The sequence below is a fragment of the Hyla sarda genome, chromosome 3, assembly GCF_029499605.1.
Source record: "Hyla sarda isolate aHylSar1 chromosome 3, aHylSar1.hap1, whole genome shotgun sequence".
In the NCBI taxonomy this organism is placed as follows: domain Eukaryota; kingdom Metazoa; phylum Chordata; class Amphibia; order Anura; family Hylidae; genus Hyla; species Hyla sarda.
In genome coordinates this window covers 214,780-503,137 of record NC_079191.1, presented here as the reverse complement: position 1 = coordinate 503,137, position 288,358 = coordinate 214,780, and the positions used below count along the sequence as shown (strand labels likewise).

Genomic DNA, 288,358 nt, shown 5'->3' with positions numbered 1-288,358 from the left:
GCCTATTGTGGCCTTGACCAAGAAAAATGCTAATCCGAAATCCTGGCCACCGCAGGCGGAGGAGGCCTTTAAACACCTCAAAGCCGCCTTCACTTCTGCTCCAGTCCTGTCCAGGCCAGATCCTCTGAAGCCCTTCTTCCTTGAGGTTGACGCCTCCTCAGTTGGTGCCGGTGCTGTTCTTCAAAAAAACGCTACAGGAAAAAATATCACTTGCAGATTTTTCTCCAAGACTTTCTCGCCCCCTGAAAAGAACTATTCCGTTGGAGACCGGGAACTATTGGCCATTAAGTTGGCACTTGAGGAGTGGGGACATCTTCAAGAAGGATCCTTGCATCCCATCACCATCTACACTGACCACAAAAATTTGTCCTACCTTCAATCCGCCCAGCGGTTAAATCCTCGCCAGGCTAGATGGTGATTGTTCTTTGCCTGTTTCAATTTTCAAATTCATTTTCGTCCTGCGGACTAGAATGTAAGGGCTGATGCGCTATCACGTACCACCGATGCCTCGGAATCAGAAGTTCTTCCTCAACACATCATACCTCCTGAGTGTCTGGTCGTCTCCGCCCCAGCTTCTTTGGTGCCAATTCCTCCCGGAAAAACTTATGTTCCTCCACGTCTTCGCCTCCAGACTCTCAAATGGGGTCATTCCTCCCACCTTGCGGGTCATGCTGGAATCAAAAAGTCCATACAGCTAATTGCCAGACACTATTGGTGGTCTTCCTTGGAGAAAGATGTGACCGATTTTGGACAGGCCTGTACAGTGTGTGCACGTGACAAGACCCCAAGCCAGAAGCCGGCTGGTCTTCTCCTTCCTCTGCCTGTGCCTGAACAGCCATGGTCTCATATAACGATGGACTTTAAAACTGACCTACCTTCATCTCATGGCAACACTATCATTTGGGTGGTCGTTGATCGCTTTTCCAAAATGGCTCATTTTGTCCCGCTTCCGGGTCTACCTTCTGCGCCCCAATTGTCGAAACAATTTTTTCTAAAAAATGTTCGTCTCCATGGGCTTCCCACGCATATTGTCTCTGATAGAGGTGTTCAATTTGTTTCAAAATTTTGGAGAGCACTCTGCAGTCAATTAAAGATCAAATTGAATTTATCTTCCTCCTATCACCCCCAATCCAATGGACAAGTGGAAAGAGTAAACCCGATTCTTGGCGACTACTCGCGGCATTTTGTCTCCTCCCGTCAAGATGATTGGGTCGACCTTCTGCCCTGGGCTGAATTCTAGTAGATCTTCAAGAATTCTGAGTCTTCCTCCAAATCTCCATTCTTTGTGGTGTACGGCCGTTACCCGCTTCCCCCCGTCCCCATTCCCACTTCATCTGGAGTTCCTGCCGTGGATGAATTGAGACAAGATTTCTCCTCCATCTGGAAGGAGACTCAAAAGTCACTCCTACTGGCCTCATCTCGCATGAAGAGACATGCCGATAAAAAGAGAAGAATTCCTCCTGTTTTTGCCCCCGGTGACAAAGTGTGGCTCTCCGCCAAATACATCCGTTTCCGTGTCCCTAGCTACAAGCTTGGTCCTCGGTACCTCGGGCCTTTTAAGAACAGGAATCAAATCAATTCTGTCTCTTACAAGCTTCATCTTCTCTCTTCTCTTCGCATTCCTAACTCTTTTCATGTGTCTCTTCTCAAACCTCTTGTACTTAACTGATTTTCTCCCAAGATCACTGTTTCTGCTCCTATTTCTGGCTCCTCTGATGTCTTCTCTAGTGTTGAGCGGCATAGGCCATATTCGAATTCGCGAATATTCGCAAATATATGGACGAATATTCGTCATATATTCGCGAATATTCGCATATTCGTAATATTCGCGTTTTTTCGCATAAGTGAAAATTCGCGAATGCGAAAATTAACATATGCGAAAAATATCATATACAAAATTAGCATGAGTGAAAATTCGCATATGCAAATATTCGCATATGCGAAAATTCGCACAGTAGTATTAGAGTCTTCTTTACACCACACAAGCTGGAAGCAGAGAGGGATGATCACTGTGATGTATACTGTGAAAAAAAAAATGTACATTTTTTTTTTAAACGAATATTCGTAATTACGAATATATAGTGCTATATTCGCGAATATTCGTGAATTCGCGAATATGCGATATTCGCAAATAAAATTCACATTGCGAATATTCGCGAGCAACACTAGTCTTCTCCGTTAAAGAAATTCTCGCCTCCAAAGTCGTCCGAGGTAAAAAATTAAATTTTGGTAGATTGGGAGAATTGTTGCCCTGAGGAGAGATCATGGGAACCCGAGGCCAATATTTTAGACAAAGATCTCATCCACAGATTCCTCGGTTCTAAAAAGAGGGGGAGACTCAAGGGGGAGGTACTGTTACGCCGAGCACTCCGGGTCCCGCTGCCTCCCCGGAGCGCTTGCGGCGTGCCTTTGCATGCAGCGCTCCGGTCGGCACCGCTGACCGCGAGCGCTTCTCCCGTGTCTCCGGAGGGGACGTGATCTGAGGCACGGGACGTGCCCGCTCTCGGATCGCGCCCCATGTCACTCACATGCCCCGTCCTCCTTCTGTCCCGTCCCGGCGTGCGCGGCCATGCTTTCTAGGGCGCGCGCCGGCTCTCTGAAATTTAAAGGGCCAGTGCACCACTAATTGGTGCCTGGCCCAATCAGTGCAATCACCTCCTTACACTATAAAAATCCACTTCCCCTTCCTGTCCCTGCCGGATCTTGTTGCCTTGTGCCCTGAGAAAGCGTTTCTGTGTGTTTCCAAGCCAGTGTTTCCAGTCCCCTTGCCGTTGCCCCTGACTACGAATCTTGCCGCCTGCCTTGACCTTCTGCTACGTCTGACCTTGCCTTGCCTACTCCTTGTGTACCGCGCTTGTCTCAGCTGTCAGTGAGGTTGAGTCGCTAACGACCTGGGGGTTACCTGCCGCAGCAAGTCCATCCCGCTTTGCGGCGGGCTCTGGTGAAAACCAGTAACCCCTTAGATTCCGTTCCCCTGGTACAGCCCACAACTTCACCTCATTGACACAGAGGATCCACTACCTGTGTCATCCCTGCATACCAGTCCGGATCCTGACACATGTACACTCCTCTACACCCCTGTCACCCATGTACACTCCTCTACACCCCTGTCACCCATGTACACTCCTCTACACCCCTGTCACCCATGTACACTCCTCTACACCCCTCTGTTACCCATGTACACTCCTCTACACCCCTCCGTCACTCATGTACACTCCTCTACACCCCTCTGTTACCCATGTTCACTCCTCTACACCCATCTGTCACCCATGTACACTCCTCTACACCCCTCTGTCACTCATGTACACTCCTCTACACCCTTCTGTCACTCATGTAGTCTCCTCTACACCCTCTGTTACCCATGTACACTCCTCTACACCCCTCTGTCACTCATGTACACCCCTCCGTCACTCATGTACACTCCTCTACACCCCTCTGCCATCCATGTTCACTCCTCTACACCCCTCTGTTACCCATGTACAATCCTCTACACCCCTCTGTCACTCATGTACACTCCTCTACACCCTTCTGTCACTCATGTAGTCTCCTCTACACCCCTCTGTTACCCATGTACACTCCTCTACACCCCTGTCACTCATGTACACCCCTCCGTCACTCATGTACACTCCTCTACACCCCTCTGCCATCCATGTTCACTCCTCTACACCCCTCTGTTACCCATGTACAATCCTCTACACCCCTCTGTCACTCATGTACACTCCTTTACACCCTTCTGTTACTCATGTAGTCTCCTCTACACCCCTCTGTTACCCATGTACACTCCTCTACACCCCTGTCACTCATGTACACCCCTCCGTCACTCATGTACACTCCTCTACACCCCTCTGCCATCCATGTTCACTCCTCTACACCCCTCTGTTACCCATGTACACTCCTCTACACCCCTCTGTCACTCATATACACCCCTCTGTCACCCATGTACACTCATCTACACCCCTCTGTTACCCATGTACACTCCTCTATACCCCTCTGTTACCCATGTACACTCCTCTACACCCCTCTGTCACTCATGTACACTCCTCTACACCCATCTGTCACCCATGTACACTCCTCTACACCCCTGTCACCCATGTACACTTCTCTACACCCCTCTGTTACCCATATATGGTGTCCCGGTACTGCATTCTATCCGGTACCTGTGTGTATAGGTCCCCATAGCCAGAGTCCCTAGGACATGCGGGTCCTTATTGTCTAGTCCACCCCTAGTCACCCCTCATCTAGGTATTAGTTATCTAGTAATCATTTAGGATTTATATATAAAGGATTGTGTAAATGTAAATAAATAGTTAATTACCTGTACGGAGCGTAGCAGGACCTGCGGGTCACGTGATCAGGTAAACTCTATCATTTTTGCTTGAGGACCTTTGGAGGTCCCTGTGACGTATTGCACCCATCATTCTTTGTGACGGTGACAGATATTCGGACCAGTCAGAACAACCCCGCCCCTTCCCATATAAGGGAGCGGCGGCCATTGTTTGCTCTTCTTTCCTCGTGGGCTGTTGACAGGGAAGGATCTGCGCTTCTGTCATCAGTGAATTTAGGCCTGAGCCTTGTGGCGACGGCTGATCTCTTCTAAACCGTGAGTGTATCAATCCCTAAGCACTCTGCAAGATCACCGGACCTTATCTATCCCCTAAATCCGGACAGATCTTCACAATTACCCTAAATTCAGAGACTTATAATACAATTCAAGGTTCGCAACTACTGTCAGTCACTGAACTATATAGAGACTGTTTGAATGTGACTGTTATTGTGCATTGGATGTACCGCAAGCATTTAAGTAAAGTTATCCAAGTTCAAGTACCTTGTGGACCTTCAGTCATTTTATACATGCACCTATCGATACTGGGAAGGTCAGCGATAGGCCGGAGAATTACCTCAGCATACTAGCCCTCAGCCTGGCGTCACGAACTATAGGGTTAACCTTAACCCCTCATCTACCGAAACAACACCCCAACTACCATACACCCCCCAAGGGCTACCACACATGTACACTCCTCTACACCCCTCTGTCACTCATGTACACCCCTCTGTTACCCATGTACACTCCTCTACACCCCTCTGTCACTCATGTACACTCCTCTACACCCATCTGTCACCCATGTACACTCCTCTACACCCCTGTCACCCATGTACACTCCTCTACACCCCTGTCACCCATGTACACTCCTCTACACCCCTTTGTCACCCATGTACACTCCTCTATACCCTTCTGTCACCCATGTACACTCCTCTACACCCCTCTGCCACCCATGTACACTCCTCTACATCCCTCTGTCACTCATGTAAACTCCTCTACACCCCTCTGTCACCCATGTACACTCCTCTACACCCCTCTGTCACCCATGTACACTCCTCTACACCCCTCTGCCACCCATGTACACTCCTCTACATCCCTCTGTCACTCATGTAAACTCCTCTACACCCCTCTGTCACCCAAGTACACTCCTCTACACCCCTCTGTCACCCATGTACACTCCTCTACACCCCTCTGTCACCATGTTCACTCCTCTACACCCCTCTGTCACCCATGTACACTCCTCTACACCCCTCTGTCACCCATGTACACTCCTCTACACCCCTCTGTCACCCATGCACACTCCTCTACACCCCTCTGTCACCCATGTTCACTCCTCTACACCCCTCTGCCACCCATGTACACTCCTCTACATCCCTCTGTCACTCATGTACACTCCTCTACACTCCTCTGTCACCCATGTACACTCCTCTACATCCCTCTGCCACCCATGTACACTCCTCTACACCCCTCTGTCATCCATGTACACTCCTCTACACCCTTCTGTCACTCATGTACACTCCCCTGTCACCCATGTACACTCTTCTACACCCTTCTGTCACCCATGTACACTCCTCTACACCCCTCTGTCACCCCTGTACACTCCTCTACACCCCGCTGTCACCCATGTACACTCCTCTACAGCCCTCTGTCACCCATGTACACTCCTCTACACCCATCTGTCACCCCCGTAAACTCCTCTACACCCCTCTGTCACCCAAGTACACTCCTCTACACCCCTCTGTCACCCATGTACACTCCTCTATATCCCTCTGTCACCCCTGTACACTCCTCTACACTCCTCTGTCACCCAAGTACACTTCTCTACACACCTCTGTTACCCATGTACACTCCTCTACACCCCTCTGTCACCCAAGTACACTCCTCTACACAACTCTGTTACCCATGTATGCTCCTCTATACCCCTCTGTCACCCCTATACACTCCTCTACACCCCTCTGTCACCCATGTACACTCCTCTACACCCCTCTGTCACCCAAGTACACTCCTCTACACACCTGTTACTCATGTACACTCCTCTACACCCCTCTGTCACCCCTATACACCCCTATGTCACCCATGTACACTCCTCTACACCCCTCTGTCACCCCTGTACACTCCTCTACACCCCTCTGTCACCCATGGGAAAAAAAGTGTGGAGCCTAACAGGTTTGTTTTGCAGGTTTAATGGTGAAGAATTGTGACTGGAAGAAATTGTCATGATGGCGCAGACCAGATGGAGAAGAGAAGGGAACAAGGCTGATTAGAGAAGACGTCATTTGTGAGTTGCTGTCTAAAGCAGCACTTTAATCTACAGCTAAATAGATATAGTGCATTTTGTGTATTGCGCCCCTTTTCCCACCTCCTGCTTGGGTGAGGCTGAGGCCTCTAAGATTTATTAAAGAAATAGCACAGCAGCACAGAGTATTTCTGGAGGGAATTGTCGCGAGGCAGACTGTCTGCCAGAAATACTCAGTGCTGCTGGGAAGCCTACTCCATCTTCTACCTTCCTTTCACCGCCCCCCTACATGATGGTACAGTCAGAGATATAAGTTATATTTCACATATAACTTGTATCTCAGATTGTGCCATCATGTAAAGAGCGGTGAAAGGCAGGAGTAGGCTTCCCAGCAGCACAGAGTATTTCAGACAGTCTGCCTCACTACAGTTCCCTCCAGAAATACTCTGTGCTGCTGTGCTATTTCTGTAATAAATCTTAGAGGCCTCAGCCTCACCCAAGCAGGAGGCACAAAAGGTAAAGTGTGTGACTTATGAATGGACTAGTTGCTATTTTCTACCTGCCTTTCACCGTTCACTATATGATGTCAGAAATGAGTTATATATGTGACTGTGCCATCATGTAGTGAGCTGTGAAAGGCAGGTACTCCTGAGAAAAACTTTTTTTTTCTTTCTTTTTTTAAATCAACTGGTGCTAGAAAGTTAAACAGATTTGTAAATTACTTCTATTAAACAAATCTTAATCCTTCCTTATTAGCGGCTGTATACTACAGAGGAAATTCTTTTCTTTTTGGATTTCTCTTCTGTCACAACCACAGTGCTCTCTGCTGACACCTCTGTCAGGAACTGTCCAAGGCAGGAGAAATTCCCCATAGAAAACATATGCTGCTCTGGACATTTCCTAAAATGGACAGAGCTGTCAGCAGAGAACACTGTGGTCGTGACAGAAAAAAAAATCCAAAAAGAAAAGAATTTCCTCTGACGTATGCAGCCGCTAATAAGTACTGGTAGGAATAAGATTTTTTTAATAGAAGTAATTTACAAATCTGTTTAACTTTCTGGCACCAGTTGATTTAAAAAAAATGTTTTCCACTGTAGTACCTCTTTAACCCCTTAAGGACTCAGCCCATTTTGGCCTTAAGGACTCAGACAATTTAATTTTTACGTTTTCATTTTTTCCTCCTCGCCTTCTAAAAATCATAACTCTTTTATATTTTCATCCACAGACTAGTATGAGGGCTTTTTTTTTGTGCAACCAGTTGTCCTTTGTAATGACATCACTCATTATATCATAAAATGTATGGCGCAACCAAAAAAACACTATTTTTGTGGGGAAATTAAAACGAAAAACGCAATTTTGCTAATTTTGGAAGGTTTCGTTTTCACGCCGTACAATTTACGGTAAAAATGACATGTGTTCTTTATTCTGAGGGTCAATACGATTAAAATGATACCCATTATTACCTACTTTTATATTATTGTTGCGCTTAAAAAAAATCACAAACTTTTTAACCAAATTAGTACGTTTATAATCCCTTTATTTTGATGACCTATAACTTTTTTATTTTTCCATATAAGCGGTGGTATGGGGGCTCATATTTTGCGCCATGATCTGTACTTTTTTTTGATACCACATTTGCATATAAAAAACTTTTAATACATTTTTTATAATTTTTTTTTTAATAAAATGTATTAAAAAAGTAGGAATTTTGGACTTTTTTTTTTTTTTCGTTCACGCCGTTAACCGTACGGGATCATTAACATTTTATTTTAATAGTTCGGACATTTACGCACGCGGCGATACCAAATATGTCTATAAAAAAAATTTTTACGCTTTTTGGGGGTAAAATAGGAAAAAACGGACGTTTTACTTTTTATTGGGGGAGGGGATTTTTCACTTTTTTTTTTACTTTGACTTTTACATTTTTTTACATTTTTTTTTACACTTGAATAGTCCCCATAGGGGACTATTCATAGCAATACCATGATTGCTAATACTGATCTGTTCTATGTATAGGACATAGAACAGATCAGTATTATCGGTCATCTCCTGCTCTGGTCTGCTCGATCACAGACCAGAGCAGGAGACGCCGGGAGCCGCACGGAGGAAGGAGAGGGGACCTCCGTGCGGCGTTATGAATGATCGGATCCCCGCAGCAGCGCTGCAGGCGATCCGATCATTCATTCAAAACGCGCACTGCCGCAGATGCCGGGATCTGTATTGATCCCGACACCTGAGGGGTTAATGGCGGACGCCCGCGAGATCGCGGGCGTCGGCCATTGCCGGCGGGTCCCTGGCTGCGATCAGCAGCCGGCATCAGCCGCGCATGACACGGGCATCGCTCCGATGCCCGCGGTTATGCTTAGGACGTAAATGTACGTCCTGGTGCGTTAAGTACCACCCCACCAGGACGTACATTTACGTCCTGTGTCCTTAAGGGGTTAAGGTGAGTGAAGGCTGGAGCCAAGTTGGACTGGGCATCGGAGACAGAGATCCCAAGTTGGCACAAAAAGGAGGAGTATAGTTCAGTGTTTTTAAGCGCTTGGTGTAGTTAAGGTTATTGGCATTGCCATCCCTCAAAGTACACCATAGCCTCAAGTGCACTGCACCCCCTATTCTATGGCAAATATTCATGTACATACTGGGCGGGGCAGGGGTGGGGCCAGGGGTGGAGTCTTGCGGGGGGCCCTTGCTTTATTTGGTCCAGGGGCCCTGAGTAGTGTCAGTCCGCCCCTGCTCCACACTGTGTCATTCAGCCACTATATGGTGTCCTCATGCTGCCAACACCTCCACGCTGTGTCATTCAGCCACTATATGGTCTCCTCATGCTACCAACACCTCCACGCTGTGTCATTCAGCCACTATATGGTCTCCTCATGCTACCAACACCTCCACGCTGTGTCATTCAGTCACTATATGGTCTCCTCATACTGCCAACACCTCCACGCTGTGCCATTCAGCCACTATATGGTGTCCTTATGCTGCCAACACCTCCACGCTGTGCCATTCAGCCACTATATGGTGTCCTCATGCTGCCAACACCTCCACACTGTGTCATTCAGCCACTATATGGTCTCCTCATGCTGCCAACACCTCCACGCTGTGTCATTCAGTCACTATATGGACTTCTCACACTGATGCCACCACCAGGCTCTGTCATTGTGCTGCTGTGCGGCAGTGATTCTAAAAGTGATGCCGGTAATCTGCATGTTATTCTGAATAACAGTATTATTTCACTAACCCAGCACACTCCATATGCGTGTTAGAACACATCAAAGTGTTCTATACCCCTATTGAGGCTGTCTGTAGGCAAGAAATAGCCTTTTTTAATATAGATTTGCAGCGAAAAAATTCAGATCGAAACAAACCTTTTCGGAAAATTCGGCGAATCCCAAGTTTTTGTGTCCCGGACACCGGCGTGTGGGTATAAAGGGCCAAATCTAACAAGCCCCCACAGGGCTCATGTGGCCGTGAGATGTAGGCACAATGGGGGAGATTTATCAAAACCTGTGCAGAGGAAAACTTGCCCAGTTGCCCATAGCAACCAATCAGCTTGCTGCTTTCATTTTTATGAAGGTCTGTGAAAAAAGTTTTCCTCTGCACAGGTTTTGATAAATCTCCCCCAATGTCTCCATTGCCCTGACCAGCCATTGGAGTTAAACATCCAAAAATTTAAGTCCCAAGCTCAGAAGCGTCAATAAGCCAAGTAGTTCCTCAAACACACAGTCAGGAGTAGGCATCAGCAGTACCCAAGAGGCTTTCATAACCCCTTACATTGCACGATTAATTTTGAAATTTTAATTAAGCATGTATCTAGCTTGTGCAAACATCCAAAAATTTAAGGCCCAAGGCCAGAAGCATCAGTGAGGCAAGTAGTTCCTGAAAGACACAGGTTGAGTCAGGAGCAGGCATTCGCAGTACCCAAGAGGGTTTCATAACCCCTTACATTTAAAGATCAATGTTGAAATTTGCATTAAGCATGTATTTAGCTACTGCTAAACATCCAAAAATTAAAAGCCCAAGGCCAGAAGCATCAGTGAGGCAGGTAGTTCCTGAAAGACACAGGATCAGTGAGGAGCAGGCATTCACAGTACCCAAGAGGGTTTCATAACCCCTTACATTTAAAGATCAATGTTAAAATTTGCATTGAGCATGTATTTAGCTACTGCTAAACATCCAAAAACTTAAAGGGCCAAGGCCAGAAGCATCAGTGAGGCAAGTAGTTCCTGAAAGACACAGGATCAGTCAGAAGCAGGCATTCGCAGTACCCAAGAGGGTTTCATAACCCTAATTGATAACCCAAGAGGGTTTCATAACCCTAATTGTGAAGTGTTGGTGTAGCAGCATGGTCAATCTACTCTGAGGCATCTGGCATTGGTGGGTGGAAATCCTGGCTGATCCATCCCTGATTCATCTTCACAAAGGTCAGTCTCTCCACATTTTTCGTGGACAGATGAGTTCGCCTTGGGGTGACTATGGCCCCGGCCGCACTAAACACCCGCTCTGATGGCACACTACTGGCCGGGCAGGACAGCTTTCCAGGGCAAACTCTGCTAGTTGCAGCCATAAATCAAGTTTGGCTGTCCAGAAGTCTAGCGGATCTTCAAGGTTTGTTGGCACGGGCATGTCAAGGTATGCCACCACCTGCTGGTTCAAGTCCTGCTCCATGTCTACCTGCTGCTGACAAGTTGCTTCACTATGCTGGTGAAGAAAGCTACTCATCAGCGACTGTAGACTTAGGCTCTTGATAATGGAGCAGGTACTGCTCCTGCCACCCCTCCCAGCAGCCATGGCAGTGGAAGGTGAGCGCAGAGGACCCCCCCCCCCCCGAGTCAGACCTGCAAGTGGATGGACCATGCTGCCGATAGGCATCGGCCAAGTGACTACGAAGGATCGCTCTGTAGTAGGTCAGTTTGTCCTCCCTCTCAGTGGGTGTAAAAAAGGCCCCCATTCTGTGACGGTAGCGAGGGTCTAATAAGGTGGAGAGCCAGAAGTCATCCTGCTTACGAATGGTGACAATTCGGGTGTCACTACGCAAGCAACTGAGCATGCATCATGCCATTTGTGCCAGTGACTCGGAGGGACTCCTTGCCTCCATTTCCACTGCATACTGCCACGTTGTGTCTGGGTCCTCTGTCTCGCCTTCCTCATAATAACCTTCTAGCTCCTCTAGCTGATCATACTCCTCCTCTCCTGTCTGATGACTAGAAACACCGCCCATCTCATCCAACCTAAACTGTGCTCCACTCTGCCCCTCATCCTCCTCCTCCAGTTCAGCCCCCACAGGGCTCATGTAGGCGCAATGTCTCCATTGCCGTTACCAGCCATCGTTTCAATCATTTGTTGTAGGAAATGTAGGAGTGGAATTACGTCGTTCATGCCGTAATCTAGGCGACTTACAAATAATTGGCTTCCTCAAAGGGCCTCAACAAACTGAAGGGGTCAGGTATGAGCTGCCACTGGTTCACATTGAAGTTACACAGGGGAGTACCCCTATCTGCTTGGATCATCAAGAAATAGGTGATGGCTTTTCTTTGTTCATATAGTCTGCCCAACGTATGAAGAGTGGAATTCCAACGTGTGGCAACATCACAAATAAGACTATGTTGTGGGATACCGTTCTGACGCTGCAGCTCAAGGAAGGTGTGCTTGGCGGTGTACGAGTGGCTGAAGTGCATGCACTGTTTCCTTGCCATTTTCAGGATGTTTTGCAAATGGGGTGAAGACTTCAGGAAGTTCTTGACAACCAGATTCAACACGTGTGCCATGCAGGGCGCATGTTTCACACTTGTAGCAGCGCGGGCACAATGTTATTCCCGTTGTCGGTCCCCATGGTTCCCATTTCCAGTTTTCGTGGAGTAAGCCATACTCGGATTTCTTAATCAATTAATTTTAGCAGTTCCTCCCCTGTGTGAATCCGTTCGCCAAGGCAAACCATGTGAAGAACAGCATGACACTGCCCTGCCCTACACACATGGTACGATGAAGGGCCACTGAGATTTGGACGTGCAGTGGAGGCCGAGGACACGGTGGAGGATGAGGAGGCGGAATTGCACCTGTCACAGGACCAACTGCCTGAGAGCAAGAGTGTGAAGAAGGAAGTGGTGTGACCTGTCCAAGTTGCTGTTGTGGCTGTGCAGGAACCACATTTACCCAGTGGGCCGTAAAAGACATGTATTGTCCTTGCCCGTAGTTACAGCTCCACACGTCAGCGCTGCCGTGCACTTTTGAACACACCGACAGGCTCAAGGACTGGCCCACCTTCTCTTGTACAAACTTATGCAGGGCTGGTACTGCCTTCTTCGCAAAGAAATGACGGCATGGGACTCTCCACCTAGGCTCGGCACAAGCCATCAATTCTCTGAAAGGTGCAGAGTCCACCACTTGAAATGGGAGGGACTGCAGCACCAGCAACTTGGAAAGGAGGACATTCAGCTTCTGCGCCATTGGATGCATGGGAGCATACTGTTTTCTCTTGGACATGGCTTCGCCTATGGATTGTTGGCAGAATGGCTGGCTACAAGTAGGAGGAGCAGAAGTATCTGGAGCGACAGAAGGAGGGTATGATATACAGCTCCCTTCGCCTAAGGTGGTGGACCCTTGGCTGGGTGAAAGAGGGAGTGGCGTGCCACTGGGTGATGCGGCAGGCTGGACCACCACATCTGAGTCACTGTTGTCCCAGGCCACTTTATGGTGGCGCATCATATGTTGACGAAGGGCCATGGTGCCAACATTGCTACCCTGTCCAATCTTCACCTTCTGCTGACATGTCTTGCATGTGGCTGTGTTAACTTCCTCCGGATGCTTGATGAAAAACTGCCAGACCGCCGAGTATATGATTTTACCACCAACAGTGTGCAATACTTGACTGCTACTGCTGCCGTCTCCAGGAATCCCTGTTCCTCTATCTCCTGGGAAGGTAGGGTGCCGCAAAGCAGGTGGCCTAACCTGGGCATGTTTGGCTCCTGAATTTCCACTGCTGACTGACAACCATGCTACCACCTTGCTGGCTCATCTGCTGCCTCACGGGCAACCTGCAACTCTCTTCTGCTGATGATTATGATGAATCCCCCTTTGCACCCGGCTCCCAAGTGCGATTGACTTCATCATCATCGAGTTCTGTCTGCACGTCACTGATGTCCTCCTCAGGTTCCTCAACAGTGTATGCTTCAAAACCCTTAATGCTGGAAACACCCCCTCCCACGTCACGCTCCTCATCAATAATTGCCCGCCTAGCGTAGGAAGCGGCAGATGTCTCCTCCACTTCTTGGCTGGGCCGTAGCTTCTGACTGTCGTCTAACACATCTTCCTCACTGAATAGTGGAGCTGAACCAACGGCTATAATTATTTAGGAGAGGGAACAGCATAGGACAGAGGCAATGGAAGGACAGGGAATGCTCCCGGGCCATGCCAACTGAGGGTTGTGTCTGAGGAACCCACCGACTGTTGACTGGGGGTATCAGATGTTACTTGTGATGAAGTAGATGACCGCGTCAACCAATCGACGACGACAGATGGGTTGTCGGTAGAGACACGACCAGTAGCTGATACCGGGAGCTCAGGCCTCTTGCTGTGACTCCTGCTGCCACTTGCCCCTAGTCTGCTGCGACCTCTGCCTGATAAATGTGGGCCTCTGCCACTCCTCTGTGCACGTCCTGGCACTTCTCTGCTTGACATACTTAGTGCGTATACAAAGGGAGTAAAATATGCTTCACTACACGCCTTTCATTGTATGTGAGCTTGTTGCAGATTAACAGGTTCAAAAAAGTACCCTACTTAGATGTAGCTATGTGGTATGCACATATGACAGGGGAAAAAAGGCTCTATAGTATACTTGGAAAACTTATTTTTGTAAAACACCAACCGGTGATTACTTTTGCCTGGACTTTCCCAGTATCTAGACTTGTTACAGTTTCACAGATACAAAATAGTACACTGCTTTGATGTAGGAATGTGGTATGCACTTAGGGCAGAAAAATGCGCTAAATGAGCCTAAAAACTCTGTAAGTTTTGTAAAACACCAGCCGGTGAGTACTGTTGCTTGGACTTTCACAGTATGTAGGCCCTTGACAGATTAACAGGTACAAAATGGTACACTTGTTAGATGTAGGTATGTGGTATGCATTGATGAGGGCAGAAAAATGCACAACAATACGCCAAAAAAAAAATCAGCATTTTTGTAAAACACCAGCTTTCTTTGGCCAGGACTTTCCCTGTATCTAGACTTGTTACAGATACAAAATAGTAGACTGCTTTGATGTAGGTATGTACCATGCACGTATAAGGGCAGACAAATGCACTACAGTCCGCTGAAAAAACATATTTTTGCACAGCAGCGGGACCCAATAGTGCAGCACCACAAAAAAAAAACGGGGATTAAACCCTAAATTGCACTCTGTCACAGACTGCTAAGAATGGTGTGGACTCGTTTTTATACCGTCTACAGACTAGTATAAGCAGCAGATGATTTATTGTGGAAAAAATACAAAGAATTGCGCTGAAAAATCTTTCCTGCCTCCTGTGATAAGGTTCATGAAGTTCAGGCAGCTTGTTGATTTGTATGAGGCAACGAAAAGCTATCTGCCCCTCTGATAAAATGCTGAATGAAGTGACTGGGAGCTTAATGGCGTCAAAATCCTTCTCAGTGACAACAAGCAGTTGGCAGTGGAACGCTGCGGTATAATCAATTCAGCGTCTCTGTGTAACACAAGGAGACACACAGTCCGTCCTATCTCTGCAGTGTATCTGGCATGATATGAGCAGCCGCAAGATCGCTGCCGATTATATAGGGGTTTTAACATCACAAGGGTCAATGAATGCTGATAGGCTGCATTTCGCATGTGATTCAGGGTCATCCCGCCTACCTCCCTTCCCGCCGTACTTTCCAGCCCTCCCATAATCCCCTGCCCAATCTAATGACATGTGGATCCGCCATTTTAGGTCTCCTTTAGCCTGGAATGCTGTAAAATGACATTTAATGAAGCGATTCGCGCTATAGATTTGCGGCGATATTCGCATTAATTGCGAATCGAATATTTCATGAAATTCGTTGCGAATTAGGGTTCGTCAGCTTCAATTTGCTCATCTCTAGAGAGCACCACTTCAGGGTGGGCCCTTTATATGTATACACCTCAATAAAATGGGAATGGTTGGTGATATTAACTTCCGGTTTGTGACACATTAGTATATGTGAGGGGGGAAACTTTTCAAGATGGGTGGTGACCATGGTGGCCATTTTGAAGTTGGCCATTTTGAATCCAACTTTTGTTTTTTCAATAGGAAGAGGGTCATGTGACACATCAAACTTATTGGGAATTTCACAAGAAAAACTAAGATGTGCTTGGTTTTAATGTAACTTTCATGAGTTATTTACAAGTTTCTGACCACTTATAAAATGTGTTCAATGTGCTGCCCATTGTGTTGGATTGTCAATGCAACCTCTCCTCCCACTCTTCACACACTGATAGCAACACCGCAGGAGAAATGCTAGCACAGGCTTCCAGTATCCGTATACACTGCTATATACTACTATATACACTGCAGGAGAAATTCTAGCACAGGCCTCCAGTATCCGTAGTTTCAGGTGCTTCACATCTCTTATCTTCACAGCACAGACAATTGACTTAAGATGACCCCAAAGATAAAAGTCTAAGGGGGTCAGATCATTAGACCTTGGGGGCCATTCAACTGGCCCACGATGACCAATCCAGGAAACTGTTCATCTAGGAATGCTCGGACCTGACACCCATAATGTGGTGGTCACCATCTTGCAGGAAAAACCCAGGGAACGTGCCAGGTCCGAGCATTCCTAGATGGACAGTTTTCTGGAAAGTGGATTGGTCGCCGTGGGCCAGTTGAATGGCCGTCAAGGTCTCCCGATCTGACCCCCTTAGACATTTATTTTTGGGGTCATCTGAAGACAATTGTCTATGCTGTGAAGATATGAGATGTGCAGCACCTGAAACTACGGATACTGGAAGCCTGTGCTAGCATTTCTCCTGCAGTGTATATAGTATTATATAGCAGTGTATACGGATACTGTAAGCCTGTGCTAGCATTTCTCCTGCGGTGTATATAATAGTATATAGCAGTATATAGAGAAGAGGGTTGCATTGACAATCCAACACAATGGGCAGCACATTGAACACATTTTATAAGTGGTCAGAAATTTGTAAATAACTCATGAACTAACTAAAAGAACACGAAAGCTCTATCATAAATCTCAGCTCAACCATTCTTACCAATTCCCAAACCAAATTGCTTGAAGAAGGATTAACATTTGCCCCTACAAAAAGATTGAACAAATTTGATACCCACATAGGGATAGAAAATTTTGTAAGGAAATTATGTCTATGAAAATATTTCATTAAACACCCCATTGAATTACAAATTCCCACTACAGACAAATACACACATACCGATTGTGCTCTAAAATCTAATTTCTACCCCAAATATGAAGCAGGTCCTCACATCACAGCTTTCAAACAAACAGTAGAATGCGTCATTCGCAAACTTTCACCTAAATCCGCTATAAAATCCAATTTAACATATAAGAAAAGAGAGGCGATCAAACAATTACAACAAAATGAGGGTATCACAAACCGCCCCGCAAATAAAGGGGGGGGGGATTGTGATACTAAACACAGAAGACTACAATAAAGTATGCCTCTCTCAACTGACAGACATGAACACATATTCACTTTTAAAATCAGACCTAACTGATCAATTCAATAGAGAACTTTATTTTGCAGAGGCCTTGTGAAAAATGAAAGAAGCAATCTGATTGGTTGCTATGGGCAACTCAGCAGCTTTTCCAGGAAAGTAAAGTTTAACTACAACACTGTAACACTCTGTCCCACCCTGGGACTCGAACCAGTGGTGGTCTCCCATTCCACTGTACTGCCGAGACAGTCCTGCTTATCTTACTGTTTTACATGCCGTGAGATCCCCATAGACCACAATGGGCAAAAAAATCACAGAGTTAATGCACTAGTCCAAGTCCCCTATACCATTAAACAAAGTAGGGCTCAATATTCGCGAATATGCGCATATGCGCATACATTTTCGCATATGCGGAAAAAAACCTGAATATTCGTAATATTCAAATATATAGTGCTATATTCGCAATATTCACGAATTCGCGAAAATGCGATATTTGCGATTAAAATTCGAATTGCGAATATTCGCGAGCAACACTACTCAGGAATAGAATCCATCTCATCTAAGTTATCACAATACATAGACAGATGACTTCAACCGTACGTACAAACAACCCCATACTACCTCAAAGATACTACTCAGATTATCTCCATGCTGGAAAATCTAAAGTGGCAGGAACACTAAATATTAGCTACCTTGGATGGGAGTTCATTATACACAGTAATACAACACAATTTGGGCATTGATGCTGTCTAATCTTTTTTGACAAACGGAAACCTTCAATCTACACAAATCCAATTTATTTTAGATAGTATTTAATTCATCTTAACCCACAACCATTTCTTTTTTAATGATAATTTTTATCTACAAAAAACAGGTACCACCATGGGGACTACGTTCACGCGCAGCTATGCAAATCTATTCATGTCCGCGTGGGAGGAATCATCCATCACCCCCTATCTGGGCACGGGCCTGGTCCTATGGCAAAGATACATAGACGATATCATTTTAGTTTGGCAAAATTCTTTAGATGATTTAAAAAAGTGTTTTCAAATGGTCTTAATGTAAACAATCGGAATTTACACACACTGCCTCTGATGATCCCATATCCATTGAAATTTTAGATTTAACCCCTTAACGACCACGGACGTAAATGTACGTCCTGGTTTGGCGGAACTTCCCGCACCAGGACGTACATTTACGTCCTGTGTATGACCGCGAGCATCGGAGCGGTGCTCACGTCATACACAGCAGCCGGGGAGCCGCCGGTAATGGCCGACATCCGCGATCGTGTGGATGTCCGCCATGAACCCCGCAGATGCCGTCATCTTCTAGCATGGCGGCCAGAGGTCCCCTCACCTGGCTCCGGCCGTCTCCCGGTATCTCCTGCTCTGGTCTGAGATAGAGCAGACCAGAGCAGGAGATAGCCGATAATACTGATCAGTGCTGTGTCCTGTGCACAGCACTGAACAGTATTAGCAATCAAAATGATTGCTATAGATAGTCCTCTATGGGGACATAAAAAGTGTAAAAAAAAAAAAAGTTTAAAAATGTAAAAATAAAAAGTAAAAAAAAAATTTAAAAATCCCCTCCCCCAATAAAAATAAAAATTGTCAGTTTTTCCCATTTTACCCCAAAAAGCGTAATTATTATTATTTTTTTTTTTATAAACATATTTGGTATCGCCACGTGCGTAAATGTCCGAACTATCAAAATATAATGTTAATGATCCTGTACGGTGAACAACGTAAATGTAAAAAAAAATTAAAAAGTCCCCCAAAACGGTGCAAAAAATTAGCCCTCATACCGCCCTATACATGGAAAAATGAAAAAGTTATAGGTGGTCAAAATTGGGCGATTTTAGATTACTGATTTTTTACAAAAAGTTTTAGATTTTTTTTAAGCGGTACAAAAATATAAAAGTATCTAGCCATGGGTATCATTTTAATTGTATTGACCCACAGAATAAAGAACACGTGTCATTTTTACCATAAATTGTACAGTGTGAAAACGAACCCCTCCAAAATGTGCAAAATTGTGGTTTTCATTTAAATTTCCTCCCTAAAAAAATATATTTTTTGGGTTTGCTGTACATGTTATGGTAAAATCAGAGGTTTCATTACAAAGTACAATTGGTCACGCAAAAAAACAAGCCCTTATATGGGTCTGTAGATGGAAATATGAAAGAGTTAGGAATTTTAGGATAGGAGGAAAAAACAAAAATGCAAAAATAAAATTGGCCTTTCCTTAACCCCTTAAGGACTCTGGATTTTTCCGTTTTTGCACTTTCGTTTTTTCCTCCTTACCTTTTAAAAATCATAACCCTTTAAATTTTCCACCTAAAAATCCATATTATGGCTTATTTTTTGCGACGCCAATTTTACTTTGCAGTGACATTAGTCATTTTACCCAAAAATGCACGGCGAAATGGAAAAAAATCATTGTGCGACAAAATCGAAGAAAAAACGCCATTTTGTAACTTTTGGGGGCTTCTGTTTCTACGCAGTGCATATATCGGTAAAAATTACACCTTATCATTATTCTGTAGGTCCATACGGTTAAAATGATCCCCTACTTATATAGGTTGGATTTTGTTGCACTTCTGGAAAAAATCATAACTACATGCAGGAAAATGTATGCGTTTAAAAATGTCATCTTCTGACCCCTATAACTTTTTTTATTTTTCCACGTACAGGGCGGTGTGAGGATTCATTTTTTGCGCCGTGATCTGAAGTTTTTATCAGTATGATTTTTATTTTGATCGGACTTTTTGATCACTTTATATTCATTTTTTAATGGTATAAAAAGTGACCAAAAATGCGCTTTTTATGACTTTGGAATTTTTTTGCGCGTACGCCATTGACCGTGCGGTTTAATTAATGATATATTTTTATAGTTCAGACATTTACGCACGCGGCGATACCACATATGTTTCTTTTTATTTTTTTTACACTGTTTTATTTTTTTTATGGGAAAAGGGGGGTGATTCAAACTTTTATTAGGGAAGGGGTCAAATGACCTTTATTAACACTTTTTTTTAACTTTTTTTTGCAGTGTTATAGGTCCCATAGGGACCTATAACACTGCACACACTGATCTCTCCCATAGGGACCTATAATACTGCACACACTGATCTCCTATGCTGATCACTGGCATGTATTAACACACCTGTGATCAGTGTTATCGGCGCTTGACTGCTCCTGCCTGGATCTCAGGCACGGAGCAGTCATTCGCCGATCGGACACCGAGGAGGCAGGTAAGGGCCCTCCCGGTGTCCTGTAAGCTGTTCGGGACGCCGCAATTTCACCGCGGTGGTCCCGAACAGCCTGACTGGGCAGCCGGGCCACTTTCACTTTCGAAGCGGCGGTCAGCTTTGACCGCTGCTTCTAAAGGGTTAATACCGATCATCGCCGCGATCGGTGATATGTGGTATTAGCCGCGGGTCCCGGCCGTTGATGAGCGCCGGGACCGACACGATATGATGCGGGATCGCGGCGCGATCCCGCTTCATATCGCGGAAGCCGGCGCAGGACGTAAATATACGTCCTGCATCGTTAAGGGGTTAAAGGGGTTATCCAGGAAAAAACTTTTTTATATATATATATATATATCAACTGGCTCTGGAAAGTTAAACAGATTTGTAAATTACTTCTATTAAAAAATCTTAATCCTTTCAGTACTTATGAGCTTCTGAAGTGAAGGTTGTTCTTTTCTGTCTAAGTGCTCTCTGATGAAACGTGTCTCGGGAACCGCCCAGTTTAGAAGAGGTTTGCTATGGGGATTTTCTTCTAAACTGGGTGGTTCCCGAGACACGTTTCATCAGAGAGCACTTAGACAGAAAAGAACAACCTTAACTTTAGAAGGTCATAAGTACTGAAAGGATTAAGATTTTTTAATAGAAGTAATTTACAAATCTGTTTACCGTATATACTCGAGTATAAGCCGAGTTTTTCAGCACGATTTTTCGTGCTGAAAACACCCCCCTCGGCTTATACTCGAGTGAACTCCCCCACCCGCAGTGGTCTTCAACCTGCGGACTTCCAGAGGTTTCAAAACTACAACTCCCAGCAAGCCAGGGCAGCCATCAGCTGTCCGGGCTTGCTGGGAGTTGTAGTTTTGAAACCTTCGGAGGTCCGCAGGTTGAAGACCACTGCGGCCTTCAACATCATCCAGCCCCCTCTCACCCCCTTTAGTTCTGAGTACTCACCTCCGCTCGGCGCTGGTCCGGTCCTGCAGGGCTGTCCGGTAAGGAGGTGGTCCGGTGAGGAGGTGGTCCGGGCTGCTATCTTCACCGGGGAGGCCTCTTCTAAGCGCTTCGGGCCCGGCCTCAGAATAGTCACGTTGCCTTGACAACGACGCAGATGCGTCGTTGTCTAGGCAACGGCTCTATTCCGGGCCGGAAGCGCGGAGAAGAGGCGCCCCCGGTGAAGATAGCAGCCCGAACCACCTCCTCACCGGACCACCTCCTTACCGGACAGCCCTGCAGGACCGGACCAGCGCCGAGCGGAGGTGAGTACTCAGAACTAAAGGGGGTGAGAGGGGGCTGGATGATGTTGAAGGCCGCAGTGGTCTTCAACCTGCGGACCTCCGGAGGTTTCAAAACTACAACTCCCAGCAAGCCCGGACAGCCGATGGCTGCCCGGGCTTGCTGGGAGTTGTAGTTTTGAAACCTCTGGAGGTCCGCAGGTTGAAGACCACTGAGGGCGAATGATGAGAAGAGGATGATGAAGGGGGGGGGGTGTGGGGATGATGAAGGGGGGTGGGGATGATGAAGGGGGGGGGGTGTGGGATGATTACAAGGGGATGATGAAGGGGGGATGTGTGGGATGATAAGGGGATGTGTGGGATGATGACAAGGGGATGATGAAGGGGGGATGTGTGGGATGATAAGGGGATGTGTGGGATGATGACAAGGGGATGATGAAGGGGGGATGTGTGGGATAAGGGGATGTGTGGGATGATGACAAGGGGATGATGAAGGGGGGATGTGTGGGATAAGGGGATGTGTGGGATGATGACAAGGGGATGATGAAGGGGGGATGTGTGGGATGATGACAAGGGGATGATGAAGGGGGGATGTGTGGGATGATAAGGGGATGTGTGGGATGATGACAAGGGGATGATGAAGGGGGGATGTGTGGGATGATAAGGGGATGTGTGGGATGATGACAAGGGGATGATGAAGGGGGGATGTGTGGGATGATGACAAGGGGATGATGAGGATGTTAATGACGGGTCTGGATGATGACAGGGGGGGATGAGGTATTTCCCACCCTAGGCTTATACTCGAGTCAATAACTTTTCCTGGGATTTTGGGTTGAAATTAGGGGTCTCGGCTTATACTCGGGTCGGCTTATACTCGAGTATATACGGTAACTTTCTGGAGCCAGTTGATATATGTAAAAAAGTTTTTTCCTGGATAACCCCTTTAAGGTGAAAATGGGCTCGGTCCTTAACCTGTTAAGGATGTAGGGCGTACCTGTATGCCCTACACCCAGTCCCGCTGTTTAAAACGGGGTTCCACCATGACCCCGCATCACACCGGGTCGGTCCCGGCTGCTAATGATAGCCGGGACCGTGGGCTAATAGCGCGCGGCACCCATCGTTGTGCCGCGCGCTATTTACCCTTCAGACTGTCAGACTATATGGGCCAGAATTATTTCAAACAATTATATTGTGTGGCGTCCATGTTAATTGTTCAAACCAAAAACTCCATGTTGTGTAAAGTTGATTCTCAGTGTTAAATTCCAGAATGTCACATAGTGTGAAATATCCCTTGTCTGTGTTTATATAAACTACTTTATGGCTCAGAAAAGGGTATTGGAATTCCGGTCACTTTTAGCTCAGGAATATATATATATAGATAGATATATATATATATATATATATATATATATATATATATATATATATATATAAAAATACTTTTCCTTATATTCTTGATTCTTATATTCTTAATTTGGTGGTCTGATTTCGTCCCATGAATAGAGTCTACAGTTATGTCTTATCTGATAGATTTATAAATGTAAGAATAGACAGAACTGAGAATCTATTCATTAGTTTAAACTTGGGAGGGACCATTAATGTCAGATTCAGATTGAAGACTTTGGAAATCCCGAGATGTCTGCTGTGCGTGTATGCTAGATGTCGAAATCTAATCCAGCTAACTATATTTGTTGGCCATTAGTTGGAGAGATGAAATGATATATCTATATCTTAGGTAATGTCTGCTAATTTTTAGGAGAATATTTTAGCAACTCATGGACAAGAGTGCCCTCTCTGGTCAGTGAAATAGTTACATCTGGGCGAGACAAGGGCCTAACACATTTTTGTTCTAGAGATGTGATTGGTTGGTTTCTTATCTGATAGATAACAGAACTTTGTTTTAAACTGTAGTAGCAAGGGAGGATGGGCAATTCCTTGGTTCCTTTTTGGGAGGGCATCCCGGATTATCTATCTGTGACTGCTGAGTGAACAGGATGATCCCATCTAATTTGCTTGACCCACTGGCATTTCTACTTTGTGGTAACTATAAGGGTACGTTCACACTGAGGAATTGGAGAGGAATTTCCACGAGTAATTCTGCTCGCTTTTTCCTCTCCAATTTATTCCGCAGTGAAAACCCCCATAGAGTTGTACAGAATTTCTGCCCCTCAGTTCACACTGAGGAATTTCCTAAAGCAGAATTCTGACGAGGAAGTCTGTTCCGCTTGAAGAAAGAACATGTTCTTTCTTTCAGGCGGAATCAGCGTCGTTCTCCCATAGAGATAAATGTTATTTTATTTTTTTTCAGTCAGAAGCATTTCCACGCGGAATTCGCACGGAATTTCCGCATGAAAAAAAAATAATTTATGAATAGAAATACTTGATACTCCTCCTCCGCATGAAACCTGCATTTCCGCATGGAATTCCCACAGATTTCTGCGCAAAATCTCTGAGAGTTCTTGTGGAAAAGTAACAATATTTTGAGGCAGAAAATTTCTGCTTGATTTCCGCCCCAATTCCTCAGTGTGAACATACCCTAAAAGAACTTAAAAAATGTTTTTTATTATTGATGGCTATTCTATAGCAGGGAGAATTTGTGCTTAAAGTACCGTATTTTTTGCCATATAAGACGCTCCGGCACATAAGACGCACCCAATTTTAAAGGGTGAAAATCTAGAAGAAGAAAAAAGATTCTGCACCAAATACAATGTAAAGTATAGGAGCGTGATCTTCAACCTGCGGACCTCCAGATGTTGCAAAACTACAACTCCCAGCATGCTAGGAGTTGTAGTTTTGCAACATCTGGAGGTCTGCAGGTTGAAGACCACTGGTATTGAAGGTAATACTCACGCGTCCCAGCCGCTCCGGACCCGTCACCGCTCGTCACCGCTGCCCTTGATGTCGCCTTCCATCGCTGTCGCCGCATCCCCGGGGTGTCCCCATCGCTCCGGAACGTCTTTGCTGCCAGGTATCCTCGCTCTCCGTCGCCGCCATCACGCCGCTACGCACGCCGCTCCTAATGGATGACGGGACGGCGTGCGCGACGACGTGATGACGACGAAGGAGAGCGCCGGCCATGCAGGGGATCCCGGCACGGAGCAGACACCGAGGAGGCAGGTAAGATCCCTCCGGGTGTCCTGTAAACTGTTCGGGACGCCGCGATTTCACCGCGACGGTCCCGAACAGCCCGACTGAACAGCCAGGTTACTGTCACTTTCGCTTTAGACGCGGCGGTCAGCTTTGATAACCGCGTCTGTAGGGTTAATACAGGGCATCACCGCGATCGGTGATGTCCTGTATTAGCCGCGGGTCCCGGCCGTTGATGGCCGCAGGGACCGCCATGGTATTTGCCGTATAAGACGCACCAACTTCCCCCATTCAGAGTGCCCCAATAATAGTGCCATTCAGAGTGCCCTAATAATAGTGCCATTCAGAGTGCCCCAATAATAGTGCCATTCTGAGTGCCCTAATAATACTGCCATTCAGAGTGCCCCAATAATACTGCCAGAGTGCCCTAATAATACTGCCATTCAGAGTGCCCCAATAATAAGGCCATTCAGAGTGCCCCAATAATAGTGCCATTCAGAGGTATTACATATGGGAGGAGGGTTCTGTAGAATTGGCTTCCACTGGCTGCTATATCATCCCTATCCCCCAGGGGGAGCACTTAGCAGGGGTGTAGATACAGAGGGTGTAGATGTAGCATCACATTGTGGCCCTAATATCCAAGGAGGCCCCAAAGGTCAATCTGCTAAATATGAAGAATATTATAAATGCCACATGTTGGGGGGGGGGGCAGGTTTTGAATTGGGGCCCAGAATGTTCCAGTTACACCTCAAAATGATGCCCAAATTATTGTCAGAACAGACAGGAATATAAAGTATATTGTAAAGAGATCAGGAAGCAGAGGAGACTCCACAGGGCGATGGTTACAGATTGTGCCGATCTCATTGTAGTTATGTAAAGTGACCACCAGATGGCAGCAGAACACAAGGCAGATATTCTCTATTCCTGTAGTTATGTGAAGTGACCACCATATGGCAGCAGACCACAAGACAGTTATTCTCTATTCCTGTAGTTATGGATAGTGCCCACCAGATGGCAGCAGACCACAAGGCAGATATTCTCTATTCCTGTAGTTATGGATAGTGCCCACCAGATGGCAGCAGACCACAAGACAGTTATTCTCTATTCCTGTAGTTATGGGAAGTGACCACCAGATGGCAGCAGACCACAAGGCAGATATTCTCTATTCCTGTAGTTATGTGAAGTGACCACCTGATGGCAGCAGACCACAAGACAGTTATTCTCTATTCCTGTAGTTATGGATAGTGACCACCAGATGGCAGCAGACCACAAGGCAGATATTCTCTATTCCTGTAGTTATGTGAAGTGACCACTAGATGGCAGCAGACCACAAGGCAGATATTCTCTATTCCTGTAGTTCTGGGAAGTGACCACTAGATGGCAGCAGACCACAAGGCAGATATTCTCTATTCCTGTAGTTATGGGAAGTGACCACCAGATGGCAGCAGACCACAAGGCAGATATTCTCTATTCCTGTAGTTATGGGAAGTGACCACCAGATGGCAGCAGACCACAAGGCAGATATTCTCTATTCCTGTAGTTATGGATAGTGACCACCAGATGGCAGCAGACCACAAGACAGATATTCTCTATTCCTGTAGTTATGGGAAGTGACCACCAGATGGCAGCAGACCACAAGGCAGATATTCTCTATTCCTGTAGTTATGGATAGTGACCACCAGATGGCAGCAGACCACAAAGCAGATATTCACTATTCCTGTAGTTATGGGAAATGACCACTAGATGGCAGCAGACCACAAGGCAGATATTCTCTATTCCTGTAGTTATGGATAGTGACCACCAGATGGCAGCAGACCACAAGACAGATATTCTCTATTCCTGTAGTTATGGGAAGTGACCACCAGATGGCAGCAGACCACAAGGCAGATATTCTCTATTCCTGTAGTTATGGATAGTGACCACCAGATGGCAGCAGACCACAAAGCAGATATTCACTATTCCTGTAGTTATGGGAAATGACCACTAGATGGCAGCAGACCACAAGGCAGATATTCTCTATTCCTGTAGTTATAGGAAATGACCACTAGATGGCAGCAGACCACAAGGCAGATATTCTCTATTCCTGTAGTTATGGGAAATGACCACTAGATGGCAGCAGACCACAAGGCAGATATTTTCTATTCCTGTAGTTATGGGAAATGACCACTAGATGGCAGCAGACCACAAGACAGTTATTCTCTATTCCTGTAGTTTTGGGACGTATTTATAAATGTACCTACTCTAACTTACTCATCTCCCTAACTGCGTACGGAGGAAAGCTGCACATGCGATCTAAGTTTTCTATGGATTGAGGAAATCTTTACATCACTGGCGGAGAAATGATGCCAGCGCCAAATTATAGATTACATGAGCTCTGCTGCAGGTAAGAGGGGGACGGGCGTATCCAACTGATCAGAGTTGAGATACATGTGCAATACCTCAACTGTACAGCCCTTAGGAGAGAAATCTGATAGGATTAGCCAGAGCAGACAGTATCACACATGATAGGATTAGATACAGCAGACAGTATCACACATGATAGAATTAGATACAGCAGACAGTATCACATATGATAGAATTAAATACAGCAGACATTATCACACATGATAGAATTAGATACAGCAGACAGTATCACACATGATAGAATTAGATACAGCAGATAGTATCCCACATGATAGAATTAGATACAGCAGATAGTATCCCACAGGATAGAATTAGATACAGCAGACAGTATCACACATGATAGAATTAGATACAGCAGACAGTATCCCACAGGATAGGATTAGATACAGCAGACAGTATCCCACAGGATAGGATTAGATACAGCAGACAGTATCACACATGATAGAATTAGATACAGCAGACAGTATCCCACAGGATAGGATTAGATATAGCAGACAGTATCACACATGATAGAATTAGATACAGCAGACAGTATCTCACATGATAGGATTAGATACAGCAGACAGTGTCCCACAGGATAGGATTAGATACAGCAGACAGTATCACACATGATAGAATTAGATACAGCAGACAATATCCCACAGGATAGGATTAGATACAGCAGATAGTATCCCACAGGATAGGATTAGATACAGCAGACAGTATCCCACAGGATAGGATTAGATACAGCAGACAGTATCACACATGATAGAATTAGATACAGCAGACAGTATCACACATGATAGAATTAGATACAGCGTACAGTATCACATATGATAGAATTAGATACAGCAGACAGTATCACACATGATAGGATTAGATACAGCAGACAGTATCACACAGGATAGGATTAGATACAGCAGACAGTATCACACATGATAGGCTTAGATACAGCAGACAGTATCACACATGGTAGGATTAGATACAGCAGACGGTATCACACATGATAGGATTAGATACAGCAGACAGTATCACACATGATAGGCTTAGATACAGCAGACAGTATTACACTGGATAGGCTTAGATACAGAAGACAGTATCACACATGACAGGATTAGATCCAGCAGACAGTATCACACATTATAGGATTAGATACAGCAGACGATGTTACATATTAAGGGATTAGATACAGCAGACGATATTACATATTATGGGATTAGATACATAGTAACATAGTTCATAAGGTTGAAAAAAGACCAGAGTCCATCGAGTTCATCCTATAACCCTAATAAGTCCCTATAAAAAAAAATTAGGAGACTCAGTCCTCAACTATATCACTCAGAACAGTGTATGATGGAGGGTTCAGATGAGAAACAGCAAAACAATCCTAAACTATCACATGCGCAGGGCCCCACAGCTGTGAGATATTACAATTATTTATAATAATAAGATTCATTTCTATCACAAATGGTAGATATGTCCTGGGGAGTAAGAAAACTGATCACATCTAGTGGATCAAATCCATTATAGATTTACAATATGATATATTCCTGCAGAGAAAATATAACGGCAATAAAGTGCAACAGCAGTAAAGGATTGATATATCCCTGCAACAGTATGACAGTATAGTAACAGTATGACAGTATAGTGACAGTATGACAGTATAGTAACAGTATGACAGTATAGTAACAGTATGACAGTATAGCAACAGTATGACAGTATAGTAACAGTATGACAGTATAGCAACAGTATGACAGTATGTATAGCAACAGTATGACAGTATAGTAACAGTATGACAGTATAGCAACAGTATGACAGTATGTATAGCAACAGTATGACAGTATAGCAACAGTATGACAGTATAGTAACAGTATGACAGTATAGTGACAGTATGACAGTATAGCAACAGTATGACAGTATAGTAACAGTATGACAGTATAGCAACAGTATGACAGTATAGCAACAGTATGACAGTATAGTAACAGTATGACGGTATAGCAACAGTATGACAGTATAGTAACAGTATGACAGTATAGTAACAGTATGACAGTATAGTAACAGTATGACAGTATAGCAACAGTATGACAGTATAGTAACAGTATGACAGTATAGTAACAGTATGACAGTATAGTAACAGTATGACAGTATGTATAGCAACAGTATGACAGTATAGTAACAGTATGACAGTATAGTAACAGTATGACAGTATAGCAACAGTATGACAGTACAGTAACAGTATGACAGTATAGTAACAGTATGACAGTATAGCAACAGTATGACAGTATAGCAACAGTATGACAGTATAGTAACAGTATGACAGTATGACAGTATAGCAACAGTATGACAGTATAGTAACAGTATGACAGTATAGCAACAGTATGACAGTATAGTAACAGTATGACAGTATAGTAACAGTATGAAAGTATAGCAACAGTATGACAGTATAGCAACAGTATGACAGTATAGTAACAGTATGACAGTATAGCAACAGTATGACAGTATAGTAACAGTATGACAGTATAGCAACAGTATGACAGTATAGCAACAGTATGACAGTATAGTAACAGTATGACAGTATGACAGTATAGCAACAGTATGACAGTATAGTAACAGTATGACAGTATAGCAACAGTATGACAGTATAGTAACAGTATGACAGTATAGTGACAGTATGAAAGTATAGCAACAGTATGACAGTATAGTAACAGTATGACAGTATAGTGACAGTATGACAGTATAGTAACAGTCTGACAGTATAGTAACAGTATGACAGTGCAGTAACAGTATGACATTATAGTAACAGTATGACAGTGTAGTAACAGTATGACAGTATAGTGACAGTATGACAGTATAGTAACAGTATGACAGTATAGTGACAGTATGACAGTATAGTAACAGTATGACAGTATAGTGACAGTATGACAGTATAGTAACAGTATGACAGTATAGCAACAGTATGACAGTATATTAACAGTATGACAGTATAGTAACAGTATGACAGTATAGCAACAGTATGACAGTATAGCAACAGTATGACAGTACAGCGACAGTATAGCAACAGTATGACAGTATAGCAACAGTAGGACAGTATAGTTACAGTATGACAGTATAGCAACAGTAGGACAGTATAGTTACAGTATGACAGTATAGCAACAGTATGACAGTATAGTAACAGTATGACATTATAGTAACAGTATGACAGTATAGCAACAGTATGACAGTATAGTAACAGTATGACAGTATAGCAACAGTATGACAGTATATTAACAGTATGACAGTATAGTAACAGTATGACAGTATAGCAACAGTATGACAGTATAGCAACAGTATGACAGTACAGCGACAGTATAGCAACAGTATGACAGTATAGCAACAGTAGGACAGTATAGTTACAGTATGACAGTATAGCAACAGTATGACAGTATAGTAACAGTATGACATTATAGTAACAGTATGACAGTATAGCAACAGTATGACAGTATAGTAACAGTATGACAGTATAGCAACAGTATGACAGTATGACAGTATAGCAACAGTATGACAGTATAGTAAAAGTATGACAGTATAGCAACAGTATGACAGTATAGTAACAGTATGACAGTATAGCAACAGTATGACAGTATAGTAACAGTATGACAGTATAGCAACAGTATGACAGTATAGCAACAGTATGACAGTATAGTAACAGTATGACAGTATAGCAACAGTATGACAGTACAGCGACAGTATAGCAACAGTATGACAGTATAGCAACAGTATGACAGTATAGCGACAGTTTGACAGTATAGTGACAGTATGACAGTATAGTAACAGTATGACAGTATAGCAATAGTATGACAGTATAGTAACAGTATGACAGTATAGCAACAGTATGACAGTATAGTAACAGTATGACAGTATAGCAACAGTATGACAGTATAGTAACAGTATGACAGCATAGCAACAGTATGACAGTATGTATAGTAACAGTATGACAGTATAGCAACAGTATGACAGTATAGTAACAGTATGACAGTATAGCAACAGTATGACAGTATAGTAACAGTATGACATTATAGTAACAGTATGACAGTATAGCAACAGTATGACAGTATGTTTAGCAACAGTATAACAGTATAGTAACAGTATGACAGTATAGCAACAGTATGACAGTATAGTAACAGTATGACAGTATAGCAACAGTATGACAGTATAGTAACAGTATGACATTATAGTAACAGTATGACAGTATAGCAACAGTATGACAGTATAGTAACAGTATGACAGTATAGCAACAGTATGACAGTATAGTAACAGTATGACAGTATAGCAACAGTATGACAGTATAGTAACAGTATGACAGTATAGCAACAGTATGACAGTATAGCAACAGTATGACGGTATAGTAAAAGTATGACAGTATAGCAACAGTATGCAGTATAGTAACAGTATGACAGTATAGCAACAGTATGACAGTATAGCAACCGTATGACAGTATAGTACAAGTATGACAGTATAGCAACAGTATGACAGTATAGCAACAATATGACAGTATAGCAACAGTATGACAGTATAGTAACAGTATGACAGTATAGCAACAGTATGACAATATAGCAACAGTATGACAGTATGACAGTATAGCAACAGTATGACAGTATAGTAACAGTATGACAGTATAGCAACAGTATGACAATATAGCAACAGTATGACAGTATAGTAACAGTATGACAGTATAGCAACAGTATGACAGTATAGAGACAGTATAGCAAAAGTATGACAGTATAGCAACAGTATGACAGTATGACAGTATAGCAACAGTATGACAGTATAGCAACAGTATGACAGTATAGCGACAGTATAGCAAAAGTATGACAGTATAGCAACAGTATGACAGTATGACAGTATAGCAACAGTATGACAGTATAGCAACAGTATGACAGTATAGTGACAGTATGACAGTATAGTAACAGTATGACAGTATAGCAACAGTATGACAGTATAGTAACAGTATGACAGTATAGCAACAGTATGACAGTATAGTAACAGTATGACAGTATAGCAACAGTATGACAGTATAGTAACAGTATGACAGTATAGCAACAGAATGACAGTATAGCAACAGTATGACAGTATGTATAGCAACAGTATGACAGTATAGTAACAGTATGACAGTATAGCAACAGTATGACAGTATAGTAACAGTATGACAGTATGACAGTATAGCAACAGTATGACAGTATAGCAACAGTATGACAGTGTAGTAAAAGTATGACAGTATAGCAACAGTATGACAGTATAGTAACAGTATGACAGTATAGCAACAGTATGACAGTTTAGCAACAGTATGACAGTATAGCAACAGTATGACAGTATAGTAACAGTATGACAGTATAGTAACAGTATGACAGTATGACAGTATAGCAACAGTATGACAGTATAGTAACAATATGACAGTATAGCAACAGTATGACAGTATAGCGACAGTATGACAGTATAGTGACAGTATGACAGTATAGTAACAGTATGACAGTATAGCAACAGTATGACAGTATAGTAACAGTATGACAGTATAGCAACAGTATGACAGTATAGTAACAGTATGACAGTATATTGACAGTATGACAGTATAGTGACAGTATGACAGTATAGTAACAGTATGACAGTATAGCGACAGTATGACAGTATAGTGACAGTATGACAGTATAGCAACAGTATGACAGTATAGTAACAGTATGACAGTATAGCAACAGCATGACAGTATAGTAACAGTATGACAGTATAGCAACAGTATGACAGTATAGTAACAGTATGACAGTATGTATAGCAACAGTATGACAGTATAGCAACAGTATGACAGTATAGTAACATTATGACAGTATGTATAGCAACAGTATGACAGTATAGTAACAGTATGACAGTATAGTAACAGTCTGACAGTATAGTAACAGTATGACAGTATAGTAACAGTTTGACAGTATAGCAACAGTATGACAGTATGTATAGCAACAGTATGACAGTATAGCAACAGTATGACAGTATAGTAACATTATGACAGTATGTATAGTAACAGTATGACAGTATAGCAACAGTATTACAGTATAGTAACAGTATGACAGTATAGTAACAGTATGACAGTATAGTAACAGTCTGACAGTATAGCAACAGTATGACAGTATGTATAGCAACAGTATGACAGTATAGTAACAGTATGACAGTATGTATAGCAACAGTATGACAGTATAGCAACAGTATGACAGTATAGTAACAGTATGACAGTATATTGACAGTATGACAGTATAGTGACAGTATGACAGTATAGTAACAGTATGACAGTATAGCGACAGTATGACAGTATAGTGACAGTATGACAGTATAGCAACAGTATGACAGTATAGTAACAGTATGACAGTATAGCAACAGCATGACAGTATAGTAACAGTATGACAGTATAGCAACAGTATGACAGTATAGTAACAGTATGACAGTATAGCAACAGTATGACAGTATGTATAGCAACAGTATGACAGTATAGCAACAGTATGACAGTATAGTAACATTATGACAGTATGTATAGCAACAGTATGACAGTATAGTAACAGTATGACAGTATAGTAACAGTCTGACAGTATAGTAACAGTATGACAGTATAGTAACAGTTTGACAGTATAGCAACAGTATGACAGTATGTATAGCAACAGTATGACAGTATAGCAATAGTATGACAGTATAGTAACAGTCTGACAGTATAGCAACAGTATGACAGTATGTATAGCAACAGTATGACAGTATAGTAACAGTATGACAGTATGTATAGCAACAGTATGACAGTATAGCAACAGTATGACAGTATAGTAACAGTATGACAGTATATTGACAGTATGACAGTATAGTGACAGTATGACAGTATAGTAACAGTATGACAGTATAGCGACAGTATGACAGTATAGTGACAGTATGACAGTATAGCAACAGTATGACAGTATAGTAACAGTATGACAGTATAGCAACAGCATGACAGTATAGTAACAGTATGACAGTATAGCAACAGTATGACAGTATAGTAACAGTATGACAGTATAGCAACAGTATGACAGTATGTATAGCAACAGTATGACAGTATAGCAACAGTATGACAGTATAGTAACATTATGACAGTATGTATAGCAACAGTATGACAGTATAGTAACAGTATGACAGTATAGTAACAGTCTGACAGTATAGTAACAGTATGACAGTATAGTAACAGTTTGACAGTATAGCAACAGTATGACAGTATGTATAGCAACAGTATGACAGTATAGTAACAGTATGACAGTATAGTAACATTATGACAGTATGTATAGTAACAGTATGACAGTATAGCAACAGTATTACAGTATAGTAACAGTATGACAGTATAGTAACAGTATGACAGTATAGTAACAGTCTGACAGTATAGCAACAGTATGACAGTATGTATAGCAACAGTATGACAGTATAGTAACAGTATGACAGTATGTATAGCAACAGTATGACAGTATGTATAGCAACAGTATGACAGTATAGCAACAGTATGACAGTATAGTAACAGTATGACAGTATGTATAGCAACAGTATGACAGTATAGCAACAGTATGACAGTATAGTAACAGTATGACAGTATGTATAGCAACAGTATGACAGTATAGCAACAGTATGACAGTATAGCAACAGTATGACAGTATGTATAGCAACAGTATGACAGTATAGTAACAGTAGCGTGCCTTCTTGGGATGAAAAAAGAGACTGTAGATAATCCTGTAAATAAATAGCAAATAATAAACCAGTCTTATGTAGCAGAATAAATCCTGCAAAGGAAAATAAATACTGAGCGCTTAAAAGTTCTGCGCAGAGTGAGAATCACATACCCCACATAGAGGCTATGAGCCCGGCCGGTATGACCTGCACCGAAGTGCCACTCACCCACTCCGCGTTGGTCCCGATGTCTGGGCTGTCCTGCTCTAGCTAAGAACGGCGGCAGCACCGGCAAGTGCAGCCGCCACCGCGAGCTCTTGGCGTGTGATGTAGCAGGTGGATGGTCACGTGTCAGGCAGTCAGCTGGTCGGATGAAAGCGGGCCGGTTCCGTGATTTTGTGGAATTGGTGAAGCCTCTGAAGCTTAAGTGGGTGGTGAGATATCCTTCGCAGAGAAGGTAACTTTAGTCCGGCAGCTGCTAGTATATCCAATGGTGGATCCGGTAATCCGGTGTTTCCAACTGTCCGGCAGAACTAGTAGTCCGTCATCTCAGGCAGCACAGCATAAAGGCAAAAAAGGTCCCATGTGGAGGGAGTAAATGGTCTCTCCAAGGCTTAAGAGGATTTGAACCGGGAAGGTTGGTCCAAAAAGATTAAAAATGTAATAAAATATAATTGTAATTGTATAAACACCAAACGCGTTTCGGGGTGTAACTGGAGCATAGGCCGCTCCAACCCCTTCCTCAGTGGTAGAAATGTAGCGTCCCTACTGAGTTGATCCAGAGGAGGCAGAAAACCCTCATACTAGAGGTAAAAATTCCTTCCCAACTCCAAATATCAGAATAAATCCCTGGATCAACTTTCTGTCCATATAAATCTAGTAAATATAACCTGTAATGTTATAATTCTCCAAAAATGCATCCAGACCCCTTTTTGAATTCTTTTACAGAGTTCACCATGACACCTCCTCCGGGAGAGAATTCCAGTCTCACTGCTCTTACAGTAAAGAACCCCCGTCTGTGCTGGTGTAGAAACCTTCTTTGCTCTAGACGTAGAGGACGCCCCTTGTTATATATACTGTCCTGATATATTATATATATTATTAGGTCACCTCCTTGTTATATATACAGTCCTGGGTATAAATAGATCATGGAGAGATCTCTGTACTGTCCTGATATATTATATATATTATTAGGTCACCTCCTTGTTATATATACAGTCCTGGGTATAAATAGATCATGGAGAGATCTCTGTACTGTCCTGATATATTATATATATTATTAGATCACCTCCTTGTTATATATACAGTCCTGGGTATAAATAGATCATGGAGAGATCTCTGTACTGTCCTGATATATTATATATATTATTAGGTCACCTCCTTGTTATATATATACAGTCCTGGGTATAAATAGATCATGGAGAGATCTCTGTACTGTCCTGATATATTATATATATTATTAGATCACCTCCTTGTTATATATATACAGTCCTGGGTATAAATAGATCATGGAGAGATCTCTGTACTGTCCTGATATATTATATATATTATTAGATCACCTCCTTGTTATATATATACAGTCCTGGGTATAAATAGATCATGGAGAGATCTCTGTACTGTCCTGATATATTATATATATTATTAGGTCACCTCCTTGTTATAGATACAGTCCTGGGTATAAATAGATCATGGAGTGATCTCTGTACGGTCCCCTGATATATTTATACATAGTTATTAGGTCGCCCCTAAACCTTCTTTTTTCTAAACTAAATAACCCTAATTCTGATAATCTTTCTGGGTACTGTAGTCCTCCCATTCCCCGTATTACCCTGGTTGCCCGTCTTTGAACCATCTCCAGCTCCACTATATCTTTCTTGTACACTGGTGCCCAGTACTGTACACAGTATTCTATGTGTGGTCTGACCAGTACTGTACACAGTATTCTATGTGTGGTCTGACCAGTACTGTACACAGTATTCTATGTATGGTCTGACCAGTACTGTACACAGTATTCTATGTGTGGTCTGACCAGTACTGTACACAGTATTCTATGTGTAGTCTGACCAGTACTGTACACAGTATTCTATGTGTGGTCTGACCAGTACTGTACACAGTATTCTATGTGTGGTCTAACCAGTACTGTACACAGTATTCCATGTGTGGTCTAACCAGTACTGTACACAGTATTCCATGTGTGGTCTGACCAGTACTGTACACAGTATTCCATGTGTGGTCTGACCAGTACTGTACACAGTATTCTATGTGTGGTCTGACCAGTACTGTACACAGTATTCCATGTGTGGTCTGACCAGTACTGTACACATTATTCCATGTGTGGTCTGACCAGTACTGTACACAGTATTCCATGTGTGGTCTGACCAGGACTGTACACAGTATTCCATGTGTGGTCTGACCAGTACTGTACACATTATTCCATGTGTGGTCTGACCAGTACTGTACACAGTATTCCATGTGTGGTCTGACCAGGACTGTACACAGTATTCCATGTGTGGTCTGACCAGTACTGTACACAGTATTCTATGTATGGTCTGACCAGTACTGTACGCAGTATTCTATGTGTGATCTGACTAGTACTGTACACAGTATTCTATGTGTGGTCTGACCAGTACTGTACACAGTATTCTATGTGTGGTCTGACCAGTGCTGTACACAGTATTCCATGTGTGGTCTGACCAGTACTGTACACAGTATTCCATGTGTGATCTGACCAGTACTGTACACAGTATTCTATGTGTGGTCTGACCAGTACTGTACACAGTATTCTATGTGTGGTCTGACCAGTACTGTACACAGTATTCTATGGGTGGTCTGACCAGTACTGTACACAGTATTGTATGTATGGTCTGACCAGTACTGTACACAGTATTCTATGTGTGGTCTGACCAGTACTGTACACAGTATTCTGTGTGGTCTGACCAGTACTGTACACAGTATTCTATGTGTGGTCTGACCAGTACTGTACACAGTATTCTATGTGTGATCTGACCAGTACTGTACACAGTATTCTGTGTGGTCTGACCAGTACTGTACACAGTATTCTATGTGTGGTCTGACCAGTACTGTACACAGTATTCTAGGTGTGGTCTGACCAGTACTGTACACAGTATTCTATGTGTGGTCTGACCAGTACTGTACACAGTATTCTATGAGTGGTCTGACCAGTACTGTACACAGTATTCTATGTGTGGTCTGACCAGTACTGTACACAGTATTCTATGTGTAGTCTGACCAGTACTGTACAGAGTATTCTATGTGTGGTCTGACCAGTACTGTACACAGTATTCTAGGTGTGGTCTGACCAGTACTGTACACAGTATTCTATGTGTGGTCTGACCAGTACTGTACACAGTATTCTATGTGTGGTCTGACCAGTACTGTACACAGTATTCTATGTGTGGTCTGACCAGTACTGTACACAGTATTCTATGTATGGTCTGACCAGTACTGTACACAGTATTCTATGTGTGGTCTGACCAGTACTGTACACAGTATTCTATGTGTAGTCTGACCAGTACTGTACACAGTATTCTATGTGTGGTCTGACCAGTACTGTACACAGTATTCTATGTGTGGTCTAACCAGTACTGTACACAGTATTCCATGTGTGGTCTGACCAGTACTGTACACAGTATTCCATGTGTGGTCTGACCAGTACTGTACACAGTATTCTATGTGTGGTCTGACCAGTACTGTACACAGTATTCTATGTGTGGTCTGACCAGTACTGTACACATTATTCCATGTGTGGTCTGACCAGTACTGTACACAGTATTCCATGTGTGGTCTGACCAGGACTGTACACAGTATTCCATGTGTGGTCTGACCAGTACTGTACACAGTATTCTATGTGTGGTCTGACCAGTGCTGTACACAGTATTCCATGTGTGGTCTGACCAGTACTGTACACAGTATTCCATGTGTGATCTGACCAGTACTGTACACAGTATTCTATGTGTGGTCTGACCAGTACTGTACACAGTATTCTATGTGTGGTCTGACCAGTACTGTACACAGTATTCTATGTGTGGTCTGACCAGTACTGTACACAGTATTGTATGTATGGTCTGACCAGTACTGTACACAGTATTCTATGTGTGGTCTGACCAGTACTGTACACAGTATTCTATGTGTGGTCTGACCAGTACTGTACACAGTATTCTATGTGTGGTCTGACCAGTACTGTACACAGTATTCTATGTGTGGTCTGACCAGTACTGTACACAGTATTCTATGTGTGGTCTGACCAGTACTGTACACAGTATTCCATGTGTGGTCTGACCAGTACTGTACACAGTATTCTATGTGTGGTCTGACCAGTACTGTACACAGTATTCCATGTGTGGTCTGACCAGTACTGTACACAGTATTCTATGTGTGGTCTGATCAGTACTGTACACAGTATTCCATGTGTGGTCTGATCAGTACTGTACACAGTATTCTATGTGTGGTCTGACCAGTACTGTACACAGTATTCTATGTGTGGTCTGACCAGTACTGTACACAGTATTCTATGTGTGGTCTGACTAGTGATTTGTACAGCGGTAGAATTATTTCCTTTTCGTGGGCATCTATGCCCCTATTGATGCCCCCCATGATTTTATTTGCCTTGGCAGCAGCTGCCTGACACTGGTCACTACAGCTAAATTTACTGTTAACTAAGACCCCTAAGTCCTTTTCCACATCAGTTGTCCCAAGTGTTCTCCCATTTAATCCCAGCCCAGATTTTAATTCCCCATGTGCATTACCTTACATTTATCATTGTTGAACCTCATCTGCCACTTCTCAGCCCAAACCTCCAACCTATCCAGATCAATTTGTAACAGTGCACTGTCCTCTATAGTGTTATCTACTATGCACAGTGCACAGTCCTCTATAGTGTTATCTACTATACACAGTGTGCAGTTCTCTATTGTGTCATCTACTATACACAGTGCACTGTCCTCTATAGTGTCATCTACTATACACAGTGCACAGCCCTCTATAGTGTTATTTACTATACACAGTGCCCTGTCCTCTATAGTGTTATCTACTATACACAGTGCACTGCCCTCTGTAGTGTCATCTACTATACACAGTGTACAGTCCTCTATAGTGTCATCTACTATACACAGTGCACAGTCCTCTATTGTGTTATCTACTATACACAGTGCACTGTCCTCTATAGTGTTATCTACTATACATAGTGCAGTCCTCTATCGCGTTATCTACTATACACAGTGCACAGTCCTCTATTGTGTTATCTACTATATACAGTCCCCTATAGTGTCATCTACTATACACAGTGCACTGTCCTCTATAGTGTCATCTACTATACACAGTGCACAGCCCTCTATAGTGTTATCTACTATACACAGTGCCCTGTCCTCTATAGTGTTATCTACTATACACAGTGCACTGCCCTCTATAGTGTTATCTACTATACACAGTCCTCTATAGTGTCATCTACTATACACAGTGCACAGTCCTCTATAGTGTCATCTACTATGCACAGTCCTCTATAGTGTTATCTACTATACACAGTGCACTGTCCTCTATGTGTTATCTACTATACATAGTGCAGTCCTCTGTAGTGTTATCTACTATACACAGTGCACTGCGCTCTATAGTGTTATCTACTATGCACAGTCCTCTATAGTGTCATCTACTACACACAATGCACTGTCCTCTATAGTGTTATCTACTACACACAATGCACTGTCCTCTATAGTGTTATCTACTACACACAGTGCACTGTCCTCTATAGTGTTATCTACTACACACAGTGCACTGTCCTCTATAGTGTTATCTACTACACACAGTGCACTGTCCTCTATAGTGTTATCTACTATACACAGTGCACTGTCCTCTATAGTGTTATCTACTATACACAGTGCACTGTCCTCTATAGTTTTATCTACTACACACAGTGCACTGCCCTCTATAGTGTTATCTACTACACACAGTGCACTGTCCTCTATAGTGTTATCTACTATACACAGTGCACTGTCCTCTATAGTGTTATCTACTACACACAGTGCACTGTCCTCTATAGTGTTATCTACTATACACAGTGCACTGTCCTCTATAGTGTTATCTACTATACACAGTGCACTGTCCTCTATAGTGTTATATACTAGTCACAGTGCACTGTCCTCTATAGTGTTATCTACTATATACAGTGCACTGTCCTCTATTGTGTTATCTACTATATACAGTGCACTGTCCTCTATTGTGTTGACCACTTTACAGAGTTTAGTATCATCTGCAAACATTGCTACTTTACTATTCAACCCCTCTACAAGGTCATTAATGAATATATTAAATAGGACAGGACCCAAGACTGACCCCTGTGGTCCCCACTAGTAACAGTCACCCAATCAGAATAAGTACCATTAATAACCACCCTCTGTTTCCTATCACTGAGACAGTTACTTACCCACTTACACACATTCTCCCCCAGCCCGATCCTTCTCATTTTATAAGAATTGGAGTATGTTTACCTCACAGCAAAAGTATGTGAGGATAACAGAGATAAATTCTCACACCCAGGGGGAATAGGAAAGAGCAAAATGAGAGAAATGGATTCTCAGTCCTCACCAAGGAATGTATGATGGCTTATTGGTTCAGATGGAAAAAATCGAGATTTGCAGACCAGTACTTAAAAAATACATATTTAATACATTGTAAGTCAATTAATTAAAGGGGTTATCCAGGAAAAAAAAACTTTTATATATATCAACTGGATCCAGAAAGTTAAACAGATTTGTAAATGACTTCTATTAAAAAAATATTAATCCTTTCAATACTTATGAGCTGCTGAAGTTGAGTTGTTCTTTTCTGTCTAAGTGCTCTCTGATGACACGTGTCTCGGGAACTGTCCAAAATAGAAGCAAATCCCCATAGCAAACCTCTTGTTCCCGAGACAAGCAGAGATGTCAGCAGAGAGCACTGTTGCCAGACAGAAAAGAACAACTCAACTTCAGCAGCTGATAATTATTGGAAGGATTAAGATTTGTTTAATAGAAGTAATTTACAAATCTGTTTAACTTTCTGGAGCCAGTTGATATATATATATATATATATAAAAAAAAAGTTTTTCCCTGGAATACCCCTTTAATAGCAGTAGCTGCAGGGCCCTACAGCTTTGCAAGAGATACAAATAAAAGTAACATATAAAATGGTAACAATACCAATGGACCGTGGTAACCGTAGTTATACCATGTGGCTGTCACAAATATATAGGCCTTTAACCCCTTAATAACGCAAGATGTAAATGTACGTCCTGGTGATGTGGTACTTAACGCACCAGGGCGTACATTTACATCCTGAGCATAACCGCGGGCATCGGAGCGATGCCGGCATCAAGCGCGGCAGGTCCCGGCTGTGGATCGCAGCCAGGGACCCGCCGGTAATGGCGGACACCCGCGATCCCGCGGATGTCCGCCATTAACCCCTCAGATGCCGTGATCAATACAGATCACGGCACCTGCAGCATTGCGGTCACTTAACAGGCTGATCGGATCGCCCACAGCGCTGCCGCGGCGATCCGATAATCCTGCACGGCAGACGGAGGTCCCCTCACCTGCCTCCGCTGCCTTCCCGCAGACCAGAGCAGAAGATGACCAATAATGCTGATCAGTGTTATGTCCTATACATAGCACTGAACAGCATTAGCAATCAAATGGTTGCTATAAATGGTCCCCTATGGGGACTATTAAAGTGTAAAAATAAAAGTAAAAAAAAGTTAAAAATAAAGTTAAAAAAAAATGTGAAAAACCCCCTCCCCCCAATAAAAACGTAAATTGTCCCATTTCCCCCCCCCAAAAAAGTGTAAAAAAAATTATTTTATATACATATTTTGTATTGCCGTGTGCGTAAATATCCAAACTATTAAAATAAAATGTAAATGATCCCGTATGGTGAACGGCGTGAACGTAAAAAAAAAAAGTCCAAAATCGCTGCTTTTTTATAACATTTTATTCCCAAAAAAACTTAATAAAAAATGTAATAAAAGTTTTGTATAAGCAAATATGGTATTAATAAAAAGTACAGAAAAAGCACAAAAAGTACAAAAAGTACAGAAAAAGCCCCCATACCGCCGCTTATACGGAAAAATGAAAAAGTTATAGGTCTTCAAAATAGGGGGATTTTAAACGTACTAATTTGGTTAAAAAGTTTGCGATTTTTTTTAAGCGCAACAGTAATAGAAAAGTGTATAATCATGGGGATCATTTTAATCGTATTGACCCAGAGAATAAAAAACACGTCATTTTTACCGTAAATTGTACGGCCTGAAAATAAAACCTTCCAAAATTTGCAAAATTGCGGTTTTCTTTTTAATTTCCCCACACAAATAGTATGTTTTTGGTTGCGCCGTACATTTTATGGTAAAGTGAGTGATGGCATTACAACGAACAACTGGTCGCGCAAAAAACAAGCCCTCATACTAGTCTGTGGATGAAAATATAAAAGAGTTATGATTTTTTGAAGGAGAGGAGGAAAAAACGAAAACGTAAAAATAAAATTGTCTTAGTCGTTAAGGTCCAAATGGGCTGAGTCCTTAAGGGGTTAAAGGGGTACTCCGGTGGAAAACATTTTTTTTTAGGTCTTTATAAGTCAACTTGTGCCAGAAAGTTAAACAGATTTGTAAATTACTTCTATTAAAAAATCTTAATCCTTCCAGTACTTATTAGCTGCTGAATGCTACCGAGGAAATTTATAAATTATTTTATAATCAATTCTCTTTTTTTACTACTCCTTAAAGGGGTACTCTGGCGGAAAACTTTTTTTTTTTTTTTTTAACCTCTTCAGGACACCGGGCGTATGCATACGTCCTGCATCCCGAGTCCTTAAGGACTTGGGGCGTATGCATATGCCTGTGGGAATTCCGGTCCCCGCCGCTAGCCGGTTGGGGACCGGACCGGGATGCCTGCTGAAATCATTCAGCAGACATCCCGGCACATCGCCGAGGGGGGTCCTGAGACCCCACCATGTCGGAGATCGCAGAAAATCGCATGTCAATTCAGACATGCGATTTTCTGCTATTCTGGGCTGAACGGGTCTCTGATGACTCGATCACCCGGAAAATAGGGATGATCGGAGCTGTCAGTGACAGCCCCGATCATCCTGAGGGATAGGAGCGAGGTCGCAGTGCTGCAATCTCCTTCTATCCCCTGCCATTGGTCATAACTGATTCTGACCAATGGCAGTGCAGGACACTGGGTTGCCATGTCAACCCCCCATTCTGCCCACCCCTGGATGTTGGGCAGAACGGGGGGAGAAGATGGAGGCTGGTACCTGCAAAGAAGATGCATGGGGACCGCCGATCGTCACTGGAGACAGCGGAGATCACGGCGCAGGTAGGGAAACAACGGTGGGGGGGGGGAATGACGTTTGCTCCCGTTCCGTATATATATATATATATATATATATATATATATATATATATATATATACACACACATATATATGTGTGTGTGTGTATATTATATAAGTATATACAGTGGGGATAAAAAGTTTTGGCACCCCAGGTAAAGATTAGTATTACTGTGCATAAAGAAGCCAAGGAAAGATGGAAAAATCTCCAAAAGGCATCAAATTACAGATTAGACATTCTTATAATATGTCAACAAAAGTTACATTTTTCTCTTATCACCAAGAAATGAATAAATGCCAGCAGCCTGACGAAGCGCCTGGGGGCGTGTAACGGTCCGTGGCCCGATGCCTGAGCTCCCCCCGGTTACAAACTGCTGCCTCCCTGCACGGATCCATGCTCGGTCCAAAGACCACCTCATTGAAGTGACCTGTTTGCTACGGAATGGTGAGCGCTCTGCTTTCTTTTTCTTCTATTGTGGAGTTAAAAGTTACATTTTATTTCCATCATTTACACTTTCAAAATAACAGAAAACAAAAGATTGGCGTCTGTAAAAGTTTGGGCACCCTGCAGAATTTATAGCATGCACTGCCCCCTTTACAAAGCTGAGACCTGCCAGTGTCATGAATTGTTCTCAATCATCATCTGGGAAGACCAGGTGATGTCAATCTCAAAGGTTTTAAATGCCCAGACTCATCTGACCTTGCCCCAACAATCAGCACCACGGGTTCTTCTAAGCAGTTGTCTAGAAATCTGAAACTGAAAATAGTTGACGCTCACAAAGCTGGAGAAGGCTATAAGAAAATAGCAAAACTTTTTCAGATGTCAATATCCTCTGTTCGGAATGTAAGTAAGAAATGGCAGTCATCAGGAACAATGGACGTTAAAGCAAGATCTGGAAGACCAAGAAAAATATGAGACAGAACAGCTCGCAGGATTGTGAGAAAAACAATTCAAAACCCACGTTTGACTGCACAATCCCTCCAGAAAGATCTGGCAGACACTGGAGTTATATTATAATAATGTCTAATCTGTAATTTGATGCCTTTTGGAGATTTTTCCATCTTTCCTTGGCTTCTTTATGCACATTAATACAAACTTTTGATCCCCACTGTATGTGTATATATATATATATATATATATATATATACACACATCCAATTGGTATAGGTCACAGCAAAAAGTATGCAGACTCCCAATTTCAAAAAGGCTGTGGTCTTTATTTAGGTTGCTTGACAAAGGCTACACTATAGCCGAAACGTTGCATTGCTGATGACCTAAATAAAGACCACAGCCTTTTTGAAATTGGGAGTCTGCATACTTTTTGCTGTGACCTATACCAATTGGATGTTTTATATCTGGACTGGTTATCCGGATGGTCACGGGCATAAGAGCAGGGACTAGTGCGGTCTTCCTCCTTGGACGTATATATACACACACACACACATATATACTCATAATTTTATTGTTCCCCCCAAAAAAATTTGATTTGGAACTTTTGTAGAAAATTTGAAAAAATTTGCGTAATAATAGAAGCCTTCTAATGTCGTAAAAAAAAAAGTAAAAGAATGTTTAACAAACATTGGCATGACTATTTCTCTTACAAGTAGAGAGTTTCAAACATAGAGAAATGAAAATTTTTCAAATTTTTCACAATATTTTAGTTTTTCACAAAAATCGTTTCATGTATCAACAAAAATTTACCACTAATATTAAGTAAAATATGTCTCGAAAAACATTCTCTGAATCACTTTGCCTGGTAAAAGCCGTTTCAAGTTGTTACCACTTAAAGAGACACATGTCAGATTTGAAAAAACGTCATGAAGGCCAAAACTAGCTGGGTCATGAAGGGGTTAAAGTCCAGATATCAACCTGTAAATTAAATGCAATAAGCGGTGGATTCAATGTTATGTATAGTAAATAAACGTAAGTCCAGATGACAACCTGTAAATGAACAATAAAAGGTTGGTGGGAAATAGCGATCTTAGGGTGCGTTCACACGGCCGTTTGCCCCCGTTCCTTTTAAAAAACAAAAACGGATTTAAAAAAACGGATAGAAACGGCTGATCAAACGGGTATCCATTTGAAACGTTTTTTTTTTTGTTACGTATGAAAAATCAGCCACATACAGACTCCCGCAGCCAGGACTACTACTACTCCCATCATGGAACAGACTCGTTTCCATGATGGGAGTAGTAATTCCCCACAGCAGGAGTCTGCCGGTGGCTGGGGAGGCTACATTACTGCTTTTACTACTACCCCCATCATGGATCAGACTCTGTTTCATGATGGGGGTTGTAGTACAGGGGCTGAGGGATTGATCGCACCAGGTCTCACTTCTCAGACCAGATCCGATCAGAAGTTATTAAGCAGGGGAGCGGGCAGCATGGTCCGCAACCCTGCGATCACCGATGTATTTTACTTTCATTTTTTAATTCCCGCGGGGAGCTCTGAATGGCCGGTACTGAGGAGCCAATCAGGGATCCCAGCGGGGATTTATAAAATGGACAATGTATATTAAAAGCGCTGTGGGGGGCAAGATCTATAGCGCTATACATCTAGCCCCCCAGCGCATTTATAAAGATATAACCTCCACCAGCGCAAAAATATATACACCACAGTATATATATATGTGACACCCGCCAGTGCATTCATAATGTAACCCCCCGCAGACGCATTTATAATTATATACCCCCCGCCTGCTCATTTATGTGACCCCCCCCGCCTGCACATTTATGTGACCCCTCGCCTGCGCATTTATGTGACCCCCCCCCCCCACCTGCGCATTTATGTGACCCCCGCTGGCGCATTTGTCATTAATGCAGCGCTATCTGTGAATAGTATTTTACTCGCAGAGCATCGCACCAGCCACCGCCGGGCGCGATGCTGCTGATAGAATACTATTCATACATCGCGCTGCAGGGGCATATTGTATAGAAGTGCAGTGGGGGCCACATATATAGTATTATCTGCCTCAACAGCACTTCTATACAATATGCCCCTGCAGCGCGACGTATGAATAGTATTCTATCAGCAGCATTGCGCCCGGCGGCGGCTGGTGCGATGCTCTGCGAGTAAAATACTATTCACAGATAGCGCTGCATTAATGATAAATGCGCCAGCGGGGGGTCACATAAATGCGATGGCGGAGGGTATATATTGATAATTGCTCCGGCAGGGGGGTATATAATTATAAGTGCGCTTGCGGGGGGTTACATTATAAATGCGCCTGCAGGGGGTCACATATATATACTGGGAGGTATATATTTTTGCGCTGGCGGGGGTTATACCTTTATAAATGCGCTGGGGGACTAGATAAATATAGCGCTATAGATCTTGCCCCCCACAGCGCTTTTAATATACATTGTCCATTTCATAAATCCCCGCTGGGATCCCTGATTGGCTCCTCAGTACTGGCCATTCAGAGCTCCCCGCGGGGAATTTAAAAATGAAAGTAAAATACATCGGTGATCGCAGGGTTGCGGACCATGCTGCCCGCTCCCCTGCTTAACAACTTCTGATTGGATCGGGTGCGATCAGTCCCTCAGCCCCTGTACTACCACCCCCATCATGGAACAGAGTCTGATCCATGATGGGGATAGTAGTACAAGCACTAATGTAGCCTCCCCTGCCACCGGCAGACTCCCGCAGCCGGGGAAATACTACTCCCATCATGGAACAGACTTGTTTCCATGATGGGAGTAGTAGTAGTTCCACAACACTGTAGGAGTCTGCTGATGTCACCTCTTCTGATGACATTAAAGGTTCATCCGTTTGCCATAGACTTCAATGTTAAAATCATGATGTCCGTGTTTTCTTCTGTTTTTTTCACAGAAAAAAAAATACTGCATGTGCCGATATTTGCTTCCGTGAAAAAACGGAAATAAGTGCAGACGGGTGCAAACAGGTGCCCCGAGATGTAAACGGATTGTAAAAAAATCCCAGTGACATGAATGGGATTTTTTTTAAAAACCGTTTTTAATCCGTTTACAGTCTGCAAAAACGGAACTGAAACGGGGATAAAAAAACGGGGACAGACGGCCGTGTGAACGCAGCGTTAGATTTATCTGTTGTAATAGTTTCCACCAATTCTGGATAGAAAATAACACAAGTTCTATGATGGAGGCCAAAATGATGCGGAGAAAGTAACAAGACAAAGAACGGCAGAATGAGAGTCCTGTGCGGAATCTAACACCTGTAACGGGGGCAAAGGGGGAGGAGCCGGCTGGGTTACTAACATGGAGTCCGGTTAGTTTTACTCTCTTTGGCAATGAGTCTTTCTGTCGCTATTTTTGCGGCTTTTATCTGTTTTTTATATATTTTACATTTTCCTCTATAGCTTTTCAATGCTTCCTCACTGCCGTCCTGTTTTAGCAGCTTAAATGCTTTATTTTTGTCCTTTATTGCCCCTTAACTTTATTATTCATCCATATTGGTTTTCTTTTATCTCTGACCCTTTTATTTCCATAGGGTATATACATCTTACAGTGAGGGTTTAACCCATTAAGGACACAGGACGTACTGGAACGTCATGTGTCCACTCCCGATCTATAACGCGGGGCCACGGCGGGTCGGTCCCGGCCGGGACCCATGGCTAATAGCTATTAACCCTTTAGACGCGGCGTTCAAAGTTGAACGTCGCGTCTAAAGTGAAAACGAAAGCATGCCGGTTAGCTCAGTGGGCTGTTCGGGATAGCCGCGGCGAAATCGCGGCATCCTGAACAGCTTACAGGACAGCGGGAGGGCCCCTACCTGCCTCCTCGCTGTCCGATCGCCGAATGACTGCTCAGTGCCTGAGATCCAGACAGGAGCAGTCAAGCGGCAGAATCATCGATCAATGGTTTCTTATGAGAAACCACTGATCAATGTAAAAGATCAGTGTGTGCAGTGTTATAGGTCCCTATGGGATAACAATGAGCAGTGTAAGAGATCAGTGTGTGCAGTGTTATAGGTCCCTATGGGATAATAATGATCAGTGTAAGAGATCAGTGTGTGCAGTGTTATAGTCTCCTATGGGATAACAATGATCAGTATAAGAGATCAGTGTGTGCAGTGTTATAGGTCCCTATGGGAGAACAATGATCAGTATAAGAGATCAGTGTGTGCAGTGTTATAGGTCCCTATGGGATAACAATGATCAGTGTAAGAGATCAGTGTGTGCAGTGTTATAGGTCCCTATGGGATAACATTGATCAGTGTAAGAGATCAGTGTGTGCAGTGTTATAGGTCCCTATGGGATAACAATGATCAGTGTAAGAGATCAGTGTGTGCAGTGTTATAGGTCCCTATGGGATAACAATGATCAGTATAAGAGATCAGTGTGTGCATTGTTATAGGTCCCTATGGGATAATAATGATCAGTGTAAGAGATCAGTGTGTGCAGTGTTATAGTCTCCTATGGGATAACAATGATCAGTATAAGAGATCAGTGTGTGCAGTGTTATAGGTCCCTATGAGATAACAATGATCAGTATAAGAGATCAGTGTGTGCATTGTTATAGGTCCCTATGGGATAATAATGATCAGTGTAAGAGATCAGTGTGTGCAGTGTTATAGTCTCCTATGGGATAACAATGATCAGTATAAGAGATCAGTGTGTGCAGTGTTATAGGTCCCTATGAGATAACAATGATCAGTGTAAGAGATCAGTGTGTGCAGTGTTATAGGTCCCTATGGGATAACAATGATATGTGTAAGAGATCAGTGTGTGCAGTGTTATAGGTCCCTATGGGATAACAATGATCAGTATAAGAGATCAGTGTGTGCAGTGTTATAGGTCCCTATGGGATAACAATGATCAGTATAAGAGATCAGTGTGTGCTGTGTTATAGGTCCATATGGGATAACAATGATCAGTGTAAGAGATCAGTGTGTGCAGTGCTATAGGTCCCTATGGGATAACAATGATAAGTATAGGAGATCAGTGTGTGCAGTGTTATAGGTCCCTATAGGATAACAATGATCAGTGTAAGAGATCAGTGTGTGCAGTGTTATAGGTCCCTATGGGATAACAATGATAAGTATAGGAGATCAGTGTGTGCAGTGTTATAGGTCCCTATGGGATAATAATGATCAGTGTAAGAGATCAGTGTGTGCAGTATAGTCTCCTATGGGATAACAATGATCAGTATAAGAGATCAGTGTGTGCAGTGTTATAGGTCCCTATGGGATAACAATGATCAGTATAAGAGATCAGTGTGTGCTGTGTTATAGGTCCCTATGGGATAACAATGATCAGTGTAAGAGATCAGTGTGTGCAGTGCTATAGGTCCCTATGGGATAACAATGATAAGTATAGGAGATCAGTGTGTGCAGTGTTATAGGTCCCTATGGGATAACAATGATCAGTGTAAGAGATCAGTGTGTGCAGTGTTATAGGTCCCTATGGGATAACAATGATAAGTATAGGAGATCAGTGTGTGCAGTGTTATAGGTCCCTATGGGATAATAATGATCAGTGTAAGAGATCAGTGTGTGCAGTGTTATAGTCTCCTATGGGATAACAATGATCAGTATAAGAGATCAGTGTGTGCAGTGTTATAGGCCCCTATGGGAGAACAATGATCAGTATAAGAGATCAGTGTGTGCAGTGTTATAGGTCCCTATGGGATAACAATGATCAGTGTAAGAGATCAGTGTGTGCAGTGTTATAGGTCCCTATGGGATAACAATGATCAGTGTAAGAGATCAGTGTGTGCAGTGTTATAGGTCCCTATGGGATAACAATGATCAGTGTAAGAGATCAGTGTGTGCAGTGTTATAGGTCCCTATGGGATAACAATGATCAGTATAAGAGATCAGTGTGTGTGTTACGCCGAGCGCTCCGGGTCCCCGCTCCTCCCCGGAGCGCTCGCTACACTCTCGCTACTGCAGCGCTCCGGTCAGATCCACTGACCCGGTGCGCTGCGATACCGCCTCCAGCCGGGATGCGATTCGCGATGCGGGTGGCGCCCGCTCGCGATGCGCACCCCGGCTCCCGTAGCTGACTCGCTCTCCGTCGGTCCTGTCCCGGCGCGCGCGGCCCCGCTCCCTAGGGCGCGCGCGCGCCGGGTCTCTGCGATTTAAAGGGCCACTGCGCCGCTGATTGGCGCAGTGGTTCTAATTAGTGTGTTCACCTGTGCACTTCCCTATATCACCTCACTTCCCCTGCACTCCCTCGCCGGATCTTGTTGCCATTGTGCCAGTGAAAGCGTTTCCTTGTGTGTTCCTAGCCTGTGTTCCAGACCTCCTGCCGTTGCCCCTGACTACGATCCTTGCTGCCTGCCCCGACCTTCTGCTACGTCCGACCTTGCTTCTGTCTACTCCCTTGTACCGCGCCTATCTTCAGCAGTCAGAGAGGTTGAGCCGTTGCTAGTGGATACGACCTGGTCACTACCGCCGCAGCAAGACCATCCCGCTTTGCGGCGGGCTCTGGTGAAAACCAGTAGTGACTTAGAACCGGTCCACTAGCACGGTCCACGCCAATCCCTCTCTGGCACAGAGGATCCACCTCCTGCCAGCCGGCATCGTGACAGTGTGCATTGTTATAGGTCCCTATGGGATAATAATGATCAGTGTAAGAGATCAGTGTGTGCAGTGTTATAGTCTCCTATGGGATAACAATGATCAGTATAAGAGATCAGTGTGTGCAGTGTTATAGGTCCCTATGAGATAACAATGATCAGTGTAAGAGATCAGTGTGTGCAGTGTTATAGGTCCCTATGGGATAACAATGATATGTGTAAGAGATCAGTGTGTGCAGTGTTATAGGTCCCTATGGGATAACAATGATCAGTATAAGAGATCAGTGTGTGCAGTGTTATAGGTCCCTATGGGATAACAATGATCAGTATAAGAGATCAGTGTGTGCTGTGTTATAGGTCCATATGGGATAACAATGATCAGTGTAAGAGATCAGTGTGTGCAGTGCTATAGGTCCCTATGGGATAACAATGATAAGTATAGGAGATCAGTGTGTGCAGTGTTATAGGTCCCTATGGGATAACAATGATCAGTGTAAGAGATCAGTGTGTGCAGTGTTATAGGTCCCTATGGGATAACAATGATAAGTATAGGAGATCAGTGTGTGCAGTGTTATAGGTCCCTATGGGATAATAATGATCAGTGTAAGAGATCAGTGTGTGCAGTATAGTCTCCTATGGGATAACAATGATCAGTATAAGAGATCAGTGTGTGCAGTGTTATAGGTCCCTATGGGATAACAATGATCAGTATAAGAGATCAGTGTGTGCTGTGTTATAGGTCCCTATGGGATAACAATGATCAGTGTAAGAGATCAGTGTGTGCAGTGCTATAGGTCCCTATGGAATAACAATGATAAGTATAGGAGATCAGTGTGTGCAGTGTTATAGGTCCCTATGGGATAACAATGATCAGTGTAAGAGATCAGTGTGTGCAGTGTTATAGGTCCCTATGGGATAACAATGATAAGTATAGGAGATCAGTGTGTACAGTGTTATAGGTCCCTATGGGATAATAATGATCAGTGTAAGAGATCAGTGTGTGCAGTGTTATAGTCTCCTATGGGATAACAATGATCAGTATAAGAGATCAGTGTGTGCAGTGTTATAGGTCCCTATGGGATAACAATGATCAGTGTAAGAGATCAGTGTGTGCAGTGTTATAGGTCCCTATGGGATAACAATGATCAGTGTAAGAGATCAGTGTGTGCAGTGTTATAGGTCCCTATGGGATAACAATGATCAGTGTAAGAGATCAGTGTGTGCAGTGTTATAGGTCCCTATGGGATAACAATGATCAGTGTAAGAGATCAGTGTGTGCAGTGTTATAGGTCCCTATGGGATAACAATGATCAGTGTAAGAGATCAGTGTGTGCAGTGTTATAGGTCCCTATGGGATAACAATGATCAGTATAAGAGATCAGTGTGTGCATTGTTATAGGTCCCTATGGGATAATAATGATCAGTGTAAGAGATCAGTGTGTGCAGTGTTATAGTCTCCTATGGGATAACAATGATCAGTATAAGAGATCAGTGTGTGCAGTGTTATAGATCCCTATGAGATAACAATGATCAGTGTAAGAGATCAGTGTGTGCAGTGTTATAGGTCCCTATGGGATAACAATGATCTGTGTAAGAGATCAGTGTGTGCAGTGTTATAGGTCCCTATTGGATAACAATGATCAGTATAAGAGATCAGTGTGTGCAGTGTTATAGGTCCCTATGAGATAACAATGATCAGTGTAAGAGATCAGTGTGTGCAGTGTTATAGGTCCCTATGGGATAACAATGATCTGTGTAAGAGATCAGTGTGTGCAGTGTTATAGGTCCCTATTGGATAACAATGATCAGTATAAGAGATCAGTGTGTGCAGTGTTATAGGTCCATATGGGATAACAATGATCAGTGTAAGAGATCAGTGTGCGCAGTGTTATAGGTCCCTATGGGATAACAATGATCAGTGTAAGAGATCAGTGTGTGCAGTGTTATAGGTCCCTATGGGATAACAATGATCAGTATAAGAGATCAGTGTGTGCATTGTTATAGGTCCCTATGGGATAATAATGATCAGTGTAAGAGATCAGTGTGTGCAGTGTTATAGTCTCCTATGGGATAACAATGATCAGTATAAGAGATCAGTGTGTGCAGTGTTATAGATCCCTATGAGATAACAATGATCAGTGTAAGAGATCAGTGTGTGCAGTGTTATAGGTCCCTATGGGATAACAATGATCTGTGTAAGAGATCAGTGTGTGCAGTGTTATAGGTCCCTATTGGATAACAATGATCAGTATAAGAGATCAGTGTGTGCAGTGTTATAGGTCCATATGGGATAACAATGATCAGTGTAAGAGATCAGTGTGCGCAGTGTTATAGGTCCCTATGGGATAACAATGATCAGTATAAGAGATCAGTGTGTGCAGTGTTATAGCCCCCTATGGGATAACAATAATCAGTATAAGAGATCAGTGTGTGCAGTGTTGTAGGTCCCTATGGGATAACAATAATCAGTATAAGAGATCAGTGTGCGCAGTGTTATAGGTCCCTATGGGATAACAATGATAAGTATAGGAGATCAGTGTGTGCAGTGTTATAGGTCCCTATGGGATAACAATGATCAGTGTAAGAGATCAGTGTGTGCAGTGTTATAGGTCCCTATGGGATAACAATAATCAGTATAAGAGATCAGTGTGTGCAGTGTTATAGGTCCCTATGAGATAACAATGATCAGTGTAAGAGATCAGTGTGTGCAGTGTTATAGCCCCCTATGGGATAACAATGATCAGTGTAAGAGATCAATGTGTGCAGTGTTATAGCCCCCTATGGGATAACAATGATCAGTGTAAGAGATCAGTGTGTGCAGTGTTATAGGTTCCTATGGGATAACAATGATCAGTGTAAGAGATCAGTGTGTGCAGTGTTATAGGTCCCTATGGGATAACAATGATAAGTATAGGAGATCAGTGTGTGCAGTGTTATAGGTCCCTATGGGATAACAATGATCAGTGTAAGAGATCAGTGTGTGCAGTGTTATAGGTCCCTATGGGATAACAATAATCAGTATAAGAGATCAGTGTGTGCAGTGTTATAGGTCCCTATGGGATAACCATAATCAGTATAAGTGATCAGTGTGTGCAGTGTTATAGGTCCCTATGGGATAACAATGATAAGTATAGGAGATCAGTGTGTGCAGTGTTATAGGTCCCTATGGGATAACAATGATCAGTGTAAGAGATCAGTGTGTGCAGTGTTATAGGTCCCTATGGGATAACAATAATCAGTATAAGAGATCAGTGTGTGCAGTGTTATAGTCTCCTATGGGATAACAATGATCAGTATAAGAGATCAGTGTGTGCAGTGTTATAGGTCCCTATGGGAGAACAATGATCAGTATAAGAGATCAGTGTGTGCAGTGTTATAGGTCCCTATGGGATAACAATGATCAGTATAAGAGATCAGTGTGTGCATTGTTATAGGTCCCTATGGGATAATAATGATCAGTGTAAGAGATCAGTGTGTGCAGTGTTATAGTCTCCTATGGGATAACAATGATCAGTATAAGAGATCAGTGTGTGCAGTGTTATAGATCCCTATGAGATAACAATGATCAGTGTAAGAGATCAGTGTGTGCAGTGTTATAGGTCCCTATGGGATAACAATGATCTGTGTAAGAGATCAGTGTGTGCAGTGTTATAGGTCCCTATTGGATAACAATGATCAGTATAAGAGATCAGTGTGTGCAGTGTTATAGGTCCATATGGGATAACAATGATCAGTGTAAGAGATCAGTGTGCGCAGTGTTATAGGTCCCTATGGGATAACAATGATCAGTATAAGAGATCAGTGTGTGCAGTGTTATAGCCCCCTATGGGATAACAATAATCAGTATAAGAGATCAGTGTGTGCAGTGTTGTAGGTCCCTATGGGATAACAATAATCAGTATAAGAGATCAGTGTGCGCAGTGTTATAGGTCCCTATGGGATAACAATGATAAGTATAGGAGATCAGTGTGTGCAGTGTTATAGGTCCCTATGGGATAACAATGATCAGTGTAAGAGATCAGTGTGTGCAGTGTTATAGGTCCCTATGGGATAACAATAATCAGTATAAGAGATCAGTGTGTGCAGTGTTATAGGTCCCTATGAGATAACAATGATCAGTGTAAGAGATCAGTGTGTGCAGTGTTATAGCCCCCTATGGGATAACAATGATCAGTGTAAGAGATCAATGTGTGCAGTGTTATAGCCCCCTATGGGATAACAATGATCAGTGTAAGAGATCAGTGTGTGCAGTGTTATAGGTTCCTATGGGATAACAATGATCAGTGTAAGAGATCAGTGTGTGCAGTGTTATAGGTCCCTATGGGATAACAATGATAAGTATAGGAGATCAGTGTGTGCAGTGTTATAGGTCCCTATGGGATAACAATGATCAGTGTAAGAGATCAGTGTGTGCAGTGTTATAGGTCCCTATGGGATAACAATAATCAGTATAAGAGATCAGTGTGTGCAGTGTTATAGGTCCCTATGGGATAACCATAATCAGTATAAGTGATCAGTGTGTGCAGTGTTATAGGTCCCTATGGGATAACAATGATAAGTATAGGAGATCAGTGTGTGCAGTGTTATAGGTCCCTATGGGATAACAATGATCAGTGTAAGAGATCAGTGTGTGCAGTGTTATAGGTCCCTATGGGATAACAATAATCAGTATAAGAGATCAGTGTGTGCAGTGTTATAGGTCCCTATGGGATAATAATGATCAGTATAAGAGATCAGTGTGTGCAGTGTTATAGGTCCCTATGGGATAACAATGATCAGTATAAGAGATCAGTGTGTGCAGTGTTATAGGTCCCTATGGGATAACAATGATCAGTATAAGAGATCAGTGTGTGCAGTGTTATAGGTCCCTATGGGATAATAATGATCAGTGTAAGAGATCAGTGTGTGCAGTGTTATAGGTTCCTATGGGATAACAATGATCAGTGTAAGAGATCAGTGTGTGCAGTGTTATAGGTCCCTATGGGATAACAATGATAAGTATAGGAGATCAGTGTGTGCAGTGTTATAGGTCCCTATGGGATAACAATGATCAGTGTAAGAGATCAGTGTGTGCAGTGTTATAGGTCCCTATGGGATAACAATAATCAGTATAAGAGATCAGTGTGTGCAGTGTTATAGGTCCCTATGGGATAACCATAATCAGTATAAGAGATCAGTGTGTGCAGTGTTATAGGTCCCTATGGGATAACAATGATAAGTATAGGAGATCAGTGTGTGCAGTGTTATAGGTCCCTATGGGATAACAATGATCAGTGTAAGAGATCAGTGTGTGCAGTGTTATAGGTCCCTATGGGATAACAATAATCAGTATAAGAGATCAGTGTGTGCAGTGTTATAGGTCCCTATGGGATAATAATGATCAGTATAAGAGATCAGTGTGTGCAGTGTTATAGGTCCCTATGGGATAACAATGATCAGTATAAGAGATCAGTGTGTGCAGTGTTATAGGTCCCTATGGGATAACAATGATCAGTATAAGAGATCAGTGTGTGCAGTGTTATAGGTCCCTATGGGATAATAATGATCAGTGTAAGAGATCAGTGTGTGCAGTGCTATAGGTCCCTATGGGATAATAATGATCAGTATAAGAGATCAGTGTGTGCAGTGTTATAGGTCCCTATGGGATAACAATGATCAGTATAAGAGATCAGTGTGTGCAGTGTTAAAGGTCCCTATGGGATAATAATGATCAGTGTAAGAGATCAGTGTGTGCAGTGTTATAGGTCCCTATGGGACCTATAACACTGCAAAAAAAAAGTGAATAAACATCATTTAACCCCTTCCCTATTAAAAGTTGGAATCACCCCCCTTTTCCCATAAATAAAAAAACACAGTGTAAATGAAAATAAAAAGAAACATATATAGTATCACCGCGTGCGTAAATGTCCGAATTATAAAAATATATATAGTTACTTAAACCGCTCGGTCAATGGCGTGAAAAAAATTCCAAAGTCCAAAATAGTGCAAATAATAGTCCAAATAATTTTGGTCACTTTTCATATCATGAAAAAATGAATAAAAAAGCGATCAATAAGTCCTATCAATGCAAAAATGGTACCGTTAAAAACTTCCGATCACGGCGCAAAAAATGAGCCTTCATATCGCCCCATACACGGAAAAATAAAAAAGTTATAGGGGTCAGAAGATGACATTTTTAAACGTATAAATTTTCCTGCATGTAGTTATGATTTTTTCCAGAAGTCCGACAAAATCAAACCTATATAAGTAGGGGATCATTTTAATCGTATGGACCTACAGAATAAAGATAAGGTGTCATTTTTACCGAAAAATGTACTACATAGAAACGGAAGCCCCCAAAAGTTACAAAATGGTGTTTTTTTTTTTTCAATTTTGTCTCACAATGATTTTTTTTTCTGTTTCACCGTAGATTTTTGGCTAAAATGGCTAATGTCATTACAAAGTAGAATTGGTGGCGCAAAAAATAATCTGTTATATGGATTTTTAGGTGCTAAATTGAAAGAGTTATAATTTTTTAAAGGCAAGGAGCAAAAAACGAAAATGCAAAAACGGAAAAACCCCTGGTCCTTAAGGGGTTAAAGGGGTATTCCAGGCAAAAACTTTTATATATATCAACTGGCTCCGGAAAGTTAAAGGGGAACTCCAGTGGAATTTTTTTTTTTTTTTGACAAATCAACTGGTGACAGAAAGTTAAACAGAAAGAGGAGCCTGGAAACCTCATCCTCCATTACAGGCCCAAAAACTGAGAGTGATGAAGAGGAGATGTGGCTGGGAATTGGATCAGAACTTTTAGGGGACTGGGAGAGGATTTCATCACGAATGTCATCGCTTTTAGTTGTGAAGTATTTGGCCAGGTCTTCAGCACAGAGATCAGTGATTGGGGTCTGTACTTTAGGCCGAAGGAGAGAGTTGAACGTGTCAAAAGGCGTTTTGGGTTGTTAGACAGAGAAGAGATGAGGGAGGTAAAATATGTTTGTTTGGCGAGATGAAGAGCGGAGTAATAGGATTTAAGTATGAATTGCAGATAGTCTGAAGAAGTCTTAGTTTTCCTCCACAGACGTTCAGCACCTAGAGCATCGCCTGAGAAAGCGGGTCGTTAGCGTGTGCCAGGGTTGCTGCCGTCTGTGTCCGGAGGTTCGTGTTTTAGAGGGTGCCATTTGATCCAGGGTAGACTTTAGGGTGTCATGGTAATGTTTATCTGCTAGATTAGGGCAGGAGAGAGAAGAGATTGGTGATAGTGAAGATTGTAGAAAGTGTTTATGGCCCGCAGGTTTCTGTAAGTGTACAAGGTTGGAGTGTCCGGAAGAGGATAGGAGTTACTGATAGAGAAAGAGAGAAGGTTGTGGTCAGAGAGAAAGAGAGAAGGTTGTGGTCAGAGAGAAAGAGAGAAGGTTGTGGTCAGAGAGAAAGAGAGAAGGTTGTGGTCAGAGAGAAAGAGAGAAGGTTGTGGTCAGAGAGAAAGAGAGAAGGTTGTGGTCAGAGCTCAAAAGGAGAATTAGTGGATTTAGAGACAGAGCAAAGTCTAGAGAAGACCAAGTCCAGTGTTTTCCCATCCTTGTGTGTGGAGAGTCAGGAAGATGTGAAAGGGCAAAGGAGGAGGTTAGAGACAGAAGCCGAGAGGCAGAAGAGGAGATTGGGGGATCAATGGGGATATTAAAATCACCCCTGATGAGTTCAGGTGTTTCTGAGGAAAGAAAGTGAGGGAGCCAGGTGGCAAAATGATCCAGGAACATTTGGGGAGAACGATAGATGACCGCCACTCTGAGAGACAATGGGCGGAAGAGCCTGAGGGTGTGGACCTCAAAAGAGGGAAACGTGAGTGAGGGTAATGGGGGGAAGCACCCCAACTCCTCCACCATGCCTGGTGTCAGATCTGGGGGAAAAGTGAAGGTCACCATAAGATAAAGCAGCGAGAGAAGCAGAAGGTTGTATCCATGTTTCTGTGAGATCAGCAGATTAAGAGAATTAGTGAGAAATAAGTCATGAATCTGGGGGAGCTTATTGCTCACAGATCGAGAGTCTAGGAGAGCGCAGTTATAGATTGTAGTGGTTCACCAAGAGGTAGGTAGTGTAGAGGAAGGTGGGCCAGGGTTAGGAGCAATGTGTATCACACAGGATAGGATTAGATGCAGCAGACAGTATCACACGGGATAGGATTAGATACAGCAGACAATATCACACAGGATAGGATTAGATACAGCAGACAGTATCACACATGATAGGATTAGATACAGCAGACAATATCACACATGATAGGATTAGATACAGCAGACAATATCACACAGGATAGGATTAGATACAGCAGACAGTATCACACAGGATAGGATTAGATACAGCAGACAGTATCACACAGGATAGGATTAGATACAGCAGACAATATCACATGATAGGATTAGATACAGCAGACAATATCACACATGATAGGATTAGATACAGTAGACAATATCACACATGATAGGATTAGATACAGCAGACATTATCACAGATGATAGAATTAGATACAGCAGACAGTATCACACAGGATAGGATTAGATACAGCAGACAGTATCACACAGGATAGGATTAGATACAGCAGACATGATCACACGATAGGATTAGATACAGCAGACAATATCACAGATGATAGGATTAGATACAGCAGACAATATCACACATGATAGGATTAGATACAGTAGACAATATCACACATGATAGGATTAGATACAGCAGACATTATCACAGATGATAGAATTAGATACAGCAGACAATATCACAGATGATAGGATTAGATACAGCAGACAGTATCACACAGGATAGAATTAGATACAGCAGACAGTATCACAGATGATAGGATTAGATACAGCAGACAGTATCACACAGGATAGAATTAGATACAGCAGACAATATCACAGATGATAGGATTAGATACAGCAGATAGTGTCACACAGGATAGGATTAGATACAGCAGACATTATCACACATGATATAATTAGATACAGCAGACAGTATTACATAGGATAGGATTAGATACAGCAGACAGTATCACACATGATAGGATTATATACAGCAGACAGTATCACACATGATAGGATTATATACAGCAGACAGTATCACACATGATAGGATTAGATACAGCAGACAGTATTACATAGGATAGGATTAGATACAGCAGACAGTATCACACATGATAGAATTAGATACAGCAGACAGTATCACACATGATAGGATTAGATACAGCAGACAATATCACACATTCTATAGATTGTTTCCCGCTCTGAGGTCCAGGCAGCCATTAATATTTCCTTTTTTATTTCACTAGCAGTAATGCTTCCCGTAATATCAATGGCGTCCTGATGCCTCAAATGGTCAGTGCGCCTGCGCATTTCTTTTTTTTTTCCTCTCCACTATTTTGATTGGCTGTCCAGCCTCGAGCTCTCTGATTGGCTGTTGTTGGACCTGGAACCGTGATCCTGTGTGCGCATGCGCCCCGTGCTTTCGGGCTCTGTTATCAGGTAGGGGGCGGGTTTAGTAATCGGAGTCCGTTGATTGGCTGGCGGGGTTGACATGTCCCCGCCCCTCCCGTGTCCTCAGCTTCATGGACGGTGACGCAGGATCAGCCTGACGTCCTTGTGTGCGGAGACGGAGAGAGAAGGACGAGCTCCCGGGGCGGACAGACCGGACTCCATCCTGACATACGGTAATACAGCCCTGACACCCGGCGGACTACAACTCCCAGCCTGCCCCGCTCTGCACCACGTGTCTGTAGTGCGGCGCTGTCATGGAAACCCAGTAGCGCATGGCTTCCTGACGTTACGCTGTATCTACACCTGTGTTTTCCAAATAGTGTGCCTCCAGCTGTTGCAAAACTACAACTCCCAGCATGCCCGGACAGCCGAAGGCTGTCCGGGCATGCTGGGAGTTGTAGTTTTGCAACAGCTGGAGACACAATGTATCTACACACTGTAAAAAAATGTAACAAGTCCTAGTCACGTGGGGAGAGATGCTGCCCCCTGTCTGTGCTCCAGCTGATGGAGAACTACAACTCCCAGCATGCTCTTTCCTCATTGCTAGGAGTTGTAGCTTTGGAACAGCACCACCTAGAGGCAAAAAGAACAAGAATACAAAGCAGATTGTGCAGCCTCTAGGGGGCGCTGTTAATGATCTTCATACTCCACATCGCTGCAGGGCATTCTGGGAGTTGTAGTTCTATAAATGTTGAAGATCCTTATGCTGGGGGCCTATAATCCAGCATCGCCGCCTGGAGGCTGTCTGTCTGACTTATCCTCAATTTCATGTTATTTTGCCCACTAGGAGGCGCTGTCCCATTGCTGTCTATAGACTCATTGCTGTGTCACTTGTCATGTCTATGTTTTGGGCCAGTGGTCTCCAAACTGTGTCTCCAGCTGTTGCAGAACTTCAACTCCCTGCATGTCCTGATAAGACTTTCAGGGCATGCTGGGAGTTGTAGTTTGTGGAAGCTAAAGGGCTGCAGGGGAAGTGATCAAAACTGTGACCTGTAGCCGAATGTGACCTGAGCTCACAGGAAGGGGGTAGGTTTAGGATTGGGGGTTGGGGGTTGAGGGTTGGGGGGGGGTGGGGGTTGAGGGGTTAGTGTTGGGGGTTGAGGGGTTAGTGTTTGGGGTTGAGGGGTTAGTGTTTGGGGTTGGGGTTATGGAGTAAGAGGGAGCCGGCTGTAAGGTAGAGAAGTGTCCCTGTGCGGAGGGAGGGTCACATTCTGCTACAGGGACACCGTTTTGGATGAGTCCACAGTTTGGAGACCACTGATTGGATTAGACAAGAGGAGAACATTAATTTACAGCTATAGGTTTAGAATGAAAACCTTCATCCTTTACCCTGCAGTCAGCTGTGGTATCAGCAGGGGGCGCGTGTGTGTGTCCACTGCTCAAAACTACAACTCCTAGCATGCTCTAATAACGTCTGGCCATGCTGGGAGTTGTAGTGGTCGGATCGCTGCTTTTTTCATGCTCATTTAGCTTCTAGATGGCGCAGTGTGATCACATGTATTTTCGTGCTCATGCTTCCTCTAGGTGGCGCAGTGTGATCACATGTATTTTCGTGCTCATGCTTCCTCTAGGTGGCGCAGTGTGATCACATGTATTTTCATGCTCATGCTTCCTCTAGGTGGCGCAGTGTGATCACATGTATTTTCGTGCTCATGGTTCCTCTAGGTGGCGCAGTGTGATCACATGTATTTTCGTGCTCATGGTTCCTCTAGGTGGCGCAGTGTGATCACTTTCTTGTATTTTCGTGCTCATGCTTCCTCTAGGTGGCGCAGTGTGATCACTTTCTTGTATTTTCGTGCTCATGCTTCCTCTAGGTGGCGCAGTGTGATCACATGTATTTTCATGCTCATGCTTCCTCTAGGTGGCGCAGTGTGATCACATGTATTTTCGTGCTCATGCTTCCTCTAGGTGGCGCAGTGTGATCACTTTCTTGTATTTTCGTGCTCATGCTTCCTCTAGGTGGCGCAGTGTGATCACTTTCTTGTATTTTCGTGCTCATGCTTCCTCTAGGTGGCGCAGTGTGATCACTTTCTTGTATTTTCGTGCTCATGCTTCCTCTAGATGGCGCAGTGTGATCACATGTATTTTCATGCTCATGCTTCCTCTAGGTGGCGCAGTGTGATCACATGTATTTTCGTGCTCATGCTTCCTCTAGGTGGCGCAGTGTGATCACTTTCTTGTATTTTCGTGCTCATGCTTCCTCTAGGTGGCGCAGTGTGATCACTTTCTTGTATTTTCGTGCTCATGCTTCCTCTAGGTGGCGCAGTGTGATCACTTTCTTGTATTTTCGTGCTCATGCTTCCTCTAGGTGGCGCAGTGTGATCACATGTATTTTCATGCTCATGCTTCCTCTAGGTGGCGCAGTGTGATCACATGTATTTTCATGCTCATGCTTCCTCTAGGTGGCGCAGTGTGATCACATTTATTTTCGTGCTCATGCTTCCTCTAGGTGGCGCAGTGTGATCACTTTCTTGTATTTTCGTGCTCATGCTTCCTCTAGGTGGCGCAGTGTGATCACTTGTATTTTCGTGCTCATACTTCCTCTAGGTGGCGCAGTGTGATCACTTGTATTTTCGTGCTCATGCTTCCTCTAGGTGGCGCAGTGTGATCACTTGTATTTTCGTGCTCATGCTTCCTCTAGATGGCGCAGTGTGATCACTTGTATTTTCGTGCTCATGCTTCCTCTAGATGGCGCAGTGTGATCACTTGTATTTTCGTGCTCATGCTTCCTCTAGATGGCGCAGTGTGATCACTTGTATTTTCATGCTCATGCTTCCTCTAGATGGCGCAGTGGGATCACATGTATTTTCATGCTTCCTCTAGGTGGCGCAGTGTGATCACTTTCTTGTATTTTCGTGCTCATGCTTCCTCTAGATGGCGCAGTGTGATCACTTGTATTTTCGTGCTCATGTTTCCTCTAGGTGGCGCAGTGTGATCACTTTCTTGTATTTTCGTGCTCATGCTTCCTCTAGGTGGCGCAGTGTGATCACTTGTATTTTCGTGCTCATGCTTCCTCTAGGTGGCGCAGTGTGATCACTTGTATTTTCGTGCTCATGCTTCCTCTAGATGGCGCAGTGTGATCACTTGTATTTTCGTGCTCATGTTTCCTCTAGATGGCGCAGTGTGATCACTTGTATTTTCATGCTCATGCTTCCTCTAGATGGCGCAGTGGGATCACATGTATTTTCATGCTTCCTCTAGGTGGCGCAGTGTGATCACTTTCTTGTATTTTCGTGCTCATGCTTCCTCTAGATGGCGCAGTGTGATCACTTGTATTTTCGTGCTCATGTTTCCTCTAGATGGCGCAGTGTGATCACATGTATTTTCATGCTCATGCTTCCTCTAGGTGGCGCAGTGTGATCACATGTATTTTCGTGCTCATGCTTCCTCTAGGTGGCGCAGTGTGATCACATGTATTTTCATGCTCATGCTTCCTCTAGGTGGCGCAGTGTGATCACTTTCTATGTCGTCCCCACGCCGGGGATCTCGTGCTTCTCGCTGGCTCTGTTCCCGCTGTTTATATAAAATCCAATTAAGTTTTCATTAGTCGTAATCCGCGTGCAGCCGCTTAGGGCGTCACATGACCACATGATACTGCGCCCCGCGCCGCTACTATCCCTATACCCACTGCCCCCCCATGACTTTTTCACCCCCAGGAAATCCATTATACACAGTGTGACTGGTTACCACACAGCTGCAGTTCTGTCACAGTTGCGGGAGTCTGTTCCAACAACTGAATCTGCGGTAAGAACGACCCGAGGGCGACATCTCTGCGAAATGTGTGACCCAGGACTGCCGCCCCGGACTTTACCCTCCGCTGAACCTTACCCCAGAGCTGAACTCAAGTGACTGTGTATCATGTTACAGGCAGTCCTATGTAACACCACAGATAACACAGTGATTACTGAGTACAGATAATGTAGTAGATGTGACCTGCAGTCCTATGTAACACCACAGATAACAGTGATAACTCTCTGAATACAGATAATGTATAGATGTGACCTGCAGTCCTATGTAACACCACAGATAACACAGTGATAACTCTCTGAGTACAGATAATGTATAGATGTGACCTGCAGTCCTATGTAACACCACAGATAACAGTGATAACTCTCTGAGTACAGATAATGTATAGATGTGACCTGCAGTCCTATGTAACACCACAGATAACACAGTGATAACTCTCTGAGTACAGATAATGTATAGATGTGTCCTGCAGTCCTATGTAACACCACAGATAACACAGTGATAACTCTCTGAGTACAGATAATGTATAGATGTGACCTGCAGTCCTATGTAACACCACAGATAACACAGTGATAACTCTCTGAGTACAGATAATGTATAGATGTGACCTGCAGTCCTATGTAACACCACAGATAACAGTGATAACTCTCTGAGTACAGATAATGTATAGATGTGACCTGCAGTCCTATGTAACACCACAGATAACAGTGATAACTCTCTGAGTACAGATAATGTATAGATGTGACCTGCAGTCCTATGTAACACCACACATAACACAGTGATTACTGAGTACAGATAATGTAGTAGATGTGACCTGCAGTCCTATGTAACACCTCAGATAACAGTGATAACTCTCTGAATACAGATAATGTAGTAGATGTGACCTGCAGTCCTATGTAACACCACAGATAACAGTGATAACTCTCTGAGTACAGATAATGTATAGATGTGACCTGCAGTCCTATGTAACACCACAGATAACACAGTGATAACTCTCTGAGTACAGATAATGTATAGATGTGACCTGCAGTCCTATGTAACACCACAGATAACACAGTGATAACTCTCTGAGTACAGATAATGTATAGATGTGACCTGCAGTCCTATGTAACACCACAGATAACACAGTGATAACTCTCTGAGTACAGATAATGTATAGATGTGACCTGCAGTCCTATGTAACACCACAGATAACAGTGATAACTCTCTGAGTACAGATAATGTATAGATGTGACCTGCAGTCCTATGTAACACCACAGATAACAGTGATAACTCTCTGAGTACAGATAATGTATAGATGTGACCTGCAGTCCTATGTAACACCACAGATAACAGTGATAACTCTCTGAGTACAGATAATGTATAGATGTGACCTGCAGTCCTATGTAACACCACAGATAACACAGTGATAACTCTCTGAGTACAGATAATGTATAGATGTGACCTGCAGTCCTATGTAACACCACAGATAACAGTGATAAATCTCTGAGTACAGATAATGTATAGATGTGACCTGCAGTCCTATGTAACACCACAGATAACAGTGATAACTCTCTGAGTACAGATAATGTATAGATGAGACCTGCAGTCCTATGTAACACCACAGATAACAGTGATAACTCTCTGAGTACAGATAATGTATAGATGTGACCTGCAGTCCTATGTAACACCAGAGATAACAGTGATAACTCTCTGAGTACAGATAATGTATAGATGTGACCTGCAGTCCTATGTAACACCACAGATAACAGTGATAACCCTCTGAGTACAGATAATGTATAGATGTGACCTGCAGTCCTATGTAACACCACAGATAACACAGTGATAACTCTCTGAGTACAGATAATGTATAGATGTGACCTGCAGTCCTATGTAACACCACAGATAACAGTGATAACTCTCTGAGTACAGATAATGTATAGATGTGACCTGCAGTCCTATGTAACACCACAGATAACAGTGATAACTCTCTGAGTACAGATAATGTATAGATGTGACCTGCAGTCCTATGTAACACCACAGATAACAGTGATAATTCTCTGAGTACAGATAATGTAGTAGATGTGACCTGCAGTCCTATGTAACACCACAGATACCAGTGATAACTCTCTGAGTACAGATAATGTATAGATGTGACCTGCAGTCCTATGTAACACCACAGATAACACAGTGATAACTCTCTGAGTACAGATAATGTATAGATGTTCCCTGCAGTCCTATGTAACACCACAGATAACAGTGATAACTCTCTGAGTACAGATAATGTATAGATGTGACCTGCAGTCCTATGTAACACCACAGATAACAGTGATAACTCTCTGAGTACAGATAATGTATAGATGTGACCTGCAGTCCTATGTAACACCACAGATAACAGTGATAACTCTCTGAGTACAGATAATGTATAGATGTGACCTGCAGTCCTATGTAACACCACAGATAACAGTGATAACTGTGTTGCAGACATGTCCAGACTGACACACTGTAGCAGATCCTCAGCGACAAGGATTTTTTTTTTTTTTTACAGCCCCTAGACGTAACCTCTTCAATTTACTGACAGCAAGCAGAGATCTGGAAACAAGGCGAGTAAATGAAGCCCAAAGTCTGTAAGAGTTTTCTGCCGGTGGAGTTCAGCTCTGCTACATCTGCTCATTTATATTTATAGGCATGCGTGAATACGACCTCCCAGAGCGTTTCCCCGGTAACCAAGGCAGACGAGGGCTTCTGATTGGTCGGCAAGGGTCCTCGCTGACGCACGCCGCGCCGTCGCTTTAATTGCAGCCGGTAATTGTCACCTCTGACGCGTGAAGCTTTGTCTCTATTCTAAGGATTGCTGGGGGATCGGTTTGGGGGGGGGGTAAGCGGCTGTTGCAAAACTACAACTCCCAGCATGCCCAGACAGCCGTTGGCTGCCCGGGCATGCTGGGAGTTGTAGTTTTGCAACAGCCGGAGGTCCACAGTTTGTACACCACTGCAGTAAACGCATGTGTATTTATTGAACACATCATGTAAACATTCACAGTGCAGGTGGAAAAAGTATGTGAACCCTTTGGGATTTTATATGGATTTCTGCACAAATTGCTCATAAAATGTCATCTGATCTTCAATGATGTCAACATTAGACAATCACAATAACACACACAGAATTACATTTTAGCATGTTTTTATTGAACACGCCATGTAAACATTCACAGTGCAGGTGGAAAATATGTGAACCCTTGGTTTTTAAGGAGCTATCCAGGAAAAAACTTTTTCTTAAATATCAACTGGCTCCAGAAAGTTAAACAAAATTTATAAATTAATTCTATAAAAAAAAATAAAAAATCTTAATCCTTTCAGTATTTATGAGCTGCTGAAGTTGAGTTGTTCTTTTCTGTCTAAGTGCTCTCTGATGACATCTGTCTCGGGATACTGTCCAGAGTAGAAGCAAATCCCCATAGCAAACCTATGTGCAGTTCCCGAGACAGACAGAGATGTCAGCAGAGAGCACTGTTGTCAGAAAGAGAAGAACAACTCTACTTCAGCAGCTGATAATTATTGGAAGGGTTAAGATTTTTTTTTTTTTTTTTTTTAATCAAAGTAATTTACAATCTGTTTTAACTTTCTGGCACCAGTTAATTTAAAAAAAAATAAAATAAAAATAAAAAAAACCTCCACCGGAGTGCCCCTTTTTAAGTTCTCCTGCAAAATGTCTTGATAAACTTGGGAATTAATTTTTTCCTTCGATGATAGCAATCTGTCCAGGCCCTGACGCAGCAAAGCAGCCCCAAACCATGATGCCCCCACCACCATACTTCACAGTTGGGATGAGGTTTTGATGTTGGTGTGCTGTGCCTCTTTTTCTCCTCACATAGCGTTAAATCTATCTATTAAAGCGGTCTATTTCCCGCATTAATATAGACCAACCTACAGAGCGTTAGGCCGTTAGAGTCGCACGACTCTTGATAATTTCAGTGCACAGACTTCAGGATCTACGGTTTAGACTAGTGGTCTCCAAACTGCGGACCTCCAGATGTTGCAAAACTACAACTCCCAGCATGCCCGGACAGCCAACGGCTGTCCGGGCATACTGGGAGTTGTAGTTTTGCAACATCTGGGGGTCCGCAAGTTGGAGACCACAAGTTTAGACTGTATTTAAACCTGCTTCAGCATGGTCTGACATTTCGGCGTACTTTTGGCCGACGCGACTTTTCGCCGAAAAGTCGCCATTGATAAATTCAGCACCAATGGATTTTTCCGTCTAAAATAGACTAGAATGCATCATGTTCTAAAAATCCTCCAAAGCAAAAGTCGCACGTATTTAGACTGCGACTTTCAGTGGGACAATTTTAGACAGGGGAAAAAAAAACAGCCTAAATCCTTCAAAGGGGTACTCCGATGGAAAACATTATTTTTTTTTATTTTTTTTTTATTTTTTAAATGCACTGGTGCCAGAAAGTTAAACAGATTTGTAAATCGCTTCTATTAAAAAATCTTTACCCTTCCTGTACTTATTAGCAGCTGTACGCTACAGAAGAAATTCTGGTCTTATTGAATTTTGTGCTCTCTGCTGACACCCAGATCAGGAACTGTCCAACCTATGCTGCTCTGGACAGTTCCTGACACGGACAGAGGTGTCAGCAGAGAGCACTGAGGACAAGACAAAAGAGAAATTCAAAAAGAAAAAAATTTCCTCTGTAGCGTACGGCTGCTAAAAAGTACTGGAAGGGTAAAGATTTCTTTATAGGGGTACTCCGGCGCTAAGACATCTTATCCCCTATCCAAAGCATAGGGGATAAGATGCCTGATAGTGGGGGTCCTGCCGCTGGGGACCCCCGTGATCTTGCATGCAGCACCCCGTTACAATCAGTCCCCGGAGCGTGTTTGCTTTGGGTCTGATTACTGGTGATCCCGGGGCCGGAGCGTTGTGATGTCACGGCTCGGCCCCCGTGTGACTTCACGCTCCGCCCCCTCAATCCAAGCCTATGGGAGGGGGCGTGGCAGCTGTATAGGCTTACATTGAGAGGGCGGAGCGTGACGTCACACGGGGGCGGAGACATGACATCACAATGCCCCGTGATCGCCAGTCATCGGACCCGGAGCGAACACGCTCCAGGGACTGATTGTAACGGGGTGCTGCATGCAAGATCACGGGGGTCCCCAGCGACGGGACCCCCACGATCAGGCATCTTATCCCCTATGCTTTGGATAGGGGGGGTAAGATGTCTTGGTGCCGGAGTCCCCCTTTAATAGAAGTCATTTAAAAATCTGTTAACTTTCTGGCACCGGTTGACCACAGGAATACCCCTTTAAATCCTATAAATCTCCCGCATAGTGCTGTGCGTTTCTTCCAAACAACTCAACTTTTTGGCTTCATCTGTCCACAGAATATTTTTGCCAGTTCTGCTGTGGAACATCCAGGTCTCTTGTGCAAACTGTAAACGTGCAGGAATGTTTTTTTTTGGACAGCAGCGGCTTCCTCAGGGGTATCCTCCCACGAAATCCAGTCTTGTTTAGTGTTTTACGTAGATTTGATAACGGGGATGTTAGAATATGCCAGAGACTTTTGTAAGTCTTTAGCAGACGCTCTAAGATTCTTCTTCACCTCACTGAGCAGTCCGCGCTCTCGCAGTCCGCGCTCTCGCAGTCATCTTTACAGGACGCCCACTCCTAGGGTGAGTAGCAGCAGTGCTGAACTTTCTCCATTTCTAGACCATTTATCTTACCGTGGACTGATGATCAGCAAGGTATTGGTGATACTTTTATAACCCTTTCCAGCTTTATGCAAGTCAACAATTCTTAATCGTAGGTCTTCTGAGGGCTCTTTTGTGCGAGGCATCACTAACATCAGGTGGTGCTTCTTGTGAAAAGCAAACCCAGAACTGGTGGGTATTTTTTATTTTTTTTATAGGGCAGTTGTAACTAACACCTCCAATCTCATCTCATAGATTGGACTCCAGTTGGATGACGCCTCACTCCAATTAGCTCTTGGAGAGGCCATTAGTCTAGGGGTTCACATACTTTTTCCACCTGCACTGTGAATGTTTACATGGTGCGTTCAATAAAAACATGGTAACATTGAACTCTTTGTGTGTTCTAGTTTAAGCAGACTGTGATTGTCTATTGTTGCGACTTAGATGAAGATCAGATGACCCTTTTATGACCAATTTGTGCAGAAATCCAAAGGGGTTCACATACTTTTTCCACCTGCACTGTGAATGTTTACATGATGTATTCAATAAAAACATGCGTTTACTGCAGTGGTCTACAAACTGTGGGCCTCCAGCTGTTGCAAAACTACAACTCCCAGCATGCCCGGACAGCCGTTGGCTGTCCGGGCATGCTGGGAGTTGTTGTTTTGCAGCAGCTGCTTCTCCCCCCAAACCGATTTCCGATTGGTTACCGTGGAAACACTGCAGTAGGTCACATTCGGCCCCACATGCCTAATAAATATAAATGTGCAGATGTAGCAGAGCTGAACTCCACCGGCAGAAAACTCTTACAACAGACTGTGCTTCATTTACTCGCCTTGTTTCCAGATCTCTGCTTGCTGTCAGTGAATTGTAGAGGCTACGTCTAGGGGCTTTAAAAAATAAATAAATAAAATTGTCGCTGAGGATCTGTTACAGTGTGTCAGTCTGGACATGTCCGCATCTGTAACAATGTATTTGTCTGAACTCCAAGGAGGTCTCCATTAGTCTAGGGGTTCACATACTTTTTCCACCTGCACTGTGAATGTTTACATGGTGTGTTCAATAAAAACATGGCAACATTTAAAGGGGGTAATACCATGGGAAACTTTTTATTTATTTTTTAAATCAATTGGTGCCAGAAAGTTAAACAGATTTGTAAATCACTTCTATTAAAACATTTTTTATCCTTCCAGTACTTTTTAGGGGCTGTTTACTAAAGAGAAATCCAAAAAAGAAATGCATTTCCTCTGATGTCATGACCACAGTGCTCTCTGCTGACCTCTGCTGTCCATTTTAGGAACTGGAGAAAATCCCCATCGCAAACATATGCTTCTCTGGACAGTTCCTAAAATGGACAGCAGAGGTCAGCAGAGAGCACTGTGGTCAGGACATCAGAGGAAATGCATTTCTTTTTAGGATTTCTCTTTAGTATACAGCCCCTAAAAAGTACTGGAAGGATCACAATTTTTTTATAGAAGTGATTTACAAATCTGTTTAACGTTCTGGCACCAGTTGAATTAAAAAAATAAAGTTTTCCACGGTTGTACCCCTTTAACTCTTTGTGTGTTATTAGTTTAAGCAGACTGTGATTGTCTATTGCTGTGACTTAGATGAAGATCAGATGACATTTTATGACCAATTTGTGCAGAAATCCATAGAATTCCAAAGGGGTCACATACTTTTTCTTGCGACTGTATATTTTATAGGTTCTTGGATGTAGCCGTGAATTCTCCACAAACCTTCTTGCTTTACACTGCAGGCTGCATCCAGGGGACTAGAAAATGCTGTAAAGGAAACACGTTTTATATTACAGAGGAACGAATTTGACTTGTTGGGGACGGAGGGCGTATATGGATACGCCCTCGCGTCTTATCACTTAAGGATGGAGGGTGTACCTGTACGCCCTCCGCATTTCCGATCACCTCAGCTCGTCGGGCGGTGATCGGAACGGAATGCCTGCTGAAATCATTCGCACCGGCGATATGCGGCAAAGCCGGGTCTTCCGGTGACCTGGAAAATAAGGGGGATCGGGGGTGTCCAAGCGGTGCCACCCCTCCTATCCCTGCTATTGGTCATTCAGAAGCAACTACCAATAGCAGATCAGGGGCGGGGGGGGTTAACTTTCGGTTCCCCCGCTCTGCCCACTCACTGTAATCCAGGCAGAGCAGGGGAACCGCCGGTACCGGAGGTCACTTACCATCGGCGGCGGTAGCAGGTGACTATCGGCGGCAGCAGACGGCTCCCTGGTGTGGCGATGACGTGCAGACTACAGAAGTCGGTGAGATGCCTAGCAACATCTGGAGGGCTACAGTTTGGAGCTCACTGTGCAGTGGTTCCTAAACTGTGGCCCTTCAGATCTTGCAAAACTGCAACTCCCAGCATGCCCAAACAGCTGTCTCAGAATGCTGGGAGTTGTAGTTGGGTACCTCCAGCTGTTGCATAACTACATCTTCCAGCATGCCCTTCAGCGATCAGTACATGCTGGGAGTTGTATTTTTGCAACAGCTGGAGGCACACTGGTTGGAAAATACTGAGTTAGGTATCAGAACCAAACTGAAAAGTACAACTCCCAGCATGAACTGTCTGTTAGAACATGTTGGGAGTTGTAGTTTTGCAACAGCTGGAGGGTACATTCACACGGGCGGGTTTACAGTGAGTTTCCTGCTTCAAGTTTGAGCTGCGGCAAATTTATCGCCGCACCGCAAACTCCTAGCAGAAAACTCACCGTGAACCCCCACAAGTGCGAATGTACCCTAAAAACACTACACTAACACATAATAAAGGGTAAAACACTACATATACACCCCCTTACACTGTCCAGGCATGCTGGGAGTTTAGCAACAGCTGGAGGCACCCTGTTTGGGAATCACTGGCGTAGAATACCCCTATGCAAATCCCTAACTTAGTCCTCAAATGTGCATGGCACTCTCTCACTTCAGAGCCCTGTCGTATTTCAAGGAAACAGTTTAGGGCCACATATGGGGTATCTCCGTATTCGGGAGAATTTGCACTACAAATTTTGGGGGGCTTTTTCTCCTTTTACCCCTAATGAAAATTTGGGGGCTACACCAACCTGTTGTCCCATACTTTTTATTTTCACAAGCGGTAAAGGGGGGGGGAAGAAAGACCCCCAAAATTTGTAACGCAATTTCTCCTGAGTACGGAAATGCCCCATATGTAGGCGTAAAATGCTCTGCGGGCGCACAACAAGGCTCAGGAGTGAGAGCGCACTATGTACATTGTAGGCCTAAACTGGTGATTTGCACAGGGGTGGCTGATTTTACAGCCATTCTGACATAAACCCAAAAAAAGAAATACCCACATGTGACCCCATTTTGGAAACTACACCCCTCATGTAATGTAATAAGGGGTACAGTGAGCATTTACGCCCCACAGGTGTTTGACAGATTTTTGGAACAGTGGTCCGTTGGCTGTCCAGGCATGCTGGGAGTTGTAGTTTTGCAACAGCTTGAGGCACCATGGATGGGGAGACGGTGATGTAGAGGAAACATGGATGTGCACTGGGTCAGTCCCGCCCTGGCGCCCCCTTGTTAATGAGTACAGGACACGGCACTACCTGAGCTATACATTGACTCCCATATAACAATCATCGGCGCCGTTAATGAGTGACTGCGCCTGCGACGCTCTCGGCCTTTGACTCTGCGGAGTTAATAATACAGGTTGATCGGGTTCGCGTCCCCCGGAACACACGTACAAGATGGCGGCCGCCGGGCGCCATCAGTCACTGAGTGCATGTGATCAGGACGGTAGATGAGAGCGTGGTCATGGCGTATCCTACAGAAGTCCTAAAGCTGTATGGGGAGATTTCGCAGCAGGCTGCCCCCTACTGATAGAAAACATAAGTGCGGCCATATTAGTGCTGGATTCTGTACACCCCTCTGGGCTCCGCAGACTATCTCTCCCTTTCTCAGTATTCTGCTGACTATGCTCTGCAGACCATCGTATCCCGAGTGTGGATTTCAGCGCTAATCCGGTATTATAGGATATTAGGCGGCAGTTTCTAGGGGATTATCTGGCGTCTCCTCTGATTTACGCTCCAGAGAATTCCTGGAATCCCAGATCGGAGGTAATGACCAGGGTTTGAGCGCCCCCATGAGGCAAGGAATGTTACAGGAGGAGAACTTTAGTGAGATCTATGGGGGACAATGCTAAACTAGCAACTCTGAGGATTACAGCGCCCTCTACAGTCAGGAGACCCCTCAGGAGTGAAGCTACCCTCCCTGATGCTTGTGGCTAGCTAGAGGAATGTTCACATGATGGGAAGATGTGCAGAATGTTCATCCCGAAAACACAGGGAGACATTCTGCACATTTGCACGATCTGGCAGGTGCTTACCTGGCCAGCAGGCTCAGGGGCTCTCCGTGAGTTTGACATCCTCTGCGCTGCACTGACAAGTGACGTCTGGAGCTTCACTCTTCAGTGCCTGCAGCCGCTGCTGCTTACAGACTCTCAGTGAGTGCGGCGCAGAGGACGTTAGGAGAACGTCAAACTCGCTGAGAGCCCATGCACCGGAGCCTGCTGGCCAGGTAAGAAGAACAGGGAGAGAGGGAAGGGTAAATGTGATGTGGCATGAGGGGGGGGGGGGGGTGATTTGGCACAGCGGGATGAAAGGTGTATTGTCCCCCTATTGGGGGTGTATTGTCCCATAATGGGCGTGTCCGCGCCCGTTTTTGGGAATGTCCCCTATGCGAAGGCTGCAAATACATTGTCTTATGGGACTTTGCCGGGGAATTAAAGACTGTCCGCTATTAAGAGATGTCCCCTATTGGGAGGTGTCCGCTAAGGGAGATTTTACTGTATAGTATGAAAGCGATCGGTGTCTCCTCTTCATCTCCGAGCACAGACGGCAAATCTTCGACTTCTGGTCCAGATACAATCCATTGAGTAGTTACAACAGGTGGAGAACATGGAGGGTGGGAAGAAGTCTGTAGAGTAAGGAAGAGAGATCTATGGGAAGGGGCAGCACGGGAGGAGTTCTGTAAGACGCTTTTAAAGGGGTATTCCTGGAAAAAATATTTTTTATATATCAACTGGCTCCAGAAAGTTAAACAGATCTGTAAATGACTTCTATTAAAACATCTCATGTCCCTCATGACGATCCACTTGTCCGGACCAATTTTCCCTGTTACACTCATTTTTTTCCTCCTCGCCCTATAATGGCCATAACTACCTACTATATTTGGTGGTTTTCCTTTCTACACAATTTACCTTGTGGTTGCGATAATATGTTGTTTTGAGATACTTTAGGTCACCTGATTACAGAGATACCAGATCTGTATAGTTTCCATCATGTTTTACTAATTTAAAAAAAAAATTGCAACTTTTGAACTTTTTTTAATTGCCATTTTTTTTTTTTTACCCCTGTAGCTTTTTTTTTATTATTTTTCCCCGCATACCAGGCTGTATGAGGGCTCATTTTTCACCATAATCAGTTTTTTTTGTATCTGTACAATTTTGGTATTTCTGACTTTTTAATCGCTTTTTAACCCTCTGGCTACCTCTATAGTGCATCGCCCCGCTGCGATCACACTACGGGCGATCTAGCCCACCAGAGAGCATTCACATGTCCCTTTAGACACCCCTGTCAGCTTTGACAGCGGCGATCTAAAGGGTTAATAGCCAGCCGCGGAGATTGCTGCATGCTGGCTACTGAGAACAGCCGGGGGGCTGCAGAGTACGGAGCAGGCTCGAGTCAGGAGCCCGCTCCATACAGACTGCTGAGCGTCGCCGCGCTTGTCGGGTCCGGCCCTGCTTGCCCGGTGCGGGGCTAAGGGCTGGAAAAATTCACCTTCCCGGCACCTGGAACTGCATGTCCTGGGCTTCGGGCGATAGGAATTCCACGTCCCTGCCATAGCATAGCATTGATCGGTGTTATCGGCGCTCCTTTACTAATGCCTGCCATGGCTGGCTGCAGTAAAGGAGCAACGATCAGACGGCACGGTAAGGGACCCCCGGCCGTTCTCTCAGCTGATATGGACACCGCGATGATCACGATCAGCATCCCTGAGCTAACTGGAAGTAAATTTTTAGACACCACAATTAACTTTGAATTTGGCGTGTAAAGGGTTAATTTCAGACATCCCCGCGATCAGCAATGTTCGGCATTAGCCACAGGTCGCAGCTATGATGCTCGTTGCATAGTTTGGTAACGTGTACAGGGCACCTCAGTGATGTCTACCGGTGGGGGTCCTGCCATCAGATAAGTATTCATGCAAATATCTGCTATTGGTACCGGTACCAGTATGGTTATGGGGACATCCCTAGTAGATACAATGGGACCCGCTTGTTCTTGATGGGGAGGATGTAGGTTGAGAGTGAATCTTCTAGGACGAGGGAGAAGAATCTAGAGGAAATGGCAGCACGAGAGGAGATTTCTGGGAAGCTTTTACCTAGCGGGACAGGAGATGTTTATTACACATTATGTATTTTGGGTTAATTTTTTGTGTTTATTACTGGACTTCAGCCTGTGCCGCCTTCTGTTGGGCCCCGGGGTGAAGCATTAACCACTTTATTACGGGGCCGCTGGTTAAACCATCACTTACTTCTACTTCTCATCTCTTTCTAGGTTCAGATGTCCTCGTAGTTATGGAGCACAGGTGAGGTCTTCAACATGGCGTCTACTGGGAGGTGGTCAGAACAGGGGATCGAGAACCGTTCCCACCGCGCAGAATGACCGCTGGACTCCACCGGTAATAAAGCCATTGTATCGGATAAGGCGGAACGCCGCACCGTCCCGCCGCCATGAGGTTCACCACGGTGGATTACATCATCTTTGCGCTGCTGCTGATCCTGTCCTCGGCCATTGGGCTGTTTTACGCGCTGAGCGGAGGGAAGCAGCGCACCACTCAGGAGTTCCTGCTGGCCAACCGCAGCATGGGCTTCCTCCCGGTGGCACTGTCTCTCCTTGCCACCTTCCAGTCTGCGGTGGCCATCTTGGGGGTTCCGTCGGAGATCTACCGGTTCGGCACAGAGTACTGGTTCCTCGGCTGCTCCTACATCCTCGGGCTGCTCATCCCAGCATACATATTCATACCAGTCTTCTACCGGCTGCGGCTCACCAGCACCTATGAGGTAAGGGTGACACCAGAGTCATGTGACTACAATAGGTGTGAGGGGGATGTGGGCACTGTGGCCTCCAGATCATAGTGCTCTCTATGGATTTATTACGTCCGTATCTAGTGATATATAAAGAAGGACCTGATCAGGATTCTGTTATGTTATCACCGCACGTTGACTGGGCTGCTTGTGGACTGGGCTGCTTGTGAACTGGGCTGCTTGTGGACAGATCTCTGCTGATGGAGCAGGGTTTATTGCCGCTGAAGGTTAAACAAGAGCTCCTGTAATTTATGGCCCATGACACAGGGACTGTGGACCAGACCCTTGGTTCTCAGTACCAGTCCATGTTGGACTTTAGAACAGTGATCTCAAACTGTGGCCCTCCAGATGTTTCAAAACTTCCACTCCCAGCGTGCCCGGACAGCCGCTGGCTGTCCGGGCATGCTGGGAGTTGAAGTTTTGCAACATCTGGAGGGACACAGTTTGAGACCACTGCTGTGGAACAATGAAATAATTTTTATTTATAGCTCTATAATCCCACCAGGGTGTAAATAAAGCTGCGTCTGTGGGCGCCAACCTCTAATGTCCAATTTAGCTTGGCTTTCCAAGGACACATCTGAACCATAAATGTATCTGCCGGGGGTGATGGGCTCAGCTGCTCTCTGCTGCCCCACCTGGAGCCTGTGACAACTGCACCTAGGTGTCCACTGTTCCTGATTAATCTGCCTTTCTCTTTCAGTACCTGGAGTTACGGTTTAGTAAAATCGTGCGAATCTGCGGAACGGTAACCTTCATATTTCAGATGGTGAGTATGTGGGGGGGGGGGGGGGGGGTCAGGAGCAGCATTGGTGGGGGGAGGGGGGAGCAGGGGCAGCTTGTGTGAGGAATTGTCAGAGGCTGCAGGAAAACCCATTTTGAAATCTTACTACTTTGCAGAGTTATTGCCGTTTGTAGGGAGACTATGACATAACTTCCTCTTTCTATTACATCTTATTTTCATCTTACTATAGTAAATTTATTGAGCAGCAATCCTGTTATGCCATATCTTACACAAATCTCAGTAATTTTGTCAAGTGTAGAGAGAAGGGAAGCGGCCGAGACATTGGCACTATAAACTAAAATTAAGACATGCACGTAATAACCTAGCACGTATATGATGAATGGTGGAGGGAGCAGCAGGAGCGCGTGTGAGGAATGGTGGAGGGAGCAGCAGGAGCGCGTGTGAGGAATGGTGGAGGGAGCAGCAGGAGCGCGTGTGAGGAATGGTGGAGGGAGCAGCAGGAGCGCGTGTGAGGAATGGTGGAGGGAGCAGCGGGAGCGCGTGTGAGGAATGGTGGAGGGAGCAGCGGGAGCGCGTGTGAGGAATGGTGGAGGGAGCAGCGGGAGCGCGTGTGAGGAATGGTGGAGGGAGCAGCGGGAGCGCGTGTGAGGAATGGTGGAGGGAGCAGCGGGAGCGCGTGTGAGGAATGGTGGAGGGAGCAGCGGGAGCGCGTGTGAGGAATGGTGGAGGGAGCAGCGGGAGCGCGTGTGAGGAATGGTGGAGGGAGCAGCGGGAGCGCGTGTGAGGAATGGTGGAGGGAGCAGCGGGAGCGCGTGTGAGGAATGGTGGAGGGAGCAGCGGGAGCGCGTGTGAGGAATGGTGGAGGGAGCAGCGGGAGCGCGTGTGAGGAATGGTGGAGGGAGCAGCGGGAGCGCGTGTGAGGAATGGTGGAGGGAGCAGCGGGAGCGCGTGTGAGGAATGGTGGAGGGAGCAGCGGGAGCGCGTGTGAGGAATGGTGGAGGGAGCAGCGGGAGCGCGTGTGAGGAATGGTGGAGGGAGCAGCGGGAGCGCGTGTGAGGAATGGTGGAGGGAGCAGCGGGAGCGCGTGTGAGGAATGGTAGAGCAGCATGAATGGTGGGCAGAGCAGCATGAGTAATGGGTTTAGTACAGGCAGCATGGCTGCACAGTCTTAGCTGCAGTAATTCACCACAAATAGCATTACATGGTAAAAATCATTTTCCCTGCATTAAGCAAATGTGTACAAGACCTAAGATAAAATGCAGCGTGTGAACCCGGCTTACAGGGGGATCTGCGCAGAGCTCTGCTATTCCGCACAATCCTGAGCACTTGTATTCCTAACATGTGACGTTCTCCTCTGCAGGTTATCTATATGGGGGTGGTCCTGTACGCTCCAGCCCTGGCCTTTAATGCAGGTAAGTCTGTGTGCCCTGCCCTCTGTATGGATTATAGATCATTACTGGGGCACAGTGCCCTGTCCTCTGTATAGATTATAGATCATTACTGGGGCACAGCGCCCTGCCCTCTGTATGGATTATAGATACTTACTGGGGCACAGCGCCCTGTCCTCTGTATAGATTATAGATCAGTACTGGGGCACAGCGCCCTGTCCTCTGTATGGATTATAGATCAGTACCAGGACACTGCACCCTGTCCTCTGTATGGATTATAGATCACTACTGGGGCACAGCACCCTGTCCTCTGTATGGATTATAGATCATTACTGGGGCACAGCGCCCTGTCCTCTGTATGTATTATAAATCAGTACTGGGGCACAGCGCCCTGTCCTCTGTATGGATTATAGATCATTACTGGGGCACAGCGCCCTGTCCTCTGTATGGATTATAGATCAGTACCAGGACACTGCACCCTGTCCTCTGTATGGATTATAGATACTTACTGGGGCACAGCGCCCTGTCCTCTGTATGGATTATAGATCATTACTGGGGCACAGCGCCCTGTCCTCTGTATGGATTATAGATCAGTACCAGGACACTGCACCCTGTCCTCTGTATAGATTATAAATCAGTACTGGGGCACAGCGCCCTGTCCTCTGTATGGATTATAGATCATTACTGGGGCACAGCGCCCTGTCCTCTGTATGGATTATAGATCAGTACCAGGACACTGCACCCTGTCCTCTGTATGGATTATAGATACTTACTGGGGCACAGCGCCCTGTCCTCTGTATGGATTATAGATCATTATTGGGGAGCAGCGCCCTGTCCTCTGTATGTATTATAAATCAGTACTGGGGCACAGCGCCCTGTCCTCTGTATGGATTATAGATCATTACTGGGGCACAGCGCCCTGTCCTCTGTATGGATTATAGATCAGTACCAGGACACTGCACCCTGTCCTCTGTATGGATTATAGATCATTACTGGGGCACAGCGCCCTGTCCTCTGTATGGATTATAGATCACTACCAGGACACTGCACCCTGTCCTCTGTATAGATTATAGATCAGTACTGGGGCACAGCGCCCTGTCCTCTGTATAGATTATAAATCAGTACTGGGGCACAGCGCCCTGTCCTCTGTATGGATTATAGATCATTACTGGGGCACAGCGCCCTGTCCTCTGTATGGATTATAGATCAGTACCAGGACACTGCACCCTGTCCTCTGTATGGATTATAGATCATTACTGGGGCACAGCGCCCTGTCCTCTGTATGGATTATAGATCATTACTGGGGCACAGCACCCTGTCCTCTGTATGGATTATAGATCATTACTGGGGCACAGCGCCCTGTCCTCTGTATGGATTATAGATCAATACTGGGGCACAGCACCCTGTCCTCTGTATGGATTATAGATCATTACTGGGGCACAGCGCCCTGTCCTCTGTATGGATTATAGATCATTACCGGGGCACAGCGCCCTGTCCTCTGTATGGATTATAGATCAGTACTGGGGCACAGCGCCCTGTCCTCTGTATGGATTATAGATCATTATTGGGGTGCGGTGTCCTGTCCTCTGTATGGATTATAGATCATTACTGGGGCACAGCGCCCTGTCCTCTGTATGGATTATAGATGATTACTGGGGCACAGCGCCCTGTCCTCTGTATGGATTATAGATCAGTACCAGGACACTGCACCCTGTCCTCTGTATAGATTATAGATCATTACTGGGGCACAGCGCCCTGTCCTCTGTATGGATTATACATCATTATTGGGGTGCGGTGTCCTGTCCTCTGTATGGATTATAGATCAGTACTGGGGCACAGCACCCTGTCCTCTGTATGGATTATAGATCATTACTGGGGCACAGCGCCCTGTCCTCTGTATGTATTATAAATCAGTACTGGGGCACAGCGCCCTGTCCTCTGTATGGATTATAGATCATTACTGGGGCACAGCGCCCTGTCCTCTGTATGGATTATAGATCAGTACCAGGACACTGCACCCTGTCCTCTGTATGGATTATAGATACTTACTGGGGCACAGCGCCCTGTCCTCTGTATGGATTATAGATCATTATTGGGGAGCAGCGCCCTGTCCTCTGTATGTATTATAAATCAGTACTGGGGCACAGCGCCCTGTCCTCTGTATGGATTATAGATCATTACTGGGGCACAGCGCCCTGTCCTCTGTATGGATTATAGATCAGTACCAGGACACTGCACCCTGTCCTCTGTATGGATTATAGATCATTACTGGGGCACAGCGCCCTGTCCTCTGTATGGATTATAGATCACTACCAGGACACTGCACCCTGTCCTCTGTATAGATTATAGATCAGTACTGGGGCACAGCGCCCTGTCCTCTGTATAGATTATAAATCAGTACTGGGGCACAGCGCCCTGTCCTCTGTATGGATTATAGATCATTACTGGGGCACAGCGCCCTGTCCTCTGTATGGATTATAGATCAGTACCAGGACACTGCACCCTGTCCTCTGTATGGATTATAGATCATTACTGGGGCACAGCGCCCTGTCCTCTGTATAGATTATAGATAATTACTGGGGCACAGCGCCCTGGCCTCTGTATGGATTATAGATACTTACTGGGGCACAGCGCCCTGTCCTCTGTATGGATTATAGATCATTACTGGGGCACAGCGCCCTGTCCTCTGTATGGATTATAGATCATTACTGGGGCACAGCACCCTGTCCTCTGTATGGATTATAGATCATTACTGGGGCACAGCGCCCTGTCCTCTGTATGGATTATAGATCAATACTGGGGCACAGCACCCTGTCCTCTGTATGGATTATAGATCATTACTGGGGCACAGCGCCCTGTCCTCTGTATGGATTATAGATCAATACTGGGGCACAGCACCCTGTCCTCTGTATCGATTATAGATCATTACTGGGGCACAGCGCCCTGTCCTCTGTATGGATTATAGATCAATACTGGGGCACAGCACCCTGTCCTCTGTATGGATTATAGATCAGTACTGGGGCACAGCGCCCTGTCCTCTGTATGGATTATAGATCATTACTGGGGCACAGCGCCCTGTCCTCTGTATGGATTATAGATCAGTACTGGGGCACAGCGCCCTGTCCTCTGTATGGATTATAGATAATTACTGGGGCACAGCGCCCTGTCCTCTGTATGGATTATAGATAATTACTGGGGCACAGCGCCCTGTCCTCTGTATGGATTATAGATCAGTACTGGGGCACAGCGCCCTGTCCTCTGTATGGATTATAGATCATTACTGGGGCACAGCGCCCTGTCCTCTGTATGGATTATAGATCAGTACCGGGGAGCAGCGCCCTGTCCTCTGTATGGATTATAGATCAGTACTGGGGCACAGCGCCCTGTCCTCTGTATGGATTATAAATCGGTACTGGGGCACAGCACCCTGTCCTCTGTATGGATTATAGATCAGTACTGGGGAGCAGCGCCCTGTCCTCTGTATAGATTATAGATCAGTACTGGGGCACAGCGCCTTGTCCTCTGTATGGATTATAGATCAGTACTGGGGAGCAGCGCCCTGTCCTCTGTATGGATTATAGATCAGTACTGGGGCACAGCGCCCTGTCCTCTGTATAGATTATAGATCAGTACTGGGGAGCAGCGCCCTGTCCTCTGTATAGATTATAGATCAGTGCCCTGTCCTCTGTATAGATTATAGATCACTACTGGAGGATCAGCGCCCTGTCCTCTGTATAGATTATAGATCACTACTGGAGGATCAGCGCCCTGTCCTCTGTATAGATTATAGATCACTACTGGAGGATCAGCGCCCTGTCCTCTGTATAGATTATAGATCACTACTGGAGGATCAGCGCCCTGTCCTCTGTATAGATTATAGATCACTACTGGAGGATCAGTGCCCTGTCCTCTGTATAGATTATAGATCAGTACCGGGGAGCAGCGCCCTGTTCTCTGTATAGATTATAGATCACTACCGGAGGATCAGCGCCCTGTCCTCTGTGTATAGATCAGTACCGGAGGATCAGCGCCCTGTCCTCTGTATAGATTATAGATCAGTACTGGGGAGCAGCGCCCTGTCCTCTGTATGGATTATAGATCAGTACTGGGGCACAGCGCCCTGTCCTCTGTATGGATTATAGATCAGTACTGGGGAGCAGCGCCCTGTCCTCTGTATGGATTATAGATCAGTACTGGGGAGCAGCGCCCTGTCCTCTGTATGGATTATAGATAATTACTGGGGCACAGCGCCCTGTCCTCTGTATGGATTATAGATAATTACTGGGGCACAGCGCCCTGTCCTCTGTATAGATTATAGATCAGTACTGGGGCACAGCGCCCTGTCCTCTGTATGGATTATAGATCAGTACTGGGGCACAGCGCCCTGTCCTCTGTATGGATTATAGATCAGTACTGGGGAGCAGCGCCCTGTCCTCTGTATAGATTATAGATCAGTACTGGGGAGCAGCGCCCTGTCCTCTTTATAGATTATAGATCAGTACTGGGGCACAGCGCCCTGTCCTCTGTATAGATTATAGATCAGTACCGGGGAGCAGCGCCCTGTCCTCTGTATAGATTATAGATCACTACCGGGGGAGCAGCGCCCTGTCCTCTGTATAGATTATAGATCAGTACTGGGGAGCAGCGCCCTGTCCTCTGTATAGATTATAGATCAGTACCGGGGAGCAGCGCCCTGTCCTCTGTATAGATTATAGATCAGTACTGGGGAGCAGCGCCCTGTCCTCTTTATAGATTATAGATCAGTACTGGGGAGCAGCGCCCTGTCCTCTGTATAGATTATAGATCAGTGCCCTGTCCTCTGTATAGATTATAGATCACTACTGGAGGATCAGTGCCCTGTCCTCTGTATAGATTATAGATCAGTACCGGGGAGCAGCGCCCTGTCCTCTGTATAGATTATAGATCAGTACCGGAGGATCAGCGCCCTGTCCTCTCTATAGATTATAGATCAGTACTGGGGAGCAGCGCCCTGTCCTCTGTATAGATTATAGATCAGTGCCCTGTCCTCTGTATAGATTATAGATCACTACTGGAGGATCAGTGCCCTGTCCTCTGTATAGATTATAGATCAGTACCGGGGAGCAGCGCCCTGTCCTCTGTATAGATTATAGATCAGTACCGGAGGATCAGCGCCCTGTCCTCTGTATAGATTATAGATCAGTACCGGAGGATCAGCGCCCTGTCCTCTCTATAGATTATAGATCAGTACTGGGAGCAGCGCCCTGTCCTCTGTATAGATTATAGATCAGCGCCCTGTCCTCTGTATAGATTATAGATCACTACTGGAGGATCAGTGCCCTGTCCTCTGTATAGATTATAGATCAGTACCGGAGGATCAGCGCCCTGTCCTCTGTATAGATTATAGATCAGTACCGGAGGATCAGCGCCTCGTCCTTTCCTGCCAGGATAATCATGTTTTGTATGACTGATCATCTCAATCTTCCAATTTCTCGTTGCAGTGACCGGCTTCAGCCTCTGGGGGGTGGTACTGACTATGGGACTGGTGTGCACACTCTACACCACACTGGTAGGTTTCTTATACAAGTCTCTCTAAAAATACATTTACCGTATATACTCGAGTATAAGCCGAGTTTTTCAGCACGATTTTTCGTGCTGAAAACACCCCCCTCGGCTTATACTCGAGTGAACTCCCCCACCCCCGCAGTGGTCTTCAACCTGCGGACTTCCAGAGGTTTCAAAACTACAACTCCCAGCAAGCCAGGGCAGCCATCGGCTGTCCGGGCTTGCTGGGAGTTGTAGTTTTGAAACCTCCGGAGGTCCGCAGGTTGAAGACCACTGCGGCCTTCAACATCATCCAGCCCCCTCTCACCCCCTTTAGTTCTGAGTACTCACCTCCGCTCGGCGCTGGTCCGGTCCTGCAGGGCTGTCCGGTAAGGAGGTGGTCCGGTGGGATAGTGGTTCCGGGCTGCTATCTTCACCGGGGAGGCCTCTTCTAAGCGCTTCGGGCCCGGCCTCAGAATAGTCACGTTGCCTTGACAACGACGCAGATACGTCGTTGTCAAGGCAACGGCTCTATTCCGGGCCGGAAGCGCGGAGAAGAGGCGCCCCCGGTGAAGATAGCAGCCCGGACCACCTCCTCACCGGACCACCTCCTTACCGGACAGCCCTGCAGGACCGGACCAGCGCCGAGCGGAGGTGAGTACTCAGAACTAAAGGGGGTGAGAGGGGGCTGGATGATGTTGAAGGCCGCAGTGGTCTTCAACCTGCGGACCTCCGGAGGTTTCAAAACTACAACTCCCAGCAAGCCCGGACAGCCGATGGCTGCCCGGGCTTGCTGGGAGTTGTAGTTTTGAAACCTCTGGAGGTCCGCATGTTGAAGGCCGCAGTGGTCTTCAACCTGCGGACCTCCGGAGGTTTCAAAACTACAACTCCCAGCAAGCCCGGACAGCCGATGGCTGCCCGGGCTTGCTGGGAGTTGTAGTTTTGAAACCTCTGGAGGTCCGCAGGTTGAAGACCACTGAGGGCGAATGATGAGAAGAGGATGATGAAGGGGGGGGGGGGGGTGTGGGGATGATGAAGGGGGGGGGTGTGGGATGATTACAAGGGGATGATGAAGGGGGGATGTGTGGGATGATAAGGGGATGTGTGGGATGATAAGGGGATGATGAAGGGGGGATGTGTGGGATGATAAGGGGATGTGTGGGATGATGACAAGGGGATGATGAAGGGGGGATGTGTGGGATAAGGGGATGTGTGGGATGATGACAAGGGGATGATGAAGGGGGGATGTGTGGGATGATGACAAGGGGATGATGAAGGGGGGATGTGTGGGATGATGACAAGGGGATGATGAAGGGGGGATGTGTGGGATGATAAGGGGATGTGTGGGATGATGACAAGGGGATGATGAAGGGGGGATGTGTGGGATGATAAGGGGATGTGTGGGATGATGACAAGGGGATGATGAAGGGGGGATGTGTGGGATGATGACAAGGGGATGATGAGGATGTTTAATGACGGGTCTGGATGATGACAGGGGGGGGATGAGGTATTTCCCACCCTAGGCTTATACTCGAGTCAATAACTTTTCCTGGGATTTTGGGTTGAAATTAGGGGTCTCGGCTTATACTCGGGTCGGCTTATACTCGAGTATATACGGTATATCAATAAATAAATTAAATGAATATATATTTTATTTGTTTTTTTTTAAATAAATTAAACCAATTACACAGGGGTAATTTATTTATAGGGCACAAATGTCCTGCTCCAAGGAGTATACGTGTGTGTGTATATATGTGTGTGTGTGTGTGTGTGTGTGTGTGTGTGTGTGTGTATATATATATTATATATATATATATATATATATATATATATATATATATATATACATACACACACGTGTATACTCCTTGGAGCGGGACATTTGTGCCCCTTGTGTTTCTGCTGGTGTCTGCCTGCAGCGCCCCCTATAGGTCATTGCTGATAACCCTCTCCTGCTCTCCATACAGGGTGGGCTGAAGGCGGTGATCTGGACAGATGTCATTCAGACCCTGGTGATGTTTGCGGGGCAGCTGGCGGTCATCATTGTGGGTACGGCCAAGGTTGGCGGCATACACGAGGTGTGGAACGTGTCTTTGGCGAATGACAAGATCTCCGGGATAAAGTAAGTGCGGTGTAATAGGACGCGGTCAGGGACCACAGCTCGGGGGTGGTTAGAGACGTGTCCACTGATATCTACCACCCACCCATTTTCATAACGAACGGTCCAACCCTGACCATCAGCGGCCAACATGTACGTAGACCAGTGGTCTCAAATTGTGGCCCTCCAGATGTTGCAAAACTTCAACTCCCAGCATGACAATGGCTGTCCGGGTATGCTGGGAGTTGAAGTTTTGCAACATCTGGAGGCCACAATTTGAGACCACTGACATAGACTGAGAGGTCAGGGGTCACCACTCTGCTCCATACTGACTGTACTCTCCTCATTTCAGCTTTAACCCGGACCCATTCACGCGCCATTCTATATGGTCTCTTGGCATCGGGGGCATTTTCCTAATGTTATCCCTGTATGGGGTGAACCAGGCGCAAGTGCAGAGATATCTCAGCTCCCGAACAGAGAAGGAAGCCATCCTGTAAGTTATGGTTCATCCTGTATTCTACTCCAGAGCTGCACTCACTATTCTGCTGGTGAGGTCACTGTGTACATACATTACTGATCCTGTGCTGATCCTGAGTTATATCCTGTATTATACTCCAGAGCTGTACTCACTATTCTGCTGGTGAGGTCACTGTGTACATACATTACATTACTTATCCTGTACTGATCCGGAGTTATATCCTGTATTATACTCCAGAGCTGTACTCACTATTCTGCTGGTGAGGTCACTGTGTACATACATTACATTACTTATCCTGTACTGATCCTGAGTAATATCCTGTATTATACCCCAGAGCTGTACTCACTATTCTGCTGGTGAGGTCACTGTGTACATACATTACATTACTTACCCTGTACTGATCCTGAGTTATATCCTGTATTATACTCCAGAGCTGTACTCACTATTCTGCTGGTCACTGTGTACATACATTACATTACTTATCCTGTACTGATCCTGAGTAATATCCTGTATTATACCCCAGAGCTGTACTCACTATTCTGCTGGTGAGGTCACTGTGTACATACATTACATTACATATCCTGTACTGATCCTGAGTTATATCCTGTATTATACTCTAGAGCTGTACTCACTATTCTGCTGGTGAGGTCACTGTGTACATACATTACATTACTTATCCTGTACTGATCCTGAGTTATATCATATATTATACTCCAGAGCTGTACTCACTATTCTGCTGGTGAGGTCACTGTGTACATACATTACATTACTTATCCTGTATTATACCCCAGAGCTGTACTCACTATTCTGCTGGTGAGGTCACTGTGTACATACATTACATTACTTATCCTGTACTGATCCTGAGTTATATCCTGTATTATACTCCAGAGCTGTACTCACTATTCTGCTGGTGGGGTCACTGTGTACATACATTACATTACTTATCCTGTACTGATCCTGAGTTATATCCTGTATTATACTCCAGAGCTGTACTCACTATTCTGCTGGTGAGGTTACTGTGTACATTACATTACTGATCCTGTGCTGATCCTGATCTCTGGTCTCCTCCAGGTCATGTTACGTGGTCTTCCCCTGTCAGCAGTTGGTCCTGGCTCTGGGATGTCTGACCGGGTTGGTGATGTTCGCTTATTACCAGAAGAATGAAATCCAGGACCCAGAAATTATTGCCGTCCCAGACCAGGTGAGCTCCGCGCTGCCCCCTGTGGTGATCTCTGCATTACACCTGTCCGCACCCAACGCACTCGTATTAATGTCTACTACAACAAAAAAGTAACGTTATTGGGGTTGGAATATGGTGATTCAAAGAATAATAAATTAGATTAATAAATAATAAAATAAACTGTTCTACATTAGGACACTGAGAATTTTTTATTTTTCGGGTTTTCCTTTTTCCTCAGACCTTCCTTTTTTCCGTCCACAGACCCATATGAGGGATTGTTGTGTTTTTTTGCGCGACCACTTGTACTTTTGTAAGGACACCTTTTATTTTACCATGAAATGTACGGCGCAACCCTCACCTATGGTTAAACTGTATATTCTGTGGGTCAGCACGACGATTAGAATACACTTTTATGTTTACATACTTTTTCTATTATTGTTAAACTTTTTTTTTTTTTTTCTTTAAATAAAATAGCCATGCTAAAAGGGGTACTCCGCTGCCAGACATCTTATCCCCCTATCCAAAGGATAGGGATAAGATGTCTGATCGCTGGGGTTCCCCTGCGATCTCCCGCAGCACCCGACATTCTAAACAATCAGAGTTCCTGCGGCAATGGTCGTGATGTCACAGCCACGCCCCCTCGTGATGTCACACCACTCCCCCTCCATTTTATATCTATGGGAGGGGGTGTGGCGTGTAACAAAATGTTTAGGACGCCGGAGTACCCCTTTAAAATTTTCCTCTCTAACACTTTTTATTACTACTTTGAGTCATTTTTTGCGCCATGAACTGTACTTTATCAGTACCATTTTAATTTTGTTTTAATTACTTTTTTTGATCGCTATTTTTAACTTTTTCTCTTTTTTTATGTGAAATGACAAAAAAATTGGCATTTCTAGCATTTTATTTTTTTTTTCACTGTGCAGGATAATCAGCATTATGTTTTAGTAGTTTGGACAACTCCGCACCTGGTGATACCAAATATGTAATTGTGTGTGTTGGGGGGCCCCCTAGAGGACACGTAGCGTACATGTATATCATGGCAGGTTTACAGTCCATAACCCAATGCGTTTGCTTCATAGTCCGTCCGGTGTTCTAAATGAACGCTGGGAGCTGCACAGAGATCACGGGGGTCCCAGCAGTGGGACCCCCGCAATCAGACATCTTATCTAAGGGCGGAGTACACCTTTAACAAAATGTATATACTTTGAGTATAGTTGTAATTGTCATGATCTGCAGAATAGAGTCCTATCAGGCGTACTGTGAACGGCGCAAAGCTAAATCCCTAAAGAGCTTGGAGGAGGTGGGGGTCTTATGTGTTACAGTGGGGATCAAAAGTTTGGGCACCCCAGGTAAAAATGTGTATTAATGTGCATAAAGAAGCCAAGGAAAGATGGAAAAGTCTCCAAAAGGCATCAAATTACAGATTAGGCATTCTTATAATATGTCAACAAATGTTAGATTTTATTTCCATCATTTACACTTTCAAAATAACAGAAAACAAAAAAATGGTGTCTGCAAAAGTTTGGGCACCCTGCAGAATTTATAGCACGCACTGCCCCCTTTGCAAAGCAGAGACCTGACAGTGTCATGGATTGTTCTCAATCATCATCTGGGAAGACCACGTGATGTCAATCTCAAAGGTTTTTAATGCCCAGACTCATCTGACCTTGCCCCAACAATCAGCACCATGGGTTCTTCTAAGCAGTTGTCTAGAAATCTGAAACTGAAAATAGTTGACGCTCACAAAGCTGGAGAAGGCTATAAGAAGATAGCAAAATGTTTTCAGATGTCAATATCCTCTGTTCGGAATGTAATTAAGAAATGGCAGTCATCAGGAACAGATTAAGTTAAAGCAAGATCTGGAAGACCAAGAAAAATATCAGACAGAACAGCTCGCAGGATTGTGAGAAAAACTATTCAAAACCCACGTTTGACTGCACAATCCCTCCAGAAAGATCTGGCAGACACTGGAGTTGTGGTACACCATTCCACTATAAAGAGATACTTGTACAAATATGGTCTTCATGGAAGAGTCATCAGAAGAAAACCTCTTCTACGTCCTCACCACAAAAATCAGTGTTTGAACTTTGCAAATGAACATATAGACAAGCCTGATGCATTTTGGAAACAAGTTCTGTGGACCGATGAGGTTAAAATTGAACTTTTTGGCCTGAATGAGCAAAGGTACGTTTGGAGAAGAAGGGGAACAGAATTTAATGAAAAGAACCTCTGTCCAACTGTTAAGCAGGGGGGTGGATCAATCCTGCTTTGGGGTTGTATTGCAGCCAGTGGCACAGGGAACATCTCACGAGTAGAAGGAAAAATTGATTCAATAAAATTTCTGCAAATTTTGGATGCTAACTTGATGCCATCTGTAAAAAAGCTGAAGTTAAAGAGAGGATGGCTTCTACAAATGGATAATGATCCTAAACACACCTCAAAATCCACGGGGGATTACATCAAGAGGCGTAAACTGAAGGTCTTGCCATGGCCTTCACAATCTCCTGACCTCAACATAATTGAAAATCTATGGATAGACCTTAAAAGAGCAGTGCTTGACACAGTCCAGAAATCTCAAAGAACTGGAAGACTTTTGTAAGGAAGAATGGGCAAAGATACCTCAAACAAGAACTGAAAGACTCTTGGCTGCTACAAAAAGTGTTTACAAGCTGTGATACCTGCCAAAGGGGGCAGTACAAGATATTAACTCTGCAGGGTGCCCAAACTTTTGCAGATGCCATTTTTTTTTTTTCTGTTATTTTGAAAGTGTAAATGATGTAAATAAAATGTAACTTTTGGTGACATATTATAAGAATGTCTAATCTGTAATTTGATGCCTTTTGGAGATTTTTCCATCTTTCCTTGGCTTCTATATACACATTAATACACATTTTTACCTGGGGGGCCCAAACTTATGATCCCCACTGTAGTTGTCCTTGTATTGAGAGCCCGGTGTTTGAATATGTCCACTAAATATAGGTGTTGCTTCTTTTTTTTAAAACTTTTTTTATATTTTCAGAGATTAAACTGGGATATATAATATTTACCGTATTTATCGGCATATAACACGCACTTTTTAGGCTAAAACTTTTGCTGCCGGCCCTTCTCTCCCCCTGTCTATCGGTGCCGCTGCCCGTTCTCTCCCCCTGACTATCGGCGCCGATAGCCAGGGGGAGAGAAGCGGTGCCGACAGACAGGGGGAGAGAAGGGGCTGCGGCACCCATTGCTGGCGCCGCTGCCCCGTTGCCTCCCCCATCCCCGGTTGTATAATTACCTGTTGCCGGGGTCGGGTCCGCGCTGCTGCAGGCCTCCGGTGTGCGTCCTCTGCATTGTTGCTATGCGCTGCGAGACGCAATGACGTCCCTCGTCATTGCGTCGCGCCGTGCAGTGCATAACAACGACGCATGGGACGCACACCGGAGGCCTGCAGCAGCGCGGAACCGACCCCGGCAACAGGTAATTATACAACCGGGGATGGGGGAGGCAACGGGGCAGCGGAGGGAGGCCCATTGCCGGTGCCGCCTCTCTCCCCCTGGCTATCGGCACCGGCACCGATTAGTCAGGGGGAGAGAACGGGCAGCAGTGCCGATAGCCAGTGGGAGAAAAGCGGCAGCAGCAGCGCTCTAGACCCCAGGAAAGGCAGGGGGAGAGAAGTGGGCAGCGACAGCCTCTCTCCCCCTGCCTTTCCTGGGGATGTATCGGGGTATACACATGCGCGCACACACACCCTCGTTTTACCATGGATATTTGGGTAAAAAACTTTTTTTACCCAAATATCCTTGGTAAAATGAGGGTGTGTTATAGGCCGGTGCGTGGAATACCCCGATAAATACGGTGTGTGTGTGTGTGTGTGTGTGTATATATATATATGTGTGTGTATATATGTATATATATATATATATGTGTATATATATATATATATATATATGTGTATATATATATATATATATATATGTGTATATATATATATATGTGTATATATATATATATATGTGTATATATATATATATATGTGTGTATATATATATATATATATGTGTATATATATATATATATATGTGTATGTATATATATATATATATATGTGTATGTATATATATATATATATATGTGTATATATATATATATGTATGTGTGTATATATATGTATGTGTGTATATATATGTATGTGTGTATATATATGTATGTATATATATATATATATAATATTTTTTTTTTTTTTTTTTTTTATTATAAATATATAATAGTAGTAAAAAAATTATATATATATATATATATATATATATATATATATATATATATATATATATATATATTATTATAATAAAAATGTTGTTATATACAGGAGGTATGGGTCCTATAAAAATAAATTGTATACACCCATAACCCCCTCAAGGTCACTGTTAATACTGTTCTTGAAAATGATTGCAAGGGCAACCGAAACGTTGCCTCCTGTTCACATGATGGAATAAAAGCTATTCACATTTTTCACCAATTGAAATGCTACAAGTGATTTTATTTTAATGTAATTTTTTATTTATTTTTTGGCCTGTGCTATGAGACCCTGACCTGGGTTCTCCACTTGCTGGCACCCGCACATAACTTCTATGATGACCTCTATGATGACCTCTATTATTACCTTTTATGCAGTGCTGCTCTCCTTCTCCTTTTGTGTGTATTAATATATTTATATTAGTCACTTTTTTTTTAATTTTATTTATTTTTTTTATTTTTTCCCCTCTCTCCCGTTTCTGGTCTCCCCGGTGGTGTAGATGGTTCTGTACTTTGTCATGGACATCCTGCAGGACTTCCCTGGCCTCCCCGGACTGTTTGTGGCCTGTCTCTTCAGCGGGGCCCTCAGGTGAGTTTGTGACTCCTAGAGGGGCTTAGAGTGAATCATTGCCCTCTGACCCCCGATAACCGTGCTCTCTGCTCCCCCTCAGCACCATCTCCTCCGCCTTTAACTCTCTGGCTACAGTGACCATGGAGGACCTGATCAAACCGTATTACCCCAACCTCACCGAGTCACGGGCAACTCTGCTCTCCAAGTGTCTGGGTGAGTATAGAAGGTAGGGTGGACCGTACCATCATGACAGGTGAGCAGCGGCTGTACTATGCGTCTGTGAGGAGGGGGGGGACATTGTTTAAAGACTCCGACACCTTTTACGTGACATCTCTCCAGCCAGGAACAAGCAATGGTGAAATATTTTCTGCAATTTGTTTAACCCCTTGAGGACACGACATAGATGTACATCATAGTACCCTGATACCCAGCGCGCGCCATGGCGTCCATTTATGTCATGAACATGAAGTGAGCGCAGCGATCTGCAGCCGGGACCTCACCGATAATGGCTGACATCATCTATCGTGCCGATGCCCGCCATTAGCCCTTTAGATGCTGCGATCAGTAGTCATAACGGCATGTAAAGCAGTGGGAGGACTTAATGGCACTCATGTGACCCCCAACAACAGGGATCGTGGGTGTATGTTGGAAATGGCGGCCAGAGGTCCCTTTTACCTGCTCTGTACCGCTCTTCAGGGATCTTCTCTTATGGTCTGCTGTCTGGCAGGTTGTACTAGTAGATTGCCGATATTACTGGGGAAAAAAATTTTATATTTGCTATTACTGTTGGGCTAAGCATTCATAACTTTTTTTTTTTATTTGATTTTTTCTCCCCCCCCCCCCCCCCCCCCCAAGTCCACAAAAAAATTTAAATGTAAATAAGCCCCTCCCCCCAATAGAAAATAAAAAATCGCCTCATTTTTACTATTTTACAAATTGGGGAAAAAATAAATAAATAAATTTGGTATTATTAGGAAATGTACGGACCATTAAAATATAATGTTATCGGGAATTGCTACTTTTTATTCCTTTATTTTTCTGGGATGTGATGGGACCAAAAAGTGCTAAAACAAACTCCTGCATAAACTAAGTTGTACTGATTTAAAAACTACAGACCACTGCGCAAAAAAATTAGACCTGACACATTAGCGTATACCGAAAAATATGACCCCTTTATAAGGGGGTAACAAAAGGGAAATGTAAAAATTTAAAGCGCAGTGATTTTCTGCCATAAAGATTTTTTTTCCTTTTAAGTAAAACAGTAAGAAATGTGCAAATTTGCAAAAAAAAGTGTTTTTTTTTTTCCTTTTTTTTTTTTTCCTTTTTTTTCTTTGTTTTATTTTACTGCATATGGGTCTGTGGATGGGGAAAAATAAGTGGTCTCCTAAAATGCGAGGTGGGAAAAAAATTTAATTTAATTGGCCGTGTCCTCAGGGGGTTAAAGTGGTTATCCAGGAAAAAACTTTTTTTTGTATATCAACTGGCTCCAGAAAGTTAAACAGATTTGTAAATTACTTCTATTAAAAAATCTTAATCCTTTGAGTACTTATGAGCTTCTGAAGTTAAGGTTGTTCTTTTCTGTCTAAGTGCTCTCTGATTACACCTGTCTTGGGAACTGTCCAGTTTTGAAGAGATTTGCTAAGGGGATTTTCTTCTAAACTGGGCGTTTCCCGAGACAGGTGTCATCAGAGAGGATTTAGACAGAAAAGAACAACCTTAACTTCAGAAGCTCATAAGTACTGAAAGGATTAAGATTTTTTTAACAGAAGTAATTTACAAATCTGTTTAACTTTCTGGAGCCAGTTGATATATAAAAATTTTTTTATTTTTTTTCCTGGATAACCCCTTTAATGTTGTTTTTTTTAATTTTTTTTTTTTTTTTCTGGCCTGGACACTTGTTGACTTTTCGAGCGAATATTTTTTGTATAAATTTTTTTTTTGTGCAGATTTGTGTGTGTTCCGTGTTCCTCCATATGTGTCTGTCGCGTTGTTCTCGCCCCCCCCCCCATCCCACGTGATGTAACGTACAGCGCATACTCTACAACTGTGTGGTAAACGTTCATGTCCTGCGCAGGTCCCCCCCTCCCCCAGCCTACCGCGGACATACAGCCACATAACAGTTTGTGGTATCCTGACTGACGCCCCATTGGATTCTGGGTATGAAAGCTCCAATTGGCGCATGATGTCACTGTTACGTTCCCACCATCTCTTCAGCATCTGCACCGCGCCCCTCCCCCTGTGTGTGTGAACACTTCAGCCCTCCGCCTGCCGCCTCACCCAGCTTTCCCACAATCCCGATATGACAAATCTGCGCTTGACAAATTTAGCCGGATGGCATCGCACACGGCCATGGGCGTAGTCACTCAGCTTTCCCAGGACCCAGAGAGGCATTATACTCTGTATTTCAGTGCTTCGCAACCGGGTGTCCCTCCAGCTGTTGATGAACTACAACTCCCAGCATGCCCGGACAGCCGTTGGCTGTCCGGGCCTGCTGGGAGTTGTAGTTCTGCAACAGCTGGAGTCACACAGGTTGGGAAGAACTTTTTTTTATTTTCAATTCCAGCTGTTGCCTCTAGGGGGAGACTAGTGATCTTGTCCTTGGAGGGCTGAACTGTTATGGTGGAGTTGTACCCCTGTAAACCCCCCCCCACCATCAGCCTTCATCCCCCGCTAGTCATCCCACCCAGGACAGGGACCCCATAACTAGACCTAACTTTCCGTCTCCTTACAGCCCTGACCTACGGTCTCCTCTGCCTGGGAATGGCCTACATCTCCTCCCTGATGGGCTCCGTGCTGCAGGTAAGTACTAGGAGCAGAGTAACCACAGCAGCACAAAGTATTTTAACCCCTTAAGGACTCAGCCCATTTTGGCCTTAAGGACTCAGACAATTTAATTTTTACGTTTTCATTTTTTCCTCCTCGCCTTCTAAAAATCATAACTCTTTTATATTTTCATCCACAGACTAGTATGAGGGCTTGTTTTTTGCGCGACCAGTTGTCCTTTGTAATGACATCACTCATTATATCATAAAATGTATGGCGCAACCAAAAAACACTATTTTTGTGGGGAAATTAAAACAAAAAACGCAATTTTGCTAATTTTGGAAGGTTTTGTTTTCACGCCGTACAATTTCTGGTAAAAATGACGTGTGTTCTTTATTCTGAGGGTCAATACGATTAAAATGATACCCATTATTATATACTTTTATATTATTGTTGCGCTTAAAAAAAATCACAAACTTTTTAACCAAATTAGTACGTTTATAATCCCTTTATTTTGATGACCTATAACTTTTTTATTTTTCCGTATAAGCGGCGGTATGGGGGCTCATTTTTTGCGCCATGATCTGTACTTTTTTTTGATACCACATTTGTATATAAAAAACTTTTAATACATTTTTTATAATTTTTTTTTTAATAAAATGTATTAAAAAAGTAGGAATTTTGGACTTTTTAAATTTTTTTTCGTTCACGCCGTTCACCGTACGGGATCATTAACATTTTATTTTAATAGTTCGGACATTTACGCACGCGGGGATACCAAATATGTCTATAAAAAATGTTTTTTACGCTTTTTGGGGGTAAAATAGGAAAAAACGGACGTTTTACTTTTTTATTGGGGGAGGGGATTTTTCACTTTTTTTTTACTTTTACTTTTACATTTTTTTACATTTTTTTTTACACTTGAATAGTCCCCATAGGGGACTATTCATAGCAATACCATGATTGCTAATACTGATCTGTTCTATGTATAGGACATAGAACAGATCAGTATTATCGGTCATCTCCTGCTCTGGTCTGCTCGATCACAGACCAGAGCAGAAGACACCGGGAGCCGGACGGAGGAAGGAGAGGGGACCTCCGTGCGGCGTTATGAATGATCGGATCCCCGCAGCAGCGCTGCGGGCGATCCGATCGTTCATTTTAATCGCGAACTCCCGCAGATGCCGGGATCTGTATTGATCCCGGCACCTGAGGGGTTAATGGCGGACGCCCGCGAGATCGCGGGCGTCGGCCATTGCCGGCGGGTCCCTGGCTGCGATCAGCAGCCGGGATCAGCCGCGCATGACACGGGCATCGCTCCGATGCCCGCGGTTATGCTTAGGACGTAAATGTACGTCCTGGTGCGTTAAGTACCACCTCACCAGGACGTACATTTACGTCCTGCGTCCTTAAGGGGTTAAAGGGGTACTCCGGTGGAAAACACGATTTTAGTTTTAAATCAACTGATGCCAGAAAGTTAAACAGATTTGTAAATGACTTCTATTTAAAAATACGAATCCTTCCAGTGCTTATCAGCTGCTGTATGCTCCACAGGAAGTTGTATAGTTCTTTCTGTCTGACCACAGTGCTCTCTGCTGACACCTCTGTCCGTATCAGGAACTGTCCAGAACAGCATAGGTTCGCTATGGGGATTTCCCCGTTCCCCAGGAAATCTGCACGAATTAGAAGTGTGAATAAGCCCCTTACCCCTTGCCTTTTAAATGGGTACCCCGATGGAAAAAAAAAAAACTTTTATTATTTTTTTAAATCACCTGGTGCCAGAAAGTTATACAGATGTGTAAATGACTTCTATATAAAAATCATAATCCTTCCAGTACTTATCAGCTGCTGTATGCCCCACAGGAAGTTATTTTCTGTCTGCCCACAGTGCTCTCTGCTGACACCTCTGTCCATTTTAGGAACTTTCCAGAGTAGGAGAAAATCCCCATGGAAAACCTCCATCTGCTCTGGACAGTTCCTGACATGGACAGAGTTGTCAGCTGAGAGCACTGTGGTTGGACTGGAAAGAAATTCAAAAAGAAAAGAACTTCCTGTGGAGCATACAGCAGCCGATAAGTACTGGAAGGATTAAGATTTTTAATAGAAGTAATTTACAAATCTGTTTATCTTTCTGGCACTAGGTGATTAAAAAAAATAAAAATAAAGTTGGTTTTCCAGTGGAGTACCCCTTTAAATTTTTCTGTTTTGAATAGGAAGCAGAGTACCCACAGCAGCGCAGAGTATTTCAGTCAGTGAGGGCAGTGCTGCAGGTGATGGGGTATGTGGTGCTTACCCTCTCGGTCTAACATGTCCTCTTCCTCCCCTCAGGCCGCCCTCAGTATTTTTGGCATAGTCGGAGGACCCCTGCTGGGCATCTTCTGCCTGGGATTCTTCTTCCCCTTCACCAATTCCATTGTGAGTGTCTGATACATTGTCACGAACCCTCAACACTCTTACGGGTGACCTATTTTTGCACCTCACTGCTTACCCCTAACCCACGTCTCCTCTGTCCCCGCAGGGCGCTGTCACAGGTCTGTTGGCCGGGCTCATCATGGCGTTCTGGATTGGCATTGGTAGCTTTGTGGACAGAATGGCCACCGGCGCCTCCTCCCCCGTCCTGAACATCACCAGCGCTCCGGATATGGGGAACCTCACCACCACCGTCATGACCACACTGCTGACGTCCGCTAACGCCACCAAGAGGTAGGAGGCGGAAGACTCCTTTACATTTGTGTTTGTTTGTTTTTTCAGCATGCCCTGACCGCCACCTTCTCTCTCCTCACAGCCTGACCGGCCTGAAGAGGTTCCACGCGTTGTCCTACATGTGGTACAGCGCCCATAACTCCACCACCGTGGTCATCGTGGGCATCATCGTCAGCCTGCTGACCGGTCAGTGTCCTGGTGATGTTTACCCGTGTTGTGTTTATATAAGAACTCTGCTTGCTGTCAGTGAATTTAAGCATGTTTATCTACATTCAGAAGTTGAAAACTCACCCTGACCTAATGTTTGTCACAGCTGAGGGTCTGTTACTGTTGTGTTTAGCGTCAGACTACCGGCTTATCTGAACAGACTGCGCTCCTGACGGACACGTTTTACCTGGAAAGAGAGATGTGCTGCTGATGTGTATAAAGGGGTACTCCGCTGCTCAGTGTTTGGAACAAACTGTTCCGAACGCTGGAGCTGGCGTCGGGAGCTCGTGACATCATAGCCCCGCCTTCTCGATGCAAGTCTATGGGAGGGGGCGTGACGCCCCCTCCCATAGACTTGCATTGAGGGGGCGGGGCTATGACGTCAAGACCTCCCGGCGCCGGCTCCACGTTCGGAACAGTTTGTTCCAAACACTGAGCAGCGGAGTACCCCTTTATACACACAGACAATTCTATTCACTGACAGAAAGCTGAGATGCTGATGCTGCTGAGGAGTTAATTCTTAAAGCTCCCAGTCTGATCCCCCCCCCCCCCCCCTATATCTATGTATCTGTCTCACAATCCCTGACCCAGAGAACTTACAATCTATCCCCCGCTGTGCTATCAGTTTCATGTTGGGGGAGGGGGGTAGTCTTGGTAGTCTGCTGACCCCTGGTGTGTTTCAGGTCCGATGAAGGGGAGAGACGTGGACCCCCGCACAGTGTACCTCGTCCTGCCCAGACTGCTGTTCTTCCTGCCGGATACATACAAGGAGCGGCTGAGGTTCGGGGTGCCCCACATTGCTGAGGTAGGGGAGCGTCACTCCTCCAGGCTCCTGAAGGTACACGTGTTATTAGGAGTTTTCTTATTTTCCCTGTTCTGGTCTCAGGATGTGAGTGCGGTATCAGTCTCTATCCTCCTCCTCCTGTTCTGTAGCCTCAGTCTCTATCCTCCTCCTGTTGTGTAACCTCAGTCTCTATCCTCCTCCTGTTGTGTAACCTCAGTCTCTATCCTCCTCCTGTTGTGTAACCTCAGTCTCTATCCTCCTCCTCCTGTTCTGTAACCTCAGTCTCTATCCTCCTCCTCCTGTTCTGTAACCTCAGTCTCTATCCTCCTCCTGTTGTGTAACCTCAGTCTCTATCCTCCTCCTCCTGTTATGTAACCTCAGTCTCTATCCTCCTCCTGTTGTGTAACCTCAGTCTCTATCCTCCTCCTCCTGTTCTGTAACCTCAGTCTCTATCCTCCTCCTCCTGTTCTGTAGCCTCAGTCTCTATCCTCCTCCTCCTGTTCTGTAGCCTCAGTCTCTATCCTCCTCCTGTTGTGTAACCTCAGTCTCTATCCTCCTCCTGTTGTGTAACCTCAGTCTCTATCCTCCTCCTGTTGTGTAACCTCAGTCTCTATCCTCCTCCTCCTGTTCTGTAACCTCAGTCTCTATCCTCCTCCTCCTGTTCTGTAACCTCAGTCTCTATCCTCCTCCTGTTGTGTAACCTCAGTCTCTATCCTCCTCCTCCTGTTATGTAACCTCAGTCTCTATCCTCCTCCTGTTGTGTAACCTCAGTCTCTATCCTCCTCCTCCTGTTCTGTAGCCTCAGTCTCTATCCTCCTCCTGTTGTGTAACCTCAGTCTCTATCCTCCTCCTCCTGTTCTGTAACCTCAGTCTCTATCCTCCTGTAACCTCAGTCTCTATCCTCCTCCTGTTGTGTAACCTCAGTCTCTATCCTCCTCCTCCTCCTGTTCTGTAGCCTCAGTCTCTATCCTCCTCCTCCTCCTCCTGTTCTGTAGCCTCAGTCTCTATCCTCCTCCTCCTCCTCCTGTTCTGTAGCCTCAGTCTCTGTCCTCCTGTTCTGTAGCCTCAGTCTCTTTCCTCCTGATCTGTAGCCTCAGTCTCTGTCCTCCTTCTGCTGTTCTGTAGCCTCAGTCTCTCCTCTGCCCCCTCCTCCTCCTGTTGTGTAATCTCATTTTCTATCCTCCTTCCCTCCCATCATCTCCATGGGGTGAGATTATATATAGTGCACAATGTGATAGAGCAACAGAAAATGCTAGCAGAAAGCTTGAGTATATAGGGAGAGGTATTAGCAGTAAAGGGAAGTGCTCATGGGTGTATAGGGAGAGGTATTAGCAGTAGAGAGGAGTGTTCATGTGTGTGTATAGGGAGAGGCAGTAGAGAGGGAATTGCTCATGGGTGTATAGGGAGAGGTATTAGCAGTAAAGGGAAGTGCTCATGGGTGTATAGGGAGAGGTATTAGCAGTAAAGGGAAGTGCTCATGGGTGTATAGGGAGAGGTATTAGCAGTAAAGGGAAGTGCTCATGGGTGTGTAGGGAGAGGTATTAGCAGTAAAGGGAGGTGCTCATGGGTGTGTAGGGAGAGGTATTAGCAGTAAAGGGAGGTGCTCTTGGGTGTATGGGGAGAGGTATTATCAGTTGAGAGGGAAGTATAAGATAGGCATAAGGCTATCCTTCATATAAGATATGGCCAGGGACTATTCATAGTATTCAGGATATTGGGCAGACCAGATGAGCCGAATGGTTGTTATCTGCCGACACATTGTGTCTCTATGATGACCTCACTGTGGGGATTTGGCTGATGACCTCACTGTGGGGATTTGGCTGATGACCTCGCTCTATGAGGTGACTATCTCCTGCTGCGATATAGGTGGAGTGCAGTTTCTTTCCTTACACAATCAGTTATGGTCTAAGCCTTAAGTATCCACAGTGATCGCCCTATATAAGGTGCAGTGTTCTCTCCCTGGGCAGATCTCGGTCGGGTTACGTCCAGTGCAGTGTTTGTGCCTCCAGCACCAGAAGATTGGCCTCACTGGTGTGCCTCCACCCCCCTTCCTTCTCTGTGACCTCCCTGGTCATTGTGCCCCCCCCCCCCTTTAGGTGGCCTCCCTGGTGTGCCCCCACCCCCCCCTTTTAGGTGACCTCCCTGGTCCTTGTGCCTCCACCACCCTGGTCTATGTGCCCTTACCCCATCTGTGTATAACCTCCCTGATCCATATGCCTTTCCCTCAATCTCTGTGACCTCCCTGGTCCATGTGGAGCACCTGCCCCCCCACCCCGCCTCCATCTCTATGACCTCCCTGGTCCTGGCACCTTCGCCCCTAACACTAAGTCCTTTCTCTCCAGGATAAGCCAAACCTCATCATAGAGGATAAATCCTGCAATGGCTTCTTGAACGGGAATGTGAAGGAAGCAGAGAAAGACGACATGGAAGAGAACTACCCCGGCTTCTCCCGACCAGAGGGCGGACATTCATACATTGTCCAGGAGACCTCCCTGTGATTGTACCCAAGACACCTGGCAACACAGAGGCCAGCGGGTCTGTGCCCTGAGGAGCTTCTGGGTCCTCTCCGGATGGTGAGGAGGATGATGATGGTGATGCGCTGAGAACCTCAGAGGATGGAGCCTGGAGACGTTGTTGGGTATCGATGACCATCCATTCCATCAGTTCCCAGCGTTGTCCTCTTTTTTTGTGGTTCCTTCAGCACATTATGTAATGGGGCGGCTGCCGGCTGTTAGGGTCCAGTTCCTGGATGAGATCTTCACTGTCGCCATACTGCTGGTTATCGGGGGGTAACATCTCGTATTGCAGCTGGTTGTAATACATCACCATCTCAGAACACGTCACCAGGACAGACCTGATAATCGATCTCCATGACAAGGACTCATCTCAGTCAGGTGGTGGTATCCTCAATCCTGCATATTAAGAGAGTCCGTCCTGCTGATGTGTAACCCTCCATGTCTGATCCTCCTCCATCGATAGATTTAGCGGTGATCCCACTGATGCTGATCGGTTCTTAGTCTTGAGCTGGACTCGAGGTTTTCACAAGTGACCTGTCTACTGTGACTTCTTGCCACCTGTTGACTTTATACTATTATTCTGTGTTCGGCGCCAAACTGCAATTTTGTGTCCAAATGTGTATGTCCAGTAAGAGGTCGTATGAAGAGTCCGTGGTGGGTCGTGTGCCAACAGTTCAGTTGTGTACGCTTTGCCTTCATCTGTTGCCCGTGGTTATGACCAGATCTTCACCCCTCAGCGTCTTATTTCGGGCCAATCCATGAACTTCTGAAGTTGACACTGGTTGTAATACCACGCACAACCTGAGGACAGGTGTGGTGCTGTTTTTGTATTCCTGGAGAACCAGTCTTTCATCATCTACCATTGAGGCCTTGAGTCTTTCAAGAGGTCGTCCAACATCAGGTCAATAGTAAGACTAACGTCCTTAACCGTGACATCACAGCCACGCCCCCTCGTGATGCCACGCCCCCTCCATTTATGTCTATGGGAGGGAGTGTGTCTCTGACACACCCCCTCCCATAGACATGAATGGAGGGGGAGTGACTTCATGATGGGGCATGGCCGCAAATCCTTTATCCTTTGGATTGGGGATAAGATGTCTAGCAGTGGAGTTCCCATTTTTAAAATGGGTTATCCAGGAATAGAAAAACACCCCTACAGCTGTCCTTAGGTTGTGTGTGGTATTACAACTTGGCTCCATTCACTTCAGTGGAACAGAGCTGCAGTACCACATACAACCTGAGGACAGGTGTGGTGCTGTTTTTCTTTTCCTGGATAACCCATTTAAGGTCCTCCATCATCTACCGCCGAGGCCTTTAAAGAGTACGGGTCATCAAACTATATTTTCTAAACAAACTCAGATTATATTCCCTAACTACTCCTAACACGCCTCCTGGCCTCAAAATTTTTTCCGAGCTTTAAAAAGCTTTGTATCATGCGTTCCCCCGCAGGCGCAACGTCACTGAAGCCTGCGGGAGCGGTGCCTCGTCATGCCCCGCATGCACTTTCTGAGTTTGGACTTCTGCAAGTCCAAGTGGAGACCAAACTAACTGTTTGACTTGCATCAGGGAACAGAACAGAGCCACCTAGTGGCCGTTTTTTTAGTCACGGGAAAAACTTATAAAGGTTGAGAATTTTAATAGCAAGTAAATAGCAAAGTGTCTTATAATTAAGGCATAATATATTAAAAGTTTTAGTTTGGTGACAGGTACTCTTTAAGGCCGCATTCACACCTCGTTTTTATGTTACGGGTGCCGGATCCATTTACTTCACCGTTTGACCCAGGTCGGCACATTTTTGACCCGTATCCGGTTTTGTAACCGGGCCGAAATCCATAGTATACTACGGTTTTAGGTCCGGTCAGGAAACCGCATACGGGTCAAAAAATGAGCCAACCGGAGTCACCGTTTGATTCCGGTCGGCTCATTAAAGTTAAATGGATTTCCGCACTGGTACGGGAGAGCCTGGTTTGCCCCTCCCCCAGCCGGCAACCGTAACGTAAAAACGAGGTGTGAATGCAGTCTTACAATTGTCCTGATGTAGGAGGATTTCTTGACTGTTAAGTTGTCCTTGTACTCTCCACCATGAGGTGGCCCGACCTTCGGAGCTGGCCACAGACTTCAGTGCAGATCCTTGGCTACTTCAAGAACTCGGCTAACTTGACGTCTCTCCAGAAAGTAACGGTATTGTCTTTGAAATTCAGTCAAGAACTGGAATTACTGTCCATTTCAGTTGGATGACCAACTACTAAAGGTCCTGTCCAGCTGAGCACCAGCCTTACTTATTTGGTCAAGTTGGAAATTTGAAAGCCAAAGGTCAGTTGGGACTTCAGCTGTGTAGACCCTTGGTTACTTGAAGAACTCTCTCCAGAAAGTAGCATCAAGAACTGGAAATTACAGTCCATTTCAGTTGGATGACCACCTGCTAAGTCCTGTCCAGCTGGACACTAGTCTACTACTTCGGTTAAGTTAGGAACTCTACAGCCAAAGGTTGGTTGTGACTTCGGCCATGTAGACCCTTGGTTACCTGAAGAACCTGGCCAACTTGACATCTCTCCAGAAAGTAGCATCAAGAACTGGAATTACAGTCCATTTCAGCTGGATGACCACCTACTAAGTCCTGTCCAGCTGAACACTAGTCTTACTACTTCGGTTAAAGGGGTACTCTGCTGCTCAGCATTTGGAACAAACTGTTCTGAACGCTGGAGCCGGAGCTGGCCCCGCCCTCTCATGACGTCATGCACCGCCCCCTCAATGCAAGTCTATGGGAGGGGGCGTGCCAGTGTCACGCCCCCTCCCATAGACTTGCATTGAGGGGACGGGGCGTGATGTCATGAGGGGGCGGGGCTATGACATCACTAGCTTCCGGCTCCAGCTTTCCAAACGCTGAGCAGTGGAGTTACCCCTTTTTGGTTAGGAACTCTACAGCCAAAGGTTGGTTGTGACTTCAGCCATGTAGACCCTTGATTACCCGAAGAACCTGGCCAACTTGACATCTCTCCAAAAAATAGCAACACTATCTCCGAAATTCAGTAAAGAACTGGAATTACAGTCCATTTCAGCTGCTAAAAGTCCTGTCCAGCCGTACACTAGTCTACTACTGTGGTCAAGTTGGCAACGCTGAAGCCAAAGGCCAAGTTGAGCTTTACCTCAGATACCCTGAGGACGAGATCATGGACGGTGTTTGTCCATTAACGTTGGGTGATGTCCTTCTAAGAGAGATTATGTTTCTGCCAAAAAGTTTCTCTAGTGGGGAAAAAAAAGCCTCCAGTCACCTTCTTCTCAACTTCTTGTCGGGTCTCCTCTTCGTTTACCGGTTGAGTCTCTTTAATATTTTCTCGCTGATCCTGACTTTTATGATGTCTTCTACTCCAGTGAACTCAAAGCCAGAGTGAACCTTCTGCCAGCCCCTTCTTGGATCCGGTTAGCCATGATCCTCACCATGTGGACAGTCGTGTATCTTGAGAGCTCGACCTCCATGGCCATCTGAGCTCCCAGCATGCACTGCTGTCTGTTAACTGGATGTGACTGGGGTATAAGGGGTTTTGTAATTTTTGGGGTTCCTCTGGCCTTTTGTAACTTATTGTGGATTTTTTATTTTTTTGTTTTCATTAGTTTTTTTTCTTGTGTACAATCAAACTTTGACCAATGAAAATTTTATTTATTTCCGGATGGTTAAATGGCGTAAAATTATTATAAAAAGAAAATAGTACAAATATGTATTTTGTTATAATTGTTTGAATTATGGCGTCAAATTGGCAAAAATTTTAAAAAATGTATGATTGTTTATGAAGTGCAAGAAATCTCGCCTGTTGCCATAGATGGCGGCAGTAATCAGAAATGGTGCTGATCATTGTATAAGGTATTATATGGGACTTTGTCTCAGGGAATGGGATAGTGAAGGTTGGACCCTCTGGAGCAAAATTGAGGAACTCTAACTCCAATGCCTTTTGTGTGTCTCCTGTCTGGGCGACCTACAGTAGAATGCTGGTAAAAATTTACAGGGAGTTCAATCTACTGTACAGGGGACTGTCTTCATTTAGCACTCTTGTCTAGGCTCCTACAGGAAGTTCCATCTACAGTACAGGGGACTGTCTTTATTTAGCAGTCTTGTCTAGGCTCCTCCTACAGGAAGTTCCATCTACAGTACAGGGGACTGTCTTTATTTAGCAGTCTTGTCTAGGCTCCTCCTACAGGAAGTTCCATCTACAATACAGGGGACTGTCTTTATTTAGCACAGTCTTGTCTAGGCTCCTACAGGAAGTTCCATCTACAGTACAGGGGACTGTCTTTATTTAGCACAGTCTTGTCTAGGCTCCTCCTACAGGAAGTTCCATCTACAGTACAGGGGACTGTCTTTATTTAGCACAGTCTTGTCTAGGCTCCTCCTACAGGAAGTTCCATCTACAGTACAGGGGACTGTCTTTATTTAGCAGAGTCTTGTCTAGGCTCCTCCTACAGGAAGTTCCATCTACAGTACAGGGGACTGTCTTTATTTAGCACAGTCTTGTCTAGGCTCCTCCTACAGGAAGTTCCATCTACAGTACAGGGGACTGTCTTTATTTAGCACAGTCTTGTCTAGGCTCCTCCTACAGGAAGTTCCATCTACAGTACAGGGGACTGTCTTTATTTAGCACAGACTTGTCTAGGCTCCTCCTACAGAAATTCAGTCTACAGTACAGGGGACTAGGAAGAAATGCCAGCGAGGTATAGCGGATCCCAGGTTTATTAAATGTATAAAAACAGGAACTGTAAATACAGGGTTACGCGTTTCAGGCGTGTAACAGAACGCCCTTAGTCTAAGGGCGTTCTGTTACACGCCTGAAACGCGTAACCCTGTATTTACCGTTCCTGTTTATATACATTTAATAAACCTGGGATCCGCTATACCTCGCTGGCATTTCTTCCTTGTTCCTGTATTCGGTGCTGCCATACACCTGCCGTGCGTTGGTTTTGGGAGGATGGTCCGGTGTTAGCTGATCAGCTCGTACTCTACCTGAGTACAGGGGACTGTCTTTCTATCGAGCCCAGAGTTAATTTATTTGGAGAGACCAGGTTCTGTCTGTGCTGTTGAAGAGCTAAATAAAGACAGTCCCCTGCACTGTAGATGGAACTTCCTGTAGGAGGAGCCTAGACAAATATCTGCTAAATACAGTCCCCTGTACTGTACTTGTTTCAGGGGCCCCTCATTTCTCTTCTCGCAGTTATGACTCTGCTGGATGAGGAGACAGTCTCCTGTACAACAATCTTGTGTTTGATCCCTCCTGCAGGACGTTCTGTCTGCTGTACAGTGGGCTGTGTCTCCATCCAGCACAGACTTGTTTAGGCTCCTCCCACAGGATTCAGAAGACTGGTCAAGGAAAGGGGTAAAGATGATGAGATAAGTGACTGTCCTCTGCCATCCGTAGTGAGAGTTGGCACCAGGGGGCTTCTTGGTAGCAAAAGTGGGGGCAAGTTTTAATTTATTTTTTTACTATGCATTTCAAGCTCCTATCTGTTATATGGGGGGGGGGGGTGGCGGCATTTATCTCTTTGATGTGTCTTAAAGGTAACCTGACATTACTTTCATGCAAGTCATTGGGGCGGTCCTGGTGGCTTCTCTCCGCCCCCCCCCCCCCCACCCCCCAGCCTTGAGTCATGTCTCCCTGTACCCAAAGAACGCTCCATCACTCAAGGATGGTGCGAAGGGGAGATGATGCTAAGGACCGCCCCAATGACTCTTCGTTAAAGGGGTACTCCGGCCCCAAGACATCTTATCCCCTATCCAAAGGAAAGGGGATAAGAGGTCTGATCGCGAAGGACCCCCGCAATCTAACATGCAGAACCCACCTGTAAGCGCTGCAGGAAGTGCGGGTATTGTGACGTCAGGACTCCGCCCCGTGTGACGTCACACCCTGCCCCCTCAATGCAAGTCTCCCATAGACTTGCATTGAGGGGGCGGGGTGTGATGTCACACGGGGGCGGAGTCGTGACCTTACTATGCCCTTTTAAAAGGGTACTCCGCTAGAAAACTTATTTAATATTTTTTTAAATTTTTTTTTTTTTTTTTTTTTATTAACTGGTGCCAGAAAGTTACAGATTTGTAAATTAATTCTATTAAAAAAAAAAACTTAATCCTTCCAGTATTTATTAGTTGCTGAATACCACAGCGGAAATTCTTTTCTTTTTGAAACACAGTGCTTAAAGGGGTAGTCCAGTGGTGAAAAACGTATCCCCTATCCTAAGGATAGGGAATAAGTTTGAGATCGCGGGGGGTCCGACCGCTGGGGCCCCCTGCGATCTCTCTGTACGGGGCCCCAGCTCTCGGCCCAGATAGCGGGTGTCGACCCCCGCATGAAGCGGCGGCCGACATGCCCCCTCAATACATCTCAATGGCAGAGCCGGAGATTGCCGAAGGCAGCGCTTCGTCTCTTCCATAGACTTGTATTGAGGGGGCGTGTCAGCCCCCGCTTCGTGCGGGGGTCGACACCCGCTATCTGGGCCGAGAGCTGGGGCCCCGTACAGAGAGATCGCAGGGGGCCCCAGCGGTCGGACCCCCCGCAATCTCAAACTTATCCCCTATCCTTAGAGCTCTGTGTTTCAAATGGAAAATAATTTCCACTGTAGTATTTAGCAGCTAATAAATACAGGAAGGATTAAGATTCTTTAATAGAAGTAATTTACAAATCTGTTTAACTTTCTGGCACCAGTTGATTTAAAAAAAAAAAATTTCACTGGAGTACCATTACCGGCAGGATGAACGTGATGACCGGTTCTCACTGCTTGCCGCCTTAGGTGAAGGCCTTTTTACCCTCAGTATTTGAATGATCCAAGTGTGTCAGTCAATGGCGCCGCTCCTGTCGCCTGAGGGGGAGGTCCCCGTATACCCTGTATTATATTATCATAAGGAATCAGCTGCTTCTATATCATTTATGGGGTTTATTTGCTTTATGCTGCCTCTTCGGCCTGGATATCCCATAAGCCTCCATCCCCCCCAGGTCGCCGACCGCTGACTGTGCCAAAGCGAAGATCGCGAGGTCTTTGGGTTATTTGTTGCACTGAATTCTGCCGGATGTTGTATTTTTGTAACATTTATATTTGTTTGTAAATGACGTCTAAAAATTCTTGCTGTGATGTCATTCCAGAATCTGATGCAATAAAAAAGCCTTTACAGTCAGTGATGTGGTCCAGAGTGCTGTGCGGCGCCCCCTGCTGTCTTGTGTGTGTGATGGATCTGGGGGGTGGAGGGGCGGCAGCCTTTATATTGGTGCTGAATGACAACAATGGCCGCCGTCATCCTCTGGGGTCATCTTTCTGAATATCTGCAGTGTGGGAACATTCTCTTAGCCTACATCTGTGACTGACTCCAGCACAACTACAACTCCCAGCATGCCCAGGCAGCCTTGGCTTCACCAGCAGAATAGTGCGTGCAGCTCTGGGGTATAATACAGGATATAACTCAGGATCAGTATAGGATAAGTAATGTATGTACACAGTGACCTCACCAGCAGAATAGTGAGTACAGCTCTGGGCTATAATACAGGATATAACTCAGGATCAGTACAGGATAAGTAATGTAATGTATGTACACAGTGACCTCACCAGCAGAATAGTGAGTGCAGCTCTGGGGTATAATACAGGATATAACTCAGGATCAGTATAGGATAAGTAATGTATGTACACAGTGACCTCACCAGCAGAATAGTGAGTACAGCTCTGGGGTATAATACAGGATATAACTCAGGATCAGTACAGGATAAGTAATGTAATGTATGTACACAGTGACCTCACCAGCAGAATAGTGAGTACATCTCTGGAGTATAATACAGGATATAACTCAGGATCAGTACAGGATAAGTAATGTAATGTATGTACACAGTGACCTCACCAGCAGAATAGTGAGTACAGCTCTGGAGTATAATACAGGATATAACTCAGGATCAGTACAGGATAAGTAATGTAATGTATATACACAGTGACCTCACCAGCAGAATAGTGAGTGCAGCTCTGGGGTATAATACAGGATATAACTCGGGATCAGTACAGGATAAGTAATGTAATGTATGTACACAGTGATCTCACCAGAAGAATAGTGAGTGCAGCTCTGGGGTATAATACAGGATATAACTCAGGATCAGTATAGGATAAGTAATGTATGTACACAGTGACCTCACCAGCAGAATAGTGAGTACAGCTCTGGGGTATAATACAGGATATAACTCAGGATCAGTACAGGATAAGTAATGTATGTACACAGTGACCTCACCAATAGAATAGTGAGTACAGCTCTGGAGTATAATACAGGATATAACTCAGGATCAGTACAGGATAAGTAATGTATGTACACAGTGACCTCACCAATAGAATAGTGAGTACAGCTCTGGAGTATAATACAGAATATTACTCAGGATCAGTACAGGATAAGTAATGTAATGTATGTACACAGTGACCTCACCAGCAGAATAGTGAGTACATCTCTGGAGTATAATACAGGATATAACTCAGGATCAGTACAGGATAAGTAATGTAATGTATGTACACAGTGACCCCACCAGCAGAATAGTGAGTACAGCTCTGGAGTATAATACAGGATATAACTCAGGATCAGTACAGGATAAGTAATGTATGTACACAGTGACCTCACCAGCAGAATAGTGAGTACAGCTCTGGAGTATAATACAGGATAAGTAATGTAATGTATGTACACAGTGACCTCACCAGCAGAATAGTGAGTACAGCTCTGGAGTATAATACAGGATATAACTCAGGATCAGTACAGGACTTATCCATTCAGTTCCACTTATTTAGTCTGTATCCAGATTTTTGTCCTCCCGAGATCTCATTGGCTGCTGATCTCCCGGACACCTCAGACTCCAGAGCTTCAGCGTAGAGCCGAGACCGCATCGGCCACTTCTGTAAGAAAGAGACAGAGGACCATTCTAAACATCTACTGGGTGTGTGATGACTCTGCTGACTCCGCCCTCTAATGATAATGAGATGATTGCTGACTCCGCCCTCTAATGATAATGAGATGATTGCTGACTCCGCCATCTAATGATAGTGAGATGACTCCACCCTCTAATGATTGTGAGAACTCCGCCCCCTAATAATAATGAGATGACTCTGCCCTCTAATGATGAGATGACTCCGCCCTCTAATGATAATGAGATGACTCTGCTGAAGACCCCTTTAATATGTCTCCTTTGGTGATGGATTCAGGATGGTGCATGACTTTGCTGCAGTGACTGATGCCCCACTGCTGTTACCTTCATAGGGTGCAGGTACCCGGGGCCCCTCCCAGCCTGAGGGCCCGCAGGGGTTGGCCTCTCCTGGTCCAGGGTTTGGGTCAGGTGGGCGATGTAACTGGTGGCCAGGACAAGGACATCTAACTTGGATAACTTGGTGTCAGGAGGCACAGAGGGCAGTGCTGCCTGTAGTGACAGGAAGGCTTGTCTTAGGGTCCGGACACGGTTCCTCTCACGGGCATTGTTCTCCGGACAAGGTTTCCCTGGAATCTGTTTGCTGTTTGTGGCGACTTGTGTGACCTAAAAAATAGGAAATCATCAATTATCTAAGGGTATTCACATCGTACTGAACTACTGTGGAGGTCACTGTTATGGGGGCACTGTGGAGGTCACTGTTATGGGGGGGGCACTGTGGAGGTCACTGTTATGGGGGGGGCACTGTGGAGGTCACTGTTGTGGGGGGGGCACTGTGGAGGTCACTGTTATGGAGGCACTGTGGAGGTCACTGTTATGGAGGCACTGTGGAGGTCACTGTTATGGGGGCACTGTGGAGGTCACTGTTATGGGGGGGGCACTGTGGAGGTCACTGTTGTGGGGGGGCACTGTGGAGGTCACTGTTGTGGGGAGGCACTGTGGAGGTCACTGTTATGGGGGCACTGTGGAGATCACTGTTATGGGGGCACTGTGGAGGTCACTGTTATGGGGGCACTGTGGAGGTCACTGTTATGGGGGCACTGTGGAGATCACTGTTATGGGAGCACTGTGGAGGTCACTGTTATGGGGGGCACTGTGGAGATCACTGTTATGGGGGCACTGTGGAGGTCACTGTTATGGGGGGGGCACTGTGGAGGTCACTGTTATGGGGGGGCACTGTGGAGGTCACTGTTATGGGGGCACTGTGGAGGTCACTGTTGTGGGGGGGGCACTGTGGAGGTCACTGTTGTGGGGGGCACTGTGGCTGCTTCTCAGGTGAGTATTTTACATATTTGGGGTAAGTGACTTACTGTGGAGTCTCCCATGGTCAGGTGGGGGGTGGGCATTGCTCTTGGACATTAGTCTCTATGGGGATGATTTATCAAAACCTTTTGCAGAGGAAAAAATTGCCCAGCTTCCCATAGCAACCAATCAGATGGCTTCTTTCATTCTTATAAAAGGCCCCTGCGAAATGAAAGAAGCGATCTGATTGGTTGCTATGGGCAACTGGGCACATTTCCCCTCTGCACTTGTTGATAAATCTCCCCCTATGTGACCATTAGTTGTAAAGTCTTGAGAAATCTCAAATCTTATCCCAACAATCATTATTCTATATAATCTCCATATAACTACAGCAGAAAGTATTCAGACCCTCCCTGAGGGGGTCACATGATCAAACCCAAGAGGTAAGGGGGCCCTCTGGTCATTGGGGGTTCTTCTGCATTAGTAGGGGCATAAGGGTATATTTATGGCAGGCACCTGGCCCATATGGGGGCACTCTGACTGGAATACAATGTCAGGGGTCCTTTTTATAAGGAACTTTGGGGCCAATAAGGAGTAAGACTGCTACATGTAATATCTGAGGAGGGGGAGATTTGTCAAAACCCGTCCAGAGGAAAGGTTTCTTAGTTTCCCATAGCAACCAATCAGATCGCTGCTTTCATTTTCACAGGCCTTTTCAAAAATGAAAGAAACGATCTGATTGGTTGCTATGGGCAACGTTTCCTCTGGGCAGGTTTTGATGGAATCTCCCCCCGTCTCGGGGTCTAATGAATGGATGGATGACCATCAATATCCAGGGTTGTGAAGAAGTATTTGCCCCCTTACAGGTCCGTATTATCACAGTGTTTGTCACATTGTCTACTGTAAGTACCGGCCGTGCTAATTTACATAATTATACATGCGTGACATCACAGGATACACTTTTTTTTTTTTTTCTATTAAATGTTGGAGTTGCAGTTAGTTACTAACTACAACTCCCAGCATGCCCTGATACAGCCTGTGGCTCAGCAACTGCCCCAAACAAAAACTACAACTCCCAGCATGTTGGACAATATAGTAGTATATATTATAGGTCAGTGTTTCCTAACCAGAGCGCCTCCAGCTGTTGTAAAACTACAACTCCCAGCATGTTGGATTATATAGTAGTATATAGTATAGCTCAGTGTTTCCCAACCAGAGGTGCCTCCAGCTGTGGCAAAACTAAAACTCCCAGCATGTTGGACTTTATAGTAGTATATAGTATAGGTCAATGTTTCCCAATCAGGGGTGCCTCCAGCTGTTGTAAAACTACAACTCCCAGCATGTTGGACTTCATAGTAGTATATAGTATAGGTCAATGTTTCCCAACCAGGGGTGCCTCCAGCTGTTGTAAAACTACAACTCCCAGCATGTTGGACTATATAGTAGTATATAGTATAGATAAGTGTTTCACAACCAGGGGTGCCTCCAGCTGTTGCATATTTTGCGCCCCGATCTGTAGTTTTTTTAACAGTACCATTTTTGTTTTGATGTGAACTTTTGATCGCTTTTTTTTTTATTTTTTTTATTTTTTTATATTAAATTCGAGAGCTCCAGTTGTTACTAACTAAAACTCCCAGCATCCCCTGATACAGCTTGTGGCTCAGCAACTGCCCCAACCAAAAACTACAACTCCCAGCATGTTGGGCTATATAGTAGTATACAGTATAGGTCTGTGTTTTCCAACCAGGGGTGCCTCCAGCTGTTGTAAAACTACAACTCCCAGCATGCCCGGACAGCCAACGGCTGTCCGGGCATGCTGGGAGTAGTAGTTTTTCAACATCTGGAGGCTCTGTGGTTGGGATACACTGGAATAGTATATGGTGCAACATTACAGGAGTTGAAGGATTGGTTGGATAAATTTCGGCCATTGCATTGCCGGTATTTTTTATATAAAAATACTGCACAGTTGGCAACCCTAACTGTAAGAGGGTCATGTGACCATGGATCCCGTGAGACCTCATTGAGAGCCATGATCTCCACATGGAGAAGACTTGGAGCAGCTTTGATTCATGCGCCATACGTAGTATATGTCTATATGTCTATATTACGTGTCTCCTGTATGTTCTATGGAAACGTTTAGAAAGCGAAACAACAAACGCAACTTTACTACGTACAGAAGGTACTTACAGCCCGTTTCATGGTGACCCTCTGTCTACTCTTCCATGTGGCGGTCGGCGGCTGTCCTCCACCTCCTGGCAGCGTCTCTTCCTGATCTCCACCTGCCGGTCCCGGCACATGGACATGCCACCCGGTTAGTGCCACTTCTCCCGGTTCCATCCTCTCCATGTCCCCTCTGAGCTATAAGTGAAGCTTCATCGTCCTCCATTCACTCCTCTGCCAAGAATTTACTCTGAGTAAATGAGTCAGGATCAGTGAGAGGAATCCGAGGGGGTGATTTATGAGGCGGTGCGTCCCCCGAACGGAGAAGATAGTAAGGGGGGGTTCACATACTTATTATCTACACAGACGTGTAATGAAGGCGATTTGCTATTTGTTTGGCTTTTGGTCTTATCTAAGTATCCACCATGTTCTTCTCGCGGTGTCCACTCCTATTGCTCCATATGGGGGTCAGTATTAGGTGAGTGGGCGCGGGTGGTCGGCTCCTCTCTCCATCTGCCTGGGCTGAGAATGATCTGGTTTGTGTTTATAAGACGATATATATTATCCTCTTATGAGTTTATAACATATATACTATACTAGGAGGAAAGACACTCACATACTCTACGTACTGTTAAGGCCACTACTGGAAGGTGCCGTTAGTCACTGACCGCTATCTTGACCAGTTTCCTTATGAATGTGAATCCGTAACAATAGAGAAGGGGGTGAACCAATCATTTGGCAATAGATTATCTCCCCCTCCCCCAACATGCCCACGGTCCCCCTACTCATTCGGTGGGCGGCCTGTCTTGTTGAATTTGGTGGCTTCCATCAACACGTGTCTAATTGTCACCAGCATAAGTGTGTAAAGTCCCAGGCTCAAAGTCACTGTTGAATATGTGGTACACCACTGAAGTTATAGCGGGACCACTGGGTGTAGCGGTGTAGGTAGCAGGGCCAGATGCTGTTAACACGAGGCAAGATGTTGTTAACCCCTAGTGTTCGTGACGCCAGGATGCGGTTGTTTGGTATAGGGCACCACCGACAACCAGCCCAAAAACGGCATATAGTAAATGAGAGTCCAAAGCAGGGTTTTGATGCAACTGGGACTTTACTGATGAAGAAGGCATAGAACACTCTTTACACAGATGTGACCGGGACACAGGGAACCTCTCAGGCTTGGACTTGTAGCTGCAGTAATAATAATGATGCAGGCCACTGTACTGCTGTTATCACTTTGGTAGTGTGTTGTCCCGGTACCGCATCTTATACTGTACCTATGTATGTGTGGGTCCCCATAGCCAGAGTCCCTAGGACGTAGGGATCCCTGTTGTGTAGCCTACCCCTTGTCGCCTCTATTCCAACTAATAGCCTAGTAATTTATGTAAGGGTGATGTAAATATAGTAATATATGTAAATAAATGGTTAATTACCGGTTCCATAGCGTTGCAGGACCTGCGGGTCACGTGACTAGGTAAACTCTATGGCATTTTGCTTAAGGACCTTTGGAGGCCCTGTGACGTATGCAATCCCATTACTTTGTGTAATGGTGAACGACAGATGTTCGGACCAATCGGATTCACCCCGCCCCATGCCCATATAAGGGAGCGGCGGCCATGTTTTCTCTCTCTTGTTCCTGGGCTGTCAAACGAGAAGGATCTGCGCAGCAACTATCGCAGTGAGTTAGGCCCGAGCCTTGCGGCAATGGCTGAGTAATTCAGAATATAGAGTGTATCAATTCCCAGACACTCTGCAGCATCACCGGACCTAATATAACCCCTAAATCCGGACAGATCTGCAAATATCTACCCTAAATTCAGAGACTTTCTATATAGCTCAAGGTCCGCAACAACTGTCAGTCACTGAGCAATATAAGGACTGTTTGTACGAGACTGTTACTGTGCCTTGGATGTATCGCAAGCACTTAAGTAAAGTTGTTCAAGTTCACGTTCAATCTCCTTGTGGACCTTCAGTCTTTTCATGTCCCTATCGTTACTGGAAAGGGCGGCGATGGGCCGGAGCATTACCTAAGCATACCAGCCCGCAGCCTGGCATCACGAAGCAAACTTTATTCATGTGTTGCTGTGTACAAGAACGGTGCTTGTGGAGCACCGTACAAGGGGGCCAAGAGAAAAGTAAGGGGGGAGGCGAAGATTTGTCTACAGTTGAAATGTGTAAACTGCGCAACGAGTTCATGCTGCGTTCCTCTGGTCCGGTCGGCACAGGTGGAGCCGAACTACTGTCGGAAAAGCGCGCGAAGAAAGCCCGCGCTGTGCCACGTCCCGCCCCTGGGCGTGGACACCAAGTTGCTGTATCCTAGCCAAAAGGGAACTCAGAGATGCAGGAGTCGTTTCTGGAGTGACCGGAAGTCGGGGCTGCACCGATAGTGTCCTTCCTGCCCAGCGTCATTTTGGAGAAGCCCACTGTAAAAGACGCCACGCAGAGCAACCTCTTCAGTCTGCAGGGAGAGCCGGACAGTACAGACATGGCGGAGAGCAGCGTTCCACATGGTCAAGTTGGCAAAATGGCGCCAGAAACACGGAAAGTTGTGGCAGTCGCAGCGCAACTTTTTCAAGAGCTTGCTGACCATCTGCAGCGGTTGTCATTAGACGAAGAGGGGGCCTGCAATCTTCCCCCACTGCCTGATGATGACGATGATTGGCCAGGAACACCTCCAGCGAACAGTGCAGGGACACCTGGAGGTGCGTCACCGGTGAGACTGTCCGCTCACCACAGAACCTGGGGCTTGTGGGCCGAGATCCCGTCAGAGGAGTCTGCTGTGAGTACCCCGCCAGAGGTGGCTTATTCTTCCTCCTCCAGCCCTGAGGTCATTCCTCGATCAAGCTTGCCAAGTGCACAACCGTGCTCAACAAAATTGCCGCAATGGGTGTTCGGAGATGAGCCAGAGCTGATCGAGTACATGCACAGAGTACTTCAACCGTTACCTGGGAAGACACTCCCACCAATCCCAACCGCAGAAAGGGAAAGGGCCCGTCAAGAAGCCGAGCTGGCCGAATTGATGGAAAAGTTAAAGGCCCGATACAAAGAACTCTACGCTCCAAAGCACGTACATTTGCCTTACGAAGAAAGAGTGCGGTATCAAGAAAATACCAAAGAAATGGAGGCATTGTACATCCGTAAATGGGATCACCCCCGAGAAGGGGAGGAGCCATTAGAAAGGAGAAGAGCAACTGTGGCCAAGTTCGACAAGGTGAGAGGTTATGGGACACTCCTTGACTGCCACACTGGGCAGACCATCCTCGTAAACCGGCGAGCAGTGCAAAGGCCATATCTCCATAAGAAGTTCTACACCTTGGAGGTGGGTGAAATTGTGGAGTACACCCCCGTCCAGAGCCTTCGTGGAGAATGGGCTGCAGCTGTCACCACACCAACAGCCCCAACACAGCTTTCCTTCAAATATTTCTCGTCAACAGATTGGGAGTCTGATCCCTTCAACTTGAGGCCGACGAGGTCTGCTCCTGGAGCCTCCGCCAGCGTACCCAAGGAGCAGGAGCCTAAAGAGTCAAGTTCATCATCTTCTATGTACAGCAAAGAGTCAAGTTCATCATCTTCTTCATACCGTTGAGAGTCAAGTTCTGCACAGGGTGAAGAAAACAGGCCAAAGTTACAGCCACCCAAGTCGGTACCTAGACCCTCTTGGAGCAGTGAGAGTTTGTCTAACCCTGGGGTACCCACAGATGTACCAAGGCCCTCTCGGAGCAGTGAGAGTTTGCCAATTCCTAAGGTACCAACGAAAGGGTCATGGGTTGCTCCTAATTTGGAGATAGTGCTCAAACCCTATTGCCCCACTGTGATCCCGGCTAGTAAGCCTATACCTCCTTCTCAAGCTGCTTTCCACAACTCCATCCTCACCAATGTGGTGTGGCAAAGCTATGTCACGTCTGATCCTGACGTTGGCAGATATAGGGGAACCAAGAGAGGCACTACAAGAGTGAAGAAGAACGTCTTCTAAAGAGTCTCTAAAGTAATGTCTTATTGTTTTCTGTCTAACCATTTTTGTCTTACAGCAACCAAGTTCAAGAATTGTGCCTAGCAGAACTGTGCTAAGTTGTTCCAGTTCAAAGTTCAGCAACGTAACCGCTAAGCTTGTGCCTGATTATTTAGTCAAGAGACTCCTAGCCTGTAGGAGATTCATCAAGGACTGTACCCGGCTGATTTGTGGTAAGGCCGTGTTTACCTTTCTCTTCCTATGAACTCCTAGTGTAGGTGGACTGCTGATCCTTACACACCAATTTGTATATTTTCTTTGGACTCTTAGTGTACATGGACTGCTGATCCTTACACGTCTGCTTTATGTATATACCAGCAGCGTCATAAGAACTCTTATGATAAATGTTGCACTTATCGGGTGAATGCATCTGAAACATGTTGGAGTGTTGATAAATGTATAGTAAATATGTATATGGTTCTGTACACAGGAAGGTATCCTTGTGTCTGTGTACATAAGAAAATAGTCTAAAGTCTATGTACATAAAAAGTAAGTCAGAGCTGTACACAGAAAATATCGACGTACTGCACGTGTACACTCAACACTAAAAAACATACATCATTCTTGTACATATAAATGAACAAAATGCTAAAGGTGTTTAGTAGGTAACTAAACAGGGGACACCTCGGCTCCTCCAAGGGTAGTATTATTGCTGTCGCCCATCGCTAGCACCTGTCTCAACAAAAATAGTAGGGAGGATTCCCCTTAAAATAGTACTTGCACTCATAGTACCCTAGATTACTCACTTAAATGTACTACTTCAAAAGTTTCTAGTACATAAATTAAAATAAATATCTCACTTGAAGAAAACACTTAGGAATTGTAGCATATTGATACCCAATTCCTGCCACTGTTAGGTACACTTCTTCTTTCCTTTATTCATTGTGTGTGTGAGATGCTCTGCCTGGCCAGTAGGTGCTCTTGCAAACATAAAAATAAACACGTAATTCTAAGAATAACCTAGTAGGTTGTTTTGAAAGTGCTCTAGGGATAAGTAGCGTGTAGCCGATAGACCCTAGCAGTCCCCCTTACTGTGACCTAGCTTCCGGCTAGACAGTATACCTTTCGTGTACTAACTAACAGGTAACCTATTGTTGGCAAATAGAATGTGTGAGATAATACAAATGCCTAGTCAGCTTGAAGCTAACTGTATAGAGAGCTGTACTAATGTCTAGTTAGTATAGAAGTATGTGCTAATGTTCAGTTTGGCCTCATAAAAAATGTATAGAGAGCTAATAAAGTGTCTTAGAAGCTAGCAACTACATGTCAGATAGCTGCCTGATTGTCTAGTAAACTTCAAATGTAGAATAAGTTTGATAGAGTTGTATAGGAAGCTAGAAACTAAAGGATAGATAGCTTCTTTAAATGTCTAGATAGCATTATATGTCCAGATAGATTTCTAATTGCCTAATCCAGATACTAGGAAAGGTATCAAAAGAATGTAAATGTTTAGTATACTTAGGATGTATAGCAAAAGTCCAGATCATCATGTTCTATAGCATCCGGTCCTAGTCCCTCTGTCTCAGGGGACAGACGTCGAGGCTGACTTATCTTAAGTAAGGGGGTTTGTGGTGTCCCAGTACCGCATCTTATACTGTACCTATGTATGTGTGGGTCCCCATAGCCAGAGTCCCTAGGACGTAGGGATCCCTGTTGTGTAGCCTACCCCTTGTCGCCTCTATTCCAACTAATAGCCTAGTAATTTATGTAAGGGTGATGTAAATATAGTAATATATGTAAATAAATGGTTAATTACCGGTTCCATAGCGTTGCAGGACCTGCGGGTCACGTGACTAGGTAAACTCTATGGTATTCTGCTTAAGGACCTTTGGAGGCTCTGTGACGTATGCAATCCCATTACTCTGTGTAATGGTGAACGACAGATGTTCGGACCAATCGGATTCACCCTTCCCATATAAGGGAGCGGCGGCCATGTTTACTCTCTCTTATTCCTGGGCTGTCAAATGAGAAGCATCTGCGCAGCAACTATCGCAGTGAGTTGGGCCCGAGCCTTGCGGCAACGGCTGAGTAATTCAGAATATAGAGTGTATCAATCCCCAGACACTCTGCAGCATCACCGGACCTAATATAACCCCTAAATCCAGATGGATCTGCAAATATCTACCCTAAATTCAGAGACTTTCTAAATAGCTCAAGGTCCGCAACAACTGTCAGTCACTGAGCAATATAAGGACTGTTTGTTTGAGACTGTTACTGTGCCTTGGATGTATCGCAAGCACTTAAGTAAAGTTGTTCAAGTTCAATCTCCTTCAGTCATTTCATGCACCTATCGTTACTCGGAAGGGCGGCGATAGGACAGAGCATTACCTCAGCATACCAGCCCGCAGCCTGGCGTCACGAATTATAGGGTTAACATTAACCCCTCATATACCAATACCATACCACCACTACCATACACCCCCCAAGGGCTACCACAGTAGGGACAGTAGAGACTTGACTTGTACTCACAGATTTGATGTGGCTGCAGGTTTCTAGGCTTTGGCCTAGATATGCTTGACTTGACTTGTACAGGACTTGTGCTTTTGGGTCCAGGAGATAAGAGAGAATGTGTAAACTACAGCCCCTTATATATCAGGGGGCTGGACTATAGCCCATTGGTAGCTGGTTGCCTGTGGTTACCTGTGCCTCTGGAACTTTGGGTATATAATGTGATCACATATCACATGACCTTAGGAAGGTCCTATACAGGGTAAATATCCTAATAACCTTTTATATACAGTTTACATTCACTGTACAATACTTATAATACAGGTACATACTTATTATACACCAGAATACAATATAATGACCCAAGGGGAGGAGACCCTGCAGGAGAGCCCTGTGGACCTGAGGGACTCTACTTGAGGGGACTTAAGGATTGTACAGAACCATGTTCTGTACCGGGACACAACAAACCCCCTTACTTAACAAAAGTCTCCCTCGACATCTGTCCCCTTAGGGAGAGGAGCAAAATGGCCACTGGGCCGTATGCAGTCCTGAAGCATTACTTACAACATCCAATTCCAGGCTTATGAAATTAACATGAAAAATTATGAACTGGTGATAAGAGTCTCTGTATATTATGTCCATACATGCTCTGCAAATCTGATGAACAGGATAACTTTAGGACTTGCTTGAGATAAGGATTCATTATCTCATGAATATACCTATGACTATTATAACATGACTTATTCTTATGACAATACCTCTTTCTTTTTTTTTTCCTTTTTAGTAGGTATGACTATAGTTTATGCACTAGTGACTATGCATATATTAGACATAGTGCATTATACATTTCTGACTGACTAGAACATTTTATTATGACTATGGCATCACACTTTGAGTACTACGACATTTGATTAGTACTATGGTATAGCTGATTTTGACTGACATTTGACTGACTATTAGACTGTTACTGACATTTGACTGACTAGTAGAATATTGGACTTGGTATGCATGGTGACGGCAATGCTTATACATACACTTTGACATAATATCACTGTTTATTTTTCATGTTAGACATAACATTATACCACTGTTTTTGCTGTTAGACACTGGTTGCAGATTAGGTTGCCGGAGGCTTTCTGCCCAATGCTTTGGCTACTAGGGTCTATCGGCATTACACACTTACCCCTAGAACACTTTACTCTAGATAACATTTGACATTCTGTTACCTTACTTTTGTACTTGCATTTGGTTAGCTACAGGAATACCTTCTGGCCAGTAAAGTACCCCTGACATGCAAAGGCAAGAATAAATAACATTAGTTATATGACATTTTAGCGACTAACAGTTGTGTGGACTGGTATAAGGTTACAGTCCCTAATGTATATTTGACTGAAGTTTGTGACTGATGTACATGACTTTTGTGATTGATGTGTACTGAATTTATGTGTGTACACTATTTAAGTCAGTCTAGATATCTGGTTGTGTGAGGCATTAGTGTGAAGGTGGTTTTCTCGTCTCTCCCAGGGGAGCTGGGACAACACCTATGTGGTATCACTAGAACACCTTTATACAATTCTGTACTTGTGCACAGTAAACCATTTACACTTTATTACATTTTATTATGCATCTTTTATTATCTAGAGACACAAGGGTTAAGTACTACCAACAAGATAACTGAGATGATCAGGTTAGATCCACCTGATATCCTGTAGTGCAAAATGGTGCACAAAATATATTACTTTTACCATATATACAATAAAGTTCACTTATGGTTCAGTAGTCCCAATACATTATGGAGTCTCTGGTTAGAATCACGGCCGTAGCCGGACACAAGATTTAATAGAATCTCCTAAGGCAAGGAGTCTCTCGGCCGAAGCCGGGCGCAAAACTTACAAAATGGGTTACTTTACAAGGAAAATAACTTTTCTTGACAGAGTCTTGTCAGGCACATGTCTTACACCGATGCTGTAAACCTGAAAAAATAAGAGTGCTACTGCACAAAAAAAATTTTTTGGTGTCTTATTTGGTGACCAATTTTGGTGTCTTATTGTACACAATTTAAACAGCCTTCTTCTTTTCTGGAAACCTTCTCTCCCAGTCTTGCCTATCTGTGTGCTTCCTAGGTTGTGATATGAATCTAGTGGTGCGAGACTGAACCCCTTCCATGTGGTGAACATGCGTGTTCCACGCCACGAGAGACAACCTCGACTGAGCAATGGTTGGGCTGACAGTGACCACTACGCTCAGTGCAGCAGCTTGCGCCACTGGGGAAATTGTAGGTGCCTGCTGGTCCGGCCAAACCTCATATTATACTATATTTTGATTAGGCCAAGGCACATAGGTTGGTGCCTCCTGGATCAGGCCACAACTCCGCGACTGTAGTAGGCCCAGGCACATTAGTTGGTGCCCGCTGATCAGGCCACACCTCCTCAGTGGCAGTAGGCCTGGGCACATTTTCTGTGATGGAAGATGAGCTGGATCTTTTGAGGAATTTAGAAGCCATGATAGGTGCCTCGGGCATGTAGGTCTCCTCCTCAAGGGCGGCGTCTGGGATCTTCATTGGTCTCAGTGTTCTGTACCAGGACACCACAAATGGGGGTCAGATACTGATACTGGGGATAGGTCTGAGCTCACAGTCTGGTGTTGGATAGGTTGAGGTCAGACACTGATATTGGGGATAGGTCTGAGCTCACAGTCTGGTGTTGGATGGGTTGAGGTCAGGCACTGATATTGGGGATAGGTCTGAGCTCACAGTCTGGTGTTGGATGGGTTGAGGTCAGGCACTGATTTTGGGGATAGGTCTGAGCTCACAGTCTGGTGTTGGATAGGTTAGGGTTAGGCACTGATACTGGTGATAAGTCTGAGCTCACAGTCTGGTGTTGGATAGGTTGAGGTCAGGCACTGATACCAGTGTTAGAGGGTCCAAGAGCAAGGGCAACATTGGAGGGTACATTGACCAAGGGGGTCCAAGTGGTGACCTGTGGCCTCATGTATCTGTAGATCACTAGTGGTTAGAGAGCCTAGACACGGGCCATCAGCTGACACCATTGGTGGCTTTACTCTGGGTTGTCAGGATGGACCCGTCCAGAGATCCCCTCCGCCATATCATGTATAGTGGGGGGTCCCTCTGACGTGAGCCGTGGACGTGGCCTTCATGTTGTGATTCCTGGACTGACTGTAGAACCTTCTGCTCCTGTAAACAGTCCGGGCCCCTGCCAAGATCTGTCGGAAGAGACACAATTGCTGACTGGATATTCCAAGAATTCCAAACCAGACGCTTACATGTGGCCAAAGAATGAAAAGATCTAAGGAGGCGAAAGAACAACAAAAGACCTCCTCATCCTCTGCTGCCAAGTATCTAGATAACCCCCAGTCCTTTTCGGTCTGTGGAAAAGCTGAGTGGCACCGAAGCACCAATATAGCTGCCGATCAGGTTCTGTCAGTTCGTCCCACAGCTAAATATGTGACTGTGAACTCTGAGAATCATAGATGGTAAAAGATATGCGATAGATAGATAGATATGAGATATATAGATATGAGAGAGAGAGATAGATATGAGAGAGAGAGATGGATATGAGAGGTATGAGATAGATAGATGGATAGATTGATAATGTAACAGTAAGGCAGGAAAAGGGTGTATTTCTGATTTTGGAGAAACCTCCAACTATAGGCTTATACACGGTATATCTGATAACTCAGGACACTATTATACACGGTATATCTGATCACTTAGGACACTATGATACATGATATATCTGATCATTCAGGACACTCATGTAACACTCACATTGCAGAAGACAGGAACCCCAGTGGATGTGGATCCGCTGGACCTGTGTGGCTGATGACTCGGAGCGTACCAGGGAGCAGAATCTAAGGTGCTGCTGGTTTTCACCAGAGCCTGCCGCAATGGATGGACTTGCGGCAGGTGGCACCCAGGTCGCTATCCCTGGCATGGCTCGACCACACAGGCAGCTGAGGAGATGCGAGACACAAGAGGGATAAGGCAGCTCGTAGTCAGGATAGCAGAAGATCAGGGCAGGTGGCACAGTAGCGTAGTCAGGACGTAGCAGGAGGTCAGTAGGCAGGCGACAAGGAGCAAGGTCAGGAAACAGAGCAAAGGATTAGATACACAGCAATGCAACTCTCAGGAATGCTTTCTCTCAGGCACAAGGCAACAAAGATCCGGCAGGGAAGTGAGGAGGGTGGAGGAATTTATCAATGAGCCACAGGTGAATTATACTAACGAGCGCACTAGCGCTTTAAATCTTAAAGCTCAGGTGCGTGCGTTCTCTAGGGGACGGGGACACGCACGTCTGAGCAGAGAGGCGGGGGCAGGAGAAGCACCAGGTGAGTGATGGACTTGGACTCGCATGCGGGCACGTCCCGCGATGTGAGTCCCAGCTCCGCCGGCAGCAGAAGGTAACGGGACCATGTGTAACAGTCCCCCCCCCCCCCTTTGGTCTCCCCCTCCTTTTACAACTCAGAAAACTCCTGAGAAGGTCACGGTCCAGGATATTCTCCTCAGGCTCCCAAGATCTCTCCTCAGGACCGTAACCCTCCCAGTCGACCCAAAAAAATTGTTTACCTCACAGTTTTTGTAGCAAGAATCTCTTTAACCTTGAAGATGTCAGAAGAGCCAGAGACAGGTGTGGGGACAAGATTCTTCTGAGAAAACCGGTTTATGACAAGAGGTTTGAGGAGAGAGACCTGGAAGTAATTGGGAATAAGTAACCTAGGAGGTAGACAGAGTTTTTAGGAGACAGGATTGATCTTTTGTAGAATCTGGAAGGGACCAAGGTAGCGAGGACCAAGCTTGTAACAGGGGATCTTGAAGCGGATGTACTTGGATGAAAACTTCACCATGTCACCAGGAGAGAAGGACAGAGGACGTCTTCTACTTTTATCAGCTTGCGCCTTCATGCGTGAAGAAGCTTGGGATAATGACTGTCGGGTCTGTTGCCAGATGGTGGAGAAGTCACGGACCAGCTCATCAACAGCAGGCACACCGGAGGAGACTGGGAGAGGAAGAGGAGAATGGCGATGGAAGCCATAGACAACAAAAAAGGGAGACTACCTTGTGGACTTGGAATCCTTATGATTATATGAGAATTCAACAATCGTCTTGGCGAGCTGAAACAAAATGCCGAAGATAAGTCTCAAGGATTTGATTAACCCTCTCCACCTGACCGATGGACTGAGGGTGGTAGGCTGAGGAGAAGTCCAGATTGATGTCCAGACGGTTACAAAGGGCTCGCCAGAACTTAGAGACAAACTGCACACCTCGATCCGAAATGATATGCTGAGGAAGACCATGTAAACAAAAGACATGCAACAAGAGGTACTTCGCCAGCTGTGGGGCAGAAGGAAGACCTGGTAGAGGAAGGAAATGAGCCATCTTGGAAAACGATCTACAACGACCCAGATGACAGTGTTATTATGAGATGGTGGCAAATCGGTGATGAAATCCATGGCGATATGGGACCAGGGAGTCTCTGGAATGGGTAAAGGCTGTAAGAGTCCTGCAGGTCTCTGTCGAGGAGTTTTGTTACAGGCACAAGTTTTACAGGAAGGAACAAATTCAGAAACGTCACGTTCAAGATGGGGCCACCAGTAGTGCCGGGAAATTAGAAGTAGAGTCTTGCGTATTCCAGGATGTCTTGCTGTCAAGGAAGAATGACCCAATTTCAGAACATTGGGGGATATTTATCAAAGTTGTCTATGTCCCGCATCACTATAGACCAAACCACAGAGGGTTAGTCTGGTCTATTGTGCGCCTAATTTATCAAAAGGTGCACAGCTCTTGATAAACTCTGCGCACAGACTTTGTGATCTATGCTTTAGACTGTATTTAAACCTGCTCCAACATGGTCTGACATTTTGGCGTACTTTCAGCCGATGCAACTGAAAAGTCGCTTTTGATAAATTCAGCACCAATGCATTTTCCAATGCATTTCCGTCTAAAATAGACTAGCATGCATCATGTTCTAAAAATCCTCTACAGCAAAAGTCGCAAAAAAGTCGCACATATTTAGACATATTTTTCTGTGCAACAAATTAAGACAGGAAAAAACAGTCTAAATCCTTTGATAAATATCCCCCATTGTGTCTCAATCTGGCGGGCACAAAGGATTTTCCCAGAAGAACTTGCTAAATCTCGTCAGGAGCTGCAGGAATCAAACGGTCAGGAGGAATAATGGGGGAGATTTATCAAAACCTGTGCAGAGGAAAAGTTGCTGAGTTGCCCATAGCAACCAATCAGATTGCTTCTTTCATTTTTCAGAGGGCTTTTCAAAAATGAAAGAAGGGATCTGATCGGTTGCTATGGGCAACTCAGCAACTTTTCCTCTAAACAGGTTTTCATAAATCTTCCCCATTATGCCTAGGGGTGGAGTCCAAACCAATCACCTCAGAGGACCTGGAGAGAGCATCTGCCCTGATGTTCTTGTCTGCTGGACGGGAGTGTATGAAAAAGTTGAACCTAGAAAAGAACAGTGACCATCTTGCCTGGCGGGGGTTCAAACACTGAGCAGACTGAAGGTATAGAAGATTTTTATGGTCAGAGTAGATGCTGATCGGATGAGAAGAATCTTCCAATAAATGTCGCCATTCCTCCAAAGCTAGCTTGATAGCGAGGAGTTCACGATCTCAAATGGAGTAATTCCTCTCAGCAGGAGAGAAGGTCTTGGAGAAGAACCCACACGTAACAGTCTTGGCATTTTTCTGAGTAAGAACGGCACCCGCTCCAATAGATGAAGCATTAACCTCCAAAGCAAAGGGCCTCTCCGGATCAGGAACAGAGGCAAATGCAGACTTTAAACAGTTAAAGTCTTAGTGAGAGCCACAATAGGAGCAACCAAGGATGAAAAATTTGGGATAAATTGATAATAATCTGTGAATCCCAGAAAGCATTGAATAGCGCATAGGCCCGAAGGACAAGGCCAATCCAATACTGCAGACAACTTATCTGGATCCATCTGCAGACACTGATGAGAGACCATGTAGCCAAGAAACGGAAGACTAGATTTCTCAAGCAGGCATTTCTCCAGTTTGGCGTAGAGATGATTCTTCCGTAGTCACTGAAGAACCAGACGAACATGAGTACGATGCTCCTGTAAGTTGGAAGAAAAGATCAGGATGTCATCTAGGTATACGACAACACAGGTGTAGAGAAGATCACGGAAGATATCATTGACAAACTCTTGAAAAATGGCTGGAGCATTGCAGAGACCAAAAGCCCGTCACGAGTATTGAAGGCCGTTTACCATTAATCTCCCTTGCGGATACGAATGAGGTTATACGCTCCACGTAAGTCCAACTTGGAGAAGACATGGGCACCACATAGACGGTCAAAAATTTCTGAGATAAGAGGTAGAGAGTAACGGTTCTTGACTGTGATTTTGTTAAGTCCCCTGTAGTCAATGCATGGACGGAGTGAGCCATCCTTCTTCCCTACAAAGAAGAAACCTGCTGCAGCAGGAGAAGATGACTTACGGATAAATCCCTTTTGGAGATTCTCCTGGATATACTCAACCATGGCTTTGTTCTCAGGAACTGATAGAGGGTATATCCTCCCACGAGGAGTGGTACCAGGCAGAAGATCAATAGGGCAGTCGTAAGGACGATGTGGAGGCAGAGCCTGTTTCTTGCAGAAAACGTCAGAGAAATCTTGGTAAGCTGAAAGGCAGGCCAAGTAAAGGTGGAAGACGAGAAACAACTTTACACAAAACAGGTTGGAGGCAAAAATTTTGACAGGCTTGTCCCCAGCAAATTATTTCTCCAGTTCTCCAATCCAGTTGTGGGGAATGGCGTTGCAGCCAAGGAAGGCCAAGAAGAATCTCAGAAGTACAGTGTGGCAGAACATAGAATTCAATCTTTTCTTTATGCGATACTCCCACGTGCATGACGAGAGATTCAGTACGGAAGGGAACCTTACAGTCCAGATTTTGTCAATTAACAGAGGAGATGAACAAGTGCTTGGCAAGCCGAATAAGAGGAAGATGATACTTGTGGACTAAAGCTGCATCAATAAAGTCACCTGCTGATCCGGAATCCAAAAAGGCTATAGCGCTGAAGGAAGACTTGTACAGAAATAGTTAAGCTTGGAGAGGTAGTATTCACACCCAGGGAGGCCTCTCCCACGTACCCTAGGTGCAGGCGTTTCCCGGACGCTGTGGGTGAACTGTACAGTCCTTGAGGGAGTGCTCCAGGCTAGCACAATATAAGCACAAATTCTCACTATGTCGTCGTGACCTCTCCTGTTGCGTAAGACAAAAACTATCCACTTGCATAGCCTCTTCGGCAATAGGCGCAGGAAAATGAAGAGGTGGATGTTGAAACACGGATGCCAGACAAGGATATCTCTGTGTTCGGGCAGGTTCCCTCTCTAAGCGCAGTTCTTCCTGTCTCTCAGAAAAACGCATATCAATGCAAATGGCCAAGTTCTGTCAAAGGTGATGGAGGATCACGTGCTGCCAGAGCATCTTTAATCCTGCTTGACAGTCCTTTCTTGAATGTGGCACACAAGGCCTCATCATTCCAGGCAAGTTCAGAGGCCAGAATGCGGAATTGAACCATGTAGTCACCAACGGAAGAATTCCCTTGACAGAGGTTCTCAGCAGAAGAGGCACGTGCGGGTTCCTCAAAGACACGGCGAAATTCTCCTAAGAAAGCCTACAAATTGGAAGATACCAGATCACCACAGTCCCAAAGGGGTGTAGCCCAGGCCAGGGCTTTTCCGGACAGTAGACTAATAACAAAGGCCACCTTCGTACGTTCCGTTGGAAACAGTTCAGACATAAGCTCCAAGTGCATGGAGCACTGTGTAACGAAGCCTCTGCGTGACTTGGAATCCCCATCACACTTGGAATATAACGGCAGACTTAGCTGGGAGCCAGAAGGCACTGCGGTAACCGGTGGTGGGAGTGGGCCAGGTTCCGGTACCTGCTGCTGTTGTAAGGCCGAAAGCTGTTGCATCATAGCATAAAGTTGAGAAAGTTGCTGTGCCTGTCGGAATATCCGCAACTTCAGGCAGGGGTACCTCAGTGGGATCCATGGCCGGATCTTACTGTAACACTCACCTTTCAGAAGACAGGAACACCGGTGGATGTGGATCCGCTGGACCTGTGTGGCAGATGACTCGGACCGTACCAGGGAGCGGAGTCTAAGGTGCTGCTGGTTTTCACCAGAGCCCACCGCAAAGCGGGATGGACTTGCTGCAGCAGGCGGCACCCAGGTTGCTACCCCTGGCACGGCTCCACCACACAGGCGGCTGAGGAGATGCGAGGCACATGAGGGATAAGGCAGCTTGTCAGGATAGCAGAAGATCAGGGCAGGCGGCACATTAGCATAGTCAGGACATAGCAGGAGGTCAGTAGGCAGGCGGCAGAGGAGCAAGGTCAGGAAACAGAGCAAAGAATCAGATACACGGCAAGGCAACTCTCAGGAATGCTTTCTCTCAGGCTCAAGACAACAAAGATCCGGCAGGGAAGTGAGGAGGGTGGAGGAATTTATCAGTGAGCCACAGGTGGATTACACTAATGAGCGTACTGGCCCTTTAAATCTTAAAGCTCCAGCGCACGCGCCCTAGGGCGGTCAGGACACTATTATATATGGTATGTCTGATCACTCAGGACACTATTATACACGGTATATCTGATCACTCAGGACACTATTATACACGGTATATCTGATCACTCAGGACACTAATATATATGGTATGTCTGATCACTCAGGACACTATTATATGCGGTATATCTGATCACCCAGGACACTATTATACATGGTATATCTGATCACTCAGGGCACTATTATATATGGTGTATCTGATCACTCAGGACACTATTATATACGGTATATCTGATCACTCAGGGCACTATGGTATACGGTAGATCATTGTTTTGTCTCAGACACTTCCTCTGCTCGCTCAGTTCTCAGCTGTGAGTCACAGACGGAATTATTACAGGATTCAAGGCCGGACGGATCATTATAAGGAGCCGACCTGACAGCACAAGGATTTATGGGATGTGGAAGAACATCCAAGTCCTGAGGATCCCAAATACTGACACAAGGCCTTGACTGTTCTGTACTCTGACCCCCATATTACTTCTCCAAAAACTTTATCCTCTTGCTTAAATTCTTTTTAGTTATATAATCTCCAGAATCTCAACTGATGGGAAAAACTCCGAACCAGAATAAGAAGAGTAGAGAACATACAAGTGATCAGTCAGAAGATCATCCTACAGGATCAGATAGAGAGATCACTCTATAGGAGGCAGTATTATAGTAGTTATATTCTTGTATATAGGAGCAGTATTATAGTAGTTATATTCTTGTATATAGGAGCAGTATTATAATAGTTATATTCTTGTATATAGGAACAGGATTATAGTAGTTATATTCTTGTATATAGGAGGCAGTATTATAGTAGTTATATTCTTGTATATAGGAGCAGTATTATAGTAGTTATATTCTTGTATATAGGAGCAGTATTATAGTAGTTATATTCTTGTATATAGGAGCAGTATTATAGTAGTTATATTCTTGTATATAGGAGCAGTATTATAGTAGTTATATTCTTGTATATAGGAGCAGTATTATAGTAGTTATATTCTTGTATATAGGAGCAGTATTATAGTAGATATATTCTTGTAAATAGGGGGCAGTATTATAGTAGTTATATTCTTGTATATAGGGTACAGTATTATAGTAGTTATATTCTTGTATATAGGAGCAGTATTATAGTAGTTATATTCTTGTATATAGGAGCAGTATTATAGTAGTTATATTCTTGTATATAGGAGCAGTATTATAGTAGTTATATTCTTGTATATAGGAGCAGTATTATAGTAGTTATATTCTTGTATATAGGAGCAGTATTATAGTAGTTATATTCTTGTATATAGGAGCAGTATTATAGTAGTTATATTCTTGTACACAGGGGGCAGTATTATAATAGTTATATTCTTGTATATAGGAGCAGTATTATAGTAGTTATATTCTTGTATATAGGAGCAGTATTATAGTAGTTATATTCTTGTACATAGAGAGCAGTATTATAGTAGTTATATTCTTGTATATAGGAGCAGTATTATAGTAGTTATATTCTTGTACACAGGGGGCAGTATTATAATAGCTATATATTTATTCAATTTATTAAAACTTGTCTTTGTACTCCCTTTTTTCATTCTCTTTCTCATTGTGTTATCTTAATTCAGTTATATATTTTTACGTAAGAAAATATGCAAGATGCAATTCAATGTTTGTTGTAAAAAATGATAAAATTTATAAAAACTGTTGGAAAAAAAATAAGTTATTTTCATGTACACAGGGGGCAGTATAGTTATATTCATACTCTTGATAACGGACTGATGTTTTACGTAATGTATCTGACCATTCAGTGTAGTATGGTTGATCCTCTCTCCTGTTTATGTGAATAGATGTTTGGTAAGGGTGTAATGAGGGCAGATGGAATTGCCATAGGGGCAGGTGGCATTAACCCCTTGTATTCGTGACGCCAGGGAGTGGTTTATCCTCAATACCACCCGATGGTATACCGCTGGGTCCTGGGCTAGACACGGAGGCAAATAATGCCTCTGGCGCCAAGTTACGGAGCAACGGCAGCTTTACTGAGTCTGACAGATGTAACAGTTTATACAGCTTGGCCCAAGGAGGTGAACAGTGACTTCAGAGACCACAGGGCTTGCTGGGACTTGTATTAGACTTGAACAATTTGATGCAGGGCCACGCTGACTTGAGACAGAATACTTGACTGATTTGACTGAGTCTGACTATGACGGACTTGACCCCGTTTGTAGCTTACCAGGCTTTGACGTTCACCTGTGGGGCAGTAGACTTGTGGATCCGTGGCTGCGTGGTGGACTTTGGGCCTCCTCAGGACACCAGACACTCTCTCAGGACTGGACCTCACTGTAGCTCAACAAAGACTCAAAGAAAAAGAGGAAGCTCCACACAGGGCTTATATGGGGGAGACTCAGGAGGGATCACATAGGGCACCCTGTAGGTCACATGGTCACTGGTACCTTCCTTAGTTACAATCACATGACAATAATACTTAAAGGTATTTCACATTTTATGTACAATACACTGTATAATATAGGCACTTAGGATTTATATACAAGACACAGGTTCCGGGGGGGCCCAGGGGTCACCAAATGGAGTCTGCCTGACAGGGCAGCAAGGGTACAGGGGTGCCACTCCTGTACTTGGCCACCACAGATGTGATTTGTTTATTCATCCTGGTGGTTACGGAGTATAGAGAGCCCTCCAGGCGGCAGGGAAATGAGGCCTCTATGTGATCGGGCGACAGGCGACCTGTATTTACTGAACACACACAGGCTGCTCCCTTGTTTGTGTGTTGTGTTTGTTCTATGTCACATAATGTCACGAAGGTTCGGTGTCATTCAGATCCTCCTGTGTTATATAGAGAATATTATTTATTTGTCTATTTGCTACAAATGGAAAATGAGCAACAAAAAACTAAATCCATACTTGTCATTCCTCTCTATTCATGTTAAGAATTGTGACCTTCAGTCTGTGTCAGGAGACGTATTAATATACTATAGATGGCTACAAAAGCTTAATGGTTCACAAATAAAATGCTAGATCTGTAGTAAAGACTGACAAGAAGAGTTACTGAGAAGCGGTTCTGGGTATAATGGTGAAAGTTTATGAACCCACCGTATGCTCACTCCTCATTTTAGCCCGCTTCAAAGATGAGAGCATAAAGCAGGACCTGCCTGATGAGCCTATTGCCATCATGTCTGGGGGAAACCAGGCACTGCCCATCACCTGCCCAATACCATCCCTACAGTGATCATGGTGGGGGCGGCATCATATCTGGGGGAAACCAGGCACTGCCCATCACCTGCCCAATACCATCCCTACAGTGATCATGGTGGGGGCAGCATCATGTCTGGGGAAACCAGGTACTGCCCATCACCTGCCAAATACTATCCCTACAGTGATCATGGTGGGGGAAGCATCATGTCTGGGGGAAACCAGGCACTGCCCATCACCTGCCCAATACCATCCCTACAGTGATCATGGGGGTGGGGGGCGCATCATGTCTGGAGGAAACCAGGCACTGCCCATCACCTGCCCAATACCATCCCTACAGTGATCATGGTGGGGGCAGTATCATGTCTGGAGGAAACCAGGCACTGCCCATCACCTGCCTAATACCATCTCTACAGGGATCATGGTGGGGGCAGCATCATGTCTGGAGGAAACCAGGCACTGCCCATCACCTGCCCAATACCATCCCTACAGTGATCATGGTGGGGGCAGCATCATGTCTGGAGGAAACCAGGTACTGCCCATCACCTGCCCAATACCATCCCTACAGTGATCATGGTGGGTGCAGCATCATGTCTGGGGGAAACCAGGCACTGCCCAATACCATCCCTACAGTGAAGTATGGTGCGGGCAGCATCATGTCTGGGGGAAACCAGGCACTGCCCATCACCTGACCAATACCATCCCTACAGTGATCATGGTGGGGACAGCATCATGTCTGGGGGAAACCAGGCACTGCCCATCACCTGCCCAATACCATCCCTACAGTGATCATGGTGGGGGCAGCATCATGTCTAGGGGGGTAACCAGGTACTGCACATACCTTGCCCAATACCATCCCTACAGTGATCATGGTGGGGACAGCATCATGTCTGGAGGAAACCAGATACTGCCCATCACCTGCCCAATACCATCCCTACAGTGATCATGGTGGAGGCAGCATCATGTCTGGGGAAAACCAGGCACTGCCCATCACCTGCCCAATACCATCCCCACAGTGATCATGGTGGAGGCAGCATCATGTCTGGGGAAAACCAGGCACTGCCCATCACCTGCCCAATACCATCCCTACAGTGATCATGGTGGGGGCAGCATCCTGTCTGGAGGAGACCAGGCACTGCCCATCACCTGCCCAATACCTTCCCTACAGTGATCATGGTGGGGTCAGCATCATGTCTGGAGAAAACCAGGCACTGCCCATCACCTGCCCAATACCATCTCTACAATGCTCATGGTTGGGACAGCATCATGTCTGGAGGAAACCAGGAACTGCCCATCACCTGTCCAATACCATCCCTACAGTGATCATGGTGGGGGCAGCATCATGTCTAGGGGGGTAACCAGGTACTGCACATCACCTGCCCAATACCATCCCTACAGTGATCATGGTGGGGGCAGCATCATGTCTGGAGGAAACCAGATACTGCCCATCACCTGCCCAATACTATCCCTACAGTGATCATGGGGGTGGGGGGCGCATCATGTCTGGAGGAAACCAGGCACTGACCATCACCTGCCCAATACCATCCCTACAGTGATCATGGGGGTGGGGGCAGCATCATGTCTGGAGGAAACCAGGCACTGCCCATCACCTGCCCAATACCATCCCTACAGTTATCATGGTGGGAGCAGCATCATGTCTGGAGGAAACCAGGCACTGCCCATCACCTGCCCAATACCATCCGTACAGTGATCATGGTGGGGGCAGCATCATGTCTGGGGGAAACCAGGCACTGCCCATCACCTGCCCAATACCATCCCTACAGTGATCATGGTGGGGGCGGCATCATGTCTGGGGGAAACCAGGCACTGCCCATCACCTGCCCAATACCATCCCTACAGTGATCATGGTGGGGGCGGCATCATGTCTGGGAGAAACCAGGCACTGCCCATCACCTGCCCAATACCATCCCTACAGTGATCATGGTGGGGGCAGCATCATGTCTGGAGGAAACTAGGTACTGCCCATCACCTGCCCAATACCATCCCTACAGTGAGCATGGTGGGTGCAGCATCATGTCTGGGGGAAACCAGGCACTGCCCAATACCATCCCTACATTGAAGTATGGTGCGGGGAGCATCATGTCTGGGGGAAACCAGGCACTGCCCATCACCTGCCCAATACCATCCCTACAGTGATCATGGTGGGGACAGCATCATGTCTGGGGGAAACCAGGCACTGCCCATCACCTGCCCAATACCATCCCTACAGTGATCATGGTGGGGACAGCATCATGTCTGGAGGAAACCAGATACTGCTCATCACCTGCCCAATACCATCCCTACAGTGATCATGGGGGTGGGGGGCGCATCATGTCTGGAGGAAACCGGGCACTGCCCATCACCTGCCCAATACCATCCCTACAGGGATCATGGTGGGGGCAGCATCATGTCTGGAGGAAACCAGGCACTGCCCATCACCTGCCCAATACCATCCCCACAGTGATCATGGTGGAGGCAGCATCATGTCTGGGGAAAACCAGGCACTGCCCATCACCTGCCCAATACCATCCCTACAGTGATCATGGTGGGGGCAGCATCCTGTCTGGAGGAGACCAGGCACTGCCCATCACCTGCCCAATACCTTCCCTACAGTGATCATGGTGGGGGCAGCATCATGTCTGGAGAAAACCAGGCACTGCCCATCACCTGCCCAATACCATCTCTACAATGCTCATGGTTGGGACAGCATCATGTCTGGAGGAAACCAGGAACTGCCCATCACCTGCCCAATACCATCCCTACAGTGATCATGGTGGGGGCAGCATCATGTCTAGGGGGGTAACCAGGTACTGCACATCACCTGCCCAATACCATCCCTACAGTGATCATGGTGGGGGCAGCATCATGTCTGGAGGAAACCAGATACTGCCCATCACCTGCCCAATACCATCCCTACAGTGAGCATGGTGGGTGCAGCATCATGTCTGGGGGAAACCAGGCACTGCCCAATACCATCCCTACAGTGAAGTATGGTGCGGGCAGCATCATGTCTGGGGGAAACCAGGCACTGCCCATCACCTGCCCAATACCATCCCTACAGTGATCATGGTGGGGGCAGCATCATGTCTGGAGGAAACCAGATACTGCCCATCACCTGCCCAATACTATCCCTACAGTGATCATGGGGGTGGGGGGCGCATCATGTCTGGAGGAAACCAGGCACTGACCATCACCTGCCCAATACCATCCCTACAGTGATCATGGGGGTGGGGGGCAGCATCATGTCTGGAGGAAACCAGGCACTGCCCATCACCTGCCCAATACCATCCCTACAGTTATCATGGTGGGAGCAGCATCATGTCTGGAGGAAACCAGGCACTGCCCATCACCTGCCCAATACCATCCGTACAGTGATCATGGTGGGGGCAGCATCATGTCTGGGGGAAACCAGGCACTGCCCATCACCTGCCCAATACCATCCCTACAGTGATCATGGTGGGGGCAGCATCATGTCTGGAGGAAACTAGGTACTGCCCATCACCTGCCCAATACCATCCCTACAGTGAGCATGGTGGGTGCAGCATCATGTCTGGGGGAAACCAGGCACTGCCCAATACCATCCCTACAGTGAAGTATGGTGCGGGCAGCATCATGTCTGGGGGAAACCAGGCACTGCCCATCACCTGCCCAATACCATCCCTACAGTGATCATGGTGGGGACAGCATCATGTCTGGGGGAAACCAGGCACTGCCCATCACCTGCCCAATACCATCCCTACAGTGATCATGGTGGGGGCAGCATCATGTCTGGGGGGAAACCAGGCACTGCCCAATACCATCCCTACAGTGATCATGGTGTGGACAGCATCATGTCTGGGGGAAACCAGGCACTGCCCATCACCTGCCCAATACCATCCCTACAGTGATCATGGTGGGGGCAGCATCATGTCTGGAGGAAACCAGGTACTGCCCATCCCCTGCCCAATACCATCCCTACAGTGATCATGGTGGGGGCAGCATCATGTCTGGGGGGAAACCAGGCACTGCCCAATACCATCCCTACAGTGATCATGGTGGGGACAGCATCATGTCTGGGGGAAACCAGGCACTGCCCATCACCTTCCCAATACCATCCCTACAGTGATCATGGTGGAGGCAGCATCATGTCTGGGGGAAACCAGGCACTGCCCATCACCTGCCCAATACCATCCCTACAGTGATCATGGTGGGGGCGGCATCATGTCTGGGGGAAACCAGGCACTGCCCATCACCTGCCCAATACCATCCCTACAGTGATCATGGTGGGGGCGGCATCATGTCTGGGGGAAACCAGGCACTGCCCATCACCTGCCCAATACCATCCCTACAGTGATCATGGTGGGGGCAGCATCATGTCTGGAGGAAACTAGGTACTGCCCATCACCTGCCCAATACCATCCCTACAGTGAGCATGGTGGGTGCAGCATCATGTCTGGGGGAAACCAGGCACTGCCCAATACCATCCCTACAGTGAAGTATGGTGCGGGCAGCATCATGTCTGGGGGAAACCAGGCACTGCCCATCACCTGCCCAATACCATCCCTACAGTGATCATGGTGGGGACAGCATCATGTCTGGGGGAAACCAGGCACTGCCCATCACCTGCCCAATACCATCCCTACAGTGATCATGGTGGGGGCAGCATCATGTCTGGAGGAAACCAGGTACTGCCCATCCCCTGCCCAATACCATCCCTACAGTGATCATGGTGGGGGCAGCATCATGTCTGGGGGGAAACCAGGCACTGCCCAATACCATCCCTACAGTGATCATGGTGTGGGCAGCATCATGTCTGGGGGAAACCAGGCACTGCCCATCACCTGCCCAATACCATCCATACAGTGATCATGGTGGGGGCAGCATCATGTCTGGGGGAAACCAGGCACTGCCCCTCATCTGCCCAATATCATCCCTACAGTGATCATGGTGCGGGCAGCATCATGTCTGGAGGAAACCAGGCACTGCCCATCACCTGCTCAATACCGTCCCTACAGTGATCATGGTCGGGGCAGCATCCTGTCTGGAGGAGACCAGGCACTGCCCATCACCTGCCCAATACCTTCCCTACAGTGATCATGGTGGGGACAGCATCATGTCTGGAGGAAACCAGGAACTGCCCATCACCTGCCCAATACCATCCCTACAGTGATCATGGTGGGGCAGCATTATATCTGCAGGAAACCAGGTACTGCCCATCATCTGACCAATACCATCCCTACAGTGATCAGGGTGGGGGCAGCATCATGTCTAGGGGGATAGCCAGGTACTGCACATCACCTGCCCAATACCATCCCTACAGTGATCATGGTGGGGGCAGCACCATGTCTGGAGGAAACCAGATACTGCCCATCACCTGCCCAATACCATCCCTACAGTGATCATGGTGGGGGCAGCATCATGTCTGGAGGAAACCAGGTACTGCCCATCACCTGCCCAATACCAGTGATCATGGTGGGGGCAGCATCATGTCTGGAGGAAACCAGGCACTGCCCATCAACTGCCCAATACCATCCCTACTGTAACGCTGAGCGCTCCGGTCCCTGTTCCTGGAACGGAGCGCTCGCAATGTCTTACCCGTGCCCGCTCCGGCCCTCTACTCTGCTTCCCGCTCACGTGACTCCCAGGGCGCGCGTCCCTGCACTATAGGGCGCGCACGCGCCGGCAGTTTTAGATTTAAAGGGCCAGTGCACCATTGATTGGTGCCTGGCCCAATTCGTTCTTTGTCCCTCCTATAAAGGTGTCCTGCCCCTTCTGCCTGCCCTGACCTTTGCTACGTCTGACTACGCCACTGCCTGCCCCTTCTGTACTTCGCCTGTCTCAGCTGCCAGTGAGGTAGAGCCGCTATCGGAGGACACGACCTGGTAGTTACCGCTGCAGCAAGTCCATCCCGCTTTGCAGTGGGCTCTGGTGAAAACCGGTAACTGATTAGAACCGATCCTCCGGTACGGTCCACGCCAATCCCTCTCTGGCATAGAGGATCCACCACCTGTACCGCTTCCTGCTATTAGTCCGGATCCTGACAGTAAGCTCCGGCCATGGATCCCGCTGAGGTGCCTTTGCCAAGTGTCGCGGACCTTTCTACGATTGTGGCCCAGCAGTCGCAGCAGATTGCACAGCAAGGCCAACAACTGGCACAGTTGACCGTTATGTTGCAGCAACTACTACCTGCGCAGCAGCAGCCGCTACCTCCGACTGCACCAACTTCACCACCGCAGACTGCGGCCGCCTCCTCTTCTAGAGTCCGTTTGTCCATGCCGGCCAAGTACGACGGTGACCCCAAGTTGTACCGCGGATTTCTGTCTCAATGCTCTCTCCATCTTGAGATGTTGGCGGACCAGTTCCCCTCTGAACGAGCCAAGGTGGCCTTCGTTGTTAGCCTGCTTTCTGGGAAGGCCCTGGGCTACACCGCTTTGGGACCGCAACGATCCTGCCACTGCAAGTGTCCAGAGTTTCTTCCAGGAATTCCGGAGTGTCTTTGAGGAGCCAGCCCGGGCTTCCTCTGCTGAGACTGCTTTACTGAACTTGTCCCAGGGGAGCTCATCTGTGAGAGACAACGCTATTCGTTTCCGTACCCTTGCATCAGAACTCTCCTGGAATAACGAGGCGCTCTGTGCTACTTTCAAGAAAGGCTTGTCCAGCGCCATAAAGGATGTCCTGGCCGCACGAGATGTGCCTTCCAACCTAAGTGACCTCATCCACTTGGCCACCAGGATTGACCTGCGTTTTGCTGAGAGACGAGAGGAACTGCTGCAGGAAAAAGGAAGTGCTCGCCCCAGACGTTTTCCTCGTCTGGCTCCTATCTTCCACCTCAACCCTCTACTGGGCCTCCCGCTGCGGAAGCCATGCAGGTGGATCGGTCTCGCCTGACCACGCAAGAAAGGAACCGCCGTAGAGACGAGAATCTCTGTATGTACTGCGCTAGTACTGAGCATTTCCTAAGGGACTGTCCTCTTTGTCCACCACGTCAGGGAAACGCCCGCACCTAGTCAACGTTGGAGAGGCGTTACTAGGTGTGAATATCTCCTCTCCACGCATTACAGTATCCTCGCGGATCTCTGTAGCCGCCAAGACATCCTTTGCTGCCACAGCTTTTCTGGATCCCTGTTCTGCCGGTAATTTCATCGACGCCTCGTTGGTAAACAAGTTCAACCTCCCTGTGGTTCGCCTGCAAAAGTCCTTCTTCATCACCACAGTCAACGGAGAGAGACTCGACGGCAAGGTGCAGTTCCGTACGCACCCCCTCCAGATGGACATCGGAGCTCTGCATTCCGAGTGATTGGAGTTTTTTGTGTTACCCCATTGCACCTCCTAACTCCTCTTGGGTCTGCCCTGGCTCCAGCGCCATTGTCCGGATCTGGGTTGGACCTCCGGAGAGATCCAAAGCTGGGGCTCGGCTTGTCTTGGCAGATGCCTCAAGCCGGTACAAGTCAAGTCTGCACCAGTCGTCCTTCCTCCTACTCCTCCCGGTCTGCCTGAACCTTATGTGGATTTTTCGGACATTTTTTGCAAGAAACAAGCGGAGGTGTTGCCTCCACATAGGCCATATGACTGCCCCATTGACTTGCAACCTGGTTCTTCGCCACCTAGAGGAAGAATCTGCCCTCTGTCTCCTCCAGAAACTCTTGCCATGTCGGAGTATATCCAGTAGAATCTGCAGAGAGGGTTTATCAGGAAATCCTCTTCCCCTGCCGGAGCAGGATTCTTCTTTGTTTCTAAAAAGGACGGCACCCTCAGACCTTGCATTGACTATCGAGGACTTAACAGCATTACTATTAAGAACCGTTACCCTCTTCCCCTGATTGCTGAACTCTTTGACCGCTTACAAGGCGCCAAGTATTTTACCAAGTTGGATCTCAGGGGAACCTATAATCTCATTCGCATCCGAGAGGGGGATGAGTGGAAGACGGCTTTTAATACCCGAGACGGTCATTTCGAGTACTTAGTCATGCCCTTTGGACGCTGTAACGCCCCAGCAGTCTTCCAGGAGTTCGTAAATTACATTTTCAGAGACCTGCTCTATACCTGTGTCGTAATCTATTTGGATGACATCCTCATCTTCTCTTCTAACTTGGATCAACACCGAACTCATGTCCACTTGGTGCTCTCCCGTCTCAGGAAGAACCACCTCTATGCCAAATTCGAAAAGTGCTTATTCGACCGCACCAGTCTCCCCTTCTTGGGCTACATCATCTCCGCCAAGGGGCTTCAAATGGACCCTACCAAACTCTCTGCTGTCCTGGAATGGCCTCGTCCTTCTTGCCTCAAGGCCATTCAGCGATTTCTCTGATTCGCTAATTACTATAGACAGTTTATCCCGCATTATTCCACCCTTGTGGCACCAATTGTGGCCCTAACCAATAAAGGGGCTAATCCGAAATCCTGGCCTCCTCAGGCTGAGGAAGCCTTCTGCGCTCTCAAGTCTGCCTTTGCCTCGGCTCCAGTTCTGTCCAGGCCGGACCCCACAAAGCCTTTCTACCTTGAGGTTGACACATCCTCTGTGGGTGCTGGTGCTCTGCTAATGCAAAGGACTCCACAAGGCACTTGTGGGTTTTTCTCTAAAACTTTCTCTTCCGCTGAGAGAAATTATTCCATTGGGGATAGAGAATTACTCGCCATCAAGTTGGCTTTGGAGGAGTGGCGGCATTTACTAGAAGGTTCTGTACATCCCGTGAACATCTACACGGATCATAAAAATCTATCATACCTTCAGTCTGCTCAAAGATTAAACCCCCACCAAGCTCGCTGGTCTCTATTTTTTGCCAGATTTAATTTCATAATCCACTTTCGTCCAGCGAGTAAGAACTTCAGGGCTGATGCCCTCTCTCGTTCCTCTGATGTCTCAGGAGATGAGGCCAAGCCACGACACATTGTGCCGCCGGAATGCCTTGTCACCGTGGTGCCTGTAGACTTGCGCAATCTCCCGCCAGGGAAGTCCTATGTTTCTCCCCGTCTTCATCTAAAAATTCTTAAGTGGGGGCATTCTTCTCTACTCGCAGGGCTTTCTGGCGTCCGAAAAACTGTACAACTTATCTCCAGATGATATTGGTGGCCGTCCTTAGAAAAGGACATCTCTGAGTTTGTGCAGTCCTGTTCTGTGTGCGCTAGAGACAAGACCCCTCGCCAGAGACCCGCCGGCTTTCTCCAGCCACTTCCTGTACCAGAGACCCCTTGGTCCCATGTCGCTATGGACTTCGTTACTGATCTACCACCCTCTCACAGAAAAACTGTTATTTGGGTCGTCGTGGACCGCTTCTCTAAGATGGCGCACTTCATCCCATTGCCAGCCTTACCATCTGCACCACAGTTGGCCAAGCATTTCTTGCGACACATCTTCCGGTTACACATCCTCCTTTCGCATATTGTATCCGACAGAGGGGTCCAATTTGTGTCCAAATTCTGGAGGGCCCTTTGTGGACGGCTTAAAAATCAAGCTGGACTTCTCTTCATCTTACCACCCCAAACCAACGGTCAAGTGGAGCGGGTAAATCAAATTTTGGGCGACTACCTTCGCCACTTCGTCTCCTCCCGCCAAGATGACTGGGTCGACCTCCTCCCGTGGGCGGAGTTCTCGTATAACCACAAGGACTCTTCCGCCACCAACAAGTCCCCCTTCTTCGTGGTTTACGGTCGTCATCCTCTACCTCCTCTGCCTTTATCCTCCTCCTCCGGAGTACCTGCAGTGGACGACCTGGTGCGGGACTTTTCCTCCATCTGGCGCGAAACGCGCCTCTCTTATACAGGCCTCATCCCGAATGAAAATCCAAGCAGACAAGAAACGTTGGCCTCCTCCTGTCCTGGTCCCTGGGGAAAGAGTTTCGCTCTGCTTCAGGTACATCCGCTTCAGGTTGCCTAGTTACAAGCTTGGTCCTCGCTACTTGGGACCCTACAGAGTCAAGAAAAGGATCAATCCTGTGTGGTATCAGCTTCATCATCCTTCCTCTCTTAGAATTCCCAACTGTTTTCATGTTTCCCTCCTCAAGCCTGCTGTCTTTAATCGCTTTTCCCCCAAGAGTCTTCCTCCCACACCTGTTTCCGGTACCTCTGATGTCTTCTCCGTCCGGGAGATATTGGCCTCTAAGTTGGTCAGGGGGAGAAGATTTTTTCTGGTTGACAGGGAGGGTTGAGGTCCTGAGGAGAGATCATGGGCGCCAGAGGAGAACATCTTGGACCGCAACCTCATCCTCAGGTTCCTGGGTACCAAGAAGAGGGGGAGACCAAAGAGGCGGGGTACTGTAAAGCTGAGCACTCCGGTCCCTGTTCCTGGACTGGAGCGCTCGCAACGTCTGCCCCGGCGGGGTGCCCCGGTCGGACTCTCTGACCGGGGACACTCCGTTTCTGCTCCCATCGGGGACTCGGTCCACGCTGCGGGATGTCCCCGCGCGCCTCCCACGTCCCAGCGCCACTTACCCGTACCCGCTCCGGCCTTCTCCTCTGCTTCCTGCTCACATTACTCCCGGCGCGCGCGTCCCTGCACTATAGGGTGCACGCGCGCCGGCAATTTTAGATTTAAAGGGCCAGTGCACCATTCATTGGTGCCTGGCCCAATTCGTTCTTTGTCCCTCCTATAAAGGTGTCCTGCCCCTTCCTGCCCTTGCCGGATCAGTGCCCTAGAGAAAGCGTTTTGTGTATATCCTTGCCTGTTGCCGATCCCGTTGCTAACGACTACCGCCTGAGAACCCGTGCTGCCTGCCCTGACCTTTGCTATGTCTGACTACGCCACTGCCTGCCCCTTCTGTACTTCGCCTGTCTCAGCTGCCAGTGAGGTAGAGCCGCTATCGGAGGACACAAACTGGTAGTTACCGCCGCAGCAAGTCCATCCCACTTTGCGGCGGGCTCTGGTGAAAACCGGTAACTGCTTAGAACCGATCCTCCGGTACGGTCCACTCCAATCCCTCTCTGGCATAGAGGATCCACCACCTGTACCGCTTCCTGCTATTAGTCCGGATCCTGACACCTACAGTGATCATGGTGGGGCAGTATCATGTCTGGAGGAAACCAGGCACTGTCCATCACCTGCCCAATACCATCCCTACAATGATCATGGTGGGGGCGGCATCATGTCTGGAGGAAACCAGGCACTGCCCATCACCTGCCCAATACCATTCCTACAGTGATCATGGTGGGGGCAGCATCATGTCTGGGGGAAACCAGGCACTGCCCATCACCTGCCCAATACCATCCCTACAGGGATCATGGTGGGGCCAGCATAATGTCTGGGGGAAACCAGGCACTGCCCATCACCTGCCCAATACCATCCCTACAGTGATCATGGTGGGGGAAGCATAATGTCTGGAGGAAACCAGGCACTGCCCATCACCTGCCCAATACCATCCCTACAGTGATCATGGTGGGGGCAGCATCATGTCTGGGGGAAACCAGCCACTGCCCATCACCTGCCCAATACCATCCCTACAGTGATCATGGTGGGGGCAGCATAATGTCTGGAGGAAACCAGGCACTGCCAATCACCTGCCCAATACCATCCCTACAGTGATCATGGTGGGGGCAGCATCATGTCTGGGGGAAACCAGGCACTGCCCATCACCTGCCCAATACCATCCCTACAGTGATCATGGTGGGGGCAGCATCATGTCTAGGGCGGTAACCAGGTACTGCCCATCACCTGCCCAATACCATCCATACAGTGATCATGGTGGGGGCAGCATCATGTCTGGAGGAAACCAGGCACTGCCCATCACCTGCCCAATACCAGTGATCATGTTGGGGGCAGCATCATGTCTGGAGGAAACCAGGCACTGCCTATCAACTGCCCAATACCATCCCTACAGTGATCATGGTGGGGGCAGCATCATGTCTGGGGGAAACCAGGCACTGCCACTCAACTGCCCAATACCATCCCTACAGTGATCATGGTGGGGGCAGCATCATGACTGGAGGAAACCAGGCACTGCCCATCACCTGCCCAATACCATCCCTACAGTGATCATGGTGGGGGCAGCATCATGTCTGGAGGAAACCAGGCACTGCCCATCACCTGCCCAATACCATCCCTACAGTGATCATGGTGGGGACAGCATCATGTCTGGGGGAAACCAGGCACTGCCCATCACCTGCCCAATACCATCCCTACAGTGATCATGGTGGGGGCAGCATAATGTCTGGAGGAAACCAGGCACTGCCCATCACCTGCCCAATATCATCCCTACAGTGATCATGGTGGGGCAGCATCATGTCTGGAGGAAACCAGGCACTGCCTGCAACGCTGAGCGTTTGTCCCCGCAGAGTGAGTCTGACCGGGGACACTCCGTCTCTGTCACCGGCGGGGACGCGGTCTGAGCTGCGGGATGTCCCCGCGCGCGTCCCGCAGCCCATCCTCACTTACTGGCACTCCAGCTCTCTCCTCTGCTCCCCTGTCACGTGGTTCCCGGCGCGCGCGCGCGCGCGCCGGCTGTGTAAAATTTAAAGGGCCAGTGCACCATTGATTGGTGCCTGGTCCAATCCAATATTAAACTACTCCTATAAATGTACCCTGCCCCTTTCTGCCCTTGCCGGATCTTTGTTGCCTCAATGCCCTAGTGAAAGCGTTTATTGTGTATTCCTTGCCTGTTGCTGAACCCGTTGCTAACGACTACCGCCTCTGAACCAGTGCTGCCTGCCCTGACCTTTTGCTACGTCTGACTACGCCTCTGCCTGTCCCTTCTGTACTATGCCTGTCTCAGCAGTCAGTGAGGTTGAGCTGCTACCGGAGGACATGATCTTGTAATTACCGCGCAGCAAGACCATCCCGCTTTGCGGCGGGCTCTGGTGAATACCAGTAACTACTTAGAACCGATCCTCCGGTACGGTCCACGCCATTCCCTCACTGACACAGAGGATCCACTACCAGTACTGCTTCCTGCTACCAGTCCGGATCCTTACACTGCCCCTCACCTGCCCAATACCATCCATACACTAATCATGGTGGGGGCAGCATCATGTCTGCAGGAAACCAGGTACTGCCCATCACCTGCCCAATACCATCCCTACAGTGATCATGGTGGGGGTGGCATCATGTCTGGAGGAAACCAGGCACTGCCCATCACCTGTCCAATACCACCCCTACAGTGATCATGGTGGGGGCAGCATAATGTCTGGGGGAAACCAGGCACTGCCCATCACCTGCCCAATACCATCCCTACAGTTATCATGGTGGGAGCAGCATCATGTCCGGAGGAAACCAGGCACTGCCCATCACCTGCCCAATACCATCCCTACAGTGATCATGGTGGGGGCAGCATCATGTCTGGGGGAAACCAGGCACTGCCCATCACCTGCCCAATACCATCCCTACAGTTATCATGGTGGGAGCAGCATCATGTCTGGAGGAAACCAGGCACTGCCCATCACCTGCCCAATACCATCCGTACAGTGATCATGGTGGGGGCAGCATCATGTCTGGGGGAAACCAGGTACTGACCATCACCTGCCCAACACCATCCCTACAGTGATCGTGGTGGGGGCAGAATAATGTCTGGGGGAAACCAGGCACTGCCCATCACCTGCCCAATACCATCCCTACAGTGATCATGGTGGGGGCAGGATGTGTAAAATTTAAAGGGCCAGTGCACCATTGATTGGTGCCTGGTCCAATCCAATATTAAGCTGCTCCTATAAATGTACCCTGCCCCTTCCTGCCCTTGCCAGATCTTTGTTGCCTCAGTGCCCTAGTGAAAGCGTTTATTGTGTATTCCTTGCCTGTTGCCGAACCCGTTGCTAACGACTACCGCCTCTGAACCAGTGCTGCCTGCCCTGACCTTTTGCTACGTCTGACTACGCCTCTGCCTGGCCCTTCTGTACTACGCCTGTCTCAGCAGTCAGTGAGGTTGAGCTGTTACCGGAGGACACGATCTGGTAATTACCGCCGCAGCAAGACCATCCCGCTTTGCGGCGGGCTCTGGTGAATACCAGTAACTACTTAGAACTGATCCTCCGGTACGGTCCACGCCATTCCCTCACTGACACAGAGGATCCACTACCAGTACTGCTTCCTGCTACCAGTCCGGATCCTTACACTGCCCATCCAGAGCTCTGGACCTCAAACTGGGGTGAAGGTTCACTTCCCAACAAGACAAGGGGAGAGATTTATCAAAATATGTGCAAAGGAAAAGTTGACCAGTTGCCCATGGCAACCAATTAGTAATGTAGTAGTAGTTGTATATTACGACCCTCAGGCAAATAATGTAGTAGTAGTATATCACACCTCTCAGGCATGTAATGTAGTAGTAGTAATAGTTGTAGTATATAGCAACTCTCAGGAGAGTAATGTAGTGGTATGACATCACAGCTCTCAGGAGAGTAATGTAGTGGTATGACATCACACCTCTCAGGAGAGTAATGTAGTGGTATGACATCACACCTCTCAGGAGAATAATGTAGTGGTATGACATCACACCTCTCAGGAGAGTAATGTAGTGGTATGACATCACACCTCTCAGGAGAGTAATGTAGTGGTATGACATCACACCTCTCAGGAGAGTAATGTAGTGGTATGACATAACACCTCTCAGGAGAGTAATGTAGTGGTATAACATCACACCTCTCAGGAGAGTAATGTAGTGGTATGACATCACACCTCTCAGGAGAGTAATGTAGTGGTATGACATCACACCTCTCAGGAGAGTAATGTAGTAATAGTGTTATATAGGGCTCTGAACACCTCTATGGCATGTTATGTAGTAGTACTCCTAAATTATATTGCGCATGACTCTAGAAGGTTACATGGTAACCTAACCTAGTAAGTAGTAATAGAAATGTTAGTAGTAGTGGTATTAATAATAGCTTTAGTAGTGATAATAATATTATTAGTAGTACCAGAAGTGGTAGTTATAATAGTATTAGTAGTGATAGTAATAGTAGTAGTTGTAATAGTGGTAGTAATAGTACTGTAGTTGTTGAATGTCGTAGTAGTAGTGTTAGCAATAGTCGCAGTTGTCGTAGTAGTAGTAGTAGTAGTAGTGGTAGTAATAGTACTGTAGTTGTTGAATGTCGTAGCAGTAGTGTTAGTAATAGTCGCAGTTGTCGTAGCAGTAGTGTTAGTAATAGTCGCAGTTGTCGTAGTAGTAGTGGTAGTAATAGTAGTAAATGTCATAGCAGTAGTAGTTGTTGTAATAGTGGTAGTAATAGGAGTGGTTGTTGTCATAGTAGTACTGTTAGTAATAGTCGCAGTTGTCGTAGTAGTAGTGGTAGTAATAGTATCTGTCGTAGTAGTAGTGTTAGTAATAGTAACAGTTGTCGTAGTAGTGGTAGTAATAGTCACAGTTGTCGTGGTAGTAATAGTACTTGTCGTAGAAATATTAGTGATAGTAATAGCAGTAGATGTTGTATCAGTGGTAATAATAGCAGTAGTTGTTGTAGCAGTGTAATAATAGCAGTAGTTGTTGTAGCAGTGTAATAATAGCAGTAGTTGTTGTAGCAGTGGTAATAATAGCAGTAGTTGTGGCAGTAGTAATAATAGCAGTAGTTGTAGCAGTGGTAATAATAGCAGTAGTTGTGGCAGTAGTAATAATAGCAGTAGTTGTAGCAGTGGTAATAATAGCAGTAGTTGTAGCAGTGGTAGTGATAGTAATAGCAGTAGTAATAATAGAAGTAGTTGTTGTAGCAGTAGTAATAATAGAAGAAGTTGTTGTAGCAGTGGTAATAATTGCAGTAGTTGTTGTAGCAGTGGTAATAAAAGCAGTAGTTGTAGCAGTAGTAATAATAACAGTAGTTGTTGTAGCAGTAGTAATAATAGCAGTAGTTGTTGTAGCAGTAGTAATAATAGCAGTAGTTGTAGCAGTGGTAATAATAGCAGTAGTTGTAGCAGTAGTAATAATAGCAGTAGTTGTTGTAGCAGTAGTAATAATAGCAGTAGTTGTTGTAGCAGTGGTAATAATAGCAGTAGTTGTAGCAGTGGTAGTGATAGTAATAGCAGTAGTAATAATAGAAGTAGTTGTAGCAGTAGTAATAATAGAAGTAGTTGTTGTAGCAGTGGTAATAATAGCAGTAGTTGTTGTAGCAGTGGTAATAATAGCACTAGTTGTTGTAGCAGTGGTAATAATAGCAGTAGTTGTTGTAGCAGTGGTAATAATAGCAGTAGTTGTTGTAGCAGTGGTAATAATAGCAGTAGTTGTTGTAGCAGTGGTAATAATAGCAGTAGTTGTTGTAGCAGTAGTAATAATAGCAGTAGTTGTTGTAGCAGTAGTAGTACTAGCAATAGTTGTTGTAGCAGTGGTAATAATAGCAGTAGTTGTTGTAGCAGTGGTAATAATTGCAGTAGTTGTTGTAGCAGTAGTAATAATAGCAGTAGTTGTTGTAGCAGTAGTAATAATAGCAGTAGTTGTTGTAGCAGTGGTAATAATAGCAGTAGTTGTTGTAGCAGTGGTAATAATAGCAGTAGTTGTTGTAGCAGTAGTAATAATAGCAGTAGTTGTTGTAGCAGTGGTAATAATAGCAGTAGTTGTTGTAGCAGTAGTAATAATAGCAGTAGTTGTTGTAGCAGTGGTAATAATTGCAGTAGTTGTTGTAGCAGTGGTAATAATTGCAGTAGTTGTTGTAGCAGTAGTAATAATAGCAGTAGTTGTTGTAGCAGTGGTAATAATAGCAGTAGTTGTAGCAGTAGTAATAATAGCAGTAGTTGTTGTAGCAGTAGTAATAATAGCAGTAGTTGTTGTAGCAGTAGTAATAATTGCAGTAGTTGTTTTAGCAGCAGTAAGAATAGCAGTAGTTGTAGCAGCAGTAATAATAGCAGTAGTTGTAGCAGCAGTAATAGCAGTAGTTGTTGTAGCAGTAGTAATAATAGCAGTAGTTGTTGTAGCAGTAGTAATAATTGCAGTAGTTGTTGTAGCAGCAGTAATAATAGCAGTAGTTGTAGCAGTGGTAATAATAGCAGTAGTTGTAGCAGTAGTAATAATAGCAGTAGTTGTAGCAGTAGTAATAATAGCAGTAGTTGTTGTAGCAGTGGTAATAATAGCAGTAGTTGTTGTAGCAGTGGTAATAATAGCAGTAGTTGTTGTAGCAGTAGTAATAATTGCAGTAGTTGTTGTAGCAGTAGTATTCGTATTAATAGCAGTAGTTGTTGTAGCAGCAGTAATAATAGCAGTAGTTGTAGCAGCAGTAATAGCAGTAGTTGTTGTAGCAGTAGTAATAATAGCAGTAGTTGTTGTAGCAGTAGTAATAATTGCAGTAGTTGTTGTAGCAGCAGTAATAATAGCAGTAGTTGTAGCAGCAGTAATAATAGAAGTAGTTGTTGTAGCAGTGGTAATAATAGGAGTAGCTGTTGTAGCAGTAGAAGTAATAATAGCAGTAGTTGTTGTAGCAGTGGTAATAAGTGCAGTGGATATTGTAGCAGTGGTAATAATAGCAGCAGTTGTTGTAGCAGTAGTAATAATAGCAGTAGTTGTTGTAGCAGTGGTAATAATAGCAGTAGTTGTTGTAGCGGTGGTAATAATAGCAGTAGTTGTTGTAGCAGTAGTAATAATAGCAATAGTTGTTGTAGCAGTGGTAATAATAGCAGTAGTTGTTGTAGCAGTGGTAATAATAGCAGTAGTTGTTGTAGCAGTAGTAATAATAGCAGTAGTTGTAGCAGTGGTAATAATAGCAGTAGTTGTTGTAGCAGTGGTAATAATAGCAGTAGTTGTTGTAGCAGTGGTAATAATAGCAGTAGTTGTTGTAGCAGTGGTAATAATAGCAGTAGTTGTTGTAGCAGTAGTAATAATGGCAGTAGTTGTTGTAGCAGTGGTAATAATAGGAGTAGTTGTTGTAGTAGTGGTAATAATGGCAGTAGTTGTTGTAGCAGTGGTAATAATAGCAGTAGTTGTTGTAGCAGTGGTAATAATTGCAGTAGTTGTTGTACCAGTGGTAATAATTGCAGTAGTTGTTGTAACAGTGGTAATAATAGGAGTAGTTGTTGTAGTAGTGGTAATAATAGGAGTAGTTGTTGTAGTAGTGGTAATAATGGCAGTAGTTGTTGTAGCAGTGGTAATAATAGCAGTAGTTGTTGTAGCAGTGGTAATAATAGCAGTAGTTGTTGTAGCAGTAGTAATAATAGCAGTAGTTGTTGTAGCAGTAGTAGTACTAGCAATAGTTGTTGTAGCAGTGGTAATAATTGCAGTAGTTGTTGTAGCAGTGGTAATAATAGCAGTAGTTGTTGTAGCAGTGGTAATAATAGCAGTAGTTGTTGTAGCAGTAGTAATAATGGCAGTAGTTGTTGTAGCAGTGGTAATAATAGGAGTAGTTGTTGTAGTAGTGGTAATAATGGCAGTAGTTGTTGTAGCAGTGGTAATAATAGCAGTAGTTGTTGTAGCAGTGGTAATAATTGCAGTAGTTGTTGTACCAGTGGTAATAATTGCAGTAGTTGTTGTAACAGTGGTAATAATAGGAGTAGTTGTTGTAGTAGTGGTAATAATAGGAGTAGTTGTTGTAGTAGTGGTAATAATGGCAGTAGTTGTTGTAGCAGTGGTAATAATTGCAGTAGTTGTTGTAACAGTGGTAATAATAGCAGTAGTTGTTGTAGCAGTGGTAATAATAGGAGTAGTTGTTGTAGTAGTGGTAATAATGGCAGTAGTTGTTGTAGCAGTGGTAATAATAGCAGTAGTTGTTGTAGCAGTGGTAATAATAGCAGTAGTTGTTGTAGCAGTGGTAATAATGGCAGTAGTTGTTGTAGCAGTGGTAATAATAGGAGTAGTTGTAGCAGTGGTAATAATTGCAGTAATTGTTGTAGCAGTAGTAATAATAGCAGTAGTTGTAGCAGTGGTAATAATAGCAGTAGTTGTTGTAGCAGTGGTAATAAGAGCAGTAGTTTTTGTAGCAGTGGTAATAATAGCAGTAGTTTTTGTAGCAGTGGTAATAATAGCAGTAGTTGTTGTAGCAGTAGTAATAGCAGTAGTTGTTGTAGCAGTGGTAATAATAGCAGTAGTTGTTGTAGCAGTGATAATAATAGCAGTAGTTGTACCAGTGGTAATAATAGCAGTAGTTGTTGTAGCAGTAGTAATAATAGCAGTAGTTGTTGTAGCAGTGGTAATAATAGCAGTAGTTGTAGTAGTAGTGGTAATAATGGCAGTAGTTGTTGTAGCAGTGGTAATAATAGCAGTAGTTGTTGTAGTAGTGGTAATAATAGCAGTAGTTGTTGTAGCAGTGGTAATAATAGCAGTAGTTGTTGTAGCAGTGGTAATAATAGCAGTAGTTGTTGTAGCAGTGATAATAATAGCAGTAGTTGTTGTAGCAGTGGTAATAATTGCAGTAGTTGTTGTAGCAGTGGTAATAATAGCAGTAGTTGTACCAGTGGTAATAATAGCAGTAGTTGTTGTAGCAGTGGTAATAATAGCAGTAGTTGTTGTAGCAGTGGTAATAATAGCAGTGGTTGTTGTAGCAGTGGTAATAATAGCAGTAGTTGTTGTAGCAGTGGTAATAATAGCAGTAGTTGTTGTAGCAGTGGTAATAATAGCAGTAGTTGTTGTAGCAGTGGTAATAATAGCAGTAGTTGTTGTAGCAGTGGTAATAATAGCAGTAGTTGTTGTAGCAGTGGTAATAATAGCAGTAGTTGTTGTAGCAGTGGTAATAATAGCAGTAGTTGTTGTAGCAGTAGTAATAATAGCAGTAGTTGTTGTAGCAGTAGTAGTACTAGCAATAGTTGTTGTAGCAGTGGTAATAATTGCAGTAGTTGTTGTAGCAGTAGTAATAATAGCAGTAGTTGTTGTAGCAGTAGTAATAATAGCAGTAGTTGTTGTAGCAGTGGTAATAATAGCAGTAGTTGTTGTAGCAGTGGTAATAATAGCAGTAGTTGTTGTAGCAGTAGTAATAATAGCAGTAGTTGTTGTAGCGGTGGTAATAATAGCAGTAGTTGTTGTAGCAGTGGTAATAATAGCAGTAGTTGTTGTAGCAGTGGTAATAATAGCAGTAGTTGTAGCAGTAGTAATAATAGCAGTAGTTGTTGTAGCAGTAGTAATAATAGCAGTAGTTGTTGTAGCAGTAGTAATAATTGCAGTAGTTGTTTTAGCAGCAGTAATAATAGCAGTAGTTGTAGCAGCAGTAATAATAGCAGTAGTTGTAGCAGCAGTAATAGCAGTAGTTGTTGTAGCAGTAGTAATTATAGCAGTAGTTGTTGTAGCAGTAGTAGTAATAATTGCAGTAGTTGTTGTAGCAGCAGTAATAATAGCAGTAGTTGTAGCAGTGGTAATAATAGCAGTAGTTGTAGCAGTAGTAATAATAGCAGTAGTTGTAGCAGTAGTAATAATAGCAGTAGTTGTTGTAGCAGTAGTAATAATAGCAGTAGTTGTTGTAGCAGTAGTAATAATTGCAGTAGTTGTTGTAGCAGCAGTAATAATAGCAGTAGTTGTAGCAGCAGTAATAATAGAAGTAGTTGTTGTAGCAGTGGTAATAATAGCAGTAGTTGTTGTAGCAGTAGTAATAGTAGCAGTAGTTGTTGTAGCAGTGGTAATAATAGCAGTAGTTGTAGCAGTAGTAATAATAGCAGTAGTTGTTGTAGCAGTAGTAATAATAGCAGTAGTTGTTGTAGCAGTAGTAATAATTGCAGTAGTTGTTTTAGCAGCAGTAATAATAGCAGTAGTTGTAGCAGCAGTAATAATAGCAGTAGTTGTAGCAGCAGTAATAGCAGTAGTTGTTGTAGCAGTAGTAATAATAGCAGTAGTTGTTGTAGCAGTAGTAATAATAGCAGTAGTTGTTGTAGCAGCAGTAATAATAGCAGTAGTTGTAGCAGTGGTAATAATAGCAGTAGTTGTAGCAGTAGTAATAATAGCAGTAGTTGTAGCAGTAGTAATAATAGCAGTAGTTGTTGTAGCAGTAGTAATAATAGCAGTAGTTGTTGTAGCAGTAGTAATAATTGCAGTAGTTGTTGTAGCAGCAGTAATAATAGCAGTAGTTGTAGCAGCAGTAATAATAGAAGTAGTTGTTGTAGCAGTGGTAATAATAGGAGTAGCTGTTGTAGCAGTAGAAGTAATAATAGCAGTAGTTGTTGTAGCAGTGGTAATAAGTGCAGTGGATATTGTAGCAGTGGTAATAATAGCAGCAGTTGTTGTAGCAGTGGTAATAATAGCAGTAGTTGTTGTAGCAGTGGTAATAATAGCAGTAGTTGTTGTAGCAGTAGTAATAATAGCAGTAGTTGTAGCAGTGGTAATAATAGCAGTAGTTGTTGTAGCAGTGGTAATAATAGCAGTAGTTGTTGTAGCAGTGGTAATAATAGCAGTAGTTGTAGCAGTGGTAATAATAGCAGTAGTTGTTGTAGCAGTAGTAATAATGGCAGTAGTTGTTGTAGCAGTGGTAATAATAGGAGTAGTTGTTGTAGTAGTGGTAATAATGGCAGTAGTTGTTGTAGCAGTGGTAATAATAGCAGTAGTTGTTGTAGCAGTAGTAATAATAGCAGTAGTTGTTGTAGTAGTGGTAATAATGGCAGTAGTTGTTGTAGCAGTGGTAATAATAGCAGTAGTTGTTGTAGCAGTGGTAATAATAGCAGTAGTTGTTGTAGCAGTGGTAATAATAGCAGTAGTTGTTGTAGCAGTGGTAATAATAGCAGTAGTTGTTGTAGCAGTAGTAATAATGGCAGTAGTTGTTGTAGCAGTGGTAATAATAGGAGTAGTTGTTGTAGTAGTGGTAATAATGGCAGTAGTTGTTGTAGCAGTGGTAATAATTGCAGTAGTTGTTGTACCAGTGGTAATAATTGCAGTAGTTGTTGTAACAGTGGTAATAATAGGAGTAGTTGTTGTAGTAGTGGTAATAATAGGAGTAGTTGTTGTAGTAGTGGTAATAATGGCAGTAGTTGTTGTAGCAGTGGTAATAATTGCAGTAGTTGTTGTAACAGTGGTAATAATAGCAGTAGTTGTTGTAGCAGTGGTAATAATAGGAGTAGTTGTTGTAGTAGTGGTAATAATGGCAGTAGTTGTACCAGTGGTAATAATAGCAGTAGTTGTTGTAGCAGTAGTAATAATAGCAGTAGTTGTAGCAGTGGTAATAATAGCAGTAGTTTTTGTAGCAGTAGTAATAGCAGTGGTTGTTGTAGCAGTGGTAATAATAGCAGTAGTTGTTGTAGCAGTGATAATAATAGCAGTAGTTGTTGTAGCAGTGGTAATAATAGCAGTAGTTGTACCAGTGGTAATAATAGCAGTAGTTGTTGTAGCAGTAGTAATAATAGCAGTAGTTGTTGTAGCAGTGGTAATAATAGCAGTAGTTGTAGTAGTAGTGGTAATAATAGCAGTAGTTGTTGTAGCAGTGGTAATAATAGCAGTAGTTGTTGTAGCAGTGATAATAATAGCAGTAGTTGTAGCAGTGGTAATAATTGCAGTAGTTGTTGTAGCAGTGGTAATAATAGCAGTAGTTGTTGTAGCAGTGATAATAATAGCAGTAGTTGTTGTAGCAGTGGTAATAATAGCAGTAGTTGTTGTAGCAGTAGTAATAATAGCAGTAGTTGTTGTAGCAGTGGTAATAATAGCAGTAGTTGTACCAGTGGTAATAATAGCAGTAGTTGTTGTAGCAGTGGTAATAATAGCAGTAGTTGTTGTAGCAGTAGTAATAATAGCAGTAGTTGTTGTAGCAGTGGTAATAATAGCAGTAGTTGTAGCAGTGGTAATAATTGCAGTAGTTGTTGTAGCAGTGGTAATAATAGCAGTAGTTGTTGTAGCAGTGATAATAATAGCAGTAGTTGTTGTAGCAGTGATAATAATAGCAGTAGTTGTTGTAGCAGTAGTAATAATTGTCACGATGCCGGCTGGCAGGTAGTGGATCCTCTGTGCCAGAGAGGGATTGGCGTGGACCGTGCTAGTGGACCGGTTCTAAGCCACTACTGGTTTTCACCAGAGCCCGCCGCAAAGCGGGATGGTCTTGCTGCGGCGGTAGTGACCAGGTCGTATCCACTAGCAACGGCTCACCTCTCTGGCTGCTGAAGATAGGCGCGGTACAAGGGAGTAGGCAAAGCAAGGTCGGACGTAGCAGAAGGTCGGGGCAGGCAGCAAGGATCGTAGTCAGGGGCAACGGCAGAAGGTCTGGAAACACAGGCAAGGAACACACAAGGAACGCTTTCACTGGCACTAAGGCAACAAGATCCGGCAAGGGAGTGCAGGGGAAGTGAGGTGATATAGGGAAGTGCACAGGTGAATATACTAATTGGAACCACTGCGCCAATCAGCGGCGCAGTGGCCCTTTAAATCGCAGAGACCCGGCGCGCGCGCGCCCTAGGGAGCGGGGCCGCGCGCGCCGGGACAGAACAGACGGAGAGCGAGTCAGGTAGGGGAGCCGGGGTGCGCATCGCGAGCGGGCGCTACCCGCATCGCGGATCGCATCCCGGCTAGCAGCGGAATCGCAGCGCCCCGGGTCAGAGGACGTGACCGGAGCGCTGCCGCGGGGAGAGTGAAGCGAGCGCTCCGGGGAGGAGCGGGGACCCGGAGCGCTCGGCGTAACAGTACCCCCCCCCTTGGGTCTCCCCCTCTTCTTAGAGCCTGAGAACCTGAGGAGCAGACTTTTGTCTAGGATGTTGTCCTCAGGTTCCCAGGATCTCTCTTCAGGACCACAACCCTCCCAGTCCACTAAAAAAAAAATTTTCCCTCTGACCTTTTTGGCAGCTAAAATTTCTTTGACCGAGAAAATGTCCGAGGAGCCGGAAACAGGAGTGGGAGGAACAGATTTGGGAGAAAAACGGTTGAGGATGAGTGGTTTGAGAAGAGAGACGTGAAAGGCATTAGGGATACGAAGAGAGGGGGGAAGAAGAAGTTTATAAGAGACAGGATTAATTTGACACAAAATTTTGAAAGGACCAAGATAGCGTGGTCCCAACTTGTAGCTAGGGACACGGAAGCGGACATATTTAGCGGAGAGCCATACCTTGTCTCCAGGGGAAAAAACGGGGGGAGCTCTTCTTTTCTTATCCGCGAATTTCTTCATGCGTGATGAAGCCTGTAAGAGAGAATTTTGGGTCTCTCTCCATATGATGGAAAGGTCACGAGAAATTTCATCCACAGCGGGCAGACCAGAGGGCAAGGGAGTAGGGAGGGGGGGAAGAGGGTGACGGCCGTACACCACGAAAAATGGGGATTTGGAGGAAGACTCAGAGACCCTGAAGTTATACGAGAATTCGGCCCATGGGAGGAGATCTGCCCAGTCATCCTGGCGGGAGGAAACAAAATGTCGCAAATAATCACCCAAGATCTGGTTAATCCTTTCTACTTGTCCATTGGACTGGGGATGATATGCAGAAGAAAAATTTAATTTAATCTTGAGTTGTTTACAGAGAGCCCTCCAGAATTTAGACACGAATTGGACGCCTCTATCCGAGACAATCTGCGTAGGCAACCCGTGAAGACGAAAAATGTGTACAAAAAATTGTTTAGCCAACTGAGGCGCCGAAGGAAGACCAGGAAGAGGGATGAAATGTGCCATTTTGGAGAATCGATCAACGACCACCCAAATAACAGTGTTGCCACGGGAAAGGGGTAAATCAGTAATAAAATCCATACCAATCAGAGACCAAGGCTGTTCGGGGACAGGCAGAGGATGAAGAAAACCAGCGGGCTTCTGGCGAGGAGTCTTATCCCGGGCACAGATAGTGCAAGCTCGCACAAAGTCCACAACATCCGTCTCCAGAGTCGGCCACCAATAGAAGCGGGAGATGAGTTGCACAGATTTCTTGATACCCGCATGACCTGCGAGATGGGAGGAGTGACCCCATTTGAGGATTCCGAGGCGTTGGCGAGGAGAAACAAAGGTCTTTCCTGGAGGAGTCTGCCTGATGGAGGCAGGAGAAGTGGAGATCAGGCAGTCAGGTGGAATGATGTGTTGCGGAGAGAGTTCAACTTCTGAGGCATCCGAGGAACGAGAGAGAGCATCGGCCCTAATGTTCTTATCGGCAGGACGAAAGTGAATCTCAAAATTGAATCGGGCAAAGAACAGAGACCACCGGGCCTGGCGAGGATTCAGCCGTTGGGCAGACTGGAGGTAGGAGAGGTTCTTGTGGTCGGTGTAGATAATAACAGGAGAACTTGATCCCTCCAGCAGATGCCTCCATTCCTCAAGTGCTAATTTAATGGCTAGAAGCTCTCGATCCCCGATGGAGTAGTTCCTCTCCGCTGGAGAGAAGGTCCTAGAGAAAAAACCACAAGTGACAGCATGCCCGGAAGAATTTTTTTGTAGAAGAACAGCTCCAGCTCCCACTGAGGAGGCATCAACCTCCAATAGGAAGGGTTTGGAAGGGTCAGGTCTGGAGAGGACGGGAGCCGAAGAAAAGGCAGACTTGAGTCGTTTAAAGGCGTCTTCTGCTTGAGGAGGCCAGGACTTGGGATCAGCATTTTTTTTGGTTAAAGCCACGATAGGAGCCACAATGGTAGAAAAATGTGGAATAAATTGCCTGTAATAATTGGCGAACCCCAAAAAGCGTTGGATAGCACGGAGTCCGGAGGGGCGTGGCCAATCTAAGACGGCAGAGAGTTTGTCTGGATCCATCTGTAGTCCCTGGCCAGAGACCAAATATCCTAGAAAAGGAAGAGATTGGCATTCAAACAGACATTTCTCAATTTTGGCATAGAGTTGGTTGTCACGAAGTCTCTGAAGAACCATACGGACATGCTGGCGGTGTTCTTCTAGATTGGCAGAAAAAATTAGGATATCGTCCAGATATACAACAACACAGGAGTATAACAGATCACGAAAAATTTCATTGACAAAGTCTTGGAAGACGGCAGGGGCGTTGCACAGTCCAAAGGGCATGACCAGATACTCAAAGTGTCCATCTCTGGTGTTAAATGCCGTTTTCCACTCGTCCCCCTCTCTGATGCGGATGAGGTTATAGGCGCCTCTTAAGTCCAATTTAGTGAAGATGTGGGCACCTTGGAGGCGATCAAAGAGTTCAGAGATGAGGGGTAAGGGGTAGCGGTTCTTAACCGTGATTTTATTAAGACCGCGGTAGTCAATGCAAGGACGTAGGGAGCCATCTTTTTTGGACACAAAGAAAAATCCGGCTCCGGCAGGAGAGGAGGATTTACGGATAAAGCCCTTTTTTAGATTCTCCTGGACGTATTCGGACATGGCAAGAGTCTCTGGGGCAGAGAGAGGATAAATTCTGCCCCGGGGTGGAGTAGTGCCCGGGAGGAGGTCGATAGGGCAATCATAAGGCCTGTGAGGAGGTAGAGTCTCAGCTTGTTTTTTGCAGAAAACATCCGCGAAGTCCATATAGGCCTTAGAGAGACCGGTTACTGGAGGAACCACAGAGTTACGGCAAGGGTTACTGGGAACCGGTTTTAGACAGTTCTTGGAACAAGAGGACCCCCAACTCTTGATCTCCCCAGTGGACCAATCCAGGGTAGGGGAATGAAGTTGAAGCCAGGGAAGTCCAAGGAGAATTTCCGAGGTGCAATTGGGGAGGACCAAAAGTTCAATCCTCTCATGATGAGATCCGATGCTCATAAGAAGGGGCTCCGTGCGGAAACGTATGGTACAGTCCAATCTTTCATTATTTACACAATTGATGTAGAGGGGTCTGGCGAGACTGGTCACCGGGATGTTGAACCTGTTGACGAGAGAGGCCAAAATAAAATTTCCTGCAGATCCAGAGTCCAAGAAGGCCACTGTAGAGAAGGAGAAGGCAGAGGCAGACATCCGCACAGGCACAGTAAGACGTGGAGAAGCAGAGTAGACATCAAGGACTGTCTCACTTTTGTGCGGAGTCAGCGTACGTCTTTCCAGGCGGGGAGGACGGATAGGACAATCTCTCAGGAAGTGTTCGGTACTAGCACAGTACAGGCAGAGGTTCTCCATACGGCGTCGTGTCCTCTCTTGAGGTGTCAGGCGAGACCGGTCGACCTGCATAGCCTCCACGGCGGGAGGCACAGGAACAGATTGCAGGGGACCAGAGGAGAGAGGAGCCGAGGAGAAGAAACGCCTCGTGCGAACAGAGTCCATATCTTGGCGGAGTTCCTGACGCCTTTCGGAAAAACGCATGTCAATGCGAGTGGCTAGGTGAATAAGTTCATGTAGATTAGCAGGAATTTCTCGTGCGGCCAGAACATCTTTAATGTTGCTGGATAGGCCTTTTTTGAAGGTCGCGCAGAGGGCCTCATTATTCCAGGACAATTCTGAAGCAAGAGTACGGAATTGTACGGCATACTCGCCAACGGAAGAATTACCCTGGACCAGGTTCAACAGGGCAGTCTCAGCAGAAGAGGCTCGGGCAGGTTCCTCAAAGACACTTCGGATTTCCGAGAAGAAGGAGTGTACAGAGGCAGTGACGGGGTCATTGCGGTCCCAGAGCGGTGTGGCCCATGACAGGGCTTTTCCGGACAGAAGGCTGACTACGAAAGCCACCTTAGACCTTTCAGTGGGAAACAGGTCCGACATCATCTCCAGATGCAGGGAACATTGGGAAAGAAAGCCACGGCAAAACTTAGAGTCCCCATCAAATTTATCCGGCAAGGATAAGCGTATCCCAGGAGCGGCCACTCGCTGCGGAGGAGGTGCAGGAGCTGGCGGAGGAGATGACTGCTGAAGCTGTGGTAGTAACTGTTGTAGCATAACGGTCAGTTGAGACAGCTGTTGGCCTTGTTGCGCTATCTGTTGTGACTGCTGGGCGACCACCGTGGTGAGGTCAGCGACAACTGGCAAAGGAACTTCAGCGGGATCCATGGCCGGATCTACTGTCACGATGCCGGCTGGCAGGTAGTGGATCCTCTGTGCCAGAGAGGGATTGGCGTGGACCGTGCTAGTGGACCGGTTCTAAGCCACTACTGGTTTTCACCAGAGCCCGCCGCAAAGCGGGATGGTCTTGCTGCGGCGGTAGTGACCAGGTCGTATCCACTAGCAACGGCTCACCTCTCTGGCTGCTGAAGATAGGCGCGGTACAAGGGAGTAGGCAAAGCAAGGTCGGACGTAGCAGAAGGTCGGGGCAGGCAGCAAGGATCGTAGTCAGGGGCAACGGCAGAAGGTCTGGAAACACAGGCAAGGAACACACAAGGAACGCTTTCACTGGCACTAAGGCAACAAGATCCGGCAAGGGAGTGCAGGGGAAGTGAGGTGATATAGGGAAGTGCACAGGTGAGTATACTAATTGGAACCACTGCGCCAATCAGCGGCGCAGTGGCCCTTTAAATCGCAGAGACCCGGCGCGCGCGCGCCCTAGGGAGTGGGGCCGCGCGCGCCGGGACAGAACAGACGGAGAGCGAGTCAGGTAGGGGAGCCGGGGTGCGCATCGCGAGCGGGCGCTACCCGCATCGCGGATCGCATCCCGGCTAGCAGCGGAATCGCAGCGCCCCGGGTCAGAGGACGTGACCGGAGCGCTGCCGCGGGGAGAGTGAAGCGAGCGCTCCGGGGAGGAGCGGGGACCCGGAGCGCTCGGCGTAACAATAATAGCAGTAGTTGTTGTAGCAGTGGTAATAATAGCAGTAGTTGTACCAGTGGTAATAATAGCAGTAGTTGTTGTAGCAGTAGTAATAATAGCAGTAGTTGTTGTAGCAGTGGTAATAATAGCAGTAGTTGTTGTAGCAGTAGTAATAATAGCAGTAGTTGTTGTAGCAGTAGTAATAATAGCAGTAGTTGTTGTAGCAGTGGTAATAATAGCAGTAGTTGTACCAGTGGTAATAATAGCAGTAGTTGTTGTAGCAGTAGTAATAATAGCAGTAGTTGTTGTAGCAGTGGTAATAATTGCAGTAGTTGTTGTAGCAGTGGTAATAATAGCAGTAGTTGTTGTAGCAGTGGTAATAATAGCAGTAGTTGTTGTAGCAGTAGTAATAATAGCAGTAGTTGTTGTAGCAGTGGTAATAATAGCAGTAGTTGTAGTAGTAGTGGTAATAATAGCAGTAGTTGTTGTAGCAGTGGTAATAATAGCAGTAGTTGTAGCAGTGGTAATAATAGCAGTAGTTGTTGTAGCAGTAGTAATAATAGCAGTAGTTGTAGTAGCAGTGGTAATAATAGGAGTAGTTGTTGTAGTAGTGGTAATAATTGCAGTAGTTGTTGTAGCAGTGGTAATAATAGCAGTAGTTGTTGTAGCAGTAGTAATAATAGCAGTAGTTGTAGTAGCAGTGGTAATAATAGCAGTAGTTGTTGTAGCAGTGGTAATAATAGCAGTAGTTGTTGTAGCAGTAGTAATAATAGCAGTAGTTGTAGTAGCAGTGGTAATAATAGCTGTAGTTGTTGTAGCAGTAGTAATAATAGCAGTAGTTGTAGCAGTGGTAATAATAGCAGTAGTTGTTGTAGCAGTGGTAATAATTAATGTTGAGCGGCATAGGCCATATTCGAATTCGCGAATATTCGCGAATATATGGACGAATATTCGTCATATATTCGCGAATATTCGCATATTCGTTATATTCTCGTTTTATCTTCGCATTTGCGAAATTTCGCGTATGCGAAAATTAACATATGTGAAAATTAGCATATAGGAAATTCGCATACTCGAAAATTCGCATATGTGAAAATTAGCATACACTAATCTTCGCATATGCGAATGTTCGCACGCCAGTCTCACACAGTAGTATTAGAGCCTTCTTTACACCACACAAGCTGGAAGCAGAGAGGGGTGATCACTGTGATGTGTACTGTGAAGAAAAAAAAAAAAAAAAAATAAAAAAAGAAAATTCGTAATTACGAATATATAGCGCTATATTCGCGAAATTCGCGAATTCGCGAATATGCGATATTCGCGAATAATATTCGAATTGCGAATATTCGCGAGCAACACTAGTAATAATAGCAGTAGTTGTTGTAGCAGTGGTAATAATAGCAGTAGTTGTTGTAGCAGTGGTAATAATAGCAGTAGTTGTTGTACCAGTGGTAATAATAGCAGTAGTTGTTGTACCAGTGGTAATAATAGCAGTAGTTGTTGTAGCAGTAGTAATAATAGCAGTAGTTGTTGTAGCAGTGGTAATAATAGCAGTAGTTGTTGTACCAGTGGTAATAATAGCAGTAGTTGTTGTACCAGTGGTAATAATAGCAGTAGTTGTTGTAGCAGTAGTAATAATAGCAGTAGTTGTTGTAGCAGTAGTAATAATTGCAGTAGTTGTTTTACCAGGGGTAATAATAGCAGTAGTTGTTGTAGCAGTGGTAATAATAGCAGTAGTTGTTGTAGTAGTAGTAATAATTGCAGTAGTTGTTGTAGCAGCAGTAATAATAGCAGTAGTTGTAGCAGTGGTAATAATAGCAGTAGTTGTAGCAGTAGTAATAATAGCAGTAGTTGTTGTAGCAGTAGTAATAATAGCAGTAGTTGTTGTAGCAGTAGTAATAATTGCAGTAGTTGTTGTAGCAGCAGTAATAATAGCAGTAGTTGTAGCAGCAGTAATAATAGAAGTAGTTGTTGTAGCAGTGGTAATAATAGGAGTAGCTGTTGTAGCAGTAGAAGTAATAATAGCAGTAGTTGTTGTAGCAGTGGTAATAAGTGCAGTGGATATTGTAGCAGTGGTAATAATAGCAGCAGTTGTTGTAGCAGTAGTAATAATAGCAGTAGTTGTAGCAGTGGTAATAATAGCAGTAGTTGTTGTAGCAGTAGTAATAAAAGCAGTAGTTGTTGTAGCAGTGGTAATAATAGCAGTAGTTGTTGTAGCAGTGGTAATAATAGCAGTAGTTGTTGTAGCAGTAGTAATAATAGCAGTAGTTGTTGTAGCGGTGGTAATAATAGCAGTAGTTGTTGTAGCAGTAGTAATAATAGCAGTAGTTGTTGTAGCGGTGGTAATAATAGCAGTAGTTGTTGTAACAGTGGTAATAATAGCAGTAGTTGTTGTAGCAGTAGTAATAATAGCAGTAGTTGTTGTAGCGGTGGTAATAATAGCAGTAGTTGTTGTAGCAGTAGTAATAATAGCAGTAGTTGTTGTAGCGGTGGTAATAATAGCAGTAGTTGTTGTAGCAGTAGTAATAATAGCAGTAGTTGTTGTAGCAGTAGTAATAATAGCAGTAGTTGTTGTAGCAGTAGTAATAATAGCAGTAGTTGTTGTAGCAGTAGTAATAATAGCAATAGTTGTTGTAGCAGTGGTAATAATAGCAGTAGTTGTAGCAGTGGTAATAATAGCAGTAGTTGTTGTAGCAGTGGTAATAATTGCAGTAGTTGTTGTAGCAGTGGTAATAAGTGCAGTGGATATTGTAGCAGTGGTAATAATAGCAGTAGTTGTTGTAGCAGTGGTAATAATAGCAGTAGTTGTTGTAGCAATAGTAATAATAGCAGTAGTTGTTGTAGCAGTGGTAATAATAGCAGTAGTTGTAGCAGTAGTAATGATAGCAGTAGTTGTTGTAGCAGTAGTAATAATAGCAGTAGTTGTTGTAGCAGTAGTAATAATAGCAGTAGTTGTTGTAGCAGTGGTAATAATAGCAGTAGTTGTAGCAGTAGTAATGATAGCAGTAGTTGTTGTAGCAGTAGTAATAATAGCAGTAGTTGTTGTAGCAGTAGTAATAATAGCAGTTGTTGTTGTAGCAGTGGTAATAATAGCAGTAGTTGTTGTAGCAGTAGTAACAATTGCAGTAGTTGTTGTAGCAGTAGTAGTAGTAGTAGTAATAATAGCAGTAGTTGTTGTAGCAGTAGTAGTAGTAGTAATAATAGCAGTAGTTGTTGTAGCAGTAGTAATAATAGCAGTAGTTGTTGTAACAGTAGTAATAATAGCAGTAGTGGTTGTAGCAGTAGTAGTACTAGCAATAGTTGTTGTACCAGTGGTAATAATTGCAGTAGTTGTTGTAGCAGTGGTAATAATAGCAGTAGTTGTTGTAGCAGTAGTAATAATAGCAGTAGTTGTTGTAGCAGTAGTGATAATTGCAGTAGTTGTTTTACCAGGGGTAATAATAGCAGTAGTTGTTGTAGCAGTGGTAAAAATAGCAGTAGTTGTTGTAGCAGTAGTAATAATAGCAGTAGTTGTTGTAGCGGTGGTAATAATAGCAGTAGTTGTTGTAGCAGTAGTAATAATAGCAGTAGTTGTTGTAGCAGTAGTAATAATAGCAGTAGTTGTTGTAGCGGTGGTAATAATAGCAGTAGTTGTTGTAGCAGTAGTAATAATAGCAGTAGCTGTTGTAGCAGTAGTAATAATAGCAGTAGTTGTTGTAGCAGTAGTAATAATAGCAGTAGTTATTGTAGCAGTAGTAATAATAGCAGTAGTTGTTGTAGCAGTAGTAATAATAGCAGTAGTTGTAGCAGTGGTAATAATAGCAGTTGTTGTAGCAGTGGTAATAATTGCAGTAGTTGTTGTAGCAGTGGTAATAATAGCAGTTGTTGTAGCAGTGGTAATAATTGCAGTAGTTGTTGTAGCAGTGGTAATAATAGCAGTAGTTGTTGTAGCAGTGGTAATAATAGCAGTAGTTGTTGTAGCAGTGGTAATAATAGCAGTAGTTGTTGTTGTAGCAGTAGTAATAATAGGAGTAGCTGTTGTAGCAGTAGAAGTAATTTTAGCAGTAGTTGTTGTAGCAGTAGTAATAATAGCAGTAGTTGTTGCAGCAGTAGTAACAATTGCAGTAGTTGTTGTAGCAGTGGTAATAATAGCAGTAGTTGTAGCAGTAGTAATGATAGCAGTAGTTGTTGTAGCAGTAGTAATAATAGCAGTAGTTGTTGTAGCAGTAGTAATAATAGCAGTTGTTGTTGTAGCAGTGGTAATAATAGCAGTAGTTGTTGTAGCAGTAGTAACAATTGCAGTAGTTGTTGTAGCAGCAGTAGTAGTAGTAGTAATAATAGCAGTAGTTGTTGTAGCAGTAGTAGTGGTAGTAATAATAGCAGTAGTTGTTGTAGCAGTAGTAATAATAGCAGTAGTTGTTGTAACAGTAGTAATAATAGCAGTAGTGGTTGTAGCAGTAGTAGTACTAGCAATAGTTGTTGTACCAGTGGTAATAATTGCAGTAGTTGTTGTAGCAGTGGTAATAATAGCAGTAGTTGTTGTAGCAGTAGTAATAATAGCAGTAGTTGTTGTAGCAGTAGTAATAATTGCAGTAGTTGTTTTACCAGGGGTAATAATAGCAGTAGTTGTTGTAGCAGTGGTAAAAATAGCAGTAGTTGTTGTAGCAGTAGTAATAATAGCAGTAGTTGTTGTAGCGGTGGTAATAATAGCAGTAGTTGTTGTAGCAGTAGTAATAATAGCAGTAGTTGTTGTAGCAGTAGTAATAATAGCAGTAGTTGTTGTAGCGGTGGTAATAATAGCAGTAGTTGTTGTAGCAGTAGTAATAATAGCAGTAGTTGTTGTAGCAGTAGTAATAATAGCAGTAGTTGTTGTAGCAGTAGTAATAATAGCAGTAGTTATTGTAGCAGTAGTAATAATAGCAGTAGTTGTTGTAGCAGTAGTAATAATAGCAGTAGTTGTAGCAGTGGTAATAATAGCAGTTGTTGTAGCAGTGGTAATAATTGCAGTAGTTGTTGTAGCAGTGGTAATAATAGCAGTAGTTGTTGTAGCAGTGGTAATAATTGCAGTAGTTGTTGTAGCAGTGGTAATAATAGCAGTAGTTGTTGTAGCAGTGGTAATAATAGCAGTAGTTGTTGTAGCAGTGGTAATAATAGCAGTAGTTGTTGTTGTAGCAGTAGTAATAATAGGAGTAGCTGTTGTAGCAGTAGAAGTAATTTTAGCAGTAGTTGTTGTAGCAGTAGTAATAATAGCAGTAGTTGTTGCAGCAGTAGTAACAATTGCAGTAGTTGTTGTAGCAGCAGTAGTAGTAGTAATAATTGCAGTAGTTGTTGTAGCAGTAGTAGTAGTAGTAATAATAGCAGTAGTTGTTGTAGCAGTAGTAATAATAGCAGTAGTTGTTGTAGCAGTAGTAGTACTAGCAATAGTTGTTGTAGCAGTGGTAATAATTGCAGTAGTTGTTGTAGCAGTGGTAATAATAGCAGTAGTTGTTGTAGCAGTGGTAATAATAGGAGTAGTTGTTGTAGCAGCAGTAGTAGTAGTAATAATTGCAGTAGTTGTTGTAGCAGTAGTAGTAGTAGTAATAATAGCAGTAGTTGTTGTAGCAGTGGTAATAATAGCAGTAGTTGTAGCAGTAGTAATGATAGCAGTAGTTGTTGTAGCAGTGGTAATAATAGCAGTAGTTGTTGTAGCAGTAGTAATAATAGCAGTAGTTGTAGCAGTAGTAATAATAGCAGTAGTTGTTGTAGCAGTGGTAATAATTGCAGTAGTTGTAGCGGTGGTAATAATAGCAGTAGTTTTTGTAGCAGTAGTAATAGCAGTAGTTGTTGTAGCAGTAGTAATAATTGCAGTAGTTGTTGTAGCAGTAGTATTCGTATTAATAGCAGTAGTTGTTGTAGCAGTAGTAATAATAGCAGTAGTTGTTGTAGCAGTGGTAATAATTGCAGTAGTTGTAGCGGTGGTAATAATAGCAGTAGTTTTTGTAGCAGTAGTAATAATAGCAGTAGTTGTTGTAGCAGTAGTAATAATTGCAGTAGTTGTTGTAGCAGTAGTATTCGTATTAATAGCAGTAGTTGTTGTAGCAGTAGTAATAATAGCAGTAGTTGTTGTAGCAGTAGTAATAATAGCAGTAGTTGTTGTAGCAGTAGTAATAATAGCAGTAGTTGTTGTAGCAGTAGTAGTACTAGCAATAGTTGTTGTAGCAGTGGTAATAATTGCAGTAGTTGTTGTAGCAGTGGTAATAATAGCAGTAGTTGTTGTAGCAGTAGTAATAATAGCAGTAGTTGTTGTAGCAGTGGTAATAATTGCAGTAGTTGTTGTAGCAGTGGTAATAATAGCAGTAGTTGTTGTAGCAGTAGCAATAATAGCAGTAGTTGTTGTAGCAGTGGTAATAATTGCAGTAGTTGTTGTACCAGTAGTATTAATATCAGTAGTTGTTGTAGCAGTAGTAATAATAGCAGTAGTTGTTGTAGCAGTAGTAATAATAGCAGTAGTTGTTGTAGCAGTAGTAATAATAGCAGTAGTTGTAGCGGTGGTAATAATAGCAGTAGTTTTTGTAGCAGTAGTAATAATAGCAGTTGTTGTTGTAGCAGTAGTAATAATAGTAGTAGTTGTTGTAGCAGTAGTAGTCGTAATAATAGCAGTAGTTGTTGTAGCAGTAGTAGTAGTAATATTAGCAGTAGTTGTGGCAGTAGTAATAATAGCAGTAGTTGTTGTAGCAGTAGTAATAATAGCAGTAGTTGTAGCAGTAGTAATAATAGCAGTAGATGTTGTAGCAGTGGTAGTAATAGTAGTAACAGCAGTAGTTGTCGTAGCACTAGTAGTGGTAGTAATAGTAGTAACAGCAGTAGGTGTCGTAGCACTAGTGGTGGTGGTAGTAATAGTAGTAGTTGTCGTAGCAGTGGTAGTTACAGTAGTAACAGCAGTAGTTGTCGTAGCACTAGTAGTGGCAGTAATAGTAGTGGTAGTAATAGTAGTAGTTGTCGTAGCAGTGGTAGTAATAATAGTAATAGTAGTATGGTGGCCCAGTACAGGAGTTGCACCTCTGTACCATTGCTGCCCTGTCAGGCAGACTCGATTCAGTGACCCCTTCAATCTAATGTGTATATGACTTGTACTCGGGGTAACAAGCTTTAAAATGTATAGTAAGCTTAATAAAAATGTTTAGAATCTAGAAACTAAAGGTCTAGATAGCTTCATAATTGCTTAGATAACTTCATAAATGTCTTAGAAGCCTTCTTAGATGTCTAGTAGGATAACTAGTCTAAAAAAAATGTTTAAAATGCCTAGAAAATGTCTAGTAAGTTTAAAAGTACCTAATGTGTATAAAAGTTTGTCAGGATATAGATTCTGTCTAGTTAGACATCCTGCTTAAGTCTGTCCTAGTTCCCTCTGCCTTAGGGGACTGGCATCGGGGTAGTCTTATTTTAAGTATGGGGGTTTGTGGTGTCCCGGCACCGGATTGCATCCGTTGCCTTGTGGTGAGGTCCCCAAAGTCAGAGTCCCTAGGTGTAGGTGGTGTCCTCATCCTTAGTTAGCCCCTTGTCACCCCTTTTGTAATTAAAATTATCTAAATTTAATGTATATATTTGTATAGTTAGTGTACTCGCCTAGTTAGCGTCGCAGGACCTGCGGGTCACGTGATGCGTTCCAAAGACTCTATGGTTTGTAGTTCAAGGACCTTTGGAGGAAGTCAGGTGTTTACCCATCAGGCTATGTAACGGTGAGTGACAGATGACTTGGACCTATCCAGAATGGCCCTGTCCCAGCCCATATAAGGGAGCGGCGGCCATTACTCTCTCTCTTTCCTCGTGGGCTGTTGACAGGGAAGGATCTGCGCTGCTGTCATCAGTGAGTTAGGCCCGAACCTTGCGGCGACGGCTGATCTTTACAAAATTGTGAGTGTAATTAATCCCTAAGCACTCTGCAAGATCACCGGACCGTATCTAACCCCTAAATCCGTACGGATCTTTGCAATTAACCCTAAATTCTGAGACATAACAAAAGTCAAGGTCCGCAACAACTGTCAGTCACTGAAGTGTATGGAGACTGTATTACTGAGACTGTTACTGTTCATTGGATGTACCGCAAGTTTTTAAGTAAAATTTACCCAAGTTCAAGTTCAACTACCTTGTGGACCTTCAGTCATTTTATGCATGCACCTATCGTTACTGGGAAGGTTGGCGATAGGCCGAAGAATTACCTCAGCATACTAGCCCTCAGCCTGGGGTCACGAACAATAAGGTTAACCTTAACCCCTGATATACTGAAGCAATACCCTGACTACAATACCCCTACCCCTGAGGCCTACCACACCTATATGCAGTATGAATGATAAGAATACAATGTAAGTGCAATATAAATGCTGTGGGCATATGTATAGTATAAAACTATGTACTGTAAATTGCTAAGTACAGGAAAGCTATTTAGCACAAAAAAATACTACAAGCGTACGTACTGTAAAATGCTACGAGCGTATGTTCAGTATAAATAACACAAGCATATGTACTATATAAAGGTACAAGCGTATGTACAGTATAACTTATTAGTGAATGTAGAGTATCCAGCTTTGAACTTATGTACAGTATGAAAGCTACAAGTTTATGTACAGTATCCACAGGATGAAGCTATGAGCGTATGAATGGTGAAAGCTACGAACGTATGTTTCATATAAATGACACAAGCGTATGAACAGAGTGAATGGTACAAGAGTAAGTACAGTATAATGGTACAAGTGTATGTTCAGTATAATTGCTACTAGTGTATTATGGTATAAATGCTACCAGCGTATGTACAGTACAACATCTATTAGCGTATGTCCAGTATAAATGGTGCAAGTGTATGTACCGTACAACAGCTACTAGCGTGTGTACAGTATAAATGGTATGAGCGTATGTACTGTATATCCACTACTAACATATTTAAAGTATGAATGTATGACTGTATGTACAGTATAACAACTACTAGTGTATGTACAGTAAAAATGGTATGAGCATATGTACAGTATAACTACTAACGTATTTACAGTATGAATGTATGACCGTATGTACAGTATAACAACTACTAGTGTATGTACAGTATAAATGGTATGAGCATATGTACAGTATAACACCTAACGTATTTATAGTATGAATGTAAGAGTGTATGTACAGTATAACCACTACTAGTGTATGTACTGTATGAATGGTATGAGCTTATGTACAGTATAACAACTTCCAGTGTATGTACAGTATAAATGGTATGAGCGTATGTACAGTATAACAACTACTAGTGTATGTACAGTATGAATGGTATGAGCGTATGTACAGTATAACAACTACTAGTGTATTTACAGTATAAATGTATAAGCGTATGTACCGTATAACAACTACTAGCATGTGTACAGTATAAATGGTATGAGCGTATGTACTGTATATCAACTACTAAAATATTTACAGTATGAATGTATAACCGTATGTACAGTATAACAACTACTAGTGTATGTACAGTATAAATGGTATGAGCATATGTACAGTATAACTACTAACGTATTTACAGTATGAATGTATGACCGTATGTACAGTATAACAACTACTAGTGTATGTACAGTATAAATGGTATGAGCATATGTACAGTATAACAACTAACGTATTTACAGTATGAATGTAAGAGTGTATGTACAGTATAACAACTACTAGTGTATGTACTGTATGAATGGTATGAGCTTATGTACAGTATAACAACTTCCAGTGTATTTACAGTATAACAACTACTAGTGTATTTACAGTATGAATGTATGAGCGTATGTACAGTATAACAACTACTAGCGTAAGAACAGTATGACTGGTATGAGCATAGGTACAGTATAACAACTACTAGGGTAAGTACAGTATAAATAATATAAGTGTATGTCCCGTATAAATGATACAAACATATGTACAGTATAACAGCTACTAGCATGTGTACATTATAACTGGTACATTGTATGCACCGTATGAAAGATACAAGCATGTGAAAAGTAACACCACAAGCATGTGTAAAGCACAAAACCAACTAGCGTATGTACAGTGTAACTTCGTGTTTTTGTTTTTTTAAAGCATAGTGTAAGTGCAATGCACAAATGCTATGACCCATGGACAGCACAAACGCTATGACCTGTGCATATAAGAGCTATGAACCAGCGCACAGCACAGACATACGGCACAGACACCATGAATGAAAACAGCACAAATACAGAATAAATGCTATGCATGAACCACGGCACGACCACCATTCATAACTGTACAGCAAAATGCACCTCAAAAGCCGTGAGTGAATGCATGGAATGCGCTATGAATGAATACACCGTATAAATACACCGTACAAAAGCTATGAGTGAATAACTAAATGCACAGAATACCCTTATGAGTGAAGGCATGGTATTAATGTTATGAGCGAATACACAATATAAATATACAGTCTAAATCCTATGAATAAATACCTAATATAAATGCCCCGTATACTACAAGAATGAGCGCACGGTATAAATCCTATGAATAAATACCTAATATAAATGCCCCGTATACTACAAGAATGAACGCACGGTATAAATCCTATGAATAAATACCTAATATAAATGTCCCGTATACTACAAGAATGAGCGCACGGTATAAATACTATGAATAAATACCTAATATAAATGCCCCGTATACTACAAGAATGAACGCACGGTATAAATCCTATGAATAAATACCTAATATAAATGCCCCGTATACTACAAGAATGAACGCACGCTATAAATACTATGAATAAATACCTAATATAAATGCCCCGTATACTACAAGAATGAACGCACGGTATAAATACTATGAATAAATACCTAATATAAATGCCCCGTATACTACAAGAATGAACGCACGGTATAAATCCTATGAATAAATACCTAATATAAATGCCCCATATACTACAAGAATGAGCGCACGGTATAAATACTAAGAATAAATACCTAATATAAATGACCCGTATACTACAAGAATGAACGCACGATATAAATACTATGAATAAATACCTAATATAAATGTCCCGTATACTACAAGAATGAACGCACGATATAAATACTATGAATAAATACCTAATATAAATGCCCCGTATACTACAAGAATGAGCGCACGGTATAAATACTATGAATAATTACCTAATATAAATGTCCCGTATACTACAAGAATGAACGCACGATATAAATACTATGAATAAATACCTAATATAAATGCCCCATATACTACAAGAATGAACGCACGGTATAAATACTATGAATAAATACCTAATATAAATGCCCCATATACTACAAGAATGAGCGCACGGTATAAATACTAAGAATAAATACCTAATATAAATGCCCCGTATACTACAAGAATGAACGCACAGTATAAATGCTATGAATAAATACCTAATATAAATGTCCCGTATACTACAAGAATGAGCGCACGGTATAAATCCTATGAATAAATACCTAATATAAATGCCCCGTATACTACAAGAATGAGCGCACGGTATAAATCCTATGAATAAATACCTAATATAAATGCCCCGTATACTACAAGAATGAACGCTCGGTATAAATACTATGAATAAATACCTAATATAAATGCCCCGTATACTACAAGAATGAGCGCACGGTATAAATCCTATGAATAAATACCTAATATAAATGCCCCGTATACTACAAGAATGAACGCACGGTATAAATCCTATGAATAAATACCTAATATAAATGCCCCGTATACTACAAGAATGAACGCGCGGTATAAATACTATGAATAAATACCTAATATAAATGCCCCGTATACTACAAGAATGAACGCACGGTATAAATACTATGAATAAATACCTAATATAAATGCCCCGTATACTACAAGAATGACCGAACGGTATAAATCCTATGAATAAATACCTAATATAAATGCCCCATATACTACAAGAATGAGCGCACGGTATAAATACTAAGAATAAATACCTAATATAAATGCCCCGTATACTACAAGAATGAACGCACGATATAAATACTATGAATAAATACCTAATATAAATGTCCCGTATACTACAAGAATGAACGCACGGTATAAATACTATGAATAAATACCTAATATAAATGCCCCGTATACTACAAGAATGAACGCACGATATAAATACTATGAATAAATACCTAATATAAATGTCCCGTATACTACAAGAATGAGCGCACGGTATAAATACTATGAATAATTACCTAATATAAATGCCCCGTATACTACAAGAATGAACGCACGGTATAAATACTATGAATAAATACCTAATATAAATGCCCCATATACTACAAGAATGAGCGCACGGTATAAATACTAAGAATAAATACCTAATATAAATGCCCCGTATACTACAAGAATGAGCGCACGGTATAAATACTATGAATAAATACCTAATATAAATGTCTCGTATACTACAAGAATGAACGCACAGTATAAATGCTATGAATTAATACCTAATATAAATGTCCCGTATACTACAAGAATGAGCGCACGCTATAAATCCTATGAATAAATACCTAATATAAATGCCCCGTATACTACAAGAATGAGCGCACGGTATAAATCCTATGAATAAATACCTAATATAAATGCCCCGTATACTACAAGAATGAGCGCACGGTATAAATCCTATGAATAAATACCTAATATAAATGCCCCGTATACTGCAAGAATGAACGCACGCTATAAATCCTATGAATAAATACCTAATATAAATGCCCCGTATACTACAAGAATGAGTGCACGGTATAAATCCTATGAATAAATACCTAATATAAATGTCCTGTATACTACAAGAATGAACGCACGGTATAAATGCTATGAATAAATACCTAATATAAATGCCCCGTATACTACAAGAATGAACGCACGGTATAAATCCTATGAATAAATACCTAATATAAATGCCCCGTATACTACAAGAATGAGCGCACGGTATAAATACTATGAATAAATACCTAATATAAATGTCCCGTATACTACAAGAATGAGCGCACGGTATAAATGCTATGAATAAATACCTAATATAAATGCCCTGTATACTACAAGAATGAACGCACGGTATAAATGCTATGAATAAATACCTAATATAAATGCCCCGTATACTACAAGAATGAGCGCACGGTATAAATACTATGAATAAATACCTAATATAAATGCCCCGTATACTACAAGAATGAGCGCACGGTATAAATACTATGAATAAATACCTAATATAAATGCCCCGTATACTACAAGAATGAACGCACGGTATAAATCCTATGAATAAATACCTAATATAAATGTCCCGTATACTACAAGAATGAACGCACGGTATAAATCCTATGAATAAATACCTAATATAAATGCCTCGTATACTACAAGAATGAGCGCACGGTATAAATCCTATGAATAAATACCTAATATAAATGTCCCGTACACTACAAGAATGAGCGCACGGTATAAATACTATGAATAAATACCTAATATAAATGTCCCGTATACTGCAAGAATGAGCGCACAGTATAAATACTATGAATAAATACCTAATATAAATGCCCCGTATACTACAAGAATGAACGCACGGTATAAATCCTATGAATAAATACCTAATATAAATGCCCCGTATACTACAAGAATGAACGCACGGTATAAATCCTATGAATAAATACCTAATATAAATGTCCCGTATACTACAAGAATGAACGCACGGTATAAATCCTATGAATAAATACCTAATATAAATGCCCCGTATACTACAAGAATGAACGCACGGTATAAATACTATGAATAAATATCTAATATAAATGTCCCGTACACTACAAGAATGAGCGCACGGTATAAATACTATGAATAAATACCTAATATAAATGTTCCGTATACTACAAGAATGAACGCACGGTATAACTCCTATGAATAAATACCTAATATAAATGTCCCGTATACTACAAGAATGAGCGCACGGTATAAATACTATGAATAAATACCTAATATAAATGCCCCGTATACTACAAGAATGAACGCTCGGTATAAATACTATGAATAAATACCTAATATAAATGCCCCGTATACTACAAGAATGAACGCACGGTATAAATACTATGAATAAATACCTAATATAAATGCCCCATATACTACAAGAATGAGCGCACGGTATAAATACTAAGAATAAATACCTAATATAAATGCCCCGTATACTACAAGAATGAGCGCACGGTATAAATACTATGAATAAATACCTAATATAAATGTCTCGTATACTACAAGAATGAACGCACAGTATAAATGCTATGAATTAATACCTAATATAAATGTCCCGTATACTACAAGAATGAGCGCACGCTATAAATCCTATGAATAAATACCTAATATAAATGCCCCGTATACTACAAGAATGAGCGCACGGTATAAATCCTATGAATAAATACCTAATATAAATGCCCCGTATACTACAAGAATGAGCGCACGGTATAAATCCTATGAATAAATACCTAATATAAATGCCCCGTATACTGCAAGAATGAACGCACGCTATAAATCCTATGAATAAATACCTAATATAAATGCCCCGTATACTACAAGAATGAGTGCACGGTATAAATCCTATGAATAAATACCTAATATAAATGTCCTGTATACTACAAGAATGAACGCACGGTATAAATGCTATGAATAAATACCTAATATAAATGCCCCGTATACTACAAGAATGAACGCACGGTATAAATCCTATGAATAAATACCTAATATAAATGCCCCGTATACTACAAGAATGAGCGCACGGTATAAATACTATGAATAAATACCTAATATAAATGTCCCGTATACTACAAGAATGAGCGCACGGTATAAATGCTATGAATAAATACCTAATATAAATGCCCTGTATACTACAAGAATGAACGCACGGTATAAATGCTATGAATAAATACCTAATATAAATGCCCCGTATACTACAAGAATGAGCGCACGGTATAAATACTATGAATAAATACCTAATATAAATGCCCCGTATACTACAAGAATGAGCGCACGGTATAAATACTATGAATAAATACCTAATATAAATGCCCCGTATACTACAAGAATGAACGCACGGTATAAATCCTATGAATAAATACCTAATATAAATGTCCCGTATACTACAAGAATGAACGCACGGTATAAATCCTATGAATAAATACCTAATATAAATGCCTCGTATACTACAAGAATGAGCGCACGGTATAAATCCTATGAATAAATACCTAATATAAATGTCCCGTACACTACAAGAATGAGCGCACGGTATAAATACTATGAATAAATACCTAATATAAATGTCCCGTATACTGCAAGAATGAGCGCACAGTATAAATACTATGAATAAATACCTAATATAAATGCCCCGTATACTACAAGAATGAACGCACGGTATAAATCCTATGAATAAATACCTAATATAAATGCCCCGTATACTACAAGAATGAACGCACGGTATAAATCCTATGAATAAATACCTAATATAAATGTCCCGTATACTACAAGAATGAACGCACGGTATAAATCCTATGAATAAATACCTAATATAAATGCCCCGTATACTACAAGAATGAACGCACGGTATAAATACTATGAATAAATATCTAATATAAATGTCCCGTACACTACAAGAATGAGCGCACGGTATAAATACTATGAATAAATACCTAATATAAATGTTCCGTATACTACAAGAATGAACGCACGGTATAACTCCTATGAATAAATACCTAATATAAATGTCCCGTATACTACAAGAATGAGTGCACGGTATAAATCCTATGAATAAATACCTAATATAAATGCCCCTTATACTACAAGAATGAACGCTCGGTATAAATACTATGAATAAATACCTAATATAAATGCCCCGTATACTACAAGAATGAGCGCACGGTATAAATACTATGAATAAATACCTAATATAAATGCCCCGTATACTACAAGAATGACCGCACGGTATAAATGCTATGAATAAATACCTAATATAAATGTCCCGTATACTACAAGAATGAACGCACGGTATAAATACTATGAATAAATACCTAATATAAATGTCCCGTATACTACAAGAATGAGCGCACGGTATAAATGCTATGAATAAATACCTAATATAAATGCCCCGTATACTACAAGAATGAACGCACGGTATAAATACTATGAATAAATACCTAATATAAATGCCCCGTATACTACAAGAATGAGCGCACGGTATAAATACTATGAATAAATACCTAATATAAATGTCCCGTATACTACAATAATCAACGTACGGTATAAATCCTATGAATAAATACCTAATATAAATGTCCCGTATACTACAAGAATGAACGCACGGTATAAATACTATGAATAAATACCTAATATAAATGCCCCGTATACTACAAGAATGAACGCACGGTATAAATACTATGAATAAATACCTAATATAAATGTCCCGTATACTACAAGAATGAACGCACGGTATAAATACTATGAATAAATACCTAATGTAAATGCCCCGTATACTACAAGAATGAGCGCACGGTATAAATCCTATGAATAAATACCTAATATAAATGTCCCGTATACTGCAAGAATGAGCGCACGGTATAAATACTATGAATAAATACCTAATATAAATGCCCCGTATACTACAATAATGAACGTACGGTATAAATCCTATGAATAAATACCTAATATAAATGTCCCGTATACTACAAGAATGAGCGCACGGTATAAATACTATGAATAAATACCTAATATAAATGTCCCGTATACTGCAAGAATGAGCGCACGGTATAAATACTATGAATAAATACCTAATATAAATGCCCCGTATACTACAAGAATGAACGCACGGTATAAATGCTATGAATAAATACCTAATATAAATGGTCCGTATACTACAAGAATGAGCGCACGGTATAACTCCTATGAATAAATACCTAATATAAATGCCCCGTATACTACAAGAATGAACGCACGGTATAAATTCTATGAATAAATACCTAATATAAATGCCCCGTATACTACAAGAATGAACGCACGGTATAAATACTATGAATAAATACCTAATATAAATGCCCCGTATACTACAAGAATTAACGCACGGTATAAATGCTATGAATAAATACCTAATATAAATGCCCCGTATACTACAAGAATGAACGCACGGTATAAATGCTATGAATAAATACCTAATATAAATGTCCCGTATACTACAAGGATGAACGTACAGTATAAATCCTATGAATAAATACCTAATATAAATGCCCCGTATACTACAAGAATGAGCGCACGGTATAAATCCTATGAATAAATACCTAATATAAATGCCCCGTATACTACAAGAATGAGCGCACGGTATAAATCCTATGAATAAATACCTAACATAAATGTCCCGTATACTACAAGAATGAACGCACGCTATAAATACTAAGAATAAATACCTAATATAAATGCCCCGTATACTACAAGAATGAGCGCACGGTATAAATCCTATGAATAAATACCTAATATAAATGTCCCGTATACTACAAGAATGAACGCACGGTTTAAATACTATGAATAAATACCTAATATAAAGGCCCCGTATACTACAAGAATGAACGCACGGTATAAATCCTATGAATAAATACCTAATATAAATGTCCCGTATACTACAAGAATGAACGCACGGTTTAAATACTATGAATAAATACCTAATATAAATGTCCCGTATACTACAAGAATGAACGCTCGGTATAAATGCTATGAATAAATACCTAATATAAATGTCCCGTATACTACAAGAATGAACGCACGGTATAAATACCTAATATAAATGTCCCGTATACTACAAGAATGAACGCACGGTATAAATCCTATGAATAAATACCTAATATAAATGTCCCGTATACTACAAGAATGAGCGCACGGTATAAATACTATGAATAAATACCTAATATAAATGCCCCGTATACTACAAGAATGAACGCACGGTATAAATCCTATGAATAAATACCTAATATAAATGCCCCGTATACTACAAGAATGAGCGCACGGTATAAATACTATGAATAAATACCTAATATAAATGTCCCGTATACTACAAGAATGAACGCACGGTATAAATCCTATGAATAAATACCTAATATAAATGCCCCGTATACTACAAGAATGAACGCACGGTATAAATCCTATGAATAAATACCTAATATAAATGCCCCGTATACTACAAGAATGAACGCACGGTATAAATGCTATGAATAAATACCTAATATAAATGTCCCGTATACTACAAGAATGAACGCACGGTATAAATCCTATGAATAAATACCTAATATAAATGCCCCGTATACTACAAGAATGAGTGCACGGTATAAATCCTATGAATAAATACCTAATATAAATGTCCCGTATACTACAAGAATGAACGCACGGTATAAATGCTATGAATAAATACCTAATATAAATGCCCCGTATACTACAAGAATGAACGCACGGTATAAATCCTATGAATAAATACCTAATATAAATGCCCCGTTTACTACAAGAATGAGCGCACGGTATAAATACTATGAATAAATACCTAATATAAATGTCCCGTATACTACAAGAATGAGCGCACGGTATAAATGCTATGAATAAATACCTAATATAAATGCCCTGTATACTACAAGAATGAACGCACGGTATAAATGCTATGAATAAATACCTAATATAAATGCCCCGTATACTACAAGAATGAGCGCACGGTATAAATACTATGAATAAATACCTAATATAAATGCCCCGTATACTACAAGAATGAGCGCACGGTATAAATACTATGAATAAATACCTAATATAAATGTTCCGTATACTACAAGAATGAACGCACGGTATAAATCCTATGAATAAATACCTAATATAAATGCCCCGTATACTACAAGAATGAACGCACGGTATAAATCCTATGAATAAATACCTAATATAAATGTCCCGTATACTACAAGAATGAACGCACGGTATAAATCCTATGAATAAATACCTAATATAAATGCCCCGTATACTACAAGAATGAACGCACGCTATAAATACTATGAATAAATACCTAATATAAATGCCTCGTATACTACAAGAATGAGCGCACGGTATAAATCCTATGAATAAATACCTAATATAAATGTCCCGTACACTACAAGAATGAGCGCACGGTATAAATACTATGAATAAATACCTAATATAAATGTCCCGTATACTGCAAGAATGAGCGCACAGTATAAATACTATGAATAAATACCTAATATAAATGCCCCGTATACTACAAGAATGAACGCACGGTATAAATCCTATGAATAAATACCTAATATAAATGCCCCGTATACTACAAGAATGAACGCTCGGTATAAATACTATGAATAAATACCTAATATAAATGTCCCGTATACTACAAGAATGAACGCTCGGTATAAATACTATGAATAAATACCTAATATAAATGTCCCGTATACTACAAGAATGAACGCACGGTATAAATACTATGAATAAATACCTAATATAAATGCCCCGTATACTACAAGAATGAGCGCACGGTATAAATACTATGAATAAATACCTAATATAAATGCCCCGTATACTACAAGAATGAACGCACGGTATAAATACTATGAATAAGTACCTAATATAAATGCCCCGTATACTACAAGAATGAGCGTACGGTATAAATACTATGAATAAATACCTAATATAAATGTCCCGTATACTACAAGAATGAGCGCACGGTATAAATCCTATGAATAAATACCTAATATAAAGGCCCCGTATACTACAAGAATGAGCGCACGGTATAAATCCTATGAATAAATACCTAATATAAATGCCCCGTATACTACAAGAATGAACGCACGGTATAAATCCTATGAATAAATACCTAATATAAATGTCCCGTATACTACAAGAATGAACGCACGGTATAAATACTATGAATAAGTACCTAATATAAATGCCCCGTATACTACAAGAATGAGCGTACGGTATAAATACTATGAATAAATACCTAATATAAATGTCCCGTATACTACAAGAATGAGCGCACGGTTTAAATCCTATGAATAAATACCTAATATAAAGGCCCCGTATACTACAAGAATGAACGCACGGTATAAATACTATGAATTAATACCTAATATAAATGTCCCGTATACTACAAGAATGAGCGCACGGTATAAATCCTATGAATAAATACCTAATATAAATGCCCCCTATACTACAAGAATGAACGCACGGTATAAATACTATGAACAAATACCTAATATAAATGTCCCGTATACTACAAGAATGAACGCACGGTATAAATACTATGAATAAATACCTAATATAAATGCCCCGTATACTACAAGAATGAACGCACGGTATAAATACTATGAATAAATACCTAATATAAATGTCCCGTATACTACAAGAATGAACGCACGGTATAAATACTATGAATAAATACCTAATATAAATGCCCCGTATACTACAAGAATGAGCGCACGGTATAAATGCTATGAATAAATACCTAATATAAATGCCCCCTATACTACAAGAATGAACGCACGGTATAAATACTATGAATAAATACCTAATATAAATGTCCCGTATACTACAAGAATGAGTGCACGGTATAAATGCTATGAATAAATACCTAATATAAATGTCCCGTATACTACAAGAATGAGTGCACGGTATAAATACTATGAATAAATACCTAATATAAATGCCCCGTATACTACAAGAATGAGCGCACGGTATAAATGCTATGAATAAATACCTAATATAAATGCCCCCTATACTACAAGAATGAACGCACGGTATAAATACTATGAATAAATACCTAATATAAATGTCCCGTATACTACAAGAATGAGTGCACGGTATAAATGCTATGAATAAATACCTAATATAAATGTCCCGTATACTACAAGAATGAGTGCACGGTATAAATGCTATGAATAAATACCTAATATAAATGCCCCCTATACTACAAGAATGAACGCACGGTATAAATACTATGAATAAATACCTAATATAAATGTCCCGTATACTACAAGAATGAGTGCACGGTATAAATGCTATGAATAAATACCTAATATAAATGCCCCGTATACTACAAGAATGAGCGCACGGTATAAATACTATGAATAAATATCTAATATAAATGCCCCGTATACTACAAGAATGAGCGCACGGTATAAATCCTATGAATAAATACCTAATATAAATGTCCCGTATACTACAAGAATGAGCGCACGGTATAAATACTATGAATAAATACCTAATATAAATGCCCCGTATACTACAAGAATGAGCGCACGGTATAAATACTATGAATAAATACCTAATATAAATGCCCCGTATACTACAAGAATGAGCGCACGGTATAAATACTAAGAATAAATACATAATATAAATGTCCCGTATACCACAAGAATGAGCGCACGGTATAAATACTATGAATAAATACCTAATATAAATGCCCCGTATACCACAAGAATGAACGCACGGTATAAATCCTATGAATAAATACCTAATATAAATGCCCCGTATACTACAAGAATGAACGCACGGTATAAATCCTATGAATAAATACCTAATATAAATGTCCCGTATACTACAAGAATGAGCGCACGGTTTAAATCCTATGAATAAATACCTAATATAAAGGCCCCGTATACTACAAGAATGAACGCACGGTATAAATCCTATGAATAAATACCTAATATAAATGCCCCGTATACTACAAGAATGAACGCACAGTATAAATACTATGAATAAATACCTAATATAAATGCCCCGTATACTACAAGAATGAACGCACGGTATAAATACTATGAATAAATACCTAATATAAATGCTCCGTATACCACAAGAATGAACGCACGGTATAAATACTATGAATAAATACATAATATAAATGCCCCGTATACTACAAGAATGAACGCACGGTATAAATACTATGAATAAATACCTAATATAAATGCCCCGTATACCACAAGAATGAACGCACGGTATAAATACTATGAATAAATACCTAATATAAATGCCCCGTATACTACAAGAATGAGCGCACGGTATAAATGCTATGAATAAATACCTAATATAAATGCCCCCTATACTACAAGAATGAACGCACGGTATAAATACTATGAATAAATACCTAATATAAATGTCCCGTATACTACAAGAATGAGTGCACGGTATAAATGCTATGAATAAATACCTAATATAAATGTCCCGTATACTACAAGAATGAGCGCACGGTATAAATACTATGAATAAATATCTAATATAAATGCCCCGTATACTACAAGAATGAGCGCACGGTATAAATCCTATGAATAAATACCTAATATAAATGTCCCGTATACTACAAGAATGAGCGCACGGTATAAATACTATGAATAAATACCTAATATAAATGCCCCGTATACTACAAGAATGAACGCACTGTATAAATACTATGAATAAGTACCTAATATACATGTCCCGTATACTACAAGAATGAACGCACAGTATAAATCCTATGAATAAATACCTAATATAAATGCCCCGTATACTACAAGAATGAGCGCACGGTATAAATACTATGAATAAATACCTAATATAAATGCCCCGTATACTACAAGAATGAGCGCACGGTATAAATACTAAGAATAAATACATAATATAAATGTCCCGTATACCACAAGAATGAGCGCACGGTATAAATACTATGAATAAATACCTAATATAAATGCCCCGTATACCACAAGAATGAACGCACGGTATAAATCCTATGAATAAATACCTAATATAAATGCCCCGTATACTACAAGAATGAACGCACGGTATAAATACTATGAATAAATACCTAATATAAATGCCCCGTATACTACAAGAATGAACGCACGGTATAAATACTATGAATAAATACCTAATATAAATGCTCCGTATACCACAAGAATGAACGCACGGTATAAATACTATGAATAAATACATAATATAAATGCCCCGTATACTACAAGAATGAACGCACGGTATAAATACTATGAATAAATACCTAATATAAATGCCCCGTATACTACAAGAATGAGCGCACGGTATAAATCCTATGAATAAATACCTAATATAAATGTCCCGTATACTACAAGAATGAGCGCACGGTATAAATACTATGAATAAATACCTATTATAAATGCCCCGTATACTACAAGAATGAGCGCACGGTATAAATACTATGAATAAATACCTAATATAAATGCCCCGTATACTACAAGAATGAACGCACGGTATAAATACTATGAATAAATACCTAATATAAATGCCCCGTATACTACAAGAATGAGCGCACGGTATAAATACTATGAATAAATACCTAATATAAATGCCCCGTATACTACAAGAATGAACGCACGGTATAAATCCTATGAATAAATACCTAATATAAATGTCCCGTATACTACAAGAATGAACGCACAGTATAAATACTATGAATAAATACCTAATATAAATGTACCGTATACTACAAGAATGAACGCACGGTATAAATCCTATGAATAAATACCTAATATAAATGTACCGTATACTACAAGAATGAGCGCACAGTATAAATCCTATGAATAAATACCTAATATAAATGTCCCGTATACTACAAGAATGAACGCACGGTATAAATACTATGAATAAATACCTAATATAAATGCCCCGTATACTACAAGAATGAGCGCACGGTATAAATACTATGAATAAATACCTAATATAAATGCCCCGTATACTACAAGAATGAACGCACGGTATAAATCCTATGAATAAATATCTAATATAAATGCCCCGTATACTACAAGAATGAGCGCACGGTATAAATACTATGAATAAATACCTAATATAAATGCCCCGTATACTACAAGAATGAACGCACTGTATAAATCCTATGAATAAATACCTAACATAAATGTCCGTATACTACAAGAATGAACGCACGGTATAAATACTATGAATAAATACCTAATATAAATGCCCCGTATACTACAAGAATGAGCGCACGGTATAAATACTATGAATAAATACCTAATATAAATGTCCCGTATACTACAAGAATGAACGCACGGTATAAATACTATGAATAAGTACCTAATATAAATGCCCCGTATACTACAAGAATGAGCGTACGGTATAAATACTATGAATAAGTACCTAATATAAATGCCCCGTATACTACAAGAATGAGCGCACGGTATAAATCCTATGAATAAATACCTAATATAAAGGCCCCGTATACTACAAGAATGAGCGCACGGTATAAATCCTATGAATAAATACCTAATATAAATGCCCCGTATACTACAAGAATGAACGCACGGTATAAATCCTATGAATAAATACCTAATATAAATGTCCCGTATACTACAAGAATGAACGCACGGTATAAATGCTATGAATTAATACCTAATATAAATGTCCCGTATACTACAAGAATGAGCGCACGGTATAACTCCTATGAATAAATACCTAATATAAATGTCCCGTATACTACAAGAATGAGCGCACGGTATAAATACTATGAATAAATACCTAATATAAATGTCCCGTATACTACAAGAATGAACGCACGGTATAAATACTATGAATAAATACCTAATATAAATGTCCCGTATACTACAAGAATGAACGCACGGTATAAATACTATGAATAAATACCTAATATAAATGCCCCGTATACTACAAGAATGAACGCACGGTATAAATACTATGAATAAATACCTAATATAAATGTCCCGTATACTACAAGAATGAACGCACGGTATTAATACTATGAATAAGTACCTAATATACATGTCCCGTATACTACAAGAATGAACGCACAGTATAAATCCTATGAATAAATACCTAATATAAATGTCCCGTATACTACAAGAATGAGCGCACGGTATAAATACTATGAATAAATACCTAATATAAATGCCCCGTATACCACAAGAATGAGCGCACGGTATAAATACTATGAATATATACCTAATATAAATGCCCCGTATACTACAAGAATGAACGCTCGGTATAAATACTATGAATAAATACCTAATATAAATGTCCCGTATACTACAAGAATGAGCGCACGGTATAAATCCTATGAATAAATACCTAATATAAATGCCCCGTATACTACAAGAATGAACGCTCGGTATAAATCCTATGAATAAATACCTTATATAAATGTCCCGTATACTACAAGAATGAACGCACGGTATAAATACTATGAATAAATACCTAATATAAATGTCCCGTATACTACAAGAATGAGCGCACGGTATAAATACTATGAATAATTACCTAATATAAATGTCCCGTATACTACAAGAATGAACGCACGGTATAAATACTATGAATAAATACCTAATATAAATGTCCCGTATACTACAAGAATGAACGTACGGTATAAATCCTATGAATAAATACCTAATATAAATGCCCCGTATACTACAAGAATGAGCGCACGGTATAAATACTATGAATAAATACCTAATATAAATGCCCCGTATACTACAAGAATGAACGCACGGTATAAATACTATGAATAAATACCTAATATAAATGTCCCGTATACTACAAGAATGAACGCACGGTGTAAATACTATGAATAAATACCTAATATAAATGTCCCGTATACTACAAGAATGAACGCACGGTATAAATACTATGAATAAATACCTAATATAAATGCTCCGTATACCACAAGAATGAACGCACGGTATAAATACTATGAATAAATACCTAATATAAATGCCCCGTATACTACAAGAATGAACGCACTGTATAAATCCTATGAATAAATACCTAATATAAATGTCCCGTATACTACAAGAATGAACGCATGGTATAAATGCTATGAATAAATACCTAATATAAATGCCCCGTATACTACAAGAATGAACGCACGGTATAAATGCTATGAATAAGTACCTAATATACATGTCCCGTATACTACAAGAATGAACGCACGGTATAAATCCTATGAATAAATACCTAATATAAATGTCCCGTATACTACAAGAATGAGCGCACGGTATAAATACTATGAATAAATACCTATTATAAATGTCCCGTATACTACAAGAATGAGCGCACGGTATAAATCCTATGAATAAATACCTAATATAAATGTCCCGTATACTACAAGAATGAGCGCACGGTATAAATACTATGAATAAATACCTATTATAAATGTCCCGTATACTACAAGAATGAGCGCACGGTATAAATACTATGAATAAATACCTAATATAAATGTCCCGTATACTACAAGAATGAGCGCACGGTATAAATCCTATGAATAAATACCTAATGTAAATGCCCCGTATACTACAAGAATGAGCGCACGGTATAAATCCTATGAATAAATACCTAATGTAAATGCCCCGTATACTACAAGAATGAACGCACGGTATAAATACTATGAATAAATACCTAATATAAATGCCCCGTATACTACAAGAATGAGCGTACGGTATAAATACATGGTATAAATGAAAGCACAGTAAAATCATGGTATAAACGCAACGCTACACAAGTATGAAGTAGGCAACAAGGGACGCCGAGCCTGCACCACCTGACGTAGGCTGAGGAAAAGCAAGACTCTAGTACAGTGTGCGGCTCTGGAACTCCAAAAATTTGGTGGGAGATTCGAATGCCAGATACAGCGGCTTCCACAAATACGTCACGTACACCCCGCCTTAGAGTTATATACTCACGTGACTCCTGTAACCCCACCTAGAGGTGGAGGAGTGTGGAATACTCACGCCCCTCACACAAATACAGCTTTAACAGGCTTAATACTTGTCATATACCTTTAAATACTGTTGTCATGCATTGTAACCAAGGAAGGTATCAGGGACCATGTGACCTACAGGGTGACCTACGGGACCCCTCCAGAGTCTCCCCCAAATAAGCCCTGGGTGGAGCCAGTTCAGTCTCTTGAAGTCTTTGCTGAGATTCAGTACAGTCAAGTCCGGTGAGAGATTGTCTGGTGTCCTGAGGAGGCCCAAGGCCGACCACACATCCACGAGTCCACTGCCCCACAGGTGAACGTCAAAACCTGGAAAGCTACAAATGGGGTGAAGTCAGTCCCAGTCAAGTCAGTCAAGATAAATTTGTCAGAGTCAGAGTGGAAAGTCAGAGTGGAAATGCATCAAATTGCCCAAGTCCACTAGAAGTCCCAGCGAGCCCTAAGGTCTCTGAAGTCACTGGTCACCTCCGCGGGCCTGGCTAAGCTGTATAGACTGTTACACCTGTCTGACTCAGTAAAGCTGCCGTTATTCCGTAATTTGGCGTCAGAGTCATTATTTACCCCCGTGCCTAGCCCAGTATCCAGTGGTACACCTTCAGGTGGTGAAGAGGTTAAACCACGCCCTGGCGTCACAAACACAAGGGGTTAATGCCATCTGCCCCTAGGGTAATTCCATCTGCCCTCATCAAACCCTCACCACAGTAGTAGTTGTCGTAGCAGCAGTAGTAGTAATGGTATTAGTAGTAATAGCAGTAGTGGTAGTAGTAGTAGTAGTAGCAGTAGTAGTAGTGGTAATAGTAGTAATAGCAGTAGTGGTAGTAGTAGTAGTAGCAGTAGTAGTAGTGGTAATAGTAGTAATAGCAGTAGTGGTAGTAGCAGCAGTAGTAGTAGTGGTAATAGTAGTAATAGCAGTAGTGGTAGTAGTAGTGGTGGTAGTAGTAGTAGTAGTGTTAGTGGTAGTATTAGTGGTAGTAGTAGCAGTAGTAGTAGTGGTAGTAGTAGCAGTAGTAGTAGTGGTAGTAGTAGTGGTGGTAGTAGTAGTAATAGCAGTAGTAGTGGTGGTAATAGTAGTAATAGCAGTAGTAGTAGTGGTAATAGTAATAATAGCAGTAGTAATAGTGGTAGTAGTAGCAGTAGTAGTGGTGGTAGTAGTGGTGGTAGTAGAAGTAGTAGTAGTGGTGGTAGTAGTGGTGGTAGTAGAAGTAGTAGTAGTGGTGGTAATAGTAGTAATAGCAGTAGTAGTGGTGGTAATAGTAATAATAGCAGTAGTAGTAGTGGTAGTAGTAGTAGTAGTAGTGGTGGTAGTAGTAGTAGTGGTAGTAGTAGTAGTAGTAGTAGTAGTGGTAGTAGTAGTAATAGCAGTAGTAGTGGTGGTAATAGTAGTAATAGCAGTAGTAGTGGTGGTAATAGTAATAATAGCAGTAGTAGTAGTGGTAGTAGTAGCAGTAGTAGTGGTGGTAGTAGAAGTAGTATTAGTGGTGGTAGTAGTGGTAGTAGTAGCTGTAGTAGTGGTGGTAGTAGTGGTGTTAGTAGAAGTAGTAGTAGTGGTGGTAGTAGTGGTAGTAGTAGTAATAGCAGTAGTAGTGGTGGTAATAGTAGTAATAGCAGTAGTAGTGGTGGTAATAGTAATAATAGCAGTAGTAGTAGTGGTAGTAGTATCAGTAGTAGTGGTGGTAGTAGTAGTAGTAGTAGTGGTAGTAGTAGTAATAGCAGTAGTAGTGGTGGTAATAGTAGTAATAGCAGTAGTAGTGGTGGTAATAGTAATAATAGCAGTAGTAGTAGTGGTAGTAGTAGCAGTGGTAGTAGTGGTAGTAGTAGCAGTAGTAGTGGTGGTAGTAGTGGTAGTAGTAGCAGTAGTAGTGGTGGTAGTAGTGGTGGTAGTAGAAGTAGTAGTAGTGGTGGTAGTAGTGGTAGTAGTAGCAGTAGTAGTGGTGGTAGTAGTGGTGGTAGTAGAAGTAGTAGTAGTGGTGGTAGTAGTAGCAGTAGTAGTGGTGGTAGTTGTGGTAGTAGTAGTAGTAGTAATAGTAGTAGTAGCAGTAGTAGTAGTGGTAGTAGTAGTAATAGCAGTAGTAGTAGTGGTAGTAGTAGCAGTAGTAGTGGCGGTAATAGTAGTAATAGCAGTAGTAGTGGTGGTAATAGTAGTAATAACAGTAGTAGTGGTGGTAATAGTAGTAATAGCAGTAGTAGTAGTGGTAGTAGTAGTAGTAGTGGTAGTAGTAGCAGTAGTAGTAGTGGTGGTAGTAGTAGTAGTAGTAGTGGTAATAGTAGTAATAGCAGTAGTAGTGGTAATAGTAGTAATAGCAGTAGTAGTGGTGGTAATAATAGTAATAGCAGTAGTAGTGGTGGTAATAGTAGTAATAGCAGTAGTAGTGGTGGTAATAGTAGTAGTAGTAGTAGTAGTAGTGGTAGTAGTAGTAGCAGTAGTAGTGGTAGTAGTAGCAGTAGTAGTGGTGGTAATAGTAGTAATAGCAGTAGTAGTAGTGGTGGCAGTGGTAGTAGTAGTGGAAGTAGTGGTAGTGGTGGCAGTGGTAGTAGTAGCAGTAGTAGTAGTGGTAGTAGTGGTGGTGGTAGTAGTAGTAGAAGTGGTAATAGTAGTAATAGCAGTAGTAGTGGTGGTAATAGTAGCAATAGCAGTATTAGTGGTGGTAATAGTAGTAATAGCAGTAGTAGTAGTAGTGGTAGTAGTAGCAGTAGTAGTAGTAGTAGTAGTAGTAGTAGTAGTGGTAGTAGTAGTAGTAGTGCTAGTAATAGCAGTAGTGGTGGTGGTAATAGTAGTAATTGCAGTAGTAGAAGTAGTAGTAGTGGTTGTAATAGTAGTAATAGCAGTAGTAGTAGTAGTAGTAATAGCAGTAGTAATAGTAGTAGTAGTAGTGGTAGTAGTAATAGCAGTAGTAGTGGTAGTAATAGTAGTAATAGCAGTAGTGGTAGTAGTAGCAGTAGTAGTAGTGGTAATAGTAGTAATAGCAGTAGTAGTAGTGGTAGTAGTAGCAGTAGTAGTAGTGGTAATAGTAGTAATAACAGTAGTAGTGGTGGTAATAGTAGTAATAGCAGTAGTAGTAGTAGTAGTGGTAGTAGTAGTAGTAGTGGTGGTAGTGGTAGTAGTAGCAGTAGTAGTAGTGGTGGTAGTAGTAGTAGTGGTAATAGTAGTAATAGCAGTAGTAGTGGTGGTAATAGTAGTAATAGCAGTAGTAGTAGTGGTAGTAGTAGTTGTAGTAGTAGTAGTGGTGGTAGTGGTAGTAGTAGCAGTAGTAGTAGTGGTAGTAGTGGTGGTAGTATTAGTAGTAGTAGTGGTAATAGTAGTAATAGCAGTAGTAGTGGTGGTAATAGTAGTAATAGCAGTAGTAGTGGTGGTAATAGTATTAATAGCAGTAGTAGTGGTGGTAATAGTAGCAATAGCAGTAGTAGTGGTGTTAATAGTAGTAAAAGCAGTAGTGGTAGTGGTAGTAGTAGCAGTAGTAGTGGTGGTAATAGTAGTAATAGCAGTAGTAGTAGTGGTAGTAGTAGTGGTAGTAGTGGTAGTAGTAGTAGTGGTATCAATAGCAGTAGTAGTGGTGGTAATAGTAGTAACAACAGTAGTAGAAGTAGTAGTAGTAGTAGTAGTAGTGGTAGTAATAGCAGTAGTAGTGGTTGTAATAGTAGTAATAGCAGTAGTAGTAGTGGTAATAGTAGTAATAGCAGTAGTAGTAGTAGTAGTGGTAGTAGTAATAGCAGTAGTAGTGGTAGTAATAGCAGTAGTAATAGTAGTAGTAGTAGTGGTAGTAGTAATAGCAGTAGTAATGGTAGTAATAGCAGTAGTAGTAGTGGTAGTAGTAGCAGTAGTAGTAGTGGTAATAGTAGTAATAGCAGTAGTAGTAGTGGTAGTAGTAGCAGTAGTAGTAGTGGTAGTAGTAGTAGTGGTAGTAATAGCAGTAGTAGTGGTGGTAATAGTAGTAATAGCAGTAGTAGAAGTAGTAGTAGTGGTGGTAGTAGTAGTAGTAGTAGTGGTAGTAATAGCAGTAGTAGTGGTTGTAATAGTAGTAATAGCAGTAGTAGTAGTGGTAATAGTAGTAATAGCAGTAGTAGTGGTAGTAGTAGTAGTAGTAGTAGTAGTAGTAGTAGTAGTAGTAGTGGTAGTGGTAGTAGTAATAGCAGTAGTAGTGGTAGTAGTAATAGCAGTAGTAGTGGTAGTAATAGCAGTAGTAATAGTAGTAGTAGTAGTGGTAGTAGTAATAGCAGTAGTAATGGTAGTAATAGCAGTAGTAGTAGTGGTAGTAGTAGTAATAACAGTAGTAGTGGTGGTAATAGTAGTAATAGCAGTAGTAATGGTAGTAATAGCAGTAGTAGTAGTGGTAGTAGTAGCAGTAGTAGTAGTGGTAATAGTAGTAATAACAGTAGTAGTGGTGGTAATAGTAGTAATAGCAGTAGTAATGGTAGTAGTAGTAGTGGTAGTAGTAGCAGTAGTAGTAGTGGTAATAGTAGTAATAGCAGTAGTAGTGGTGGTAATAGTAGTAATAGCAGTAGTAGAAGTAGTAGTAGTGGTAGTAGTAGTAGTAGTGGTAGTAATAGCAGTAGTAGTGGTTGTAATAGTAGTAATAGCAGTAGTAGTAGTGGTAATAGTAGTAATAGCAGTAGTAGTAGTAGTGGTAGTAGTAGTAGTAGTAGTAGTGGTAGTAGTAATAGCAGTAGTAGTGGTAGTAATAGCAGTAGTAATAGTAGTAGTAGTAGTAGTGGTAGTAGTAATAGCAGTAGTAATGGTAGTAATAGCAGTAGTAGTAGTGGTAGTAGTAGCAGTAGTAGTAGTGGTAATAGTAGTAATAGCAGTAGTAGTAGTGGTAGTAGTAGTGGTAGTAGTGGTAGTAGTAGTAGTGGTATCAATAGCAGTAGTAGTGGTGGTAATAGTAGTAACAACAGTAGTAGAAGTAGTAGTAGTAGTAGTAGTAGTGGTAGTAATAGCAGTAGTAGTGGTTGTAATAGTAGTAATAGCAGTAGTAGTAGTGGTAATAGCAGTAGTAGTGGTAGTAGTAGTAGTAGTAGTAGTAGTAGTAGTAGTAGTGGTAGTAGTAATAGCAGTAGTAGTGGTAGTAATAGCAGTAGTAATAGTAGTAGTAGTGGTAGTAGTAATAGCAGTAGTAATGGTAGTAATAGCAGTAGTAGTAGTGGTAGTAGTAGCAGTAGTAGTAGTGGTAATAGTAGTAATAGCAGTAGTAGTAGTGGTAGTAGTAGCAGTAGTAGTAGTGGTAGTAGTAGTAGTGGTAGTAATAGCAGTAGTAGTGGTGGTAATAGTAGTAATAGCAGTAGTAGAAGTAGTAGTAGTGGTGGTAGTAGTAGTAGTAGTAGTGGTAGTAATAGCAGTAGTAGTGGTTGTAATAGTAGTAATAGCAGTAGTAGTAGTGGTAATAGTAGTAATAGCAGTAGTAGTGGTAGTAGTAGTAGTAGTAGTAGTAGTAGTAGTAGTAGTGGTAGTAGTAATAGCAGTAGTAGTGGTAGTAGTAATAGCAGTAGTAGTGGTAGTAATAGCAGTAGTAATAGTAGTAGTAGTAGTGGTAGTAGTAATAGCAGTAGTAATGGTAGTAATAGCAGTAGTAGTAGTGGTAGTAGTAGTAATAACAGTAGTAGTGGTGGTAATAGTAGTAATAGCAGTAGTAATGGTAGTAATAGCAGTAGTAGTAGTGGTAGTAGTAGCAGTAGTAGTAGTGGTAATAGTAGTAATAACAGTAGTAGTGGTGGTAATAGTAGTAATAGCAGTAGTAATGGTAGTAGTAGTAGTGGTAGTAGTAGCAGTAGTAGTAGTGGTAATAGTAGTAATAGCAGTAGTAGTGGTGGTAATAGTAGTAATAGCAGTAGTAGAAGTAGTAGTAGTGGTAGTAGTAGTAGTAGTGGTAGTAATAGCAGTAGTAGTGGTTGTAATAGTAGTAATAGCAGTAGTAGTAGTGGTAATAGTAGTAATAGCAGTAGTAGTAGTAGTGGTAGTAGTAGTAGTAGTAGTAGTGGTAGTAGTAATAGCAGTAGTAGTGGTAGTAATAGCAGTAGTAATAGTAGTAGTAGTAGTAGTGGTAGTAGTAATAGCAGTAGTAATGGTAGTAATAGCAGTAGTAGTAGTGGTAGTAGTAGCAGTAGTAGTAGTGGTAATAGTAGTAATAGCAGTAGTGGTAGTAGTAGCAGTAGTAGTAGTGGTAATAGTAGTAATAGCAGTAGTAGTAGTGATAGTAGTAGCAGTAGTAGTAGTGGTAGTAGTAGTAATAGCAGTAGTAGTAGTGATAGTAGTAGCAGTAGTAGTAGTGGTAGTAGTAGTAATAGCAGTAGTAGTAGTGATAGTAGTAGCAGTAGTAGTAGTGGTAATAGTAGTAATAACAGTAGTAGTTGTGGTAATAGTAGTAATAGCAGTAGTAGTAGTAGTAGTGGTAATAGTAGTAATAACAGTAGTAGTGGTGGTAATAGTAGTAATAGCAGTAGTAGTGTTAGATATAGTCGCAGTATACAGTGGTTTCCTATGTTTGGAGTGGAGGACGGTGATTCTGCTGCACATTTGCATGATGCTCCTTCCCCAGGTGACTGATGCTGACAGCCGCTCACTTCATTACTGTGATGAATGATGAATTGGCCGGTGACAGCCATTGTTCTCCTGTGTCTGCCCATCACCATTTGTCATCAGCAAGTGGAGGGGGATCACCGTAAGGTGGGTACAGCCATACGGGGGGAGATCAATGTAAGGTGGGTACAGCCTTACGGGGGGGAGATCAATGTAAGGTGGGCACAGCCATACGGGGGGGAGATCAATGTAAGGTGGGTACAGCCATACGAGGGGAGATCAATGTAAGGTGGGTGCAGCCATACGGGGGGGAGATCAATGTAAGGTGGGTGCAGCCATAATGGGGGGCGATTAATGTAATGTGGGTACAGCCATACAGGGGGGGCGGGATCAATGTAAGGTGGGTGCAGCCATAATGGGGGGAATCACAGGTGGGTACAGCCATATGGGGGGGTTTGCCATAGGACTGGAGGCTCACGTAAAGGTTTGGTCTTAGTTACCGTTACATTGAGGACCAATTCTGATGATGTCACTGCCATATTTTTTTTAATCATTATTCACATTCTATGGATATTATAGAAATCCTATCTTGTATTATACGGGCCTCTTCCATTACTAGACCTGGGGGTGCCCATAGTGATATAGTGGACCCTCATCCTTGAGCATCTTTGGGGACCCTGGGTGGGATGTTCTTATTTCCAGGCTGTTCCCATCTGTCTTTCCTGCACTTTAGGATGTGAGGGACGACATGAAGGTCCCAGGAATGATCCATGTTAGAATTTAGTGATGGCTCCTTTGCCAGGATGTGTCACTTTCTTGGATACAACTATTGGGGACCAGATCTATTGGAGACCAGATCTCTTGGTCACCAGATCTATTTGGGACCAGATCTATTGATGACCAGCTCCAATGCTGAGCAGATCTATTGGTGAGGAGATCTATTGGTCCCCAGATCTATTGGTCACTAGATTTATTGGGAACCAGATCTATTGGGAACCAGATCTATTGATGACCAGCTCCAATGGTAAGCAGATCTATTGGTCACCAGATCTATTGGTCACCAGATCTATTTGGGACCAGATCTATTGATGACCAGCTCTAATGGTGAGCAGATCTATTGGTGAGCAGATCTATTGGTCACCAGATCTATTGGTCACTAGATCTACTGGGAACCAGATCTATTAGTGACCAGATGATAGCACAGTGTTCTACGAATTGTATTTATGGAGAGGAATCTCCCGTTTTCTCTGCTCCGTGTAGTCGCCTACCGTATTATGCAATTTCTATGGGGAATGAAAGTGACAGCCCACCGGTGATGTCCTACAAAAACAAACCAAACACTTTAACCCCTCAGTGGTTCCTGCCTGGTTTAGTAACTTATGTCCCTTCTCTTCTGTCTCTTGTAGGACAATATGAGTATAATAGTGAAGCAGGTGTGGGATTTCCAGCAGCGCAGTCGTAGAGCTGCTGCCGGTAAGATCACTAACATCATCTATGGGGACTGGTTTATCTTGATCATCTTCTTACAAATGTCTATCATAAAGCAAATAGAGCAGTATATAAATGGGCAGGACCAGCCTTAGAGGGGCCTTACCTGTACAGTTGCACAGAGTCCATTAGATACCCCCATCTGAAGGAGAGGTAAGTCATGTACGTTGTCATTCTATTCATTCTCTATAGAAGCCGCCAAAGAGAGACGGACACTATCTATAGGTTCATAACAAAGATCTGAGACCCCTATATTGTGAATAGGGGATAATTGTTTCAGGATATCCCTTTCATTGTATTTGAGTATTATATAGCCATAGTACAGAATTGTTGTTATACTTTAGGGTAGAGCCGTTGTTTGGTCACTGTTTCGGGGGATTATTTAAACCCAGTACGGTACTAGTAGTTAGACACAGCACATTATTTTATGTATGATTTCTGGGGAATCACTATCACTGACATGTAGGTTCTGTTAATGGCCCCATCAAACATCTATGATTCAGGATAACTTATGTCCCCTAATGATGCCACTAGGTGGGAGAAATGTGTAGGGACCATATTAAGAAGTTAGTCTGTTTTGTGTGCATTAGCTGGGGAAGCCAAAATGACTTGTTAGGGGTACTTACCGTATACTGTAAATGGGATTTGATTATAATCGAGCGCAGTCGACAATGTTGACTTATTATGGGTGAGGCTATTTATTACAATGAGAGGGCAAAGAGGTGGGGCTTTGTATTTGGACCACAAATACATTTTTCAAATTGGAGTGTCTTCTCTATAGCTCATACCATACAGTTTAGACAGACCGAGACATTTCCAACTAGACTAAAGGAAAGAAACAAAATCCCCTTTTATACAGGAGCCTGGGGTTCACTTTGGAGACACATTCAGTCATATAAAAATATGTTCTCTCTTCCATTGATTTAGAGAACATTACTGCCGGTGCTGGACGAGCCTCGGCCTCAACCAAGGGTGAAATGTTGTTTTAAGTGGATTCCTCTAAAAATTTTAGACTAAGTCTCCAAGTCAATAGCAAATAGTAAATTTGATATTACAGGATGGATGGGTGGCTCTTCAATAGAACCAGTGTCTAGAAATTATTATCTGTAACAGTAAAGATCTTCATTGTACACACAAAGAAGATTCCAACATTGCACGTTGGTGGAATCCATGACTGGTGAAGCCCATGACTTGTGAGAAGATCACACTGGTGGAGTCCTTGACGTGTGAGAAGATCACACTGGTGGAGTCCATGACTTGTGAGAAGATCACACTGGTGGAGTCCATGACTTGTGAGAAGATCGCACTGGTGAAGTCCATGACCTGTGAGAAGATCACACTGGTGAAGCCCATGACTTGTGAGAAGATCACACTGGTGAAGCCCATGACTTGTGAGAAGATCACACTGGTGAAGCCCATGACTTGTGAGAAGATCACACTGGTGGAGTCCATGACTTGTGAGAAGATCACACTGGGGGAGTCCATGACTTGTGAGAAGATCACACTGGTGGAGTCCATGACTTGTGAGAAGATCACACTGAGGAGTCCATGACTTGTGAGAAGATCACATTGGTGAAGTCCATGACTGGTTAGAAGATCACACTGGTGGAGTCCATGACTTGTGAGAAGATCACACTGGTGAAGCCCATGACTTGTGAGAAGATCACACTGGTGAAGCCCATGACTTGTGAGAAGATCACACTGGTGGAGTCCATGACTTGTGAGAAGATCACACTGGGGGAGTCCATGACTTGTGAGAAGATCACATTGGTGAAGTCCATGACTGGTTAGAAGATCACACTGGTGGAGTCCATGACTTGTGAGAAGATCACACTGAGGAGTCCATGACTTGTGAGAAGATCACATTGGTGAAGTCCATGACTGGTTAGAAGATCACACTGTGGAGTCCATGACTTGTGAGAACATCGCACTGGTGGAGTCCTTGACTTGTGAGAAGATCACATTGGTGAAGTCCATGACTGGTGAGAAGATCACACTGTGGAGTCCATGACTTGTGAGAAGATCACACTGGTGGAGTCCATGACTTATGAGAAGATCACATTGGTTGAGTCCATGACTTGTGAAGAGATCTCATCTGTGGTATTCCTGACTTGCGGAAGATCACATTGGTGAAGTCAAGATGATCTTCTAAAAGGGATATATTGCCCTGTTGAGATCCTCCTTGGTGATGTCAGTCACTGTTGACAAAGCCCTGTCCCCGTGATTTCCAGTTTACAGCCCATGTTCGGTTTGATAACAGAGTCTGGTTTTATTTTACTTCTCTATAATTAACACTTAATATTAAAGTTGTTGTTTGTTTGTTTTCCTTTCAAGTGAAGCCTCCGGCTTGTTACATCCCGTTTATAGCCAATGGACTGACCTTCAGCTCATGCACTATGTATGGACAGACCAGGACCTATTGGTGCTCCACCACAGACAGCTTTGACAGAGATGGGCTATGGAGCTGGTGCAATGGACCAGGTGAGACAAGTCAGGTTCTTGCACTTATCTGTGTCTTATTTCTAGCATAGCTACAGGACTGAAACCCCCTCTGTGCTGTGGTCACCCCATGGATGACTCCAGATCATGGTTACTTACCAAACAAAGGGCAGTTACCATATGGCTCCAGTCCCACCATGAGGACTTGATATTATTCCATATAGAACACTGCTGAGAAGTCCTGAAAAAAGTCCTATTTGGGGTAAGAAAGGACTGGAGTTGAGGAACACTGGTCTAGGGATCATTGCAGGGTTCACACCTACCTAAAATAACATGAATTTCCCCACTATTGGTGATGGCAGGTCCAGCTCTGCCCAAGTAGTTGTATGAGATTTGGAGATGGCAGGTGACCATGTCACCTTCACAAGGACTTCACATGACACCTGAGAGATAACAGGAAACTAGCAGTATTATGAGCGCTGCTCCGATATAAGATACACCGATAGTGAGCATGACGTGTCTTCACATAGGAGGAAGGTCACCACTTCTTGTCTATAAATCATTACGTCTCCATCACTCCCTTCATTGCATTATTTATGTCTTTCAGGAACTAACAGTGCGGCAGCATGTGTATTTCCCTTCCAGTATCTGGGGGTGCTACACACCGCCTGTATTCTGCATCCCACTGGCTACACTTGGTGCTCCGCCACATCCAACTATGACCGTGACGGTCAGGGCATCTACTGTCTGGCAGTCGGTAACGTGTCAGAGCTTTATCCTGAGTATTTCACCTGTGTATTAATGAACTTCTAAACCCCTCAGACGACGTCTATGACCAGTTCTTATTATATATGAGCCTCCTCCTTTCCTTCCATTCTTCTCTTATCCTCTTTCTTCTTCTTTCTCTTATTGTTTCCATTATCCTTCCTTTCCTCCTTCTTCTCTTTTCTCTCTTCCCTCCTTTATTCTCTTTTTCCCCACTTCCTTTTCTTTTTTTCCTTCCTTTCCTCTTTCCATCCTTCCTTTTTCTCTTTTTTCCTTCCTTCCTTCCTTCTTTTTCTCCTTCTCTTCTTTCTGACTTCCATTTTACTTCCTTCCCTCCTTCCTTCCTTCCCTCCTACTCTTATTTCTCACTTCCTTTTCTCTTCCCTTCCTCCTTCTTCCATCCTTACTTTCCTCCTTCTTTTTCTCTCTATTTCCTAACTTCCTTTTTTCTTTCCTACCTTCCCACGTTGTCTTCTTCCTCACTTACTTTCTTTCTTTCTTTTTCTTCTTCCGCCATTTATTTTTTCCTTCCTTTCATCCCCCTTGCCTTTTCCCTTCTTTTCTTCCTTTCCTTCCTTCCTTTGATCCTTCTTTTCTGTTTCCATCCTTTCCTCCTTTCTTCCTTCCCTTCCCCCTTCTTTCCTTCCCTCCTTCCTCCATTTCTTTTTCATCCCTTTCATTCTCCTTGTCCTTTCCATTCTTTTCTACAATATATATCTTTTGAACCTTTTTGTTACTTCATTTGAAGATTTCAGAATATCTATGGCCACCAACATGTCTACCCCCACATCTGTCACCACGTCGACCACCACATCTGTCGTCACGTCTTCCACCACATCTTCCACCACATCTGTCGCCATGTCTGCCGCCACGTCTGCCACCACATCTGTTGCCACGTCTGCCACCACATCTGTTGCCACGTCTGCCACCACATCTGTCGCCACGTCTGCCACCACATCTGTCGCCACATCTTCTACCACATCTGTCACCACGTCTGCCACCACATCTGTCACCACGTCTGCCACCACATCAGCCACCACTGCATTGAGTGTGGTATCAGAGACAACCCTCAGTATGGTCTCAGACTCACCCACCACATATGTGAGTGCCATCAATCAGGTGGACCCATCAGGGTCTACATCACCACCGCTGGAGACCAGCCAAACCTCTGCCCCCACATACCTACCTGATACCAGTCTACAGCCACCCTCACCCACCACCCAAGCCATGGGACTTACAACATCTACGGAAAACCAGAGCCCAGGTAAGAGAACATACGACTGTCTCTGTCCCCAACATTCTCAGCGCAGTCCTCTCTCCTGAAATACTCTGTGCTAGGGTTGTTGTTGCCTTCTGAGAACACCTGGTTGGCTGATGGTTGGCTATGTCCTGGATATGCTCCTAAACTTCTAATGGTTTGGTTTAGTGACTGAATAATACCACCATACATTGACTGAATAATACCACCATACAGTGACTGAACAATACCACCATACAGTGACTTAATAATACCACCATACAGTGACTGAATAATACCACCATTGTACAGTGACTGAATAATACAACCATACAGTGACTGAATAATACCACCATACATTGACTGAATAATACCACCATACAGTGACTGCATAATACCACCATACAGTGAATGAATAATACCACCATACAGTGACTGAATAATACCACCATACAGTGACTGAATAATATCACCATACAGTGACTGAATAATACCTCCATACAGTGACTGAATAATACCACCACACAGTGACTGAATAATACCACCATACAGTGACTGAATAAAACTGCCATACAGTGACTGAATAATATCACCATACAGTGACTGAATAATACCACCATACAGTGACTGCATAATACCGCCATACAGTGACTGAATAATACCACCATACAGGAACTGAATAATACCGCAATACAGTGACTGAATAATACCGCAATACAGTGACTGAATAATACCGCCATACAGTGACTGAATAATACCGCCATACAGTGACTGAATAACACCACCATACAGTGACTGCATAATACCTCCATACAGTGACTGCATAATACCACCATACAGTGACTGAATAACACCATTGTTCAGTGACTCAATAATACCACCATACTGTGACTGAATAATACCACCATACAGTGACTGAATAATACCACCATACAGTGACTGAATAATACCACCATACAGTGACTGAATAATACCGCCATACAGTGACTGAATAATACCCCCATACAGTGACTGAATAATACCACCATACAGTGACTGAATAATACCACCATACAGTGACTGAATAATACCACCATACAGTGACTGAATAATACCACCATACAGTGACTGAATAATACCACCATTGTACAGTGACTGAATAATACAACCATACAGTGACTGAATAATACCACCATACAGTGACTGAATAATATCACCATACAGTGACTGAATAATACCTCCATACAGTGACTGAATAATACCACCATACAGTGACTGAATAATACCACCATACAGTGACTGAATAAAACTGCCATACAGTGACTGAATAATATCACCATACAGTGACTGAATAATAACACCATACAGTGACTGCATAATACCGCCATACAGTGACTGAATAATACCACCATACAGGGACTGAATAATACCGCAATACAGTGACTGAATAATACCGCAATACAGTGACTGAATAATACCGCCATACAGTGACTGAATAATACCGCCATACAGTGACTGAATAATACCGCCATACAGTGACTGAATAATACCGCCATACAGTGACTGCATAATACCACCATACAGTGACTGCATAATACCACCATACAGTGACTGCATAATACCTCCATACAGTGACTGCATAATACCACCATACAGTGACTGAATAATACCACCATACAGTGACTGAATAATACCGCCATACAGTGACTGCATAATACCACCATACAGTGACTGCATAATACCACCATACAGTGACTGAATAATACCGCCATACAGTGACTGAATAATACCACCATACAGTGACTGCATAATACCTCCATACAGTGACTTCATAATACCACCATACAGTGACTGCATAATACCACCATACAGTGACTGAATAATACCACCATACAGTGACTGAATAATACCACCATACTGTGAATGAATAATACCACCATACAGTGACTGCATAATACCACCATACAGTGACTGAATAATACCACCATACAGTGACTGAATAAAACCACTATACAGTGACTGAATAATACCACCATACAGTGACTGAATAATACCACCATACAGTGACTGAATAATGCCATTGTACAGTGACTGCATAATACCCCCATCCAGTGACTGCATAATACCACCATACAGTGACTGAATAATACCACCATACAGTGACTGAATAATACCACCATACTGTGACTGCATAATACCACCATACAGTGACTGAATAATACCGCCATACAGTGACTGAATAATACCACCATACAGTGACTGCATAATACCGCCATACAGTGACTGAATAATACCAACATACAGGAACTGAATAATACCGCAATACAGTGACTGCATAATACCTCCATACAGTGACTGCATAATACCACCATACAGTGACTGAATAATACCGCCATACAGTGACTGAACGATACCACCATACAGTGACTGCATAATACCACCATACAGTGACTGAATAATACCACCATACAGTGACTGAATAATACCACTATACAGTGACTGAATAATACCACCATACAGTGACTGAATAATACCACCATACAGTGACTGAATAATACCACCATACAGTGACTGCATAATACCACCATGCAGTGACTGAATAATACCACCATACAGTGACTGAATAATACCGCCATACAGTGACTGAATAATACCGCCGTACAGTGACTGAATAACTCCACCGTACAGTGACTGAATAATACCTCCATATAGTGACTGAATAATACCACCATACAGTGACTGAATAATACCACCATACAGTGACTGCATAATACCACCATACAGTGGCTGAATAATACCTCCATATAGTGACTGAATAATACCGCCATACAGTGACTGAATAATACCACCATACAGTGACTGCATAATACCGCCATACAGTGACTGAATAATACCACCATACAGGAACTGAATAATACCGCAATACAGTGACTGAATAATACCGCAATACAGTGACTGAATAATACCGCCATACAGTGACTGAATAATACCGCCATACAGTGACTGAATAATACCACCATACAGTGACTGAATAATACCACCATACAGTGACTGAATAATACCACCATACAGTGACTGAATAATACCACCATACAGTGACTGAATAATACCACCATACAGTGACTGAATAATATCACCATACAGTGACTGAATAATACCTCCATACAGTGACTGAATAATATCACCATACAGTGACTGAATAATACCTCCATACAGTGACTGAATAATACCACCACACAGTGACTGAATAATACCACCATACAGTGACTGAATAAAACTGCCATACAGTGACTGAATAATATCACCATACAGTGACTGAATAATACCACCATACAGTGACTGCATAATACCGCCATACAGTGACTGAATAATACCACCATACAGGAACTGAATAATACCGCAATACAGTGACTGAATAATACCGCAATACAGTGACTTAATAATACCACCATACAGTGACTGAATAATACCACCATACAGTGACTGAATAATACCACCATACAGTGACTGAATAATATCACCATACAGTGACTGAATAATACCTCCATACAGTGACTGAATAATACCACCATACAGTGACTGAATAATACCACCATACAGTGACTGAATAAAACTGCCATACAGTGACTGAATAATATCACCATACAGTGACTGAATAATACCACCATACAGTGACTGCATAATACCGCCATACAGTGACTGAATAATACCACCATACAGGGACTGAATAATACCGCAATACAGTGACTGAATAATACCGCAATACAGTGACTGAATAATACCGCCATACAGTGACTGAATAATACCGCCATACAGTGACTGAATAATACCGCCATACAGTGACTGAATAATACCTCCATACAGTGACTGAATAATACCTCCATACAGTGACTGCATAATACCACCATACAGTGACTGCATAATACCTCCATACAGTGACTGCATAATACCACCATACAGTGACTGAATAATACCACCATACAGTGACTGAATAATACCGCCATACAGTGACTGCATAATACCACCATACAGTGACTGCATAATACCACCATACAGTGACTGAATAATACCGCCATACAGTGACTGAATAATACCACCATACAGTGACTGCATAATACCTCCATACAGTGACTGCATAATACCACCATACAGTGACTGCATAATACCACCATACAGTGACTGAATAATACCACCATACAGTGACTGAATAATACCACCATACTGTGAATGAATAATACCACCATACAGTGACTGCATAATACCACCATACAGTGACTGAATAATACCACCATACAGTGACTGAATAATACCACTATACAGTGACTGAATAATACCACCATTGTACAGTGACTGAATAATATCACCATACAGTGACTGAATAATACCACCATACAGTGACTGAATAATGCCATTGTACAGTGACTGCATAATACCCCCATACAGTGACTGCACAATACCACCATACAGTGACTGAATAATACCACCATACTGTGACTGAATAATACCACCATACAGTGACTGAATAATACCACCATACAGTGACTGAATAATACCACCATACAGTGACTTAATAATACCACCATACAGTGACTGAATAATACCACCATACAGTGACTGAATAATACCGCCATACAGTGACGGAATAATACCGCCATACAGTGACAGAATAATACCACCATACAGTGACTGAATAACACCACCATTGTTCAGTGACTGAATAATACCACCATACTGTGACTGAATAATACCACCATACAGTGACTGAATAATACCACCATACAGTGACTGAATAATACCACCATACAGTGACTTAATAATACCACCATACAGTGACTGAATAATACCACCATACAGTGACTGAATAATACCGCCATACAGTGACTGAATAATACCGCCATACAGTGACTAAATAATACCGCCATACAGTGACTGAATAATACCGCCATACAGTGACTGAATAATACCACCATACAGTGACTGCATAATACTTCCATACAGTGACTGCATAATACCTCCATACAGTGACTGCATAATACCTCCATACATTGACTGCATAATACCGCCATACAGTGACTGCATAATACCTCCATACAGTGACTGAATAATACCACCATACAGTGACTGCATAATACCGCCATACAGTGACTGAATACGACCACCATACAGTGACTGAATAATACCACCATACAGTGACTGCATAATACCACCATACAGTGACTGAATAATACTACCATACAGTGACTGAATAATACCACCATATAGTGACTGAATAATACCACCATACAGTGACTGCATAATACCACCATACAGTGACTGAATAATACCGCCATACAGTGACTGAATGATACCACCATACAGTGACTGCATAATACCACCATACAGTGACTGAATAATACCACCATAGAGTGACTGAATAATACCACTATACAGTGACTGAATAATACCACCATACAGTGACTGAATAATACCACCATACAGTGACTGAATAATACCACCATACAGTGACTGCATAATACCACCATGCAGTGACTGAATAATACCACCATACAGTGACTGAATAATACCGCCATACAGTGACTGAATAATACCGCCGTACAGTGACTGAATAACTCCACCATACAGTGACTGAATAATACCTCCATATAGTGACTGAATAATACCACCATACAGTGACTGAATAATACCACCATACAGTGACTGCATAATACCACCATACAGTGACTGAATAATACCTCCATATAGTGACTGAATAATACCGCCATACAGTGACTGAATAATACCACCATACAGTGAATGAATAATACCTCCATATAGTGACTGAATAATACCGCCATACAGTGACTGAATTATACCACCATACAGTGACTGAATAATACTGCCATACAGTGACTGAATAATACCACCATACAGTGACTGAATAATACCACCATACAGTGACTGAATAATACCACCATACAGTTACTGAATAATACCACCATACAGTGACTGAATAATACCGCCATACAGTGACTGAATAATACCTCCATATAGTGACTGAATAATACCACCATACAGTGACTGAATAATACCACCATACAGTGACTGCATAATACCACCATACAGTGACTGAATAATACCACCATACAGTGACTGCATAATACCGCCATACAGTGACTGAATAATACCACCATACAGTGACTGCATAATACCGCCATACAGTGACTGAATAATACACCATACAGTGACTGCATAATACCGCCATACAGTGACTGAATAATACCACCATACAGTGACTGCATAATACCACCATACAGTGACTGAATAATACACCATACAGTGACTGAATAATACCACCATACAGTGACTGAATAATACCACCATAATGTGACTGAATAATACCTCCATATAGTGACTGAATAATACCACCATACAGTGACTGAATAATACACCATACAGTGACTGAATAATACCACCATACAGTGACTGCATAATACCGCCATACAGTGACTGAATAATACCACCATACAGTGACTGAATAATACCACCATACAGTGACTGCATAATACCACCATGCAGTGACTGAATAATACCACCATACAGTGACTGAATAATACCGCCATACAGTGACTGAATAATACCACCATACAGTGACTGAATAATACCACCATACAGTGACTGAATAATACCGCCATACAGTGACTGAATAATACCGCCATACAGTGACTAAATAATACCGCCATACAGTGACTGAATAATACCACCATACAGTGACTGAATAATACCACCATAGCTTTTAAACAACACCACCATGCCCTGACTGAATACGACCACCATCCTGTTATAGCTACATCCTGAGGTAAGTTGCATTGCATGGTCAGAGACGCCCTGGGCACCATGCCCCTTCTGCCCCTTCTGTCCCTTATACCAGGACCTGCTGGAGAGTCTGTCAGATTGACTTCTTTATCATATAACAATCTAATGTGTCTTCTCTTTCTAATGTAAAGGCAGCACAACCATGGCGTCCACCCCCCTCCCCACCTATGGTGAGTACAATGGATCTGACCAGTGATGGTGTCTGCGGCCGTGACCTGAGGGGCTCCAGTCACATCCAAATCTTTCCTCTTTTTTCTTTATCCAGATATGACATCAGAGACAGTGAATTCGGCTCCACTGATAGGTAAGTGATGTGTAATGGGTTATTACTACACCTCCTGCGGATCTGACACAAATGTGCCCCCAATTCCTGTGAGATTTAGGTTTGGGGGGAGAGAGTAGAAATGCATTAGGCCATAGATGAGAGGAATGTCGCCCATATTACGTTACACCCCCATAGTGCACCGGCCTCTCTATGTCCTGGACCAGTAAAGATAATATATGATACAGCGGAGAATATAATATGAACTATAACGCGTTGCATTGTTTCGTAATATTTAGTCTCCACCGGATTCACCTCCTCGGACAACTCCACCGACTCGACGCAGCTGACGGAGTGGTTACATCTCGTATCCTCGGTAAGTATTCATTGTGTCTATGTTACAAGGGAAACGTGGTAGGGATTAGGGGCACAAAACCATAAATTAAAAGGGGACCTGCTTCTCAAAATCCCCACCCCTTGTGCTGCAATGCTCCAACCCTTTCTGCTACTGCTGTTTCCACTTCCGTTCCCGGTCCAGCCTGTAGGGTGCGCACACTCAAGACTCTCTGACTCTGAAATTGCCAACACACACATCCAAATACCTCCTCCTCCAATCACATTCCACTTCCGGATACATTTGGCGGCTCCGTCCCTCACCTATCCTCTTGGCAAATGATTCCTAGAGTCCCAGAAAAGATGTCCTCCAAGATCATTTCCTTGACTTTGACTCTCCTGTGTCTGACCTGGACATGATTCTACATACAAACTTCTGCTGGCAGTCCTAGACCAATTCAGGACCATGCACACACGGTGCTATCCAAGACCTGGACTTGTATTTGGACTCCTCTCTGCCTGGATCCTTATTTTCACATAGAAAAAAACAAACAAAACAAAAGGGGGATTTGCGCCCCTAGTGAAGGCCATTTTAGGAGTGATAAGGGTGGTAAATAGAGATACACTCACCATGTCGGGTTGCACTCAGAGCACAACACCTAATCTTGCATTTTCAAAAAATCCAGGCCTGCAGCCACGGTCTCTGTTAGCAGTCTCGCTGTCCCAGTTTGAAGCAATGGAAATGAAATGGAAAACTTGGCCGTTTTGGCGCTGGTTCCCTGGATGGTGAAGGACTAGGAACTTCGGTATATTCCTTTGAAACTGATTTAATGAGCAGATACACAGGCAACGGGTTCTGGTCCCAGAAATGCGTTGTCTGTGTATCTGCTCAATAAATCAGTTTTAAAGGAATATTCTGGAGTTCCTAGACCTTCACCATCGAGGGAACCAGCGCCAGAAATGACCAAGTTTTCCATTCCTTTCCATGGCTCCTTATTTTGGAATGTCTCTACCTACACCAGGACCACTTCCAGATTCCTAGAGGTACCGACCTGGTAGTCCACTATACTGAAGTCCAGATAGAGAGGTTACAAGATGAGAACCAGAGGGCTACTTAGACAAAGTCCATAGGATTGTCCCAAAGTGATATCGGTACGGTGGTACAGGGGGTCCGCACCAGCTGGTCTTTACAGCTCACGTGAAGAGCATGGATAGTATATATATTGGGATCTATATTCGTAATGATGAATATTAGCTTTTTTTTGTTTGTTTGTTTTTTGCGAATATGCAAATATTTGCGAATATCGGCACTTCCAGTCAGAGGACACTGATCCCTCCTAGTGTTGAGCACGAATATTTGTAAAGCAAATTTTAATTTTCTTTTTATTAGAATATTTAGAATATAGTGCTGTATATTCGTAATGACAAATACTCGTTTTTTGGATGATTGAGTGTATAACCAGTATACAGATGGAGGGTTCAGTATATAGCCAGTATACAGATGGATGGTTCAGTGTCTAACCAGTATACAGAGGGAGGGTTCAGTATATAACCAGTATACAGAGGGAGGGTTCAGTATATAACCAGTATACAGATGGATCGCTTCTAGGCCTTTTGGCTAAGATGAAGTGTAGTGTCTGTTCTTATCAGTGGTTTAGTCTCTGGCCATTGATGTAGGATGGATGCTACAAGGAAGGGGCAGGTGTACCAGGGCGTTCTGAGGAATCAGCTCGATGGCTGTCCTGATGTGACCGGTTTCCTCCGATTCTCGCCATGAGGTAGAGGGGTGTAGAGTCGAGGTACTTCTGTGCCTCGGGGAGTGGTGACCGTGAGGTGCCGAAACTCACTGGATGTTATAACTCACTGAGTGAAAGCACTGCACCATTACTCTTCACCTTTGGCACTCACCCTTGGTATCCCGATCTTCTGGAAATTTTTATAGATTCGGCCGGATGACCAGGCAGTACATCTGCACTTCGTTCACTTATTTACAATTTTTTTGTTTGTCACTGTGCCACGTTTCATGTTTTTCTTTGTACACAGGATTGGGAGGATGTGGTAGCCCTTTTCTTTGGGAGGATGTGGTAGCCCTTCTGTGTGTCCCTCCTGGTGGTCTAGGGAAGGTGTTTGTCGCCATTAGGTTCCTCACCTCCCTGCAACCCCCTGGGCATCTTGGCTTCGGTCAAGATGCCATCAGTACACGGCTCCTTGGCTGATACCCTGGTTAACGCCTAGGTTGAAGCCAGAAGCATTTTCGGCCCCTTAGTAGCTTCGGCAAAAAGGGGCATCGAACCTGGATTCTTGCAGTTACCTTTTGGCCCGGAGGTGAAGGGTAGGTTTGTTGGGGGGCCTCTCTCCTGTTGGAGAAGGGCTTAGCGATAGACCGCATCCTTTGTGCACGTTTTTTGGTGTGAAGCGTTTGCACTTTTTCTTGCACTTTGGGTGATAGAGAGCACTTGCCTCGGCTCTTAAATAAAACCAGTATACATATGGATGGTTGAGTGTTTAACCAGTTTACAGATGGAGGGTTGAGTATATAACCAGTATACAGATGGATGGTTGAGTGTATAACCAGTATACAGATGGATGGTTGAGTGTATAACCAGTATACAGATGTATGGTTGAGTGTATAACCAGTATACAGATGGATGGTTGAGTGTATAACCAGTATACAGATGGAGGGTTCAGTGTATAATCAGTATACAGATGGATGGTTGAGTGTATAACCAGTATACAGATGGATGGTTGAGTATATTACAAGTATACAGATGAATGGTTGAGTGTATAACCAGTATACAGATGGAGGGTTCAGTGTATAACCAGTATACAGATGGATGGTTGAGGATATAACCAGTATACAGATGGAGGGTTGAGTGTATAACCAGTATACAGATGGATGGTTGTGTATATAACAAGTATGGAGATGGATGGTTGAGTGTATAACCAGTATACAGATGGAGGGTTGAGTGTATAACCAGTATACAGATGGAGGGTTCAGTGTATAATCAGTATACAGATGGATGGTTGAGTGTATAACCAGTATACAGATGGATGGTTGAGTATATTACAAGTATACAGATGGATGGTTGAGTGTATGACCAGTATACAGATGGAGGGTTGAGTGTATAACCAGTATACAGATGGATGGCTGTGTTTATAACCAGTATACAGATGGAGAGTTGAGTATATAACCAGTATACAGATGGATGGTTGAGTATATAACAAGTATACAGATGGAGGGTTGAGTGTATAACCAGTATACAGATGGATGGTTGAGTATATAACCAGTATACAGATGGATGGTTGAGTGTATAGCCAGTATACAGATGGAGGGTTCAGTGTATAATCAGTATACAGATGGATGGTTGAGTATATTACAAGTATACAGATGGATGGTTGAGTGTATAACCAGTATACAGATGGAGGGTTGAGTGTATAACCAGTATACAGATGGATGGTTGTGTTTATAACCAGTATACAGATGGAGGGTTGAGTGTATAACCAGTATACAGATGGATGGTTGAGTATATAACAAGTATACAGATGGATGGTTGAGTGTATAACCAGTATACAGATGGATGGTTGAGTATATAACCAGTATACAGATGGATAGTTGAGTGTACAACCAGTATACAGTAACCTCCTAAGCTTGTATCTATGTATACAATTTAGACATCATGGGGGAGATTTATCAAAATCTGTATAGAGGAAAAGTTGACCAGTTGCCCATAGCAACCAATCAGATCGCTTCTTTCATTCTTAACAATGGAAACGAAGTGAGGCGGGAGAAATGGAAACGGGGATCGCGCTGTCGAGGAAGGAGGTAAGATGGATCCAAAGTGATGATAGCAAATTGTCTATTCTTGTACAAAGTGCACGCAACGCGTTTCTAAACCCATCCGATTTTTTCATCAGTAAACACACTAAAGCCTGGATCCAATTTATACAGGATGTGATCAGCGCGTCGTACACGGACATGACGTCCTGATCATTGATAAAACATTTATATTCTGAATAATTATTGATCTTTCTCTTATAGAACTTATTTATATTGGCTTTAGTGTGTTTACGCCTGATGAAAAAATCGGATGGGTTTAGAAGCGCGTTGCATGCACTTTGTACAAGAATAAACAGTTTGCTATCATCACTTTGGATCCATCTCACCTCCTTCCTCGACAGCGCGATCCCCGCTTCCATTTCTCCCGCCTCACTTAGTTTCCATTGTTTTCCCGCTCGTTGCTCAGCGTGGGAAGCCGCTGCAGTCTCTTGGAATTATATACCCTTCTGAGCGTTGCGCCTCTTTAGCGCAACAAAACCAGGTAAGGGTGCATGTACACCACGTTTTTGCAATGCAGTTCCCGTATCAGGTTTTTGATAAAAAAAAAAAACGGATTCCTCAAAACCGGGCTAAACTGTGTCAACACGTGTGTACGAATTTTAACCCATATACGTTTGACGGTATACGGTTTGAAAAATGGTGTCCGGTTGCATCCGCTTTTAACTTTTCACTCCATTTTGAATAAAGTTTCACTTGTTTGTTTGAAATTCCAAGAAAAAAAATGTGCAAAGTCAAAAACCGTATGGTGAAAACTGGATGGAACCGTTTATGCACATACGGTTCTGTACGGTTTCTATTGACTCCCATGTTTTAAAAAAACGTATACGGTTTAATACAGTTTTTCACCCGGACCAAAAAAACATGGTAGACTACGGTTTTGGGTAGGGCTGGGCGGTATGGCCAAATATGTGTATCGCGGTATTTTTTTTAACTTATGGTGGTTCCACGGTATTCCCCCCCCCCTCCCGCTACCCTCATCGGGGTACTACTCACGTCACCCGCAAGCGCTGCCCTCCTCGTCCTGTATGTTGCGGCCGCCGGCGCTGACACTCTATACTGTATCCCTATGTCAAGGCTGCAAACGGTAAACAAAAATAAGCTAACGCATGTCCGATGTCGGCCTTACGCCGGAGACGTGAACGTCAGAGAGCCGTCAGCCTATCACTGGCCGCAGCGATGTTCCACCTCGGCCGGTGATAGGCTGAGCGCACTGTCATGTATGAAGTCGGCTTCTTACATGACAGTGCGCTCAACCTATTACCGGCCGAGGCGGAACATCGCTGCGGCCAGTGATAGGCTGACGGCTCTCTGACGTTCACGTCCCCAGCGTTAGGCCGACGTCGGACATGCGTTACCTTATTTTTGTTTACCTTTTGCAGCCTGGGCATAGGGATACAGTATAGAGCAGTAGTCTTTAACCTGCGGACCTCCAGACGTTGCGAAACTACAACTCCCAGCATGCCCGGACAGCCAACGGCTGTCCGGGCATGCTGGGAGTTGTAGTTTCGCAACATCTGGAGGTTAAAGACCACTGGTATGGAGTATCAGCGCTGGCGGCCGCAACTCGCGGGTCACATATGATTAGTTCCTCGATGTGGGGGACAGCGCGCTGCGGCTGATAATGCATTCATTCCCGAGGGGGAGGGGCCAAACCGGTGTTGCAGTATGGGTAAAAATTCATATTGTGCAGCACAAAAATTTCGGTATTCGGTATGAACCGGTATACCGCCCAGCCCTAGTTTTGGGTACGGGTAAAAAAAACAGACAAAGCCGTATAAGATGCAAAACGGACTAAACCGGATGATGCGTTTGACATACGGTTTTCTATACAGTTCCGTATGGTTTTTAACTTGAAACCGTATACGGGAACTGTATCGCAAAAACGTGGTGTGCGTGCAGCCTGAGTGAGTTTCTTACAAGATCTCCATCACTGTGATTCCACCATTGATTCCACCATTGATTCCGCCATTGATTCCACCATTGATTCCACCATTGATTCCCTCACTGTGATTCCACCACTGTGATTCCGCCATTGATTCCACCATTGATTCCGACATTGATTCCGACATTGATTCCGACATTGATTCCGACATTGATTCCACCATTGATTCCACCATTGATTCCCCCACTGTGATTCCACCACTGTGATTCCGCCATTGATTCCGCCATTGATTCCGCCATTGATTCCACCATTGATTCCCCCACTGTGATTCCACCACTGTGATTCCACCACTGTGATTCCGCCATTGATTCCACCATTGTGATTCCACCATTGATTCCGCCATTGACTCCACCATTGATTCCACCATTGATTCCCCCATTGATTCCACCACTGTGATTCCACCATTGATTCCACTATTGTGATTCCACCATTGATTCCACCATTGTGATTCCACCATTGATTCCACCATTGATTCCACCATTGATTCCGCCATTGATTCCCCCATTGATTCCGCCATTGATTCCGCCATTGATTCCGCCATTGATTCCACCATTGATTCCACCATTGTGATTCCACCATTGATTCCGCTTCGTGTTCTTTGATTTTTGTTTCATTCTTAACAAGGCCTGTGAAAAATGAAAGAAGCCATCTGAACCTGTTGGTCTTTTTGGTCTTTCAGAACATGTCCGCAGAAGAAGGTCTGGGCCTCATTCCAGATTTACAGAATTACGTCTCCTCAGTTGGCCCTTATGGATTCCATCAAGATGAGGAGGAAGAAATCATTAATATTCTGAACAACATTACGGAAAATGTCGCCCAGTCTAACCTGAGCTTCCCTGTGGGTGCCGTGATGGTGAGTAATGTGGGAGGAGATCACGATCTAGGGATAATCCAATCAGTCATTAGGAAGTCACAAAATCCAACATGTCCGATCCTTACCCAATCACCTGTTGGGGGAGAGGCGGGAGGCCCCCATACACACTAGATGGTTGGAGAGTCCGACCAAAATCGTCAGGTTCAGTCAATACACATTAAGTGTCTATGGCCAGATTTACATAAAAAGTCCAAGGATGGAAGGCGTCTCCTTAAAGGGGTATTCCAGGCAAAAACTTTTTTTTATATATCAACTGGCTCCGGAAAATTAAACAGAATTGTAAATTACTTCTATTAAAAAATCTTAATCCTTCCAATAGTTATTAGCTTCTGAAGTTTTCTGTCTAACTGCTCAATGATGATGTCACGTCCCGGGAGCTGTGCATGATGGGAAAATATCCCCATAGGAACTGCACAGCTCCCGGGACGTGAGTCATCAGAGAGGAGTTAGACAGAAAACAGCAACTCAACTTCAGAAGCTAATAACTATTGGAAGGATTAAGATTTTTTAATAGAAGTAATTTACAAATCTGTTTAACTTTCCGGAGCCAGTTGATATATATAAAAAAGTTTTTGCCTGGAATACCCCTTTAATCAACTGGTGGCAGAAAGTTAAACAGATTTGTAAATTACTTCTATTTAAAAAATCTTAATCCTTCCAGTACTTATTAGCTGCTGAATACTACAGAGGAAATTATTTTCTTTTTGGAACACAGAGCTCTCTGCTGACATCATGACCACAGTGCTCTCTGCTGACATCTCTGTCCATTTTAGGAACTGTCCAGAGTAGGAGAAAATTCCCATAGCAAACATATGCTGCTCTGGACAGTTCCTAAAATGGACAGAGATGTCAGCAGAGAGCACTGTGGTCATGATGTCAGCAGAGAGCACTGTGGTCATGTTGTCAGCAGTGAGCACTGTGTTCCAAAAAAAAAAACAATTTCCTCTGTAGTATTCAGCAGCTAATAAGTATTGGAAGAATTAAGATTTTTTTTTTATAGAAGTAATTTACAAATCTGGCATATGTTGATTAATAAAAAAAAGTTTTCCACCGGAGTACCCCTTTAATAGTGATGAGCGGCATATGCCATATTCGAATTAGCATATTTGATATATTCGCAGTTATTTTTGTATGCTCATATGCGCATGGCGTGTGCGCATGCAGATAACTATCTACCTATCTATCTATATTATCTATCTATCCATCTATCTCCTAATATTCTATAGTGACGATATTCGCGAATAAGAGGATATTTGCTAATATTCGCGAATATTCACATATTTGCGAAATTTCGCTCTCCGGTCTAATACAGTAAATAGTATAGGAGCCTTCTTTAGACCACAAGCTGGAAGCCGGGAGGGATGAGATCACTGGGATGTGTTCTGTGGGGAGAAAAAAATGACGAATATTCGTAATTGCAAATATATGGTGCTATGTTCGCGAATACACGAATATACGAAATTCGCAATAAATATTCGAATTGCGAATATTCGTGCTCAATACTACTCCACTGGAAAACATTTTCTTTTAAATCACCTGGTGCCAGAAAGTTAAACAGATTTGTACAGATTTTGTAAAAAAAAAATCTTAATCCTTCTAGTACTTATAAGCTGCTGTATAATCCACAGGAAGTTCTTTTCTTTTTCAATTTCCTTTCTGTCTGACCACAGTGCTCTCTGCTGTCACCTCTGTCCATTTTAGGAACTGTCCAGAGTAGGTGCAAATCCCCATAGCAAACCTCTCCTGCACTGGATGGTTCCTAAAATGGACAGAGGAGTCAGCAGAGAGCACTTGTGGTCAGACAGAAAGGAAATTCAAAAAGAAAAGAACTTCCTGTGGATTATACAGCAGCTTATAAATACTGGAAGGATTAAGATTTTTTAATAGAAGTAATTTACAAATCTGTTTAACTTTCTGGCACCAGTTGATTTGAGGGAAAATGTTTTCCAGTAGAGTACCCCTTTAACCACTAGTGAAGTGGAGATGACTTCAGTTCTTTGGTGGCCAGTCAGTAAAAGGAATATGTCAGTAAAAGGGCAATGTGGATATAAGGAAAGAGAAATGCTTTCCCCATGGTACAACCAACCTCACCTCACCCTGTAGACCAGTGTTTCCCAACCAGGGTGCCTCCAGCTGTGGCCAAACTACAACTCCTAGCATGCACGGACAGCCGAAGGCTGTCCGGGCATGCTGGGAGTTGTAGTTTGGCCACAGCTGGAGGCACTCTGGTTGGGAAACACAGCTGTAGACATTCCACCACTCTCCATTGTTAAAGGGGTACTCCGGTGGAAACATTTATTTATTTATTTTTTTAAATCAACTGGTGCCAGAAAGTTAAACAGATTTGTAAATTACTTCTATTAAAAATGTATAATCCTTCCAGTACTTATCAGCTGCTGTATGCTCCACAGGAAGTTCTTTTTCTTTTTGAATTTCCTTTCTGTCTGCTCTCTGCTGACACCTCTGTCCATGTCAGGAACTGTCCAGAGCAGGAGAAAATCCCCATAGCAAACCTATGCGGCTCTGGACAGTTCCTGACACGGACAGAGGTGTCAGCAGAGAGCACTGTAGACAAGACAGAAAAGTCAACTCAACTTCTTGTGCCGCAAACAGCAGCTGATAATACAGGAAGGGTTAAGATTTTTTTAAGAGAAGTAATTTACAAATCTGTTTAACTTTCTGGCACCAGCTGATTTGAAAAAAATAAAAAGAATTAAATTAATCTTTTCCACCGGAGTACCCCTTTAAAGGGGTTATCCAGGAAAAAACTTTTTTTTTATATATATATATATATATATATATATATATATATATATATATATCTCAACTGGCTCCAGATAGTTAAACAGATTTGTAAATTAGAGAATAAAATTTGTAAATTACTTCTATTAAAAAATATTAATCCTTTCAGTACTTATGAGCTGATGAAGTTGAGTTGTTCTTTTCTGTCTAAGTGCTCTCTGATGACACGTGTCTCGGGAAATGCCCAGTTTACTCTGTGCAGTTCCCGAGACAAGCAGAGATGTCAGTAGAGAGCACTGTTGCCAGACAAAAAACAACAACTCAACTTCAGCAGCTGATAATTATTGAAAGGATTAAGATTTTTTAATAGAAGTAATTTACAAATCTGTTTAACTTTCTGGAGCCAGTTGATATATAAAAAAAAGGTTTTTTCCTGGAATACCCCTTTAATGTGTGATGTATTACATAAAGCAGATGTTAATATTTGATTAATTTTATGTTTCTCCGTTCTAGGATATCCTAAAAATCGCCAATGAAATCCTCAATGAGACATTTGGGAGGTCAGGTGCTAACACCACGTTCAGTCCACAGCTCTTACATTCCTTTGAAAACCTTTTAGAAAACATGGAGATGGTTGATGCATCCTTCAAGGTCTCCTATGAAAACATTGATTTCCATTGCTTAGTGGCCTCCTGTGCCAACCTGAGTAATGAGAATGCCCTAAGGATCGAGTCCCATGTTAGTGTCGCGATGACCCCTGAAGACAGTCAACAAGCCTTTCCTCCAGACTGTTTGGTCAACTATTTGTTGTTGTCCTGCAGAACCCTGAATATGAACTTCCCAGGTCAATATGAAGAAGGAGATGGTTCAAGCCTTACATTCCAAGTAGACAGCAACATCTTCACCAATGTCTTGCGACTCGATGGTAAGAGTTTCCACAATCCAAATGTCAACTTGACTTTCCAATGCTCCCATGGAAATTACTGCGACCATACGGCTGTATGTGCTTTTTGGAATTTCACCAGAAGTAGCTGGTCTTCGGAAGGGTGCACGACTGAGATTGCCAATGGAGTAACCTACTGTCACTGCCACCATCTTACGTCTTTCTCCGTACTGATCGCAAAATTCATCCCCAGCTCCTTGAAGAACAGCTCCGTACTTGACTACATCACCATCGCTGGTCTTGCTATCTCCATCGCTTCCCTCACGATATGTATCACGTTCCAAGTGTATGTCCTGAGATTTCCCATGAACCTTGTAGCTTACTACAGGCACACAACCATCCTTAATGCCTCCATATTCCTTCTCCTGAGCTACGTCTCCTTCATAGCCGCCAGTTATATCACACCCAAGGAGTCTCTCAGACTTTGCGTGGGGTTGACCTTCTGCACCCATTTCTCTCTCTTAGCTTTCTTTTTCTGGACCTTAGTCCAAAGCATTTTCCTTTTCTGCCGTTTGGTGTTTGTCTTCCATCATGTCACGAAGAAGGAATTCATGAGTCTTTCAGTAGGTCTTGGATACATAAGTCCCAGCATCATTGCCATAGGCACCTTCTTGTACTTCACTCCGACTAATGATTATCAGAAGGAAAACGTTTGTTGGCTGCAGAGTGACTCGGGGGCTTCCATGGCCTTTAACATTCCAACCATCATAATCCTGTCTGGAAACTTCATGGTCCTCCTCGTGGTGATCCAGAAACTTCTCAGACCATCCATCTCTGAGGGCAGCAATGAGGACAAAGAGATTATCAAGAAGCTGGTGAAGGCCGTGGTCTTCTGTACACCTCAGTTTGGATTGACCTGGGCTGTTGGAATCCCTTTAATGTCAGATGGGAGCTTGGTGGCGTTACAGTATTTGTTTGTGATCCTCAATCCTCTTCAAGTGAGTGTCCTCCACTTTTCTTTCTTGGGTTTGGAATAGATGTGTCCAGATAGGTTGTAGGTAACTGAGCAATCAAGATTTGTGGGTCACCTCTGATGATAATCAATATAGATTGATGGGTCAAAGTGGTGAAGTTAAATCCTTTATTAGTTACTATGTTGTAGTATTGAACCATCACCTTATGAGGAAGAGTAGGGGGTGTAGGAACGTAGAAGGGTTCAGAATCAAAGTAATAGATGAAGGAATCAAGCATAGAAAGCAAATGGAAAAGTAAATATTACAGACCGTTCTGACTGACCAAAGAAGCGCATTCCAAAGTAGAGGTACAGCATGGGAGAAGCAGAGGGAAAGGAAGGATGAGTTCTGGGTCTTATGCAGAATGAAGGGCATGAAGAAGGTGGTAAAGAATTGTGAAGAAAAAGATGAAGGTGGGTACAGAACTAAGTGACTGGATCGAATAGGCAGTGACTGACATAGAACAGATGAGTTAGCGAGAGGGTTAGGCTAGGTTTACACTGCTCTTTGCATCTGACCAGTTTAGGGTCGGTTGCAAACGGCTACTGCCAGCCACCAATGGCACCAATTTACTTACATGGGGTCCGTTGGTGACCCGGTAATTTTACAGGAAATTATTGGAGAAAAAAATTGTGCTAACTCAGTTGTGGGAAGATCAAATAGCTAAAGGAGCCAAGGAGCGAGCAGAATCATTTACTTACTGTCACTGGTTATATGAAGCCAAGCAAGGACGTGCACAGACCTTTTTTTTTGGGGGGGGGGGGTGGGCATGGGCTGAACCCCCCAAAAAAGGGCACTACTCATAATTAATCATATAAATGGCCGCATAATAATGCCAGACCTCCCGACACAGCCCAGGGCACTTTTAGGAGGAACATCATAAGGTGCATGTCCCTGAAGCCAAGTATATAATGTATGTATGGGTCCAAGTCAGTAGGTTGGCGGAGGTGGTCGCAGTCCACACTATAAAATGTGGGCCTAAAAAAATGGCATAGTGGTAACAGATGGAGATTCCCTTTAATACCACTATAGGAAATATCATTCTTCTGTTTGGGGTTGTGTGGCCTTCATCCCTTTCTTCTCTCCTACAGGGGTTCTTCATATTCGTCTTTGGCTGTTTGCTGGATAAGAAGGTGAGCGGCTTCATGGTGACATGTGAAGGGTCTATATCTTCCTACCATCCACTTATTAAGCGGAGTATGGTTGTAAATCATTAGCCTTCCTTATCTTACACTGGTATTAAAGGGGTACTTCTTTGCTCCAGCATTCTGAACATTTTGTTCAGAACACTCGGAGCCGGAGGCAAGCCCCCTCATGAGGTCACGCCACGCCCCCTCCATTGAGCAGACACGCCCCCTCCCATAGACATGAATGGAAGGGATGTGGCGTGACGTCACAGGGGGACTTTGCCATGACATGACGACCACTGCCGCAGGAACCTGGTGTTTGTTTAGAACTCTGGGTGCTGCGGGAGATCACGGGGGACCCCAGCAGCGGGACTCCTGCGATCAGACATCTTATTCCCTATCCTTTGGGTAGGGGATAAGATGTCTAGCAGCGGAGTACCCCTTTACTGATAGTAAATTATCAGTTTTTTGGGTTGGCCACAGGTCCACTCTAAAGTTTATGCCAGCTAATAGTCTAAACTAAGACTAGACGGTCTAAGAATGTGACAGATTCACAAACAGCCTGAGCCACTGTGATAAACCTCAGCCACTGAAAACTAAATGAAATACAATATATTCAACCAGACTACATTAGATTGCACTTTGAGGACGTTCAGGTTATAAGGAGGTTTTGTCCAGGTTTTGAGGAGCAGTTTTTGAAGTTAAAATCAGGAGTCGATTAAAGAAAAAGTGCTTACCTCGGCCAAACCGCACACTCAGTTCTCCCTCCACACTACAGACTCCGGACATCCTCCTCTGTTCTGGTGCAGGCGGCAACAGCTTCTGGCACACCCTGTAGGGGTCACATGTGTGCATGGGCTGTTGCTTTAAGGGTCCATGCGTGCCCCTGGTTCCTGTCCTCCTCCAATCCCTACCAGGCACCACATATAAGAGAGAACTCCTCCCTTCCTGTGGTGCTTGAGCATATCATAAAGGGAGCAGGTAGATAGGGGGGCAAGAAACCCCCAACTGTCCCTACAACCACTGTCCCGTCCTATTGCCCATCCGCCCTAAATGATGGATCGACAACCACAAGGACGGACCCTATACGGCGCTAAAGTGCATGGGCGTAAGCGTCAAACAAATCAAACAAAACTGTAAATGTCGGGAAAGAAGTCAGGAACATAACAGGAATACTACAAAGCTACAAACAGATATACCAGACAGGATATAACATACTTACAGATATACCAGACAGGATATCACATTCTAACAGATATACCAGACAGGATATAACATACTTACAGATATACCAGACAGGATATAACATACTAACAGATATACCAGACAGGATATAACATACTTACAGATATACCAGACAGGATATAACATTCTAACAGATATACCAGACAGGATATAACATACTAACAGATATACCAGACAGGATATAACATTCTAACAGATATACCAGACAGGATATAACATTCTAACAGATATACCAGACAGGATATAACATACTTACAGATATACCAGACAGGATATAACATTCTAACAGATATACCAGACAGGATATAACATTCTAACAGATATACCAGACAGGATATAGCATACTAACAAACTGTACAAAATCCAGGATCAAGATTAACGGCAGATATAATAATATGAACAAGACTAGATATGAGGATAAGTATATAGCAGACAAAACCAGGAGATGCAGGGGATGAACAGGTTAACTGAATGTCAGAACACTAAATGGGTCAGGAAATCAAGAGCACTGTTCACACTGGACTCCAAACATGGAACACACTAAACACCCCACTCCAATAATGGGGGACTGTATCACATAATGAATGTACCAATTATAAGTGAATATAGGCAAGTATATGTAAGAATAAATATAAGTATGAAGCCAAATAGACTCTTAGCTAGCCAGCACACTCCAGAGTGATCAGGATACTGGCCTAGGAGGAATCAAAAATCCTAAATACATGCAAACACGGGTTCAGACACAAGACTAACTCACTCCTAGATAGACAGATTAGCACAAGGCTCAGAACAGGATTCTATCCTAGGAGATCCAGTATCAAACAAGGTCAAAACAGGACTGACAAACATACAGTGTGAACACAGACTAGGAAACACAAAGCAAAACGAACATACAAGAATACTAAACCTAACAAAGGTACTAAAACAAGGAAAGCTAAAATCTATATCAAATAACTAGGACATGGAGCCATGACTAACTAAAGACATAAGTGCACACACACAGACATAGCAAAATATTGAAAACTTGGTCTGAGTTACTGCCCAGAGCAGCACTTGAAGAGGCTTTATATACCCTCCCAGTGCCAGTGCTCAAGGGCTGGAAGGTTAACTCTTCCCAAACCAGGAAGAATAAACACAGAAACTGTTCAGACATAAACATAATGTATGAACAGGACCCAAAGCAGAAAAATGCTAAATAAAGATACATGGACATTACAGGGCAATAGTGTCGTTTTCTACAGCGAAGATTCCTGTCTCCTGTGTTCTTGGGTTCCTGTGCTCCTGACCTGTTTCACCACTCTGTCTAACCCTCGATGCCCTCCAGTGTATGACCCTTATTGTCAACCACACCGCTGAACTCTTATGTCACTAACACCACCTGGCTGCTTCTGAGCTACTCAGCTCTGCTGCTCTATTTGCTACGCTAATACCATTTAAATCCTCAGTTCACACCTCCTGCCTCTATCCCTGGTGTTTTGCCCCAGGGCGTTCTGGCCTGCCAGGCCAGCTGACTTTTAACCAGGACCACTCTTGAGGTAACGACCTGGTGTCTATCCTGGTTGGAGTCCAGCTTCTGCACTCTGGAGCAGGATAAAGGGTGAAAATCAGGGGAATGCTTCCCTTCCTTTTCCAGATTTGGACAAAAGCCAAATCAGTAAGTGGCAAAGCGAGTCCAGGACTATTGGGTTGTTATACTACCTTTTCTTTCCTTATAATTAATACCTGTTTTCTGCTTTAAAGCTGCATCACAAAACCTGAACAAAAAGCCCCCACACTAGTGCTACTAGACACTGTCAGACTAGATTAAATGAGTGGATTATTGTTTTGTCTAATCCAATTTAGTTGAATCAAACACAATCTATATCACAATAGAATATACACAATTTAATTAGATAAAATTAGACTAGACAACAGAAACGATGTAAGATTGGGCTAGACTAAACTAAAACGGAATACACAATGTTGGGTAAAAGTAGAGTAGACTTAACTAGACCAAATTGGGATAAATTAGATAAAATAGGATTACAAGACAAAATTAGATAAAGCAGTAGGTTAGATTAGACTAGACTGAGTTAGAATAAGAAAGATAAAAAAGGCTTAAAACTGGTTTACATTGGACTGGATGTGACTAAACTGGACTAAATTAGAAAAATTGGACTAAATTAGACTACAAAAAAAATTGACTAGTCTACATTATATTAGGCTGGACTAGATTAGACTGGATGACGCTAGACTGAACTAGATTAGACTACAGTAGATTTACGATGATTAGGTTGTAATTGATTAGACTAGAATGGAATATAAGAAAAATGCACTATACCTTTATATTACAGGTAATGGATGTTATAAAGAAGAGGATGTCAAAGAGCCCCGTATTCAGCAGCACGGTAAGAAAAAAATACAAACCCCGCCCCCACATTCATCGGAATTTTCCATTCTTGTGTATTTTGTACTGATCTTATTTGTTACACTGTTTCCTCATAGGCAACAACAGTCAGCACCTACTGAGGATCCAGGCCGAGGTAAGTACCCCTGGAATAAGGCACTCAGGAGGCTGAGGTGTGGGAAACCTGATGCAAACCTGATGCTTTCGGTTCTGTGTGGTAACACGGGATAGTTATAGATTAGACTAGACTGTACGGTTATAGATTAGACTAGACTGTATGGTTATAGATTAGACTAGACTGTACGGTTATAGATTAGACTAGAGTGTACGGTTATAGATTAGACTAGACTGTACGGTTATAGATTAGACTAGACTGTATGGCTATAGATTAGACTGTACAGTTATAGATTAGACTAGACTGTACGGTTATAGATTAGACTAGACTGTATGGCTATAGATTAGACTGTACAGTTATAGATTAGACTAGACTGTACGGTTATAGATTAGACTAGACTGTATGGCTATAGATTAGACTGTACGGTTATAGATTAGACTAGAGTGTACGGTTATAGATTAGACTAGACTGTACGGTTATAGATTAGACTAGACTGTATGGCTATAGATTAGACTGTACGGTTATAGATTAGACTAGACTGTACGGTTATAGATTAGACTAGACTGTACGGTTATAGATTAGACTAGACTGTACGGTTATAGATTAGACTAGACTGTATGGCTATAGATTAGACTGTATGGTTATAGATTAGACTAGACTGTACGGTTATAGATTAGACTAGACTTTACGGTTATAGATTTAGACTAGACCGTACGGTTATAGATTAGACTAGACTGTACGGTTATAGATTAGACTAGACTGTACGGTTATAGATTAGACTAGACTGTATGGCTATAGATTAGACTGTACGGTTATAGATTAGACTAGAGTGTACGGTTATAGATTAGACTAGACTGTACGGTTATAGATTAGACTAGACTGTATGGCTATAGATTAGACTGTACGGTTATAGATTAGACTAGACTGTACGGTTATAGATTAGACTAGACTGTACGGTTATAGATTAGACTAGACTGTACGGTTATAGATTAGACTAGACTGTACGGTTATAGATTAGACTAGACTGTATGGCTATAGATTAGACTGTACGGTTATAGATTAGACTAGACTGTACGGTTATAGATTAGACTAGACTTTACGGTTATAGATTTAGACTAGACCGTACGGTTATAGATTAGACTAGACTGTACGGTTATAGATTAGACTAGACTGTACGGTTATAGATTAGACTAGACTGTATGGCTATAGATTAGACTAGACTTTATGGCTATAGATTAGACTGTACGGTTATAGATTACACTAGACTGTACGGTTATAGATTAGACTAGACTGTATGGTTATAGATTAGACTAGACTGTATGGCTATAGATTAGACTAGACTGTACGGTTATAGATTAGACTAGACTGTATGGCTATAGATTAGACTGAATGACCATAGATTAGACTGTACAGTTATAGATTAGACTAGATTGTATGGTTATAGGTTAGATTGTATGATCATAGATTAGACTGTATGGCTATAGATTAGACTAGACTGTACGGTTATAGATTAGACTAGACTGTATGGCTATAGATTAGACTGTATGATCATAGATTAGACTGCACGTTTATAGATTAAACTAGACTGTATGGTTATAGATTAGACTGTATGATCATAGATTAGACTGTATGGCTATAGATTAGACTAGACTGTACGGTTATAGATTAGACTAGACTGTACGGTTATAGATTAGACTAGACTGTACGGTTATAAATTAGACTAGACTGTATGGATATAGATTAGACTAGACTGTACAGTTATAGATTAGACTAGACTGTATGGTTATAGATTACACTAGACTGTATGGTTATAGATTAGACTAGACTGTACATTTATAGATTAGACTAGACTGTACAGTTAAAGATTAGACTAGACTGTATGGTTATAGATTAGACTAGACTGTATGGCTATAGATTAGACTGTACAGTTATAGATTAGACTAGACTGTACGGTTATAAATTAGACTAGACTGTATGGATATAGATTAGACTAGACTGTACAGTTATAGATTAGACTAGACTGTACGGTTATAAATTAGACTAGACTGTATGGATATAGATTAGACTAGACTGTACAGTTATAGATTAGACTAGACTGTATGGTTATAGATTAGACTAGACTGTATGGTTATAGATTAGACTAGACTGTACAGTTATAGATTAGACTAGACTGTATAGTTAAAGATTAGACTAGACTGTATGGTTTAGATTAGACTAGACTGTACAGTTATAGATTAGACTAGACTGTATGGCTATAGATTAGACTAGACTGTATGGTTATAGATTAGACTAGACTGTACAGTTATAGATTGGACTAGACAGTACAGTTATAGATTTCTTACATGCATTTCCCCTTGTCTTTCCCCTGCAGGCTTTGTGGAGCTCTCAGACCCCGGCTATATTATAATCCCACCTTGTGACCTCCATATTATACCTCGTCACCTCCATATTATACCTCGTCACCTCCATATTATAATTCCACCTTGTGACCTCCATATTATACCTCGTCACCTCCATATTATACCTCATCACCTCCATATTATACCTCATCACCTCCATATTATACCTCATCACCTCCATATTATACCTCATCACCTCCATATTATACCTCATCACCTCCATATTATACCTCATCACCTCCATATTATACCTCGTCACCTCCATATTATACCTCATCACCTCCATATTATACCTCATCACCTCCATATTATACCTCATCACCTCCATATTATACCTCATCACCTCCATATTATACCTCGTCACCTCCATATTATACCTCGTCACCTCCATATTATACCTCATCACCTCCATATTATACCTCGTCACCTCCATATTATACCTCGTCACCTCCATATTATACCTCATCACCTCCATATTATACCTCATCACCTCCATATTATACCTCATCACCTCCATATTATACCTCGTCACCTCCATATTATACCTCATCACCTCCATATTATACCTCATCACCTCCACATTATACCTCATCACCTCCATATTATACCTCATCACCTCCATATTATACCTCATCACCTCCATATTATACCTCGTCACCTCCATATTATACCTCATCACCTCCATATTATACCTCGTCACCTCCATATTATACCTCGTCACCTCCATATTATACCTCATCACCTCCATATTATACCTCATCACCTCCATATTATACCTCATCACCTCCATATTATACCTCATCACCTCCATATTATACCTCATCACCTCCATATTATACCTCGTCACCTCCATATTATACCTCATCACCTCCATATTATACCTCATCACCTCCATATTATACCTCGTCACCTCCATATTATACCTCGTCACCTCCATATTATACCTCGTCACCTCCATATTATACCTCGTCACCTCCATATTATACCTCATCACCTCCATATTATACCTCATCACCTCCATATTATACCTCATCACCTCCATATTATACCTCGTCACCTCCATATTATACCTCATCACCTCCATATTATAATCCCACCTCGTCACCTCCATATTATAATCCCACCTCGTCACCTCCATATTATACCTCATCACCTCCATATTATACCTCGTCACCTCCATATTATACCTCATCACCTCCATATTATTATCCCACCTCATCACCTCCATATTATACCTCGTCACCTCCATATTATACCTCATCACCTCCATATTATACCTCATCACCTCCATATTATACCTCATCACCTCCATATTATACCTCGTCACCTCCATATTATACCTCATCACCTCCATATTATAATCCCACCTCGTCACCTCCATATTATACCTCATCACCTCCATATTATACCTCATCACCTCCATATTATACCTCATCACCTCCATATTATACCTCGTCACCTCCATATTATACCTCGTCACCTCCATATTATACCTCATCACCTCCAATATTATACCTCATCACCTCCATATTATACCTCATCACCTCCATATTATACCTCATCACCTCCACATTATACCTCGTCACCTCCATATTATACCTCATCACCTCCATATTATACCTCGTCTCCTCCATATTATACCTCATCACCTCCATATTATACCCTCGTCACCTCCATATTATACCTCGTCACCTCCATATTATACCTCGTCACCTCCATATTATACCTCGTCACCTCCATATTATACCTCGTCACCTCCATATTATACCTCATCACCTCCATATTATACCTCATCACCTCCATATTATACCTCAATCACCTCCATATTATACCTCGTCACCTCCATATTATACCTCATCACCTCCATATTATAATCCCACCTCGTCACCTCCATATTATATCCCACCTCGTCACCTCCATATTATACCTCGTCACCTCCATATTATACCTCGTCACCTCCATATTATACCTCGTCACCTCCATATTATACCTCATCACCTCCATATTATACCTCGTCACCTCCATATTATACCTCATCACCTCCATATTATACCTCGTCACCTCCATATTATACCTCATCACCTCCATATTATACCTCATCACCTCCATATTATAATCCCACCTCATCACCTCCATATTATACCTCATCACCTCCATATTATACCTCATCACCTCCATATTATACCTCATCACCTCCATATTATAATCCCACCTTATCACCTCCATATTATACCTCATCACCTCCATATTATACCTCATCACCTCCATATTATACCTCGTCACCTCCATATTATACCTCGTCACCTCCATATTATACCTCATCACCTCCATATTATTATCCCACCTCATCACCTCCATATTATAACTCGTCACCTCCATATTATACCTCATCACCTCCATATTATACCTCATCACCTCCATATTATACCTCATCACCTCCATATTATACCTCGTCACCTCCATATTATACCTCATCACCTCCATATTATAATCCCACCTCGTCACCTCCATATTATACCTCATCACCTCCATATTATACCTCATCACCTCCATATTATACCTCGTCACCTCCATATTATAACCTCGTCACCTCCATATTATACCTCATCACCTCCATATTATACCTCATCACCTCCATATTATACCTCATCACCTCCACATTATACCTCGTCACCTCCATATTATACCTCATCACCTCCATATTATACCTCGTCTCCTCCATATTATACCTCGTCACCTCCATATTATACCTCGTCACCTCCATATTATACCTCGTCACCTCCATATTATACCTCGTCACCTCCATATTATACCTCGTCACCTCCATATTATACCTCATCACCTCCATATTATACCTCATCACCTCCATATTATACCTCTTCACCTCCATATTATACCTCGTCACCTCCATATTATACCTCGTCACCTCCATATTATACCTCATCACCTCCATATTATACCTCATCACCTCCATATTATACCTCGTCACCTCCATATTAAACCTCATCACCTCCATATTATACCTCGTCCCCTCTTATTATACCTCATCACCTCCATATTATACCTCATCACCTCCATATTATACCTCATCACCTCCATATTATACCTCATCACCTCCACATTAAACCTCATCACCTCCATATTAATACCTCGTCACCTCCATATTATACCTCATCACCTCCATATTATACCTCATCACCTCCATATTATAATCCACCTCATCACCTCCATATTATACCTCATCACCTCCATATTATACCTCATCACCTCCATATTATACCTCATCACCTCCATATTATACCTCATCACCTCCATATTATACCTCATCACCTCCATATTATACCTCATCACCTCCATATTATAACCCTCGTCACCTCCATATTATACCTCGTCACCTCCATATTATACCTCATCACCTCCATATTATACCCTCGTCACCTCCATATTATACCTCATCACCACCATATAATACCTCATCACCTCCATATTATACCTCATCACCTCCATATTATACCTCGTCACCTCCATATTAATACCTCATCACCTCCATATTATACCTCATCACCTCCACATTAAACCTCATCACCCACCATGATTATACCTCATCACCTCCATATTATACCTCATCACCTCCATATTATACCTCGTCACCTCCATATTATACCTCATCACCTCCATATTATACCTCGTCACCTCCATATTATACCTCGTCACCTCCATATTATACCTCATCACCTCCATATTATACCTCATCACCTCCATATTATACCTCATCACCTCCATATTATACCTCATCACCTCCATATTATACCTCATCACCTCCATATTATACCTCGTCACCTCCATATTATACCTCATCACCTCCATATTATACCTCATCACCTCCATATTATACCTCGTCACCTCCATATTATACCTCGTCACCTCCATATTATACCTCGTCACCTCCATATTATACCTCGTCACCTCCATATTATACCTCATCACCTCCATATTATACCTCATCACCTCCATATTATACCTCATCACCTCCATATTATACCTCGTCACCTCCATATTATACCTCATCACCTCCATATTATAATCCCACCTCGTCACCTCCATATTATAATCCCCACCTCGTCACCTCCATATTATACCTCATCACCTCCATATTATACCTCGTCACCTCCATATTATACCTCATCACCTCCATATTATTATCCCACCTCATCACCTCCATATTATACCTCGTCACCTCCATATTATACCTCATCACCTCCATATTATACCTCATCACCTCCATATTATACCTCATCACCTCCATATTATACCTCGTCACCTCCATATTATACCTCATCACCTCCATATTATAATCCCACCTCGTCACCTCCATATTATACCTCATCACCTCCATATTATACCTCATCACCTCCATATTATACCTCATCACCTCCATATTATACCTCGTCACCTCCATATTATACCTCGTCACCTCCATATTATACCTCATCACCTCCATATTATACCTCATCACCTCCATATTATACCTCATCACCTCCATATTATACCTCATCACCTCCACATTATACCTCGTCACCTCCATATTATACCTCATCACCTCCATATTATACCTCGTCTCCTCCATATTATACCTCATCACCTCCATATTATACCTCGTCACCTCCATATTATACCTCGTCACCTCCATATTATACCTCGTCACCTCCATATTATACCTCGTCACCTCCATATTATACCTCGTCACCTCCATATTATACCTCATCACCTCCATATTATACCTCATCACCTCCATATTATACCTCATCACCTCCATATTATACCTCGTCACCTCCATATTATACCTCATCACCTCCATATTATAATCCCACCTCGTCACCTCCATATTATAATCCCACCTCGTCACCTCCATATTATACCTCGTCACCTCCATATTATACCTCGTCACCTCCATATTATACCTCGTCACCTCCATATTATACCTCATCACCTCCATATTATACCTCGTCACCTCCATATTATACCTCATCACCTCCATATTATACCTCGTCACCTCCATATTATACCTCATCACCTCCATATTATACCTCATCACCTCCATATTATAATCCCACCTCATCACCTCCATATTATACCTCATCACCTCCATATTATACCTCATCACCTCCATATTATACCTCATCACCTCCATATTATAATCCCACCTTATCACCTCCATATTATACCTCATCACCTCCATATTATACCTCATCACCTCCATATTATACCTCGTCACCTCCATATTATACCTCGTCACCTCCATATTATACCTCATCACCTCCATATTATTATCCCACCTCATCACCTCCATATTATAACTCGTCACCTCCATATTATACCTCATCACCTCCATATTATACCTCATCACCTCCATATTATACCTCATCACCTCCATATTATACCTCGTCACCTCCATATTATACCTCATCACCTCCATATTATAATCCCACCTCGTCACCTCCATATTATACCTCATCACCTCCATATTATACCTCATCACCTCCATATTATACCTCGTCACCTCCATATTATACCTCGTCACCTCCATATTATACCTCATCACCTCCATTTTATACCTCATCACCTCCATATTATACCTCATCACCTCCACATTATACCTCGTCACCTCCATATTATACCTCATCACCTCCATATTATACCTCGTCTCCTCCATATTATACCTCGTCACCTCCATATTATACCTCGTCACCTCCATATTATACCTCGTCACCTCCATATTATACCTCGTCACCTCCATATTATACCTCGTCACCTCCATATTATACCTCATCACCTCCATATTATACCTCATCACCTCCATATTATACCTCGTCACCTCCATATTATACCTCGTCACCTCCATATTATACCTCGTCACCTCCATATTATACCTCATCACCTCCATATTATACCTCATCACCTCCATATTATACCTCGTCACCTCCATATTATACCTCATCACCTCCATATTATACCTCGTCCCCTCTTATTATACCTCATCACCTCCATATTATACCTCATCACCTCCATATTATACCTCATCACCTCCATATTATACCTCATCACCTCCACATTATACCTCATCACCTCCATATTATACCTCGTCACCTCCATATTATACCTCATCACCTCCATATTATACCTCATCACCTCCATATTATAATCCACCTCATCACCTCCATATTATACCTCATCACCTCCATATTATACCTCATCACCTCCATATTATACCTCATCACCTCCATATTATACCTCATCACCTCCATATTATACCTCATCACCTCCATATTATACCTCGTCACCTCCATATTATACCTCGTCACCTCCATATTATACCTCATCACCTCCATATTATACCTCATCACCTCCATATTATACCTCGTCACCTCCATATTATACCTCGTCACCTCCATATTATACCTCATCACCTCCATATTATACCTCATCACCTCCATATTATACCTCGTCACCTCCATATTATATCTCATCACCTCCATATTATACCTCGTCACCTCCATATTATACCTCATCACCTCCATATTATACCTCGTCACCTCCATATTATACCTCATCACCTCCATATTATACCTCATCACCTCCATATTATACCTCATCACCTCCATATTATACCTCATCACCTCCATATTATAATCCCACCTCATCACCTCCATATTATACCTCATCACCTCCATATTATACCTCATCACCTCCATCTTATACCTCATCACCTCCATATTATACCTCATCACCTCCATATTATACCTCATCACCTCCATATTATACCTCATCACCTCCATATTATACCTCGTCACCTCCATATTATACCTCGTCACCTCCATATTATACCTCGTCACCTCCATATTATACCTCATCACCTCCATATTATACCTCATCACCTCCATATTATACCTCGTCACCTCCATATTATACCTCATCACCTTCATATTATACCTCGTCACCTCCATATTATACCTCATCACCTCCATATTATACCTCGTCACCTCCATATTATACCTCATCACCTCCATATTATACCTCATCACCTCCATATTATACCTCATCACCTTCATATTATACCTCATCACCTCCATATTATACCTCGTGACCTCCATATTATACCTCGTCACCTCCATATTATACCTCATCACCTCCATATTATACCTCGTCACCTCCATATTATACCTCATCACCTCCATATTATACCTCATCACCTCCATATTATACCTCATCACCTCCATATTATACCTCATCACCTCCATATTATAATCCCACCTCATCACCTCCATATTATACCTCATCACCTCCATATTATACCTCATCACCTCCATATTATACTTCATCACCTCCATATTATACCTCATCACCTCCATATTATACCTCATCACCTCCATATTATACCTCGTCACCTCCATATTATACCTCGTCACCTCCATATTATACCTCATCACCTCCATATTATACCTCATCACCTCCATATTATACCTCGTCACCTCCATATTATACCTCGTCACCTCCATATTATACCTCGTCACCTCCATATTATACCTCGTCACCTCCATATTATACCTCATCACCTCCATATTATACCTCGTCACCTCCATATTATACCTCGTCACCTCCATATTATACCTCGTCACCTCCATATTATACCTCGTCACCTCCATATTATACCTCGTCACCTCCATATTATACCTCGTCACCTCCATATTATACCTCATCACCTCCATATTATACCTCATCACCTCCATATTATACCTCATCACCTCCATATTATACCTCATCACCTCCATATTATACCTCATCACCTCCATATTATACCTCGTCACCTCCATATTATACCTCGTCACCTCCATATTATACCTCATCACCTCCATATTATACCTCATCACCTCCATATTATACCTCATCACCTCCACATTATACCTCATCACCTCCACATTATACCTCGTCACCTCCATATTATACCTTGTGACCTCCATATTATACCTCGTCACCTCCATATTATAATCCCACCTCATCACCTCCATATTATACCTCGTCACCTCCATATTATACCTCGTCACCTCCATATTATACCTCGTCACCTCCATATTATACCTCGTCACCTCCATATTATACCTCGTCACCTCCATATTATACCTCATCACCTCCATATTATACCTCGTCACCTCCATATTATACCTCGTCACCTCCATATTATACCTCGTCACCTCCATATTATACCTCGTCACCTCCATATTATACCTCATCACCTCCATATTATACCTCATCACCTCCATATTATACCTCGTCACCTCCATATTATACCTCATCACCTTCATATTATACCTCGTCACCTCCATATTATACCTCATCACCTCCATATTATACCTCGTCACCTCCATATTATACCTCATCACCTCCATATTATACCTCATCACCTCCATATTATACCTCATCACCTTCATATTATACCTCATCACCTCCATATTATACCTCGTGACCTCCATATTATACCTCGTCACCTCCATATTATACCTCATCACCTCCATATTATACCTCGTCACCTCCATATTATACCTCATCACCTCCATATTATACCTCATCACCTCCATATTATACCTCATCACCTCCATATTATACCTCATCACCTCCATATTATAATCCCACCTCATCACCTCCATATTATACCTCATCACCTCCATATTATACTTCATCACCTCCATATTATACCTCATCACCTCCATATTATACCTCATCACCTCCATATTATACCTCGTCACCTCCATATTATACCTCGTCACCTCCATATTATACCTCATCACCTCCATATTATACCTCGTCACCTCCATATTATACCTCGTCACCTCCATATTATACCTCGTCACCTCCATATTATACCTCGTCACCTCCATATTATACCTCGTCACCTCCATATTATACCTCGTCACCTCCATATTATACCTCCTCACCTCCATATTATACCTCGTCACCTCCATATTATACCTCGTCACCTCCATATTATACCTCATCACCTCCATATTATACCTCATCACCTCCATATTATACCTCATCACCTCCACATTATACCTCGTCACCTCCATATTATACCTCGTCACCTCCATATTATACCTCGTCACCTCCATATTATACCTCGTCACCTCCATATTATACCTCATCACCTCCATATTATAATCCCACCTCGTCACCTCCATATTATACCTCATCACCTCCATATTATACCTCATCACCTCCATATTATACCTCTTCACCTCCATATTATACCTCGTCACCTCCATATTATACCTCATCACCTCCATATTATACCTCATCACCTCCATATTATACCTCATCACCTCCACATTATACCTCATCACCTCCATATTATACCTCATCACCTCCATATTATACCTCATCACCTCCATATTATACCTCATCACCTCCATATTATACCTCATCACCTCCATATTATACCTCGTCACCACCATATTATACCTCATCACCTCCATATTATACCTCATCACCTCCATATTATACCTCGTCACCTCCATATTATACCTCATCACCTCCATATTATACCTCATCACCTCCATATTATACCTCATCACCTCCATATTATACCTCATCACCTCCATATTATACCTCGTCACCTCCATATTATACCTCATCACCTCCATATTATACCTCATCACCTCCATATTATACCTCATCACCTCCATATTATACCTCATCACCTCCATATTATACCTCGTCACCTCCATATTATACCTCATCACCTCCATATTATACCTCATCACCTCCATATTATACCTCGTCACCTCCATATTATACCTCGTCACCTCCATATTATACCTCATCACCTCCATATTATACCTCGTCACCTCCATATTATACTTCATCACCTCCACATTATACCTCATCACCTCCATATTATACCTCATCACCTCCATATTATACCTCGTCACCTCCATATTATACCTCATCACCTCCATATTATACCTCATCACCTCCATATTATACCTCATCACCTCCATATTATACCTCATCACCTCCATATTATACCTCGTCACCTCCATATTATACCTCGTCACCTCCATATTATACCTCATCACCTCCATATTATACCTCGTCACCTCCATATTATACCTCGTCACCTCCATATTATACCTCTTCACCTCCACATTATACCTCGTCACCTCCATATTATACCTCGTCACCTCCATATTATACCTCGTCACCTCCATATTATACCTCGTCACCTCCATATTATACCTCTTCACCTCCACATTATACCTCATCACCTCCATATTATACCTCATCACCTCCATATTATAATCCCACCTCATCACCTCCATATTATACCTCGTCACCTCCATATTATACCTCATCACCTTCATATTATACCTCGTCACCTCCATATTATACCTCATCACCTCCATATTATACCTCGTCACCTCCATATTATACCTCATCACCTCCATATTATACCTCATCACCTCCATATTATACCTCGTCACCTCCATATTATACCTCGTGACCTCCATATTATACCTCGTCACCTCCACATTATACCTCATCACCTCCACATTATACCTCATCACCTCCATATTATACCTCATCACCTCCATATTATACCTCATCACCTCCATATTATACCTCGTGACCTCCATATTATACCTCATCACCTCCATATTATACCTCGTCACCTCTATATTATACCTCATCACCTCCATATTATACCTCGTCACCTCCATATTATACCTCGTCACCTCCATATTATACCTCATCACCTCCATATTATACCTCATCACCTCCATATTATACCTCATCACCTCCATATTATACCTCGTCACCTCCACATTATACCTCGTCACCTCCATATTATACCTCGTCACCTCCATATTATACCTCGTCACCTCCATATTATACCTCGTCACCTCCATATTATACCTCGTCACCTCCATATTATACCTCGTCACCTCCATATTATACCTCATCACCTCCATATTATACCTCATCACCTCCATATTATACCTCATCACCTCCATATTATACCTCGTCACCTCCACATTATACCTCGTCACCTCCATATTATACCTCATCACCTCCATATTATACCTCGTGACCTCCATATTATACCTCTTCACCTCCATATTATAATCCTCTGGGCATCCTATATATGTAATGTTCCTGTATGATTCTTGAGGCTCAGGCCGCCCTCCTCTGTACAGCAGTTGAGCCCATGGATAGTAACAGACCTGGACACAATAAGAAGATGTTGAGGACATCCTAGGCCCCCCCTCCCCGCAGGTCCCATCAGCCATCAGTGTGACAGAACATTAGGTGCCACATTGTCTCTACTTACCCCGATATCCACAATCTAATCTTCTCAGGCTAATCTCTCACTATTTATTGTAATATAGATTGTAAGCCCTCGGGCTAGCTCCCCCTGCTGGATGGTTATATACAATGTAGTTCTCATTACCTGTGTGACCCCTGTATGTAAATAAACCTTATACAGAGTCTCTGCACACCGCTTACTACCTCTTCACTGACAGGATCAGATTATAAATGAAAGAAGTGTAAAACCTGCACCACCGCTACTCCTACAGCGCCATCTGATGGATTCCATGCTTTTCATTACTGTAACTGGGTCAAGTGATCACCAATCTGACCCACAACAAATCAATGTTGTAAATGTGTTAGAGAAAATGGTCAGTCCTGGATCAGCTGACTTCCTGTAAACCACAGGATGACATCATCACCTATCAGCTCCCAGACCCCTCCCATACACCTCTTCTCCAGCTCTATCTGTATACTGCTGCTGCTGTGGTGTCGGTGTACGGTGAGGAATTAACCTCATCCTCGTGACGCCAAAAGTATGTGGTGACACGGGGTGCTGTTAGTGGAAATACCTGATCACTTTGTGACGCCAGGGCACTGTTATCCTATACACGGTCCGAGGTTGGGGACAGCTTCTCCTGGGCCAGACGCGGGGAGTAAATGAACACACGGACGTAAGGTTACAGATAACTGTCTTTACTCTGAGCTGGTGCAGATGGTATCACACATACAGCTGGATTAAGGTGAGAGAGTGTAACGTAACCCCTTGGGAGCCCTGTTGCCTTGCTGGGACTTGTGGTGCTTACGCCAAACAGATTAATACTGACTTGTGAGACCAAAGATTGATTCCTGGTAGGTAGAATCCTGTCAAGGTACTGAAGCCTCCGCAGGGGCATGAACTCCCACCGTGTGAGTAATCCTTGTAGGATGACCGGATGAGAGCACACGACGCGCAGCACACCTGAGCTAACCTGCTGCTCAGGAGCCACATTAGGGTGAACTGACTAACTCCTCCTATATAGGGGAGACTTTAGGGGTTCTCATTGGCAGGCAGGGTCACATGGGGTTCACTGCTCTCATCTAAGGGTACAGTACACATATAAAAAAACATATATACATATAACAATGACAGAATTAATTTAGAAAAATATCAGAATGTAAACATAATAGATTTAACTGTAAGACCAAGAGACAGTCCAAAGCCACGGGACAGTTATTGCTGCTGGGACACCACACCGCTATCTCTATGGGATTAGTATATATAGTAGTTATACACTTACCCTCCAGCTCTATCTGTATACTGCTGCTATCTCTATGGGATTAGTATATATAGTAGTTATACACCTCCCTCCAGCTCTATCTGTATACTGCTGCTATCTCTATGGGATCAGGATTTATAGTAGTTATACACATCCCCTCCAGCTCTATCTGTATACTGCTGCTATCTCTATGGGATCAGGATATATAGTAGTTATACACCTCCCTCCAGCTCTATCTGTATACTGCTGCTATCTCTATGGGATCAGGATATATAGTAGGTATACACCTCCCCTCCAGCTCTATCTGTATACTGCTGATATCTCTATGGGATCAGGATATATAGTAGTTATACACTTACCCTCCAGCTCTATCTGTATACTGCTGCTATCTCTATGGGATCAGGATATATAGTAGTTATACACTTACCCTCCAGCTCTATCTGTATACTGCTGCTATCTCTATGGGATTAGTATATATAGTAGTTATACACCTCCCTCCAGCTCTATCTGTATACTGCTGCTATCTCTATGGGATCAGGATTTATAGTAGTTATACACATCCCCTCCAGCTCTATCTGTATACTGCTGCTATCTCTATGGGATCAGGATATATAGTAGTTATACACCTCCCTCCAGCTCTATCTGTATACTGCTGCTATCTCTATGGGATCAGGATATATAGTAGTTATACACCTCCCTCCAGCTCTATCTGTATACTGCTGCTATCTCTATGGGATCAGGATATATAGTAGTTATACACCTCCCTCCAGCTCTATCTGTATACTGCTGCTATCTCTATGGGATCAGGATATATAGTAGTTATACACCTCCCCTCCAGCTCTATCTGTATACTGCTGCTATCTCTATGGGATCAGGATTTATAGTAGTTATACACATTCCCTCCAGCTCTATCTGTATACTGCTGCTATCTCTATGGGATCAGGATATATAGTAGTTATACACCTCCCCTCCAGCTCTATCTGTATACTGCTGCTATCTCTATAGGATCAGTATATATATAGTAGTTATACACCTCCCCTCCAGCTCTATCTGTATACTGCTGCTGTCTCTATGGGATCAGGATATATAGTAGATATACACCTCCTCTCCAGCTCTATCTGTATACTGCGGCTATCTCTATGGGATCAGGATATATAGTAGATATACACCTCCTCTCCAGCTCTATCTGTATACTGCTGCTATCTCTATGGGATCAGGATATATAGTAGTTATACACCTCCCCTCCAGCTCTATCTGTATACTGCTGCTATCTCTATGGGATCAGGATTTATAGTAGTTATACACATCCCCTCCAGCTCTATCTGTATACTGCTGCTATCTCTATGGGATCAGGATATATAGTAGTTATACACCTCCCCTCCAGCTCTATCTGTATACTGCTGCTATCTCTATGGGATCAGTATATATAGTAGTTAAACACCTCCCCTCCAGCTCTATCTGTATACTGCTGCTATCTCTATGGGATCAGGATATATAGTAGTTATACACCTCCCCTCCAGCTCTATCTGTATACTGCTGCTATCTCTATGGGATCAGGATATATAGTAATTATACACCTCCCCTCCAGCTCTATCTGTATACTGCTGCTATCTCTATGGGATCAGGATATATAGTAGTTATACACCTCCCCTCCAGCTCTATCTGTATACTGCTGCTATCTCTATGGTATCAGTATATATAGTAGTTAAACACATCCCCCCAGCTCTATCTGTATACTGCTGCTATCTCTATGGGATCAGGATATATAGTAGCTATACACCTCCCCTTCAGCTCTATCTGTATACTGCTGCTATCTCTATGGGATCAGAATATATAGTAATTATACACCTCCCCTCCAGCTCTAACTGTATACTGCTGCTATCTCTATGGGATCAGGATATATAATAGTTATACACATCCCCCCAGCTCTATCTGTATACTGCTGCTATCTCTATGGGATCAGGATATATAGTAGTTATACACCTCTCCTCCAGCTCTATCTGTATACTGCTGCTATCTCTATGGGATCAGGATATATAGTAGTTATACACCTCCCCTCCAGCTCTATCTGTATACTGCTGCTGTCTCTATGGGATCAGGATATATAGTAGATATACACCTCCTCTCCAGCTCTATCTGTATACTGCGGCTATCTCAATAGGATCAGGATATATAGTAGATATACACCTCCTCTCCAGCTCTATCTGTATACTGCTGCTATCTCTATGGGATCAGGATTTATAGTAGTTATACACCTCCCCTCCAGCTCTATCTGTATACTGCTGCTATCTCTATGGGATCAGGATATATAGTAGTTATACACCTCCCCTCCAGCTCTATCTGTATACTGCTGCTATCTCTATGGGATCAGGATATATATTAGTTATACACCTCCCCTCCAGCTCTATCTGTATACTGCTGCTATCTCTGTGGGATCAGGATATATAGTAGTTATACACCTCCCCTCCAGCTCTATCTGTATACTGCTGCTATCTCTATGGGATCAGTATATATAGTAGTTAAACACATGCCCCCAGCTCTATCTGTATACTGCTGCTATCTCTATGGGATCAGGATATATAGTAGCTATACACCTCCCCTTCAGCTCTATCTGTATACTGCTGCTATCTCTATGGGATCAGAATATATAGTAGTTATACACCTCCCCTCCAGCTCTAACTGTATACTGCTGCTATCTCTATGGGATCAGGATATATAATAGTTATACACATCCCCCCAGCTCTATCTGTATACTGCTGCTATCTCTATGGGATCAGGATATATAGTAGTTATACACCTCTCCTCCAGCTCTATCTGTATACTGCTGCTATCTCTATGGGATCAGGATATATAGTAGTTATACACCTCTCCTCTAGCTCTATCTGTATACTGCTGCTATCTCTATGGGATCAGGATATATAGTAGTTATACACCTCCCCTCCAGCTCTATCTGTATACTGCTGCTATCTCTATGTGATCAGGATATATAGTAGTTATGCTGCTCCCCTGAGTCTTTGTTTACATTTTGCTTTTATTGCTGTTTTATCAGTTTTTCCCATGATTTTCCCAAATTTGTATTTCATAAAGGAAAACAGCAAATAACAGAACAAACAGTATTGTATAGAAAAACACAAAATCAGACAGATGCAATATGTATATAGGTTTCTCCCGCTCCCTGCCTCCCCACAGGCACACCTGCGGCACACTCTTAAAGGGGTACGCCAGCGGAAAACATTTTTTTATTTTTTATTTTTTTTAAATCAACTGGTGCCAGAAAGTTAAACAGATTTGTAAGTTACTTCTATTAAAAATTCTTAATCCTTCCAGTACTTATTAGCGACTGTATACTGCAGAGGAAATTCTTTTCCTTTTGGATTTCTTTTCTGTCATGAACACAGTGCTCTCTGCTGACACCTCTGTCCATTTTAGGTACTGTCCAGAGCAGTATACGGCTGCTATGGGGATTTTCTCCTGCTCTGGACAGTTCCTGAAATGGACAGAGGTGTCAGCAGAGAGCACTGTGATCGAGACAGAAAAGAAATCTAAAAAGAAAAGAATTTTCTCTGCAGTATACAGCCGCTAATAAGTACTGGAAGGATTAAGATTTTTTTTAATAGAAGTAATTTACAAATCTGTTTAACTTTCTGGCCTCAGTTGATTTAAAAAAAAAAAAAAAAGTTTTCCACGGGAGTACCCCTTTAAATTTGCCCTAGCAGCTGTTGGGTACCTTAAATTGGTGCACACTGAGTCCAGCTTTACTTTCCCTTTACTGCTCACAGCTCTGGATCTTTCCATCTTGCTAGCAGATTTCTTTCCGCTGCTGCAGCACTTGCGGGACCAGATCATGGGAAGCTGCTTCCTATAGGTCCTCTCTCTTTCTTGGCTTGACTGGAACTGAAAAATCCAAGATGGCTACAAGCACATGTCCACAACATGTCTCTTCCCCAGCTTTAGTCCATGCTCAGTATATTTACTTGTGCGGTGCACCATCTACTGGACACTTCATGTAATTACAGGATAATACCAACAATAATCCTAGAGGGATTATTGTTTATTGTAAACAATTAAAAAGGTGCAGTAAAACAAAGAAGCCAAGATGAAGAGCTGATATGAATTCATAGAAATTCCGTGGAAGACGCCATAGAACAAAGAACTGTATATATGTGTGCAAGATGGTACATATTTGATCAGTGTTTCCCAACCAGGGTGCCTCCAGCTGCTGCAAAACTACAACTCCCAGCATGTCCGGACAGCCTTCGGCTGTCCGGGCATGCTGGGAGTTGTAGTTTTGCAACAGCTGGAGGCACCCTGGTTGGGAAACACTGGTCTATTGTAACCATTTAACTATGTAGGTTCTGATTGTGTGCGCATGCGCAAATAGAATACCTGTTGACGGGCAATTCTATAAGTCAGTGGACATGCTGGGGGTTGTAGTTTTGCAACCGCTGGAGGCACCCTGGTTGGGAAACACTGGTCTATTGTAATAATTTCATTATGTGGGTTCTGATTGTGTGCGCATGCGCGAATAGAATACTGGTTGACGGGCGATTCTATATGTCACTGGACATGCTGGGAGTTGTAGTTTCCCAACAGCTGGAGGCACCCTGGTTGGGAATCTCTGGTCTATTGTAACCATTTAATGATGTGGGTTCTGATTATGTGCGCATGCGCGAATAGAATACCTGTTGACGGGTGATTCTATAAGTCAGTGGACATGCTGGGATTTGTAGTTTTGCAACAGCTGGAGGCATCCTGGTTGGGAAACACTGTTCTATTGTAACCATTTAACTATGTAGGTTCTGATTGTGTGCGCATGCGCAAATAGAATACCTGTTGACGGGCAATTCTATAAGTCAGTGGACATGCTGGGGGTTGTAGTTTTGCAACCGCTGGAGGCACCCTGGTTGGGAAACACTGGTCTATTGTAATAATTTCATTATGTGGGTTCTGATTGTGTGCGCATGCGCGAATAGAATACTGGTTGACGGGCGATTCTATATGTCACTGGACATGCTGGGAGTTGTAGTTTCCCAACAGCTGGAGGCACCCTGGTTGGGAATCTCTGGTCTATTGTAACCATTTAATGATGTGGGTTCTGATTATGTGCGCATGCGCGAATAGAATACCTGTTGACGGGTGATTCTATAAGTCAGTGGACATGCTGGGATTTGTAGTTTTGCAACAGCTGGAGGCATCCTGGTTGGGAAACACTGGTCTATTGTAACCATTTAATGATGTGGGTTTTGATTGTGTGCGCATGCGCGAATAGAATACTGGTTGACAGACAATCTATATGCCTGTGGACATGCTGCGAGTTGTAGTTTTGCAACAGCTGGAGGCACCCTGGTTGGGAAACCTCTGGTCTATTGTAAGCATTTAATGATGTGGGTGCTGATTGGGTGCGTATGCGCGAATAGAATACCTGTTGACGGGCAATTCTATAAGTCAGTGGACATGCTGGGATTTGTAGTTTTGCAACAGCTGGAGGCATCCTGGTTGGGAAACACTGGTCTATTGTAACCATTTAATTATGTGGGTTCTGATTGGGTGCGCATGCGCAAATAGAATACTGGTTGACGGGTGATTCTATATGTCACTGGACATGCTGGGGGTTGTAGTTTTGCAACAGCTGGAGGCACCCTGGTTGGGAAACACTGGTCTATTGTAACCATTTAATTATGTGGGTTCTGATTGTGTGCGCATGCGCGGATAGAAGATCAGTTGACAGACAATCTATATGCCTGTGGACATGCTGGGAGTTGTAGTTTTGCAACAACATCGATAGGACCTCCGAACCAACTAAGGTATCCAAATCCCCCCAGATTCCCCACATTGTCAAAGTTTACAGCCTGAGATCTGCGATAAGAAATTATCTGGTCAAATTAAAAGCCACGATGGGGAACGAGGTTATGGCGGCTTCCGATGTCTCCCACGTGAGCTTCACTCTACACTCGGGGGTTAATAAGGTCACACACTGTAAAGCGGGCGGTCCTCCACTCCTCAAACAATGTACTGTGATCACCTGCCGGGGAGGACGGGGAGTTCCGAAATGGTAAATATTTAGATAAGCAGAATGGGAGCTCAGACTTTCTCATTGCGGCCTCCACAACCCTGTCTGGTAGCAGGAGACTAGACTGACATCGATAGAAGCTCTTCTAGTGTGCAAGAGAGGGTCTCCACGGAAAGGGTTAATTTGACTCTTGAAGGAGATAAGATCATTGGTGGGAAGTAACCAGTCACATATGTGATGAAATAATAAAATGATACAGGTGGGGTGCCACTGGGGTGCAAGGAAATATCTGATCACTTCGTGATGCCAGGGCACTGTTAGCCTATACACGGTCCGAGGTTGGAGACAGCTTCTCCTGGGCCATACACTGGGAGTAAAGGTATACACCGACGTCGGTTTAGGGATAACTGCCTTTTACTGAGCTGGGGGCAGATGGTATCACACACGTGGACAGTATGGCTCAGAGGGGAGAGGATGCAGTTTAACCCCTTGGGAGCCCTGTTGCCTTGCTGGGACTTATTGTGCTTTTCACCCAGTGAATTAATACTGATGTGGTGTCCCGGTACTGTATTGCATACCGTACCTAGTGTGGTGGTCCCCAAAGTCAGAATAACTACGCTCAGGTAGGATCCCCCAGGTGGGACAGCCCCTAGTCACCCATAGGAGACTATAAAACTGCACACACTGATCTCTTACACTGATCATTGTTATCCCATAGGGGACTAAAACACTGTGCACCCTGATCTCTTATACTGATCATTGTTATCCCATAGGGACCTATAACACTGCACACACTGATCTCTTATACTGATCATTGTTATCCCATAGGAGACTATAACACTGCATACACTGATCTCTTATACTGATCATTGTTATCCCATAGGAGACTATAACACTGCACACACTGATCTCTTACACTGATCATTATTATCCCATAGGGGCTATAACACTGCACACACTGATCTCTTACACTGATCAATGGTTTCTCATAGAAACCACTGATCGATGATTCTGCCGCTTGACTGTTCCTGCCTGGATCTCAGGCACTGAGCAGTCATTCGGCGATCGGACAGCATGGAGGAAGGTAGGGACCCTCCGGCTGTGTCTCAGCTGTTCAGGATGCCGTGATTACGCCTTGGACTTCCCGAACAGCCCCCTGAGCTAACCGGCAATGATTTACTTTCACTTTAGACGCAGTGTTCAACTTTGCACCGCGATCAGTTTCGCGCGCTAGTAGCCTCGAGAGGCCGGGAGAAGTGCGCATAGTCGCGTGAAACGACCGGTGTAGCCTCGAGAGGCCGGAAGCCTCGAGAGGCCAGAAGAAGTGCGCATATCGCGTGAAACGACCGGTGTAGCCTCGAGAGGCCGAAAGAAGCGCAAATAGTCGCGTGAAATGACCAGCGTAGCCTCGAGAGGCCAGAAGAAGCGCGAATAGTCGCGTGAACCGACTGGCGTAGCCTCGAGAGGCCGGAAGAAGCGCGCATAGTCACGTGAAACGACCGGCGTAGCCTTGAGAGGCCGGAAGAAGCGTGCATAGTCACGTGAAACAACTGCTGTAGCCTCGAGAGGCCGGAAGAAGCGCGCATAGTCGCGTGAAACAACTGCTGTAGCCTCGAGAGGCCGTAAGAAGCGCGCATAGTCGCGTATAACGACCGGCATAGCCTCTGAGCACTCGGGTACCTGTCCCATGTTCCCCCGGACGTCTAGACACCATCCTTGCGGTGAGTGCACGCTATTGTTCTTCATGTGTTACATATCACCATATGACACGGGAATCCGAAGACCTGTCCCTCACTATATACATTGTAACACTGCCGACGACCTGCGGGGGGAGTCCAATAGAACAGTAAGTAGCCCCCGCTCCAGTTCTTCATACTTATCTGAGGCGGTGCAGTTTCGAGTCTTCCGGAACAATATGAGGACTCCAGCCTTGTTGTCCGCTGCAAGTGAACCCGGAACCGACCCAGCAAGAGTCGCTGGGTATAAAATCAGGGGTGTCCAAATGTGTTTCCTACAGAAGAACAAGATCCACATTAAAGGGGTACTCCGGTGGAAAACTGTATTTTTTTAAATGAACGGATTTGTAAGTGACGTCTAATAAAAAATCTTTACCCTTCCAGTACTTTTTAGCAGCTGTATGCTACAGAGAAAATTCTATTCTTTTTGAATTTCTTTTTTGTCTTGTCCACAGTGCTCTCTGCTGACACCTCTGTCCGTGTCAGGAACTGTCCAGAGCAGGAGAGGTTTGCTGTGGGGATTTTCTCCTGCTCTGGACAGTTCCTGATACGGGCATCAGGTGTCAGCAGAGAGCACTGTGGACAAGACAAAAAAGAAATTCAAAAACAAAAGAATTTCCTCTGTAGCGTAGAGCTGCTAATAAGTACTGGAAGGGTAAAGATTTTTTAATAGACGTAACTTTCTGGCACCAGATGATTTAAAAAAAACTTTTTTGAACCGGAGTACCCCTTTAAATCCAGATACAGATGTAGAACTTCCAATAATCCGGCATCATTACATCCTAAACCAGTGGTCTCCAACCTGCGGACCTCCAGATGTTGCAAAACTACAACTCCCAGCATGCCCGGGCAGCCGTTGGCTGTGGAGGGCCACAGTTTGAAACCACTGCACAAAGGGATGACATGACAGGGAAGCCTTGATTTACCTTTCAGGGGCCGTGTGGATCCTTTAGAGAAGGCAGACAGGCTTTTGGCTGTCTGGGCATGCTAAGAGCTGAGTTTTTGGAGGGCCACATTTAGGACAGTGGTCTCCAACCTGCGGACCTCCAGATGTTGCAAAACTACAACTCCCAGCATGCCCGGACAGCCAACGGCTGCCCGGGCATGCTGGGAGTTGTAGTTTTGCAACATCTGGAGGGCCGCAGGTTGGAGACCACTGGTTTAGGATGTAATGATGCCGGATTATTGGAAGTTCTACATCTGTATCTGGATTTAAAGGGGTACTCCGGTTAAAAAAAAATGTTTTTTTAATTCAACTGGTGCCAGAAAGTTCCGTCTATTAAAAAATCTTTACCCTTCCAGTACTTATTAGCAGCCGTACGCTACAGAAGAAATTCTTTTGTTTTTGAATTTCTTTTTTGTCTTGTCCACAGTGCTCTCTGCTGACACCTGATGCCCGTATCAGGAACTGTCCAGAGCAGGAGAAAATCCCCATAGCAAACCTATCCTGCTCTGGACAGTTCCTGACACGGACAGAGGTGTCAGTAGAGAGCACTGTGGACAAGACAAAAAGGAAATTCAAAATGAATAGAATTTTCTCTGTAGCTTACAGCTGCTAAAAAGTACTGGAAGGGTAAAGATTTTTTAATAGACGTCACTTACAAATCTGTTTAACTTTCTGGCATCCGATCATTAAAATGCTGGGTGTTGTAGTTTTGCAACATCTGGAGGTCCGCAGGTTGGAGACCACTGTCCTAAACTAGCCGGTTCTAGTACTCCTTGCCCTAGAGTAATCCATAAACCGGCTAAAACAGTGGTCTCAAACTGTGGCCCTCCAAAAACTCAGCTCTTAGCATGCCCAGACAGCCAAAAGCCTGTCTGCCTTCTCTAAAGGATCCACACTGCCCCTGAAAGGTAAATCAAGGCTTCCCTCTCATGTCATCCCTTTGTGCAGTGGTCTCAAACTGTGGCCCTCCAGATGTTGCAAAACTTCAACTCCCAGCATGCCCGGACAGCCAAAAGCCTGTCTGCCTTCTCTAAAGGATCCACACTGCCCCTGAAAGGTAAATCAGGGCTTCCCTCTCATGTCATCCCTATGTGCAGTGGTTTCAAACTGTGTCCCTCCACAGCCAACGGCTGTCCGGGCATGCTGGGAGTTGTAGTTTTGCAACATCTTGAGGTCCGCAGGTTGGAGACCACTGCCCTAAACTATCGGGCACTACAACTACCGCTTCTGGTGATGGTGAAGGAGCGACCACCGCACACGTGTTTTCTTCCTAGGTGCCGCCATGTTGGTGAATGTATCAGAGACACAGGCTGGGGTACCAGAATTTAGGTAAATTCCTATTAAAGTGGTGATCCAGGATTACAAAAACAGAGCTGAATTCTTCCAAAAACAGCGCCACCCCTGTCCGCAGGTTGAATGCGGTATTGCAGCTCAGTTCCACTGAAGTGAATGTAGCCAAGTTGTAATAGCACACACAACCTGAGGACGGGGGTGGCGCTGTTTTTTTTTACGGTTATTAGCTCTGTACCCCTTTAAGGTGTTTGAGGTGATGTAAAACCAGACAGCACTAAGAACTACTAGAATGACGCGTGGAAGGAAAAGAGACAAACGAACATGGTCACTGAGACCGACTAACAAAGACAGATAATATGACACAGACTTACATTAGGGGGGGCGGGGCGTGATGCCATGAGGGGGCGTGGCTATGATGTCACGAGCTCATGGCGCCAGTTTTATTCCAAACGCTGAGCAGTGGAGTACCTCTTTAACCTTTTGGACACTGCGATCAAAGTTTATCGCGGCGCCTAAAAGTCCTGAGGTTAATTGCTGATTAGCTCAAGGATGCAGATCGGGATCACCGCAGTGAAATCGCGTTGTCCCGATCAGCTATGAGGACGGCCGGAGGTCCCTTACCATGCTCCATGCCGTCCAATCATCGCACCTGTACTGTAGCCAGCCATGGCAGGCAGTAGTAATGGAGCGCCGATAACACCGATCAATGCTGTGCTATGGTATATCATTGATCAGTGTGGAATCTACAGTTTGCATGTAATCGTGCCCTATGGGGACTTAAAAAGTGGAAGACAAAATGTGTAAAAATAAAAAAATATTATGTGAATTAACCCCTTCCATAATAGAAGTTATAAACCACCGGTAATTGGTATCGGCGAGTACTTAAAAAAACAAAGTATCGGTCTTAGAAGTACGAGGTCTTACAGAAATGTTATAGGGACATCCCGACCTTTGTGTGTGAATTGACACGAATCAGCATTTTGCAGAAAGTCATAAGTGTCTCTTCACACGAGGTTGGAAGCAACTAAAGTTGGTCATGTTGGCCGGGACACTCACAGACTCTGCCGTTCCTCTGTAACTCCTCCTGGCAGTAACCAAGAGGCTGCCCTTATTAGAAGTTTTATCATATTGTGATTTCTGTGACGTTAGAAAACAGGGAAGGGAAAGGTTAATCAATGATGAAATCAGAACATAAGAGAACTGGTGAGATGTCTGAATAGTACCCTAAATCTTCACCAATGCCAGGATTCTTTACTGTTAGAGCTGTAAAATTGTAAGAGTGACGAAGATAGAAACACCTGACACTGAACAGTGAGAGGAATAGATCCTACAGGGTTAACAATAACAGTAAATGGAAAAAATGTCTCCTCAGAGGAAGGATTCTCTAATGTTAAGGCTGTACAGCTGTGATCCGCCCTCCGTAAAAATAGTAATGACTGACACTGTACTATATACAAGGACCTCCACGGTGCCCCCCATAATAGTAACCTCCACAGTGCCCCCATAACAGTGACCTCCACAGTGCCCCCATAACAGTGACCTTCACAGTGCCTCCATAACAGTGACCTCCACAGTGCCCCCATAACAGTGACCTTCACAGTGCCTCCATAACAGTGACCTCCACAGTGCCCCCATAACAGTGACCTCCACAGTGCCCCCATAACAGTGACCTCCACAGTGCCCCCATAACAGTGACCTCCACAGTGCCCCCATAACAGTGACCTCCACGGTGCCCCCATAACAGTGACCTCCACGGTGCCCCCCATAATAGTAACCTCCACAGTGCCCCCATAACAGTGACCTCCACAGTGCCCCCATAACAGTGACCTCCACAGTGCCCCCATAACAGTGACCTCCACAGTGCCCCCATAACAGTGATCTCCACAGTGCCCCCATAACAGTGACCTCCACAGTGCTCCATAACAGTGACCTCCACAGTGCCCCCCATAACAGTGACCTCCACAGTGCCCCCATAACAGTGACCTCCACAGTGCCCCCATAACAGTGACCTCCACAGTGCCCCCATAACAGTGACCTCCACAGTGCCTCCATAACAGTGACCTCCACAGTGCCCCCATAACAGTGATCTCCACAGTGCCCCCATAACAGTGACCTCCACAGTGCTCCATAACAGTGACCTCCACAGTGCCCCCCATAACAGTGACCTCCACAGTGCCCCCATAACAGTGACCTCCACAGTGCCCCCATAACAGTGTCCTCCACAGTGCCCCCATAATAGTGACCTCCACAGTGCCCCCATAACAGTGACCTCCACAGTGCCTCCATAACAGGGACCTCCACAGTGCCTCCATAACAGTGACCTCCACAGTGCCCCCATAACAGTGACCTCCACAGTGCCCCCATAACAGTGACCTCCACAGTGCCCCCCATAACAGTGACCTCCACAGTGCCCCCATAACAGTGACCTCTACAGTGCTCCATAACAGTGACCTCCACGGTGCCCCCATAATAGTAACCTCCACGGTGCCCCCATAACAGTGACCTCCACAGTGCCCCCATAACAGTGACCTCCACAGTGCCCCCATAACAGTGACCTCCACAGTGCCCCCATAACAGTGACCTCCACAGTGCCCCCATAACAGTGACCTCCACAGTGCCCCCATAACAGTGACCTCCACAGTGCCCCCATAACAGTGACCTCCACGGTGCCCCCCATAATAGTAACCTCCACAGTGCCCCCATAACAGTGACCTCCACAGTGCCCCCATAACAGTGACCTCCACAGTGCCCCCATAACAGTGACCTCCACAGTGCCCCCATAACAGTGATCTCCACAGTGCCCCCATAACAGTGACCTCCACAGTGCTCCATAACAGTGACCTCCACAGTGCCCCCCATAACAGTGACCTCCACAGTGCCCCCATAACAGTGACCTCCACAGTGCCCCCATAACAGTGACCTCCACAGTGCCCCCATAACAGTGACCTTCACAGTGCCTCCATAACAGTGACCTCCACAGTGCCCCCATAACAGTGACCTCCACAGTGCCCCCATAACAGTGACCTTCACAGTGCCTCCATAACAGTGACCTCCACAGTGCCCCCATAACAGTGACCTCCACAGTGCCCCCATAACAGTGACCTTCACAGTGCCTCCATAACAGTAACCTCCACAGTGCCCCCATAACAGGGACCTCCACAGTGCCCCCATAACAGGGACCTCCACAGTGCCCCCATAACAGTGACCTCCACAGTGCCCCCATAACAGTGACCTCCACAGTGCCCCCATAACAGTGACCTCCACGGTGCCCCCCATAATAGTAACCTCCACAGTGCCCCCATAACAGTGACCTCCACAGTGCCCCCATAACAGTGACCTCCACAGTGCCCCCATAACAGTGACCTCCACAGTGCCCCCATAACAGTGATCTCCACAGTGCCCCCATAACAGTGACCTCCACAGTGCTCCATAACAGTGACCTCCACAGTGCCCCCCATAACAGTGACCTCCACAGTGCCCCCATAACAGTGACCTCCACAGTGCCCCCATAACAGTGACCTCCACAGTGCCCCCATAACAGTGACCTTCACAGTGCCTCCATAACAGTGACCTCCACAGTGCCCCCATAACAGTGACCTCCACAGTGCCCCCATAACAGTGACCTTCACAGTGCCTCCATAACAGTGACCTCCACAGTGCCCCCATAACAGTGACCTTCACAGTGCCTCCATAACAGTAACCTCCACAGTGCCCCCATAACAGGGACCTCCACAGTGCCCCCATAACAGGGACCTCCACAGTGCCCCCATAACAGTGACCTTCACAGTGCCTCCATAACAATAACCTCCACAGTGCCCCCATAACAGGGACCTCCACAGTGCTCCCATAACAGTGATCTCCACAGTGCCTCCATAACAGTGACCTCCACAGTGCCCCCATAACAGTGACCTCCACAGTGCCCCCATAACAGTGACCTCCACAGTGCCCCCATAACAGTGACCTCCACAGTGCCCCCCATAACAGTGACCTCCACAGTGCCCCCATAACAGTGACCTCCACAGTGCCTCCATAACAGTGACCTCTACAGTGCTCCATAACAGTGACCTCCACAGTGCCCCCATAACAGTGACCTCCACGGTGCCCCCATAATAGTAACCTCCACGGTGCCCCCATAACAGTGACCTCCACAATGCCCCCATAACAGTGACCTCCACAGTGCCCCCATAACAGTGACCTCCACAGTGACCCCATAACAGTGACCTCTACAGTGCTCCATGACAGTGACCTCCACAGTGCCCCCATAACAGTGACCTCCACGGTGCCCCCATAACAGTGACCTCCACGGTGCCCCCATAACAGTGACCTCCACGGTGCCCCCATAACAGTGACCTCCACAGTGCTCCATAACAGTGACCTCCACAGTGCCCCCATAACAGTGACCTCTACAGTGCTCCATAACAGTGACCTCCACAGTGCCCCCATAACAGTGACCTCCACAGTGCCCCCATAACAGTGACCACCACAGTGCCCCCATAACAGTGACCTCCACAGTGCCCCCATCACAGTGACCTCCACAGTGCCCCCATAACAGTGACCTCCACAGTGCCCCCATAACAGTGATCTCCACAGTGCCCCCATAACAGTGACCTCCACAGTGCCCCCATAACAGTGACCTATACAGTGTCCTCATAACAGTGACCTCCACAGTGCCCCCCATAACAGTGACCTCCACAGTGCTCCATAATGGTGACCTCCACAGTGCTCCATAATGGTGACCTCCACAGTGCCTCCATAACGATGACCTCCACAGTGCCCCCATAACAGTGACCTCCACAGTGCCCCATAACAGTGACCTCCACAGTGCCCCCATAACAGTGACCTCCACGGTGCCCCCATAACAGTGACCTCCACGGTGCCCCCCATAATAGTAACCTCCACAGTGCCCCCATAACAGTGACTTCCACAGTGCCCCCATAACAGTGACCTCCACAGTGCCCCCATAACAGTGACCTCCACAGTGCCCCCATAACAGTGACCTCCACAGTGCCCCCATAACAGTGACCTCCACAGTGCCCCCATAACAGTGACCTTCACAGTGCCTCCATAACAGTGACCTCCACAGTGCCCCCATAACAGTGACCTCCACAGTGCCCCCATAACAGTGACCTTCACAGTGCCTCCATAACAGTGACCTCCACAGTGCCCCCATAACAATGACCTCCACAGTGCCCCCATAACAGTGACCTTCACAGTGCCTCCATAACAGTAACCTCCACAGTGCCCCCATAACAGGGACCTCCACAGTGCCCCCATAACAGGGACCTCCACAGTGCCCCCATAACAGTGACCTTCACAGTGCCTCCATAACAGTAACCTCCACAGTGCCCCCATAACAGGGACCTCCACAGTGCCCCCATAACAGGGACCTCCACAGTGCCCCCATAACAGTGACCTCCACAGTGCCCCCATAACAGGGACCTCCACAGTGCCTCCATAACAGGGACCTCCACAGTGCCTCCATAACAGTGACCTCCACAGTGCCCCCATAACAGTGACCTCCACAGTGCCCCCATAACAGTGACCTCCACAGTGCCCCCCATAACAGTGACCTCCACAGTGCCCCCATAACAGTGACCTCCACAGTGCCTCCATAACAGTGACCTCTACAGTGCTCCATAACAGTGACCTCCACGGTGCCCCCATAATAGTAACCTCCACAGTGCCCCCATAACAGTGACCTCCACAGTGCCCCCATAACAGTGACCTCCACAGTGCCCCCATAACAGTGACCTCCACAGTGCCCCCATAACAGTGATCTCCACAGTGCCCCCATAACAGTGACCTCCACAGTGCTCCATAACAGTGACCTCCACAGTTCCCCCCATAACAGTGACCTCCACAGTGCCCCCATAACAGTGACCTCCACAGTGCCCCCATAACAGTGACCTTCACAGTGCCTCCATAACAGTGACCTCCACAGTGCCCCCATAACAGTGACCTCCACAGTGCCCCCATAACAGTGACCTTCACAGTGCCTCCATAACAGTGACCTCCACAGTGCCCCCATAACAGTGACCTCCACAGTGCCCCCATAACAGTGACCTTCACAGTGCCTCCATAACAGTAACCTCCACAGTGCCCCCATAACAGGGACCTCCACAGTGCCCCCATAACAGGGACCTCCACAGTGCCCCCATAACAGTGACCTTCACAGTGCCCCCATCACAGTGACCTCCACAGTGCCCCCATAACAGTGACCTCCACAGTGCCCCCATAATAGTGACCTCCACAGTGCCCCCATCACAATGACCTCCACAGTGCCCCCATAACAGTGACCTCCACAGTGCCCCCCATAACAGTGACCTCCACAGTGCCCCCATAACAGTCACCTCCACATTGCCCCCCATAACAGTGACCTCCACAGTGCCCCCCATAAAAGTGACCTCCACAGTGCCCCCATCACAATGACCTCCACAGTGCTCCCATAACAGTGACCTCCACAGTGCTCCCATAACAGTGACCTCCACAGTGCCCCCATAACAGTGACCTCCACAGTGCCCCCATAACAGTGACCTCCACAGTGCCCCCATAACAGTGACCTCCACAGTGCCCCCATAACAGTGATCTCCACAGTGCCCCCATAACAGTGACCTCCACAGTGCTCCATAACAGTGACCTCCACAGTTCCCCCCATAACAGTGACCTCCACAGTGCCCCCATAACAGTGACCTCCACAGTGCCCCCATAACAGTGACCTTCACAGTGCCTCCATAACAGTGACCTCCACAGTGCCCCCATAACAGTGACCTCCACAGTGCCCCCATAACAGTGACCTTCACAGTGCCTCCATAACAGTGACCTCCACAGTGCCCCCATAACAGTGACCTCCACAGTGCCCCCATAACAGTGACCTTCACAGTGCCTCCATAACAGTAACCTCCACAGTGCCCCCATAACAGGGACCTCCACAGTGCCCCCATAACAGGGACCTCCACAGTGCCCCCATAACAGTGACCTTCACAGTGCCCCCATCACAGTGACCTCCACAGTGCCCCCATAACAGTGACCTCCACAGTGCCCCCATAATAGTGACCTCCACAGTGCCCCCATTACAATGACCTCCACAGTGCCCCCATAACAGTGACCTCCACAGTGCCCCCCATAACAGTGACCTCCACATTGCCCCCATAACAGTCACCTCCACATTGCCCCCCATAACAGTGACCTCCACAGTGCCCCCCATAAAAGTGACCTCCACAGTGCCCCCATCACAATGACCTCCACAGTGCTCCCATAACAGTGACCTCCACAGTGCTCCCCATAACAGTGACCTCCACAGTGCCCCCATAACAGTGACCTCCACAGTGCCCCCATAACAGTGACCTCCACAGTGCCCCCATAACAGTGACCTCCACAGTGCCCCCATAACAGTGACCTCCACAGTGCCCCCCATAACAGTGACCTCCACAGTGCCCCCATAACAGTGATCTACACAGTGCCCCCATAAAAGTGATCTACACAGTACCCCCATAACAGTGACCTCCAGAGTGCCTCCATAACAATGACCTCCAGAGTGCCCCCATAACAGTGACCTCCACAGTGCCCCCATAACAGTGACCTCCACAGTGCCCCCATAACAGTGTCCTCCACAGTGCCCCCATAATAGTGACCTCCACAGTGCCCCCATAACAGTGACCTCCACAGTGCCCCCATAACAGTGACCTCCACAGTGCCCCCCATAACAGTGACCTCCACAGTGCCCCCATAAGAGTGATCTACACAGTGCTCCCATAACAGTGACCTCCACAGTGCTCCCATAACAGTGACCTCCACAGTGCCCCCATAACAGTGACCTCCACAGTGCTCCCATAACAGTGACCTCCACAGTGCCCCCCATAACAGTGACCTCCACAGTGACCCCATAACAGTGACCTCCACAGTGCCCCCATAACAGTGACCTCCACAGTGCCCCCCATAACAGTGACCTCCACAGTGCCCCCATAACAGTGATCTACACAGTGCTCCCATAACAGTGACCTCCACAGTGCTCCCATAACAGTGACCTGCACAGTGCCCCCATAACAGTGACCTCCACAGTGCTCCCATAACAGTGACCTCCACAGTGCTCCATAACGTTGACCTCCACAGTGCCCCCATAACAGTGACCTCCACAGTGCCCCCCATAACAGTGACCTCCACAGTGCCCCCATAACAGTGACCTCCACAGTGCCCCCATAACAGTGATCTACACAGTGCCCCCATAACAGTGATCTACACAGTACCCCCATAACAGTGACCTCCACAGTGCCTCCATAACAATGACCTCCAGAGTGCCCCCATAACAGTGACCTCCACAGTGCCCCCATAACAGTGACCTCCACAGTGCCCCCATAACAGTGTCCTCCACAGTGCCCCCATAATAGTGACCTCCACAGTGACCCCATAACAGTGACCCCCACAGTGCTCCCATAACAATGACCTCCACAGTGCCCCCATAACAGTGACCTCCACAGTGCCCCCATAACAGTGACCTCCACAGTGCTCCATAACGTTGACCTCCACAGTGCCCCCATAACAGTGACCTCCACAGTGCCCCCATAACAGTGACCTCCACAGTGCCCCCCATAACAGTGACCTCCACAGTGCCCCCATAACAGTGATCTACACAGTGCTCCCATAACAGTGACCTCCACAGTGCTCCCATAACAGTGACCTCCACAGTGCCCCCATAACAGTGACCTCCACAGTGCTCCCATAACAGTGACCTCCACAGTGCTCCATAACGTTGACCTCCACAGTGCCCCCATAACAGTGACCTCCACAGTGCCCCCCATAACAGTGACCTCCACAGTGCCCCCATAACAGTGACCTCCACAGTGCCCCCATAACAGTGATCTACACAGTGCCCCCATAACAGTGATCTACACAGTACCCCCATAACAGTGACCTCCACAGTGCCTCCATAACAATGACCTCCAGAGTGCCCCCATAACAGTGACCTCCACAGTGCCCCCATAACAGTGACCTCCACAGTGCCCCCATAACAGTGTCCTCCACAGTGCCCCCATAATAGTGACCTCCACAGTGACCCCATAACAGTGACCTCCACAGTGCTCCCATAACAATGACCTCCACAGTGCCCCCATAACAGTGACCTCCACAGTGCCCCCATAACAGTGACCTCCACAGTGCCCCCATAACAGTGACCTCCACAGTGCCCCCATAACAGTGACCTCCACAGTGCCCCCCATAACAGTGACCTCCACAGTGCCCCCATAACAGTGATCTACACAGTGCTCCCATAACAATGACCTCCACAGTGCCCCCCATAACAGTGACCTCCACAGTGCCCCCATAACAGTGATCTACACAGTGCTCCCATAACAATGACCTCCACAGTGCTCCCATAACAGTGACCTCCACAGTGCCCCCATTACAGTGACCTCCACAGTGCCCCCATAACAGTGATCTACACAGTGCCCCCATAACAGTGATCTACACAGTGCCCCCATAACAGTGACCTCCACAGTGCCCCCATAACAATGACCTCCACAGTGCCCCCATAACAGTGACCTCCACAGTGCCCCCATAACAGTGACCTCCACAGTGCCCCCATAACAGTGACCTCCACAGTGCCCCCATAATAGTGACCTCCACAGTGACCCCATAACAGTGACCTCCACAGTGCTCCCATAACAATGACCTCCACAGTGCCCCCATAACAGTGACCTCCACAGTGCCCCCATAACAGTGACCTCCACAGTGACCCCATAACAGTGACCTCCACAGTGCTCCCATAACAGTGACCTCCACAGTGCCCCCATAACAGTGACCTCCACAGTGCCCCCATAACAGTGACCTCCACAGTGCCCCCATAATAGTGACCTCCACAGTGCCTCCATAACAATGACCTCCACAGTGCCCCCATAACAGTGACCTCCACAGTGCCCCCATAACAGTGACCTCCACAGTGCCCCCATAACAGTGACCTCCACAGTGCCCCCATAACAGTGACCTCCACAGTGCCCCCATAACAGGGACCTCCACAGTGCCCCCATAACAGGGACCTCCACAGTGCCCCCATAACAGTGACCTTCACAGTGCCTCCATAACAGTAACCTCCACAGTGCCCCCATAACAGGGACCTCCACAGTGCCCCCATAAAAGGGACCTCCACAGTGCCCCCATAACAGTGACCTCCACAGTGCCCCCATAACAGGGACCTCCACAGTGCCTCCATAACAGGGACCTCCACAGTGCCTCCATAACAGTGACCTCCACAGTGCCCCCATAACAGTGACCTCCACAGTGCCCCCATAACAGTGACCTCCACAGTGCCCCCCATAACAGTGACCTCCACAGTGCCCCCATAACAGTGACCTCCACAGTGCCTCCATAACAGTGACCTCTACAGTGCTCCATAACAGTGACCTCCACGGTGCCCCCATAATAGTAACCTCCACAGTGCCCCCATAACAGTGACCTCCACAGTGCCCCCATAACAGTGACCTCCACAGTGCCCCCATAACAGTGACCTCCACAGTGCCCCCATAACAGTGATCTCCACAGTGCCCCCATAACAGTGACCTCCACAGTGCTCCATAACAGTGACCTCCACAGTTCCCCCCATAACAGTGACCTCCACAGTGCCCCCATAACAGTGACCTCCACAGTGCCCCCATAACAGTGACCTTCACAGTGCCTCCATAACAGTGACCTCCACAGTGCCCCCATAACAGTGACCTCCACAGTGCCCCCATAACAGTGACCTTCACAGTGCCTCCATAACAGTGACCTCCACAGTGCCCCCATAACAGTGACCTCCACAGTGCCCCCATAACAGTGACCTTCACAGTGCCTCCATAACAGTAACCTCCACAGTGCCCCCATAACAGGGACCTCCACAGTGCCCCCATAACAGGGACCTCCACAGTGCCCCCATAACAGTGACCTTCACAGTGCCCCCATCACAGTGACCTCCACAGTGCCCCCATAACAGTGACCTCCACAGTGCCCCCATAATAGTGACCTCCACAGTGCCCCCATCACAATGACCTCCACAGTGCCCCCATAACAGTGACCTCCACAGTGCCCCCCATAACAGTGACCTCCACAGTGCCCCCATAACAGTCACCTCCACATTGCCCCCCATAACAGTGACCTCCACAGTGCCCCCCATAAAAGTGACCTCCACAGTGCCCCCATCACAATGACCTCCACAGTGCTCCCATAACAGTGACCTCCACAGTGCCCCCATAATAGTGATCTCCACAGTGCCCCCATCACAATGACCTCCACAGTGCTCCCATAACAGTGACCTCCACAGTGCCCCCCATAACAGTGACCTCCACAGTGCCCCCATAACAGTAACCTCCACAGTGCCCCCATAACAGTGACCTCCACAGTGCCCCCATAACAGTGACCTCCACAGTGCCCCCCATAACAGTGACCTCCACAGTGCTCCATAACAGTGACCTCCACAGTGCCCCCATAACAGTGACCTCCACAGTGCCCCCATAACAGTGACCTCCACAGTGTCTCCATAAAAGTGACCTCCACAGTGCCCCCATAACAGTGACCTCCACAGTACCCCCATAACAGTGACCTCCACAGTGCCCCCATAATAGTGACCTCCACAGTGCTCCCATAACAATGACCTCCACAGTGCCCCCATAACAGTGACCTCCACAGTGCCCCCATAACAGTGACCTCCACAGTGCCCCCATAACAGTGACCTCCACAGTGCCCCCCATAACAGTGACCTCCACAGTGCCCCCATAACAGTGATCTACACAGTGCTCCCATTACAGTGACCTCCACAGTGCTCCCATAACAGTGACCTCCACAGTGCCCCCATAACAGTGACCTCCACAGTGCTCCCATAACAGTGACCTCCACAGTGCTCCATAACGTTGACCTCCACAGTGCCCCCATAACAGTGACCTCCACAGTGCCCCCCATAACAGTGACCTCCACAGTGCCCCCATAACAGTGACCTCCACAGTTCCCCCATAACAGTGATCTACACAGTACCCCCATAACAGTGACCTCCACAGTGCCCCCATAACAGTGACCTCCACAGTGCCCCCATAACAGTGACCTCCACAGTGCCCCCATAACAGTGACCTCCACAGTGCCCCCATAACAGTGACCTCCACAGTGCCCCCATAACAGTGACCTCCACAGTGCCCCCATAACAGTGACCTCCACAGTGCCCCCATAACAGTGACCTCCACAGTGCCCCCATAACAGTGACCTCCACAGTGCCCCCATAATAGTGACCTCCACAGTGACCCCATAACAGTGACCTCCACAGTGCTCCATAACAATGATCTCCACAGTGCCCCCATAACAGTGACCTCCACAGTGCCCCCATAACAGTGACCTCCACAGTGCCCCCATAACAGTGACCTCCACAGTGCCCCCATAACAGTGACCTCCACAGTGCCCCCCATAACAGTGACCTCCACAGTGCCCCCATAACAGTGATCTACACAGTGCTCCCATAACAGTGACCTCCACAGTGCTCCCATAACAGTGACCTCCACAGTGCCCCCATAACAGTGACCTCCACAGTGCTCCCATAACAGTGACCTCCACAGTGCCCCCATAACAGTGACCTCCACAGTGCCCCCCATAACAGTGACCTCCACAGTGCCCCCATAACAGTGACCTCAACAGTGCCCCCATAACAGTGATCTACACAGTGCCCCCATAAAAGTGATCTACACAGTACCCCCATAACAGTGACCTCCAGAGTGCCTCCATAACAATGACCTCCAGAGTGCCCCCATAACAGTGACCTCCACAGTGCCCCCATAACAGTGACCTCCACAGTGCCCCCATAACAGTGTCCTCCACAGTGCCCCCATAATAGTGACCTCCACAGTGCCCCCATAACAGTGACCTCCACAGTGCCCCCATAACAGTGACCTCCACATTGCCCCCCATAACAGTGACCTCCACAGTGCCCCCATAACAGTGATCTACACAGTGCTCCCATAACAGTGACCTCCACAGTGCTCCCATAACAGTGACCTCCACAGTGCCCCCATAACAGTGACCTCCACAGTGCTCCCATAACAGTGACCTCCACAGTGCCCCCCATAACAGTGACCTCCACAGTGACCCCATAACAGTGACCTCCACAGTGCCCCCATAACAGTGACCTCCACAGTGCCCCCCATAACAGTGACCTCCACAGTGCCCCCATAACCGTGATCTACACAGTGCTCCCATAACAGTGACCTCCACAGTGCTCCCATAACAGTGACCTGCACAGTGCCCCCATAACAGTGACCTCCACAGTGCTCCCATAACAGTGACCTCCACAGTGCTCCATAACGTTGACCTCCACAGTGCCCCCATAACAGTGACCTCCACAGTGCCCCCATAACAGTGACCTCCACAGTGCCCCCCATAACAGTGACCTCCACAGTGCCCCCATAACAGTGATCTACACAGTGCTCCCATAACAGTGACCTCCACAGTGCTCCCATAACAGTGACCTCCACAGTGCCCCCATAACAGTGACCTCCACAGTGCTCCCATAACAGTGACCTCCACAGTGCTCCATAACGTTGACCTCCACAGTGCCCCCATAACAGTGACCTCCACAGTGCCCCCCATAACAGTGACCTCCACAGTGCCCCCATAACAGTGACCTCCACAGTGCCCCCATAACAGTGATCTACACAGTGCCCCCATAACAGTGATCTACACAGTACCCCCATAACAGTGACCTCCACAGTGCCTCCATAACAATGACCTCCAGAGTGCCCCCATAACAGTGACCTCCACAGTGCCCCCATAACAGTGACCTCCACAGTGCCCCCATAACAGTGTCCTCCACAGTGCCCCCATAATAGTGACCTCCACAGTGACCCCATAACAGTGACCCCCACAGTGCTCCCATAACAATGACCTCCACAGTGCCCCCATAACAGTGACCTCCACAGTGCCCCCATAACAGTGACCTCCACAGTGCTCCATAACGTTGACCTCCACAGTGCCCCCATAACAGTGACCTCCACAGTGCCCCCATAACAGTGACCTCCACAGTGCCCCCCATAACAGTGACCTCCACAGTGCCCCCATAACAGTGATCTACACAGTGCTCCCATAACAGTGACCTCCACAGTGCTCCCATAACAGTGACCTCCACAGTGCCCCCATAACAGTGACCTCCACAGTGCTCCCATAACAGTGACCTCCACAGTGCTCCATAACGTTGACCTCCACAGTGCCCCCATAACAGTGACCTCCACAGTGCCCCCCATAACAGTGACCTCCACAGTGCCCCCATAACAGTGACCTCCACGGTGCCCCCATAACAGTGATCTACACAGTGCCCCCATAACAGTGATCTACACAGTACCCCCATAACAGTGACCTCCACAGTGCCTCCATAACAATGACCTCCAGAGTGCCCCCATAACAGTGACCTCCACAGTGCCCCCATAACAGTGACCTCCACAGTGCCCCCATAACAGTGTCCTCCACAGTGCCCCCATAATAGTGAACTCCACAGTGACCCCATAACAGTGACCTCCACAGTGACCCCATAACAGTGACCTCCACAGTGCTCCCATAACAATGACCTCCACAGTGCCCCCATAACAGTGACCTCCACAGTGCCCCCATAACAGTGACCTCCACAGTGCCCCCATAACAGTGACCTCCACAGTGCCCCCATAACAGTGACCTCCACAGTGCCCCCCATAACAGTGACCTCCACAGTGCCCCCATAACAGTGATCTACACAGTGCTCCCATAACAATGACCTCCACAGTGCTCCCATAACAGTGACCTCCACAGTGCCCCCATTACAGTGACCTCCACAGTGCCCCCATAACAGTGATCTACACAGTGCCCCCATAACAGTGATCTACACAGTGCCCCCATAACAGTGACCTCCACAGTGCCCCCATAACAATGACCTCCACAGTGCCCCCATAACAGTGACCTCACAGTGCCCCCATAACAGTGACCTCCACAGTGCCCCCATAATAGTGACCTCCACAGTGACCCCATAACAGTGACCTCCACAGTGCTCCCATAACAATGACCTCCACAGTGCCCCCATAACAGTGACCTCCACAGTGCCCCCATAATAGTGACCTCCACAGTGACCCCATAACAGTGACCTCCACAGTGCTCCCATAACAATGACCTCCACAGTGCCCCCATAACAGTGACCTCCACAGTGCCCCCATAACAGTGACCTCCACAGTGCCCCCATAATAGTGACCTCCACAGTGCCTCCATAACAATGACCTCCACAGTGCCCCCATAACAGTGACCTCCACAGTGCCCCCATAACAGTGACCTCCACAGTGCCCCCATAACAGTGACCTCCACAGTGCCCCCATAACAGTGACCTCCACAGTGCCCCCATAACAGTGACCTCCACAGTGCCCCTATAATAGTGACCTCCACAGTGCCCCCATAACAGTGACCTCCACAGTGCCCCAATAACAGTGACCTCCACAGTGCCCCCATAACAGTGACCTCCACATTGCCCCCATAACAGTGACCTCCACAGTGCCCCCATAACAGTGACCTCCACAGTGCCCCCATAACAGTGACCTCCACAGTGCCTCCATAACAATGACCACCAGAGTGCCCCCATAACAGTGACCTCCACAGTGCCCCCATAACAGTGACCTCCACAGTGCCCCCATAACAGTGTCCTCCACAGTGCCCCCATAATAGTGACCTCCACGGTGACCCCATAACAGTGACCTCCACAGTGCTCCCATAACAATGACCTCCACAGTGCCCCCATAACAGTGACCTCCACAGTGCCCCCATAATAGTGACCTCCACAGTGACCCCATAACAGTGACCTCCACAGTGCTCCCATAACAATGACCTCTACAGTGCCCCCATAACAGTGACCTCCACAGTGCCCCCATAACAGTGACCTCCACAGTGCCCCCATAATAGTGACCTCCACAGTGCCTCCATAACAATGACCTCCACAGTGCCCCCATAACAGTGACTTCCACAGTGCCCCCATAACAGTGACCTCCACAGTGCCCCCATAACAGTGACCTCCACAGTGCCCCCATAACAGTGACCTCCACAGTGCCCCCATGATAGTGACCTCCACAGTGCCCCCATAACAGTGACCTCCACAGTGCCCCCAATAACAGTGACCTCCACAGTGCCCCCATAACAGTGACCTCCACAGTGCCCCCATAACAGTGACCTCCACAGTGCCCCCATAATAGTGACCTCCACAGTGCCCCCATAACAGTGACCTCCACAGTGCCCCCATAATAGTGACCTCCACAGTGACCCCATAACAGTGACCTCCACAGTGACCCCATAACAGTGACCTCCACAGTGCTCCCATAACAATGACCTCCACAGTGCCCCCATAACAGTGACCTCCACAGTGCCCCCATAACAGTGACCTCCACAGTGACCCCATAACAGTGACCTCCACAGTGCTCCCATAACAATGACCTCCACAGTGCCCCCATAACAGTGACCTCCACAGTGCCCCCATAACAGTGACCTCCACAGTGCCCCCATAACAGTGACCTCCACAGTGCCCCCATAACAGTGACCTCCACAGTGCCCCCATAACAGTGACCTCCACAGTGCCCCCATAATAGTGACCTCCACAGTGATCCCATAACAGTGACCTCCACAGTGCTCCCATAACAATGACCTCCACAGTGCCCCCATAACAGTGACCTCCACAGTGCCCCCATAATAGTGACCTCCACAGTGACCCCATAACAGTGACCTCCACAGTGCTCCCATAACAATGACCTCCACAGTGCCCCCATAACAGTGACCTCCACAGTGCCCCCATAACAGTGACCTCCACAGTGCCCCCATAACAGTGACCTCCACAGTGCCCCCATAACAGTGACCTCCACAGTGCCCCCATAACAGTGACCTCCACAGTGCCCCCATAACAGTGACCTCCACAGTGCCCCCATAACAGTGACCTCCACAGTGCTCCCATAACAATGACCTCCACAGTGCCCCCATAACAGTGACCTCCACAGTGCCCCCATAATAGTGACCTCCACAGTGACCCCATAACAGTGACCTCCACAGTGCTCCCATAACAATGACCTCCACAGTGCCCCCATAACAGTGACCTCCACAGTGCCCCCATAACAGTGACCTCCACAGTGCCCCCATAACAGTGACCTCCACAGTGCCCCCATAAAAGTGACCTCCACAGTGCCCCCATAACAGTGACCTCCACAGTGCCCCCATAACAGTGACCTCCACAGTGCCCCCATAATAGTGACCTCCACAGTGACCCCATAACAGTGACCTCCACAGTGCTCCCATAACAGTGACCTCCACAGTGCCCCCATAACAGTGACCTCCACAGTGACCTCCACAGTGCCCCCATAACAGTGACCTCCACAGTGCCCCCATAACAGTGACCTCCACAGTGCCTCCATAACAGTGACCTCCAGAGTGCCCCCATAACAGTGACCTCCACAGTGCCCCCATAACAGTGACCTCCACAGTGCCCCCATAACAGTGTCCTCCACAGTGCCCCCATAACAGTGACTTCCACGGTGACCCCATAACAGTGACCTCCACAGTGCTCCCATAACAGTGACCTCCACAGTGCCCCCATAACAGTGACCTCCACAGTGCCCCCATAATAGTGACCTCCACAGTGACCCCATAACAGTGACCTCCACAGTGCTCCCATAACAATGACCTCCACAGTGCCCCCATAACAGTGACCTCCACAGTGCCCCCATAACAGTGACCTCCACAGTGCCCCCATAATAGTGACCTCCACAGTGCCTCCATAACAATGACCTCCACAGTGCCCCCATAACAGTGACTTCCACAGTGCCCCCATAACAGTGACCTCCACAGTGCCCCCATAACAGTGACCTCCACAGTGCCCCCATAACAGTGACCTCCACAGTGCCCCCATGATAGTGACCTCCACAGTGCCCCCATAACAGTGACCTCCACAGTGCCCCAATAACAGTGACCTCCACAGTGCCCCCATAACAGTGACCTCCACAGTGCCCCCATAACAGTGACCTCCACAGTGCCCCCATAACAGTGACCTCCACAGTGCCCCCATAACAGTGACCTCCACAGTGCCCCCATAATAGTGACCTCCACAGTGACCCCATAACAGTGACCTCCACAGTGACCCCATAACAGTGACCTCCACAGTGCTCCCATAACAATGACCTCCACAGTGCCCCCATAACAGTGACCTCCACAGTGCCCCCATAATAGTGACCTCCACAGTGACCCCATAACAGTGACCTCCCAGTGCTCCCATAACAATGACCTCCACAGTGCCCCCATAACAGTGACCTCCACAGTGCCCCCATAACAGTGACCTCCACAGTGCCCCCATAACAGTGACCTCCACAGTGCCCCCATAACAGTGACCTCCACAGTGCCCCCATAATAGTGACCTCCACAGTGATCCCATAACAGTGACCTCCACAGTGCTCCCATAACAATGACCTCCACAGTGCCCCCATAACAGTGACCTCCACAGTGCCCCCATAATAGTGACCTCCACAGTGACCCCATAACAGTGACCTCCACAGTGCTCCCATAACAATGACCTCCACAGTGCCCCCATAACAGTGACCTCCACAGTGCCCCCATAACAGTGACCTCCACAGTGCCCCCATAACAGTGACCTCCACAGTGCCCCCATAACAGTGACCTCCACAGTGCCCCCATAACAGTGACCTCCACAGTGCCCCCATAACAGTGACCTCCACAGTGCCCCCATAACAGTGACCTCCACAGTGCCCCCATAATAGTGACCTCCACAGTGACCCCATAACAGTGACCTCCACAGTGCTCCCATAACAATGACCTCCACAGTGCCCCCATAACAGTGACCTCCACAGTGCCCCCATAATAGTGACCTCCACAGTGACCCCATAACAGTGACCTCCACAGTGCTCTTATAACAATGACCTCCACAGTGCCCCCATAACAGTGACCTCCACAGTGCCCCCATAACAGTGACCTCCACAGTGCCCCCATAACAGTGACCTCCACAGTGCCCCCATAACAGTGACCTCCACAGTGCCCCCATAACAGTGACCTCCACAGTGCCCCCATAACAGTGACCTCCACAGTGCCCCCATAACAGTGACCTCCACAGTGCCCCCATAACAGTGACCTCCACAGTGCCCCCATAACAGTGACCTCCACAGTGCCCCCATAACAGTGACCTCCACAGTGCCCCCATAATAGTGACCTCCACAGTGACCCCATAACAGTGACCTCCACAGTGCTCCCATAACAATGACCTCCACAGTGCCCCCATAACAGTGACCTCCACAGTGCCCCCATAATAGTGACCTCCACAGTGACCCCATAACAGTGACCTCCACAGTGCTCCCATAACAATGACCTCCACAGTGCCCCCATAACAGTGACCTCCACAGTGCCCCCATAACAGTGACCTCCACAGTGCCCCCATAACAGTGACCTCCACAGTGCCCCCATAACAGTGACCTCCACAGTGCCCCCATAACAGTGACCTCCACAGTGCCCCCATAACAGTGACCTCCACAGTGCCCCCATAATAGTGACCTCCACAGTGACCCCATAACAGTGACCTCCACAGTGCTCCCATAACAATGACCTCCACAGTGCCCCCATAACAGTGACCTCCACAGTGCCCCCATAATAGTGACCTCCACAGTGACCCCATAACAGTGACCTCCACAGTGCTCCCATAACAATGACCTCCACAGTGCCCCCATAACAGTGACCTCCACAGTGCCCCCATAACAGTGACCTCCACAGTGCCCCCATAATAGTGACCTCCACAGTGCCTCCATAACAATGACCTCCACAGTGCCCCCATAACAGTGACCTCCACAGTGCCCCCATAACAGTGACCTCCACAGTGCCCCCATAACAGTGACCTCCACAGTGCCCCCATAACAGTGACCTCCACAGTGCCCCCATAACAGTGACCTCCACAGTGCCCCTATAATAGTGACCTCCACAGTGCCCCCATAACAGTGACCTCCACAGTGCCCCAATAACAGTGACCTCCACAGTGCCCCCATAACAGTGACCTCCACATTGCCCCCATAACAGTGACCTCCACAGTGCCCCCATAACAGTGACCTCCACAGTGCCCCCATAACAGTGACCTCCACAGTGCCTCCATAACAATGACCACCAGAGTGCCCCCATAACAGTGACCTCCACAGTGCCCCCATAACAGTGACCTCCACAGTGCCCCCATAACAGTGTCCTCCACAGTGCCCCCATAATAGTGACCTCCACGGTGACCCCATAACAGTGACCTCCACAGTGCTCCCATAACAATGACCTCCACAGTGCCCCCATAACAGTGACCTCCACAGTGCCCCCATAATAGTGACCTCCACAGTGACCCCATAACAGTGACCTCCACAGTGCTCCCATAACAATGACCTCTACAGTGCCCCCATAACAGTGACCTCCACAGTGCCCCCATAACAGTGACCTCCACAGTGCCCCCATAATAGTGACCTCCACAGTGCCTCCATAACAATGACCTCCACAGTGCCCCCATAACAGTGACTTCCACAGTGCCCCCATAACAGTGACCTCCACAGTGCCCCCATAACAGTGACCTCCACAGTGCCCCCATAACAGTGACCTCCACAGTGCCCCCATGATAGTGACCTCCACAGTGCCCCCATAACAGTGACCTCCACAGTGCCCCAATAACAGTGACCTCCACAGTGCCCCCATAACAGTGACCTCCACAGTGCCCCCATAACAGTGACCTCCACAGTGCCCCCATAATAGTGACCTCCACAGTGCCCCCATAACAGTGACCTCCACAGTGCCCCCATAATAGTGACCTCCACAGTGACCCCATAACAGTGACCTCCACAGTGACCCCATAACAGTGACCTCCACAGTGCTCCCATAACAATGACCTCCACAGTGCCCCCATAACAGTGACCTCCACAGTGCCCCCATAACAGTGACCTCCACAGTGACCCCATAACAGTGACCTCCACAGTGCTCCCATAACAATGACCTCCACAGTGCCCCCATAACAGTGACCTCCACAGTGCCCCCATAACAGTGACCTCCACAGTGCCCCCATAACAGTGACCTCCACAGTGCCCCCATAACAGTGACCTCCACAGTGCCCCCATAACAGTGACCTCCACAGTGCCCCCATAATAGTGACCTCCACAGTGATCCCATAACAGTGACCTCCACAGTGCTCCCATAACAATGACCTCCACAGTGCCCCCATAACAGTGACCTCCACAGTGCCCCCATAATAGTGACCTCCACAGTGACCCCATAACAGTGACCTCCACAGTGCTCCCATAACAATGACCTCCACAGTGCCCCCATAACAGTGACCTCCACAGTGCCCCCATAACAGTGACCTCCACAGTGCCCCCATAACAGTGACCTCCACAGTGCCCCCATAACAGTGACCTCCACAGTGCCCCCATAACAGTGACCTCCACAGTGCCCCCATAACAGTGACCTCCACAGTGCCCCCATAACAGTGACCTCCACAGTGCTCCCATAACAATGACCTCCACAGTGCCCCCATAACAGTGACCTCCACAGTGCCCCCATAATAGTGACCTCCACAGTGACCCCATAACAGTGACCTCCACAGTGCTCCCATAACAATGACCTCCACAGTGCCCCCATAACAGTGACCTCCACAGTGCCCCCATAACAGTGACCTCCACAGTGCCCCCATAACAGTGACCTCCACAGTGCCCCCATAAAAGTGACCTCCACAGTGCCCCCATAACAGTGACCTCCACAGTGCCCCCATAACAGTGACCTCCACAGTGCCCCCATAATAGTGACCTCCACAGTGACCCCATAACAGTGACCTCCACAGTGCTCCCATAACAGTGACCTCCACAGTGCCCCCATAACAGTGACCTCCACAGTGCCCCCATAACAGTGACCTCCACAGTGCCCCCATAACAGTGACCTCCACAGTGCCCCCATAACAGTGACCTCCACAGTGCCTCCATAACAGTGACCTCCAGAGTGCCCCCATAACAGTGACCTCCACAGTGCCCCCATAACAGTGACCTCCACAGTGCCCCCATAACAGTGTCCTCCACAGTGCCCCCATAACAGTGACTTCCACGGTGACCCCATAACAGTGACCTCCACAGTGCTCCCATAACAGTGACCTCCACAGTGCCCCCATAACAGTGACCTCCACAGTGCCCCCATAATAGTGACCTCCACAGTGACCCCATAACAGTGACCTCCACAGTGCTCCCATAACAATGACCTCCACAGTGCCCCCATAACAGTGACCTCCACAGTGCCCCCATAACAGTGACCTCCACAGTGCCCCCATAATAGTGACCTCCACAGTGCCTCCATAACAATGACCTCCACAGTGCCCCCATAACAGTGACTTCCACAGTGCCCCCATAACAGTGACCTCCACAGTGCCCCCATAACAGTGACCTCCACAGTGCCCCCATAACAGTGACCTCCACAGTGCCCCCATGATAGTGACCTCCACAGTGCCCCCATAACAGTGACCTCCACAGTGCCCCAATAACAGTGACCTCCACAGTGCCCCCATAACAGTGACCTCCACAGTGCCCCCATAACAGTGACCTCCACAGTGCCCCCATAACAGTGACCTCCACAGTGCCCCCATAACAGTGACCTCCACAGTGCCCCCATAATAGTGACCTCCACAGTGACCCCATAACAGTGACCTCCACAGTGACCCCATAACAGTGACCTCCACAGTGCTCCCATAACAATGACCTCCACAGTGCCCCCATAACAGTGACCTCCACAGTGCCCCCATAATAGTGACCTCCACAGTGACCCCATAACAGTGACCTCCACAGTGCTCCCATAACAATGACCTCCACAGTGCCCCCATAACAGTGACCTCCACAGTGCCCCCATAACAGTGACCTCCACAGTGCCCCCATAACAGTGACCTCCACAGTGCCCCCATAACAGTGACCTCCACAGTGCCCCCATAATAGTGACCTCCACAGTGATCCCATAACAGTGACCTCCACAGTGCTCCCATAACAATGACCTCCACAGTGCCCCCATAACAGTGACCTCCACAGTGCCCCCATAATAGTGACCTCCACAGTGACCCCATAACAGTGACCTCCACAGTGCTCCCATAACAATGACCTCCACAGTGCCCCCATAACAGTGACCTCCACAGTGCCCCCATAACAGTGACCTCCACAGTGCCCCCATAACAGTGACCTCCACAGTGCCCCCATAACAGTGACCTCCACAGTGCCCCCATAACAGTGACCTCCACAGTGCCCCCATAACAGTGACCTCCACAGTGCCCCCATAACAGTGACCTCCACAGTGCCCCCATAATAGTGACCTCCACAGTGACCCCATAACAGTGACCTCCACAGTGCTCCCATAACAATGACCTCCACAGTGCCCCCATAACAGTGACCTCCACAGTGCCCCCATAATAGTGACCTCCACAGTGACCCCATAACAGTGACCTCCACAGTGCTCTTATAACAATGACCTCCACAGTGCCCCCATAACAGTGACCTCCACAGTGCCCCCATAACAGTGACCTCCACAGTGCCCCCATAACAGTGACCTCCACAGTGCCCCCATAACAGTGACCTCCACAGTGCCCCCATAACAGTGACCTCCACAGTGCCCCCATAACAGTGACCTCCACAGTGCCCCCATAACAGTGACCTCCACAGTGCCCCCATAACAGTGACCTCCACAGTGCCCCCATAACAGTGACCTCCACAGTGCCCCCATAACAGTGACCTCCACAGTGCCCCCATAATAGTGACCTCCACAGTGACCCCATAACAGTGACCTCCACAGTGCTCCCATAACAATGACCTCCACAGTGCCCCCATAACAGTGACCTCCACAGTGCCCCCATAATAGTGACCTCCACAGTGACCCCATAACAGTGACCTCCACAGTGCTCCCATAACAATGACCTCCACAGTGCCCCCATAACAGTGACCTCCACAGTGCCCCCATAACAGTGACCTCCACAGTGCCCCCATAACAGTGACCTCCACAGTGCCCCCATAACAGTGACCTCCACAGTGCCCCCATAACAGTGACCTCCACAGTGCCCCCATAACAGTGACCTCCACAGTGCAGTGTATTTTCTGCTGATGGAGGACACAGGTTTCCCTCACAGACATCTGATCCTTCCTGTTATCATTTCATCCCGGTCTCTAATATTCAAATGATCCCGAGTCCTGGCATCACCCGCCCTGACACACAGCGGCATCACTGACCAGGATGAAGGTGCCAGGATACCCGCTCCAGGTCATCCTCCTCATGTGCTGCATACACAGCACTGTAAGTCCCAGCATTCACATGGACAGTTATCTGTGGTGTTACATAGGACTGCAGGTCACATCCATACATTATCTGTACTCAGAGAGTTATCACTGTGTTATCTGTGGTGTTACATAGGACTGCAGGTCACATCTATACATTATCTGTACTCAGAGAGTTATCACTGTGTTATCTGTGGTGTTACATAGGACTGCAGGTCACATCTATACATTATCTGTACTCAGAGAGTTATCACTGTTATCTGTGGTGTTACATAGGACTGCAGGTCACATCTATACATTATCTGTACTCAGAGAGTTATCACTGTTATCTGTGGTGTTACATAGGACTGCAGGTCACATCTATACATTATCTGTACTCAGAGTTATCACTGTTATCTGTGGTGTTACATAGGACTGCAGGTCTCATCTATACATTATCTGTACTCAGAGAGTTATCACTGTGTTATCTGTGGTGTTACATAGGACTGCAGGTCACATCTATACATTATCTGTACTCAGAGAGTTATCACTGTGTTATCTGTGGTGTTACATAGGACTGCAGGTCACATCTATACATTATCTGTACTCAGAGAGTTATCACTGTTATCTGTGGTGTTACATAGGACTGCAGGTCACATCTACTACATTATCTGTACTCAGAGAGTTATCACTGTTATCTGTGGTGTTACATAGGACTGCAGGTCACATCTATACATTATCTGTACTCAGAGAGTTATCACTGTTATCTGTGGTGTTACATAGGACTGCAGGTCACATCTATACATTATCTGTACTCAGAGATTTATCACTGTGTTATCTGTGGTGTTACATAGGACTGCAGGTCACATCTATACATTATCTGTACTCAGAGATTTATCACTGTGTTATCTGTGGTGTTACATAGGACTGCAGGACACATCTATACATTATCTGTACTCAGAGAGTTATCACTGTTATCTGTGGTGTTACATAGGACTGCAGGTCACATCTATACATTATCTGTACTCAGAGAGTTATCACTGTGTTATCGGTAGTGTTACATAGGACTGCAGGTCACATCTACTACATTATCTGTACTCAGAGAGTTATCCCTGTGTTATCTGTGGTGTTACATAGGACTGCAGGTCACATCTATACATTATCTGTACTCAGAGAGTTATCATTGTGTTATCTGTGGTGTTACATAGGACTGCAGGTCACATCTATACATTATCTGTACTCAGAGAGTTATCACTGTGTTATCTGTTGTGTTACATAGGACTGCAGGTCACATCTATACATTATCTGTACTCAGAGAGTTATCACTGTTATCTGTGGTGTTACATAGGACTGCAGGTCACATCTATACATTATCTGTACTCAGAGAGTTATCACTGTTATCTGTGGTGTTACATAGGACTGCAGGTCACATCTATACATTATCTGTACTCAGGTATTTATCACTGTGTTATCTGTGGTGTTACATAGGACTGCAGGTCACATCTATACATTATCTGTTCTCAGAGAGTTATCACTGTGTTACCTGTGGTGTTACATAGGACTGCAGGTCACATCTATACATTATCTGTACTCAGAGAGTTATCACTGTTATCTGTGGTGTTACATAGGACTGCAGGTCACATCTATACATTATCTGTATTCAGAGAGTTATCACTGTTATCTGTGATGTTACATAGGACTGCAGGTCACATCTATACATTATCTGTACTCAGAGAGTTATCACTGTGTTATCTGTGGTGTTACATAGGACTGCAGGTCACATCTATACATTATCTGTACTCAGAGAGTTATCACTGTGTTATCTGTGGTGTTACATAGGACTGCAGGTCACATCTATACATTATCTGTACTCAGAGAGTTATCACTGTTATCTGTGGTGTTACATAGGACTGCAGGTCACATCTATACATTATCTGTACTCAGAGAGTTATCACTGTTATCTGTGGTGTTACATAGGACTGCAGGTCACATCTATACATTATTTGTACTCAGAGAGTTATCACTGTATTATCTGTGGTGTTACATAGGACTGCAGGTCACATCTATACATTATCTGTACTCAGAGAGTTATCACTGTTATCTGTGGTGTTACATAGGACTGCAGGTCACATCTATACATTATCTGTACTCAGAGAGTTATCACTGTGTTATCTGTGGTGTTACATAGGACTGCAGGTCACATCTATACATTATCTGTACTCAGAGTTATCACTGTTTGTTATCTGTGGTGTTACATAGGACTGCAGGTGACATCTATACATTATCTGTACTCAGAGAGTTATCACTGTGTTATCTGTGGTGTTACATAGGACTGCAGGTCACATCTATACATTATCTGTACTCAGAGAGTTATCACTGTGTTATCTGTGGTGTTACATAGGACTGCAGGTCACATCTATACATTATCTGTACTCAGAGAGTTATCACTGTGTTATCTGTGGTGTTACATAGGACTGCAGGTCACATCTATACATTATCTGTACTCAGAGAGTTATCACTGTTATCTGTGGTGTTACATAGGACTGCAGGTCACATCTATACATTATCTGTACTCAGAGAGTTATCACTGTTATCTGTGGTGTTACATAGGACTGCAGGTCACATCTATACATTATCTGTACTCAGAGAGTTATCACTGTTATCTGTGGTGTTACATAGGACTGCAGGTCACATCTATACATTATCTGTACTCAGAGAGTTATCACTGTGTTATCTGTGGTGTTACATAGGACTGCAGGTCACATCTATACATTATCTGTACTCAGAGAGTTATCACTGTTATCTGTGGTGTTACATAGGACTGCAGGTCACATCTACTACATTATCTGTACTCAGAGAGTTATCACTGTGTTATCTGTGGTGTTACATAGGACTGCAGGTCACATCTATACATTATCTGTACTCAGAGAGTTATCACTGTGTTATCTGTGGTGTTACATAGGACTGCAGGTCACATCTACTACATTATCTGTACTCAGAGAGTTATCACTGTTATCTGTGGTGTTACATAGGACTGCAGGTCACATCTATACATTATATGTACTCAGAGAGTTATCAGTTATCTGTGGTGTTACATAGGACTGCAGGTCACATCTATACATTATCTGTACTCAGAGAGTTATCACTGTTATCTGTGGTGTTACATAGGACTGCAGGTCACATCTATACATTATCTGTACTCAGAGAGATATCACTGGTATCTGTGGTGTTACATAGGACTGCAGGTCACATCTATACATTATCTGTACTCAGAGATTTATCACTGTGTTATCTGTGGTGTTACATAGGACTGCAGGACACATCTATACATTATCTGTACTCAGAGAGTTATCACTGTTATCTGTGGTGTTACATAGGACTGCAGGTCACATCTATACATTATCTGTACTCAGAGAGTTATCACTGTTATCTGTGGTGTTACATAGGACTGCAGGTCACATCTATACATTATCTGTACTCAGAGAGTTATCACTGTGTTATCTGTGGTGTTACATAGGACTGCAGGTCACATCTATACATTATCTGTACTCAGAGAGTTATCACTGTTATCTGTGGTGTTACATAGGACTGCAGGTCACATCTATACATTATCTGTACTCAGAGAATTATCACTGTGTTATATGTGGTGTTACATAGGACTGCAGGTCACATCTACTACATTATCTGTATTCAGAGAGTTATCACTGTTTTATCTGTGGTGTTACATAGGACTGCAGGTCACATCTATACATTATCTGTTCTCAGAGAGTTATCACTGTGTTACCTGTGGTGTTACATAGGACTGCAGGTCACATCTATACATTATCTGTACTCAGAGAGTTATCACTGTTATCTGTGGTGTTACATAGGACTGCAGGTCACATCTATACATTATCTGTATTCAGAGAGTTATCACTGTTATCTGTGATGTTACATAGGACTGCAGGTCACATCTATACATTATCTGTACTCAGAGAGTTATCACTGTTTGTTATCTGTGGTGTTACATAGGACTGCAGGTCACATCTATACATTATCTGTACTCAGAGAGTTATCACTGTTATCTGTGGTGTTACATAGGACTGCAGGTCACATCTATACATTATCTGTACTCAGAGAGTTATCACTGTGTTATCTGTGGTGTTACATAGGACTGCAGGTCACATCTATACATTATCTGTACTCAGAGAGTTATCACTGTTATCTGTGGTGTTACATAGGACTGCAGGTCACATCTATACATTATCTGTACTCAGATATTTATCACTGTGTTATCTGTGGTGTTACATAGGACTGCAGGTCACATCTATACATTATCTGTTCTCAGAGAGTTATCACTGTGTTACCTGTGGTGTTACATAGGACTGCAGGTCACATCTATACATTATCTGTACTCAGAGAGTTATCACTGTTATCTGTGGTGTTACATAGGACTGCAGGTCACATCTATACATTATCTGTATTCAGAGAGTTATCACTGTTATCTGTGATGTTACATAGGACTGCAGGTCACATCTATACATTATCTGTACTCAGAGAGTTATCACTGTGTTATCTGTGGTGTTACATAGGACTGCAGGTCACATCTATACATTATCTGTACTCAGAGAGTTATCACTGTTATCTGTGGTGTTACATAGGACTGCAGGTCACATCTATACATTATCTGTACTCAGAGAGTTATCACTGTGTTATCTGTGGTGTTACATAGGACTGCAGGTCACATCTATACATTATCTGTTCTCAGAGAGTTATCACTGTGTTACCTGTGGTGTTACATAGGACTGCAGGAAACATCTATACATTATCTGTACTCAGAGAGTTATCACTGTGTTATCTGTGGTGTTACATAGGACTGCAGGTCACATCTATACATTATCTGTACTCAGAGAGTTATCACTGTTATCTGTGGTGTTACATAGGACTGCAGGTCACATCTATACATTATCTGTATTCAGAGAGTTATCACTGTTATCTGTGATGTTACATAGGACTGCAGGTCACATCTATACATTATCTGTACTCAGAGAGTTATCACTGTTATCTGTGGTGTTACATAGGACTGCAGGTCACATCTATACATTATCTGTACTCAGAGAGTTATCACTGTTATCTGTGGTGTTACATAGGACTGCAGGTCACATCTATACATTATCTGTACTCAGAGAGTTATCACTGTTATCTGTGGTGTTACATAGGACTGCAGGTCACATCTATACATTATCTGTACTCAGAGAGTTATCACTGTGTTATCTGTGGTGTTACATAGGACTGCAGGTCACATCTATACATTATCTGTACTCAGAGAGTTATCACTGTGTTATCTGTGGTGTTACATAGGACTGCAGGTCACATCTATACATTATCTGTACTCAGAGAGTTATCACTGTGTTATCTGTGGTGTTACATAGGACTGCAGGTCACATCTATACATTATCTGTACTCAGAGAGTTATCACTGTTATCTGTGGTGTTACATAGGACTGCAGGTCACATCTATACATTATCTGTACTCAGAGAGTTATCACTGTTATCTGTGGTGTTACATAGGACTGCAGGTCACATCTATACATTATCTGTACTCAGAGAGTTATCACTGTTATCTGTGGTGTTACATAGGACTGCAGGTCACATCTATACATTATCTGTACTCAGAGAGTTATCACTGTGTTATCTGTGGTGTTACATAGGACTGCAGGTCACATCTATACATTATCTGTACTCAGAGAGTTATCACTGTGTTATCTGTGGTGTTACATAGGACTGCAGGTCACATCTATACATTATCTGTACTCAGAGAGATATCACTGTTATCTGTGGTGTTACATAGGACTGCAGGTCACATCTATACATTATCTGTACTCAGAGAGTTATCACTGTGTTATCTGTGGTGTTACATAGGACTGCAGGTCACATCTACTACATTATCTGTACTCAGAGAGTTATCACTGTGTTATCTGTGGTGTTACATAGGACTGCAGGTCACATCTATACATTATCTGTACTCAGAGAGATATCACTGGTATCTGTGGTGTTACATAGGACTGCAGGTCACATCTATACATTATCTGTACTCAGAGATTTATCACTGTGTTATCTGTGGTGTTACATAGGACTGCAGGACACATCTATACATTATCTGTACTCAGAGAGTTATCACTGTTTGTTATCTGTGGTGTTACATAGGACTGCAGGTCACATCTATACATTATCTGTACTCAGAGAGTTATCACTGTGTTATCTGTGGTGTTACATAGGACTGCAGGTCACATCTATACATTATCTGTACTCAGAGAGTTATCACTGTTATCTGTGGTGTTACATAGGACTGCAGGTCACATCTATACATTATCTGTACTCAGAGAGTTATCACTGTTATCTGTGGTGTTACATAGGACTGCAGGTCACATCTATACATTATCTGTACTCAGAGAGTTATCACTGTTATCTGTGGTGTTACATAGGACTGCAGGTCACATCTATACATTATCTGTACTCAGAGAGTTATCACTGTGTTATCTGTGGTGTTACATAGGACTGCAGGTCACATCTATACATTATCTGTACTCAGAGAGTTATCACTGTGTTATCTGTGGTGTTACATAGGACTGCAGGTCACATCTATACATTATCTGTACTCAGAGAGTTATCACTGTTATCTGAGGTGTTACATAGGACTGCAGGTCACATCTATACATTATCTGTACTCAGAGAGATATCACTGTGTTATCTGTGGTGTTACATAGGACTGCAGGTCACATCTATACATTATCTGTACTCAGAGAGTTATCACTGTTATCTGTGGTGTTACATAGGACTGCAGGTCACATCTATACATTATCTGTACTCAGAGAGTTATCACTGTTATCTGTGTTGTTACATAGGACTGCAGGTCACATCTATACATTATCTGTACTCAGAGAGTTATCACTGTGTTATCTGTGGTGTTACATAGGACTGCAGGTCACATCTATACATTATCTGTACTCAGAGAGTTATCACTGTTATCTGTGGTGTTACATAGGACTGCAGGTCACATCTATACATTATCTGTACTCAGAGAGATATCACTGGTATCTGTGGTGTTACATAGGACTGCAGGTCACATCTATACATTATCTGTACTCAGAGATTTATCACTGTGTTATCTGTGGTGTTACATAGGACTGCAGGACACATCTATACATTATCTGTACTCAGAGAGTTATCACTGTGTTATCTGTGGTGTTACATAGGACTGCAGGTCACATCTATACATTATCTGTACTCAGAGAGTTATCACTGTTATCTGTGGTGTTACATAGGACTGCAGGTCACATCTATACATTATCTGTACTCAGAGAGTTATCACTATGTTATCTGTGGTGTTACATAGGACTGCAGGTCACATCTATACATTATCTGTACTCAGAGAGTTATCACTGTGTTATCTGTGGTGTTACATAGGACTGCAGGTCACATCTATACATTATCTGTACTCAGAGAGTTATCACTGTTATCTGTGGTGTTACATAGGACTGCAGGTCACATCTATACATTATCTGTACTCAGAGAGTTATCACTGTTATCTGTGGTGTTACATAGGACTGCAGGTCACATCTATACATTATCTGTACTCAGAGAGTTATCACTGTGTTATCTGTGGTGTTACATAGGACTGCAGGTCACATCTATACATTATCTGTACTCAGAGAGTTATCACTGTGTTATCTGTGGTGTTACATAGGACTGCAGGTCACATCTATACATTATCTGTACTCAGAGAGTTATCACTGTTATCTGTGGTGTTACATAGGACTGCAGGTCACATCTATACATTATCTGTACTCAGAGAGTTATCACTGTTATCTGTGGTGTTACATAGGACTGCAGGTCACATCTATACATTATCTGTACTCAGAGAGTTATCACTGTGTTATCTGTGGTGTTACATAGGACTGCAGGTCACATCTACTACATTGTCTGTACTCAGAGAGTTATCACTGTTATCTGTGGTGTTACATAGGACTGCAGGTCACATCTATACATTATCTGTACTCAGAGAGTTATCACTGTTATCTGAGGTGTTACATAGGACTGCAGGTCACATCTATACATTATCTGTACTCAGAGAGTTATCACTGTTATCTGTGGTGTTACATAGGACTGCAGGTCACATCTATACATTATCTGTACTCAGAGAGTTATCACTGTTATCTGTGGTGTTACATAGGACTGCAGGTCACATCTATACATTATCTGTACTCAGAGAGTTATCACTGTTATCTGTGTTGTTACATAGGACTGCAGGTCACATCTATACATTATCTGTACTCAGAGAGTTATCACTGTGTTATCTGTGGTGTTACATAGGACTGCAGGTCACATCTATACATTATCTGTACTCAGAGAGTTATCACTGTTATCTGTGGTGTTACATAGGACTGCAGGTCACATCTATACATTATCTGTACTCAGAGAGTTATCACTGTTATCTGTGGTGTTACATAGGACTGCAGGTCACATCTACACATTATCTGTACTCAGAGAGTTATCACTGTGTTATCTGTGGTGTTACATAGGACTGCAGGTCACATCTATACATTATCTGTACTCAGAGAGTTATCACTGTGTTATCTGTGGTGTTACATAGGACTGCAGGTCAGAGGAGTCTGGAGGAGGAGGACAGAGGAGTCTAGAGGAGGAGGACAGAGGAGTCTAGAGGAGGAGGACAGAGGAGTTTAGAGGAGGAGGACAGAGGAGTCTGGAGGAGGAGGACAGAGGTGTCTGGAGGAGGAGGACAGAGGGGTCTGGAGGAGGAGGACAGAGAAGGAGGACAGAGGAGTCTAGAGGAGGAGGACAGAGGAGTCTAGAGGAGGAGGACAGAGGAGTCTAGAGGAGGACAGAGGAGTCTGGAGGAGGAGGACAGAGGAGTCTGGAGGAGGAGGAAAGCGGAGTCTAGAGCAGGAGGACAGAGGAGTCTGGAGGAGGAGGACAGAGGAGTCTGGAGGAGGAGGACAGAGGAATCTGGAGGAGGAGGACAGAGGGGTCTGGAGGAGGAGGACAGAGAAGGAGGACAGAGGAGTCTAGAGGTAACAGAGGAGTCTAGAGCAGGAGGACATAGGAGTCTAGAGGAGGAGGACAGAGGAGTCTGGAGGAGGGGGACAGAGAAGTCTGGAGGAGGAGGAGGACAGAGGAGTCTGGAGGTAACAGAGGAGTCTAGAGCAGGAGGACATAGGAGTCTAGAGGAGGAGGACAGAGGTATTTGAGGAATAGAGGAGTCTGGAGGAGGAGGGCAGAGGAGTCTGGAGGAGGAGGACAGAGGTATTTGAGGAATAGAGGAGTCTGGAGGAGGAGGACAGAGGAGTCTGGAGGAGGAGGACAGAGGGGTCTGGAGGAGGAGGACAGAGGTATTTGAGGAATAGATGAGTCTGGAGGAGGAGGGCAGAGGAGTCTGGAGGAGGAGGACAGAGGTATTTGAGGAATAGAGGAGTCTGGAGGAGGAGGACAGAGGAGTCTGGAGGAGGAGGACATAGGAGTCTAGAGGAGGAGGACATAGGAGTCTAGAGAAGGAGGACAGAGGAGTCTGGAGGAGGAGGACAGAGGAGTCTGGAGGAGGAGGACAGAGGTATTTGAGGAATAGAGGAGTCTGGAGGGGGCAGAGGAGTCTAGAGGAGGAGGACAGAGGAGTCTAGAGAAGGAGGACAGAGGAGTCTGGAGGAGGAGGACAGAGGAGTCTGGAGGAGGAGGACAGAGGAGTCTAGAGGAGGAGGACAGAGAAGGAGGACAGAGGAGTCTGGAGGTAATAGAGGAGTCTAGAGGAGGAGGACAGAGAAGGAGGACAGAGTAGTCTGGAGGGGGCAGAGGAGTCTGGAGGAGGAGGACAGAGGAGTCTGGAGGAGGAGGACAGAGGAGTCTGGAGGAGGAGGACAGAGGAGTCTGGAGGGGGCAGAGGAGTCTGGAGGAGGAGGACAGAGGAGTCTGGAGGAGGAGGACAGAGGAGTCTGGAGGAGGAGGACAGAGGAGTCTGGAGGTAACAGAGGAGTCTAGAGGAGGAGGACAGAGGAGTCTAGAGGAGGAGGACAGAGGAGTCTGGGGCCCCACAGCTGCCCAGGCTGTCCATACTTATGCCCATTTATGAGCCATTTTTTGGGCCAGTTTCCTTGTTTTGCATATACAAATGATGTCTTCTTGTCCACGGATGTGAAGCGAGGAGCAAACAGAAAGGATTTATACAAATTCCCCGCAGCGAGAGATCAGGAGGCTACAAGATGTCTCTGGTTTCCTAGAATTATCCCAGATGCCAATAGAATGTATTACCTGGATATTAAAGAACGTTGTGTGCCCAATCCTGACCTTGGGCCTCATTGCCGCTCCCTCTGGGCCCCATCATGTCTGTGACTACAAACTACAAAACCTGGAACTTCAAGAGACCAAAAACCTCTGTGATTGAACTTTATGGACTCCTGTCTTGTTTTTTAACCATACAATGTAACTATGTGATCCTGGTTCCAGGTTTTACCTTCAGAGGAACATGAGGAGAACGTCGAGGTGAATTTTTAACATTGGGGCCCAGGAACCTGCACAAAATATAAAACTAACTTCAAGAGACCAAAAAACCTCTGTGATTGAACTTTATGGACTCTTGTCATTTTTTTCGACCATACAATGTAACTATGTGATCCTGGTTCCAGGTTTTACCTGAAGAGAACATCAAGGTGAATTTTAAACATTGGGAGTTTTGTATAATTCTTACACATGATTGGGCCCGGAGGAAGTGGCAATGAAGGAAGGTCAAAGGTCATCTAAGCCAAGGACATTGAAAATTAATTCATGGAAATATTTGAAATATTGTCTTTTTTTATTTATTTTTTACTTTTTTTCTCCTCTTTTTTTATTTTAGGAAGAAATCACCAAAAAAGTAGGAAGAAGAATAAGGAAGTCCTCAGGTAACTTAAAGGGGTACTCCAGTGGAAAACTTTTTATTTATTTTTTTATTTTTTTATTTTTTTTACACTTTATTTTTTATTTTTTAATCAACTGGTGCCAGAAAGTGAAACAGATTTGTAAATGACTTCTATTGAAAAATCTTAATCCTTCCAGTACTTATTAGCTGCTGAATACCACAGAGGAAATTCTTTTCTTTTTGGAACGCAGAGCTCTCTGCTGACATCACGAGCACAGTGCTCTCTGCTGACATCTCTGTCCATTTTAGGAACTGTCCAGAGCAGGAGAAAATCCCCCATAGCAAACATATGCTGCTCTGGACAGTTCCTAAAACGGACAGAGATGTCAGCAGAGAGCACTGTGCTCGTGATGTCAGCAGAGAGCTCTGCGTTCCAAAAAGAAAAGAATTTTCTCTGTAGTATTCAGCAGCTAATAAGTAATGGAAGGATTAAGATTTTTTTTTTAATAGAAGTAATTTACAAATCTGTTTAACTTTCTGGCACCAGTTGATTTAAAAAAAATAAAAATAAATAAAAATAACGTTTTTCACCGGAGTACCCCTTTAATAAATAAGGTTTTATGGGACCCCAGTATAAATAAAGCTGATCAAGGGCCCTGAAGATCCTGCCACACCATGGATCAGTGGTCTTCAAACTGTGGCCCTCCAGCTGTTGCAAAACTACAACTCCCAGCATGCCCGGACAGCCGTTGGCTGTCCGGGCATGCTGGGAGTTGTAGTTTTGCAACAGCTGGAGGGCCACAGTTTGAAGACCACTGCCATAGATGGACCCTCCCTGCTCTACAGAGATCACTTCTCCGCAGTCATCTCATTATTACAAGAGGACGGGAGAACAATAAATTGTAACATTTGTATTAAATACAGGGTCCATAGGAGATGGTCACAGCTCCCCTCCTCCCCCTCCCTGAACAGTGACCTACACACAGGTCTCGGAGCATATCTAGAAAAGTCTCCCATAGAAGTCAATGATTCACCTCCAGACTATAGGTCCCTGGTGTCCAGGTGGTCGCTGTAAAGCAAATTTCCGAACTGCTGTAAACAATGTCCTAGGCAAGATGGCTGCCCCCATATATATATGTAGGTGATACACCCCCTTTAGAGAGTGAAGTGAAAGACGATAAGATGGTCAAGTGTCCACCTACCAGCAATAGGATGACAACCCATCCAGGTCACGGGTACCAGCTTTGCTCTTAGGTCAGTGGTCTCAAACTGTGGCCCTCCAGATGTTGCAAAACTTCAACTCCCAGCATGCCCGGACAGCCGTTGGCTGTCCGGGCCTGCTGGGAGTTGAAGTTTCGCAACATCTGGAGGGCCACAGTTTGAAACCACTGCACAAAGGGATGACATGAGAGGGAAGCCCTGATTTACCTTTCAGGGGCAGTGTGGATCCTTTAGAGAAGGCAGACAGGCTTTTGGCTGTCCGGGCATGCTGGGAGTTGAAGTTTTGCAACATCTGGAGGGCCACAGTTTGAGACCACTGCACAAAGGGATGACATGAGAAGGAAGCCTTGATTTACCTTTCAGGGGCAGTGTGGATCCTTTAGAGAAGGCAGAGAGGCTTTTGGCTGTCCGGGCATGCTGGGAGTTGAAGTTTTGCAACATCTGGAGGGCCACAGTTTGAGACCACTGCACAAAGGGATGACATGAGAGGGAAGCCTTGATTTACCTTTCAGGGGCAGTGTGGATCCTTTAGAGAAGGCAGAGAGGCTTTTGGCTGTCCGGGCATGCTGGGAGTTGTAGTTTTGCAACAGCTGGAGGGCCACAGTTTGAAGACCACTGCCATAGATGGACCCTCCCTGCTCTACAGAGATCACTTCTCCGCAGTCATCTCATTATTACAAGAGGACGGGAGAACAATAAATTGTAACATTTGTATTAAATACAGGGTCCATAGGAGATGGTCACAGCTCCCCTCCTCCCCCTCCCTGAACAGTGACCTACACACAGGTCTCGGAGCATATCTAGAAAAGTCTCCCATAGAAGTCAATAATTCACCTCCAGACTATAGGTCCCTGGTGTCCAGGTGGTTGCTGGAAAGCAAATTTCCGAACTGCTGTAAACAATGTCCTAGGCAAGATGGCTGCCCCCATATATATATGTAGGTGATACACCCCCTTTAGAGAGTGAAGTGAAAGACGATAAGATGGTCAAGTGTCCACCTACCAGCAATAGGATGACAACCCATCCAGGTCACGGGTACCAGCTTTGCTCTTAGGTCAGTGGTCTCAAACTGTGGCCCTCCAGATGTTGCAAAACTTCAACTCCCAGCATGCCCGGACAGCCGTTGGCTGTCCGGGCCTGCTGGGAGTTGAAGTTTCGCAACATCTGGAGGGCCACAGTTTGAAACCACTGCACAAAGGGATGACATGAGAGGGAAGCCCTGATTTACCTTTCAGGGGCAGTGTGGATCCTTTAGAGAAGGCAGACAGGCTTTTGGCTGTCCGGGCATGCTGGGAGTTGAAGTTTTGCAACATCTGGAGGGCCACAGTTTGAGACCACTGCACAAAGGGATGACATGAGAAGGA

General features: G+C 44.3%; 4 protein-coding genes and 1 pseudogene across 6 annotated transcripts in view; 4 read left to right on the top strand and 1 right to left on the bottom strand.

Annotated features, from left to right (window-relative positions):
- The first annotated feature begins 60,990 nt into the window (after positions 1-60,990).
- On the top strand, positions 60,991-107,737 carry SLC5A6 (solute carrier family 5 member 6). 3 transcript variants are annotated; one of them, XM_056563675.1, is made up of 16 exons: positions 60,991-61,413; positions 77,246-77,751; positions 78,476-78,541; positions 79,878-79,929; positions 85,386-85,453; positions 87,396-87,550; positions 87,879-88,019; positions 89,076-89,205; positions 93,960-94,048; positions 94,131-94,243; positions 96,762-96,829; positions 99,122-99,208; positions 99,312-99,496; positions 99,579-99,682; positions 100,387-100,508; positions 102,830-107,737. In XM_056563675.1, exons 2-16 carry the CDS (start codon positions 77,422-77,424, stop codon positions 102,983-102,985), a joined length of 1,866 nt encoding a protein of 621 aa, XP_056419650.1. In that variant the 5' UTR covers positions 60,991-61,413; positions 77,246-77,421; the 3' UTR covers positions 102,986-107,737. The 3 variants fall into 3 exon arrangements, with proteins under 3 accessions (XP_056419650.1, XP_056419648.1, XP_056419649.1); XM_056563673.1 differs by having other exon boundaries at positions 100,387-100,541; XM_056563674.1 differs by lacking the exon at positions 60,991-61,413 and adding an exon at positions 67,651-67,771 and having other exon boundaries at positions 100,387-100,541.
- A 1,893-nt stretch (positions 107,738-109,630) lies between these two features.
- LOC130361108 (transcription factor 23-like) lies at positions 109,631-113,362 on the bottom strand. The gene is made up of 3 exons (XM_056563676.1): positions 113,229-113,362; positions 112,246-112,524; positions 109,631-111,892 (listed from the first exon to the last, which is right to left on the bottom strand). The coding sequence occupies exons 1-3, from the start codon at positions 113,262-113,264 to the stop codon at positions 111,770-111,772; spliced, it is 438 nt and encodes a 145-aa protein (XP_056419651.1). The 5' UTR covers positions 113,265-113,362; the 3' UTR covers positions 109,631-111,769.
- Positions 113,363-113,917: 555 nt separating this feature from the next.
- Positions 113,918-228,101, top strand: LOC130360440 (adhesion G-protein coupled receptor F3-like). The gene is made up of 13 exons (XM_056562929.1): positions 113,918-114,026; positions 197,506-197,572; positions 199,922-200,068; positions 200,634-200,783; positions 208,991-209,029; positions 209,125-209,163; positions 209,421-209,497; positions 215,914-216,087; positions 219,364-220,731; positions 221,838-221,879; positions 225,452-225,505; positions 225,603-225,640; positions 227,991-228,101. Exons 1-12 carry the CDS (start codon positions 113,967-113,969, stop codon positions 225,624-225,626), a joined length of 2,241 nt encoding a protein of 746 aa, XP_056418904.1. The 5' UTR covers positions 113,918-113,966; the 3' UTR covers positions 225,627-225,640; positions 227,991-228,101.
- LOC130363360 (U2 spliceosomal RNA) lies at positions 211,053-211,258 on the top strand (annotated as a pseudogene).
- An 18,431-nt stretch (positions 228,102-246,532) lies between the features above and the next one.
- Positions 246,533-288,358, top strand: part of ADGRF3 (adhesion G protein-coupled receptor F3) — a 74,875-nt gene continuing 33,049 nt past the window's right edge. Inside the window, exons 1-4 of the mRNA XM_056562928.1 lie at positions 246,533-246,571; positions 285,383-285,418; positions 285,562-285,585; positions 285,771-285,816. Coding sequence (XP_056418903.1) covers positions 246,533-246,571; positions 285,383-285,418; positions 285,562-285,585; positions 285,771-285,816 — 145 coding nt within the window. The remainder of the gene's footprint in view (positions 246,572-285,382; positions 285,419-285,561; positions 285,586-285,770; positions 285,817-288,358) is intronic.

What these genes read in the sequence shown, in the direction of transcription:
- SLC5A6 (XM_056563673.1), top strand. Translation starts at nt 77,422, where the DNA reads ATGAGGTTCACCACGGTGGATTACATCATCTTTGCGCTGCTGCTGATC. An exon ending in TCCCCTTCACCAATTCCATT is followed by an intron (nt 99,209 to 99,311) that starts GTGAGTGTCTGA and finishes CTGTCCCCGCAG; the next exon opens with GGCGCTGTCACAGGTCTGTT. An exon ending in CATCGTCAGCCTGCTGACCG is followed by an intron (nt 99,683 to 100,386) that starts GTCAGTGTCCTG and finishes GGTGTGTTTCAG; the next exon opens with GTCCGATGAAGGGGAGAGAC.
- LOC130361108 (XM_056563676.1), bottom strand. Translation starts at nt 113,264, where the DNA reads ATGCCCACCCCCCACCTGACCATGGGAGACTCCACA. An exon ending in TGACCATGGGAGACTCCACA is followed by an intron (nt 112,525 to 113,228) that starts GTAAGTCACTTA and finishes CCTATTTTTTAG; the next exon opens with GTCACACAAGTCGCCACAAA. An exon ending in GGTACCTGCACCCTATGAAG is followed by an intron (nt 111,893 to 112,245) that starts GTAACAGCAGTG and finishes TCTTTCTTACAG; the next exon opens with AAGTGGCCGATGCGGTCTCG.
- LOC130360440 (XM_056562929.1), top strand. Translation starts at nt 113,967, where the DNA reads ATGAATGGATGGATGACCATCAATATCCAGGGTTGTGAAGAAGTATTT. An exon ending in GGTTACATCTCGTATCCTCG is followed by an intron (nt 209,498 to 215,913) that starts GTAAGTATTCAT and finishes TTGGTCTTTCAG; the next exon opens with AACATGTCCGCAGAAGAAGG. An exon ending in TCCCTGTGGGTGCCGTGATG is followed by an intron (nt 216,088 to 219,363) that starts GTGAGTAATGTG and finishes TCTCCGTTCTAG; the next exon opens with GATATCCTAAAAATCGCCAA.